Source organism: Zosterops lateralis, assembly GCF_965231275.1.
Source record: "Zosterops lateralis genome assembly, chromosome: 17".
NCBI classification, from domain to species: Eukaryota; Metazoa; Chordata; class Aves; order Passeriformes; family Zosteropidae; genus Zosterops; species Zosterops lateralis.
Genome location: NC_139777.1, coordinates 4,589,964 through 4,811,761, shown reverse-complemented (window position 1 = coordinate 4,811,761; position 221,798 = coordinate 4,589,964). Strand labels below are relative to the sequence as shown.

The 221,798-nt window shown below is 49.5% G+C and overlaps 5 protein-coding genes across 6 annotated transcripts; all 5 read right to left on the bottom strand.

Annotated features, from left to right (window-relative positions):
- Positions 1 to 12,649: 12,649 nt before the first annotated feature.
- MYO18B (myosin XVIIIB) lies at positions 12,650 to 69,063 on the bottom strand (the record flags this gene model as incomplete). The annotated part of the gene is made up of 43 exons (XM_083874185.1): positions 12,650 to 13,407; positions 14,433 to 15,762; positions 21,773 to 21,934; positions 22,772 to 22,813; positions 23,736 to 23,869; positions 31,072 to 31,257; positions 31,933 to 32,070; positions 32,879 to 32,962; positions 33,655 to 33,771; positions 34,130 to 34,243; positions 37,833 to 37,979; positions 40,350 to 40,454; positions 41,087 to 41,197; positions 41,301 to 41,570; positions 42,053 to 42,176; positions 42,497 to 42,651; positions 44,119 to 44,243; positions 44,811 to 44,919; positions 45,033 to 45,152; positions 46,360 to 46,449; positions 47,533 to 47,676; positions 47,905 to 48,033; positions 49,395 to 49,460; positions 51,127 to 51,236; positions 51,701 to 51,893; positions 52,573 to 52,756; positions 53,970 to 54,129; positions 54,250 to 54,397; positions 54,747 to 54,827; positions 55,497 to 55,689; positions 55,929 to 56,019; positions 56,772 to 56,936; positions 60,498 to 60,642; positions 61,861 to 61,924; positions 62,365 to 62,465; positions 63,440 to 63,582; positions 64,804 to 65,002; positions 65,733 to 65,909; positions 66,069 to 66,181; positions 66,339 to 66,405; positions 66,632 to 67,813; positions 67,923 to 68,078; positions 68,857 to 69,063. The coding sequence occupies 42 exons, from the start codon at positions 69,061 to 69,063 to the stop codon at positions 14,436 to 14,438; spliced, it is 7,878 nt and encodes a 2,625-aa protein (XP_083730311.1). The 3' UTR covers positions 12,650 to 13,407; positions 14,433 to 14,435.
- Positions 69,064 to 70,856: 1,793 nt separating this feature from the next.
- Positions 70,857 to 131,163, bottom strand: GRK3 (G protein-coupled receptor kinase 3; the record flags this gene model as incomplete). 2 transcript variants are annotated; one of them, XR_014591278.1, is made up of 22 exons in its annotated part: positions 70,857 to 71,760; positions 72,087 to 77,111; positions 77,603 to 77,716; positions 78,656 to 78,792; positions 79,543 to 79,705; positions 82,253 to 82,348; positions 82,805 to 82,871; positions 84,074 to 84,174; positions 84,350 to 84,416; positions 86,398 to 86,505; positions 87,343 to 87,437; positions 88,190 to 88,320; positions 88,733 to 88,811; positions 94,722 to 94,821; positions 97,303 to 97,394; positions 98,016 to 98,067; positions 99,148 to 99,209; positions 100,116 to 100,190; positions 101,009 to 101,110; positions 103,541 to 103,614; positions 117,616 to 117,692; positions 131,051 to 131,163. XR_014591278.1 is itself a non-coding variant. In XM_083873657.1 (21 exons), the coding sequence occupies 21 exons, from the start codon at positions 131,161 to 131,163 to the stop codon at positions 76,950 to 76,952; spliced, it is 2,067 nt and encodes a 688-aa protein (XP_083729783.1). In that variant the 3' UTR covers positions 70,857 to 76,949. The 2 variants fall into 2 exon arrangements, 1 of the variants encoding a protein (XP_083729783.1); XM_083873657.1 differs by having other exon boundaries at positions 70,857 to 77,111.
- Positions 131,164 to 144,486: 13,323 nt separating this feature from the next.
- Positions 144,487 to 147,329, bottom strand: CRYBB2 (crystallin beta B2; the record flags this gene model as incomplete). Its single annotated transcript, XM_083873618.1, has 5 exons — positions 144,487 to 144,718; positions 145,089 to 145,231; positions 145,661 to 145,793; positions 146,513 to 146,631; positions 147,273 to 147,329. The coding sequence occupies 5 exons, from the start codon at positions 147,327 to 147,329 to the stop codon at positions 144,550 to 144,552; spliced, it is 621 nt and encodes a 206-aa protein (XP_083729744.1). The 3' UTR covers positions 144,487 to 144,549.
- Positions 147,330 to 150,405: 3,076 nt separating this feature from the next.
- Positions 150,406 to 156,258, bottom strand: CRYBB3 (crystallin beta B3). Its single transcript, XM_083874050.1, has 6 exons — positions 153,657 to 156,258; positions 152,893 to 152,972; positions 151,584 to 151,702; positions 151,372 to 151,504; positions 151,140 to 151,282; positions 150,406 to 150,668 (listed from the first exon to the last, which is right to left on the bottom strand). The coding sequence occupies exons 1-6, from the start codon at positions 153,787 to 153,789 to the stop codon at positions 150,503 to 150,505; spliced, it is 774 nt and encodes a 257-aa protein (XP_083730176.1). The 5' UTR covers positions 153,790 to 156,258; the 3' UTR covers positions 150,406 to 150,502.
- A 502-nt stretch (positions 156,259 to 156,760) lies between these two features.
- On the bottom strand, positions 156,761 to 221,497 carry KIAA1671. The gene is made up of 13 exons (XM_083873988.1): positions 221,316 to 221,497; positions 200,969 to 201,096; positions 199,068 to 200,706; positions 198,477 to 198,570; positions 193,860 to 197,060; positions 192,966 to 193,088; positions 166,091 to 166,209; positions 162,071 to 162,323; positions 160,426 to 160,600; positions 160,113 to 160,240; positions 159,778 to 159,911; positions 159,541 to 159,623; positions 156,761 to 159,162 (listed from the first exon to the last, which is right to left on the bottom strand). The coding sequence occupies exons 3-12, from the start codon at positions 200,651 to 200,653 to the stop codon at positions 159,545 to 159,547; spliced, it is 5,892 nt and encodes a 1,963-aa protein (XP_083730114.1). The 5' UTR covers positions 200,654 to 200,706; positions 200,969 to 201,096; positions 221,316 to 221,497; the 3' UTR covers positions 156,761 to 159,162; positions 159,541 to 159,544.
- Positions 221,498 to 221,798: the final 301 nt, after the last annotated feature.

Genomic DNA, 221,798 nt, shown 5'->3' with positions numbered 1-221,798 from the left:
ATTGACTTCACTTGGGGGCTTTGCTGGCAGGCTGAGGACTGTTCATTCCCTCTTCTCCAAAGCCAGGGAAGCAGCAGGTGTGTTCATCACTGCAACGTGGCCTGGCAGTCCCTGAGGCACTGGGAGCAGATGCCTGACAGATATTGGGGTGCTCCTTGCTGGTCCCGATCCAGTGATCCATTTCCAGCTCTGGTGCCCAGAAGGAGCCACTGAGATGACCCAAAGCAGCCAGGGAAGTCACAGGGCTGGAAATGTGCCTGCAGCCAGGGAAGACACCTCAGTGTGCTGGAGAGGCATTTCCATGCTCCCCACTCATGGTTAGTTCATGTGCTCACAGTGTGAATATCCAACGGGGTGATGATCCAGCACAGGAGTGGGAGGGATTTTGATTTTTTTCTTTCAGGGATCATGTTTATTTTCCTGACAGGCTTCAAGGAGTTCTGTGCAGCAGTGTAGAGCATGAACAGGCTCTCCCCAGGGGTGCCTGGGTGCAGTTTTGGCAGGAGATCAGAGATACAGGGACTGAGGGGAGATGGACTCTGCCCTTCAGCACTACTGAAGATGCTGGGATGCTCTGGGGCTCACAATTTGGTTTACCCAAGTTTGTTTGCTCTTGAAGTGAACAGTAAAAGGGAGAATGAGAGTTTGAGCAGTTCCTGGCTGTATTAGAGGGGAGATTTGCAGTGCTGGCTGTGGGATCAAGGACTGCATTAGTATTGACTTCAGGTGTGGTGAGATTTCCTAACTCAGCACAAGGCTGTGCTGGACTCTGAACCTCACAGAGCACTGGGCAGCCTTGCAGGAGTGTTTGGGGTCTTGATTCATCAGTGCCTCCTCAACACCCCCATTCCCAGAGGGGAAGGATGCTCTGGCAGTGCCACCCACAGTCCTGGCTGCTGGTTGTGCCTGAGGCACCAAGGTGGGATCTGAAACCAAACGTTGTGCTGAGCAGGGCCCCAGCTCCAGTCTCAGGGAGGGAGGGAGATGGTTGAGGAAGGCTGGGGGAATAAAGCTCCCCTATCCCCTCATCCTCCTGCTGCAGCTCTGCCCTGGCACAGAGGAAAGGCCTCCTGCTGGGCTTCAGGCAGAAAAAGCAGGTGATGGTTGTAAAGTCTTGTGTTGCTTGCAGGAATGAGTTAACCCAGGAAAAATGCAGGTTCTCTCCCCCTGTGGGCTCCTGAAGCTTTGATATGCTCCTTCTGCAAGTGAGAGAGCCAAAGGGAACATGGAATCAGCACCATCTTCCCCCTGGAGTTGTTCTTCAGGCTTCACTTGGTGTCATAATGATCCAATCAATCCCAGGAGGCTCCAAATAATTATTAATTAAGGCAATGATTGGGTGATTTGGCCGTCATTGCAGCTGTCTTTCACAGGGAGAGAGAAAAGCCTGTTCCTTTCTTATTTTTCCCTAAAGCCTGACTCTGATGGCACGCGGCTGCTCTGCAGAACACAATGTAATAGCAGGGTGAGTCACAGCCAAGGATTTGTATTCAATATCGGTTCGGATTACATTAGCTTTGCCTAATGCCTGAGCAATAAAGTGCCTCTTCATTGTATAGCTGCAATTTATTTCGGTTCCTGGGTTGGTACAGAGCAAACATCCATCATGCAGCAACACGTGTGCCCTGCGAGGGGAGCAGGCTGGGGGATGCCGGCTCTGCCTCTGCTCCTGCTCCCGCCAGGAGCTCCTATTGTCATGGAATCCTGGAACAGCTCGGCTTGGAAGGGAATTTAAAGCCCATTTGTCCCACTCTCTGCCATGGACAGGAGCACTTTCCACTGGAGCACGTTGCTCCAAGGCCTGTCCAACCTGCCCTTAGACATTTCCCCATCCAAGGGGATGGGGAATCATCCATTTGTTCAGCCATAAAAGCAGGTGTCACACCAGAGCTGAACATGGTATCCTGTTCCCCCAGCGGGGTGTTGTCCTGGGTGCTTCACTCCAGGAGCAGATCCCTGAATCTCCTGGAGCAATCCACAGGCCCTGGAGCAGCATCCCAGCCCCCTGCCACGCTCCCTGCAGCTGCACTTGTTGGGGAAGATGGGACAGGAAGGACTTAGGGAGCGAGGCTCTGGATCCACCCGAGTCTCTGGATGGACCCAGCAGGTCCCCGAGCTGCTCTGGTCACATCCCTGTGATACACTGCTCTCCCCTCTCTGCCGGCCTCCCCTCGGTGCCTTTCCCACCCGGGCCGGTGCTTTGGCAGAGGAAAGGAGATGCAGGAAAGCAGCAAAGGCTGCGAGAGCACAGCCCGGGCTCTGTTCTGCCGGCTGCAGCTGCTTGGCAAAGGCTCCCTGTGCTGGGCTCTGGAGCTCAGCGCCGCCGGCACAGCCCAGAGCAAGGGCGAGGGGACGAGCCAGGGCTGCTTTCATTAGTTTGCAGAAATCTGGGAAAAAGGAGCCTTTTCTTCGGCTGCCCTAACGGGACCCAGCGATGCCTCGCGTGGGCAGCGGTGAGTAAGAGCCTTATCTTTATTTACTCGATGGTTTCGTGCTGTGGGAGACCTCGGAGGAGGATGGGGAGGAGGAGGAGGAGGGGCAGGTCCACCAGGAGCCTCCGTGAGCGTTTCCAGCCCGGCGCTGGTGTGAGAGAAGCGCTGAGCGAGTCGCTGATGATTTATGAACTCTCCCGTGCAGGGCAGAGGTCCCTTTGTGCCTCGCACAGAGCTTGGTGAAGGAGGGGACGAGCCCCAGCCTCGCTCGGAGAAGCTGCCAGAGCATCAGAGAATTCCTTTTCGCCGAGGAAACGCCCCCGCCTCTCCTCCTCCCGGGTGTCGCCTGGTCCTTTCCTGTTTGTCACCCGGCCAGCGAGAGGGAGCGGGGCCGCCGGGAGGGATCCGTGAGTGTTCCCAGTGAGCTCCCTGCAGGGTCCCCAGCGGGGATCCAAAAGCCACCACCAGGCAGGGACCCACTGCTGTGCCACTCCCCAGGCACAGGTGACACAAAGTCCCATGCAATGTGGGAATGAAGGAATAGGCTCCAGGGCTGTGCTGGGACAGAGGGGGATGAGGTCACAGAGATGCCCCTGGGATGGGGTCCTTAGGGCTGAGTGATGCCACCATCATTAATTAGCCCCTACAGCACTGGAGGTGTCCCCAGGGCTCGGACACTGCCACTGTCCTGTCCCTGCACTGCACAGGGTGGCCGTGCCGCTGCTGACATCGTTAGAGGTGACATCTGATTGCTGAGAACACCTCAGGCTCAGGGCTGGGCCAGTGCCAAGGCTGGGCCAGTGCCAGCTCTGAGCTCTGCAGCCACCTGTGCTGGGACATCCACCTGCAGGGCACCCCCAGCCCCCTCTGCTCTCCCAGGAACCAACAGCTCTCCCGTGGCCTCTTTGGGACCATTTGCTGCTGGATGACCCAGGAGCAGCACCTCCCCTGAGGTGTGGTGGCCAAGCCAGAGCCCTGCAGGGTGCATTGTCACCCTCTTCTTTCCACGTGCCAGGATGTGCTGGTGGCATGGCTGTGGGAGAGCCACAAGGACTGAACAGGGCATGGAATTCCCTCAGTGCTTCCCAGGCTGCTGGCATGAGAAGGGGGATCCTTGAGCCCTGATTTTCCCATAAACCCAGCACTGCTCCCGCTAAGGAGCTTAATCCGTGGGGCTGATGCTAAACCTGTTAGTGCTGGCTGCAGTGCCCAGGAGCTGATGGCTCCATGCCAAGGATGGTTCTCTGGGATTAAGAAACAGTTCCCATCCCACAAAGTTTGGGTAAAAAGCTCTGTTTTCTGGGAGTGCTGGCGAGACAGTGTCCTGCGGGAGTGGGGGAGTCTGGATTCCCTGGTAAATCTGCTGCCATCCAAGAAAAAAACACGTTTTAATCAAATCCAAGGCAATGCTGCCATCGAGACACAGGAAATATAGGCCACGCTCACAAACTGGGAGGCTGCGTCCCAGAAAACATCAAATGTGAAAATAATTTAGAGGCTGGAGGAGCAAAAGCAGCTCCACAGGCATTCTTAGAGCTCTGACACACTCCAAGGCTGGAGCCACTGGCCCCAGCACAGCCCTGGTGAGGTTTAGGGGGTTGCCATGGTCCTGATGCACCTGTAGGACCAAGGGGAATATTCCATGCAGGGCTGGGAAATGTGGGGTTTGGCAAACAAATAAAAGAGGGAGGAAAATTCTTTGAGGACTGAAAAAAGACCACTGAAAGGCAAGGAGGGAGTGAGGTCCCTGAGGTTTAGCCAAAGGAGGATCCAGAGGTGCCTTGAATCCGCTCTGCAAAAATGTTCCTGGGATACAGCAAGCTCTGAAAGGGCCTTTTAATCCAGCAGGGAAAGCACGAGAGAGCCAACAACTGGAAGCCGGAGCCAGACACATTTAAATTAGAACAAAAGACACATTTCTAATAGTGAGGTAATTAACCACTGGAACGAATTATCAAGGGGAAGTGGTGCTTTCTCAGTCTCTTGAAGTTTTCAAATTAAGTCGGGATGTTTTTTTCCCAAGAAAAAGCTTCACTTGAGCAAAAAACAACTGGAGGAATTTACTGCCTGTGCTCGAACGTCAGCCCAGACCCTGCAGAACACTCTGGCCTCAAAATCAGCTTTTTGATAAAACCGGTGGAATTTTTAAGGCAAGCCCAAGTTCAAGTAATTGCCCTGGAAAGGGAAGAAGAGACATTTCCCAGCATATTCCTATTCCCAGTGAAGCCAGGACTGCTGGCCCTGCCACAAGCTGTGCTTTTACACTCGTCACCCTTGGGCCAATTCCTCTGCCCTTTGGTAAATGGTGTCTGTACAAAATCTGGAATTTGGAGAATGGTCTGGACGCATCCCCAGGGACCTGCTCTGGGTCATGGGGCTGCAGCTCCCTGGTGCAAAACCACCCTGGAAGCAGCGCCCTGTCTGAGCTGGGGCTCTCCTTGCAGGACACTATAAATATGTGCACAGATATCTATATTTACATTTGTCTATTTACATTTCTATGGCACATTGACAGGCTTCCAGCAGTGACACCGTTGCAGTGGCCATGCCTGGGGTGAGGCTGTTCCTGTGTGTTTGGTGTCAGACAGTTTGGCCCTTCCTGTGAGCTGGGGCTGAGCTGGGAAATCAATCACAGCTGTTCCATAGAGCTCTGGTCCTGTAATTACTCCGTGATTAAATAAAAACGTAATTCCTTCAACACCTCCGCACTCCTGCTTTATTGCAGGAGAGCCCACACAAGGAATTAATGTTTAAATAATGGCTTTCCTCCCCAGGAGCAGCCTCTGAGATAGGCAGGAATATATTAACACTCTGTCCCACGGATGGAAGGAGCAGCACCATGCTGGGGACCACAGAGGTGACAGTGCAGCATCCCCTGGGATTTTCCCAGTGATCTCTGTCTCCATGTTTTCTGGGCACAGCCCAGGACTCCCTTGGGAAGAACCTGTGCATGCAGCCCCCCAAATCTCCACCCCAGCTGGCATGAGGAGCCTTCCTTGGCACGATGCCGGGGCCTGGAAGCTGCCCTGTAATTCCAGCAATTGGGATGGAATTTTGGTGCCTGGAGGAGTGCAGAGAATTCCTGCCACTGGCTACACTGATTTCTGAGCTGTCCATCTTTTCCTATCGGCAGATGCCAGCTGGGACGTCAGTGCCTGGTGAAGAATTGTCTCTCCCTGCAAAGGGCGACGCGGTTTCAACCTCTTTATTAAACCAAGCACAATCCTGTGCGCCAGCAGAGATGAAGAAAAGCTCCTGATAAGTGGGACTGGCCATTCCCTGAGTTCCCAGTCTCCTTGGTTACAGTACACCGCACAAACGCTTTTCTCGGGGAGCAGGCTGCGAGCAGAGAGTTTGAATCCCAGAGTGGAGGGGTTCCCCCTCTCCCTGCCTCATCCCTGGTGCTGCTGAGAGGATGCTCAGCGCAGGAGGGGGTGGGGAAGGGGCTCCTGCTGGTTTTGCAGAAGTGTCTGAGTGATGCAGACAGAGCAGATCCAATGGGCTCTGTGCAACCCCAAATCCCAGAGCCCCGACAAGCTGCTGCCAGCTATTAACAAGACTGGAGGATGTTGTAACTGATGTGAGGATACAGAGGCTAATGTGGGGTTCAGAGAGCCTCAGCCCTCACCCAGCAGCTCCAAGGAGGGTGCTGGTCCCATACCCAGTGAGCTGGTCCCATACCCAGTGACAGGAAAATGCTGGTCCCATATCCAGTGGCAGCAGGGTGCTGGTCCCACATCTAGTGACAGGAGGGTGCTGGTCCCATATCCAGTGACAGGAGGATGCTGGTCCCATATCCAGTGACAGGAGGATGCTGGTCCCACACCCAGTGACAGGAAGGTGCTGGTCCCACCTCTAGAGCACAGGCAGGAGTGGCTCCAACACAAGTTTGTCACGCCGACCCCACACCTGTGCTGTGCCTGTGCTGACACGTGCTGCAATGCCACCTCAGCGGTGTCACCCAGGGCACGGCGGTCCCAAGGGATCGCTGTCACCACAGCCAACCTGTGACAGCCATTAGTAACGTGATCCCCTGGCTGGTCAGAGCCTCCTGTAGCTATGGTAATGGACTACCATAATTCACAATTATAATGTCAGATTCAAACCCAGGGCTTGTGCAAAGGGATAAAAATATCTCTTTGCTCGTGGGATCTCGGTATTATTTGCTTTGCTATATTGGAAGCTAAATGCTCTCATGAACATCAAGTGATTGTGCCGAGATTAAACACTTTTCTTCTGTTTATGCACATTTCACCCTTTTATAGTTTTATTAAAACGCTGGCTGCACTCTCAATTAAGCAAAATCCTTCTGCAGTTGTAAGCACATTTCATAGGAATAAATAGTTTAATCTGAAGGGTGTTTTGGGCTCAAACCCACAACGCTAAGATATTGGGGGGTGCAGAGCTGGGGCAGGGGAGTGGGCACTGCCATCTCACTGTGCTCCAGCAGGGATCAGGAACCTGAGCACGGAGCCCTCCAGGTGTGCCCTGGGTGTACCCCCCTTACACACCTGATTTGTACCTCCAGCCCATCCCATAACCCACAGGGGCAAACGGGGCTTGTGGCAGAGCCCACGCTCCCCTTCCTGCACCCCATCACTCCTGTGCTGTCCTCACCTACCCATCACAGCAATGCCACCTTTCATCTGAGGAGCCCAGAGCCCCCTGCAAATATTAATGAATTAATCACCCAAACTGCACAGCTTGGGCTCCGCCAAACTCGCAGTCGTCGTTTCTCCGCATTTCGCATGGGAAAATCTGTCTGTTTTCTGCCATTTCTTAACCTCCAAATGTTGCTTTCTTGGCACTTTCCAGAAAGCACATGTTCAGGTTTCCAGCACGGAGTCCTGTTTCCCTGGATCCCTGCCCACGCTCCCCGTGCTCAGCTGAGCTTCCATGTCCTGGTGCTGGTCCTGGTGCCTGCCCAGGGCAACCCCAGCACTGAACCCTGTTCCCCCTCCCTGGCACCTCTCCTTGGTGTGTTTGTACAGCACCAGGCAGACAAAAAATCCCTGTGAAATCCCACCCACTACTGCTGGGGAAGCTCTGGCAAAGCAGGATGGCTTTATTCTTCAGGATGGCAGCTGACAAAGGCTGTGCCGTTGGAGAGTAATTAAAATGGACAGGTACCAAACCTTTTGTCTTAAAACCCCCGAGACCTTGAGCTATTTCTGACACATCAGCAGGAAGTGGCAGCAGCGTGACAAGCTCAGGGTCACGCCTGGCTCTGAGGGGCCCTTCTCCCAAGGCACAGCCATGGTGCCCTGGCTACTCCAGTCAGCAGATGAGGACATGAATATTCCTTAGGAAAAGCATTTTCAGCAGCACGGGTTTGCCCCAGTTTTGGATTTTTGCTGTAGGTGATGCCTGGGTGGGTTGGAGTCAGTGCCAGCCCAGAACTCTGCAATGGGAATGCAAATGAGCCTCAGATCCAGGATTTGCTTCTGCTGGGTGGGTTTTATTCCCTTTAAAAAGCCTCTCTCTGCCCCAGGTACCCTAGTGCCAGCACGAGGCTCTGGGAGGGTTCCTGCTGCAGGAGCTCTCTCCCCAGCTGGTTTGCAATGTGCCACACGAGCACAAAGACCTTGCACTGTAATTAAGCTCTTGCTGTTCTTTCAGGACTTTGATTCAGAGAAATTCATCACTCAGAAAGAGCAGCTTGCCTGGGAGTTGAGGGAAAAACAACAGTTTCCCCCCCAAAGCCATGGCCAATGTGTGGAGGTTTATGCCCAGCAGTGGCACTGCTCCCTATTCATCACCTGGGTGAGCAAATGAGGAACCATCTCCTGCCCCCAGTCCTCTTATAAATTATTTAGCACAATCCAAATTACTGGGAATGTTCACTGGCTGTCCAGCTAAATCTAATTTGTATTAAGTTCATTTGGCAGCAATTTTCCTTAATGGCCAGGGTGGCCTTCTGTGGGTGTGTGGTAAAAGTGATCTCTTGGATATAGGTGGGAAAGGCCTGCGTGGGCCTGCACTCCAAAATAACAAACCAAAAATTAATTATAGCCATTATAACAGCTCAAAAGTACATTTAGTGAAAGTGGAAAATAGAATGAGGATAATTATAGTGGTTTTTCCCTACTGTATCAGTCATTTGATGACATAGCAAGCTCTTCTATAAATATAGAATGCATCAATAAAATACATTATACATAATACATAATGTATTATATAACATACAATGTAATTATAAGATGTATCTATGTATACTATGGATCTACCATGTATTTATATCTAATAGTTTCTTTATAATATATATGCCAAATATATAATATTAGATATATATGATATATATTTATAATGTATATAATGTATATTCTGGACCTTTTGAATTGAGAGAGACCAGGAGCCACCCAGGGACACCTGGGGGTCCAGAGCAGGGTCAGCTCTGTTCCTGCTGCTCCTGGGCAGATCCCAGCCTGGGGAGGTCACTGAGCAGCCCCACCACATCCCCCTTTCCCACCTGGATCTCAGCTTTCCCAGGCCCCCAGAGCAGCAGGATCAGCATCAGCCTAAACCAAGCCCGACAGAGCTTCATCCCAGAGACCATAGCTCCTTCCTCTGACTCCTTGACCCGACTTGAGGGATTTTTTCCCCCTCGGAAAGGGTGAGGCTCTGGCACGCGTGTGTATGTGTGTGGGGTGGTTGATATTCCCCAGGGATGCTCCAGGCTCTGCCAGGATTGCCGGGAGCCTCACTGGGGCGCGGCAGGAGGGTGTGGGCTGGCTGGCACTGAGGCAGCAATCCCAGCGGGACTTCAATAAGGATAAAGCTCAGCCTGATAACAAGGAGCCCCAGGCTGACAGATGGCCCTGAGCGAGGGGAAAGATGGGATCTGGACAGGGGGCACATCCTGCCTTCCTCCATCACACTGGGATGGTGCTGGGCAGTGAGGGGACACCTTGGACAGGGGTAAGATCCTGATTTTGATGGGGACAGGGGATTTAGGGTCACCCTCAGTGGTCCTGCACAGCACCAGGACACAATTCTTGCTTTCCACCCGCACAGGGATGAGGAAGGTGGCTGAGGCTCCACTGGTTTGGCAAATCCAGTCCATTTTCATTTTCCATCTATCCCTGCAGTGCCACACCATGCCAAAGACTGGGCTCATCTCTTCACAGACCCATTTCCCCATTCCAAACCCATTTTCCCATTCCAAACCCATTTGGAAGTCACTGTGCTGGGGATGGGCCAGCCACAGCAATAGTGATCAGGGCAGGGAGGGGCTGCCACGCCTGCTGAACCACCCCAAGGAAGAATAATTTCAATTCTATCTCCCTTTTGGAAGGGACACATTTAATGGCTCTGTGCATGGCAGCAATCGGGAATTAACTCACTGCATCCAAGTGCCGTGAAATTGAATCCTGTCAGAGCGGGCAGGAGCTGAACATGGTGCAGGAGAGGTGGGGGTCCCAAGTCCCCATCCTTCTGCCAGAGCCACCAAGCCATCAGCACAACCCTGGCTGCTCTGCCAGGTGAGGATGTGCAGCTCTGGGGGCTTCCCATCCCCCTGAGAAGAGTTAGGAGTCAATGCCAAGGGTTCACAGATACAGGTGCTGGGAAAACCAGCTTAATTGCTGGAAAAGAGGCTCACAACTGAGCTAACCATTCAGGAGTGCAGTAAATGGAGTCCCCTGATTGCTCTGAGAGCATTGAAGGAGGCCACAGAGCACCTGAGGCACATGGTGGGATTCTTGGGGTGGTCTGGTGCAGGACCAGGATTTGGATCAGTGATCCCTGTGGGACCCTTCCCACTCAGGAATTCTATAATCTCCTTGACTCTCAGCTCCTGCAAAGGTGCCGTGGTTCAGGGGGGTGATGGGGAGACCAGGGAGGTCTCCAGCCCTGGTACCCACCTCAGCAGGGATTGGGAATTGCACCTGAGCCTGCCCAGCTCACCCACACTGCTGCTGGATTCTCCAGGAGAGATGGATGTGATGAGCCAAGGGAAGCTCTGCCAGCAGGAGAGCAGCTGGTCCCAGCTCCAGGAGTGCTGCAGGATGGCTCTGGACACTCAATCCTGAGTGATGGGCATCATGCAAAGAAGGAGCTCTTACAGAGATCACTCCTCTGAGGAAGGCTTTCCACAGGCACAGCCAGTAGAAGAGAAGAGCACGCTTTAATTATGCTAATTAGACTTGGCAGACTCGTTGCTTGATGATTTTGCATTTGATGTGGGGATGTTTCCCTTTGCCAGGGTCTGTCCCTCCTGGAGAGGGAGGGATGTGGGCACAGGGGTGCTGGGCTCCAGGGGCTTTACCCTCCCATTCCTGCTGATCCCAGCTCCGAGGTGAAGGATCCCAGCTGACTGGCAGAACCCTCCCTTCTCCAGGGGTGACATGGAGCCTCCACACTTCCCTCCCCACGAGCTCCATCCCTGCCAGCAGCACAGGGCAAAGCTCTTTCAGCAAAGCTGAGAGCAGGTGAATGTGCTAAAACACAGGGGCAACAGGAATAACTCCTGTCCTCCCACTCCAGGCTATAAATGGCTGTAGTCCTGCTCCTGGCTGGCTCAGCCATCAGTTTCGTGTCTCCTGAGCATCCCGGGGGGAGCAGGGAGCCAGAGCTTTCCCTCCTGTGCCATATTTTCCACTGGCCAGTGCTGATGGATGGCTCGGCCTCACCATCCATGAGCTTTGCTCTCTGGCTGCTCCAAGGGCAAACAATTCTCTGGACTCAGCCTGAAACGCTCCAGGCCAAGCATCGTTTTGTCCCGGTTTGTCATTAAAGGATGTGCACAGCCATTCCAAGTGACAGAGCAATTTCCTTTGTGTCCTGCAAAGCAAAAGGAAAAGAAAGAAGTCAGCGTATTACACACAAATCTGCTTTTCTCCTGCAAGTTGAAATAGGAACAGCTTAATTTCCAGCAAACCCAACGCTGTAGTAATTCCAAATCAAAGGCTTTGTGTCAAAAGAATCATTTTGCTACAGCCACAAATAATGAGTAATTTATGTCACGTTTGGAGATTAGATTAAAAACAAGCTGCAAAGCGACACCTCGGCCAGGAGTGGTTGTAGGTCGGATTTCAGAGGCCGAAGGTGGGGCAGCACTGGATTTCTGGTCCTGGGTGTCCCTCCTCCAGGTGCCACTGGTGTCCCTTCCCTCAGGTGCCACCAGCTGGCTTGGGACAGACCAGAGTCCCGAGGGCTGGAGCCCCTCTGCCAAGGAGCCAGGCTGGGGGAGCTGGGGGTGCTCAGCTGGAGAGGGGAAGGCTCCAGGGAGAGCTCAGAGCCCCTGCCAGTGCCTAAATGGGCTCCAGGAGAGCTGGAGAGACACTGGGGATAAGGGCTTGGAGTGACAGGACAGAGGGAATGGCTTCCCACTGCCAGAGGGCAGGGAGAGATGGAATGTTGGGAGGGAATCCTTCCCTGTGAGGGTGGTGAGGCCCTGGCAGAGGCTGCCCAGAGAAGCTGTGGCTGCCCCTGGATCCCTGGAAGTGTCCAAGGCCAAGTTGGACAGGGCTTGGAGCAACCTGGGATAGTGGAAGGTGCCCCTGCCCATGGCAGGGGGAGGAACAGGATGATTTTTAAGGTCCCTTCCCACCCAAACCCTTCTGTGATTCCCTGATTCTATGAAATCCCTCTGGGGAGCAATACTCACTTGCAAAGAGAAAAACACTTGCATTTTTTTTTTCCTCCCAGAAATAGCAGAATCATTAAAAAAAAAGAGAGAGACCGATTTAAAAACTAATTAGAGGCAATTTCTCCATCCTGCTGCCTTCTCGCATGAGGCTCACGTCGTGAGAGGGGACACGTGGGAGCACAGGGAATGTCACCCTGAGCAGAGCTGCCTCCTGCCAGGCTGCTGGCCCTGCGGAGCTGCCGGGACTCAGGAATTGCTGGGAATTGCTGACAGGCGGCCCAGCAAAGTGCTGATGTGAGCCCTCATCCCCAGGCTCCTCATCCATCGCTGACAAGGAAAATGCTGCTCGCTGCAAGGCTTTGCTTTGTATTAGAAGTGAAGGTGAAGAATCCAACAGTCAAAACAAAATGCTGAACAGTGCCCAATCGGCCTTTCAAGCTGCCATTGCCCTGTGGCTGTCCCAGGGGGTTCCCTGGACTGTGTGCAAATTCACCAGCCAAGCAAATGACTTGGAAATCTTTAATGGAGAGGATAGATTTGTGCATCGACTTAAATCCTTTTGCCCAAAACCTCTGATCAAATTTGGATCTCTTCTAGGAAAGAAGGGTGAGGCTGAAGAAAAGAGGTATTTTTTTGGAAGGTTGTGCCCAGCTCTGCACTGCACCACTTCCTGCTTCCATCGTGGGGAAAGGAATAACAAGAAGGGACCTGTGTGTCAAAGAAGCAAATATTTTATTGTGTAAAAACCAAGCAGACATTAAATAGAGCCCCCCATTGCCCCCACACCTTGTGCCTTGCATGCCACTGGGATGTGCCCAGATGTCCCCCACAGGCTGGAGCCATGGAAGCACAGATGGATCCATCTCCAAACACCTGTGGAATTATAAAAGCTTCGGAGCTCTGCTGTTGCTGGGTGTCACACTGAGACCCAAGAGCACCCTTGAAGATCAGCTGATGTTTGAGCACTGCAACGTGGGGTGAGACACCTGGGCTGCAGCTCTGGGTTACAAAGGAGGGGTTTGGTGTCCCTCCAGCTCCTCTCAGAGTGGCCTTTCCCAGGCCATGGCACATCCTCAGCATCTGTGGCAGCCGCTGGGTTTTAATTAAAGCACCAACTCCCAAGTCAAACAACTGCAGGAGAACAGGAAAGTCCTTGTCCCCGCGGCTGGCCCTGAGCAAAGCTGGGAAACGGGGCAGGAGCATAAGGAAAACACGGTGTGTCCAAGACCAAAAAAGTTTGTAAAGAATCATCCCATGACTTTTGTGGAGCCATTTTCAGTCTCTTCACGTGAGGTGGTTCTGCCAGGAGCAGGGGAGCCGTGTGCCCAATGTGGCTCCTCATCACTGTGGGTCGGGGCCAGCTGCTGAGCTCGATGGAAACAAATCCTGCAGAAAGTGGGACGTTGCATTATGCAAATTTGCTTCCTGGAAAGAAATGTTTTATTAACACGCGCTCCCTTCGTGTGTTGGCTTAGTCAATTTGGTCACAGCTTGACATCCAATAAGTTACTCTAAAGGCAATGGTTTTACAAAATGTTTTTCTAATCTATTTTAAACACTTAATTACAGTTGTGGCGCATTCATTAGGGACTCTGCTTTCAAACCTGGATTGCAGCAATAAATCCTAATTCTCCAAGTGTCAGATGCAATCCTGACATGGCATCCAAGTGGGTGTTGGAGGCTGTTGATGACTGGGGGAAGGATGTCTGGGCCAGGCAGGAGCCCCATCCTCCAGAGAGAGAACCCCCAGCATCCAGCCTGAGCTGATTTCTAATCACCAAAAGAAACTTGGGCCTCTGAGGATGGAGTGCTTGAGGGCTTTGTGGGGATGAATCTGCCAGGGGTGGGAGCTGAGGGATGCTGTTTTTGGAAACCCCAGTGAATTCTGAGCTGGTGCTGTGGAGAGGACAGCTCTGGGGCTGTCCCTGGCACCAGCAGCGTCCCCATTGCAGCTCTGAAGCTGCAAAGGCAAGGGAGGGGACCAGTCCCAGTGCCACTGACCCTGAGGGACAACCCTGGCAGCCCTGGGATGCTCTGACATGCCAGGAGGAGCAGGGGGACTCCTGCTGTCCCTGTCCCCACACACTCCCCAGCATCAGCACAGGCAGAATCAGAATCAGAATCAGAATCATTAGGTTGGAAGAGACCTCCAGGATCATCAAGTCCAACCCAACCCTGACCTCAACTAAACCATGGCACCAAGTGCTACATCTAATCTTAAACACATCCAGAACTGGTGACTCCACCACCTCCCCAGGCAGACCATTCCATCACTTTATTACCCTTTCTGTAAAAAACTTTTCCCTGCTATCCAGCCTATATTTCCCTTGGTGCAGCTTGAGGGACCAGCATCCCAAACGTGTCCCCACAGCTCTGAGCCCGTGCCATGAGTGGCTCAGCAGCCCAGTTACCTTTTACTCTTTGCCCAGGTATTTCCTCATGATGCTGCTGACATCGTCCTCCTTGCCTTCGGCCTCGGCTCTGCGGCTCATGGCGCTGCCCTGGCTGCTGGCCCTGCCGCTGGCACCCTCCCCGTCCCCTCTCGCCTGCGGCCGGCGCTTGATGCTGTCGGTGCTCCGGGAGGAGAGGTGGGAACCAGAGGATGAGGACGAGTCAGAGAGATCCCCGGGCTCTTCCCGTGGGGCCGGGCTGCCCTTGGCCGTGCCCTTGGTGTCAGAGGACTCCAGGCTGCCCGCTATGGCCTCATCCTCGAAGCGCACGGTGAGGGGCCGGTGTCCATCCCTCCTGTCCCTGCGGGGCCTAGCCAGGCTGCTGGCCGAGCGGGACTTGCGGATGGCCGGCAGGAAATCATCAAAATCCACCTTGGTTCTCCTCTCGTAGTTGAGGGTGGGAATTCGCCAGCTGAAGGGGTCGCTCCCCTTCCCCTCGCCCAGCCCATCGCCGGACAGGGAGCTCAGGAATCCCTCCGGCTCCTTCCCCAGCTCCACATCCTCCAGCGACGGCTCCAGGCAGCTCCTCCAGGAGCTCAGCCTCGGCACCTCTGTGCCGGCAGCCGGGGAGCTCGGCCGGCGGCCGGAGCCGTCGAGGGCTGGCAGGAGCGAGTCGTAGGAGCCGAATTTCGACGCCTTTTTCAGCGCTGGGGAACACGGTGGCTCGGCCGGCTCCGAGGCCATGCCCCGCAGGCTGGAGGAACGTGTCAAGCTGGTACCTGCTCCTTCCCCTTCCCCTGCCTGATCCCCCTCCAGCCTCCCCGGGGGTTCCTCGGCCGCTGGGACAGCCCTGGAGCGGCGCAGGGCAGAGGCACCGGTGGTGCGGTAAATGGGGAGGGGAGATGTGTCCCCCAGCGCCGGCAGCCCCAGCTCCCGCTCTGCTCCCCGCTGCCTCCTCAGCTCCTCCACGTACTCTGAGAGGGCAGCAGAGCTGGAGACTGGCCCTGAGGCCACCGAGACCAGCCCCGAGGCCACCGAGACCGGCCCTGAGGCCACCGAGAGCCTCCTCCTGCTGGGCACTGGCGGGGACACCGCGCTGGGAAACCGCCCGTCAGCAGCCGGGGAACCGCCGCGCCTCAGCACTGATGGGGACATCTCTCCTGTCCTGTCCACGGGCTTCTTGGGGCTCTCCAGCTCCTCTTTTTCTGCCAGAGGTTTTCCATATTCCCGTCTTCTGGCCGCCAGCAGGGGACTCGCCGTCCTCCCCGTGTCCGCAGCCTCGCCGGGCCGGGCAGAGCTGCGGGAGGAGAGCGGCCGGCTCAGGGTGGGCTCCTTGGTGTCTCTGCTCACCCTGAATGACAGAAACCAGTGTTAGTTTAGACTCCGGGATTCCCAGTGACCGGGATGTCATTCAGCAAGGACAAGGCTGAGCAGGGAAAAGCTGGCATTGCCATGATGTCCTGGGTTGTAGTGTAGGATGTACACAAAGTATTTATTCTATCATCATCTTCATGAGCTGTTAAACCAAGTGGGGCAGTGTTTTCCCAGGCCCCTCCTTTGGGCTCTTCTGCTCATGGCCCATCAATGCCTTGCCCAGGACTCACAGGGAACTCCCTCCAGGAGCTCTCTCTGTGTAATGGGCCATCAAGGACCCACTTCACGACTCATCATCCTATTGGGAGATGCTCCGCCCAGGGGGAGGAGCCAAGCATTCCCACCTGGATATAATCTGAGATTTGGGACAGGACAAGCAGCTCTTACCTACTGGATTCCCAGAGGAGCAGAGCTACCAGACCTTTCTACAGGATCACTGCTTCAGGAACACCACCTCATCTGGACTGCTTTCACCACCCTGGTCAGGTTGTATTCTGACTCTGTCAGTGGTCTTTTGTATTATTGCATTTATTTTATTTTCTTTTACTTTTTTCCTTTCTTCTTATTAAATTGTATTTCTGACTTGGAGCCTCTCACTCGTTTTGCTTTCAAACCACGACACATGGGAGTCTCGGGATAAACTCATTGCTGCTGCATCCAGCAGTTGGGCAATGCCCAAGGATTTTTATCTTAAATAAGCCCAGGTCAGCCAGCCCAGATAATTCCTGGTGGAGAGCGTGTGGTGTGACCAGCTTCAGCTCTGCCAAGCCAGCACTTACCTCCAAATATCCTTTTTCTTGACAGATTACAGCAATATGTAGGATTTATTTTATTTCTGTCAAAGCCAAAGATTATTCACTAAAATTTTATGAAACCAGCTCGCATCGCACCCCCGACACATCTCAGTGTTATTGCTGGGCATGTTTCACCCAGGCTGCTGCTCAAAGAGTTCTGAACTGCAGGAGCCCTGCAACACCTGGGCAAGGCCTGCACAGCAAGGGGACATGGCCAGACAGGACCACATCCTGGACAAGGGCTGGTGCAGGAAGGGAAAAAAAAAAAGGGGCAGAAATAAAGGGGAAAATATATCAGTTCAGAAAACTCATATTATTGGGCAAACTGCACCATGGCTGGAGCTGAGGGGCTGAAAGGAGCATCCTGTGCTGTTAAACCCAAAGTTGCTTCCACCAAAGTTTCAGAAAACTGCTGAAACTTTGGGATGGGATCCACCTCTGCTCAGCCCTGAGGACCCACACCAGTAGCTGTCCCTGTCCTCATGTCCCACCCAGCCAGGCTGTCCCTGTCCTCGTGTCCCTGATGCACAGAGATGGGGGGACTGCAGTCACCACTGGGTTTGGGGTCACTGGTGTCACTAAGCCCCTGATGGGACACTTTACGACCTCTCCAAGCACTTACATTTGCTCACTGGCAGCTGCCCCCACTCCCAGATACCCCATCCCTGCTCAGCCAAGGGAACCCAGGACTGACCCGACTGGAAAATCTGCTGGGATGTGAATTTGGGAAAGAAAGGAGGAAAAAAAAAGAGGGAACAGGGAAAAGCAAAGCAGCAGAACCCAAGCAAACAAACCCATCTCTGGGAGGGAGCAGCGCTCAAGTTGCTCGTGGCCGTAATGAAGCTTCCTGCCCTGGGAATGCCGCTGTTGCCATGGGAATGGGGGGAGAGCAGATAATCCCAGCACAGAGAGGGAAGCTCAGACCAGGCTCTGCTGACCCGTGAAATAATTTACATGCCAAGATGGGCTGGAGACAAACTCCAGAGCTGGGAAATGTGGGAGTGCAGAAGGGAAAAGGCAGTGGAGCAACTCCAGCCTCCCAGTGCCCACTGGCACAGCCCAGGGCACAGAGGTGCCCTCCTGTCCTGGTACCCACCAGGAACCTTTCTCTGCTCATTAAACCAGCCTAAATCATCTTATTATTCAAACACAAAAGGAATTAACCAGAGATTTCATCTCCTTGAATCACTGCACCCTTCAGGGCCATCCCGTGCTGATGCTGCTGAACCCACTGCAGCTGATGAATAGTTTGAGACATCTCAATAATGCTGGATTTTAGGATCCTGAATTGCATCTTACTTAAATGGCTGGTGTTATCCTTCGGTGAGGTTTTGTGCAGAAATTGCTCCATTCATTCTGCACGTTTCCAAATAATATTGTAACCTGTGTGCTGCATGAATGGCTTTCATAAATTAAACACCGGCATCAGGGTTTTTATTTGGGTTTTAAGGCTGAGATAAAAGTGAGTGGAGAGGTGAGAACCACTAATGGGCTGTGAACAAGGACTGAACACGCTGTATTTATTGTCCTGATCAGCATGACGGGCAGCTACTGCTTCTGTGAAAACCTTCAGAGTCTGAAATGGAGTGAAAGCTGCAGAGGTGGGATTGTTCCAGCTTCCATGGCTGGCAAGGGCCACACAGCCTTGGAGTCCATGCAGAGACCTCACACTCTCCATGCCCTGGTTTCCAGTCAAAGGCTAAGACTGCTCCATGCATCCTGGTCTCTCCCAACAGTTCTCATTTTCTGCACACATTAAATTGCCAGAGGGCAGGGTTGGATGGGATATTGGGAAGGAATTCTTCCCTGGGAGGGTGGTGGCACAGAATACCCAGAGGAGCTGTGGCTGCCCCTGGATCCCTGGAAGTGTCCAAGGCCAGGTTGGACAGAGCTCAGAGCAACTTGGAATAGTGGAAGATGCCCCTGCCCAAGGCAGGGGGTGGGACTGGATGATTTTGAAGGTTCCTTTCCACCCCAACCATTCCATGATTTGTTTCTTTAACTGTTCTCTTATGCCTACCAAAATCCCCTCCAAAATCATGGCTAGTCTCCCTCATCCTCATCCTCCTCACAAGGCAGGACACAAGAGCCAGACGGTCACGTCCCATCCTGCAGCATCCTCTGCTCATCCATAAATCCCTGGCAAATGGCTGATGTGTCAGCACGAATTCCCAGGGCTTGGAATGCCCCCAGGAAGTCACAGGCAACCCCAAAGGAAGGTGATGCTGCAGGAGGAAGGACCATGAGCCCCTCCAGCCCTGAGCAGAGCCCTGCTCCTCCATCACCCTCATGGAAGATGATTTTCCCAGCAAAAGGCAAAAGATGCTGAGCCCGGGAGGCGCCTGGAAGCCAAGGCAGCTCTGCAATCTGCCATTCACACCAAACCAAATGACATACAACAATAATTAGTGAAGATTACATAGCAATTAGCATGATTACAATTATACCAGTTGAAACCATTTATACAATAAAATCCACACATGCTTTGCAACACATGACCAGGGCCGAAAGTGTGGCTGGGATGCTTTTCCTGGGAGCTCATAAATAAAGCCAAGACAGCTCCATTTCAGGGAGGGAAGAGACATTGGCCTCATTTCTGTCAGAAGAGGATTTTCTTGTCACATCGTCATCTACACAAGAGCTCCCAGTTTCCCACGTAATGATTTGCCTTTGACACAAGCGTGGTTAAAAATAAACGTGTCGGATCCCCGGCAGCCTTGGGACCAGGGCTTTTGGTTTTGTGAACCAAGGTGGGAGGGGAATTGCTGTCAGGGTGATCCCAGGGTGATGCCAGGGCTGTGGATGCCACAATCCTGCAGGGTGCAGGATGGAGAGGCAGATCCTGGGCTTTGGATCCACTCTCTGACTGCACCTCTGGATAATCCCCATCACAGCACAACCCCGACCTGCCTGGAAAGGGGCAGAATAAATATACAAACTTTTAAATTGGCTTCTTAATAAAAAAAGAAAATCATATTTATTCCAGCCCTGCGCTGTGTCATATTTATGGAGGCTTAGCTCTGCTGGCCAGCGTTTTGTACAGGCATTTAAATGGCAGAGAATTAAAAGAAACGTTAATCAAAGCTCTCCCTCCTGTAAGCACAAGGGTGATAAGAGCTCCTCGCTCTCCTCTGGCTCTTGGCAGCTGTTTGTTCAGCAAACACCCCAGATGTGGTGCTGAGCAGCCAACACGAGCAGGACTCGTTTTTCATTACTGGGAGCTTGTGTAAGACAAAGGAATCTTAATAAGGAAGAGCTCGTTTCCCTGATCTCATTTTTATTACCTCCACTCTCGTCTCCTGTTTGTTTGCATTTCATCCCCTCCTCGCTCTATTTCCATCTCAGATGAGCTGCAGCCAAACACAGCTCCCACAGCAGCATTTGCAATTTGTGCCTTCACAAGCCCCAGGGCAGAGGGTGATGGTCACACTGTGGCCAGGGCTGAGGACAATTTGCTTTTCACAAGGGCCACGGGCAGCCCAGCAAACCCCAGAATCCCAGAATCACTGAGGTTGGGAAGGAATCCAGGACCACTGAGTCCAACCTGTGACAAATCCCCACCTTGTCACCCAGTCCAAAACACTGAGTGCCACCTTCCTCAGACACCTCCAGGGATGAAGACTCCAAACCTCTCTGGGCAACCCTTTCCAAGAGCTGACCACCCTTTCCATGAGGAAACTCCTCCCAGTGCTGAACCTGAAACCCTGAATATCTTTTACTATAAATCCAGGGTGTTTCAGCTCAGAAATAAGATATTAGCCACAATGCCTGTTTTTCTGTCATTCATTCATGATCAGCTGGGCCATTTGGAGCAAAGCCTCCTCAGCAGCACTTAGGAAGGACCTTATTTATTGTGCAAAGTCCCAGTGAGCCCAGCCAACTGCTCTCAGGGCTCCCACTCATCACTGGTCTATGGAAGGTGTCCCTGAAGTTGGAATAAGATGATCTTTAAGGTCTCTTCCAACCCAAACCATTCCAGGATTCTGTGATCTCCCCACAGGTGTCTGCCTGCCTGACCGCTCTTAAACTCTGCCTTGTACCTCCCCAAACTGCTCCAGCCCACCCAGGGTGTTTCCTGCCAGAGAACTGCTCTTCAGAACTGCAGTTCTGACAACAGTGACTCTCCTGTACAAGGCAGGCGGGGGCCGTGGGGACAGAGCTCACCAGAATCAGAGCAGGGAGATAATTACTAATTATCTGCTGTGAAACTGTGCTCCACAATCCTGTCAAGTTCTGTCACCTTGGAGCATCTACCTACACGTCTGCAAGGAGCAAGTGGGAGCTGTGGGGAGCTGTACCCAGCTTCAGCCTGGCACCTGGTTATGGGGAGAAAAACTGGGAAAATGGTGATGCACATCCTGAGACACCATCCCTGGGAAAGCAGCAGGGTGAGGAGGCCCTGAAGCACAAGGAGAGGCACTGCCAGCCCTGCCCACCCTCACTTGGGATGGTTGGCACCTTCTCCACTTTCCCTACAGAGGGATGATGCTCTCTGGAGCCCACTCTGCTCCCTGCCCCAGGACTCCATCCCTGCCTCATGCCCTCACAGACTTTCAAGGGGATCTGACACCCTCCTCCATCCTCACCACCTCCCTCCACAATGCAGCCCCAGACCCTGATTTACAGAGCTTTTCCAGACTCAACCCATGTCATTGTTTCACACATGAAACACAAAGAACCCATTTCTCTGTGACCCAGAAATGGAGCTTTTCTCTGGACTGGGTGGTCCCTCTGATGGGCACCAATTCAGGATGGGCATCTGGGCACCCACAGAGCAAAGCAGGGACATTTGGGCCGTGCAGGTGCTTGGGCCCCTCTCCAGCTCTTTCCCAGCCCATCACCATCAAAAATTAACATATTTGATATTAGAAGGGTAGAAATGCATTCCCCTCCCTCAGCAGCAAGCATATGGCATACAAATCCTCAAATAGGCTGCAATGCCTCTTTAAATTATCTCCAGAGAATACATCAAGGGATATTTTCCTGCTTGAAGCATGTTTTTGATGTGGCGACTTTCATCTGGTGTTTGACTGATCATGGCGTGGCAGCGACTGCCTCCCTTGATTTGATGTTTTGACCTTAAACACCACAGGTCCTGCTGAGCTCCACTCTGCATGTCCCAAGAGAGTCCAGAGGGGGCCCCCACATCTCAGCACCCCCCAAGACACCCAGGATGGGCTGGGGGTCCCTTACCTGAGGCTCTGGGTGCTGCGGCTGCCGATGGAAGGTGCTGAGATGCTCCCGGCCACGCTGGCACTGGCCAGGGATGTCCAGCCTGTGGAGGAACTCGGCCAGGACTTGACACTCTCTGTGGGCTCCAGGCTGAGCACAGAGCTAACAGTGGAGCAGGCATCCCTGAGGGGACAGGAGAGAGACCTGTCAGCTCTGCAGGTGCAGGCAGGAGGGGTCACTGTGATGGTGACACGGAGCAGGGAGTCCTCACACCTCCACCACAGCAGCTCCAGCTGGTGGGCTCTGCTTGGGCTGGTTTGTGGCACCAGCACAGAGAAAAGAAACATTTCCAGGCAGCCTGGTCCTTGTGCCATTGTTGCTGCCATTCATTATTTCCTCAAATATTTTGTGTAGATCTTGGGCAGGAAAACCCTGCTGTGCCTGGGGCTGGAGCTGCAGTGACAGAGCCAGTGTGACCCCAGGCACTCCACAGAGCCCTACACACCCCAGGACTTCCCCAGGGCTGGAACTGCAGTGACAGAGCCAGTGTGACCCCAGGCACCCCAGAGAGCCCTACACACCCCAGGACTTCCCCAGGGCTGGAACTGCAGCGACAGAGCTGCTGTGACCCTGGGTACCTCACTGGGCCCTGTGCACCCCTGGGGTCCCCCAGCGCCAGAGCTATCCCAGCCCAGCCACCAGGAGCCCCCAGACCAGGTGTAGTGAAGGAAATCCTTTAGGATCACAGTTTTCCTTCAAAGTCACAGATCACCTCTCAAAGCACAGCCCAGAGGAGTGGAAACATCCCTTGGGATAAGAGCCAGAGCTCTCAGGGAACAGGAGAGGGTCGGTGGGGCACACAATGCCAGCACATCTGGATGCCAGTGTGAGCCCTGCCCGTGCAGCTGCCACAGGCACAGGTTTGTGACCCCTCAGTGCAGCAGCTGGTGGCCCATGAGCTGTGGCAGAAGCAGGCAGGGGCTCTGTCCTTGGGCACCATCACCCCCTGGGATCACTTACGCGTCTCTCCTGGAGCACAGCGACTCCCGCGCCGTCTGCACGCTGCAAAAGGAGCACAGCACAGGGTCAGTGACACCTCCTGGGGACCCCAAACACACCACGGGCTGCAAAACTGCCCACAACGACTGCACCCACCCCGGTGTGACCTGGGCAGGGGCTGGGCTGAGCAGGGGAACACTCCCAAAACAGCCACAGGGAGTAGGGCTGGAGACCCCTCCCTGCTCCCCACACGGTGCTGCAAACAGGAGAAAAAGGAGGGAGCAGAACACACCAGCAGCGAGCTGCTCCTGCTCAGCAGCTGCCATTCCTGCCGGGAAACACTTCTCACCTCCACTGATGCATCAGCTGCATGGGAAATCACTCTTTTTTTTTGGGAAGCAGTGAGCGTCTAAGCTCACGGTTTCTATCTCACCCTTCCCTGGTTTAATCACCACACAGAGCAAGAGCAACTGATGACAAACACACCTCAGCTTTTTTTTTTTTTCTTATTTTTTTTTCTTTTAAACTCATTTATCTGCTTTGTCTCCATTTGTCATGATGCCCCTTTAGCTGCGTGGCAGAGGGGAAAATTGAAGAGCTTTAGAAATAACACCTGAAAAATGCGCTGGAATTCTTTCCTCATTTTTTTTCCCCCTAGTAAAACCCTCTACCCAATCACCCAGTTTCACTGGCTCCTCCAGCTCCTGGGGATGATCAAAGTAGGATTTTCACTCCATGAACCATCACTGTGTACAAATGGGGCTCTTCTCACCCTTCTTGCTCATTTTAAGGTGGGCCACTTGGAATGACTTCAAGGGTGACACTTTCCAAGAAACCTTCCATTAACACGAAACTTTTTGCTCATGCACACAGCGCAAACAGGTGAGGATGAGGAGATGAAACTACCCTGGCATTGCCCAGAGCTGCCTCTTCCCCTCACAGAGCAGCTGAGCCCCTCCAGCCCCCCTTACCCCCTGTTCCTCACCTTTCAGCATCGCTGTCATCGCTGTCCCGCAGCCCCTCCAGGGCCACCTGCAGGTCTGCGATGCGGCGGATGGAGGTGCCCAGGTCAGCCTGCAGCACCTGCCTCACCTCGGCCAGCTCTGCCAGCTGCTGCTCCTGCACAGGGGACACCAGGTGAGGGCCTGCCACCCGACACGGCACCTGAGCTGCCACTGGGGTGACTGTTAAACCATCCCACCCTCGCCCCAAGTGCTCCCAGGGCCTGTTGGGGCTGGTTACCTGCACCGTGCCCTGTGGCACCTGTGAACATGAACTGCACCTTCCAGCACCTTCCAAGGCTTAAAGGGGCTCCAAGAGAGCTGGGGAGGAGTTTTGGATAAGGACATGGAGTGACAGGACATAGGGAATGAAAGGACTCAGGGAATGACTTCCCACTGCTAGAGGACAGGGATAGATGGGAAATTGGGAAGAAATTCTTCCCTGTGGGGATGCTGAGACCCTGGCACAGGGTGCCCAGAGAAGCCGTGGCTGCTCCATCCCTGGAAGTGTCCAAGGCCAGGCTGGACAGGGTTTGGAGCAACCTGGGCTAGGGAAAGTTGTCCCTGCCCATGGCAGGATGAGTTTTGAGGTCCCTGCAACCCAAACCATCCCAGGATTTACAATCTGACACAACCCACACAGCTCCAGCTCCATGGACCCAGCACTGCCCACCTTGCACACCAACGACACCAACTCAACCCTGCACCCACGTTCATCACATTCCAAGCCCTCCCAGCTGGGAAGGAACCCTTCCTGCTGTTCCTAAGCCATCACAGGGCAGAGAGGAGGGAGCAGCAGAGCCACGGTGATTGAAGCTGCCAGCTGTGAAATCGCCACGGCGGCGGTGACAAGGTGAGGGATGATTTGCGACAGGCCACGGCACAGGAGCTGGCACACTGTCACAGTAAATAATGGGAGGCCTGGAATCACCAGGCACACGGGCCCCAGGGGGAAGAGCATCTCAGTTCATCAAAACATGAAAAGAATCAGCCCCGTTTGGGTCGCGCGGTGTCAGCGGCGGCTCCTGGGAACGCGCCGGTGTTGGTGAAAACCTCAGTGCTGCTGAGAAGTTTTTCTGAAACTTGGTGTTTCCAAGCTCTTCACTTCCCTCCCGGTTCGAGCAGAAGGTGGAAAGGAGCTCTTTCATTAAGGGAAAGGGAAGGATTTCATCGAGGACTTCAGGGGCTCAGAACAGGGCAAATGGTGAAACACCAACCCCTGAGAGGAGAAAAGAGCCCCAAGCTCTGGGTGCTTACGTGCCTGTGTTCAGCTATTTGGGACTGCAGGAGCAGGGAGTGAAACCACTGCCTGATAAAGAGCTGAGCCCTTCCACAGGCTGATAAGAGCCTCTCGTGACCCAGCTCCTCATCTGCAGGCTCTGGCACAAATTAAATATAGTTCAGTGGCTGCATTTAAGTCCATCCTCTGTTCTGCTGTTGTTGACAGGGATGAGCAGGGAGGCAATAAACAATATCCCCCTACCAGCAGCCCCAGCCCACAGACACAGAAATCCCCTGAGATGGCTGTGGGAGCAGCAAACAGAATGTTCTAGGGGCTGGTGGGGTCCCCCCTGACCTCACTACCTTCTGCATGACCCTGGGAATGCTGAGAGGAAAGGGACCATCCCAGGTGATGCTGCTGAATTTGGGCTCCACCTGCCACTCCCAGGACACCCCTGGGCACCCACACTTTGTGGCTGGTGGCCTCAGTGGGGGGACCTGCAGGGCACCAGGGTGACACTGAGGACTGTGGGTGACCCTAGGGTCCCCTGCCCACAGGGGTAATTTGAATGTGAGGCAGAAAATAGAGCTGACACTGCTCAACCCCACATCCCAGCTGTCCCAAATCTCATCCACGGAGACACCTCATGCTTTTCTCCGTACCCTACAATTGTCTCAAGGAAAGGAATAATTTTGCCAATATGATTCAATTTCAGATGGAAAAATGCTGTCTGCATAACACAAAGTGACAAGGCCCATCCCAGCACCAGGCCCCTGGCACCCAGGGAGCTGTTGGACACCTTTGACACATGTTGTTTCCATCTAAATGTAAATGCAAGGAGCTTTTCACTTTTCACACAGTCCCTGGGCCAAGAACTGACACCCTCACACTGGGCTGGCTTTTTGTTTCCTCTGAGCAGAAATAAAGGGGAAAATATATCAGTTAAGAAAACTCCTGTTATTGGGGAAACTGCACCACGGCTGGAGCTGAGGGGCTGAAAGGAGCATCCTCTGCTGTTAAACCCCTCTTGGCACCAACATCTCTGGCTGCTTCCACCATACCAGTCAGACATGCACAGCAGGACCAGCCTGACCAGCTCAGAACCTCTGGCTGATGTATATTTTAACACCAATAAATAAAATATACGTTCTGCCCGGTTCTGAATACATTTCCAAACCGGATTCTCCCGTTCACACTGGGGGAGAGATCACCCCAGAGCAAAGGACTGGCTCTGCTGGTGGGTCAAAAATCATGATTTTAGAAGGCTGAGGTTGATTCCTGCTGACAGGGAGCCTGGATTAAAGGTTTCCCCAAGACAAGGGGACAGGAGCTCATTCAGGGATGGCTGACACTCAGCAAACCAACAGGGACTCCTGTCCTCAGCCAGGGGCTCCCAGAAAACAGATTCTGCACATCCCTCATGCCAGGGGATTTCTAAACCTTTTTCTTAACAGCCTTTTTTTTTTTTCCCCCAGCTAATTTTGTCTCAGAATTATTTGAAGAGAAGTTGAAAGGAGATAAACAAAACCAGCAGCAAAATGATCCGTGGGACTCCAAAGGATTCCCAGGCCGGCACCGCGGGAGCATCCAGCGCCACGTCCTTGTCACCACCTTGTGCTGTGTTTTCGTTTGTGGTTCTGCTGTGACAACACCGCCTTTGCTCGCTCCCATCCACCTCGAGTGAAGTGTAATCTAATTAGTCCAATTTGGATCACTTTTCTTGGAGTAACTCGGCACGCACCTGCAGAATTCATCCATCATTATTATTTTTAATTAAGCCGTTAACTCGCGGGCTTTCGGGGAAGTTTGAAGTGACAAAATTCGCGCAGCTGAAGGTTGGAGTGAGATGGGGCTCTAACACCGTGTAATTGGTGTGTGTGCGAGCAGCCACCGGCGCTGATGGATTCCTGAGGAATTTACTCTTGTAATGGCAAAGCACAACCACAACAGCCCTAATTAGCTCGAGCTTTCACTCCTGGCTCCTCCATCACCCACCCTCACCTCCAAGGACCGAATGCCTTTGATGATAATTGTCGCTACACTTCCTCAAAGACATTCTCTCTTGAAGGGAAGAGCAGCTGGAAAGGCCCAGGAGCAGGCGGGGATGGGGACACAAGAGCTGCAGAGACATCAGAGGGTTTGCTGGGACCCTGCTGGGAGCTGAGCTTTTGCCTGGGTGGGAGTGTGGCATTCCTGGCTGGAGGCACAAACAGCTCCCAGTTCGCTTCTCACCTTCACTGGAAGCATCAAGAAAACAAAACAAAAAAAACCACCAAAAAAACCCCCCAAAAAACCCAACCAACCAACCCCCCCCCCCCAAAAAAAAAAAAAAAAAAAAAAAAAGCAAACAAACAAAAAAATCCCCAAAACAAAAACAAAAAACCCCACAAACAAACAACCCCCCCCAAAAAAATAAACAACAAAGAAAACAAAACAAAACAAAAATTAAAAAAAATAAAATAAAACCACCAACAAAACACCTTTAAAGTTTGCAAATGAGCAAAACCCCCTAATCCTGGAGTTCAGGCTGTGTTGTGTTACAAAACGTGGCCATAGCAGGATCAGGGCACAAAGATCTGCCAGCAAAAGAACAAGAAAAAAACCCCAACAAAACAGGTTATTTACACTGAGGATCTCACAACAAAAAACAAAACTTGTGAAGAGTGTCTTCACACCTGTACTTCAGTTTTCTGTAAAATTAGTCAATTATTGTGCTGATGAATTTCACAGCTTCGTTAAAGAAACCTGATTTTAGGATAGCACCTGCCAGCCCCCGTGGTGTGCTCAGGGGGGGATCAGTGGAGCTGTGCTGGGTGCAGAGGGGCAGGAGGAGACCCAGCAAATCCCTGGATTGTGCCTCAATCAGCCAGGGCTTCATCCCAGCTGGATCAGCCTCTGTTTTTTCCTAGGTATTCCATCAAGAAGGCACCGGGCTCTCCAGAAGAGACCTGAGGTGCTCCTGCCCATGGCTGGACCCCATTCCACAGTTTTCATCCCAGAGCTCTCATCCAGATGCTTGAATTGTCCCAGGAAATCCAAGCTGGGCAGGCAGTTCAGCCAGCACCATCTTTCCCTAAGAGCAGCCTCAGGAGGGAAATCCTTATCCCAGGCACTGTGACAGTCACTCATTGTCCCACATCCCTGCTCCCAGCCCTTCCCCATCCTTCCCAGACTCTGCTCCTTCCTTCCCTGCACTGCAGCCTCACCAGGGGACACATGTAGGGGACAAGCATGAGTGTTAGTGCATACACCACAAACACAGAGAGCAGGGCTTGGGTTTAAGTTCCCCAGGAATAACTCCAAGCTGGAAATCCATCCCTCACTCCTCACCATGATGCAGTGTCTGTTGTGCTCTGAGGACACCAGGGGGCTGGGGCTGGCCTGTCAAGCTCTGGGTGTCAGCACAGCAGCTGAGAAACCAGGAGCTGCTGCAGGCTGGGATCCAGATTTTATTGGAAGAGGAGCTCCAGCTCCAGGGAGGAAACCCAGGATGTGCAGCCAGAGCAAAGAGAGTCCAGCAGGGCCAAGTCCTACCCCCATCATTACCAAACATGCTTGGAAAGTGTTCAAAACCCATCCTTCTTACAAAATTCATGAGGCAGAGCCATCTGCCTGGCAGCCAGCTCTCATCCCTGCTCTTCACTGGATATTCCCTGCTGAATGGCACAAGGCTGCCTCCCCACTGCCCTAAACTGGGTGGGAAAAGAAGGAGGGATGGAATAGAAGTCTTAAGCCTGGCTGGGGATGGTGGCATGAGATTTCCAGTGCACCCACCACTGACAAATAAGAGGTGTGAGAACAAAACACCTTCTATTTTGTATATTGTGTGTATATATATGCTAAATATATATCTACATATACAGGCAGCAGCTCTGAATCAAGACAGGATTTTTAACCCAACCTCTGCCAGAAATTTGTCCCTTCAACACCTCCCTTTAAGCCTCAACAGTGTGCGGTAAGTCCACAACCTCACCACCGTGTATTTAAATAAATTTAAAAAAAAAATTGTTAGGAGCAGAGCACGACTTAAGTAATGTCAAGTGAATAATTCACGCTGGATTTATAATTGATGGAGGATTTAGAAGGAGCAGAGCCATAAGTGGCTTTCTATTAACTATTGATGCTCCCCACCAGGCTCCCGACAAGCTCGGCCGGGCTCCTCGATCACAGCTCTGCCCCATGTTTTATTTAAGTGCTCTTAAGAGGGAGGACACACAGTCTGGGGGATGCCTCTGCTCCCAGGAATGTCACAGCAGCCCCTGGCTGTGGTTGTGCACATGGAGCCAGCTCTCATGGAGCGATCCCTGTGGAAAAGCTGGGATGGGGAGGTGTGTCTGGGGGAGCACAACTGCTCCTTCCTCCTGCAGATGCCAGATAACCCCAAATATCTGAGTGTCTGGATAAACCCAGAGCCCTCAGTTCTGCCTTACAAGTTCAGCTGTCTGCAGGGCTTTGTGTCTTATTTGAGGGAGGTGCCTCTAAAATCCCTTTCAGACCTCTTTGCACACTTTAATTGGGAGAACACAACAGTGCCAAGAAGTTCCTGCACCTTCCTTCACTCATCACTCACATCCCCATATGAAACATTCAAAAAGCTTCTAAAAATAGAAGCACAACCCCAAAAACACAGCTAAAAGAGCCCACCCCTATCCCAACAGCCAGAGCATCCACGTTCCAAGCACTGCCCTTCCAGCAGAGCTGCAACACACACCCAATATCACAGCAACCACGGCTCCCTCAATCCCACAGGGAAAGCAGCAGGATCAGGGAGCCCAGAATGCCCAGGGCACCTCTCACTCCACCATCTCATGGCTCTGCAGAGCATCAGAGGCTGAGAGATCCAACCTCATTCCATGCCCAGGGGAGGCTGCTCTGGCAGGGCTCAGCCTGGCCGAGCAAGGACAAAGCCTGACCGTGGTGCAGGCAGAGGATTGGGAATCATTCACACCATTCCCCTCGGGAATGCTGGCAGCCTCGGGGCAGAATAAATCCTGAAATCTCCTTGATTGCTAACTAAAAGATTATTGATAAAATAACTGCTCCTAATTCAGCCCTGCTGCCAGCAGAACTGCAATATCTTTCAATTACTGCTCGGGAGCAAGGCTTTCCCTTGGATTACTGGATGAAACAACATGAAAAGAGACACTGAGAAAGGGCTGGAAAGTGAAGGTGAATCTATTTTTGCTGCTCTCTAGACCCAGCTGGGGCTCTGCTCACTCAGAGCAGGTTTAGCTGCTGGTTGGCACTGTCTGAGCTGCAGCCACGGGGGTGGTTTGGCAAAGCCAGGAGCTCCAGGAGGATCTGGTGCTTGGGCTGAGCCTGGCACACCCAGCCCTGGCACACCCAGGGCCCTGGCGCACCCAGCCCTGGCACACCCAGCCCTGGCACACCCAGTCCTGGCACACCCAGGGCCCTGGCACACCCAGCCCTGGCACACCCAGTCCTGGCACACCCAGGGCCCTGGCACACCCAGCCCTGGCACACCCAGCCCTGTGACCACCACTCAGCACTCGGGGGCTGCTGCAGGGCCAGGGCATTTCCCACCCTCTGTGGTTCTGCCTGACATGAGGAGAACCAGCATGAGGAGCTGCAGGGATGACCTGAGCAACTTGGAATCATAGATTCATCTAGGATGGAAATACCTCCAAGATCATCCAGTCCAACTGTTACCCCAGCACTGCCAATTCCAGCACTAAACCATGTCCCCGACTGCCACATCCACACGTGAACTGCATTTCTATGAGCAGGGCAGGCAAAGCCACCTCCTTCCCACAGAAAAAACATGGAGCAGAGTGACTGTCCAGTCTCCCAGAGCAGCCATGGAGAAAGGGAACATGAGGGTCCTCAAGGACAGCTTTGGTTCAGTGGTTTGGGGCTGCAGAAAAATACAAAGCAATTCCCTGTCCCTCCCAGAGGAGCAGCCCAGGACCCAGGGAGCACCTGCACAGGGAACAGCTCCATCCCCAAGCCATGAGCACACAAAGAACCACACAGAAAATGACTTTTCTGGGGCCCTCAGACCAACCCAGGAGTTATGAGGGACCCAACCCCGTGGCCATGGGACCACCCAAACCCCAGGAGGAGCACCCCCTCCTCACCAGCTCCATGCGCCGGCGGCTGGACTCCAGCTCCCTCTGCACCAGCTCGTCCATGTCAGCCTTCATCTCCTCCATCCTCCTCTGGTAGTACCTGGTGTTCTCCTTCTCCCGTGCCTCCGACTCGGCCGCCTTCTCCAGCTCCTCTCCCATCTGGATGATGCTGTCTCGCAGGCGCAGCACCAGCACCTGAGGTGTGAGGGGAAGGTGAGGGGTTGGAAAGCTCTCTCTGTGAGTACCAAGCCACTGCTGGCTGTCAGGAACCCTGTTGGGCGTTAGGTTTGTTCCCTTTTTACTCTAACCCCATAAATTACTAGGAGATTGAGTACTGGATGCTAAGGGTGTTTGACCAAAGCAAAGAGGTGGCAGAAAGTTCCTGCCCCTGCTTGCCGGGGACATCCTGCCACCAGCCTGGGACTCTCCACTGTTCCAGCTTGGTGCTCTGAGGGTCCTGCAGGGGCACCAAACTGCTCTGGGTTTTTGTGAAGCAAAGCCCTCAAGGTTCTTGGTACTGTTTTGTTATTAAGGCTGTAGTTGTTGTTTTTGTTTGCTTTGTTTTACATACTAGTAAAGAACTGCTATTCCTATCCCCCAAATCTTAGCCTGAAAGCCTCTAACTGCAAATCTATAATTGGGAAGGGGTGGGGGAATGGTTTACATTCTCCATTCCCAGGGAAACTCCAGCTTTCCCTGGCAGATATCCATCTTCCCAAACCAAGACAAACCCCCACACAGAGATGACAGCAGTGCCACCAACCACCTGGGCTGCCCCACCTGTCCCTCCCAGCCCTTCCCCAGGTGCTCCTTTCCCCACAGGTGGGCTTGGGGCACTGCCTGGCAGCAGCAGGGGTGAGCAGGGGGTACCTCGAAGCGTTTCATCTGCACGGCCTGGAAGTCCAGCTGGCTCTCCAGGTCCCGGATCCGCGCTTCCTGCCGGCTGACGATGGAGCGCTCGGCCGGGCTCTGCTCCAGCTGTGCTGCCCTGGCCTGAGCTGCCTGCAGCTGGGAGAGCAGGGGCAGCTCAGCATCCCCCAGCCCCTCTGCTGAACCCCCTCCCAAACCCCTCACACACTCTCCTGGCCCCTGAGGTGATGGGCACTCTGGCCAAGCATTGCTCTGGCTTCCCAAAGAATTCCCTGCTGCTAAAGCCACACAGAACAGGCCTGACACCAATGTGTGGCTTTGAATGGAGAACCTGCTGGCCAGAGGGACACGTGTCTGGAACTCCTTTGCTTTTCTCTTCTCACAGACTCTTTGAGGCGTAAAAATCCACGGTCTTTGTGGAAAACTGCCTGGACCGAGCTGTTTCCTCAGTTCTTACACTGAGATCTCCAAAGGAAACTGCCCTTTTAGTGATCCCAGCACAGCTCGGGTTCAGATTTGGAATTTGACCTAGAACTAGGGGAATTTGTCTCCTTTTATCCGACCTATCTCCAAAGCACCACCCGCTCTGCCTCAGAGGGAGCGAGTCCCGCTTCTGATTCTTGGGCAGCTTAGCCACGCTCCAATAAAGCACTTAAACTTAATGGGATTACTCATGTGTTTAAAATTAAATCCATCACTCCAGGACGGTTGGCACAGCCACAGAGGTGAGGGGGTGCAGCCCCTGCTGGTGCCCACCCCAGGGCAGCCCCATCCCAGCCATGGCAGTTCAGTAGGGGAGGAGGGAGAAGCCAAGCTGTGCATCCCAAGAATTCTGCCAGGAAAAGATTTCTCCAGCCTAAAGAGGTCCCACCCCTCAGCAGGAGTGGCACAGGCCGGGCAGGAATTACCTTCTCCTGCAGGAATTACCTTCTCCTGCAGGAATTACCTTCTCCTGCAGGCTCTGCTTTTCTTTCTTCACATCCTCCACCTGTGTCTGCAGCTCCCGGATCTGAGCAATGTCTGTGGCCGACTGCAGGAACAGAAAATTTGGAGTGGGAGCAGCAGGATCAGAACCAAGGGCTCGCAGCAGAGGGCTGGTTCCTGCCTGCATCTCCTGCCACTGGGACAGTGAGCTGCTCCTGGACTGCCCTGATGGAGCTTAATTCTCCCAACTCACTGCAGCTTCCCTAATTTTTGAAACAAGTATTTGTGGATCAGGACAGAAACCAGGTTGTCATCTCTGTCCTTCCAGACACAGGCTCCTGGATCCCTATCACCTCTGCAAGGGGCACCAGACTGTGAATTGTCAGCCTGGCCAGCCTGCCCCTCTCCCATGGGAGTTTTGGGGTCCCTCAGCTCCCAGGACAATCCTTTGGGAGAGCCTGACATAGTTTGGATATGGCACTGAAAGCCCCAGGGTTGTCTGGCAGCACTTTTTAACCTCTGCCTGAGAGAATGGTGAAAGGAAGAATAAAAATGTCCCAGAGGAGCAGCTGTAGGATTCCCCAAGTGTTGAAACTAAAGGCAAAACACCCTTGAAAGAAGACTCAAAACTGCAGGTGAGAGGAGCTGGCACACTGAGCCTTCCCTTCCTCATGGCAGCCTCTCTTCCTTGGGGTCTCCATCCCCCTGTGCACCCCCAGGAGCCACCACCTGCTCTGTGCCACCTGCAGGGCTTTCTGGGAGCCCTCCCAGGCTTGGAAATGCTGCCCCAGCTCCTACCTGGGCGATCAGAGCCTTGTGCTTTTCCATGAGCTCGTTCAGGTCTTCCTGGTCCTCATCGATGCGTTTCAGCAGGTCGGCTCTCTCATGCTGCAGCTGGAACAGCTGCTCATCCACCTGCAGGAGGATCCACAGGACCCATGGATCCCACAGGGAACCCACCAAATCCCCTCTGGGATGTGCTGCCAACAGCCTCCAACCCACTGGAGAGGCAGAGCAGGACCATGGGATGCTTCTCTCTTACAGGAATTTTGTCCACCCATTCAACCACCCAGGGGGTTGTTGTTTGCAAACAGCCCAGGGTGATTTAGTGAATATCCTTGGAGATTTAATACATTCTGGTGTAATTAACACACCGAGGTGAATTATTAAACCCTCTGGTAGTGGCTGATTTAGTGAAGCAGCTGCCAAACCCCCCAGGGTGGGGCTGTGCCCTCCCACCTGCCCTGCCCTGGCCACATCTCCAGGAACCCACCAGGGTCTTGCTTTTGCTGAGGGTCTCCAGCTCCGTGTGCAGGTTCTCCAGCTCCAGGGCCGCTGTCTGCTGGGATCTCTGGGCCTCTGCACACTTTGCTTCACTCTCTTCCAGCTGGGAAAAGTTGCAGGGGATCATCATTAAAGGAGTGAAAACCACATCCTGATGGTGCTGTCCCCGTGACACGTTTATTTCCACTTCCACAGAGCATTTTTTTCCTGCTCATGAACACAGAACCTCCACCTTTTAAACCCCTGCTGATCCTCAGCTTGTCTCTCCTGGTTTTACAGGGCAAAAAAAACCTTCCCTGGCACCTCCCAGCCCAGATCCCAACATCACCGACTGTCCTGATGAGTCCTGCAGCCTCGATGGAACATCCTCCCTCTTTCCCCGGGTGAGGCAGAGAGCTGGGATCATTAATTTGCAAAATTATGTGAATTACATGTAATTCCTGATTAGAGCGATTCATGATTCTGATTCGGGGGGGGGTTGCAAATGGGCTTTTCACCGTGGCGTAAATTGCATTTGCAAATACACGTGGAAGATCCCATTTATAAAGGGTAATTTGCTCTGGGGGTTTTACAGCTCAGACATTAAGATCACGACGATCTTCAATGGGCTGCAAACATCTGGAAGCTGCAGCATCATCCCGAAAAATCCCCCCCTTGTTGCCTGGGTGAAGGAGTTATCGTGGGCTGTACCTGAACATCCAGTTCCTTCCCCTGCTCGTCGGGGTTTTCTTTTTTTTCTTTACAAAAAAAAAAAAAAAAGAAAACTAAACCCCTCCGTTGGCTGCTCATTTCCTGTGCCTGGTGCTGGTTTCCCTGCGGAGTTCCCAGGAGCTCTGGGAAAAGCTGCACACCGTGTTTGAGAATTTTAGGCTGTTTTCTCAGGGTTTGCTTTCTTTTTTTATCTCTCTCCCTCAAAAAAAGGCAGGGAGAACAATGGAATGTTATAACTGGAGCAAACCTGGGCTTGCTTCCCTCCACTCTTTGGGGAGATTGAGACTTTGCACTAGAGAAGGAAGAACTTTCTTCCACCAGTTGAAGATGCTACTCAGATCAGCTCCGTGATTTTATGGCCGAGGACTTTCCCACCTGTCCAGCTGCATCCACAATCAGCCCTTGGAATGGCCTCTTCCCTGCCACAATTCCCACCAAACTCCTGACAGTTCAGCCAGACAGAAAAGCATCTCCAGGACCCTTCATTAAACATCAGCTTCCAATTCACTTCATGCAATGGAATTTTCCCACTTGGGAAGAATAAATTGAAATTCTCCCCCCCCAAAAATGCATAATGTATGAAGTGTGGAACAACATTAGTTTGCTGTGAACACCATCTGTTAAATACCTGCATAAAATGGATGCCTCAGCCTTATTAAGAAACAATGCTGCACTTCCAGCCATATGGATTTTGATTAACGGAAATGTAGCATTTTAGCAAAGTTTTTCTTCTCGTGCAGGTCCGTGGGCTGGTGGTAGGATGCATTGGCTTTTGAGAAAGTCGTCATGAATGCCATTAGAAATTGTTTCAGTTTAAAGGACAGAATAATCATGTGGCATTTTAAACACATGCAGAGTCTCAGTGTTGGTGGCACAGCAAAAAAAACCTCCACATTCCCAAAATCCAGGCTGTTTGCTCGTCACCAAACACAAGGGAAACAAGCACAGGCCCTGGAGTGAGGGAGGCAGGGATGGGCTGAATGGAATCACAGGGAGAGAGTCACCTCCTGCCTTGCTGTGGGGACTGGAGTGTGCAGGGAATAAGGATCCCAGAATCCCAGAGTCATCCAGGTTGGGAAAGACTTCCAAGGTCATTAAATCCAACCTGTGCCTGATCCTCACTCTCTCTCCAGCCCAGAGCACTGAGTGCCATGTCCAGGAATTCCTTGGACACCTCCAGGGATGGGGACTCCAAACTTCCCTGGGCAGCCCCTTCCAAGCCCTGACCACCCTTTCCATGAGGAAATTCCTCCTGAAGTCCAACCTGACCCTCCCCTGGCACAGTTTGATGGTTCCCTCTCCTCCTGTCCCTGTTCCCTGGGAGCAGAGCCTGAACTCCCCCGGCTGTCCCCTCCTGTCAGGGAGTTGTTGAGAGCCACAAGGTCCCCCCTGAGCCTCCTTTTCTCCAGGGTGAGCCTCTCCAGATCCCTCAACTGCTCTCCCCATGACTTTACTCCCTAGAGTAAAGAATTACTTCTCCACCTCTGTTCTCCAAGTGAACTGGGCATTATTCTGCAGAGAAATGGGTTTGGACACTTTGGGATGGCCACAGGATGGGCAGAGGAAGCACCTCAGTATCTATGCAGGTCTCTCAGATCAGCACATGGAAAGGACCTGAGGGCAGGGCCCTGCCACATTTCCCTCCCACCAGGGACTGGGAAAAATAAAAGGGGCAGTGCAACCTCTCCAGCCCCAAAGTGGGATTTGGAAAACATTGAGGGATTAATGAAGTGCAAAAACATGAGTGCAAAAAAATGGCCATTCCCACTACCTGTCCCTGCCCTGGACATCCAGGTAATGGACACAGGAAGGGCACGGACATGGGAATGGGCACAGACACCACTGGCTCCATCAGGCCCAGCTCAGCTTCCCCCTTTTCCTCAGCACAGGTGGGAACAGCTGCAGCTCACAGCTGTTATTTATGCACAGCGACCCTCCCAATTCTATTTGGATGTTGCTGGAATTGCTCCTGCCTCCAGATTCGTTCGTTTCCAGGAGAAATGTGCAGAACAGATTAATTCCTGAGCAGTTTCAGAGGACCATTTAGCTGAGCCCCTGCTGGGCACTTGGGAATGCACAGCCCACAAGGGGATGGACAGCACCAGGGTGCCCCTGTCCCGTGCCAGGGCACCCCACAGGACTAAGAGTGATGCCTTAAGTTTTAGTTTCCATGTTTTTCAGATTCTATGCTGCCATGTGTGTAGCTCTGATCCTCACATTAAGTGTCAGCCAGCTCTCTTCACAGAGCAGAGAGACAAAACAAATCCTTTTCCTGCTGAAGACCAAGGACAACTGTTACAAGTTTTCAGGCCTAAAAGCACAAATAACAGTGGACTGAAGAAAGAAAAAAAGAAGGATGGGACTTCATAACCTAAAGCTGTAATTGGACAATTAAACCCCAATATGCAGATGGACCAAAACTTATAAAAATGTGAGACCTCATGACTGGTTGTCCATTTTGTGGCCATTTTGGGTCCACATTGGGTGTAGCCCTGGCCAAGCTCTTGAACTGCCCAAAGTGTATAATAAATACCTACTTTATTCTCTTAGCACTGTCCAGCCTCTGTTCCAGGTCAGCCTTCCCAAGGCATCAAGAGCTCACCCTGAGGCCGGGGTTGTCCCCAGGGTGGTGGCATGAGCTGTCACAGACCTGGAGCTGCTCCCCAGGTCACTCAACACCGCTGAGCCCGGGGTTGTCTGCGCTCAAACCACGGCAATTCCCCCCCATCGATGGCAAATCCCCACCCCAGTCCCTCTCCCCGATGCTTTCATCATCCCTATGGCAACGCCACCCCAGCCCGACCGTAGGAGACACACACAGAAACGCACCAAACAGAAGGTAATTAACAAGGAAAAAAAAATAAGGGGGGAAAAAACACTCCTCCAGCGTTGGCTTAATTACAGGGAAGCGCTCCCTCCAAGGATGTTCTTGGCGGCGCCCGGGAATGTTCCCTGCAGCTCCCATCACGTCCCTCCCTCACCTGTTTGCGCAGGTTCTCCAGTTCCTGGGCGCTGCCTCCGGGCTCTGCCGGGGCCACCAGCAGCAGCTGAACATCGGCCAGGAGGGCACGGGTCCTGCGCAGGTCCCGCCGCAGCCGCTTCTCCACGTCGAAGTCGCGGTGGCCGATCTGGGATGGGGACAAAAGGGATGTCCTGTTGACCCCTGAAAGCTCCATCAGGCCCTGCCACCCCCATCCTAAAGGTGTTTTCCATGTAATTTAGGGATATTTTGGTCAACTACACCAGGGCGCTGAGTGCCATGGCGAGTTGTTCCTTGAAGACCTGAAGGGTGTTCCAAATTTTTTTTCCGCACCTGTTGTAATTCTCTAGGGAAATGGTTTCTCACTCCTGACCCCCTAGAGTTCCTTACCACTTAGAGTGACCCTTACTTCCTTCTCTGACCCCATTGGCTGTGGTCCAGCTATCTCTCCTCTGGGCTGGGAGGCTATAAATTGTCTCCTCTTCCTTGGTTCTATCTCTTTCCCCCCTGGAAATCCGAAGAATAAATGCCTGGGACAAAGGTCCTGGGGAAAGGGCCTCTTCTGAGATATCTCACCTTGTCTTTGGTATAATTCTCTCCAAATCCTCCTAATAACTGAGCTAGTTAAAAGCCCCCAGGAGGAGGGCAGGGGAGTGAATATATCACCCACCAAAGAGCTGTTCCTCTGAAAACATTCACCCATCTCTGGTCTCCGTCAGCCACATCCTCCCCAGTGACCGCCCCTGTGGCCAGAAGGACAGCCTGGCCACACAACTGCAAGGAGTTCCTTAAAAAATCCCACCCTCTATGCTACCCCCCTGGAGAGAGGGAGAGAGCAACCATGGTTACAGGGATGGAGGAATTAGAAAATCACCAAATAAACAGGGACATGGTTTCAGTGCTTGATTTCAGCATAACTGAAGTAGAAGAGCATTTTCTATTTAGGTTGTTTTCCACGGCTTTCATTTCAAACCTCTTCTTTCTCCTATTTTCCATTCACTGGCTAAAATCAGCTGTGTGGATTTGACCTTGTAGCCTGGTCTAGAGCTGGCTGGAATTTGCTGGAACAAAAAATCATTGGCATCTCCATCTCCTTGATTAGTTTTCTGGGTTGGCTGTTTTCTTCCCCTTTTTTAAAGAACTGTCCCCTGCAAACCAGAGGGTGTTTGCTGTCCTGCCATCCCTCCAGCTGCATCCTGGACACTGCTCACATCATTTTCCTGTTGCTCAGGGTCTGTCCACGACCACAGGGGATAAATTTGGTGCCATGGCTGGAAACAGCTGCCCCCTCCCATCACTCACTGCAGCCCAGGACTTTTAAGTGACAAAGCCAGGATTTGATTTAAGAGCTGCTGCCAAACTGTGGTTGTGTCTCAGCTGCACGGCCCCATCTCCCCTTCCCTTACACCAGGACTGCCCTTGGGGGGCTGGGGGCTGCCAGGGCAACACCTGGGGACTGTCCTGGAGGGAGAAGGGGCCTTTCCTCCTGAGCCCCCTCAGCTCCTGCTGCCTCCTCATCCATCTCAGCTCCCCTCCACCGAACAAGCAGGACATGTTGGACTGTTGTAATAATCCCCTGCTTTGATACAGCATTATTTCTTGTGACAGTTCCCAAAACATTTGCTAAGCCAGGAGCAGGAGGGTTGTGTTGGATAAGCCTGGTCAGACCATTTTGCATCTGCTTGAAATATGTCCCCCCATTCCTGTGCTGCAAAGATCCCAGATCCATCCCATTTAATGAACACACAGGACTGTGAGGGCTGGTGAAATGGTGAAATCCAGAGGACACAGGGCTCAGTTTCTGTGCCAGAGTGAGTGGGACAAGGACAGCATGAGGGTGGGCAGGAGGCATCAAGACAGACCCTCTGGGCTGAGCTCTGGGGTGTCCCAGGGTGCAGCACCACTGAGATGGTGACACTGAGCTGGTGTCACCCTCAGCCACCTCACTCAGTCACCAGAGCTCTGGGGTGGCCTCTGGGTGATGCCAAGGGATGCCCAAACTGATAAATGCTGCCCAAGGAGGCTGTGTCCAGCCCCTGACCTGCTGACTGAGCAGGAGAAAAACTGGATGTGAGTTTTTTCAGTTGCTGCCACAGACTCCTCAGAGAGGAAAAAAGGGATTTTTTTCACCAAATGTGCTTGGGATATAATTCCTCTGCAATGAGCAGGATTGGATAAACTGCTTTTCTAGGCAGCTGGATGCACTCCAGTGCTAGGCCTGGCTAGTTTGACTCTCATGAAACACCAGGAAAAAGTATTGCCTTTTTATCCCCTGCTTGGATAATTCTCCCATACAAAAGGGAACAGTTCCTCAGTGGGACCATGTGGCTCCTGTGTGACCCCTGCAGTCCCAAGACCTCCAGATCCCAGTGCCTGCTGTGGCTGGGTGGCATCTGGGAGAGATGAGGGACAGGACACCACGAGCAGCTGCTCTGGCTGCACTTGTTTACCCCCACTCCTGCTTTTAGGGCAGGGCACAGCCCACAAAGCAGCCCCTGGGAGGGCACTGTCCCCTTACCTGCTCACACAAGGTGCCAATGAGCCCTTCCAGGTCCTGCTTCTCGTGCAGCACCATCTGCTTCTGCTCGTGCTCCTGCTCCAGCTGCATCTCCAGCTGCCGGAGCTGTGTGGGACAAACCCAGTCAGGCTCAGGGCTCAGCCACCCTTCCAAGTCCCAGCAGGGCAGAGCCACTGCCACAGTGGGGATTTGGCATTCCCCAAGGTCTCTGCAGCCAGCACAGGGGACCAGGAATGGGCCATGCATCCTGGAGCACCTCACACCCCCCAGCAGTGCCAGTGCAGAGGAGAGGAGGCACTCCAGGGACCTGCAGGACACTGGGGACAGGATGGGCTGTTTGAAGCACACCCAGCCATGCCTAAAGGCTGCCCCTGCAGCTCTGGAATTTGTGTTTGCACCCACCAACCTCATGGCCTGGAGAAGAGGCTATTTTCTGCAAATCAAACATGAAACCCTGGAGTTGGTGCCCTTGGTGTGACTCTGCTGTTACTGGGAGCAGCAGGTCCATGTGCTGCATCACATGTGGCTCTCACACAGTCCCCAACAGCCCCTCCAGTGTGGCAGGAGCTCATCCCTGATCCCAAAGCCTGATCTGCACCCCCAGGCTGTGACTGAGGGTGATGGTGGCAAAGCAGCACCCTGGAACTTCCCTGGCAACACGGACCCCTGGAAGGGCTCCTGGGGACTTGGGGAGCTTTGGGGAGCACCCATCATTAACCCACCCAGCAAGGACCTACCCTCTTCTGGCAGGACTTCTGTGTGTCCTCCAGCTCCTCATCCTTGTCCTCCAGCTCCTTCTGGTGGATCTGCTTCATCCTCTCAATCTCCAGCTCCAGCCTCTCGTGGAGCTGAAACACCCAGAGGTGAGGCACAGCCCCAAGAGGATGAGGATGGTGTTGGCCTGGGCTCGACGTGCCCAGTGGGGACAGACACCCCCCAGCCCCACATTACCTGCTCCAGGTGATCCACAGCAGCTGTTTGCCTCTCCAGCTCCTTTTTCTGGTCGGCAGCACTGCCCTCCAGGTCCCAGAGCTTCTTCTTGAGCACAGGCACCGTGTCTGTGGCCCCAGGGCTGCTGAGCTCCTGCACTCGGCCAGCCAGCACGGCCACCTGCTGCTCCAGCCTGGCCACCTCGGCCTCCTTGTGCTGGGCAGAGCAGGGGTCAGAGCCAGGACACTCACACCCCACTCTCAGAACCCACAAAGGCATCATCCCAACCCCCTGGAGAAGCAGCAGGGGTTGGGCAGCCCCAGCCCCACATTGAGAGCCCCATCCCCACCTTTCCCTCTTCACCTTCCCACTCCCCTGGGGTGTCTCCCGTGGGTTCCCTGCAGCCCTAGGGGTTCCCCCACCCCATCGGCCATACTCCTGCCACCACAGTGGAATTTCATGCAGCACCATCCCATGGGGGACGGACCAGCACCTTTCTCAAGGTGGGATTGGGGGTAGGGATGTGAGGAGGAGCACAAGTGACCCCAGTGAAAATGGGGGTGCCCCTGATTAATTGGATCATGGGATGGGGATCACTTATATGTAGCAACAGCCCTTCCTCTGGAAGGAGAAAGTTATTTAAACACATTGAACTGTGCTAAGAGAAATTGGAATCAAGTTTCCTGATTGCTCTAATTGGAAAGGTAATGGCTTTGTTCCCAGAGCTGCTCCCAAAACTGGGCACAACACAGCAAAGCAGGGTCTCCTCTCACCTCCAGGCTCTGCTGAAGTTTGCCCATCTCCCACCGGATGCTCGTGTTCTCCTGGGACAACTTTTCCCGGAGGCTCTTCTCGAAGGCAGATTGCCCCAGGGCCTGGGCTAACTGCAGGTCAAACCTGCAGGGGAACACAGCAAGGTCAGGCTGGACCGGGCTTGGAGCAATCTGGGATAGTGGAAGAAGAATATCCCCCCTCCATGGCAAGGGATTGAACTGGATGAGCTTTAAGTTCCCTTCCAACCTAAAATAGTCTGGGATCAGACCACAGCATCAGTCACACAGCAACGGGAAGGAAAAATAACCCCCAGCAGCTGAAACAGATGAAAACATCCCCATCCATGCAGCATCTCCTCACCCACCCCAACCCTCCTCACTCCCTGGCTCCTACTCCACCACCCCCAGCCCCTCCCCATGCTCCCCCCCCGTCCCCAGCCTTACTTCTTCTGCCTCTTCTCCAGCTCGTGGCTGCGGCTCTGCTGGTTCTCGGCCAGCACCCGGGTGTCCTCCAGCTCACAGAGCAGGCGGTGGCAGCGCCGCCGCAGCCGCTGCGCCCCGTCCCGCGCCGCCTGGCACGCTGCCTGTGCCTCACCCAGCTGTGGGAGGGGGGCACGGAGCCTGTGGAGCTCAGGGAGGGACACAAAGACCCCCTGGACCCCACAAAAGATGCACCCCAGCACATGCACCCCATGGAGGAGGGATCTCATAGACCCCACAGATCCCAGAGCACAAGCACCTTACAGAGGAGGGACACGGACCCCACACAGGAGGGACCCCATGGCCCATACACCCCATAGAGGAGGGACACATGGACTCATGGACCCCACACAGATGGGACCCCATGGCACACGCACCCCACAAAGGAGGGACACATGGACCCCACACAGGAGGACCCCATGGCACACGCACCCCACAAAGGAGGGACACATGGACCCCACACAGGAGGACCCCATGGCACGTGTACCCCACAAAGGAGGGACACATGGACCCATAGACCCCATACAGGAGGGCAGGAGGGACCTCATGGCACATGCACATCACAAAGGAGGGATACATGGACCCATGGGCCCCACACAGGAGGGATCCCATGGCCCACACACCCCATAGAGGAGGGGCAGATGGACTCCACACACCCCACAGAGAAGGAATCCCACTGATCCCACAGCACACACACCCTTGGATAAAACCCCCACCAGGACTTGACCTCCCTTCAGTCCCCAGGGTAGGTTCACCCAGCGATTTTTTACTAAATAAGGACAACCTTATTTAGGTGCTGTGACCCCTCCAGCTCCAGGCACCCCCTGAGTGCCTGCAGCATCCCCAGCCCCTCCTGCTGAGTCAGGATCCCAATCCCTTTTCTCTGCAAAAAGCAGCGTCTGGACTGGAATCCCCGAGGATTCACGTTGTGTTTGGGACAGACACTCAGAGCTCTCCCACGCCAGGGAATGGAGTCATTAAGGAATGACTTTAAATAAGCAAAATCTTGCATTAATGAAGCCTGTAATCCCAAACTAACGGAGAGCAAATGGGCTGCTTCGTTTTACCCAAGCTCCTAAGACTCAGCTTCTTTCTTATTACTATTTAATGTACCATGAGAGAGCTTTATTTCTTTGTTTTATCCTTATGGGAAGTGACCTGGCTCCCAGGCACTGCACAGGGAATCACGTTGGCTTTTTCTCTCCTCAGGGCAAAGCTCAGGAGCTGCCAGCTCTTTCCACCAGTATCTCTTCGTGTGACAGATGGGGAGAGCACAGCCCTGTACAGCTCCTAAAGCCAGAGCACCACCAAGACCCACCACCAAAAACCCCCTGCCCACAGCTCCTCACCCTCTGCCCACGCTCCCACTGGACCAAGGTGGAATTTTGCTATGCAAAAGTGATTTTTGGAGCTCAAACCAGAGTAGAAAATACTTGGTTTTCCCTGGTCAGTGGGAGCAGCAGCAAGAAGCAGATGCAAAGCTGAGCCTCAGCCCTGCAAAGCTCTGGGAGCAGGGAGAGGAATAGCCCCAGAATAGCCCTGCAGCCTTGGGTGTTCCTGTCCCCTCCTGGGCTGGCAGCACTTGCCTTTTGCTCCAGCCCTGTCCTGGTGCCCAGCTCCGCCTCCAGCCGCTCCTCCAGCTGCGCCAGCCGCTTCCGCAGGAAAACGATCTCGGTCTGGGCACAGTCAAACCTCACCTGCCACTCGTCCTCTGCCAACGAGAGACACCCAGGGGTGCAGGGTGGGTGCTGGGGCCTGACCAGTCCCCATGGCGCTGCTGGGGTCAGGGAGGGGGATGCACAAGGCACTGAGATCAGCACAGAGCTCACAGGGCACTGCTCTGCTTTGTGTGCCCAGGACTGCCCCACTCACATAGAACATGTGCCCTGCCTCAAGCACATGAATGTGTGCCCATCCCATCCCATCCCATCCCATCCCATCCCATCCCATCCCATCCCATCCCATCCCATCCCACCCCTCAGTAGCCTCCTCTTCACTCCACACATGTTTCAGACACACACCCTGTGGTGCTGGGGCTGTCAGGCAGGGCCAGCACCACCCTGGGGCACAGCACCACCAGCCCCATGCCAGAGCCAGAGTTGTGTGACCGAGCTGTCACTGCCAGCTCCCACTGGATGAGCAGTGTATGTTGATAGAACACTCTGGAGTGGCCAGGGGCTGGACAATAGCACTGACAAACCTCTGCCCTCTTCTCTGTGGCCCCACAGGTCAGGCTGGATGCCCAGAGCATGCACTGCCTCAGGAGGGACATCCCTACCTCCTCCAGAGCCGCTTATCTTCATCTCACGCAGCTGAACCAGCTGCTGAGCCTCTTCCAGCTGCTTCTCCACCGCCTCCAGTTTCTTCTGCACTTGGTCGTGTTTGCTCTGGGGAAGGGAGGAAGGGAGCAGCTCTACCCAGCTCTGGGGCACTCAGGAGGGCTGTGTCAGGGGAGATGGCACAGCCACTGTCACCGCAGAGGGGCTCAGGGCTGTGGTACCTGCAGCTCCTGCAGCTCGCGGGTGCCCCGCAGCCGCTCCGCCCGCTCCCCATCCAGGGCCTGGCAGGTGACATCGCCCTTGTACCGCTCATCCGACAGCTCCGTGGTCAGGTCGATGATCTGGGGGAGCAGGGGGTCAGCCTGGGCATGGCTGGGGGTGGTTCTGCCACCCCACATCCATCCAGAGTCCTGACAGGGCTTGGGAGTGCACAGCAGCAGTGACCAGGCTCCCAGCCCCTGCCATGCTGCCGGCACTGCGCTGCAGGCAGGGCTCATCACAGCTCTCCATTGTCCTACTTTATTACATTAAATTTAACTTTGAAACCAGGAGCGGATGAATGAAGGGGAGAATTATTAATCCAGAAAATCGATTCCATTTTGCACAGAGCAGACGGGCACATGGTCCTTCCTCCAGTCCAGCAAGGGGCTGAAGAGGCAGCAGGGCCACGGGAAAACACAACATTCCAACAGTCCTTTCCTGTGTCTAACAGCATTTTAAGGCACCTCACATTGTGCAGGCACCAGCTCCTTAGGGAGTCCCACAAGTTTAACCCAGGAAGGAAATCCCACAGGATTTCTCTCTCTGGAGAGACAGTGTTTTCTTAGGTCTGCCCTGAGGCAGTTGCCTTGTTCAGCATTCCCAAAGAGCTTAAACTAAATCATCTTTACCCCCTTCCCAGTGATGAGAAGGGTCCTGGCCTTGGGGGCTGTTGGTTCCATCAGGCAGAGCTCCAGCCTAGACCCAGCCCAGCCCTGCTGCAGCCAAGGGAGCTGGGAAAACCCAGGATATTTATAGAAACCTTGGGAGCTCCTTCTCCTCATGATGCTTGGCAAAATCCCAGGCACAATCACAAGGAGCTGCGCATCCGAGAGCAGAACCCACAGAGGACCAGCAGCCAGCTGGGAACATGGAATCCCACAATGGTTTGGGTTGGACAGAACCTTAAACTCATCCAGCTCCCAGCCATGGGCAGGGACACTTTCCACTATCCCAGGAAAGCTCCCAGCCCCATCCAATCTGGCCTTGGATACTTTCAGGGATGGGGCAGCCACAGCTTCTCTGGGCAGCCTGGAGTGATGCCAGCCTGGAATTCTGCAGCTGGACACTGCAGCCTGTCCAGAGTCCTGTCCAGAGGACCATCCCTGGAGCTGCCCCAGCCCATGGCTCCTCCTGCTCTGATGGAGCTGCTGCTCCTGTTCATCCCCATCAGCTCCTTTCCCAACCTGGCTGAACAGGGCTGTGTCAGAGGTTTTGGGCTCTGTATGAGATATTTTGGGGTCTGTACGAGATATTTTGGGGTCTGTACCAGAGGTTTTGGGGCTGTACCTTGCTCTCCAGACTCTCTGTATTCTGTCTGAGCTCGCTGCACGCCTGCTCGGATTTTTCCAGCTTCCTTCTCAGCGCCGCCAGCTCCTCCTAGGGAAGATTGGAAAAAAACACACACAGAGAGTTCCAGCCTCCTCGGTTTATTTATGAAAACCTTGTTTTCTGTTCAAAATAAGTGGAAGAGACACAGCTGCCTTATTAATAAAATTTACCAGGCAACTTTGAAGGCTGCTCACTGCAAATTGCCGGGACTACAGCTCCTGACATGAATTCCATCGGAGGGAATGTCAGCTTTGGTGTGTGTAGAGCATGTTTTATGAGAGAGCAGCAAACCTCAAAAGCCTGGGATGAACAGCCAGGGGCCTGGATCATGCTCAGGGAGGGTCCCAGGGCCCTGGCAGGTATCAGAGCACGGTGCAAAGGCACAGTGTTGGCAGCAGGAGCTGCTCCATGCAGCCTTGTCCCACTTTGATATCCAACACTGAGCAGGGGCAGAACGTGCAGAGTTGTGATAAAAACAAAGGTTAACAGATGATGGGGGTTGATGGATCCCAGGTGGGTTTGGAGACAAAAACAGAGGCTTGGGCAGCTTTTATTTCATCTGAGCCAGCCTGAAAACATTCTGTTAAAACCTCACTAAGGCGAGAGGAGGAGCAGGACTCCAGGGAAGATGGACTAGGAATTTAGTACAGGTCTCAGAGGGTGCAGAGGGGTGAAAGGAGCCCCTCCTGGGACAAAAAATGTCCATCAGCATCTCCAATTACCCAGGGTAGCACAGGTGAATGCCAGCACAGCACAGGGGACAGTAGAGATGGAGTCCCCTCTGTCACAGGTGTGTTTGAATGCTCATCTTCCAGCACCTCATAGGCTGACAAGCCCATCCCCAGGGGCTTGGCTGAGGGTGCACAGCCCCTGGAGCTTGCAGAGGGCACCAGGAGGGCAGTGGGTTTTGACTGTGGGGACACAGTCAGTGTTTGCTCACAGTCAGTGTTCTCCCTCCACAGCTCTGCAGAATGTGTGACACCGGGCTAAGAACAGATGGCAACTTCTGGATGGTGAGAAAAACATCTTTCCCTGGGCAGAAGTGACTTCCATATTGACCAATCCATGAGGCAGATCCCCTAAAGCACCCTGACCTGTCCTGTCCTGTCCCACCCACCCCTTGGCACTCACCTCCTTAGCACGGAGCTGCTCCTCGGCGACGTTAACGCTGAGCAGGGGCCTCACGTGGCTCAGCAGCTGCCACCAGGGCCAGTGCCTGACTGTCTGGAACACCACCACGTTCTTCTGGATGCAGCGGACGGCGAGACGCTGGATCTGTGGGGACACAGCAGCAGTGACCCTCACCCAGCTGGGAAGGACCAGGCTGGAGAGGGAAGGGTGGCAGAGGAGCTCAGGGATGGCAGCACAGCATCTCACGGCTGCAGGGAAAAGCTGGTACCCTTCACAAGAGCCCAAAAGAGCTGTGATTTGGGTGCTGTGGGACATATCCCAGCAGCACTGACCTGGGTGGGCTCAGGAATCCCCAACACACAGGATGGGTACCTTCAATCTCTTGAACTTCTGGCGGCTGAGGAAGCCCTTGCAGGCAGCCTGGAGCAGAGTCATCTTCTGAGTTATCAGCTTGTCCCGCTGCTTCTCCAGCCTGGAGATGACCCCTGGCTTCAGGAACACCTGGCAGCAAGAAACAGGTCAGGGCTGAAACCTCTCCCTCCTCCTGCTTGACAGAGGCATCACAAGGAGCAGTTCCTCAAAATTTTCCCGTGGGATGCTGCCCTTTCCCTCCACTGTGGGGAGGGAGGGAGGGAGGGATGGATGGATGGATGGATGGATGGATGGATGGATGGATGGATGGATGGATGGATGGACGGACGGACGGAGGGATGGACGGAGGGATGGATGGATGGATGGATGGATGGATGGATGGATGGACAAATGGATGGACAAATGGATGGACAAATGGACGGATACCTCCACCGACAGTGGATTCTGACAGGTGACACACAGATGCACACAGGTAACAGCAATGATGTGTTACAACAGCAAAACCAAAATAAACCACATTGTTTTCTTTCTCTGAACTGGTCAGAAACGCCTCAGAAATGACACAGATTTGCTGATGTCACCAAACCCAGGCTGGTATCGATCTCTGAGTGTCTGAAGTGTCTCTGTGTCACTGCTGGGAGAAGCTCTTGGAATCCAGGGTCAGGAGCTCCCAATCATTTGCACAGCTCAGCTTTAATAACCCCTGAGTGACACGGGCAAGGCCGGGGCTGTGCTGAGCGAGCTGCATTTTAACGATGAGCTAAATTGAATCGAAGCACAATCCCAAGGAAAGTGGCTCTCCAGAGCTGATGCCATGATTGCTCCACCACCCATTCGATTGCCTCATTAACGTTTGAATTAACTCCCCAACCCTGCAAGTTTCGCGGCTGGTACAAAATCAATGCTCAAAGCCACGGCAAAGAGAACTCGCCCCTAACGAAATGTGACCGGGGCTGCCACCGTGCTATTGATTAAGAACAAGGGTTCCAGAGAGGAGATAATTACAAACTGCACAGTGCAGGATAAAAGAAAGTCATTTTGCTCCACAGAACCGTTCCATGAATGCTTTCTTTACAAACTCCGGAGCTGAAGGCAACCAGGCTCGTGAAATTAATTTTTTTCTTTGCGACCATCACATTGAAGTTCAAATGTTGGTTGCTGCGACAGTTCCTGCTCTGCAGCAAACCCACGAGCTGCCCAAGCCTCCTTCAATCCCAGGAGACATCAATGGTAATTAGGAACTTAAATACCATCAGGGGCTGGCTGGATTTTGGTAATTAGGTACAGGATTTACCCTGGGTACTGCTTTCAGATGAGAATTAGGAGCCTTTTGCTCTGACATTTAGCCAGTCTCAGTTTCCCAGCCCACATGAGCAGTGGAGGAGAGCCTTTCTCCCCACTTTGGGGAGCTTTGGGCTGCTGGGGAGCCTGGCATGGGGCTGTGCCCACACACACCAGAGCAACGGGGAAGCAGGGCACAGTCGTGGTACCTGGGTACGTCCTATGGCAACGCTCTTCTTCTCCAGATCCAGCGCCTGGAACAGCTCCTCGATAGCCTATGGAGAAGGGACAGATCATGGACTGCTCAGGAAACACCCACACCCTGCTATGAGCTGCTGAAATGGGGTGCAGAGACCCCCAGTCCTCATGGGCACCCAGCAAGGGTTCATCCAGCTCTGCCCTCCTCTCCTCCTCCCCTTGCCAAAGCCCAGTCCCAAGTCCCAGTGCAAGGACTTTCCTCCCCCGAGGTTTTCAGCAAGATGAGTAGAAATCTGGAGCTGCAGGCAAGATTTTCCTCCTTTTGCTGGTCCTTTTTTTCCTCCTTTTGCTGCCACTCCTGGTCTGGCAGAGCCTTGGGGCAAGGACAGGAGGTGACACAGGGGACAGTGCCTGTCCCAGCACCATCCAACTGCACTCGGTGCTCCCCTCCTGCCCACCTCACCAACAGCTCGTCCCATGGAGCCACAATCAGGGGGAAGGGCTGAGTTCTCCCCTGAGCCACCAGCACAGCACAGAACTCCTGGAGGATTCGAGCAGGAGATTATCCCAAGGAGAAGCCTGAACTCAATTACACCAAGCTTTGGACCAGAACATGAACATAACAGGCAGCAACTCCAGCCATTCCCCTGGGAGAGCCACGCTGTCTGGATGGATGATTTGAAAGCCCCAGGGCTACAGAAATTGTAACAAAAGTCCTCTCCTAATACCTCACTCCACACAACATCATCTGGCAGCCTCACACAGCTCCTCCCCAAAGGACAAACCCACAGAAGGAATATTGCACCATGCACCCAGGAGCAGCAGAATTGCACCCCTGGCCTCACCAGCGGCCTTGCAAAGAGGGGATGGAGCACACCAGGGAATGAGGATATGAATCACAGAACCTGAAACACTGTGCCAGGGTGAGGAAGCACCAGTGCTGTGGCTGTGCGTGTTCTGGTGGCACTGCTGGGACCAGGACTGGTGTGGGGCTGTGCAGGACAGTCCCATCCCACAGGGACATCAAGCACAGGGCCAGCTCTCACTGCACTGTCCCCTCACAGCTGACAAGCCTCTCTCCTGCTCCAGCAGCTGGGTTAATGCCATGTCCTGGGAAGCATTTCCCAGCTAACAAACCCTGGTGGCAGCAAGCTCCAGGGAGGATGGGATTTTCCAAATCCCCTGCTTACACGCTGCTGACAAGGCACCCTCTGCCTCCGACAGCATTTCATAGCAATATTGACCTTTCCCAATTGTCAGGCTTGTCTTATTAAATCCCGAGGTCTTAACTGCCTTTGCACATGCTGGCTGCAGTTTGCACAACACAGCACGTGCCCAGCTTTAATTCAGCTCCTCTCAGCTCTTGGTGGTTCATCTATAGCCTTATTCCAGGCATGGCTTTGAGCTGGTTTTGCTACAAATTTACTAGGAAACAAATAAAACTGGCACATGTCCAGATTCCTTCCTGAGCTCTTTTGGCTTTCAGCATTATGGGGTGAGGTGAGGTGAGGAGTCACCCCAGGGCTGCAGGTGATGCCCAGTGCTGAGGAGATTCCACAACCCTTGCCCTCTTGGGTGCCTGGGAATGTTTCCTGGCTTGTCCTCAGTCCCAGGTTTTGGGGGAGCCAGGGAGAGGATGCCCACATCCCTCCCTCAGTTCATGCCCTGTCCTGCTGGAATAGCTCTGGCATTGCCACAGCCCCACTGGGGGTCTCAGCTCGTGCCCCCCAGCCCAGCACACACCTTGCTCTCATTTGGCACCTCGTAGGCAGAGTTGTGCTTCTTCATCACCTCCGGAGCCAGCACCTGGAAGCGCCTGCGGAACTGCGTGAGGAGCAGCCGGTCCGAGTACCCTGGGGGCACACAGGGGGGTTGGGGGCTGCACCAGGGCACTGGCACGCTGGGGAGGGACCTGCTGGGACATCCTGTGCACAGGAAAGGCCACGCAGGGGGTGGAGGGGACATGAGAGAGAAAAGCCCTGCAGTGAGGGCAGGGAGAGGGCACCCAGATGAGCTGGAGGAGGCCAGATGCCACCCCAGCACTTCGTGTCACACAGGACATGCCCCTGGACCTCCTGCACAGCTCCCTCTCCCCATGGGATGGGCTGTGGTTGTGCCTGATGCATGGATGCTCCAAGGGGAGCCTTGCTGGAGCTCAGGCATGAGGGAGGCTCAGAACTCCTGCAAGAAGCAGGAATAAAAACTGAGAACTTCTGAACAGGGAATTTCTGAAGGAGGGGATTCCTTGCCTGCTGGAAAGGCTGGAAGGGCTGAGCCAGGGGCAGGTGGGACAGGCATGGGCAGGGTCTGGACGTACCAACACGGTGCAGGCGCAGAGCATCCAGCAGCTGGGTCCCCTCCAGCTGTGTCCTCAGGGCCACCACATCCAGCTGTGGGGCTGCATCTGGTGGCGCTGGGGGCCGAGGGACCGGCCCTTCCTGGCCCATCCCTGGCAGGAGGCAGTGGACAAAGTGCAGCTGGGCCCGTCGGAGGAGGTTGGTGAGGGCATCCTGGAGGGAGCACAGGTCAGTGGGGACAGAGGGGACAAAGGGTCAGCAAGTGCTGGTGGTGGGAGATGCTCCCTGTGCACCTGCAGGGTGTCTGGGCAGGTGAAGGAGCTGGGAACAGCATCAGTCAGAGGGGTGAGCAAAGGTAGTGAGCAGGACTCTTCCTCCTAAATTGTTAAAGTTTCCAGAAAATTTAGCAGGATTCGTAGAAACATGGAATTTTCTGGATTGGAAGGACTAAAGATCATGGTGGTTGAGGGATGTTGGGGAGGGGTTTTGCCGGGGACAGGCAAGACCCCAAAACCAGCAGAGCCTGAGCCTCATCTCCTCGAGAGAGTTTGGACCCTTAATTAGGTGTGAGAGCAGCAGGAGCCTGGCACATGCCCAGCGCCGAGGGCTGGTTACTGTCTGAGCACTTAAGAGGATTAAAGCAGCGAGGTGCTCTGTAATCTGTGTGTGATCTGTGCGCTGATCTGTGCTCGATCTGAGCCTGATCTCTTTGCCCGGGGGGCTCTCCCTGAGTGACAGCAGCGCTGGACAGGCCAGTGCAGCACCCCAGGTGGCCACAGCCCCAATGGGCACAGGCAGGAGGTCACTGCTGGGGGCTGTAGGGTAAAGGGAGCGTGTCCAAGGCAAGGTCCCAGCTCTGTGCCACAACCCCCCCGACTCTCAGAGCACTCACCGCCTGCAGCTTGATCTGGGCGCACACAGACCTCTTCCTGATGGCGGCAAAGCTGCTGGCGAAGGTTTTCCTCAGGCAGGCGTTGCGGTGCAGGGCGGCCTGGGAGCGCCCCTCCAGCCCGGCCAGGGCGCGGCAGGACAGCGGAGCCCCCGCCCGAGGCTGCACCAGCTCCCGGACCGCGGCTCTGCCGGGACACACACGGCCCCATCGCTTTCCCAGCTGCTTCCACACCCAGAGCCCCAAATTTCAAGCTGGTGCTGCTCTGAGTGCACCAAGAGGCCGGGACACCCCCACCCGCTCCATCCTCTCTGGTCTGAGCACAGAGCTGTTCACTGCTGTTAAAGCTTCCCTGGGTTGAAGCCCAAACCAAATGAGGCAGGAGTGTGCGAGCAGAAGGTTAAAATCCCCCTGTGTGCGCAGACACCTGCAGCACTGCAGTTCCCTTTCAATTCCAATTTAGTTTACAAGGCTGCTCAAAGCAGTGGGAAAAGCCGGGCTGCTGGTGAAGCCTCACAGCTCTGACTTGTGCTGGACCCCCACGGGCAGGGACAACTCCCACCAGTCCAGGTTGCTCCAAACCCTGTTCCAACCTGGCTTTGGACCCTTCCAGGGATGGGATAGCCACAGATTCTCTGTGCCAGGACCTCACCACTCCCCAGACAAGAAAGTCTCCCCAATTTCCCACCCAACGCTGCCCTCTGGCAGTGGGAAACCACTCCCCCCTTGTTCACACTAGGGAAGCCAATCTGTCTCTGGAACTGGGGCAGGTTTGCAGCTCAGGGCAGGGTGTCCTGGGTTGCAGTGTAGGATGTACACGAAGTATTTATTCTATCACCATCTTCATGAACTTTTGAAACTAGGTGGGGCAGTGTTTTCCCAAGCCCCTGCCTCTTCTGCTAATGGCCTTTGGGGTGTCTTCTGTTAATGGCCCATCAACGCCTGGCCCATGACTCACAGGTAACTCCCTCCAGGAGCTCTCTCTGTTTAATGGGCCATCAAGGACCCACTTCACACTCCTCATCCCACTGTGAGATGCTCTGCCCAGGGGGAGGAGCCAAGCATTCCCACCTGGATATAAGCTGGTATGTGGGACAGTGCAAGCAGCCCTGACCCACTGGATTCCCAGAGGAGCAGAGCTCCCAGACCTTTCTACAGGATCACTGCTTCAGGAAGAGCCCCTCACCTGGACTGCTTCCACCACCCTGCTCAGGTTGTATTCTGACTCTGTCAGTGGTCCTTTGTGTTATCGCATTTATTTTATTTTTACCTTTTTACCTTTTTTCTTATTAAATTATATTTCTGACTTGGAGCCTCTCACTCTTTTTGCTTTCAAACCACGACACAGGGGCACCCCCAAACCCCCTCCCACGGGCACTGTGGCACCTCCTGGCACTTACAGCGTGGAATTCTGCAGCACCTGGATGGCGTTCTGGGCCGAGAGGTTGAACTTGGCCTTGCTGACCCAGCCCGTGAGGTCGTAGCGCACGGGGGCCGTGCCCAGCTGGTGGCAGATCTCGAAGTGCAGGGTCTGCTCACACCTGCGCAGGTGCCCCTCACCTGTGGCCGGGACAGCACCCCAGGACCAGCCCGGAGAAAAGCCCAGTGAGGGGTTTAATCATCCAAATCTCCCAAATTCCCAAAGCCGGATGGTGATGCCAGAGGCTGAGCCCAACTCACCCTCCTGGTCTGGTCCCCTGGTGGCGAAGTAGGAGCAGAGGCGCTCGAAGGCTGTGCCATCCCCGGAGCCTGGAATCAGCACTTCCTCGTCCAGGATCCACAGCAGCCCCCGGCGAGCGGCCCCGGGGCTGCCCGGGAGCACCTGCGGCTGCCGAGGGACACCAGGGCTGCAGTCACAGCCACGCCAGCCTGCTCTGCTCCCTCCTTCCTGCTCCCACTGCCCAGCAGACCCTCCCAACCTTATCCTGTCCTGGACATCACCCTGAGCCCTCAGCAGCATCCCAGAGGAGCCCAGCACTCCAGGCTGGAAGAGGTGATGGAGGGCAGAGCTTGGTCAGGGGGGGTCTTTATATTTTAAAAACCCAAAAATGTGTTGGTGGTTGCTGTGCCCCTCCCCTGCAACACCCTCAGGTTGCTTTGGGATGCTCCAGAGGGTCCCACTCTGCCTCTGGAGCCCTCAGTGCTTGGAGCAGCAGGATGCAGAGGGGACAGGGTACCTGGGGGCAGCTGAGGTCGATGATGGACAGCGTGGCCAGTGGAGAGCGCTCTGGAAGATCAAAAGACACCTCAACATTTTCCTGGAAAACATAATTTAAAAGCTTGTTTCAGTCGTGGGGTGGCATCTGGAAGTCTTCATCAGTAGAGAAGGGCACATCTATCCTTACTCCACGATGTGTGTGTTAAACCATAGGAATTCAGCTGTTTTCCCAGGGCTAGAGGCATTATGGTGACTCCTTCAAGCCTATAATAAGTTCATCTCCGCCTGTAGGTTTCTCAGCAGCTTATTTCTGCAATAATTTATCTTTTTCCTTTCTATTCTCTATTATTCATCAACTGAAGAAAAGGCCAGCTGTGCCAACAGAAGAGCACAAAGTCTCCTGAGCTGGAGCAAGCACATAATAGAATTCCAGAATGGTTTGGGTTGGGAGGGACCTTAAAATCATCTCGTTCCAATCCCCCTGCCATGGCAGCTTCCACAAAGATGCCAAGAGAGCATCAGAAATATGAAAGCCAAATGGTGATGCCAGAGGAAATAGCCAAGAGGATCCAGAACTGAGGCAGGGGGTGATGAAAGAGGCAGCTCAAGCTTCCTGCTCCACACAGACCCCCCACCCAGTTCTGCTGCAGCCCTCCCAGTAAAGCTCCTGAGTTATTCACTCACACCACAGCAGGACACGGGGACACCTGGGGACAAAGGCAGCCCCATTCCCAGGTGCTGGGAGCTGCTCCCAGCCCCTGCTCCTCACCTCTCTGTACCTCTCCATCTCCCTGAGGAAGGTTTTCTCATAGAAGAGCCCCTGCAGCCTCTCCTGGACGTAGTTGTGGCACAGCTCCTCGAAGGTGGCCGCGCGCTCGCTCCGCTGCTGCCGCGGGCTCTGGAAGCCAGGGGTGTCCACCACGGCAATGGAGGCCATGGAGAGGTGCTGGGAGGAGAACGACCTGGGAAGAGCCACACAAAGCACCAGGATTTACCCACAGGCAGCAGAGTGGTGCCAGCTGGGCTCCTCGAGGTGCTGGCACCACAGCTCAGGACGCAGGAGTCCCATGTGGCAGCGCCATCCCCACATTAAGGTTTTCACACTGCTGCCTGTTTTTCCAGCAGGAACCAGTCACCTTCTCCATGCCCCTGGAGAAGGGGCTGCCTCCCCCAGCCCCAGTGCCCAGCAGCTCTTTGGTACCTGTTGATGAGTGAGACCATGGCAGCAAAGAGCTCCTCGTAGAGCCCCGAGGCCATTCCCTCCACACACTCCACTCCTGTCATCTTGGGCCCTGGCACAGGGAAGAGCAGGCAAGGTTATTTTCAGCTAAGTTCTGCCCACTCCGAGCTGAGATGGGATCCTGGATTCTCCTGGATTGCAGGAGAATCCACACAGCTCCACAGCATCCTCCCTGCACGTTCCCTCGCCTGCCTTCAGCTCCTCTCCTGCCTCAGGTGGATTTAAGGAACACAGCTATTGCCATCTAAAAGGTCAATTCCTCAGGTTCTTGCTTTTATCAGGATAACTTGCAGGGCCCAGCTAGAATTCTGCTGCTGAGCATCAAGGTTGGAAAAGACCTCCAAGATCACCAAGTCCAACCTTTAAGGAGTGTGGGAAGGCTGACCTGAAATCCAGGCAATATCTCACCCTCCCACCTCACACATGCTGGATGTGCCTCCATCAGTTAGGTCCACACTATAATTAAAGGTTTGTGGTGGCTCAGCAGCACAATCCCTGATCCAGATCTCCCTGCAGGACACAGGTGCTCAGAGCACAGCACCAGTGCAGCTCCACTTGTGGAGTTTTGGGATTTCCCCTGTTTTTCCAGGCAGAGCTCTCACAGCCACATCACTTCTCTGAATTCACCTGATTTCGTGTGTCCCTAAGGAGGGTCAGGCGGGGGCAGCTGCAGAGCTGAGGGAAGCGATGTGACACAGCAGAGTCCGTGATTTTATTCATATTAACAGATCTAACTGGTTCTCACAGCCTCACCATCCCCTCTCCCCCAAAGACAAAGGGAAAAGGGATGGAGCATCCCGGTACCTGGCGGGCTCTCCTCTGCTTGGGGCCGGCCCCGCGCTGTCACCTGTGCCAGGATGTGCTTCAGGTGGTGCTTGAAGACGGCAGTGCCCAGCTCCTCCACGTCGCAGCCCAGCACCTCGGCAGCGCGGCTGGCGCTCTCGAACCTCAGGAACTGCTTCCTGCCAACTGGGGAGGGGCACGGGGGGCTCAGCCAGGGCCAGCTCTGCCTCAGCATCACCAGAACGCTCTTACACCCCCCCTCCCCTTGTGCATCCCCAAAGTCAAAATGGTCCAACCAGGTGAACCGTATGACCGTATGATATCAGTGTTTCAGCAGAGCAGAGCAGATGTGCCAATGGGAACTGATGGGATTAGGAATGAATCCCTCGAAATCCGGGATCACCTTTCAGGGTCCCAGCAGTGTTTGCTGTCCCTGCAGCCGGGAGCTGCGGTTCCTCCCCAGGGCAGACATCACTCACATCCGGTGATAACGATTCCAGTTTAATGATTACAATCAATAGGGGAGTAATCTGCAGGATTAATCCTTTGACAAATCCAGGGCAGAAAGGTTCCAGGCAGCACAGCTCAGGAACACAACAGGGTGAGCACAAATGGGAGCAGCCAAAGTCACCCAGAGACCTCAGGGTGGCACTTTTGGGTGGTGGATGAGGAGCTTGGGGGGCTTGCAGCTAAAATGGGGCCTTAAAACACAGCTGGGGGCTGGTGGCAGGGGAGAGGGTGTGGGATGGAGAGCGAGAGGTGGCCCCATCCTGGGAAGCTCCATGGGGAGCCCACTCCAGGCCAAGGGGATGTACAAAGCAGAGCTCAAGGGCTGGGGGTGCTTCACAGCACACCCATGACAGTCAATCCCCTTCTCCCTTCCCCTTTGATCCTTTCCCAGTGTTTTCTATGCTGACTGAAGGACTCCAACATCAAGGGCTGTGCTGGAGCAGGCAGAAGAATTGCCTCAACACTCCAGGCTTTGATTTATTCTGTTTTCACTTGTTCTTGTCTGAGCTGGCTGGACAGATGCTGATTCCTGTCAGACACAAAAGCTCTGCCTGCCAGGGAGTTGGAGGGGCTGGAAGGCCTGCACAGACCTGGCTGGCATCCCACACTGCTCCAGCATCCCACACTGCCCATTCCAGCATCCCTGGCACAAACAAGAGGGTCCACTCAGCCCTGGCATCCCCCAGGCACCATTTTACCCTCCATAAGCTATAACCAGCAACAGCTCCACATGGCTCTCCTGAGTGTGATGTGACCATGGAAAATTTGCTGACTTTAACATCTGAAGGGAATTACTTTGGCCCAGGTAAATATTTAAGAGAAGCAGAAGGAAAACACAGGGTCAGCGCTGGCAGGGACAGCTCAGCCTCTCTTGCTACAGCCCCAGCCCATTTCCAAATTGCTCATTGCCCAATTTCCTGAGTTCCCAGGACATGATGCCACATGGGTGTTCTGTGCAGGACTCCCTGGGCCACAGCAGCCCCCATGTACCAGCAGGTCAAACACTCACTCTGAGCTATTGCTGCTGGTCTCACTGACCCCAAAACCCTCCCTGGCTGTCTCAGTGCTCCTGTCCCTCCTGCTGCCCTGGTGCCCCTGACCTCTGCAGGGTTTGGAGTAGCTCAGAGTCCTCCACCTGAGCAGCAGGTTCCAGCCCTCCTGCCCTGTGGTTTTCCTCCATCCAAAGGAGTTCAGGAGGTCAGATTTGCAGCAGCCTCGCTGTGCCAGAGGGTTTGGAGTGACTCCTGACCACAGCTGACTCCTGACACACCTGTGGCAGCACCAGGAGGGCTGGAACAGCAGCCACCTCCATTACAGGTGTGTGATGGAAAGCCCACAGGGAGCTGGGAGCCACACAATGCTTCATTCTGATACCAGCCAGCAAAAAGGGCAGCGTGAGAGCGAGCTGAACGTCACCCCTGCCGCGCCCCAAACCTCCCTTCCGCTTACAGGGGCAGCAAATAAATTAAAACAGGGGATTTTCTGCAGCCCACAAAGGGACTGGAGCACTCGGGTGGATGGTGCCCGGGGTGCCCCGCTGGCCTCTGGCTGCCAGGCTGCTTTGCTAATAAAAGAGCTGCTCTAATACGTTTCAAAGGCAGCGGGAAGGGCTGACACCGGGATGGAGCAGAATGAGCTTTTGAAATTCAATCTTTTATTCTCAGCGGTTTTTTTTTTTTGTAGCTGCGAATGCGTTTTCCACCCCCAGCCAGGGAGAGGTGGTGCTGTTCTCTCCTGGTTTATTCCTGCACAAACCGAACGGGTGAGGAGAGAAGGGGGAGAGGTGCCTTTAGCCCACACCGGGGCGCGTTTAACGCGTGCCGGGGCCGTGGTTGTGGATGGGGATGGAGGAGGCACCTGGCTGAGCTCCTGAATGCCCTGGAAAAGCAGTGCCGAGGCTCCCTTCGGGGAGATTTCAAGGAGAGGATTTGGAATACACAACATCAAAGGGCATGAAAGGGGAAGGGAAGAGATGGCTATCGGGAGACAGGTTTAACCACATTAAAAGAGTCGTCGCCCCCACTGAGACTTTTGCTCCATCCGGCTTTGATCCATTTTTTATCCATATTTCCTTTCATTTCTCCCCTTTTGTTGACACACGGCGGGGGAATCAATACCAGAGTGAGCGACACTGAGACATGCTCTGCTTGTTAATCCCACACCAGAGTGTGCTTGGAGCTGCAGCCCTGCCTGCATCCACTACTCCCATTCCTGCTCCTGCTCAAAGAATGGAGCAGGATTCGTTGGATTCAGCATTTGATTCCCTCCCAGACAGATTTATAGAGGGCTGAGGACAGAATGTGCTGGAAGTCTGAGCGAAGAAAAACTCTCTGTGACCATCCCTCCACCTGTCCTTGAGCTGGGCACTCCACAAATGAGACACGTCTCCAAAATCTGTTCTCCTAAAAACTCAAAGGGCAGGAGGACTTTCAAATTTTTTGGCCAAGAGCCTTCTGACACTCATCAGCCTAAGAGCACAGGGTCATCTATAAAAGCTGGAAGGGCATTAAGGTAGATGGAGATGAGGAAAGAGAACACCAGAAAGAAGGAGAAAAGAGAACTCACTGTAAGTCATGACAGCATCTATCCTTTTAAAATAATTAATAAATGATTAATGGCATAAATTACCATAAGATGTGTTATGACATGTTGCAGAGACATTTATAAATGTCTGTGGCTTAGTTTATGGCAGCCTTTATGCAGCCCTCACAAATTGAAGTGTGTAAATCAATGTGGCTGCCTCTAAAATGGGTTAGTGAACGTCCTAAAATAATTTGTAAGGGATAAGGCAATTCCTGCTCGCCCGTATTAACAAAGTCTCTATAAACACAATCTTCACCCAGACTCAGCCCATTATAATTCAGTTACTGTGGTAGACACTCAAGAGATTATGAAATTAGTGCTACCTGAAGCTGTCCCTTCATGGTGTCACTGGGGAGAATGTGCCAACAAATAAGTCACCCACCCCAGTCTTTCCTAAGGAGGTGACACCCAGCAGCCCCTGCCCCTGTCCACGTGTGGCAAGGACAGACCTGCTCCAGGATGGGAATGCATCCCACTGGGCAGGACACCAGCATCCCACATCCCACCACGGAGGAAGAGCAAGGAAGAACTTGGAGCCACCACAAACACAGCAGCCTCGGGATGAGCATCATCCCTGCACACCCCCAGACACTGATCCCTGCCAGGACACACTCCAAGCACAGAGACAAGGTGTGAGGGAAGGGTTCCCCTTACCTTTGCAGGCTCCAGCAGCTCCCAGGTGGTAGATTCCAGCCAGGATGCGCCACACGGCCGCCTGCTCCTCTGGGGTGATGCCCAGCATGCCCATGGCAGCCCGGAGCTGGGAGAAGGCCACTGAGGCTCTCTGCTTGTCCTCAGGCTGCAGGGGGACAGAGCCAGGGGATGTCACTTCCCACAGAAGGGAGAGTGAAACCATCAGGACAGCAAGGAAACACAGCAAGGCACCCTCAGGAAATTTGGAGCGAGTGGAGAAGCCACTGGCAGGTTCCTCAGGTGTTAGGACAAGCTGGGTATATCACCTTGTCAAACAGGGACGTGTAACTCCCCTTCATGAGTGTCTGCAGAGCAGCAGCTGGGGATGGATGTTTTGTATCATGGAATCATAGAGTGGTTTGGGTTGGAAGGGATCTTAAAGCTCATGGCAGGGACACCTTCCACAGCCCATGTTGCCCATCCAGTCCTGTGCCCTCACTCCTCACCAAACACACCAGAGCAGCTCCCAGCCACCAGCAGGACCTCACCTGCCACCTCCCACCATGGACACCCCCTCCTGCAGTCCCTGAGCTGGGGCTGCTCTGTGGGACCAGGAGCCACCAGCTCCAGCAGGCACCATCCCACCTTGGGACCAGGGAAACCTCTCCATGCTGGGATGGCAAATCCCCAGAAATCAGAGCTGTGAAAGGAGGGCAAAACTCCACTTCTGAACCCGTCTGCTGCATCAGCAGCATGAGGACCTCGCTGTGCCCTCCCCAGAGCTGCTGCTCCAGCAGCTGATTCCTTTGGCTGCTGAACTGGGGCAGGAGCTCCCTAACAAAGATGGAATATTGGATTTATCAATAGATGATGTCACTGCAAATTGCTGCGATTCATCCCAGCGCTTTGGCTCCTGGACAGTCTGCTGGGGCTCTGCAGACAGCTCAGACTAATGAGGGGCTGGGGGTAGGAATCAGCTGTGAAGCTTTAACCCCTAAAATTCACATTCTGTGCTACCCAAAGGATTCTCTTGTCCCTGGGAGTTGCTGCTGCAGGGAAACATCAGGGATTAGTGACCCTGGAGCAGCAGGAGCTGATCTCAAGGTGGCTGTGGCATGTGCAAAACCCAAGCAGACATCCCAGGCAGGGCAGCCCCAGTCCCAGCAGCTCCCCTGTGGCTGTCAGAGGGGTGCTGGGGGGGACTGTTTGGGCAGACCCTTCCTCACATCCCAACATTCCCTCCCTCCCCTCCAGACTCCCAGTACAGTGGCATCATCACAAGTCACCCAGGAACCAGGGACTCCAAGCCATCCTCTAACTGCAGCATGCCCTGCAGCATCCCACTCCAGCTGGGCACAGGACTCCAGCATTTCCCTCTCCCTACCTTTGTGAACGGTTTGATCCCAAAGGAATTGCTCTCAGCCACCTGGTGCAGGTGCAGCATCGTCCTGGGTGTAGTCACAAAAAATGAGAGTCAAGCTCCCTCCTTTGCCTGCCCTCAGCACCCCCAGCCACCTTTACAGCACCACCTGAGGGACCTGGATGGGACAGGCCACCACAGCTCTGCCCCACACAGGGACATGAGCTGGTGCACCAGGAGCCTTCTCCTGGGGACACACCCTGGGGGGAGCTGCAGTGAGAGGGAAAGGGATCTCTGTCTCATTTATCACCCCAATTTCAGCTTTAGTGGAGGGGTAAAATAGCACCAGGAAATGCCCTGATTTCGTAGAAAATCTCTGTATGTGCAGAAAGATCCCTGTGGCCCCATTAATGTAATTGTTTTCACAATCTCTTATCGGGGGTCTAAAACCCCATTGATGGAGGGAATTTGGGTATAAAGGAGGGGGAATCCCAGGACAGCCCGGGGCTGTTGGAGCCTCACACCCACCTCTCTGCCACATCCAGCCCAGCCAGCAGCAGTGGGAAGACGTTGAAGCTGCTCTCTCCTTCGGGCTGCTGGGCAACACGGGCCCTCTCCAGCAGCAAGGTCTGGGGAGGGAAAAGGGGACAGGGAGATGGGGAGGGAAAAGGGGACAGGGAGATGGGGAGGGAAAAGGGGACAGGGAGATGGGGAGATGATCCTGGGAGCTGCCAAGGAGGGGCTGGATTTCTCCTTGCAGGGACTCAGCTGGGTTTAGGGGCTGCTCCTCCCACCCAGGGCTGTGCAAGCAAGAGCTGAATCACCATCCAGGCATCAAGGGGTAACACTTCAGTGCATGAAAGCAACACCCACGGTCCCTCTGAGCTTCCAGAGGTCTGGGTAGTGTTATGGCCCCAGCAAAGACGCTGCAGGATTGGGCTAAGTCATTGCCTGGGCTCAAGAGAAGCCCAGCTCAGCTCCAGCCTTGCCAAAGGTGTTCAGTGCCAGCACTGAGTCTGCAGAGCTGGGGATCCCCAGCCCAGACTATCCCACGGACACACCAGGGTGGTACTAATGGGGACATTCCCACTCCTGCACAAGGACAGCTCCACCAGCTCCCCGTGGGTGCCCAGGGCAGAGCAGGGGCAGCAGTGGGAAGCCCTGGTGCTCCCCAAGAGCAGACAAGGCTTCAGCCCTCTCCTCCCTTAGACAAGGCCCAGAGACACGGGCAGCTCTGATTAAAGAGCCTTTGATAAGAGCCCTGACAGTGATAAAAGCCCTCTGAGGCTCATCCCCAGGCGGCCGTGAGGTGCTGCTAATGAAACGCTGAATTATGTATTTCCTCATCAACATTTGATCCCAGCACTGCTCCCAGCTCCCTGCCAGGAATGGGGGCAGGCTGGGGGACCCTGCCATGCTGCTGACAGGGCTTCTGCTCAGGGGCCATTTACGTTTAGGAGGAGCAGGGAGCAGAGCAGGGAGTGGAGCATCGCTCCTCATGCCTGGCTTGGCTGGGAAGGGCAGCACAGGGCTGGCTCATCCTCACCCCAAGGACCCCCATTTTCAGCCACAGCCCTCCCATCTCTCAGCAGGTGACAGGTACCTGGAGGTGAGCAGCAGTGACCTGGCCAGTGGCACTGAAATCCAGCGACAGGACCATGGAGAAGCGCGTGGAGCTGCTGCTGTGGCCCGTGGTCACTGAGCCAAAGGCTCCCAGCACTGTGAACATTGCCTGGATCTTCTCCACTGCAAAAGCACCGCCAGAGCCTTCTGAGCCACCCTGCAGCTTTGGAGGAGGTGTCTCCTCCTGACTAAACTCTGCCTGCTCCTCCTGGGGTGTGTCCCAGCACTGGGGGACTGGCGGGGAGTGGGGTCAGTGTCCCACACTGGGTGTACACTGACAGGAAGGGGACATGCCAGCCTGTCCAGTCTGTTCCAGGCTGTCCCTCAGCCCTTCGAAAGAGCACGGTGTACCCAAGAGACTCTGAAATCCAACCCTGCCCTCTGAAGCCACTGCCTGCCGAGCAGCCCTTCCTCCCGCGTCACCAGTAACTCGAGCAGGTGGGAAAGTGCTGCCCCGAGCATCAGAGTCATTCGAGTAATTCCCTCCCTGCTGCTCACGCTGGGTGTTTATCAAAGCAGCAAATCTGTTGAGTCTGGGGCGGGGACTCGCGGCCACACCGGCTGCTTAGGAGCCACCCCAGGGGACACAAATCAGGCCGGGATTTGTGTGTCTGTGCACCCCCAGCCTGCACAGGCTCCGTGCATCCACTGCCACCCCTGCCCATACCTGTGACCCCACCTGTGCCTGTGACCCCACTGTACCTTTGACCCCACCCGTACCTGTGACCCCTCCCATACCTGTGACCCCCACCCATACCTGTGACCCCGCCCATACCTGTGACCCTGCCTGTACCTGTGACCCCACCTGTACCTGTGACCCCCCATACCTGTGACCCCTCCCATACCTGTGACCCCGCCCACGCCTGTGACCCCACCCATACCTGTAACCCCTCCCTTACCTGTGACTCTGCCTGTACCTGTGACCCCGCCCATACCTGTGACCCCCTCATACCTGTGACCCCCTCATACCTGTGACCCCCCCTGTACCTGTGACCTTGCCCACACCTGTGACCCCACTCATACCTGTGACCCCGCCCATACCTGTGACCCCCACCCATACCTGTGACCCTGCCTGTACCTGTGACCCCCCATACCTGTGACCCCACCCATACCTGTGACCCCTCCCATACCTGTGACCCCGCCCACGCCTGTGACCCCACCCATACCTGTGACCCCTCCCATACCTGTAACCCCACCCATACCTGTGACCCTGCCTGTGCCTGTGACCCCACTGTACCTTTGACCCCACCCGTACCTGTGACCCCTCCCATACCTGTGACCCCACCCACACCTGTGACCCCCACCCATACCTGTGACCCCTCCCATACCTGTGACCCCCCATACCTGTGACTCTGCCGTCCAGGCTGCCCGCTGTGCCCACCAGGTACTCCAGAGCGCTCTGGCAGCACCGGGTCCTGCCGGCCCCGCTGTGCCCCAGGGGGATGATGGCCTGGTCCTGCCTCTGCATCAGCAGGTTCCTGTAGGCTCTGTGTGCCAGCGAGCAGATGTGTGGGGGAAGGTTGTCCCGCTTCCCCCTGGGGACCTGCGGGCAGGGAGAGTGATAGAGGACATCTCAAACAGGCTTCTCGTGGAGAAAATCCTGATATTCACGCTCAGGGTGATGATTTCTCCCCAGGGTGCAGAGCCTCCTGAGAGTGAGTCCTCAGAGCACCCACAGCCCCAAGACCAAGCACCCGCAGAGCATTCCTGGCCATCAGTATCTTCGGAGCATCCCCCTCCCAAAACATCCCCGGTCCCGAGTGTCCCCACAGCATCCTAAGTCTCCAACATCCCCAGAGTATTCCCAGTCCCAAATATCCCCAGAGTATCCCTGGTCCCGACTGTCCTCAGAGCAACTCTGGTCCCAAATGTTCCCTGAGCATCCCCGGTCCCAAATGTCCCAGAGCAATCATAGTCCTGAATATCCCCAGAGCAACCATAGTCCTGAATGTCCCCAGAGAAACCCCGGTCCCAAATGTTCCCTGAGCATCCCCGGTCCCGACTGTCCCCAGAGCAACACTGGTCCCAAATGTTCCCGTGAACATCCCCGGTCCCAAATATCCCAGAGTAATCACAGTCCTGAATGTCCCCAGAGCATCCCCGGTCCCAAATGTCCCCTGAGCATCCCCGGTCCCGACTGTCCCCGCACTGTGACGGTCCCACGGTGCCACCTGCCGGCCCCGCCGCGCCCGGCGCCCTCCGCCACTGTCCCCAGGACGGTTGGTGGCCGCTTCCCAACGGGACATCCCTCTGTTCCATGTCCCTTCTCTCACCTTCCCGGCTCCGCTGGCGGGCGCGGTGCGGGTGGCGATGGCCACCAGGTTGGGCCCCGCGTAGGTGCAGGGCAGGCGGGCACGGAAGCGCTGCCGCAGCGTGTTCATGACACTGCACTCGTTGAGGCTGATGAGAGCGGCCAGATCCTCGGCCTGGTCCAGGCTGGGGGGGTTGGTCTGCGGGAAGACAGACAGAGACCCCTCCTCCTTTCACGGCAGGACCCGACAGAGGGGCACAGCCAGCCCGGGGTGATGGCTGGAGAAGCATCATAGTCCCAGCATCACAGTCCTGCACCCCTCCCTGCTCCAGGGCAGGCTGGGGAAGGGTGAGCTCACCCTCTGCACGCTGTCCTCATCCACCTCGGTGACGGTGCCGTCCTCGTCCTGCCGCACCCTCACCCTCCCCGCCGGCAGCTCCGGGGTCCCCACGTCTGGTTTCAGCTGCGTGGCTGAACGAGAGGCTGGTGAGTGTCCCCAGCTGGGGCAGCCCCGGGCACAGCCAGAGGCCGAGGGGACAAACCCAACCCAGGGGCAGCCCCGGGCACAGCACCCGGAGCCTGCTCTGCTTCCGACATGTCTCATCCAGGGCAGAGGAGGGAGAGTTACCCAGTGTGAACCCGTCCTGCTGGATCAGCCAGACCTTCTCTGCCTCATACCAAACGTCCCTCGGAGCCTGTGGGGAGGACAGAGGGGAATTGGGCAGCAGCAGGAGGAAAGCTGAGCTGGACAAACTTCCTTTGCCTCATGGACAGGGACATTTCCAACTCTTGCCCCTCTGTTGCCCATCCAGGCCCAGGATTGCCCTCCTGCCAGCCCAGCCCAGCCCATGGAGAGGAGCTGCATGAAACCAGAAAACCACATCAGTGCCCCAAACCCCAGATAACACCCTGACACTTTACCTGGTCCTTATCTGTGCTCTCCCCTGATGCCTCTTGATCCTGGTCCTTTTCCATGCTCTTGCTCGTCTCTTTGCTCCTTCCTGATGTTTCTTTAGCCTGGTCCTTGTCTGCGCTCTTGCCAATCCTTTCACTCTCTTTCAGCACTTCTTTACCCTTTCCCAGCTCTTCCTTCACCTTCCCCTCCTCTTTTCCCACATCTGTGGACTTTTCTTGGATTCCTCCCGGCTCCCCCTTGACACCCTCTGACTTGTTTGTGGTTTTTTCAGGCTTTTTGATCTCCCTCGGCTCCTTCTTGCCACGTCCAACATCTTTTTTCATCTTCTCTGGCTCTTTCCTGGCTGACAACAGCTCCCTCTGGGCTTTCACCTTGGCTGGGGGCTCCTCGTGCCTCAGGGGTGTCCCCTTCTCCTTGGTGGTCTCAGGGACTGTCCCCTTCTCCTTCTTGGTGCTCTCAGGGACTGTCCCCTTCTCCTTGGGCACGTCCCCTTCCTTCACTGGGACTTTGCTGCCACGCTGGGGGCCCTGGCTGGGTGCAGGGGCTGGAGATGGGGAGCTGCCCCCCAGGAAGGAGTCCTTGGGGCTCTTCCCTGACCACAGTGGCTTTACCACCTTTGGAGCCCCTGGGCGAGGGGTCTCTGCTGGTTTGGGGCTGGTCTCTGATGGTTTGGAAGAAGCCTCTGCTGTTTTGGGGGATGTTTCTGTTGGTTTTGAGGATGCCAGTTTGCAGGGGGTCTCTGCTCTTTTTGGAGGTGCCTCCACCAGTTTGGGGGCAGGTGTTGCTGTTTTGGGGGACGTTTCTGCTTTTTTGGAGGGTGTCTCTGCAGGTTTGGATCCAGGTGCTGCTGTTTTGGGGGATGTTTCTGTTGGTTTTGAGGATGCCAGTTTGCAGGGGGTCTCTGCTCTTTTTGGAGGTGCCTCCACCAGTTTGGGGCCAGGTGCTGCTGTTTTGGGGGATGTTTCTGCTTTTTTAGGGGGTGTCTCTGCTGGTTTGGGGGCAGGCACTGCCGGGCCAGGTGCAGGGGCTGGGGTTTTGCTGGGGACAGTCCCCAGCACCTCAGGGGACAGCTCCTTGTGTGGAGAGGCTGTGACCCCTTTGCCCCCCTGCCCCTCTGCCTTCAGCCCGTTCTTCAGTGGCCCCTCGCTGGCTCCTCCTCCTCGGGCCTCGCCGTCCTTCCCCAGGGGCTGCCAAGAGAGGAGAGCCTGGTGTGACACCTGGGGACACCTGGGGACACCTGGGGACACCTGGGGACACCCAGCTCCCCGTTGCTGGGTGAGATCCCTCAGCTCTCACCTCCTCCTTGGTGCCCACCCTGCTCTCCTTCCTCTGCCGGGCCGCCTTGGCCTCCTGCTCTGTCTCCCTGACGAGCTGCTTGATGAACCCCCCGGGGATGACCGACAGCAGCAGGGGGGGAGCAGAGGGGGGCGGCCCCCGGTCCTCGTCACGGATCTGGGTTTGGGGAGCAGAGATGGGTCACAGGACAGGCACAGGGACAGCAGCCAGCACAGCCTGGTAGCAGCAGCAGGGCTGAGCACCAGCACTTTGCTCAGGCTGGGGCACTGCCCAGGCTCCTGGGGAGACCACAGGGCACCAGGCTGGCTCAGGGAGCAGAAGCACCAAGGAGAAAAGCCCAGATTGGTGCAGCCCCATGAGGGCTGGCACAGGAGGAGCCCAGGTGTGCCGCCAGCTCTGCTCTGTGCCAGCAGCCCCGGCGTGGCCACAGGAGAAACACTCCTGGCTGCAGCCAGGCAAGAAGCAGCTCCAGCATCACCGCAGCCACATGCAGCCCTGCCAGGCCCCAGGGCAAGAGCAGCCACACTTCCCGCAGCTTTTCCAGCAGCAGCACCAGCATCACACCCTGCAGCCTCCTGCCAGCCTCAGCCAGGTAAAAACCACTCAAACCAGAACACTCAGGCTGGGAAGGAGCCCAGAGCCAGAGGGGGGTAAATACAGCACGAGGAAGAGCTGTGGGGATGTGACCCCGGGGGCTGCTGCAGTGACACCCCCCAGCACTGAGCTCCCAGCCCCAAAACACCACCAGTGCCAGCCTGGACAGAGACTTTCCTTCTGCTCCCAGAGCGCGAGGCGCGAGGAGATGGCCATGGTGCAGGACGGGCTGTGGGGAGACACGCCGGGCAGAGAGAGAGGAGAGAGTTAACCAGGGGCTGCTCTGGCCCCAGAGCCGCCCCAGGCCGGCAGCACCGTCACCTCGCCGGGCATTGCCCACCTGAGCCGGCAGCACCAACCTGAGCGCGGCAGGGACGGGTGGCAGCGCTGGGGAGGGCGAGGCCACCAGCGTGGGGAGGTGGTGACACAGTGGAGTTGGTTGGTGGCACGGGGGTGATGGCGGGACCCCACGGGCCAGGCTGGGCGGCAGCAGGAGCCCGTCCGTGCCCCACTTGGGGCTGACCCCGGCTTCACCTGTCGGGATCATTCACGCCCCGAGCGCCCGGGGCTCGCCCGGCCCCGCCGTGCCCCTCCGGCAGCGCAATATCCTTGTACAGTAAAGGGCAGGAGCGGCCGGGAGCGGCCTGGGAATGTCACTTGCCTTCCCGGGCGGCCGCCACGTGGCCTCGGGGACCGGCGCTGCCCCGGCGCTGTCCCCCCAGCCGGGCTCTGCTATATCCCCGGAGAACCGGCCCCGATGGCACCCAGAGCCCGGAGGTGGCGAGCGACAGGCCACTGTCACCCCCCGGCCGGAGAGAGACCCTCCGTCCTGCCCCGCACACGGGGAAACTGAGGCACGGAGGGGACGTGCCTTGACCGAGCAGCCGGGGCGGCACCGGCACCGCGCTCCCTCCGCCGGGGATGGAGCCCCAGGCGGGATCTGGTCTCCTGCTGCTGCCACCAGGACCCGCTGCCAGCCCTGCTGTGTGCCACCAGCCGAGGGGTCCCCAGGCAGCACCGTCCCCATCCCCTCCGCGTCCCTTCCCGCAGCGCAGCCCCGCGCCTGGAGCCGCCCCCGGAGCCGGGGCCGCCGCTATCGCCATCCATTCCCAACTAAAAATATCCCTCCCTGCCGAGAGGCCCCCGGCCCCGCGCCCCCACAGAGCCCGACCCGCACCCCGGGGCCCCCCGAGCGCCCGTACCTGGCGGGGCGGTGGGTGCCCGTGTCCCACACCAGCCCCGGGCTCCGCGGGACCCCGGCGAGCCGAGAGCGGCGGCGGCGACGCGGGGAGCGCCCAGAGAGGGTCAGCACCCGCCTCCCCCCGCCCCCGCCGCGGTGGCAGCTGAGGTGACACATGTCACTGCTAAAAATACCCGCGGCGGTGGCACCGGGGCCTCGGCTGGGGAGAGGCCCTCCTGTTCCTCTGGCCTCTGCAGCGTCAGAGTGTCACCCGTGCCCTCCCCAACACGCTGTGCCCCCCTTGGTGCACAGCCCTGCACCACAAAGAATTGGGGGAATTGCTCCGGTTGGGGGTGAGCCCACCCAGAGCGCTCTGGTGCTGCCCGAGGGGACACCCCCAGCCCCAGAGCACCCCAGTTCTTCACCCCAGCCCTGAGATGGGGCTGAGCTGGGGGAGGACCTGGGAGCAGAGCTCAAAATAGCCCCTTTGGCACCACCAGCAGCATGGTCAGCACCTGGCAGGGGCAGGTGGGAGGGGAGCAGCAGAGTGCACATGTGGTGACCACATGGGGAAAGGCGTGACCCCTCGGGGCCCAGCAGGGCCTGTGTCCCACGTGCACCCAGCACCCAAGAGCCAGTCAGGGTGCAGGTCACCAGCTCAGGCCAAGTCCAGCTGCAGAGGGGCAATGTCCCCACCTCGGCCACTCTGCATCTGACCCAGAGGCTCCACAGACACACCCAGGGAATTGCCACCCACAGCCAGAATGGCTCTGGTAGTAAGAAAGGAAACAGGATTGTCTGGAGTCCCCTGGCAGGAGGCTGAGGGTTGGCTGAGCATCTCACCAACCCCAATCCCACCTGGGAACAGCACATGGTTTCCATGATCTTTCCCAGGTGGGCACTGCAGGGACAGGGGAGCCTGGCCACTGTTGGTGGAAAATCACAGAGGACACAGTTGGCGTGTCCCTCAGAAAAACCAGGACAAACACCATGCACAGGGCTGGGGGGAGGAAAGGGACTTACCTGTGTGTGGGACAGTGGAGTTTGGGGTCCATCCAGGTGTGCCCAGCAGGCTCATCCCAGGACAGCCACACTGTCAGCACGGGAAGGGACAGGTGACATGAAAAGAACGAGACACCAGCACACACGCAAAGGACGGTTTTTATTGGGGTCTGGTCGTAGGAGAGCAGTTGTACTGACCAACACACAGAAGCAGCTTAGCTGTGCCAAAATAATCCGTTAAAAAAATACTGGCGGCAAGAACCGAGTGTGGCACACCCGCCACGGCGGGGCTGTAAACTCCGGGACAGTCCGTGAGGAGCGAGGCCACAGCTCACAGGCACCGGGACCCTCCTCCCCACAATAAATATGGAAAGAGCCAAGTACATAAAACAAGGAATGATCTCATCGATACAATATCTAAAGTTATTTACAGATCCTGGCTTTGCTTACCATTAATTACACAATTTTGGACAGGTTCTCTTTTCGATCGTTTTTTCCTTCATCGCGTGTAGCTGTTCGTGTGAATCTGCTCCTTTTTGTTTTAAAGGACCTAGTGAGGCACTGGAAGTGCTCACAAACCCCCTTCTCTGAGGATGCTCCTGCTTTATTCTGTTTTTCACATACATTTTTTGTTCCATCTCACCCCCATTGCCTGCTCTCTCCATTTCCCTGAGGAGAAGATGCCTGCTACCAACAGGAAAGCCTCTTCCCAGCCCATCTCCTTTTCCAGCCTGGAAACAGAGTCTGTCACACAAACCCAGACCAACCTGGCCCTGGACAAAGCCACCTTCCTGCAGCTGTCCCCAGGTTCTCTGCCAAATCCCAGCCTGGACACACCCCAGGCCAGCAGCACCAGTCTCATCACTGTCCCCACCAGGGCACCTTTCCAGGGGTGACACTAAGGAGTCACAAATGCCACTGGCACAGTCTCACCCACCACCAGCTCTGCCCTCCCTCCAGGAAAAGCTTGGGCTACAGCTCACCCCAGAATCCAAAGGGATCGGAGAGGGAAATAGGAAAGAAGGCAGAGACTGCTCTGGGGAGCACAGCAGGGATCCCTCCCTGCCCCAGGCAGCCCCTCAGCAAGAGGAGAACTTCAGCAGCAGGAAAATGCCACGTTTCACCCCAGAAATGCCACAGGGATCAGCTCTGACCAGCACAGACCCCCAGCCCCACTGCTGTGGAAAGTGAGAGAACACACAAGTTATACCTCGAGTATTCCTCAAACTGCACAACTGGAATTATTTTTAGGAACTGAGTGACCTGATAAATTTAGGGTCATTTCTGTACCTCACTGGGGATGAGGTGCTGGGGTTGGCTGTGCAGATGTGCCCAGATGTGCCCAGCAGAGGCAGCTCCTGGAGCAAGGGCACCTGCCTGGGTGTCACCCTGCCACACCCCCAGGGACAGTCCCTGCAGGGTCCCAGGGTGGCCTCTCCCCTCCTGGGATGTGACACCAAGCAGGGTCCCGACCTGGCTCTAGGATCTGCCAGATCAGGCACTGCTCCTGCCTCAGGATCCTGTTTTTAAGGATCCCAACCCATCTCCAGTAAGGACATTTTGGGTCCTGCAGCCCAGTCCAGTGCTCCAGGTTCTCCCTCCACTCGCTGCTTCCCCTTGGAATGACAGAGCTCTGCAATTCCCTGATGGCTGAGCTGGATCAAACACCACACTGACTCCTTGCCCCAATTTAGGTCATTAATTCTCTTTAACTTAACACAGACTCCTGTGAATAAACATTGATCTGGGAATGCTGAGGGATAAAGGAGAAATTTGGAAATATCACATCAAGGGGTGGATTTGCAAGAGTTTTCCTGGTGTTTCTGCCTTCAGGAGTCACCTGAGATGGTCCTGACAGAGCCTGGAGTGCCTGTGCTGGGAGAGAAGGGCTGCACAGCCTCAGGGAATCTATCTCTAGTTTGTAATGAAAAACAGAATAAAGCTGGCTGATCCTGCTTGAAAGGAGCTGCCACTTCCATACATGTACGGAGCAGAAATTCTGTGGAATGTCAGAAGTTGGAGAAACATGTATTTAATAAATAATATAAAATGCTTTTTCTGTTAAAATAGAATTCTCGGGTTTATACCTACAGAGCATAGCAACCTTTACATAAACAAAATAAAGCTGAGTCTGTGATGATTAGTTTAACACAAAATAAAAATACAATTTAACAATAGTATTAAAACAGCCAATGTTCCGTCCACACAATATGTACACCATGGAATAGAAACCAACAGGAAACAAAAGTAGATTATCTTGAAACTCCTCAGACATTTGGATATACATATTTTCTCTGTATATTTTAGATATTTTCCTTTTTTTTATTTTTACAATATTAAAATTAATACTATGCTTTGTCAAAATACGCTTCTCGGATTTTTCTTTTCCTTTAATTTGCAGAACTGACTCATTCCTTATATTAATCAACACGGCTAGAATTATTTATTCTCTACTGTACACTTCAAACAGTCCTTCCCTCTGGGGGTATTTCGGGTGCAAACACCTCAGAGGCGGAGGAGCCGTGTCACTGCCACGTGCTGGGAGGTGACACCGTCGTGCCAACGGCTCTGGGACACGGATATGGACATGGAATCGAGGGACCTGGCCCTAAAGCTGACCAGCTGCCAGGGAAAGAGCCACTCAGAGCTCCAGAGATTTCACTCCTCGTGGGCTGATTCACTGCAAACCCAAGGAATGACGATGTCCCAGCGCTGGGGCTGCTCCTGGCTTGGGGAATATCAACCCCGAGAGCTCCTCTGGGCACCAGCAGTGGCCACTATGTGCAGGATCACAACCAAAACAAGGCTTTTTTAGCACAAAGCAGTGTTTTTCAGCACCTCCACGCTGGGCTGCAAATACCTGATTTATCTCAAAGCCAAACCCCACCTCACAATTCAATTTTTGAGTTTTCAACCCCTTAACAGAAGTGGGAGAGGAGAATCTTCCACTGGGTTCCTAAAGGGGAGGCGCTGAATCACAGAATCATGGAATATCCTGAGCTGGAAGGGACCCACAAGGATCATCAAGAGTCCAACTCCCGGCCCTGCTCAGGGCAGCTCCAAGAAATTCAGGAAAACTCAAATGTGACTAAGCCAAGGTCTATCCCCAGAGCTGCTCTCTCCCTACCTGCCAGGCTTCCCTTCCCAGACACACTTCCAGCTATTATTAGCCTGCTCCAAGATTTTTTGAAGCCTGCTGGGGGGTGGGGGAACATACCAGGAATGTCAATCCCAGCTGGATCCACTCCAGCATTACTCCAGCTTCTCTCACAGCAGCACTTTGGGAAGAACCCATGAGACTGCAGCCGAGGCTCTGCTGGACCAGGGACAAGAATACAAAAAGCTCAAACACAACAAAGAGGAGGAAGATTTACACTTGGAGAAGTCGATGGCCAACACTTGGATGAAGGATTAAAAAAAAAAAAAACAAAAAAAAACCCACAAAAAACCACTCCACAGTAAATGTTCCTTTAACGGTTTCATGAATTTGCAAAATAATTAGCAAATAAATGAGGGATCCTAAATACACAGCCAAAGACCCTCCTGCAAATTAACACCACCAAGAATCTTTGTCTAAAACAAAAACTTCAGAGACTCTGGTTCCTACACCAGGAAGGAGCAGCCTGGGGCAGTATCCAGGAGTTTTTGGTTTGGAGGATGCCCAATTCCAGCTTTCCCTCCACACCATCACATCCAGTTACTTCCACACAGAGTCCCATTTCTTACTGAGATCCCAACTTCATTCAGGAGTTTGTCACTGTGATAACCTCTCCTCTCCTGGCTGCACAGTTAGCTACAAGTCACAAAAATAAAGCTATTTTCAAATGCCAATAAATCATCTGGCTAAAGAAATCCAAATCTTTTCCTGCCCCTCCCACTGGAGGTTGGATGGAGCAGCAAGGAGCATGATCATGAGGATATTCCAAGGCCATCCCAACTCCATCACATTACAAAATAAATGTATTTCCCTAAGTCAATATACAGCCTTCATTTCATATAAAAATCTCTGGGTTTGAGGCACAATTTCCCAGCTGATGACCTGTCCCTCCCTCACTGCCATCGGCACCGGAATCTGCTGACAGGGAGCGAGAGTGAAATCCAGCCATGGAAAATAACTGAAGGAGAAGAATGGAACTGAGCAGGGACTGAGAAAGTAAAAACAAGTTACACAAGAACTGTGAGAGAAGGTTTTAACACCATCTGAGGGCTTTTTTTCTAAATCAAGGAGAAAAATACGAGCATTGCATGCTATTGTAGGGAAAGCTGAACCACAGCCAGCGGGATGAGACATTTTTTATCCCAAACACTTTTTAAATACCACACACAGAATCATGGAATCATTTTAGGTTGGAAAACACCTCCAAGATCATCAACCACTGACCAATCACCTCTGACACTGCTCCTGACAGAGGAGTTGAGATTCCCCAACAGGAATGACAGAGAGGCTGGCACTGTTTACACAGAATAACTTGGAAAAGAAAAAGGGGAGAAAAATATCATTGAAATAAACCACTTTCTCAGGGGGTATTTTCCAGAGTGCATTTTCCCTTTTGGTGCAGCCCCAGGTGGTCAGCCAGGGTTTGCACAAGCTGTGCAGCAAAAGCAGCCCCCATGCAGAAGCAAACAGAGCCACTTGGACTACTTTTCTCCAAGGAACTCCGTGGTGATCTGACAGCCACACACGCTCGACAAACCACGCACAAATTCTGCTCCCACTTACACAGGCACAACTCCTGTGTAAGTCTTCAGGGACTAGGAGAGTTGTACCTCTGTAGCTGGGAAGAAAAATCTTCTCCAAGCTGTTCACTGAGTTGGAAAAACAGCTTAAGTTCAGCCCTGACCTCTCTCTTACAAAACACCAGGACACCCAGGGCAAGGCCCAGCTTGAAGCTGTGGGACAGCTCAGGATTAGATCTTTCCTTCAGTGTGACTTTAAACCCAACACACCTGATGCCTCAAGGTAAGAATTAACATAAACCTGGCATTTGATCAGCTCATTCTGTCAGTTCCACGCTCAGTTTTCTCACACTGCTCTCACTGTGGGCAGTTTGAACTCTTCAGAACAAAAAATGAGAGATCCTTTCCCAAGCTGAGCTGTGATATGTGCATGAACCTCCCGGGCTGGGCTCCAGGGGGAACTGGGGATTTTTGGGGGATTTTTTTGGGATTTCTATGCTATGGGAACACACCTGTGTACAGCAGAGGAGGATCCCGAGTCCCAGGACTGAGGAGTGATCCGGGATACGTACCGAGGTACCCACACACACCGGAACCCAGCACATGCTCTAGAATGCACTGGATTTGAATAATTTCTTTTTTTTTTTTTAATTTTTTAAAAAGTGCAGTTGACCTGAAATGGAAAAGAACTGTCTTTTATGTTCACTGTAAACTTGTCAAAAGGAATCTGCTCTTTAAAAACTGTGCTAAAATAGTCAATTTATACAACAGAGCACTAGATGAAGCTACCATAAATTCCTCTTCACCAATTATTACTCTATTGTGTCAGTTATAGTACTGCATATACGTAGAAGAAGCAAAAATGGTGGTAGCTACTATTAGTGAGTACAACAAACCCAGGGAATAATTCGAGTTCAACGCTCCCATGAAGTAGCAATAACATTTAAACCACAGGACAGTTAAGAATTCAGTACTTTGAAGTGCATCAGAGTCACACTGTTGATCATCAGCAGTATGGAGCAAGATTATCAGAAGAGTTCAGCAGTAATGGTCGGGAAGGACACGGCAACACGACAGAGTGAGGGGCACCCACCACAGCCAAGGCGGCAGCTCCAGCTCCGCCGGTGTCACCACGGGAGTGTCACCCAGCCAGCAGCACCCTTGCCACCCCCAGCCCAGCACCACTGAGGGCATGGCAGGGAAAAAAAAAACAAAATAAAAAAAAAACCAAACAAAAAAACCTCTTCCTTCCATCAGTAGTTCCAGAGGGACGGAGCTGGGCCGGGCCCCGCCGGGATGGGGACACGTGGTGGGAGCAAGGAGCAGCCTCTCCACTTGGTGACTTCCAGCGCTGCCAGGGAAGGGCCAGGGACCACCCCCTGCCACCCCTTCCAGTCCTCACAGCCTCCGGAGACAGAGTCCTGACGTGATCCCACGCTGTAAACATCGAATTCCTCCTCTCCCCGAGCGCATCCCGCCTCCAGGACTGCACAAAGTCATTCGTTCACAAGGATTCTGGGACACTCTGCAGGTTCACCAAGCAGCTCTCCCTGTGGGAACGTGGTCGGTGTCTCCTACAGCCCGTTGCTGTTCCTGTGGCTGAGCGGGGGCTTCGAGAGCTCTACGACTGTGGAGCGGGATTTATTGAGGAATTTTGGAGCCCGGCGCAGCAACCTCTGGGCCTCGGTGAAAGCCTCTGTCAGCTCTTTTTTCCACTGAACAAACTCGGGGTCGCTCTGCAAGAGACACAGAAGCACTTCATCCTATGCAGCCAACAGCGTCTTCTCTCTCAGACAGCACTCTGGGGAAGTTATTTTAATTTTCCAAAGGGATGAGCAACTTTGGGTATTGCCCATGTGCAGCCTTTAGCTTCTCCATCACCCCAACCAAGGCTGGTACAACGTTCTGAGGACTTGAGCATTTCCCTTTTCCACACATGAGCTCCAGCAGCTCCCCACAAGCCAACAAGGCCCTGGGAGCTTGAGAAGTTTGGGAGTTTTTAGCAATTTAATAAACCAAACTCGTTTTGTCCCAAAGGCCTCTGAAATCCATGAGAGGAACTGGCACAGCTGCAGGTTTCGTGCTTTCAAAACTCGAGTGTGATAAACACTTCAGCTCTGCTTCATCAAGTGCCTTAGTTAACATGCAACAGGATGACCTGAAAAACTTGTCCATTGTTTATCATATGCAAAACAAGCTGATCAAGTTATCAAAAATCAAGTCTTACCTCACACTGTAGGACAAATTGTTTTCCTCCTTTAATTCTCAGTAAGATGCATTTCTTATCTTTAATTTGTGTTTCTTCAACAGATACTATTTGTTCCATTGTCAGGAGGTTTTGCTGCAGCATTTGCAAAAGAGCAGAGAATTAATTGAAAAAAAACCTTCAAAAAACCCTTGTTGCCCATTAAATAAACCCACTATCTCATTTTCCTGGACTATCCACATGAATTAAGTGATGAACATTAAGAGTCATTACACAAACATTTATTTCTGAAGGCTGGGTCATGAACTAAAGATAGATAGTAAGGTAAGAGAGAGATTTAAAAGGGGCTTGGTTGCTTCAATAGTGACAATGAAATATCAGCTCTAAAAGCCAGTAATGACAGCATGAAATAAGAATCTACAAATAGGTGTGTCTGCAAACAGAATATTCACTATTTTCCCTCAAGAGTTGCATATAATTTGATACATTTTTCAAGCATTACTGTTATTACAGAAAAAAAAAAAGCCAATTTGACTACTTCAAAGAGCTGAAAGGGAGTATTTCAGCACTGAATACTTACAAAGAGAACATACACAGCAGTGTGCAGGAAAACTCTCCCTATGGACTGCAGAGGACACAATGTCTTAAATTCCAAACATTTCCTTAACTTAAATATACAAATTATCTGCCCTGCACGTGAGCACAGCTGGGCTACACTACAGCCACTATAGCATTTGCTCAGAAATGAAATGCTATAGCATTTGTCACCTTACCAGTTTGTGTTTTTTTGTATAAATAGTCCAGAGGTCCTAAATGAAAAACAACACCATCAACTACCAAAATCCTTTAAAAAACACAACAAAACAGAGCAAACAGGTTTCTCAAGTCAACTTTATGTCTCATCTGTGCAGCGTAAGCTACCCCTTAACTACAGTGAGACTCCAGAGAGGTTACTCAAATCCACTGGGCTTTTATTCAGAGGAATCTCCTTCCCCAGGAGAATTCCTGGGCACTTCCAGGTGTGTCTCACCTGCACCTGCCTTCCAGCACAGCTCCCCAGGGCCCCTCACTCACCCGGGACTCTCCTTCTCCTCGCCACTCCAGCCGGTTGGGGAAGAGGTAAAAGTAACGCCGCTGCCACTGAGTCAGGAAAGGGTTCCCCAGCTTGAGCATGTATCCATGCATGATACAGTCCTTCCCCAGGGCATAATCTAAACCAAGAGGAGATGTTAGCAAAGTGACAGGAGGTGCAGCTGAAAGCATTGTGAGTGAGCTCTGTGCCAAGGGGCCGGAGCTCCCAGACCCACCGTGGCCTCAGCAGGTTCAGATCACACACACAGCCCCAGTTCTGCCCTAACTACACAGCTGCTGTGGCTGCAGAGCAGGGACCAAGGACAGGACTTGGCTCTTAAAGAAGTATCCCACTGGAGGAGGTTATTAAAAGCACTGAATGTTGCTCTCCAGAGTTTGGGGGTTTGATGCAACACTCCCATGCAAGCTGCAATTTGCTGTGCAACCTCCTGGGGCCCTTCCCAGCTCCTGGGCAGGAAATCAAACCCCACACACTGGGAAGGTGGGGAGACCCTGGCACGGGGTGCCCAGAGAAGCTGTGGCTGCCCCTGGGTCCCTGGAAGTGTCAAAAGCCAGGCTGGACAGGGGTTGAAACAAGTGGGATAGTGGAAGGTGTCCCTGCTCATGGCAGTGGGGTGGAAATGGATGGACTTTAAGGTCCTTTCCAACCCAAACCATTCCAAGAGTCTATGAGTCCATGAATCTCTTTCCAAAGCTTGATGTCATCATCCAGCATTTCAAAACATTAAGAAACATCTTAAGCAACACGACAGCAATTAAACGAATCCTAACAATTCCTGGGAATGACGGCAAAGGGAGTCTGTGGAACTCCAAACCCAGGAATTACTACCTAAGCAGCAAAAGATGAGAGAAGTGTAAGGACAGATTACCTTCCTCGTGGCCAAGCTGCTTATTTTTAGCCCTTTTTCTGGCCTCAATTTTATCTGTGTCTGCATTTACTGCGTCATAAACAGTTTCTGCTACTTCTTGCTGCCAACGCTCCGATATTACCAGAGGGAAGTTCTTATATAACTCCTGGTCACTATCAAGCAACTTGCAAGAGAAAAACAACAAAAAACCCAACATTTTAATAACTTTCACTATTCTTATCCCCAACAGTTAATAGTTACCCATGCAACAGTATTATTTCACAAGATGGATTGAACTCAAATCTTCACAAAACAGATGCAAGCAAGAGAAGCACAGACACTAATTTAAGCAAAGATATTAATTTATGTGCAGAGAACAGGCCACCTGCTCAAAACTTGTTTGGTTTGATAGCTCCAAAATCCTCACTCAACACTGCCCCATAACACTCTCTAGACATTTAAATAATTAATGTAAGCAGCAGCATTCTAAACTTTGTTGCCCAAAAACTTCTTCAGCACAAAACTCCCATGAATAAGTGAAAAAATACCTTTTCCACAGCAATGCCTTCCATGCTCCCACAGCTTGGCTTTAATATCCTTAATAATTAACCCCCAGAATTCACCAGCATGTGCTGCAGACCTCAATCTTCCTAGGATAAAGATTATTTTCTCCACCAATCCTTTGAGTACTTAAATTGAATTGAACTGAAGAAAATTAGGAAAAAAATCCTTCACCAAAAGGGTTGTCCAGCACTGAGCAGGGCAGTGGTGGAGTGCCCATTCCTGGAGGAGTTTAAAGCTGTGAGGATGCAGAACCAACAGCTGCAGGAGCAGTTTAATTCTCTCACTGCAGTAAGGCCACACACTCCTGAGATAGATATTCTCCTCCTTTTGAGAGATCCATGCCATATCCCAGCAGGGAAAGACACACCCAGAAGGTTTCTCTGCAATTGTGAGGACTCCCTGGGGAAGGGGGAACAGCCACAGGCTCCCATCTCATATCCCCAAAGCTCACATGCTCTTCTAGGGCCACAGGACACTCTGCTGGATAAAAACAATCCCAGGGAGAAGAGCAAGGGGTTCAAACTGTGATGGCCAGGGCAGAGAGGGCTCCTGGCACCTCGCTGGCAGCTGCCTCAGGCAGGAATTGTCCCTCTGCCTCTGGACACCTGTGACACCCGGGGGGGACTGTGCTGTCCCTCCCTGACTCACCCCCAAGGGTAAATTTATCCCTGAGCTATGAGATTCTGAGATCAAACTGGAGATGACACAGCACTGACCTGCTGGTGATTCACATTCCCTGATAGGATTTCTCACTAAATCATGTTATTCAGAGTATCTGATCCCCTCATAAAACAAAAAGACTGCCTGGCTCCCCCTCGAAAAAATGCTCCTCTGAATTCTGGCATTGCAGGATTACAGGAGGCTGGAATCTTGCCAGGCTAACATTGATGCTGAAGATGTGGAATTTTCTGGGATAAAGAACATCCTGGGCTCCCTGCACTTTTCTGTGCCAACTTCTGTCACCACAGCAGGTGACACTGACAGATGAGCTCCCTTTTAGGCTCAGTGAGTACTTAATGGGGTTTTTTGCTTATAAAGTTTAGAACAATTAGTTTCCCTCCTGACTCATTTCTGTAAGAAAAAGAACAAGGTCTGTTCTACTGCAGAAATGGGTGATGAAAACAATGAAGGGCACTGACCCAAGCCCTGCTGTCCCAAAGTCCCAGGGAAGCTTCAGAGAGTAAAGGAATTTACAGGAGGGTCACCCCCTTCATGTGAGTCCCAAAAGGGCCAGCACCTCTAACTTCTCTCTTTTTTAATATAATTTATATTATTTTCATTACATCTTGGATATTATCAGAACCTGATAATTTCTTTTATCACTTTTCTAACTTAAGATATTGCTACTATTAACACAGTTTGTAGCTTTTAAGAGTTCTCCCTGGCACTCTATGACCACTCAGCTATTAAAATAAGGTTTAGCTCCATTCCTCCAAGCTACCAGAAATAAATCCCAACTTTTAAACACACAAACCATAAACTATTCTTGAAAATCCAAGGCTTTTCCCAGTTGTTTCCTGACCATTTGAAACATTTCCTTTATCACATAAGACTTTTTGGTAAGAAAGTCTATTTCAGTTAATCTAAAAACATAAGGACTTGGCAAGCAAGAAGGAACAGGGTAAAACCCAAGGTGGATGCTCTGGTTGTAGGTTTAGCTCTGGTTCTAGTTCTACCCCTGGTTATAGTTCTAGCTCTAATTCTAGGTCTGGTTCTAGTTCTACCTCTGGTTCTGGTTTTAGTTCTACCTCTGGGTCTAGAACTAAAGCCAGAATCCAGTCCGGGCTTTCACTCCAACCAGGCAACTCCATTCCGGACTTGGGGTGAAATCTGGTCCGGGTTTTAACTCAAACCGGCTGACTCCATTCCGGGCTCCGGCCAAAATCCTGTCCAGGTTTTCCCTCCAACTGGGCAACTTGTTCTAGTTCTAGTCTGGTTCTACCTCTGGTTCCAGTTCTAGCTCTGGTTCCAGGTCTAGTTCTGGCTCTGATTCTGGTTCTAGATCTAGTTCTAGTCCTGCTGGAACCAGCATGGATTGATTTTCCCATCCTGAAGGAGCTCCTTGCACATCCAGAGCCCTGAAGCAAAGGAATGTCACACACACACACACATGGAAAGCAGAGCACAGCAGCCCCAGTGCCACCCTCCAGCACTGAGAGTTGGGTACCTTAATGCCTTTAGTGTCCTCTTCATCAAACGAGCCAATATCAAAAGCATCTGCTGCATTGACTTCTCCCCGGGGAGGAATCAGGGGGGGAGGGTACTAGAAATTGAAATCAGCATCATTAAAGACAAATTAATGGGCATTATTTAACTCCATTCTGTAGTCATGCACAACACTTGTATTTTTGGAACAGATTACACCTGACTGTGCCAGAGTGTCCCCCCTGGAGTTAAACTTCAACACAAAATTGTTGGCACTTATTTTAATTAGAGCTCCTTCAAAAATCCGGGGATAAAACTCCCCAGTTTAGAGACAGCAAAGGAAAGGAAACCATGCAGTCATTTGATCCTGGAAATGTAATAACTCATTCCTAACAATCAGAGAGATCTGCAGTAATGAATATTCATCAACAACCCTCCCTGTATTTGTGTGAGTGAGCACTTAGTGCCGGGCACTGTGACCCTCAAGTTTTCTGTTCAGTACCTGTTTGGGTTTATTTTCCTTTTACTGCTTTTAGCTTTTTAGTCAGCTAAAATTACAGTCTTCATCCTTTACCTTCTGTAAATAGACTTGCTGCCAATCAATGCCTTTGAAGAAAGGATGTTCCTTTACTTCTTGTGCGCTGCAAAACAGAAGTGACTGAAGTCAACAAATGAAGGGGCTTTTCAAGTGTATTCAAGGAATACAAAGCCTTCAAAGGTCACATTTCTATCACTTGAGAACATCGGGGAAACGCGCTTTTTTTTTTTGGCAAGAAAAACGGCAAGAATTTCTCAGTAAACAACAGGAGAGAAGATTTTCATGTGGAAACACTTGGAAAAAGTGCTCTAGGGCTGGCAGGCAGGAACTCCTGATAGCAAACAATGTTCCTCTGCTGTCAGATCCCAACACTGATCTGGGTCAGATCCCAGCAATGATCTGGGTCAGATCCCAACACTGATCTGGGTCAGATCCCAGCACTGCTTGTAAATAAACAGATTACTGCACATTATTTCACCTTATACAAATTTTATGGGTCAATAATCAACTACTCTTGTTATGCCCCAGGGAAAAGCAGTCTCAGGTCATTATCAGAGAGGGCTCCAAGATAAACCCCTCTGATTGTCCCACTGGAATTGGAGGCAGCCCCAGGCTCAGGTGTGACCATCAGCTACCTGTTATCACACATCCCCATGGTTTCTCAACAGTTGTTTACTCCTCTCCTTTTCTCTCTTAGTCTCACACTGGTTTCTGAACCAGGAGATAACAATTTCATGAACAGCTACCAAGCAAAGGTGAGCTTGGCAGGAGCAAGGAGTGTTTTGTAGTCAAGAAACAAAACAAAAAGCTCTTTTCCTCAGAATAATGAAATGACATAGGCAGCACCAGCAATACTCACAGCTTTTTGCTTGGTGGTTTTGGGATTGTGAGGTTCTTTTTTTTTTTTTTTTTTGTATGTAATATGCTCCTATCATAACAGATACAACATAAGCAATAAATTTTCCCTATCAGTATGTCTGAGTCAAGTCATATGATTTCATGCCAAAACAGATTCAGGCAAAACCAGAAAAACAACCGAGGGATGAGAAGTAGGAACACCACCCAATGCAAGCATGACAGCAGGGAACTCAGGGGAAGGCTTTAAGGACAGAGATTGTCCAAAAAAACATGTCCAAACCGAAGGAAGCCGAAAAGTAATTCCATGCAGCAGCACTTTTCAATGCTCTCCTTCCAAAATTAAAATCCTCACAACAGGAAGCAGATTTTTACTTGAAATGAATTCACTCATTGACAGAGAAGTGGAAATTTTTCAAGGCAGAGGTCCAAGGAGAAGACAACACCTACCTTCTTCCTTGGCATCCAAGCCTCTTGCTCACATCCCGCTGCAGGAGCCCTTCCAGAAGGGACTTCAGCTCGGGAGAAAAGGAATCCGGGAGCTCCACGTTCTGCAGAAAAAGGAAACACAAAGAGATTATTCCACGATCTTGTCTCTTGATGGTGTTTGCAAACAGCTCTCCCATGTGTAAATACAGCTCTGGGGGAGAGCAGGGGGTGCAGTGCCAGTTTTAGGGGGAATGGGAGCTCAGGGAACATGGGGATGTCACTGAGGCCAGGCCTTACCACGGTGAGCGTCATCCGGTCGATCTCGTGCTTATCTTTGGTTTTGTGCTGCCTGAAAGGGCTGTGCCTGTGGAAAGAAGGAAAAGAACTCTAATAAATGTAAAGCCACAGCATTATCAGGGTATTTCAGCTGTGGCAATACCAGGAAAGAGTGGAGCATCCTGTTAGTCCCATCCTTCCCCCTCATCAATCCTGCGCTGCAGAACAATCTGATCCACAGGAAGGTGAGTAGAAAGTTGGGTAATTCTAAAACAGTGATCTGGCCTTAAAGATGTGCTTCAAATGCCTCACCAATTACATCTAGCTCCCAAAAACCTGAGTAGTTTTCAGCTAACAAGGAAACCCCAAGCAGCCATCACCCACATGGATTTAAATCCAAGGATTTCTATTGGGAAGGTGAGCAGGACCCACTGAACTCATCATTCCTCATCATGGAGAGTGAGGAGATAAGAGATCACAGATCCCACAGCATCAGCCACTGGGAAGATATCTGATGGCATCTTGTAAATTATCAGCTTCATCCCTTTCCTGCTTTATAATTCTGGTTTGAATTTGAATTTTCCTCTAAGCTATGGAAGACTGTGGCACATTAGAGATTTATCACACAGTCCTTTGTGAAAGAAGGCAGTATTGTAATAAGAGATATTTTGATTACATTGAGGCTATATTCCCTGCTTATTTTCTTTAAAACCTTGAGGGGATGATGTTTTTCACAATAAAAATGTTATTCACTTATCAATTCCATTAATTAGCTATTCTAAAGCATTCTGGCTTACCACACGGCAGAATGTACCAGCACGTTTCAACTGGAGACCTGCTACTCTCAAGTTATTTTCCTTTTATTATCAAAAATGTGCTGATTGATGGATGCAATGGATGGACCAGGGCTTCAGTTTTTCTCTTTTTAGCATGACAGGTAAATGGTTCCCACACAGCCTCATGTACTCTGACAAGGAGGCTCTGAGTAGATCAGGGAAGAAAATGATTCACTGGCGACTTATGGGCAGATTCTGTGCCAGACTAAATTTACCAAATACCAAAAAATGGCACCATGTGCCCAGCCCTTGTTTTGGGATGTGTTTAATTGGCTTCAGAACAGATGAGGAATGAGAGTTCACCGTGAATAATGCACTGATACCACCCTGAACATCTCTGCCAGGGAGAATCACAGCTCAAAGACTGGCAATTTAAACACCACTTCTTTCTTTATTTGCACCCTTACATTGTCTGCTTTGTGCACAATTAATGTTAAATTGATACAGTTCTAGAGTTCAATTCACAAGTCACACACTGACCTTCCTTTGTACAGTGTCTGGATGAAAATAAAAGCTTATAATTAATTATGTGTGAGGATACAGGATGACCTAATGATCAACCTTTACAGAGAAGCACTGTGAAAAGCCTCAGATTTCTTCTGGTTTGCCATTAACAGTGAGCGTGCCATTCTCAACAAGCACTTGCCCATCAGTGCTTGTTGACTGCTCACATAAATCCCATGGCATTAATCAATTCCAGACACGTAAGTTTAATGAGAAGGCAACTGCTGACAAAGCTGTAATTATCATGTACCTTTGGACACTGATAAGGTAACAGGCCAGATTTCAGCAAATGGAAAGATCCACACTTTGTAGCTGGCCCAAACCCTGCAGGAGGGAAGGTTGAATAGCACAAAAAAATGGGAGCAGTGCAGCCAAGAGCTTCTTCACAACACCAGGTCTCAGCCTAACACGAAGCCCACGATTTAACAGGGCTGCTTAGAGCCCTCCAAGGAGCAACATCACAGCATTTTATAACACTACCAGCTGCCAAGAGAGGAGTGAACTGCTGCCAGCAGCAGTTCAAAGAGCAGATAGAGGACCTGCCTTCCTCGTGTCCCACACCTGTAGCTACTGCAGGATGCAGGGCTTGGAAGAAAGAGCCTGGTTTTGTCTTTATAGGGACATGGGTCAGCACTGAGGGATCACCTGTGACACAGGATGTCCTGCTATTCCAAGGGACACCCACAGAGGCCCCCAGGCTCCCAAAGGCAAGGCAGGAGCCCCACTCACCCCCTCAGCAGCTTGAAGAGCATGCAGCCCAGGGAGAACCAGTCAGCACTGCTGTCGTAGGCTGTGCCCTTCTGCAGCACCTCGGGGGCCATGTACCCGTGGGTTCCTCTGCAGAGCACAACAGCACAGAACATTCATTACACCCAACGTTATCACTAGGAAAAAATCATTAAAAATCAATATTCTCTCAATAAGACAACCCAGTTTGGAGAGAATTAATTTTAATGATTTTATTTGGCTTCCAATGGGTTTTGTGTGTCACCTGTGTGAGCACAGGACACTCCTCAAATCACCCTGGGCATCACTAGAAGAAGCCACCAGGTATTGCTTTTACCCTTGACATACTCAAAACACATGGACTTTTTTCAAGAAGCTACTGAATTGTAAATCTCTTAAGGTGTGACAGGCTGGAGTTTCCCTTTTTGCATAAATTCCGAGACTAAATCAGGGCAATTGAGGACCTAAGAACAAAACATGCCAGGTAAGATGTGAATCCACACACAACTCCAGGAATTCAGATCCTAGTTAAATCCTGATGGCAAGAGGCAGAAAGGAGGATAATTTGCCTCCAGTTCCATGAAGATCCAGAAAGAGAAAAACACAATAAATCCAGGATTTTTAGTCAGTTTGGGAATACTTAATTACCAGGTTGGGACAATTAAAGCAATCTGGTACTTTAACTCAGTCAGGTTCTTCTCTGAGCAGTGAATCATCCCGAAATAATGTGTCATCTCCCAGCCATGCCTACACATCAGCTGCTACAACTGTGCAGGAAAACAGGGAGAGGAGCCCAAAAAACCTCATTAGAGCCTCCAGCTCAGCAAGCCTGGGCCACACAAGTGTCATTCCTCCCCTTCAGGCGAAGTTAAGTTATAATAAAGACAAATTCAGGATGTATTTAGGACTACCTGTATGTGCAGCAAAGCTCCCAGACATAATACTCACACACTGGCATGTGGCTTCTTTTTGGAAAAGTCACAGGCCAGCCCAAGGTCTGATATCCTCACATGCCCATGTTCATCCAACAGGATATTTGCAGGCTGGAAACCAACACAGGGAGGTGAGTGTTTGGTATTCCCCAGCTGACAACTGCAAACTCTCACAGCACAGCAACTCAAACATCAATACTCCCTGGTAATTGGTAATTGCCTTCTTTTATTTAACATCAATATACCAGGCACTTCCTAGATAAAAATCTCTGTTCTCAGAGAGCACTACCATCAACTCCACAGGTTATGAAATACTGAATAACAGAAGGGAATAACCAGGCAAGGTTTGAAACACAAAGCACGTAATAAATGAGTAAATCCATTCTGGCCTCAAGTTGCTTTTGGTTTCCTCACAGCAGGGTCTGTGTGTGGCTCTTACACCTTTTATTCTCAGTCTCTGGGCAGATTTTTATTCCCTTGTTCTGTCACTTGGTCCAGGGACTCTTCTCTGGGACCTGTTCTTGATTTCCCAGCTGTCAGTGAAACCCCCCAGCATCTCTCATCCTGCTGTCCCCCACCACACACACAAAACCCTCTTTCAGGGCTCCCAGAAACACAGTAAACCCTCTAAATTATTCCCATCAGGGAGATAAGAAACACTTCACAGGATTTACTGACCCCAGGAAGCCTCTCCCAGGCTGGTTAAACTGGATAAAGGCACAGATTAGAACGACTTTGAAAAAACTTATTACAAAAATCAGGCAGATAAAGAAATAATCCTGCCAAGGAAAGGTTCAAAGAAAGGTAATCCATGGTAAGTTATCTGAGGGCCTGTGTGGATGCAGCCACCAACCATTCATTACCTTCAGGTCTCTGTACACCACGAAGCGATTGTGCATGTGCTCTAATCCCAGGATGATTTCAGTAGCATAAAACCTCATCTCTTTTTCAGAAAACACTCCGTGCTGGGAGAGGTGGTAGTGCAAATCTCCTCCTGAAATGAGAGTTGAGATGTAATGAAGTGAATGGTAAAACCTTACCCTGCAGGCAGACAGGGTGACACTGTGGGGGAACAGTGCAGCTTCTGGAGGTTTTTATCACCTGTGGAGCACACAGCCCCACCCTCTGCAAATCTGTGTGCTGACAAAATAGCTGAGAAAGTTCCTACAGAGATTTGATCGGTCTGAAACTCCATTTTAAAATTCATTTATTTCATAAACATTTGCATTCAGTGACTAATCCAGCAGAGGATTTCCACACAAGCAAAGGCTGTACCACACATTGGCTTGTGGAGAGCTGAATAAATCAGCTCATAGAACAGCCCAGGCTTGAGGGACCAACCATCTCAGCAATCCTCCTGCCAAAATTTCTGTAACATCATCATCATCTGAACAAGTCTTGCTTACCATTCATGAGGTCCAGAATGAAGCAGAGCTTGTCAGGGGTGTGGAAGGCATAGGTCATACAGACTATAAAAGGACAGTCCTGCAAGGGAAGAGCAAAGAGGCTCACCTCAGGCAAAAAGCAAAGTGTGACTTTAGGAAAGCTAAAAATACATCTGATATTTTTCCTGTGCTATTTGCCAGTATTCCCAAGTTCTCTCCTCACTCCTGAAATGCAGCTACAATTGGTAACCACTGTCCCCCACTGTGAGGGCCCTGCCCAGGTGACAGTGCAGGTGTTTGGCCCCCCACAACAGAGGAGTGAAGGAATGCAAACACACCAGGCAGGAAGTTGGGATTCTGGAGCATCACAATGTTCAGGAAGCAGCAACAGCAACATCCAGATCTTGCAAAACTCACAAAACCAGGGCCGTGGGGGCAGCTTTAAGAGGCCAGAGCAGAGCAACTAGGGCAGGGATGGGTTACACCCATTTGATGCACCTGAACCTCAATTCACCCCATGTTTAAGACAAGCAGCCATAAAAAAATTCCAAATTTTTGTTTCCAAGGCCTGGCCATGTGCTGGTACCTCCATGGCACACATCCAAGGCCTGGCACACCTTCCTCTGCACTGGGCCTATGCTGGATGCAAGGGCTAACTCATAACTATGGAATTGCTGAGGTTGGAGAAGCCCTCTGAGGTCACTAAGTCCATCCCCCAGTACTGCCAAGGCCACCACTAACCCATGTCTCCAAATGCCACATCCACACATCTGTGGAAAATCCTTCCTGGGATGTGACTCCACCAATGCCCTAGGTAGCTGTCTGGTGCTGGAGAACCCTTTCCATGAAGAACAGACCTGCTTTGGTCCTGCTGGCCACACTATTGCTGATACCAGCCAGGAGGCTCTTGGCCAATGACCAGGGGGTGGCTGCCACCTCATCAACTCCCCCTCCAAAGCCATATGGGATGGAATCATGGAATGCTTTGGGTTGAGAGGGACCTTAAAGCTCATCTTGTTCCAAACCCCTGCCATGGGCAAGGACACCTTGTGGTCAGAACCAGGGCTGTTTGGTGAGTCTGCAGTGATCCCTTTGGGAATGGCTGTGCTCCTGGGCTGCCCCACTGCACAGCTGATCCCAAAGCACCGAGGCTGGCAGGGAGATGATCCCAGAGGAGCCCAGGCCAGCCCTGAGGAAGCAGAGCGTGGCCTCACGAGACTCCAACAATGCTCCTGGCACTGCAGGATGGATAAGGGAAAGCTCTGGGAATCTCTGACAGGAACTGGCTCCCTTTCCCAAATTAGAAACAGCAAAACACAGCGGCCTTGGGCAGCGCGAGGCCAGCCCTGGAGAGAGGAAAGGGAGGGACAGGGACACTTCAGAGCCCCTTCATCCTTCCATGAGGTTGGAATTTAAAGGTTTCTAGACCTGCCTGTAACCCCACAGTGCCTGGGTATATCCTGCCCTGCTCCAACCCAACTGCACTTGATGTTTTAATCCCCCCAAACGCTCCCTGCAGAGCGAAGGGATGGGCGTGAAACACCTGCACAACATCCAGGAAAAAAAGCTAAAATTCCTAAATGGCCCTAAAAATAAGGAGCCTGATGTGGTGTCTAACACAAGATACCACCTCTGGTTATGAACTCTGTGTTGGGGATTATTGTAGCTGCCACTTAACTTCACAACAGCAGCTTTAGCAGAATTATTAACTTAATTTCCTGCATCGACTGGGTAATTCAGAAGTGTGCCCAAGCAGAGCTCCTAAAATTTCAGAGCAATCTAATTACCCAGAAGGATTTAGTGGTAGAATTTAAACACCACACATAGACAAATAAAATGGTTTTTCTACACCAGAACATAGCTTGCTTATATTTTTATGGATTTTAAAAATAAAAGTTATCTGGAAGTGTAAATGTGATGCATAACTCGTTTTTGTGCAAGCATTCCTAATTTTGTCACTACCCTCTCCCTGCGTAACAGAGTGAAAAACTGTACTGCAGTATTTTCCTGACACAAAAACCACAGCAAAAGAATAATCTGCAGCATAAAAAAAAAAAAAAAACCAACAAAAAACACCACCCTACAGTTATTTTTTAAAGGACACATAAAGCAATAAAATCAATTTCCCAGGAGAGCAATTCTTCATTGCAGTCAAGTTTCTGCTCTGATGAAAATAAGCAACATTATGACATTAATGTGTGAATTAAGACCAGTTTGGAAAGAGTTCCTTACATCCTAACAGTCCTGGATTGAGTCCAGAGAACTGCTGAAGTCAAATTTGTGGCAATAAATCATGTAGAAAGAAAAAAAAAATATTAGAGCAACCATTAAAAAAAAAAAAAAAAAAAAAAAGAAAAAAAAAAAAGTAGAAATACTGTATTTTAAAGACATTAGCACATTAAAAAGTGCTCTAGGAGGAAACCTTTGGTTTTGAGTCTTCACTGGAAGCCAAGCACTTGGCTTTGGGACATAAAGTGACAGCAAACAGGGGTCAAAGGTGTCCAGAGCACAGAGCAGCTGTGTCCCATTTTAACTGGAGGGCAGCTCTGTCCTGACACGTCACTCAAGGATGTTTTAATCAGTCACTGATTAAAACGTGTGAAAACCAACCAAGTACCTGTTCTGCTCCAAAAAACCCAGATTATTGATCTCACAGGGTTATTGCTCCCCCCTCATGGTGGGTGGGACTCCTGGGGTGTCCTGGGCAGGACCCTCCAACTGAGGATATTCTAGGATTATGTTTATCATCCTTTGGAGGAAATCTTGACTCCAGCCATCAGTAAAATCATCTCAAGAAGATCTGGGTAAGGCAGCTGAGGTTTTTTAGAAAGAAAAAACTGGGCACCACAACAGACAGCCCTGCATGGCCCCTGGTCTTGCAACAGACAGATGGAATGATCCCCTCCTGCCCTCAGGAAAAGATTCACGGAATAACCACTTCCTTCCACCTCGGCACTGGCTGGTTTCATAGGGTCCATCACCACCTTGGTGATTTCCACGTTCCAGTTTTTGAATAAAAATCAGGCAAATATTGGCTGCTCCAGAAATTAAATATATTTCTCTTAAAATCTTTTCCCTGCTCTGTGACCTTCCAAAGATTTCACAATGCCTTCCCAGCCTGAAGGTCTCAGTGGGAGGGGAAGATGGGGCCTGTGTCTTGCAGAAGAGGAAACCCAAAGCTCAGTGACAGTTTGTCCCCGTTACACCACAGTGACACAGCAAAGGCACCAATGGAGACTGAGCCCTGCAGAGCCAAATTTGGTGCCGCCAGGCCCATTCAAGAGGCTCCAGATGCTCTGCAGAGCAGAGTTGGGCTCCTGAACCCACTGGAAACGTGGCCATGGAAAGCTGCTCTCACCACACAGCCACCCCAGCATGGAGAGCTCCCTGCTCCAGGAGTGCTGGGGAATGCTTGAGAGGGATGAACAGAACTGATTACACAACCAGCTGTGTCATCTGCACAGCTGTTATTATTATTATTATTATGCATTTTGCAGAGACATCTGGATTCCCAGTTAAATGACTAATTGTACTGTGATGGACTTCCCAGTTCCATCTCTGCTCTGGGCAGCACAGAACTGTCCCTGGGCACTCCATGAGCCACTGCAGCTTCTTTTCAAGGATTGAAGGAATTCTCTTATTCCACCCCCTTCAAACCTATCTCATTCTGCATATTCCGAGTGCTCCAGCCTCTCCTGCCCAGGTGTACCTGACCTAAATGAGCAGCACTTTGTACAAAACCTCTCTTCCAAGTCTTTCAAATTTCAGAGAATCTGAAAGAAATGTCATTCTAATGAGCTGATAATCCTTAACAAAAGAAACAAATGGTTCCCCCCCGCTGCTCCCGCTGCTCAAAGCTTCACTGTGTGCTGGCCTGGGAAAAAACTGCCTCCACCAGCAGCTCCTGAACTATTTTCTCTTCGAATCTCTAGGCATGCAAATTCACATTGAGTGCTGGAGCCACAGAATCACAAATTAAAGTTAATGGGACAATTATTACTCATTTGCCTTGGATTTCTTGTTTAGCCTCTAATACAGACCTACTCCCCACTGGTTTTCAGCAATCCTGACAGACGTGGACAAACCACAACTTATCTCTGGTGAAAACAGGTAACTTGATCAAAAAGTCTGAGAGGATAAATCACAGATCCCAGAATAGTTTGGGTTGGAAGGGACCTTAAAGTTCATCCAGTCCCACCCCAGCACAGCAGGGACACCTTCCACTGGCCCAGGTTGCTCCAAGCTCCATCCAAGCTGGCCTTGGACATTTCCAAGGATCCAGGGGCAGCCACAGCTTCTCTGTGCAATCTGTTCCAGGGCCTCACCACCCTCACTGGGAAGAATTCCTTCCTAATATCCCATCTAACCCTGCCCTCTGGCAGTGGGAAACCACTGCCCCTTGTCCCAAGTCCCTTCTGTGTTCTCCTGGAGCCCCTTGAGGCACTGGAAGGAGCTCTAAGCTCTCCCTGGAGCCTTGGCAGTGCAGGGATAACACCTGGACTTGAGGATCTTCAAGCTCTGTCCCACAGAGAAGCTCCTGTGAGCCCTGGAAGCTCAGAACAAAGCTCACTGCAGGGAATCCTGCTCCTGGCACAAAACCACACACGATTCCCCCTCATCTCCAGGGTGTATGCAGGGAACGGGGGCTGTGTGCCCACACTCAGTGTTTAATTCCTGCTCCTCGAGGTGAGGGAGGTGAACCTCACTGCCAGCATCACCCGTAGCCATGGGAACCGTGGTGTCACTGCAGTGAGGGCAGAGTCACCCCCAATCCTGCCGGGGATTTCTCTGAGCCCAACACACCCTCAGCCACCAGCCAGGGCTGGGGAGCCAACAGCAGGCAGGTGCTGGGCTTTGTGCACACACCGGTGATGGTTTTGACTTAGGAGTTTTTAAATATTAAATTAAAAATTTAATTTTAGTTATCTGATTTTAAATAAATCACTTATATTTATAGAAATTTTATGTTTATATAAAAATATTTTTTTATATTTTAAAATAATTAATAATAATCTGATTTTAAATAAATCACCTATATATAAATTTTATATATATATATTTACATTTTAAAATAATTTTATACTTTTAAATATAAAATATATATTTATATTCTAATATTTATATTTATTTTTAAATATATTTATATATTTTAAATATATTCTATTTTTAAAATATTCTATTTTTATATTAAATTTATAGTTTATTTTTATGTTCTATTTTAAAATTATATAAAGTATATAAATATATAAATATATATCTGAAATAAATATCATATATAATATATAAATATAATGTATAATATATATTTTAAATTTTGAAATTATAATTTTATATTTTTATAATTACATTACCTTTATAATATTTTTAAATTATATTTAAATTAAATTAAATTTAAATTGATTTATATTATATTTTATATTTTTATTATATTTTAAATTATATTTTATATTTCATTTAATATGTTTTTATACATTCATACATTTTATATTTCTATTTAAATTTATAACTAGACTAGATGGGCAGACTGGCTTGGTACACTTTGACTCAGTTACTGTACATAGAAAACAAAAAAGGAAAAATTGGATATCGGAGCAACAGGAAAGGGAGGATGAACTGGAGTTAGATTCCACAAAAATACTACCTAACTATAGCAAAAAAAAAAAAAAAAAAAGGAATATTTTTTACAAGACAGAATCGTGTTTTGGAAAAGTCTCAAACAAAAATACTTTAAAAAGGATATTTAAAAAGTCAGGAGGGTGGGAGGATGAATTGCCTCAGAAATGGGCACCCCCTCAAGCCTCTGCAGCAGAGATGCTCATTCTGAAGGACCCAAACTGATCAAGCACGTTTGGCTCTCCCTTCTCATTTCAGACACATTGCAAGAATCAGGGGGAGGCTCCAGTGGGGGTTAATTTTTGCATGTCACACAATGGAACTGATGGAATATGCATTATATGTAACAGCTTTTATATTACATGGAAGAAAAAAAGAGTGACATAGTGATACTTACTCCTGTACTGACAAGAGACAACATAATTCTTTCATTTAAGGCTAATGTTTCTCCTTGCTTCATCTTGATTCTCTTCTTATCTAAACATTTCATTGCATACCTGAAAAAAAACCAACAAAAACATTCAGAAAAAGCACCAAAAATCTCCTTTATCAGGACTATCCATTGGCAGTCAGGCCATGTACATTTACAGGATCCTGTAAGCAAGCTCCTGAAAGATTTAAACCCAGGACTAAAAACATCATTTCAGGCTAAAGAGAAAACTTCCAAAATCTCCCAGAATTAACACATTTCCAGCAGAAGCCTGCTGACAGAGAAATGTGCTTTAACAAATAATTCCATGTCCAAACCATCACAGCGAGATAAGAATTACACAACACATATTCATTTTCTCATTCCTACAAGCAAGGATCTGCCACAGGAATTAAATAACAGGAACTCTGTTATGGTTCCATTTAATTCCAACAGTTTCAGCTCTACCAGGAAAGCAATATCTTGAACACACGCTGAGTTTTATATATATTTTTTTTTTCCCCCCTTAATTTTCTTTCTACTCAGAAAAAGGTCAGATACACACAAGAAAGCTTTTTTAGTCTTCTACCATCTGTGCTACACAAATTAATAAAATTTTGCTCACAAAAGGATGTTACCCTAACAACCACAGGAGGATATGATCCAGGCTGGGTATTTTTCCAAGACGTTGGGTGAGTTCATTAATAGACATCAGTGAGAAGGACACGTGTGTTCCTCCACAGAACACTCCTAGACATGGGCACCCATGGATTTTTTAGGAAAACACCAGATTTCAGCAGTGCTTCAATTCCCATATCCCCATCCAGCCCTGGGGCCTCACCTTGGCTCCAGCTCCCAAGAACAGCCACGTCATTCCTGACAGCAATGTGTTGGGAGCGGGGGAGTGAGGGTGAATTTTAACTTTCCAGACTGGGAATATATTCATGTCTTCTTGCTGAGGAATCTGTGATGGGTGAGTAAAAATGAGCTCTGACCCTGCCCTGACTGGAGAGTGGGACTGAGGATGTTCAAGGCTGATGGAAATCACAGAAATCACAGAATGGTTTTAAGGGAACCTTAAATTCATGGGCAGGGACACCTTCCACTAGCCCAGGTAGCTCCAAGCCCTGTCCAGCCTGGCCCTGGACACTTCCAGGGATTCAGGGGCAGCCACAGCTGCTCTGGGAACTTGTCCCAAATCAAGTCTGTCACTGTCCTGCTGTCCCTCTCCCTGGAATGCTGCATCCTCTCTCTGTCCCTGCTCTAGAGCTCCTTGCAGGGGGGTCTGTCAGGAGCCTCAGGTGTGTGGGTGCTCAGGGAACACTACTGGTGTTACCTGGGAGGGAGGGGAGGCTTCCCACACTCTTTGCAGGCTCTAAGTGCAGCAGAGGCATCTAGAGGGGATGGGATCTGGGTCAGGGATGGGCACTCAGGTTTGGATAAAGTACTAAACCAAACCTCTACCCAGAAGCTGAGCCTCACCTTAAGTTTTGATTCGAATTTTAAAAAGAAGGTTGGTTTTCCTACATTTTGCTTCCCTTTGCTCTGTTTGTATCTGATAAAACCTCTCCTTTGGTTCACTTTTCCTGTCCTTCTCACTTCCCAAGGGTTTATCCACCTCCTGCCAGAGCCCTGCTCAGACAAAGAGATGGCTGGGACTCTGAGAACTGCCTCCTGAGTGTGCCTCAAGCTAAATAAAATGTTTATTTTTGTACATGGGCAAATGAATGAAATGTACATGGACAAAAAGTACCAAAGCAAGAATAAAGCCACCGTTGTGAGTATTAATATCAATACTTGAAGTCACTGGAGAAATACTGAATATAATAATAGCAACATTAAGACGTCCTCCACTTGTTAAGAGTCAGAAGTTTATTATTAACAAGGATGTCAGGCACACACAAGTGCCAGAGGAGGCAGCTGGAAGCAGACACAGGCACCTCACATGTGCCCAGCTCACTTGGAAGGGAAATGTTTAAGGATGGGCTGTGGACTAAAACTGTGAGGAGAAAAGCAAGATGAAAGGCTGGGGTGTAAATAAAGAAATAGATTGATATTGAGAACAACTGGTTCAATCCATGCCCAGATGTTCAGAACAGAACACAGTGGGACAATGATGCCTAGAAATGGAAATCTGATAATCAGGGGAGGTGTATCAATGGTCAGACCACAAAAAGAATTAAAAACCACCCAGGGCTGACCCTGGAGCTCCCACAGAGAGCTCTGGGAAGCACAAGTCCAACAGTGGAATAACCCCTTCCAAATGGCAGCAGGGATCACAGAGATCAGGTGCATTTTTGCATTTTCCACTGGTTTTGACAGGACATTTCCATGTGCCCAGGAGCTGTGTGAGACTGAGCCCCTGCACGGCACAGAACAGGATCCAAGAGCAAACTGAGCCTGCAGGGAGGCAGGAATCAGAACCTCTGGGGATAAAATTTCATTACAAAGAACTTTACAGCACTGTGATGCTGCTTTCCAGTGATTTCCTAAGAAATGATTGGAAGGATTTCCTCACTTAGTCCAGAGTTTACAAAATCACCTCTGCCACAGAGTGTGTGATACTCACATTTTTCCAGTGTCTGCTTTTCTGCAGCCGTACACTTCACCAAATCCCCCTCTTCCTATTATTCTATGTACACTAAAATCATTCATGGTCAGCTGCAAATGGAAACAGAAACAACAAAACAAAACCTTCATTTTTTCCCAGCATTAAAAAACTCACTGTGAAAACATCTAAATGATCCATGAATGTGTTGAGATCCTCAACTGTAATTCAACAGCATTTATGGTGCTGGAAAAGGAGCCCCTTATTGTTGATATTTCCATGTACTTGGAAGCACTACAGTGTGAAGTAGCAACAAGGGGAACGCTGTTCCCAAAAACTGCCAGTCTCACTTCAGGGATATTTTTACAGCTCAAGTTGTCACAGGGAAGTGCAGAGGGACAAAAGCAGAGGCCAAGGGAAGGGGCTCAGGGGGTGCTGGGATCACAGCAGGACTGGAGTGGGAAAGGGAGATGGGCAGGGATTTGGGCTGATAAGAGCAGCAATCCTGGAAGTTCAGCTCTTTCAGCCATTAAAAAAAAAAAATCAAAATTCTATTAACTGAGGAAGGCAGAGGGGAGGTCCAGACAGGAATCATCAGGGCTGTGCCTAAGAATAGCAGAGCAGTGACATCTCCCACCCTCCTTAATGAGGCCTTTGCAGAGCAGGATTCAAAACTGAACATTCTCTTTCCTGTATCAGCCTCTGACAAGATAAATATACTTGTAAGTACTTACATGAATATTTAGCTCTACATTTTTCCATTGACAAAACCTAGTAAACTTGTCACTGCAAAAGAAAAAAAAAAAAGTTTAAAAGTTGTCTGAGACTATTGTGTAGAGTATTACAGGAAATGTCAAGACTCTGATATTTAAAATCTAGTCTGAGCTAGGGCGTGGGGTGGTATTTAATAAATGACAGCCTTCCTTTCACCAACTGTAATCTTACCCCCACCAAGAAAAACAATTCCTAGGCAGAGCACACTCCATGTTCTACATCCTTGGGAGAGACAGAGAGCAGATAACCTTATCCCTGGAAGTGCTCAGTGTGTCCCCACATCTCTCTTGCATGGTTTTTCAACCACTCAAAGATGGTTTTCAATTTTTAAACAGCTACGTTTGGAACTAACAAACATTTAAATTACATCAAGAGAAAGATAATTATAAGAAAACACAGGCAGCTCGATTTATGTTAATGAACCTCCACATACTCCAAGGAACATTTTAAACTCGTTTTATCTTAAAATAGGGAAGACATCAGCAATACCACAGGCTTTGGGAAAAAAATAATAATAACACAGTTGCTTATTCCTACATGAATAATTAAGTGTTTATTTTCAAAGTAAGAAATAACAGCTTTATGGAGGCATTTTTATAATTATCACAGAATGGCACCAAACCAGTTTAGAAAATCGATTTGGGTTCCTTGGTGGCAGCTGAGCTTTCCAGAGCCAGACACAGGAGCAGCAAAAGGCTGCTCTGCTGAGCCAGACTTGTGCCTTTAATTCTTTATTTCACCTTCATTTAGAGAGGACCAGCCCTAAATCACCAGGACTGGATCTCCCAGTCCCACACCAGAGATGGGCACTCACAGAATATCCCCAAAACCCCAGTTCTGCCTTTTCAGAGCCCAAACTCCAACTTTCTCCCTGCTGTGACTGAGAAATCCTTCAGCTTTCCAGCTGTTTCACTCACACATCCTGACACTGATCAGGATATCCCACAAAGCTGGGTATTTAAAAAGCTTGCTGATAAACTCTATTTGATTAATCATGCATTAATACACATTTTTAGCACTATTTACAGCAGTACTGAATGAACCTGGCTTCCCACTACATTAGGCAGATAATTCAGGTAATATTATTCATACCTTTCCATAAATTTTTGAAATATTTTTCCTCGGAGACTATCACAAATTTCTTCTATATATGGCTAAAAAGGGTGAGGAAACACAATTAGGCAGACAATAAATGGCTTTTTTCACTCCTATCCATTACACAGAACTCTTGCTGGGCCCACACAGCTCCTGAGTTGTCCTTAAAAAGCCTCAAGGAAGCATTTTAGCTTTTTTTGGCTTTTGGAATCTGAGCAGGTGCCCTGAAGTCAAACACAAAATATTTTCATGAGATAGAAAACCTTAGGGGGGTGTTGGGGCAAAAAGTTCTTGTTCTAAAGATTCCCTGTGGAATCCAAATTTCTCAGAGCTGCTCCCTCATCTTTGTGGTGCTTTTCTCCTCTCTGTCCTTGCTGAGAGATCAGCACCTTGAACTCACAGGTGACTTTTTCCAGGGAAATCCCTCCCCTGGGTGTGTGATGGCCCAACCTCCCCCTAATTAGTGCTGAGACACCACCCAGCACTGCAATCACCATTCTCCAGCTCATGGCAACAGCCAGAACAGCTCAGGAGCACAAAAGACACCAGGCAGGGGCAACCTCCACATTTTTTTTTTTCAGCAGATTTAGATAAAAGACATTTAAGCTTACAAACACCCCCATGATGGATAAGACAATTTCTCCACTTTTGCAGCTCAAGTTCACCCTGACAGGATGAGCATCTTCCTGATGGAAAGTGATTTACTTTAAATCATTTAATGGCTTAAAATTACACAACTATAAAAATTCTACTTGTTCACACACCAAGGTATAGTTTGCTTCTCTAAATGTGCTTGAAAATATTATAGATAAGAAGAGTAAATTGTAATTTTGACTTGGAAAAGGATTTCAATCCCACTTACAGCACAGAATATGTACCAGTCCCATTTATTCTGTCTTTTAAAATAATATCTAAAAAGTCACTTTCAGTCAGAGAAGCTGAATGTTCAGACTGTGAAAGCTCACCTGGAAAAGGCTGGCTGGCACTTGTTTCTTGGCTAAATGTGTTTGTACATGATCTACAGCTTGTTTTGAGAAAGGCTTTTGGAAAAGAAAAAGGAAGATTTCAAACAGTTGGAACTGTCAGGAGTTTCATTTCAGGTCACAGCACTGTTGTTCTATTCCCCACATGGAAACACCAACCCCAAGGGGAATCAATAGGGCCTCCCACAGGTATATTAGAGTGAATATTGTGTGAAATGTGCAAAATGGTCCAGAACAGGATTATTCTGAAGCAGAAAGGCAGGAAAGGGGAAGATGAGGAGGAGAAAGGTAAAAATCAAAGGGGGTGATGATCCTCCTTTAATAAATCCATGAAAAATCCCATTTACAAGCACAGCTCCAGAGCCAGAAGCAGACATGGACTTTTTACTAATAAAATAATGCATTTTTGGGGAAAAAAATAGTAAAAGCTTCAACCCTCCACCCAAAGCATGATAGCACCAGGGTAGAACACCCTGCAAATCCTTCTTTCAAATGAGAGCATGGGAAACTGTTAAGAACAGATCAATGGGCCCAAACTTCAGCTGGAGGAAATGTGTGTTTTCAGTGACTTTAGCCACATCTCTATACACACACCCTGCATTTATTTCATCCTTTTGGAAACAGCCATTTAGTCTAAGGAAACATAAACCAGATAAATCTCCTGATGCTTCCTTTGCGTGCCACTAAGTTTAATAAAAATTGCAGCACGGCACCAACCTTTATCTCAAAAAAAAAAAAAAAAAAAAAAAAAAAAGCAACATTCTGAATTTGGCCAAACCCAGATCTTGGATTTCAAAGGGAAATCCAGAGCACTCTGTGGATGGAAAAGCAGACATTCCTGCTGCCAGGCAAGGGGAAAAGGGCAGGATACCCACGTGGGAACAGGAGAGCAGCTCCTTCATGATGTAGGTGTCGTAGATCTGCCGGCTCCGCGACAGCCGCTCCTCCTCCGAGTCCAGCTTCTCGTACTCCTTGATCTGCAGCACAAGGGCAAGCACACACCACTCATTCTCCAGTGATTTCCCACCCACTAGGTCAAAACAGGACTTTGGTTGAAGTTTTATTCTATTGGGGTTTTTTAATTGATGAAAAATCACCTGCAACAACACGGTTACAGCTGGGATTTCCCTTTAATATTGGAATTTTCCAGCTGTAGCACAGCTGTCCAGGACACTGATGGAATCTCCATCCCTGCAGGGATTTAACAGGCTGTGGCACTTGGGGACATGCTCAGTGGTGGCCTTGGCAGTGCTGAGTGCACAGTAGGACTCGATGGGCTGAGAGGGCTCTTCCAACCCAAAAATACTCTTGATTACCTGATCACAGCACATTGGGTAGAGATGTCCAAAAAAGAGTAGAAAGCACATTTCAAAATGTTCACATAGTTCAGCTGCGCTGTGGATTTGAACCCTAAAGGTGGCTACAAAACAGTTTCACAAAATACATCAGGTTTCCTCAGGTGTGCTGCAGGAGATCAGTGTGTTCCAGGGGAAACAACAGCAATCCCAGACAGTTCATTTACAGAACGAGACCTGACAGCCAGTTCCAGAACAAACAGTTTACCCAGCCCAAGGGTCCTCTGGAGCATATTTAGGGAAAGAGCAGGGGAAAGACTCAGCTCTGATTTCCTGGACCTTCCCAGCATCAGCCTGTGAAGTCCTGAGATCCAGATAGCTGGCAGTGAGCAGATCTGCTCTGTGCCACACAATCCCAGGATTGCTTAGGCTGGGAAAAAACCTCCAAGAGCACTGAGTCCAATTATCAAGAGACAAACTGGAACCAACCTACCTCTGGAGGTGGAACACTAATTAAACTCAGTATCTTTCTATCTGTACTCCTCTTGTTTGCTGACACGATAAGGCACCAGTCCCACCCCAATTTGCCATCTGTGCTGCTTCCCCCTTGATACCAATTTATAATTAAAATGACTCAAAACGTCTTTGCCCAAGAAACACTTTTAATTAATGCAATGACACAAAATAATTAGCAGTACAGGAGGAGGCCTGATGGATATCTGATTGTCTTATTTGAGCACAACCTCCTACCCCTCAACGTTTGGTTGTTAAAATGACCCAACTCCTCAGCCAGTGCTGAGGAATCTCAGCAGAGCCTCCCCCAGAGATCAAAAGGATCTCCTCAAAAACTGGGATAAAACCTGGGATCAGAACACATTTGTTTTCAAGTATTTAGAACCTCTTTTTTTTTTTCCTTTTTCTTTTTCTTTTTTAATTCCTTTTCTTTTCCTTCTGAAACTGATCAGGATGAATCACTCATCCCGTTAAATGCCTGATCGTGACTCCAGCTGCAGTGATATGAAATCCCTGGAGTACGGAGCTCTTCTACATCAAGAGATTTTTAATGTAGCAATGTACTCAGATTATTCTATGTGTAATAAATGCAGCAAGTAAATCAAATATATAAAAAAAGGAAAAGCTCCTGGATCCGGTATGTCACAGAGGAAAACACAATGAACCTCTCTTTAAATATCTTTAATGGGATTTTTCCAGAAGTACATGACAAAGCACTGAAATTCTTTTGAGGCAACACTTTGCTAATAGCCTAAAAATACAATTTTGAATTGTTTCAGAGATAAAGAGGCAGCCAAAAATATCTTGCTAAATAATCTGGTACAACAGGCCTTTTCGGATTACTTATGACAGTGATATCTTCAGTGTATAAAGAGATGGAAATGATAGAAAAAGATTCTTTATTGACAGTAGGTATCTGATCTGAGTAGGGGAATGGCGTCTTGCTGAGGACTGATCTCCAAATCGATACCAGCTGCTTGTGCTGATAGCAAGAAAAAAAGTTTAAATTCTCAGCTCAAGAGTGAGGCAGCCAAGGCTATCTCAGCTCTAATTAACCCTGAGCATCAGCCATGGGCAAGTCTGCCCTGGGAGAGGATTCACCAGGGGTTTATTCAGTGCCACAAATGTAACAGGGAACGAATGAATGGAGCCATGGAGCTAAGAACGTGCAGCAGCAGAAGCTGGGGAGGGCCAGGGCATTCCTTGGAATTATTGACTCTTTGGGATGTGCCCTGCACAGTGCCTGTCAGATCCTTCACTGGCTATCTCCTGACAAGGAACATAAATCAGCCATCTGATGTGTTGTGTCCCCTCTGTGGCTCTGCCACATGTGAGCAGTGCCACCCTCCATCCCTCCACAATCTCCTCCAGCTGCACCCTGCTGCCTTTTCTACAGGTGAAAGCCTGCTGGGGAAAGACCTGAAGGGTTTTAGTGCCACTCCAACACCAGCAACTTTGTCCCAGATACTTTTCTAGCAGCCCACACTGCTTCACATCATGGACTCTCTCCTTCCCTCTCAGCATTCCCTGATGGAGCAGGAGCAGGATCCCTCAGCCTCACCCCCTGCACAGCCCCAAACCTCCATCACCAGCACTTACCTCTTCATAGAACTTCAGCTGAGGGACAGCCTCATCAATCTCATTCATGCAATAGTCTTTAAAGAGCAAAAATCCTGGAAAGAAAAACAGAAAAGAAAATCAGAAAAACTTGTCTCATTACGCTGAGGACTTGTAAAAAGGCTCATGAAACCACCCCAGCTCCACCATGAGCTGTATAAACCTGTGTGAGCATCCCCAGTTGCCAAGGTTTGGGATTCTGATTCCCATCCAGCTCTTCACTTCCAGCACAGAAGGATCCCAAGCCTGCCTCACCTCCCACAGGTGTATTAAGCCCATTACTGCTTCCATCTGCTAAGGATTTTATGAGGCATTTCCATAATACACCTAAATATCCTGTTCCTCTCCACAGACCATATTTTCTTTCCTTTTTTTTTTTTTTTTTTTTGCCCCCCAGTAAAAACTAGACACTATTCACGTTTTGGGGTTCTTTGCAAGAGATTCACCTACATTTCACTGATGAAGCACAACCTCTTCTGCACTCCCATTTCAGAATTACCGGTTCATGTTACCTCTAATGGGTTTTATTGCTCAATAAATTACATCAGGGTCTTTACAGTTCCTTTGCAAGTAATTTAGAGCGTGACCCCAGCAGGCTGCAGATGAGAATCTTCCATTAGGAGCATTTTAATGCACTGTCACAAGCCTCATCCCATGTCTTTCCCTGCCTCTGAGCTGGCACCTGCTACCCTGGAATTTCACACAGGGAATCTGTGTCACTAATGTCCCCATCACTGCCAAACCCACCCAAAGTCCCCCATCTCCCCAGCCAGACTGTGCATCTCCAACCTCTCCTTGCCAGCCTGGCTTTTTGAGGACAAAAAGTGAAATTTTGGGAGCTGACTCAAATTCCTAATTTCCCACATGACGGAACCAGCGGCAGCAGGGAGCAGAATCCTGCTGAATGGACTCAACTTTTCTAGGACAATGAACCAAAGAAGATTGGGTAATTAAGAGACTGAAGAGTGGCACAAACAGCACTGAATGCAGTGAAAGAAAAATCCCTGGCCTGGTCCCAGCTCCTGGCTGGGGCCCAAAAAAACCCACAAACAACAAAAAAACACAACAATAAACCACAAAGACAACTGTGGGAGGAGTGTGAAAATATATCAACACACATTTCCAGCGAGGCCACGCCAAACATTCCAGCCCTGCTTAGTATTTTCCAAACTTTTTAAATTTAATTATGGCAGAGAAAAGAAGAGGTTCCCAAGCCCATGGCACAGGGAACAATCAGAGGCTTATGCAGCCACAGGACACGGGCTGCTCCTCCCCGAGGCCCCTTGGCACTGCACTGCAAAAACCCAGATATACCCAAAATATACAGACTGAGAGCTGGGGCTCTTCAGCCCAGGGAGGAGAAGGTTGTGTGGAGACCTCACAGCACCTTCCAGGATCTGAAGGAGCTATAAGGAAATCAGAGAGGGATTTTCCATCAGGAACTGGAGTGATAAGGGGGAATGGCTGCAGAATGAAAGCGAAATTTAGGTGAGATATGTGGAAGAAATCATTCCCTGGGACGGTGGTGAGGCCCTGGCACAGGTTGCCCAGAGAAGCTGTGGCTGTCCCATCCCCTGGAAGTGTCCAAGGCCAGGTTGGACAGGGCTTGGAGCAACCTGGGATAGTAGAAGCTGTTCCTATCCATGGGACTGAATGATCTTTAAGGTCCCCTCCAACCCAACCCAAATTCTGTGATTCCACGGTTCAGACAAATCCAATTAGAGTCTAATGTTCCCCAGACTGGAATTGTTTCTGTTTCGACCTCCCATTCAATCAACAGACCCTGCACTTCCCCTGCAGCACAAAGGAAATCTCCTCCTTTACTGCTGCTCTTGGATTGAGTGAAAAATGATCAGCCAGAAACTGCAGCTCTCACATAATGGCACAACCAAGTGACAGATGCAGCATTGAGTAAGTGACAGGAGTTTTAAGAAGTTCAGGGAGAGCTGACGAGGAGCACAATAAGCACAGTTAACAGCACACAGAAAAATAAGCCCAGGAACAGAAAGCAGGAATTAATAAAATGATAGCGTTAAGTAACAGCTAAAAAGAACCAGCAATTATTTATGAAATAAAGATGCTGACAGCTTTGGCTTTAAAGATTCCTTCTGTTATAACTATATAATTTCTGCAACAACCAGATCACTGGTTGTTAAGGGAAAGGAAAAATATTTTTTTAAGAGCTTCTTCTGGTAACACCAAAGTGATGGATGATATCAATAATACACACAGAGAGTGCCAGGCAGCACCCAGCTCCTCTGGGCTCCTCCTTCCCAGTCTCTGGACAATCATTTTCCCCTTTAGCTTTGTATGGACAATCCTAAGACAAATTTGCCAAGTGCCATGAATTGCACTGACTCTAATTACCAAGGCAAAATGTCTTTCAAGGAGGGATGAAGGCCACCTTTGGGGTTTGCAGTGCAGGCAGGCATGGGGTGGTGGGGAGAGCAGATTCAGGTGAGGCAGCTCACCCATAACCAGGTATTCCCAGAGCTCATCCCCAACTGGATCAAGTCCTTGTCAAAAGCTTGGAGGTCACAAGGAGGAGAACTAAGTTAACCCATCTCTTTAAAACAGAATATGAATGCTCCCTTCAGTAGTTATTTCCAATAATTATGTTTTTCTGGCATGACCACAGGAATTTTGCATGAAGTCCTGACTCTAATCAATGGCATCCCTCCACCCCTGGTTTTTGTCTCCAGAATTCAGCCCTTCCCACAATCGAAGAACACAAATGCTGCTGGTAACCAGCCACACACTCCAGACCCCCTCATCATGTTTGTGGCCTCCACTGGACCCTCTCCAGGAGCTCCTTGCCTTTCTTAAACAGTGGAGACCAGAACTGAACACCACAGCCCAGATGTGGCCTCACTAGGCTCACTCATCAGGATTCAAGTCACCTTCTCATCTTCCATTTCTGTGGCATTTCCCTGCCCTGCTCCCAGTCTGTGGCTCTGCCAACATTTCCCCAGGACTGCAGCCACAGAGACCAGCACTGTCCTCTGCCTCCTCCAGCAGTCTAAAGGTCACCTGCAGCCACAACGCCATCTCTCCATCCCTGTCAATTAGCTGAGAGCACGGAATCATAAATAAAATAGAATGGAACAACGAGGAGGAACTCCATCATAAAACACTCAGAGAAAAATGACTTATCTAACTGGAATTTTATGAGCATCTGACTCCAGTAACCTTTTAACAGGAGTAAATAAAAACCTTATTAAAGCAAACAGGAGTGACTAGGTGAGAGAGCAGAGCTAAAAATAACCACGTTTAGCCCCGATACAAGTGTTCACAATGTCACTGATTGAAAGGAAGCTGCATCTATTTACAGCAGGCCTGAACGTGGTCCAAAACGCTGATGTAGCCTCTTTCTAGTAGGCAAAATAGCAAATTAGAGAACAAAAATATCAAGCTGTTTCCAAATCCTCCCGAAACGTGCTGTGTATAAATACAGAATCCTGACAAACAAAGCAGCAGTGACATCTGCACCAGACACGGGCTCCTTTCCCGGCGCTCCGGCCAACAGCTCCCGGGCAGGAAAAGCTTTGGGAATGTGGGATGCTGCTCTGCAAAGTCTGCAACACAGGCTCCTGTCCCTGCTTTAGGGCACTTAAAGGTCTCCAATCTCAGTCTCTCGTGATCTTTCTTGTTTGATGAACTGGGACAACAGCAAGAAGCTGTTGGCCAGAGGGAAATCTCACATCCTGCTCTCTCTGCACCTCCCTGGCTGGACGCTGCACCAAGGTGGGGTCAGGCTCTGCTCCCAGGGAACAGGGACTGGAGGAGAGGAAACTGCATCAAACTGTGCCAAGGGAGGGTCAGGTTGGACATCAGGAGGAATTTCATGCCAGAAAGAGTGCTCAGAGCTTGGAAGGGGCTGCCCAGGGAGGTTTGGAGTCCCCCATCCCTGGAGGTGTCCAAGGAATTTCTGGATGTGGCACTCAGTGCTCTGGCCTGGTGACAGGTGGGGATTGGTCACAGGCTGGACTCGATGCTCTTGGAGGAATTTCCTGACCCAAATGATTTTGGGATTCTGGGGCATCTCCTCCCCAGAAATGTCTCTTATGTAGAACTGCCACAGGACAGCCAAGCTCAGCCACCACCCCATGGTGACATTACAGCACAGCTGTGTTTAAACCCAGCTGTGGGTGTGTCCAGCCTCCCGGAATAGCCCTCAGTGACCTTCAGATCCATCAGCACCAGGAACAGATCTGGGTCACCAACACAAACATTGGGACAAAGTCTACTATGAAACTAAAACCACATTAAAAACTGTGACTCCCACCAGGCTGCAATTGTCACAGAACACCAGGCCAGGCTCAGACTCCTGTTCTCTGCAGTGCCCACACAGAGCTGCCTCAGCACAGAGTAATTTAGGCCACCTAAGAGCTCCAGAACTGAGAGAACCACCAATTTCCCTCTCCAGGAACAAAGATTAACAGGGAAAACTGTGTAGGAATCGTGCTCTGGCAAGGTCCAAAGCCACAAAAATCCTCCCAGCCCAGAAGGCACCACACATTCCACCACTTTTCTTTCCTAATTGAGCCTAATGTTCGTTCACTTTGCATTAAAAATACTACATTGTAACAGACTGAAACATATTCCTGTGCATAGAAAGCAGGAGAAAAGAACAAACTGTATTTCATGAGGACGTGCATCCAATGGTGAGGAGCACAGAACAATTTCCCTAGAACAGAACCAAACTGAGCTCAAAATTAGGCTGCAAGTTGCCAGGTAGCTTGTTTAATGACGTCTAGAAATCATTATATGAAAATAAGCTTTGGCTAAAAGGTTTTAAGTGTTGCTAAAGAAAAACTTCTTATTTCCAGGCGTATTTTCCAATAGCTTTTCACCCAGAGAAATCATTGTTCAAGCTTGGTCAGCCCTCTTTTTAAACACCAGACTTGTGCATGCCTGGAATTCCTGCAGGGAGAGGAGCAGGAGAGCTGAGCTGCTCCTCCAGCACTGACACTGGGGACACAGTGGAGGGGTATTCACAAATCCTGTGTCAAACCTCAAAAGCTTCAACCTGACACAGGTGAATATACAGACTTACTGAAAGCACTCATCCTTATTTAGGTTGCCCAGAGAAGCTGTGGCTGCCCCTGGATCCCTGGAAGTGTCCAAGGCCAGGCTGGACAGGGCTTGGATTGACCTGGGATAGTGGAAGGTGGAACTGGATGAGCTTTAAGCTCCCTTCCAACCCAAAGCATCCAGGGATTCTCTGAACACACTCATGAAATAGTAGCTCTGAATACTGAAACGTGTGATAAATAATTTTTAAAGCCATGGAGAGAAAATAATAGGGAAAACTTAGCCCTGAACCATATTTACTACGTATTTTTCATATTCTGGTCTCCCTTAAAATGCAGATTCCAGCTGACTGAAGTCGAGTATCAAAGGCACTCAACATATCAAAGGTAAAAGAAAAAAGAGGGTTTTACACAAGAAAAAGCTCCTCTAAAAGATGGGGGAGTAAAAATACTAAACAGAAATATACAAAAAAGTTCTAATTTTTAAAAGGACCACTAAACACAGAACTGAAGCATTTAATTTCAATCAGTTCTTACAAAGAATGTGATTAAATTCCTTCACTAAATCCCATAAAGGAATACACAGCACTTGAGGTTTTCTTTTTCCTTTACTTGTAAATAAAAGAAACTCCCACCCCTTTGCAACTGGTAATAGAAGGCATCAGCAAGCCATGAGCAAACTAACAACCAGGAGCAGCTTGAAAACCTCATGGTGGTGGATTGGGTTTTGTTGTCTCTGTTCTTCACCCACATTACAATTCAGGCCCTACCAAAGACGTGAAAGTTGTTATTTTCCTGACCAGTATTTTTCCATTATACAACATTTTCAAATTAATTACATAATGCAAAGCCAATATCCTTTTATTATTGAGAAACACACTTTTTCCTCCTGCCTTGCTCCAAGCTATGAACTTCACTGTTACCAATTACTGAACACACAAACTCCACTGGGAGCTGCAGCTCTGCTCCTCAGGAAGGACTTAGATCCAGGTATGGTTTTAGACAGGATCATTTGATGAAAACATGGAGTAAAACATCCACCACAGAAAGGTGTTCTCAAGCCCCTGGTGCCAGTATTTGCCTCAGCAAATTCTGCTCAGTGTCTGAACCACTGTGAAGAGCCAAATTGCTCAGCCAGAGCGTCGAGGAACTGTTGTGCTGTGGTCAAAATCAAAACACAAAGCCAGCAGTATTCAGCTAGTAAATACACACAGCACTTAGGTAAAGAGCAGCAAAACCACTAAAACAACAGTGACAGAGCCCAGCTGATTCTCCTACAGGAATTTCTGAGCCTTCCTCTGGTTCATTCTGGCGCTCTGAGAAAGCTGCTGTGAGCTGGAGGCTCAGAGACAGATGGTTCTGCTGCTCTTCCTCTTTTAATCACAGAAATCATGGGCAGAAGTATCCGGACTCATTAAGAAACTGGTTTGCATGGGTTTGACCCCACCTATCCAACCTCCATGGACATGGGTGACAGCAGGATGTCACAGAGGGCCTGGCTGGACAGGACAGTGTCAGGGAAGGGGTTTGCCAGGTGTTTGCCACATTCTTTTATAGGACAGATGGTGGTATGGACCAATAAAAGCATCTGGAAATGGGGTCACTGACAGCCAGAGTTCTCCAGCTCCTCTGCTCTGTCCCTTAAATACACTGCTGAAAGTGAGAACATTTAATAGCTCCAGTAATTCACATCCTACTGACTGGTGCTGGTTCTGAGCTGTTCTGTTCCTGCTGAGTGATCCCACTGAGGGGAATGAGCAGCACTGGCAGGCCCAGAGAATCTGCTTTATTAGCAATAAACAGCTATGCAGGTAAAACTCATTAAAGCTGTTACTGTGCCACCTTACAGACATGGCAAACCAGCATTTCCCTATTTCACAGTGGAGTTCAGAGTCTTAATTAGCTGTGAACTGTTTCAAGACACATTGATAAAAACTCCATGGGAGTGCAACTGTATCAGATTGACTGAGGAACTGCTGGGTGGGAAAGAAGTGGAAATCAGGATTGTTTGTGAACAGTGGCAATGCACAAGGAGAAGATTCCACCAGAAATGGGAGAAGAAAGCCCAAGTGGGACAATCAGAGAGGAAACACGTTGGGATGGAAGTCACTTTGCACAGTATTAATCACAGAATATTCAGAGCTGGCAGGGACCCAGAGGATCATCACCCAAGCCCTGGCCCTGCACAGACACCCCAACAATCCCACCCTGGGCATCCCTGTGTCCAAATCTTCCTGGAGCTCTGGCAGCCTTGGGGCAGTGCCCAGCACCCTCTGAGGGAAGAACCTTTCCCTGATATCCAACCTAAACCTCCCTCACACGGTTTTAAGTCATGGCAAAGAGAGTTCAAGAAGAGGCTGGAGAGGGCTGAACCAACCACCCAGGGCCCCTCTGATCCCAAAAGAATGAATTTTCCTACAAACACACCTCTGGCAGGTGCACAGCAGGGCAGGTGTTTGTGTTTTTGTGTGTTCTCTGGAAGGTTCCCTGGAAACATCCAAGGGAAATGTCATGCAAATAATTTCTAATTTGTTCTATTATAGAGTGATATTCCTTAACACTCTCCTCTTCTCTCCTGTGATACTACTTCAGTTCAAAATTGCCAGTTTGTCTGGAATCCTTGATAACTTAACCCTAAAACCATATAATTGCATTGCTCTGTTGAGATAAAGACTTTCTCCCCATGCCTTATATCTTCCAAGAACTGCACTGCATATAAATGCTAATCTACCAGGATGTGTACATTATCCATCATGGGACGTTTCAGATGATAGGGTATGTATTTTCCTATTTTAAAGCTCAGATTTAATCTGTAGCTCCCCTGGGAAATCACACAACTCAGCATCTTCAACCCCCCCAACAAAGGCAGGCAGGAAGATCAGGCTGCAGCCTAACGAAGAAATGCTCAATTATTTATCATCAAAAGAAAATAAGAAAATCCCAAATGAATACATGCATTTTGATAGTGCCTTTGGATACTCTTTATCCCTGACACCAAGACAGACAACTCCAATGCACATAAAATCTACAGCAGGAGCTTCAGCAACACCCCTCGAAATGATCTTCAATGTAATTCATGCCAAGTCTCACTTTATTTTACCACAAAATAAGAGGGTGTTGAAAGAAATGCAGCTTCCAGTAACACTGAAATTATGACATAATAAAGAGATCTTAAATCTAACACTCATTTGGTGAGAAACACTGCAAACAGAAAAACAGACCAACTTCTAGAAGGCTCAGAGCACGGATTTTCTCTTTCACTGTCCTCCCCATCCCCCTTTGGTACAAGCAGAGAATGGTGTGAGGAGCAGATCCCCTGTGAAATATCTCACATTAACGGTTTCTGTTTCAGTTTGCAGCCACACACAGTTTCCGACGTCTCCTGTGGTTTGGGTTCTGTGCTGCTTTTAACTAATCACAGGACTGGGCAAGGACAAGAAGGGCTTCCACAGCCCCTGAGAACCTCCTGCAGCTTGTCCACAACCCACACCCCAGGCTGACCTTGCAATGAAAATCAGAAATACCATGAGAAAGAAGAAGATCAAGCCTTCAAACAGCATTTCAAATGTCATTTTTTTGATCAGAAGGCAACTTCCTAATTTTAGTGGTGACTACTTCTGTGTGGTGGCTCTGCCAGGTCAGAACCAGAACCTCAAAATAAAACCACTCTGAACAAACAACATGCTTTAACAGAAAACCCACCAAGTAACGATGCCTCTGCTCCTTGGCTGCACATTATTTAACATCAAGGCACCAGAACAAAACAAAATTATAACAGTGCTCATGATACAGCTCAGAAAAGTGATCCATGCTCACTTCACAGCCAAAAACTCAGGTGCTTTTCTTTACTCCCAACCAAGTTTTATAACCTTCATTGTTATTTCCTCAGAGGTCTATTTAATTAGTCCAGAATGCCAACAGCACATAGATCTTCTGCTTAAATTAAACAATAGCTTAAATAATGCTCTAGGGAGTCACTTTTCCCAGCCTGTTATTTTTAGGCAGCTCGGGGAGCGTGGTGCCAGCAGAAAGAGGAAGAGCAAGAATGTTTTTCTCGACAGATTTTAACTCCTATTTAATGATTAGCACCAAAGCTCTGAAATCATGAATTATGAGTCCATAACTAGAGAAAGAAACAACAGAAAGCGCTGCCCTCAAAAAAACCCACTGCAGATGTTCCCACCCTAGTTTTGGTTGGGTTTTTGGGTTGTTTCTTTTTAACAGAAAGTTGTCCCTGACCGAGCTGGAGGAAACAGCAGCCAACAGGGTCAGTTTGAACGCATTTCCCTCGAACTGAGCAGAGCAGGCACAAAATCCCCTGTGCAGAAGGAGCTGCAGAACCAAAAAGCTCTGGAAGCTCAGCTGAGGAGCTGCAGAACAAACATGATCCATGCTGAGCTGGGTCAGGACAACGGGAGCAGGGAATGGGCTGAGAGCCCCCACAAACCCCCCGTGGGTTGGAACCAGCATTGATGCAGATGGCAAAATGCTTCCCCCCCTGCTGGGAAAACCTCCAGCTTGGAGCTCTGCTTGAGGAGGATATGGAAGACAGTGGAATGAATCACCTCAGAAAGATCATCCCTCACTCTGTGAAAGTGGATGGTAAATAAGGAAAAAAAAAAAAAAAAAAAAAAAAGAAAAAAAAAAAAAAAAAAAGAAGGGTTTGTAACTTCTTACGTCAACTCCAAGTTGTTTTAATTACTTCTATGTCACGAAAATAAAACTGAGCCACCTTCGGGGGGGGGTGAAAAAAAAATGCAAGTTCCTTCCTAGGCAAGGTGAAAAACTTACACTGCAGCAAGACCAGCTGCTGAAACAGCTAAAATACGTCCTGTTCTCGTCCTTCCCCCAGACCCAGACCCAACGGCTCTGCAAGAGATGAGAAACTGAGAAGGGTGTGAAGGAACTGCCACATCCCACCAGCTCCAGGAGATGAGAGCAGCCTGTTTGCCTTCACGAGGGTCTCAAGTAGTCACCAGAGAACCCAAGGCTGAACCTAAGCCAGCCATGGAGCTGTAGGATGCTTTAACATTACGATGCTTTAACATCCCATCCCAAGATTTCTAACCCAGCTTCATTCCCTGCCTCATTTGTCTGAAAGCCCAGAGTCAGACACAAGAGTCACTGAACTGTAACTGGCAGTAAGTTGGCTCCAAAGCATTTAATAACCAGGATAATCCTGTTCTAAAGCAATATTATGATCTCATAGATTCCCTTGAAGGCCTTGGCTGCAGCAGCTCCTGATCTGCTCATTTCCCACCTGCCCTCTCAGGGCAGGGTCATATTTCCAAGTGTCCCTATCCCACAGGGCAAGGGAACCATGACGAGGAGTGAAGCAGAGTGGATTCCACATGTAAATTATGGATATTGGGATACCACAGTCATCAAATGGTTTGATTTGAAGAGACCTTATAGACCATCTCATCCCACCCACTGCCACGGTGGCTTCCACTAGCCCAGACAGCTCCTAGCCCTGCCCAACCTGACCTTGAACACTTCCAAAAACCTCTCTTTTTCTAAAGAAACTCATAATCTGGTATTGTAGCAAACAGGATGTGGTAAAAAGAAAACCAGCGAAGGTGGTTACGCACTCGGCTTCGAGACAGGCTGTACTTCCCCAAGAGGCTTCTGCTGTGGAGGAAGCAGCTTCTGAAGGAACAGCCAGCTGGGCTGGGCTGCCAGTGCTGCCAGAGCAACTCTTCTGGGTGCTTCTGTGAGCTCCATGTCCTCTGACTCACCCGGACATTCTTAGAGAGCTCTGGAGCATCACTCAGGGGGCCAACAGCAGTGCCAGCACCAAGGGATGAGAGCAGCCTGTTTGCCTTCCCAGGGGAAGAGATGCAAATAGGGGACAGACTTGTTTATGCAAATCTGATGGAGCCTCCGGGCCATTTTCATCCCTGATGAGCTTCCTGCTCTTAGCACGATCCTAAAGGTTTTGGTTTCCAAGGCAGAGCTGTCCCTGTGACTCCCTGCAGTCGCACACCTGGGCAGGAAGGGAATTTGGGCCAACCTTTGGCAGTGGGACCAGGAAAGCACTGACCCTAAAACGATTTTAGGGCTCACTAAGAATAAACACTTGCAGATGATGAGATCAGCACCATAATTAGACACATTCATAGGGAAACATCCACAGGAACGACTCCACACTGACATCAGAGCCCTTGTATCAGACAGCTGATCAAAGCCTGGGCTTACATCTGAAAGGATACTGAAAAACAGAAAAAAACCCTAAAAAACAGTGACCTGGAGCTGTGAGGAAGAATTTAGGTCTGGAAAAAAAAAAAAAACAAAAAACCAGAACAGTTCTCATCTAGAGCAGTTGCCAAGGAAAAACTGGGGAGCTCAGTGCAGTTTTATAGTCGGTGTGCAAGGATAAAGCAGGGAGAGCTGGATGGCTCCTCAGCTGAGGAAAAAACCAGGGATGATCCAGCAGAATTACTGGAGATCCAGGCTCCTGGAGATTCCACAGGAGCAGGAGGAGCCTCCCGTGGGTCTCCCCACCCAGGACTGCCCCACCTGTGGTCTCATATCCCCCCCCAGACAAAGAGACAACAAGGAGAACAAAAAAGTGATTAGAGTTTTAATTACCTCCCCATACTTCTTCTCGCAGCCCTTTGCCTAAAACTGCAGGTACTTTACCACAAGCAATTATGCTAATTAATGTCTGGAAACAGAGCTAATTGAATGGCAAAGAACACGCTAGAAAATGCAATCAAATTTAAATGAACAACCACAGTAAGGAAATACTGTATTTTCCAGCGTGATGCAAAGTCTGCTGTTAAAAACAGTCGTGTTTAGCTTTAATCTTTTTTTAATTCCATTCTAAATCTTATTTCAGCTTCAGAATTAACTGAAACTCCTGCACAGCAGTCACAGAGCTGCTCCTCATTTCCAGGTAATCCAGGGCAAGTCCTGCTCTGACTGTACCCGGGGAGAGGAGGAGGAAACCTCTCCTCTGTGCACAGAAACCAAAATGTTAATGAAACTGGGCTCTAAAATTCCAGGTTTAATGGCTACTACCAACATGGGGGAAAAAAAGAGAAAAGATCTAATCTTTCCAAGGTTCCAGTTACCTAACTGTAATTGCTGCAACTTATCAAAATAACTGCAACAGTCCTCGCTGTAACAGGTAATGAAAAGTATTCAATTACATAAATAGAAATATCCATTACATAGAAGATGGTCTGTTTGACTTCTCTTTTTATAGAGAGAAAAAAAAAAAAAAAGGACTTCTTCATTTCACTGCCCCCAAAGAGACTCAGTTGAAGTCAGCCTGTGTTTGGTTGCTTAAAATTCCGCTTATTTTGCAACTGCCAGGCTACAGCAAAATATTAATGATTCAGCACAGGCACTGGAGATGAAGCACACACTGAGGTGTCAGTACAAGAAAACAAGGTATCTGTACATTTACATGGCAAAAGTTTGGGCCACAATAAAAAGTCACAGTTTTAAGCACAAGTACAGGCCACACTCCAATTGCTGAACTGAAAAGCTCCCCAAGACTTCCAATGGCTCTGAGATCCACTAATGACACTCTGAGACACAGGAACACCAATTATTTTAATACCTAAAACTCCCACTCCAGTGAGCTGCACACTGCCAGGCAAGCAGGAAGGTTTTGGGCTATTTCTGCTCCAGTCAGAAGGGAAGCCAGTGAAAACTCAACCAGCCCAGAGATGCCCCCATTGCAGCACTTCTCCTGGGAAACCAGGTACTTTATTCACTACAGTTTCATTTCAGACAAGAATAAAACCACTGATCTCCTCCAGACTTCCCAGTCCATTCCCCATTTTCCAAGACAGGAGCAGCTGGGCTATCCCAGCCAACTCACTCCTCAAATCTGTTGGACAAAGATCCCTCATGAAATCCACTCCCTCCTTTATTATCCACACTACCACTAAAATTTTAATTTTTATTCATATCAAGTTGTTTTTATTTTTTTTTCATTGACACATTAAAGCTCTGGAAAAATGGACTAATCTCATCATTTCTGCAACAGCTTTTCTGGTTTTGAATCATGTTCAACCTCACTTCTCCCTTCCACTGCCCACATCACACCCTATTTCAATACTTCCCTGTAGGTCAGATTTAACAGGCAGCTCAGCAAGGTCTGCACTCATTCCTGGACTCTTCCCAGCAGGTCCATGTATATTTTTTTAATCCACTGCCAGGATGGACACAACATTCTGCCAGAAGAGGATTATTTCACATGCCTCACTAGCTACAACACTGATTTTATATTTAGTCGTGTGATCCAGCTGAGCCAACACAGCCCAGGGCTGGCTGTCACAGCCAAGTCCCTGCCCCGAGGGTCCCCAGGCTGTGCCTGATTGCTCTGGCACAGGTGGAGAGCAAGGACACTGCTGGATTTCCCTGGGAGCTCTGCATTTTCCCCCTCCTCTGCTTGATGGAGTTTTTGTCCTTGTCCTCGGTGCGTCACAGCAGAACACGGAGGCTCCTCACTGCAGCACTAACTGAACACTGATCCAGGGGATGTTCCCATTCCCTGGGTCCACCTTTCCATGGAATACTGATTTAACTGCTCCACAAGTCCATTTTCCCAGCAGCTTCACCCAGGCTATGTCCCCCCACGTTGTGAGCAAGAACACCATGTCAGAGGGTCAAGACAACACATCTGGCATCTTTTCTCCTGCTCCCTTATCAACAGGCTCATTACCTCTGCAAAGAAGAAAAAAATGTTTAACTGATGTGACACATTACATCGTTGACAAGCCCATACCAAGTAATATAATTTTGTCCTCGATGTTTCCAAATAATTTAATTATTTTCCCTGTAGTTTTCCAGACCCTGAAGTTGACAGATTGCCTTGCCTCATCTTCTTCCCTTTCACAACATTTCATCTTCTTGAAGACCTTCGTTTCACTAGGTCCTGTCCACCCTCCAGCGCTCTTCAGACAATCTACAGCACTCACCTCTCAGCAGGCACCAAAGAGAAATGTAAAAACCAAACTGATCTTGAAAATATCTACAAGAGCAGCCTTTTATTGAGACACGACTTACCAATTTTCTGATGAAAGATCTTGTCGAAGGTTAATTCACCCCTTTCCTCGAGGTATTTCTGCATAACACTGCGGATACTGAAAGAAAAAACAGGGGAAAAAAAGAAAGAGGGAGTTACTTGAAATTCTTTTTTAAAACCTTTGAAGAAAAAGTCAGGTGGAGCCCTGCCTGGTCTCAGGGGAGCTGATCCCTGGGGACACTCTGGTCACCACTTTATTCCTGTCTCAGGTTTAGCTTCCACAATAAAATCACTGCACAAACCACCCTGAGCTGCCCAGGATCAGCCACACAAGGAGCCAACAGCAGCTCCATTAGGCCCTGCTTGGCTGCATTGCACTTAACATCTACTTTGCCTAATTTATAATGGCACAATCACTCACTTAAACCACATTAACAAAGATTTCCTTTATTTGTCAAGTAACCTCAATATTCATTGTAATATAATGCCCATAAAAATTTCATATGGGCAACAATACAAGTACATAAATCTTAAAATCAATGGAGGCCAGCAGTGCTGAGCCTTGGTAAAGCAACTCTATTGTCACAGCATCGAGTCAAAATTCCACCAGACTTTCTCTTGTTTCCAATTTTAAAATCGATAATTTCCATACATGCTATTTATTACTATAATTATACTACTTATTATTATAATTACACTCTTTATTATCATAAAAATAACCTTGAACAAAGTACTCATGCCCTAAACAAGGCCATTAAATATCACTCATATTTCTGCAGCAGCAAAACTGAGCAGCTAAGCCTTGCTGACCTCAGGGACATCCCCTCTCATGTGCTCACAGGATCTTAAAAATCTAAGTTTCCAGAATTCCAACATCTAACCCATCATTAAAATTCTGAGAAGCCTCCCAAATACTGACAAACATCTCCTCCATGGAGGGAGGAAAGTATCCACACTCCTCAGAGGAGGACCTGAGGCACGATGTCTGAATGACTTGACCAGAAAAAAGCCTGCAATAAAGCCAAGGACTTTGCTGGAAGGCCCTAAACTCCCATGTAGGAAAATATCCTATTAATAGTTTTCTGTGTATCTCCAAGTCCCACATGGAACACGGATCTCTGAACACTGTGATCCAAAGCGAGAGCTCTGGAGGCCAAGCACCACATCAAGTCAGACAAGAACTGGGAGGGCTGAACACTGTTAATCAGGTTTGAGATTATAAATTATTCAGTGACGAACTTGCTGTTTATTTGTTCATTAAGAACTGGGTCTGCCCTCTGTGTATTTTAACAATCTAAACAAAATACTGATTTTAAATGAAGAGGGAGCAGTAAATAAGAGATTGTGGAATCACAGAATGGTTTGGATTGGAAGTGATCTTAAAGAATACCTTGTTCTATCCCATGCCAAGGGCTGGGACACCTTCCACTATCCCAGGTTTCTCCAAGCCCCATCCAACCTGGTCTTGGACACTTCCAGGGACAGGGCAGCCACAGCCTCTCTGTGCCAGCACCTCCCCATCCTCACAGGGAACAATTTCTTCCTAAAATCCAACCCAGATCTTTTGCCAACCAGACCTTCCCCTCTTCCCTGTGTGTTTACAGAGGCTCCACTGGAGATGAACAATCCTGGCACGAGTTCCCAGAGCCCACAGCTCTCTCCCCTCCTCCCCGAGCCCCTCAGCGCTGCCGTCGCCCCCCGGCACCGTCCCGTTCCCACTGACCACCAGACCAGCAGTAACAGAATAAGCCCTTTTTTCATAATAATGACATCAAGAAAGCTTTCCTCTGCTCCAAAGAGTGAGCTGCAAGAAATTACATCGACAGATCTTCCGTCTAGACAATGGGAGAAGATAATGAAAATTTAACGTGTGGCTGAAGCGCCCAGGAAAACAGTGATTGTGTAAGGAGCAAACCTCTCCAGCACCTCCTCCTCTGCCGACATCCCGTACTTCTGGTCTGATGGATAACGTCAAAGGAACAAAATGTCTTTTGCAGCCACAGAAACTGAACAAATGTGTAAAATGATCACAGGCTACGGGAGCCCGCGCTACATTCCAGCTCCTCGACGCTCGCGCTCCTTTGAAATCATTGCTACTTATCCACACGAATAAATAGGAATAAATTACATGGAGTGGATTATGACTATCCAGAATAATCACCTCGTAATTCTCACATGGAAGTTACAGGTAGAAATCCTCTGGAGTTCAAAGAATTGAAGCAGAGTCCACGTGTCCTTCGGAAGGACGGCAAATTTTAAAATGGGGCTTAGCACGTTCCACAAACAGGAAGAAAGGTTCCCTCTCTGCTTTAGTTTACTGACTCATTAGTTGCCCTACACGTAAACAATCTGGGATTAAAAGCTGCATTTCACAGAAATACAGCCATTTCTGAAAAGCTTTCCCTGGCCAGAGATGCCATCAGCACAAACCACGCACTAATGCAAGAAGTGGCCGTTTCTGCACGAGTTCATCTCAGTTCACAGCATGATCCACCTTAATAGCAGCACTCACAAGGAGCAGAAACAAAAGTTGGCTAAAAACAAAATCCAAGGAGACTTCAGAAACAAAAGCACATCCAACTGGACTGCAGCAAAACCTTTTGTTCATGTATTTTTTCTTTCGTTTCAAAGAGGAAGAAAACAGCAAACCAAAAAAAAATTCAGGAACACTCCATTTACTATCCACATACCACGAGTCAACTGAAGTATGGTTAGGGGAAGTCAAAGCCAGGCCTAAAATTTGGTGAGAAACGAAGCTTGGACCCATGGTACCTCTTTCTGGGCATCTTTATCTTCACTGAAAGGGTGGTCAAGCATTGGAAAGGGCTGCCCAGGGAGATGGTGGAGTCTGCACCCCTGGAAGTGTCCAAGGAACATCTGGACATGGCACTCAGAGCTCTGGGCTGGGTGACAAGATGGGATCAGGCACAGGTTGGACTCGATGGCCCTGGAGAGCTTTTCCAACCTCAGTGATTCTGGGATTCTGTAACTGCTGGTTTAACTGGGAGCACAGGGAAGCCCTTTGCCACCGGCCCCAGGGAGATGCCCAGAGTGGGCAGCTGGGTGCTCTTGCCCTTCTGAGATCCCCTGGGTGAAGCTGCCCTCAAAGAAGGAGCTGAACAAACACCCCAGGCCTGCAGAGCAGGTTGGAGCGCATTGCCTGCCCCATGCAGGCAGAAGATGACTTATCTGCATCCTCATCAACTCTGCGAGCAGCACAGGTCGCTCTAACCTGGTCAGCTCCTCCTTCTGCCCAGAAAAGGGATTTATTTCAAGCATGAGCTGAACAGTCTGTTGAAAAGAGCTTCAAGCTGCATCTTGGAGCTCTAGCTACTCCAGCTTTGATCAAAGAAACCTGCTGAAAGGCAGCCTTCAAGGTTAAACTCCATTCTGGAATTAAACAGCTCTCGCTGTCTATGAGCAGCCTGGCAGGGCACAGGCAGCAGCCGCAGTGCCAAGGTCGGCACAGGCAGAAAATGTCTACTTGAAAACACGTCTGAAAAGCTAAGAACAAAACACATTATGTTCTTCCTAACACAGAAAAGGCACGTAAGGCAAGAGCATCCACGATCCTCCCTCTCAGACGAGTTCCAGCAGGAGCAGCAAACCAGAAGGAGCCTTGGAGAGGAGCTCAGCCAAAGCCAGGACTTGTCCTTGGCTGCAGCACTGGACAACAACAGCCACTCCTGCTGTTCCCCCGGAACTGAGCAGTGACAGGACTCCAAGGAGGAGCATGCCAAGCAGGAGAAATGAAACTTCTGCTGGGTGTCTGAGTGTGTGTGTGCCCAAGGATGGCCACTGGAACTGAGGAACCATCCATAGGGCAGCCAGAGCACAACCCCAATGGATGTGGGAATGTGCCCAAACCGGGATTTACAGAGGACAGGAAAACAAACAGCACTCGTTCTGATGCTTCCAAGAAAGATGGAGAGGGACTTTTTCCAAGAGCATGTAGTAACAGGACAAGGGGGAATGATTTCAAACTGGCAAAGAGGAGGTTTAAATTAGATATTAGGAAATATTTCTTCCCTATGAGAGTGGAGAGGCCCCAGCATAGGCTGCCCAGAGAAGCTGTGGCTGCCCCATCCCTGGAAGTATCCAAGGTCAAGCTGGAGAGGGCTTGGAGCAACCTGGGATAGTGGAAAGTGTCCCGGTGTAACTGGATGGGCTTTAAAGTCCTTTCCACCAAAACTATTCCACAATTCTATAAAAGTTCTTCTATTCGTTTCACACAGATTTTGTCCCTGAAGTTCTTCTGAAGCAACTCACACCACAGAAAAGGAAAGGGCACAGAATGAGGCAATGGGGTGTATCCATATATACAACACTCCTACTATTGGAATTAGGTCAAGAAGCTCCTTACTACTGCCCTTCCTACTACTGGATCTTAAAGGAGCTTTGAATTATTTATCATCAGAGCAGATGATATTTCTTGTAAATCAATAAGCATTCAGATTTGTGGGATGTTATCTGTGTACAGGTGCACACATGCACACCACAGCTTGGAAAAACAATGGCCAGCATTAAAAAAATCACACCTGCATTAAAAATGAGCAGTTCCAGTCATTAATATATTCTCCAATAGGCTGAAACAAAAACAGGAGAACAGAAAAACAAAATAGGAATGAAAAAGCAGCTTCAAAGAGGCTGAGAAGAGCTTAATTCAGGATTTAACTCTACCAACATTTCCTGTATTGTCAAGAGCAGGTCATAAACTTTATTTGCTCAGACCCCCAGTCTGTAAAATAAAGCTGGATTTATTTTTTCCCTCCTCTTTGTCATTAGAGCAGGCACCATCCCTCTGCCACATGTGGCTCCTGTATCCAACTAAGTTCCTGATGGCTCCTGGCACATCTAAATTAATAATTATTTCAAGAAAACGCCAGATATTCATCAACTCCACGGCCAGTGCTTTGACTGCCAAGGTTTAGCAGTGCCTGTCCACCCTCTGCACTCCCGAAATCCCATCTCTACATCACAGCCACCCTCATTTATTCCTGTGTCAGGGGCAATAAACACTGAACACTCACAAACCACTGAACCCATTTCATCCTGCTTCCTCTCAGATTGCACTCAGCTCAAAGTTCAGCAGAAGTCAAGACTTCTCCAAATGACTCTGCTCTCAGTGCTGTAAAAGCTGCTTCACACGTGGTCCCTCTGTCGTTCCAGCAGTCCGTGGGGCAAATTCCCAGCACAGAAAGACAGAAAAGATCATTACACCAGCTCAACTGATAGATATATTTATCTCTTCCTTGTAAACACACAGAGTCACACTCAGTCGTGAAGGTCTTTCCCAATGCAAATCCTTCTGTGAGTCAGTTATTAATTAGCGAACATGCTTGGCCTCATCAGCTCACAAAGCAATGAGTGACCCCAAACTTTGATTTCTCTCCATAAAACACATCACACCTCGGGCACACCCCATCTCCGAGGGACTCTGCCATTTCCTGGCCCAACTTCACCTATTTCTGCCCCATTCTGTGCCTTCACACCCCCTGAAGTTCACACCAAGCCGTGTGAAATAATGCTCTTAGAACTGTCGTGAGTGATTAGCAACATATTTCACCCCAGAGCCCTGTGGGATGGAAGGGATTAGAGCTCAGCAACACCTGCCCACACCCCCCTCCTCTCCCCTCCCTGCATCAGCAGCCTCACTTATGCAAATCATTTTAATGGAGAAAGTTTACGAGGAGGGAGCCAGAAGCAGGAGATGTGGAGCTCCAACTTCACAAAACACCAGCCCCAAGAATCCTTGAGGCATTATCAGCACTGAAATCTGAAACTAATATAAAAGCTTCTAAGTACATGAATTTTTCAGGAATAATTACACCAAATTGCAGTGTCAAGGACTTGCCCTTCCACCAGATTGCTGCTGCTGCTGAGAAATTACAAGAAAGGGAAATCAGAGCAAAATCACATCTTCTTGCTCTGACTGCAATTAAGGCATTCGCCAATCATAAATTACTTTTTTTTTTTAAACAAACACAAAATTACTGAAGACGTGCCAATTTTTTTCTAATCTTTCTCAATCTCAAATGTTTAGAACTTTCTTTGCAAGTAGCAAGTATAAACCTTGACTGAGAGACCAAGAACTACAGCCAACACTGACAAACGCCTCTGATTTATTTATTCATTTATAGGCTCAGGATGCAATTTTACAGAGATTTTAAATGTTTATTTCCACTCTCCAAATCCATCATAAAGTTGCTAAAATTGGACCAAAGATCCTGCCCCAAAGGCCTCTCAATTGAAAGCATGACAGGGTCAACAAGCACAATTCAAAGCGCTGGCAGAATGGCCCAGAGCCACCACAGCCGAAAGTGGGTTGTTTTTTTTTCCTCTTTGTACAAGTGCATTTAAAAGGTTTAGCAATGCAAGATTGATCAAAAGTGAAAACTGGGATGAAATATTTGGCCTAAGAATCAGATCTTTCAAAGCTCTTTTTAACAACAAGTTAAAGCTACAGGAATGTTCTTGTATTTTTGAACAATTAGGAAAATCTCGGGTAAGAAAAACAAACATCAAAACCCCTAATAAAAAAATAAATCGGGGACTGATGCACAACACAGATTTGCTTCAAACAGCAAAATGAACAGAAGAAGGTAGAGAAGAAATGGAGAAGCCAGACTGGAGACTGGAAAACTACAGCAAATGATGAGAAGGCTCAAAAAGGAATGTCAGTCTCAAAGCTGTGCCCCACTCCCATGGCTGTCCCAGCCATCCCTACCTGAGACATCAAAAGTAAAACATCCACAAAGAATTCTATTATTTGTCTTCTTTTAATTGATTTATGGGATTGTTTAGGTTGGAAAAGCTCTTAGAGACTATAAAGACCAACTATTCCTGCAGCAATGCCAAGGCCACCATTGACCCATGTTCCCCAGTGCCACATACACACGGCTATTAAACCCCTGCAGGGATGGAGACTCCACCACTGCCCTGGGCAGCCTGGACAGCCCCTTCCATGAAGGAATTTTCCTTAATATCCACCTAAACCTCCCTTGATGCAACCTGAGGCTGCTTCCACTGGGTGTCAAGCTGGATCTCACCCTGCTCACCACCATCCTCTGGACCCACCACTCCTCCACCTCAATCACAGCTTCACAGAGCTGGTTTTCCCTGCTGAAAGTGAGGCAGAAACACAACAAACAGCAGCAGCTACAGAGCTGTCACATGGAGGCTCATTCTGTGCTCAGCCCCTCGGGACAGGGGTGTCTTTCTCCAAGGTCTGAAGCACTGAGTGTTTCATTGGGCTCCCTGGAGCTTTTTAATTTCCCGGGAGGATGCGGAAGCTGCCGGGAGCTCTTTCCTCGTGTGCACCTTGAGCAGAGGTAGAACTCCCTCGAGCCCCCAGCAATTCCCAGCTCCCATCCCAGATCCCAGCGAGGCTGCAGGAGCTGGGAGTGCAGCTGGTGCCCGTCTGCTGTCACACATCCCAGGCTCGAGCCCCAATGATGACTTTGATCTGCACAGATCCCAAGAAATCTGGCCTTTCCCCAGCTCTCTCCTCAATAGGACACAATACATGCTGACAGGACAAACTCCTGGCACGCTGGAAGGGGGCTGAGGGGCTCTATGATCCCTCAAACGCTTTCAAAAATTGTTAATTTATTTCTGCAAGGTGTATTTATATAGGTGTTTAGTCAGTATTGGAATGATTTGTTTTGGGTAAGTGTGGGGTGAAGCTCCTGTGGAATACAGCTGTATTTTCTAAGCTAGTAACTGCTGCTTTTGCACCAATTTAGTTCAATTAAATTCTGTTATTTGGTTTATGCACCTGGACCTGACGGCTCCTGATAGGCTTTTTACTAATTTTATTAATTACCAACAAAATGAAGCTATTATTGATAAGAAGATTAAACCAGGCCATTCCACATGATTTCACCAGAACAGAAACCAAGGGCTGCACACACTTGTGTCCTGATGTTATAGTTCCAGTGCTGGCTGAAACCACACAGGAATGTCTGGGCACTGAAAAGCCATCAGCTATAAAAGAAATAAGAGCTATAAAGTTCATTAATTTTACTGAAAAAACACCACAGCACCTGCAGCCCACCTGCACCAGATCAAAGGAGTGCTTCACACCTGTAACACAACATCACATTTCCCCAAAAACACATCCAGAATCACCCCTCTGTTTTCAGCATAGGAACAGAAGGCTGCACACTGATCTCCCCCCAGATCACCGTGATTTACCTTTTTTCTTATTTAAGGTAATGATGCCCGAGGGAAGGTCTATGCTGCAAAACATACGCTGCAATCCTACAGCATCCCCGGGGAGAAGTAATTGGAGCATCCCTCTGAAGGCCAGATCTCTCCTTCCTGTGCCCAGAGATGCTCCAAGCACCAGATGCTCAGGAGCTGAGACAGTTGAGAGCCTCCACTGAGGCTCAGAAAATTCAGCTCCAGCTCCTGCACCTGTCCAAGGTGCTTCATGTGAACAAAGGTACATCAGGTGTTTTCTAACTGGCTCCTGATCTGTACAATACAGATAATAACAAGCTGTCCTTCATCCAGACTCTCATTCCTTGTCTCTTAAAGCTCTGTAAAGGACTTTCATCCTCCTGTGCTCTCCTGCAGAGGCCTGTCTGTTAGCAGGGTATGGGATGCTGCAGGTACAGTAAAAACTGAATTCCAAAGAGAGAGAGAGAACCCAAACAGAGCCAAGAGCAGCACCCACAGCAAGCAGGAGCCCTCCCATACAGCCTCCCACACTGACAGGCCATAATCCATCCCCTGGCATGCATCCTTCCCAAGAAAGTGCCATAGTACAAAGCTGACTTGAGATAAAAAGCAAGTACATGTTGTTTGCAGCCCCAGCATTCTGTAGGCACACTCAATTATTTGGAGAGAGCCATTTCTTACTGCCAATCCCAACCACACACTTCTGCTGACAGCAAGGCAGGGAGGCTGAACTTCCAAACAAAATTCCACTAGTCCGTCTCACCCTGAGATAATCCACCAAAAAACACAAGTGTTCAGCCTTTCTTGTGCTGTTAGCTCAGAAAAAATCAAGTGTTTCCCCTTCCTCAAGCAGCTCCCAATGAACCTTCACATGTGCCTTTTCACACTAGCAGTGCTAGACAGCAAAACAAGCTTTGTTTTACTCATTTAAGCTTCAGGTTTTGGACATCAGGAAGAATCTCTTCATGGAAAGGGTTTGATTGGAAGGGGCTGTCCAGGAAGGTGCCCAAAACTGAACAGTTTTCTTGCAGCAACAAAGAAGCACCTAGAGAGACACAGAGGGCTGACACGGGCGGAATAGCAACAAAAATGAAAATTACACAAGCAATTGTCAGGAAAATTTTCCCAGAGACAGCACGGTAAATGAATAAACACAACACGGAGGCGTTAAACAACGCCAGAGAAAACATCACCAAAGTCACCCAGACTGACAGCAGGGATGGCAATGTGAGCCTGCAACTCAGAGATTTACAAAAGTTTCACAAGGTGCAAGAACTCCCTGAAGGCCAGCTCAAAGAAAGAACTGAAATCCACAGAAAGAGCAAAGTAAGGCCAAGAGCACAGAATTACAAAATCAAAAGCAAGATAGAACAGAGCAATGATGCTTTAACCCTGAGCAGGAGATGCCGCTTGGGTTTCAACAACATTCAGCACCAACAGAGGAGGAAAAGAAATCACAAACAGCTCAGGATAGAGTTGGGAAGGCAAATTAACCTCTGTGTTTTCAACAATTCTCAATGAGAGTTTTAACAAGCCAGTTTGAATATTGGGTAAGAAAGCAAAGGGCACATCAACCACCCTACAAGAAGCAGCTGGGTACCAGGGGGCAAAATTCATCTACAAATGAAGATGGGATGATAACTGAGGAAAAATGCCATGTTAAAAGCATGATCTTTAAGAAAAATTAACTGCAACACTCCCTTTTCCCCCAGCAGAACAAGATTCAGAGGAACACAGCAGACCAAAGAAAAAGCTTGGGAGAAAAATCAGAATTAACTCGAAACAGAGGTAATTAGTGAAAGCAGGTTAGAAAAATAGATGAGATGAGATGAAAAAATATCTACAGCCTCAGGGAGAGAAGCCTGGACAGATGGATGCTGTGTTTTGTTACCATGCCCGTGGTATTTGTATACCAAAAGCACCCAAAGCTTACGTGATGTTTATAGTAAGAAAGGTTTAATGTCAACTTTCCAGTGGCGCACACAAGAGGCTTCTGCGAGCCCCGAGCCCTCTCTCATTTGTTACCTGATTTCTTGGACCATTTTTCTCAGCTTCACATTACGCAAATCCTTTACTCAAACCAGACCAAGCGGCTGGCAAATAAAAACAGCTGTTCTATAGTGCTCTTCCACTGCCTCTGACCAAAATAAGGGAAATGTAAAATTTACATGGAAAAGTAAAAAAACCTCGAATAGCCAAAAAATTCAGAGTGCAGTTAATTTACTCCTTTCCCACCAAAACTTAAGATATTTGGGAGCAATGCTGCAGAATAAGATTTAGGTTTCACATTTGCTCATATTTCCACAGGGCTGACTTCCTTCCCGTTCCAGGCCTGATTTCAGCAGGATATTCTGCCTCTGACAGCCTTTCTGCCCACCCATGCGAATCTCCCTGAAAAACAGGCTTTTAGGAAACAATGTACAACAGAAAGATACCACAGCTCTCCCAGCTCTTGGCAAGGCTCTCAGGAACGAAAGGAGGAAATGCAGAAGGGAAGGAAAAGCAGATGACAGAGGATGGAAGAAGGGTTGTTTTGTTTTGGTGCTTAAAAAAAACCCCAAAAACACACTAATCCTCTTCCTTAGGCACTCCCCGGCTCATTAGTGTTCTCTGTCCTTCCTCCCCAAACTGTGATATTTAACGATTTCAGGACAAAACCAGTCGGAGGATAATTCACAAAAACTCAGCAATAATCAGCCCTACGGCCAATAAACTCTTCACCCTCATAGTTTATTTGCTGCTAAGCCTTGGCCTGCAGCCTTGGAATTCATTCTGCCGGCACTACAGCTATTTCCTTGTAAACAGGAAGCCCCCTCAAATTTGCATTACAGTAAACTCATTTGCTTCATTTAGCCCGAGCCTTATCTGGGCAAGATAAAAGGGTGCCGACAGGTGTACTGGGCTGCAGCAAAGAAACAAGGGGTAAAAGCTTTGTAATATTTCAAGAGGAGATAACACCAGCGAACAGGAGCAGTGCCTGGGCTGGGGTTGCCTACCAGAGGTGAACCTGTGAGCAGAATGCTGCAATAATGCAGGGATATTTATTCTGCATGGATGTGATATTCCAGTGACATTCCTGCTCTCTGTCCCAGTGACAGCCAGGACTGATGTTGGGGATGGCAACACACCCAACATTATAGAGCCGAGCTCGTGCTCCTCCAAGGAGCTGCTCACAAGCACAGAAATAATGAGTATCTGGAAAAATTGTTTGATTTCAAACAAGAGAGGACTCTGTGTGTTGTATTTTTTTTACTGTTACTATATCAACCTGCCTTTAACCAGCCGATTTGTGTCATTTCAAATGAATCACTTTGCCAGCGACACAGAATATTTCAGTATACCCGGCACACCACGTCTGCTCTAATGAGAGGGATCAGAAAAACCAGCCAGAAGCCAGCACAAAGATATCTGACACCAGAATAACGGTCACAATTTCCTACTGTATGAGGAAATCCCTGCTTTCAGTTAGAAGCTGAGAGGTTCAGTCATTTCGGGCACCCTGGAGCCGTTTGTGGTCCCGGGCTGAGGTAAGTCCCTGTTTCTCGGTTATGTCCGTGCTTCCTTCCGCTCCTGTGCCGAGGGCCTGGCACGTCCCCGTGCCACAGCACCACGTACAGCCCCAAATCTCTCCTCCCTGAAGGCTTCTCACCAGGGAATGTGTCCAGCCATGCTTCTCCTTTAATATCTCATGCCAACAGGTTCTTCCACAGGCAGCCCGAGGAGCGAGCGAGGCGCTTTGGCCGCCGATCCTTTCACCTTCCCTCCTCCTCTGCAAAACTTCCTCTGGCACCTGGCTGCCGTTCCCAAACACAGGTAAAGCATCTCTCCCAGCTCAGGGAAACCACCAAACATTGGCACCAGGTAAATCCTGGGGCAGGAGATCAAAGCACAGCAGGTTCCTCAGGCCTCGTGCTGTGCTCGCTACGAGGCTTCCACCGCGCTGGGCTCGAGGCTCTTTGAGCCTCTCCACAAGCACCAACTGTGCTGGTATTTCTTATGGTGTTAGCAGGACTCCTCCTGCCCCTGAAACCCTCCACGTTCCACCTTTCACCTGCCCACAGGGGTCACATCCCTGCTGGGAACAGGGAGCAGCATCACTGCACATCACCGAGGACAGCACTGACATCACCAGAGCACCGAGACACATGAAGGCACCAGCACTGCCCTGCAAGCTGCACCTCGGGATAACAGGGTAACATTTCATGGATATTGTACTGTTTTTAAAGTGTAAACACATATCAGGAGAAAAGCAAGCACCTTTATCCGTCCAGTAACACCATCCTCAAGCAGACCTTAAACACAACAAGCCAAACTTCATCACCTGAGGTCTCACTGCCTCTGCAATGGGGATAAACACGGGCTGGGCACCTTCACCTTCCCCAGCCCTGCAGCCTGCCAGCATTCCAGCAGAAAGGCAGAGAAACGAGTGAAGAAGTGGGAAGAGAGCTCCAGCGATCCCTGGCTCAGCAGACAGCTAGGCTAGGCCACCAGCAGGCTTCCAAACTGCCTACACATTCTGCAGTAAAAATTTTGGTTTAGATTTTTCCTGTTGCAGTATTTTGTTTGCTGGCTGCATCTTCATTTTATACATATATATATACACACACACATAGAGTCATGAAAAAAAAATAAAATAAAAGCTTAGTTTTAATTTCAGCAATAAATAAGCAATGCTCAGGGGATTTTATAACACATAACCACGGGGAAAAAAAAGGTGGTTTTGCAGAAGAAAAGCTGCTTTTAAGCACCAAACCCCGAGGAAACAACCTCGGCTGTGCCAGGGCACCCCGTGTGCTCCGGGGAAGGTCGGGGCGATGGAGCCCAGACCTGCAGCAGCACCTCTGCTCCGTGAGCCGCCTGCTAAGGGCCAGCTCCGGCCCCGTCCTCCTCCCGCATCCCCTGTCAAACCCCGTGAAGCATCACCCAAAAAAATCGCTCTGCAGAGCGGCACGGCCAGGGCGGCTCGGTTCGGTGCCACCGGCTGCTCTGGAGGGAATTCCTCACCCTCCGGACGGAGCGCCGGGCTGGGGATCCACAAACCCCCCTGAGCTACCGCAGGGCTCGTCCCCCCTTCCCCCGCCGAGGGACCCCGCGCAAGTTGTGCCAAATAAACACACGCATCCGACACATGCGGCACACAGAGCCAGCCCGGCCCCGAGCTGGCCAAGGCCGGCCCCCGGTGCCGGCGGAGGCCGCGGGGAGCGGAGCCTCATGAGGCACGGCCGGACCGTTATGTCCGGCCCGCTGAGGGCGCCGGGGGCCGGGCCGGGGCCGCGCCGGGGCGGGCGGTACCTGGGCTCGGGCAGGGTGATCTTCTTGCTGGCCCTGGCCGCCGGGGTGCTCTTGCTCTTCTCCATCGCCATCAGGTAGCTGACATCGGCCAGCACCGCCTCCAGGTCCGCCATGTTCCCGCTCCGCCGCCGGGCTGCAGATGGAGGCTCCGCCGGGGCAGCCGCCCCCGGGGCGGGGGTTGGCGGCGGGCGGGCGGCGGCGGCTCCGCCGGTGCGGCCGAGCGGCTGCTCCCGGTGCGCCTGTGCGGAGAGCGGGGGGCCGCTCCCGCCTCCCGCCCTGCGCCCCGAGCGGGCGGGACGGACGGACAGACAGCTGGACGGCACGGAGGGGAGGGAGGGAAACAGGCAGGGAAAGGAAAAGAGGGAGCCCCCAGCGCGCCCCCCTCAGCGGCCGCCCGCCCCCGCCGGGCCCATGGCGGCGGCCGGTCCGCCCCCGCCGCTCGCAGCCTGCGCGGCCCCCGCGGCCCCGGGCCCGGCGCTCGCAGCGCGCGCGGCGGCCATGGGCGGGCGGGCCGGGCTGCGCTGCCCCGCGGCGCCGCCCAAAACACGGACCTGGATCCGCGCCGGCCGGAGCGGGGCTGCCCCCGCGGGCGGGGGGCTCACTGGCCCTTCGGACAGCAGGAGCTGGCACAGGGTGCCCAGAGAAGCCGTGGGTGCCCCGTGACTACAAGTGTCCAAGGTCGTGTTGGACGAGGCTTGGAGCAACATGGGATAGTGGAAAAGTGTCCCTGCCCACTGCAAGGGGTGGGATGGGGGTTTAAGCTTCTTTCAACCCGAATTACTTGTAGGAATTCCATGATTCCCTAAAAGGGGAACACCGGAGCTAAATCCAGCCCCGGAGCACTGAGCTGCCTGCAAGCCTCCAGCACCCGGTTGGACGCATAAATTCAGAATTAATTTCCTCATCATTTATTAAAGCGCGTGCATAAGGAAAACAGGATACAAATAAATGCATCTGGTGTGACGCCCCATCGTTGCTCCAAGTTGAAGCACTTGCTGGCAAATAATGATGCAGAACAAGGCACCCAGGTGTCCCCGGGCTCTGAGCAGAGCTCCCTGCTCGTGTTCCTCCTTCAAGTAGTAGTATCTCCTCTGCAGCCGGAGATATGCAGATTTCAAGTGCTTTCTTTTCTGAATTTCGTCAAATATGTCATAAATAATTGGCTCAATGAAAGGCTAAGTCAATGACAAGTCTGAAGTTTGAAACTCCGCGTGTTTTGAGCTCTTTTCAAGTGCCGCCACTCCTCCTGCCTACATCTTTATGAAAGTTAATGATCTGATTAAAGCGAGGTAGAGTATACAGCTGGGAGGATTTCTCCGTGTGCCTCATTATGAACCGTCTGAGAACCTGCTTTTTGTTGAAAATGTTAATTTAAGCCATCACTTTCCACCGGAACAGATCCACTGGGGAGGGTTTCTCCTCCACCAGTGGCCCCAGAGCAAAGCTGGGGCTCAGGGTGTCCAAGCAGGTGTGGAAAGGAGCAGAAGAAGACATGGGGCACGTCCCTCCTGGAGGTCCATGGTAAAGTCTCTCACCAGCCCTGTTTAAAGGTTTTTATCTCATGAAATCCTTTGGGCTGGCTTTGGTTGTCTCCTGGGGCTCCCACTCCAAATCTTCTTCCAGAGCCTCCACATGGACTCTCCTTTTCCAGCAGTGTGATGGAAGAGAAAATTCCTCTCGCCACATCCTCAGCCTGGTGATGTGACTGGACACATCATACCATGTGCTGGCTCTTCCCAGGGACTCCCCAGTTTTGGTTCCTGCAGCCCCTATGCCCAGCTCTCACCAGTATTTCCATGGGTTTCATTTCCTGGAAGGGAACTGTGCAAAAGCAGCACATGGGGAGGATCTCAGCACTGACCTGAGGGTGTTGCTAAACACCCCAAGCAAACAGAAACCATTGCCCTGTGTTTGCTCAGACACTTGGGTGGCTTTACAGCAGTGGTGACAGCAAAAGCTACCACCAAGATGCCCCTTGGGATTTCCTAAGGCTCTCCTGTTTATTCCTGTGCCACGTTTTCACCGTTATTAGCTGGATATTGTTGTTGTGTAGACGTCAGAGACATTCCTGGTGACAGTTTCTAGGAAGTGAGGTCTGCCTGGTGAGGGCCAAGTTAAGGAACTTGTTCTCTTCTTTCTGCTTTTGGTGCTGGTCAGGCAGTCACAGCAGCCACCAGGGTGGTGGTGGGTGATAAGAAAAGGTTTTTTCTGCACTGCTGATTTCCCAAAGTGTCACTGCAGTGCAGAGGTGGTGGCATGTCCCCACCCCAATATGCAGCCCACATCAGGCTATTCATGCTCACCTCTAACAGTGTGTAAAACACATGCATCCTTCACTGTTATATTTAAAAGTCACTGGGATGGGTATTTTTTAAAAGCAGAGTGGAATCAAACCTGTTTTTGTTTTGTTTTGTTTTGTTTTTTCCCAAAGTGAGCAGAACAGGCAGTGGAGCCTCCTCCTTTCCAGGGAAGTTCAATTCCCCAAGTGCAAGCCTGCAGCTTTCCTTAGCCTATGTTGTGTCCCAGGCCGAGTGTTTGCATTGTTCTTGTGTTGTTTTATGCCTCCTGTGTTGGTTTTGGTGTTGGTGAATGTTTATTAACAGTGCTCTGGGGATTCCCCCAGGTAAAGGAAGCCCAGAGTTAATCGATGCCGGGGTTAGCAGAGGTCAGAACACGATACACTCTGAATGCATTTAAGTATCTCCTGACATTTCTGTGGATGGTGATGGATGCTGCTCAATCAATTTAAATTTGTCTCGAGGCCTGGCTGGGCTGCAGGCTCAGCATCCACTGCCGAGCCAGGAAACCAACCTCCCCTCTGCTGCTCCTTCCTTCCGAGGAGCGAGTTCCTCCTACCATCTGTGTGAGATTGAAATGTTTAATTTTGCCCTGCTCTGCTTCACAGCGTGACAGATGATATTACAGAGAGCTATGAGGCTGTCGTGGATTTATTAGTGCGTCCCACACTGACACCATCCCGTCAAGATAATGCTGCAAACACATTACCCAGGACAGAACCACTTCCATCCTGTTGCCCCCCAAGCTGTGCCAAATCCCATATCAAATAAGATCTCTGCTCTATGCTGATGCCAACAACAACTCTCGAGGGGAATGCTCACATGAAAGATCATTAAATATTATTTTTAATATGATTTTTACTAATATTTCTGATACATTGCCAGAAACGCACACAGGTGGGGATTAAGGGCATTAAGGAGTGTTTAGCTCAGTTCCCTCCATGGGCTGCTGCTCTCTAGAGAGTGGCCAAATTATTTGCTCTTCCTTGGCAGCCCTGGTGGAGAATAATTTATTGGTGATGGATCCCCATGGGAACCTGACTCTCTGTGGCTTGTTTGTGGCGAGGTGATGTTTTGCTGCAGTTCTGGCTGTACTTTTGGGGTGCCTGACTGAATGGGAATTTCCCCTCGCTTACCCCAGTGTTCCCAAGGAGCTCCGAGCACAGGGTTACCTGGAGGGGAAGCAGCTCCTGCTTCATGAGGGTGTATGAGGATTCATCAGGCAGCAATATTGCAGTGCCTGGAGCCCAGCAGGACAGGAAGAAATACAAACCATTCCTGGGAAGAGCAGGACAATGCCAGCACTCCCCATCCCGCAGCCTCACTGCTCCCGTGGCTTTAGCCCAGCATCCCAAAAAAACTGCCTCACTCCATCCATCCCCTCTGCCTGTCAGCTCCTGCTCTCTGCCAGGCCCTGGGGTGGCTGTGTCCCCTCTCCCCTCCAGGGGCACATCCATGCCAATCCCGCAGGCATTCATTCCTCTGCAGCATCTGCACCCAGGCCGGGGTTGCATCCCATCTCCTCAGCGCTGCGCTAATAAGTGGTGAGAGGCAATGTGGAAAACAAATAGAGTAATTAATGGCCACGGCTGCTGCTGCTGCTGCTTTTATTCACTGTCTGTTCCAGGAAGGAGCAGTTTTACAGAAGGCAGCCTCTGCCCTCGCAGTGCCCTTGCATTTGGCATCCCAAATCCAAGGGTCGGGGGAGTTGCACAGCTCTGGCCTCCTGGAGAAGCAGGGTGGCTCCTCTGCATCCCTGTGGATCCCTCCAGCTTGCTCCTGAACACTCTTAACAAAGGCACTTCAGCCACCTCAGCCAGGTAAAGCCTCAATGTAGCTTATCATCATCATGTTCCCTTTTGCAAATAGCTGACATGATGAGGAGGTTGAGTTTTAATTAGGAAACAAGTGGCAATTCAATTCTCAAAAATATTATTCACCATCAAACATTTGTACTGGCATAGTCAGACTAGCAATAATTATGTCCTCTGGGGGCAGAGATAAGAGCAGAGTTGAAAGTCATGCAACATCTATAAAGCCTTGCATGAGAAAACACAGGCACGAGAAGACCGGGGCCTCCCTTTCACAATTGCATCACACCATCCCTCTCACCATGTAATAAAAATACCTTACTGACATTTTCCTCTGCACATTTTCTTCCCCTGATATGGCACACAGCAATGTCCTGGTGCTGCCTCCCACCCCAGGCTGTGCCTCGCCAGCTGCAGCCTGGAGCCCTCACTGTGACCCCTTGGTAGCACACACAGGGACGTGGGGACATCGCTGATGGCACAGTTTCCCTCCCTCCTTCCCTCCCTCCCTTCCATGCACATGGATAAATAAAGAAGCATCACCCCCTCATTTGGCCAGAGCAAGCTTTAAAAGCACAGGAGCAGCATCAGGGCAAAGCTGGGTCACAGAGCCAGCATTGCCACACCAAAACCACCCCAGGTGACTTGTGGACATGGGGGTGACGCTGGAGAGATGAAACACCCACTGCAGAAGGGAGAGCCAGGGATCTGCATGAGCACCCAGGCCTGGTTCTGCTCCTTAAGCAGCATCACCTGGTACATCCCCACTGCACCCACCCTGGGCTCCTCTGCAGGAACTCTCAAAGGGCAAGAGGGGCAGGGAAGTTTGAGCCATTTTCACATGTAAATAAATCTGCACTTGTGGTTGTTCTTACAGCTCAGTCATGACATGGACATGGATCTCACTCAGTCCTTGCTGGAGGGGCTCATTCCAGCCCTGCCCATGGTGGTTAGAGGGGCCTGAGAACCAGGGGCAGTGGGGCACTGACCCTCACAGACCCATCCTGGGTCACAGGGCACCTTCCCTGTGTCCCCCCAGCCTGTGACAGCCCATGCCCAGCTCAGAACTGACCTGTCTTCAAGAGCTCCCTGATTTAAAAACAATAGAGTGTGTTGTTACAAGCTAAAGCAAATAAACCAAATGAGAACTGGGACAGCAAATGTCTCAAAACCCCACAAAGAGTCCAAGTGTCCCTGTTCAGCACTGTGGTGGGTCAGACACTGCAGGAGCATTTTCCCTGCACAGATTGATCAGACAAACAGATGTCAAGAGGGACCCATTGAGCATTTGCTGTTCCACAGGCTGGCATGAATGTAACTTGATAAAGGGGAAAAAAATCAATAATTGCCTAATTTGGCTATAAATTCTGAGGGACAGAAGAAGAAAAACCAACAACTGTGCAGATATTGAAATGGCAGAAGGTAATTCAGGTCCTGTCATGGCATCTATGGGAGGTAAATTGTGCAGTGCTGGGAACAAGAGCCTTCCTCTCCCAGGAGGTCCTGCTGCCCATCACAGGGGTGGATCAGAACAGGGTCAGTGCTGGAGGTGCTGGGAGGGCTCAGAGCTCACTCCAGCCACAGCAATGCTGGACCAGGCACAGTGGGAGGGGGTCAGCAGCCAGAGGGTGCGGGGCTGAAATCCCCCCAGAGCACCAGAGAGGCTGTCTCTGCTCCTTGGAAACAAATCTGGTTGTGTGGGAAATGCCTTCTAGTTATCTCTCTTCCCTGGCTCTTTGTGCTCTGAGCCTGTTTACACACAAATTGGCATTTGCTGCCCTGGCTGATCATTCACCCGGATCCAATCTCACCCGTCTGGTCTCAGCACTGGCCCATGGTGCCTGATGTCACCGCAGACAGGGGCAGTGACAGCTGAAAGGGGCACCACAGGCTGCTCCTCCACCTTGGCTGCCTGGCCCTGGAGCACCCAGGAGCTGCTGGTCCAGCCCTCACACAGGCAGAGCCAGCAGCAACATGGGAATGCACTGCCTGCTCGGGAGCGAAATGGCACGGGGTTTATTTGTACTTCTGTCACATCAAAGGGGCCCTTGTTTGAATTCTTCTGTCTTTAGCCTGGAGAAGAAGAAGGGGAAAGATTGGGTCCTATTAATAGCCTTGCATCCCACAAGATCCGAGCCGCGCAAGAAGCCATGAAAGACTGCGGCATCTGATTCCCTGAATAAATGAGGTAATTTAGGAAGAAGTGCGTGCTCAGCAGCCTTCATTACTGCCTTCTGCAGCTCGGTGGGAGATGACAGTGACAACTCACTTCGGTACCAGTACCACCCAGGTCCCAGAGGAGCTGTGCTGTGCCCAAAAGCATGGGCAGGGGTGCTGGGTGCTGCTTCTCTCACAGAATTCCTGATGCTTCAGCAAAAATCTCCAGGACCGGCATAGAATGAGTGGAAGGAGCACCCCAGCAAGCTGAAGGGCCAGCAAAGGAGGAGCAGAGCTTGCAGCGTGGATACCAAGAGACCTGGTGCTGATGGCAGGGCACAGGGATGTTTGGGAAATCATCTGCACTGGGAAGGAGCCAGCAGGGAGCAGAGCTGTGGGATGGGGCTCCAGTCCTGCATCCCCAGGGAGTGACGAGGCAGAGCAGGGGACAGCCCTGCTGTAGGAAAGGGCCAGGAGCTGTAGATGGGCTGGCATGGCAGGGACATCTCCTGCAGGCCCCTGACATCATCCCACACCAGGGTTTTTCACCCGTGGGCTGTGGGATGTGTGGAACACCCCGCTGTCCCAGCTGTGGGCAACACCCGCTGGGGCTCCAGCCTCGGATCAAGACAGAGTGCAGGGAGGGTTCTGACCCTGCTGCTCCACAGCACACGTCCTGGCAGAGCTGAGGTTTGTGTCAGCTTTCCCTTAAGCAGATTTTCAGGCTCTAAGTGTCAAGTTTAATCCCTACACCGAAGGTCCATGTGGCAGCCGGTGCCTCCAGCTGCATCACGCAGGTGCTGGGGCCTGAACTGCCCTTTGCATGTCGTGCCTGAGGTCTCCAGGGCCGTGCTGTCCCCAGGCTGCTGGATCTGCCCTTGTGCCAGCACTCAAATCCATGGCCACCTGGTCTGCAGCGAGGCTGGGGGAAAGGAGCCCACGATCCCAGCAGAGCTGTGCTCCCGCAGTGCCTTCAAACAGCAAAACAGAAGCATTTGCAGGATCATAACCCATCCTGTCTGCAGCCCCATATGCCAAACAATTAATCTTCCCTCTCGGTGCCCTTGTAAAGCACACCAGTAAATTGCCTTCATTTCACAGCTGAGGGAGCGTGGCTGCAGTGAGGCCACTGCCCAGGGGAGGGGGGCTCTCTAGGGTGGGTCAGTGGGCACATCCACACGGGTGGCTGCAGCCCCCCCCAGGGCAGCCTTCCCCGGGGGAGCAGGGACTATTCTCAGAGAGATTTACACGTCAGAGAGCACAGTGAATAAACCCTCAGTGACCTCAAAAGCATCTTTCTGCTAAAATGCACCCCCGTGGCCTCAGCATCTGCAGCTCAGATCCACCCTGTGGCTGGGAAGAGGCACCTCCAAAGGGAGGGTGTAGCTCCTACAGGGAACAGCCAGTGCTGTGCATTCCATAAGGGAATTTGGGCAAATTCCGGCACCAAAATCCCATTACTGTGGGAGGGGACCTGCTTTCCTGATGCCACTGTCCCCAGGGGAGCAGAGCCGTGTCCTTCAGAGAGCCGGCGGAGTCCAGAGGGATGAGGGTTAAAGCGCCCCACTTCCCTTTCCACACACGGCCTCTGCCTTCGGAGCTCAGCTGGGCAGATAATGGACTTTGCCTTCTGACTTAATCTGCTGTAAATCTCTCCCTTAATTGCTCATCATCCGGAAACCTGGAGGGAACCCGGACAGACATTCCCCGCCGTGTGAGACAGCCATCCTCTCCCTCCCTGCCCTCCTCTCCCTCCCTGCCATCCTCTCCCTCCCTGCCCTCCTCTCCCTCCCTGCCATCCTCTCCCTCCCTGCCCTCCTCTCCCTCCCTGCCATCCTCTCCCTCCCTGCCATCCTCTCCCTCCCTGCCCTCCTCTCCCTCCCTGCCATCCTCTCCCTCCCTGCCACCCTCTCCCTCCCTGCCCTCCTCTCCCTCCCTGCCACCCTCTCCCTCCCTGCCCTGGTCCTGCCAGAGCCCCCTGCAAACCCAAAGCTCCCAGTGCACCCAGTATTCCCAGTACAACATCAGGGCACCCAGTGCACCCGCACGTCCAGCCAGGGAAAGCTCCTGATGGGAAATTAGACGGGCAGCTCTCTCTTCCATCCCCCAAAACTAAAGCGCTCTGTCCCCCCATCCTGCCTCAACTTCTTGCACCCCTAAAAGATCCCAGGGCTCCGAGGGGCAGCTCAGGGGCTCTCAGCACCCAAACCCCGCGCAGCACAAGGGGTTTCCTCCCCTCTCAGGAGCTCGGTGGGGGTTTCTCGCAGCCCAAAGCGCCTCTCTCGGCAGCTGCGAGCAGCGTTTTGTTCTGCGGCTGCCGGAGGAGCAATCCCGTCCTGCAGAGGAGCACCAGACGTCACACTCGGGAAGGGTTGCTAAGTGAGGCTGGTCCCTCCTCAATGATGCACGACTTCATTACGCGGCTCCCTAAATGGATGTTACACACAAAATGACATTTGCCTTGCAGCATATGAGCTCCCAAAAATAGCGGGCGGCTCTCCGCCTTGTTGCTTTGGTTTGCCGAACAATGTGCCCCATTGTGTGCGGGGCTGCTGTGCCCATGCCTGGCACAGGGGTTCAGGCCTTGGGGACAAAGGGATGGGACCCCCAAACCAGCCCAGCTGTGCCCGCAGTGGCAGCAATGAGGCACCCAGGTTGTCCCCGTGGCCAGGATGGGGCGAGTGGGCTGCGCTTGTCTAACGGGGGCCATGGGGAGCAATGAGTGCAGGCCCCTCTCTTCCTCAGATCCTCTTCCTCTCCCTGCCTCAGGTTTCTTTCCCGATGCTTCTCTCAGGGTTTTTCTGCAGGCTGGGTGTTTTCCCCTGAAGGGAAGAGCTCCAAGGATGCTCCAGACACAGCCCTGCTCCTGCACGAGCCTCCCACCACCCAGTGCTCTGCTAAAGGGACCAAATCTCTCCCAGAGGTGGCAGAGGGGACAGAGCACCATGTCATACCCAGGGCACCCAGCTAAGGCCACTTCTCTCGCCCTGCGGTCATGGGACTGGCTGCTCCTGTGGCCATTTCCATCTAAAATTCCCTAAACTCATCCCTGGTTTCTTTTGAGATGAACTAAACCTTGCAGAGAGAAGGTCTGGCTCCAGCTCTGCACCGTGCATAAGGTACAAATAAAAAAGAAACATAAAGGTCATGCCCATGCCAAAAAAAGAAATTTGTTTTTTCTTTTTCTTTTTTTTTTTTTTTTTTTTTTTCACCCCCCGATTTCCTAAGAACCTCCAAGGCAGTTGATCTGTGCAGCTCTGCCATAATCCGGTGATATATTTTAATCCCATTAGGTTGCCATGCGCTCGCCCGCAGCCCGGCCGGCCTGGGAGGAACAGATGTTTCCTAATTGGCACTTGTGCTGCCCAGGGGTTTCCAGCTCGGACAGTGTTCCTCTGCCTTTGCCTCTGCTGGTGCTGCCAGGAGTCCCTGCCGCTGGATTTGCAGCCTCAAAAGGATGTGACAGATGTAATGCCCCACCTGGAGCTGCTGTTATCCGGCTCTGGAGGGGTCACAGTGTCACTGCTGGCGGGTGAACCGGGGACAATTGAAGCTGTCCTGGCCGCTGGCCCGGGGGGAAATGCAGAGTTTGGTTTTTTTCTATTTGTTTGAGGAAAAGCGTTGGATGCGGAGGGAGCCCTGTCCCAGGACACCCGAGCGGGTGTGATTTCCCAGCTCCTCACTCCCACCGCATTCCCAGCACATCCCCTCGGCTCTCCGTGTGAGTGAGGAGTTTTGGGTTGTCCCTGAGTGTTTCATCATCCCCGTCGCTGTCCTGGCCGCCTGCAATCCCCTGGTACCCGGTAATCCCATTATGTCTCCATGAGGCCTCTTCCAATTCTGGCCTCTGTGATGGTTTTTAATTCGCTTTTCAACCGGACAGGGGTTTTACCGGCTGGAAGGAGCTGGGAAGGTTTCATTGCTTCCTTTCTCTGCCTCATCACACTGATGTCAGGAACAAAAATCAAGGAGCAGAAATCAGATGGGAGCCTGGCATTGGGGAGAAAATTGCCCATTCTCGGGGACAGCCAGAGCCAAAGCTCCTCTCTTCTCTCCGGGATATTTCACTCCTGCCTCAGCCCTCACATTAATCAGAGCAGAGATTACTTTTCCACATGCCAAAGCTGAACATTGATAAATCACAAATCTGCCCTGAAAACCACAAGGCTTTAATAATACATGCTGAGTTCCTGCCTGGTTTTCCTTCCTTCCTTAAACCTCCAGTGTTTGTGGCTGGGTCTGTGCGTGGAGGCACAAACATGAGGCTGGAGGCTCAATTTAATGCAAAGAAGAAGGAAAAAATCGAAGCTAAGGAATCTCATTTAATCACGTTGCTCCTCAAGCTGGAGAATTAAACATAACAATAATTTTCGGAGAATAAAAATCAGTGAAGCCCTCACAGCTGGCAAGGCACATTAAGGTACCTAAACACCCAGGCTGCGGGTGAGATGATTGAGCTCAGCCCAATGTACTTGAGAATAAACAATTCATATTTTTCAAGACTGTTGTTTTTTCAGCCCGGGATTCTCCAGCCTGGGATGCCCCGAGGGGGGGATTCACCCGGTTACCACTGACAAAGGCAAAGCAAAGATAGTGGGAGCCAACTGGGACATCTTCATCTCTTTACCTCTTTTTCCTCCTCCTCCTCCTCCTCCCCAGCCCATCCTGCATCACCCACAGAGGCACCTCCCAAGAGAAGACAGCGGAAAAGAGAACAGGAAAGGAAAGACACCTCAGTGTCGGATGTGATTTAGCCGGGGTTTGCATTAGTTTTACTCTTTCATTAATTACTCCCTGACAAATTGCTGCCGGCAGCCCTTCTCCTCTGGGGTTCACCTGCAGGATCCCCCTGCCCATCCCAGCCTGGTGGGCACTGCAGGAACCGGGGGGCTGGAACCAGCACGGCAGTGAGGTGGGGTCTGATCCCCCCGCTCATCGTTTTTGCTGGGGAAATATAAATAAAAATAAAATAAAATAAAATAAAAAAAAAAAAAAAAAAAAAAAAAAAAAAAAAAAAAAAAAAAAAGATAATTCCCAGCCTGGAGAACAGCTTTAGCTGTGCCGGCTGTTGGCACGACGGTAAAACCACCCACCCACCCAGTGGGACCGCTGACATCTCCCCGGCAGCGGGGGACCATGGCCAGCGGGAGGGAGGGAGGGGACAAGGGGACAAGGACACGCCTGGGGTGGCCGAGCTGCTGAGGTGACGAGCTCAGTAGAGGCGAGAGCCAGATGGCAGCTCCCAGCGGGCGTGGGACGGAGGCGATCTTCTGCTTTTGAATAATTTTATTTTTTTTTTTTTTAACAAACTATTCTCTCGGCACATTTCCCCAGAGGCAGCGAGGGAAAAACCCTCCTGAGCAGAGCTGAAGCTGCTTCCCGAGGGCGCCCACCTGGGTGCACCCAGCCGCCAGATGAGGAATTTCCCCCAGTGGGTCCCACGGGAGCTGCTCTGGGCTCGTTCACATTTTCCACTTCTGCTTTCGGTGCTTTTTCCCCCAGAACGCTCCCAGCCCACCCAGAGCTCCGGTGTCCCCCCTGGGAGCTGCCCCGGCCCCGACTGTCGGGCTGGACAGGGCTTGGGGCAACCTGGGCTGGTGGAAGGTGGCCCTGCCCATGGCAGGATAATCTAACGAGACTTTAAAGTCTCTTCCAACCCAAACCGTTCCAGGGTTCCATGGCTGGGAATCTCTGATCCCGTGATTTGGGGTCTCTGCTGCTCCCACCGGCTCCCCCGGCACGCCCAGAGCACTGCGGGCACTGCTACCGCTGAAATCCCACTTTCCACCAAAACATTCCGGTCTGGGATGGTCCCGAATCCTCCCTGGGGAAGGAAAGGCGCAGCTTTCTGCAAGGAAGCCGTAGCACGCCTCTCCGAGGAGCTGGAATTTCGCTGCAGCCTGTGGCGAGTGATGGATCGGGCTGGGCTGGGCTGGGCTGGGATGGGCTGGGCTGGGATGGGCTGGGATGGGATGGGATGGGAGGGGATGGGATGGGAGGGGATGGGATGGGAGGGGATGGGATGGGATGGGATGGGATGGGATGGGATGGGAGGGGATGGGATGGGATGGGCTGGGCTGAGCTGGGCTGGGCTGGGATGGGCTGGGATGGGATGGGATGGGCTGGGATGGGATGGGATGGGCTGGGATGGGATGGGATGGGCTGGGCTGGGATGGGATGGGCTGGGCTGGGCTGGGCTGGGCTGGGATGGGATGGGAGGGGATGGGATGGGATGGGCTGGGCTGGGATGGGATGGGAGGGGAGGGGCTGGGCTGGGCTGGGCTGGGCTGGGCTGGGATGGGATGGGAGGGGATGGGCTGGGATGGGATGGGATGGGAGGGGATGGGATGGGATGGGCTGGGCTGGGCTGGGCTGGGATGGGATGGGATGGGATGGGATGGGATGGGATGGGATGGGATGGGATGGGAGGGGATGGGATGGGATGGGCTGGGCTGGGCTGGGCTGGGCTGGGATGGGATGGGATGGGATGGGATGGGATGGGATGGGATGGGATGGGATGGGATGGGATGGGATGGGCTGGGATGAGCTGGGCTGGGCTGTAGGGGCTCCGCCGGGCACAGGGAAAAGCCTCCGGCACACGGAGGATTCGGGGCAAACCCCACTCCACTGAGGGAGCTGAGGAGGAGGGTTTGTGCATCCCTGGCTCCCTGAGATTCCCGGGTTTGCCGGGATTCTCAGCAAAACCCCGCAGCGCTGCACGGGAGGGGAGAGCGGGAGGAGCCAGGGATGTCCCGCCAGGTGTCTCCCACCTGTGACCATCCCCGGCTGCCCGTGCCCAGCCGCCCCTGCCACCACCTCTGTCACCGCCTCTGTCACCGCCTCTGTCACCGCCTCTGTCACCGCCTCTGTCACCGCCACCCCTCTGCCCCCACACCGACTCAGCAGGGTGTGACCCACCTGTGCACCCCAGGACAGGGCAGAGCCCCCAGATCAGCACAGCGTGAGCCCCAGGTCACCCCTGGCAGCACCGATGGCGATGGGTGACACTGAGCTGTCCCCCCTTCCCCAGCCAGGAGCACGGATGGCAGGGCGAGCATCCCGACAAAAAGGAATGAAAAGGCAGAGCTGGGACTTTTGAAACTCCAAGCTTTATTGAGTTGCTTCGGCAGCGCGTGCATCACACGGGGGGAGGCGGGAGGCGAGGCCGCGGGGGCTCAGCGGCGGCCGGGGGAACGCTTGCTCCGCTCCCCGCCCCCGGCACGGCCCGGGGGCTTCAGTTGGTGGGGTGGTAGGCACCGCGCTGGTGCCACTGCATGTCCCGGATGCGCCTGACCGACTGGATCTGGGGGTGCTGAGCGCCGAAGTCTGAGCTGTCCTTGTAGTCCCCCTTTTCAAACAGGTACTGGTAGCCCCGGTAGCCGGGGTATTGGTAGCCCACCCACCTGCCAAGGCAAGCCGGGGATGGGGTGGGTTATACAGCGCAACATCACCCTGCGGAGCTCAGCCCAGCTCAGCCTATCCCATGCCATGCCATCCCATCTCATCCATCCCATCCCATCCCATCCCAGCCCATCCCATCCCAGCCCATCCCATCCCAGCCCATCTCATCCCATCCCATCCCATCCCATCCAGCCCATCCCATCCCATCCCATCCCATCCCATCCCATCCCATCCCATCTCATCCCATCCCATCCCATCCCATCCCATCCCAGCCCATCCCATCCCAGCCCATCCCATCCCATCCCATCCCAGCCCAGCCCAGCCCAGCCCAGCCCAGCCCAGCCCCGTCCCCGTTCGCCCCCCGGGACTTACGTGCCGCTCTGCACCCGCACGGATGAGACCTTCTCCTGGTAGCCGTGTGCGTGGAAGCTGGGCACATCGTCGTCTATGATTTCGATCTTCTTGCCGGTGAAGCTGGGGTTTTCGTACAGCACGATCTTGTGCTCCTGGCTGTCCTGCAGCCGGGAGAGCAGAGAGGGGCCTCAGCGGCTGCGGGCCGCGGGGCTGGGCAGGGGGCAGAGCCCGGGGCTGGGCAGGGGGCAGAGCCCGGGGCTGGGGGCAGAGCCCGGGGCTGGGGGGAAACCGAGGCCAGGGCCGGCACCTCGCGCCGCCGCTCCCACCGGTGCTGCTCCGCGTCCCTCCATCCGGCTCAGTGCCAGACTTACCAGCAGACATCCCCCGCTCTGGGGTGAACCTGCCACCGCCCCCGTCCCCTCCGACCCCCCCACGGCTCCCCGGGCCCCGAGGGCTGGGGCGAGGGTGCGCAGGAGGGGCTGCCCCTCCGCCCCTCTGCGGGGCTGGGGAGGGCGGGGGAAGGCTGGGGAACACTTCTGGCTGCAGACCTTGGTCTGGCGGGTGGGTAGTGGCTGTCTGGGTGCTCTCACCACTTTGATGGGTCTCAGGGAAGTGATGCTGTCGCTTCTCCGGCTGTTGGTCCAGGAGTCCCAGCGGGGGTACTCCCCCTTCTCAAACACAAACTGCTCCCCTTTGCAGCTTGCCTGCTCGTAGCCCACCCAGCTGCAAGAGAGCGGGGACGCGCTTCAGAGGGGGCGGCGGAGCGGGGGGCGGCCCCCGGCACCGCCCCCGGCCAGCGCCCGGGCTGAGCCCCAGCCGTGTTCCCTGCTCCTGCCGGGGCGGGGAGGTGACGGGGGGGTGACAGGGAGGTGACAGCGGGGAGCTGCGGTGCCTCTGGACAGCGGTAGCACCGCAGGGCTTCCCACTGGGGATGCTCCATCCTTGGTCCCTGGGGACTCACAGGATCCCCCAAAAGTCCCAGTTGGGGTTGTGCTCTGACCAGGGCGCTCTGCAGCTGCCCCGTTGTTTTGGGAGCAGCCCTGGTGGGAACATTCCTCTGGGCTGTCCCTTGCCCAGAGCCTGTGGCTTGGAGAGCACGCACAGGGCCACCAGGTGGGGGGAGAGGGGACCAGTCTCACCTGTCCCTGCACCCAAAGGAAAGGAAACCAAACTGGCGGTCACACTGTGATCTGTGCCCATGCCCACACCCCTCCACTCTCCCCGCCTCTGAGTGAGGCTATCAGCCTGTCCAGGTGCCAATGCCACCCCCTGCTCACACAGTGTCCTCCTGCTCACCTGCTGGCAGCCCCTGGCACGGGGCACTCACTGGGGCCAGGTGGGCGAGCACGAACTCCGGGCTGGGGTGCTGGTGAGGCAGCGGGGACACCCCTCCTCCCCTGTCCCCTCCCTCCCTCCCAGCCCCCCCAGCCCGCCTCACGTACGGTCCGGAGTGCACCAGGATGGAGCCCACTTTGTCCACGCCCGCTTCCTTCAGGTTGGGGCAGGCCCCGCTGAGCTCATGGCAGCGGCCCTGGAAGTTCTCCTGCTCGAAGATGGCAATCTGCAAGAGAGCAGGGGCTCAGCGAGGGCATCACCCCACCCCTGCAGCCACTTCGGGGGGCAAACACTATCCCCGAGCACTGGGGCAGCCCAGACCTCTCACTCTCCCAAAACTGCACTCCAGAGGATTTTAAGGAGCCTGCAAGTGCGAGCTGGCATCTCTCTGGGGATGCAGGACTCACTGATGGGTGCCCTGCCAGCGCTGTCCCAGTGGTACAGAGGGATGCTCACAACATCAAACAGCTGAGGGACTCGGGCTGTGGCAGCACCAGAGGGGACACGGCCACCCAGACCCGCGGGGACAGCTTGGGGACAGCTCGGGGACAGCTTGGGGACAGCCCTGGGGCCACCAGCTCAGCACAGAGCTCAGGGCTCAGTGGGTTGGGAGGACAGACCTGCTGTGGGAGATCAGCCCTTGATCTGCTCCCAACCCGAGGCTGTGGGATGGCAAAAAATCCCCATTTCCCCTTCCCCTCATCCTGCTGCAAACAGCCCAGCAGCACAGCCAGCCCTGCTTGGCACCAGCTGGGAGTGCTGGGGGTGCTCAGGGGAGCTCAGCTGCTCCCAGCAGTGTCTCCGGGTATGATTTGGGCACCCAGAGAGGCTGAGGGTGTCCTGGCCACCCTGCAGAGTCCCACTGACCTTGGAGCTGGCTTGCTGCTGCTTGGAGGCTGGCATTTGGTGCTCGGAAGCCATCATCAGCTGGGGTGTCTGCTGCCTTGGGAGGGAAACTCAGCACGTTAAAATCTGCCACTGAGGACACACAGGGGACCCTGCTCAGAGCCCTGTGCTCGTGCCCCCATCTGCACCCTGCAGTTTGCCCAGGGAAGAGGCTCTTGGGACCAGGATGGGCTCAGGCTGGTGTGGCCAGGGACAAACTCTGCTGAGGCCTCTCAGCACCCCAAACCTCCCCAGGCTCAGAGCACAGGCAATAGTCCTTGGGACCTGTTCAGGGTCTCCAGTGATTCCTAAATCATTCCCAGTGCACCCTGTGCTCGAGGGTTTCCTGCTGTCCCTGTCCATCTGAGCATCCCAGTCCCACGCTTGGAGAGGTGATGGGGAGAAGCACCGGGGCTCCCCCAACCTGCCCCAGCCCCGAGGAGCCTCTGCCGGGCCCTCCCCACCCGGCTGGGCACCACCACGCCTTGGAAGGAGCCCCGTCCTCAAGCCCAGAGGGATCTGAGCAGCTCCAAAAGAGGTGAAAGCTCATTCCTGACAGAACAGAAGCGGAGCCGTGGCCGGGTGGGGATATCCTGCTTTGGGCTGCGGGGACGGGACCCCACACCCCGCGGGCACCGGGAAGGGACCCCGGCCCCGGGGGTCGGGAGGAGGCCACGGCAAAAGACAGGACAATAAACAGCAAAGTCTTACCAGTTATACCAGTACCCGCTTGAGCCAGTGACGGGCTGGGGCCGGGAGGTGGAATTTATACCGAGCCGCAGCAGAGAGGTGCCAAAACTATTTACAAAATAGTTCAAGCCTGATTGAAAGCGAGAATGCTGGATTAAACCCCAATGAAAACCAGGGTCAGCTGATCCGCCGCAGCCTTTGTCTGCCCCAGCACCAAGCCCCAGTTATTTCATTACCTGTCACATTCGAGTCACCCGCTTTGTCGGCTTGGTGGCGAGGAGATTTGGACTTTGCAAGCATCAGCCCAACGCGTGCCAAGAGCCGGGGCGGGCCTGGCCAACAAAGCCCCGCCAGCCCCGCTTCAGGCGCTTGGGGGCCAGAGGTTTGATCCCCCCCGGCAGCCGCCGCCGGAGCTGCTGAGCTCGGCTCTTTCCATGCGAGATAAAACGCCTCAAAGCGCTGGTGAACGTCTGGCTTTGCCCGTCTGCAGCCCGGCCGTGCCAGCACCGGGGGGAACAGCAGGAGCCCCTTCCCGACACCGGCCCGGGGCTCCGGGCAGGGCTGGGGCCGGTGCTGGGGGCAGGGAGAACCCTGGGGATGAGCAGGGGGCACCCAGGTGTTGGGTGTTGGGCTCCTCCCGTGTTATTCCCACGCTTTTGGGGTCCCTGAGAAGCACCCCAGCCCCACGGGGACACCTGTGACACCAGGACAAAGCTGAGGTCACGAGTGGCTCAGTCTGGGACATGTCCCCGGGGTTGGGATGTGCCTGGGTGAGTTGGGGGTCACAGGCAGCAGCAGAGGGGACCCTTTGCTGGCATTGTCCCACCAGCTGAGCCAGGAGGCTGCACAGGGCTGGGGGCTCCTGTGGCTGCAGCAAAGGAGGTTTCACAGGGAGGGGACACTGCCAGGCTCCCTGTGCAGCACCCACAGCCCCCCTTCACCCCACAGAGCAGCTGGATTCCCTCTGTCACCCACCCCAGCCAGTGTCCCCCAGCATGAGCAGAGCCCAGAGCTGCTGCTTCCTGCATGCAGCACCTCCCGAGGGTCCCACAGCAGGGGATGGGCTGCAGCCCCCTAGGGTCACCTCTGCCCCATCCCCTGCCCCAGGCTGGCTGCACACAGGGTCATCCAAGGGTGGTGTCACCAGAGCCTTCCCTGGTAGCGACATGTCGGGGGGTCAATCCCTGGGGTCTGCAGCTGCCCCAGCTCCAGGTGGTGGGATTTCCAGGGCCAGAGGGGCCAAGGGGACCGTGCAGCTCTGCAAGGAGCCCATCATGCCATGGACAGGCCAGGGTGTGATCAAGGGTTTCCAGCTTTCCCAGCCCTGGAGTCCTCCTTTATTGCCTGGGCCTCCCGCTGCAGCCCCACAGACAGACCCAGTATTGCCCTCCCCATCTCCTGGGGGTTAATCCATTTGGATCCTGAGCCCTGGACCCTCATGGACGTGTCCCACATCCCAGTGCAGGGCCCTGCAGCCACATCCCATCCCCTCAGCCCTTCAGCCAGGGGCTCAGCAGGGCTCCTGTGAGTCCCTCCCTTGGCTCTGCTGGATTTAGCTCATCCCAGCCCCGGGCAGTGGTGGTGCTGCAGCCTCCCAGCCGTGGCACCCAATGGACTGTTCTGGAAGCAGCTTTTGGCACTCAGGGCTGGGCACTTGCCTTTCACAGCCACCAACCCCCTCCAAAAGGGAAAAGCTCCAGAGGGGTTGCTCAAGGACGTGCACAAAGCCCTCAGGTGGACTCAAGCCCATCTCCCGTCTCTCTCCCAGCCCAGTGTGTCCCCAAGCGTGGTCCCTGGGGAAGGGCAGTGCCAGGGCAGCTCAGTGTCCCACCAGCACCCTGGGGCACCCCTCAACCCCCCACCTCCCCCCCTAGATCAGCCCCTCCGTGTCAGAGCTCATCCCCCAGGACAAACCACCCCAGGACTGTGGGAAACTTCCCTGGGGCCAGGCTGGGGACCCTGCAGGGCTCTGGGGTTGGGCACAGCCATCCCACCACGGGATGAGAGTGCACAGGACCTGGCACAACCCAGGGATGGCCGCTCTGCACATCCCTCCCGGCCCCCTCCCTGCCCTGGGCCTGGCACCAGCCCTGAGAGCGGGCAGGAGATGCTGTGGAAAGGGACAGAGGCACTGGAAAAAACCCTGACTCGGCAGCACCGAGGGGGGTTATTTTTGGGAAGCTGCAGCCTTTATGTAACTGCAAACACGGGCACTTCCCCACTGCCCTGTGCCAGGGGTGCTGGGCACGGCCACGGCCCCCTCCCCATCCTCTTTTTGCCCCCCTCCCCATCCCCTTTTTGCCCTCCTCCCCATCCCCTTTTTGCCCTCCTCCCCATCCCCTTTTTGCCCCCTCCCCATCCCCTTTTCACCCCCTCCCCGACCTCCCCCAGCCCAGGACCAGGCAGGCCCCGGCAGCCTCCAGCTCAGAGCTTTATTGAGGGTTTTGCACAAAAAACACCACGGTCACGGCAGCAGCAGGAGGGGGACCCCACGAGCGGCCCCGGCGGGGGCTGGGGGTCCCTCAGCTGTTCTCGAAGCAGCCCCGCTGGTGCCACTGCTGGTCCCGCACTCGGCGCACGGACTGGATGAGGGGCTGGTTGGCGTCCCACTCGTTCCAGTGCCGGTACTCGCCCTTCTCGAAGACGTGCTGGCGGCCCCGGTACCCGGGGTACTCGTAGCCCACCCACCTGCGGGGAGTGAGGCACTGCTTAGCAGTGCTCACACCACACCCTCACATCCCCTGGAGTGGGGGCAGTGTCTCCATCCCAATCCCCATCTCCATCCCCATCCCCGTGTCTCTGCATGCCACAGCCAGGTGATGCTGCCCAGGGCCACTCCTGTGTCACCAAGCTGAAGCCACAATGCCCAGGTGGGAAATTCTGTGTGGCAGGAGGGGATGGAGAGTCCATGGAGAAGGGGCCACATCTGGGATGGTGGATTAGGGCATCCAGCCCCAGGGACATTGCCACAGTCCCTATGACTCCCTGTGGGCCAGGGGAAAAGGTGGCAGCAGGGAGGGAACAAGGGACACGATGGGCACCAGCAGCGCCATGCAGTGACTGTGCCAGTTGTCCCTGCCACCACCCTGGGGGGGACAAAACCACAGTGACAGTGACAGGAACCTGTTGTTGGGGTGTCCCCCGTGTCCCCATCCTTACGTTCCATTGAGGGCCTTGACACTGGCCACACGGTCCTGGAAGCCGTGGGCCCACAGGCTGGGCACGTCGTCATCCACGATCTCCATCTTCCGCCCCGCGTACCCCGCGTTCTCAAACAGGTGGATCTTGTGGTCGGCGCTGTCCTGGGGGAAAGGGCGGCTCAGGGGCTGCCCCCCCAAGTCCCCGTGGTCTCTCCCCAGCGCTGTGGCCACCCCAGCACAGCCCTACTCACAATCTGGAGGGGCCGGATGGACATCAGGCTGTCGCTGCTGTGGCTGTTGGACCAGGAGTCCCAGCGGGGGTAGTCGCCCTTCTCCAGCACGAACTGCTCCCCGGCGTAGGCCTGGCGTTCAAAGCCCAGCCACCTGCAGGAGCCCAGTGTCAGGGGGATGCTCTCCCTGCCACCCCCTGGGGCTGCTCCATCTCCTCCCACCCCAGACTTACGGGCCAGACTCCACCTGGATGGAGCCCACCTTCTCCATCTCCTTCTCGGTGATGTTGGGGAGCTCCTCTGTCAGCTCACACCTTTTCCCCTGGAAATTCTCCAGCTCGTAGATCGTGATCTAAGGTGGGGAGAGATGCTGTCAGCCAGCATGGCAGGGGAACAGCCCAGGGAATGGGGCAGCAGTGGGTCAAAGGGCTCTGGCTGTGTCCCTCCATCCTGTGCCGATGTCACTCCCCATCCTGACAGAGCTCTGGGCTGAGCTCCAGCCAAGGGTTGGTTTGGTAAAGCACAAGTTTGAATTTTGTCCATGACAGGCTGAAAACCAGCTCAAACACAGCAGGTTTGGGCTAAGAGAATTCCTGAGCTCTGGGCTGCCTCTCCTACCCCAGCCTGGTCATTGCCCATCCTTTCCTTATCACTGCTCCCTCCAGATCCAACCATGCCTTTGACCTGGCCTGGCACAAGTTCTTTCTTTATTCAGTGTTTCCTTCTAAACCCTGCCAGGTACTGAGACCCCAGTGCCTCCCCAGAGACCTCAGAAGGCTGCTCTGCTCTCAGCAGAGCCTCAAGGCTGAGATGCAGGGTGGGCTGGAGCCAGTTGGAGCGTGGCACAGAGCAGGGCCCAGGGTGCCCAGCACCATTCAGGGGCCAGGAGGGTCAGTGGGGAGACAAGGCACCTCCTGGTACTGCCCCAGAGGGGTCCCAGCTGCAACATCTGAGCCAAGGTAAAGGGAAGAGCCCCTTGCACACACCACAAAATGGGGGACAGAGGTGACACCCAGATTCCTCTGTGCACCCCACAGCAATAAACATCCCCCTCTCCCACTGGCAGGATCTGCTCCCACCTCCAGCCTTCCCTGTCCAGGAGCAGCTTTGTGGGAAGCTCTGCACCCACCACATCCTCTCCAGCTGATTTACCTTCACCCAACCTATGAGCTGAATCCAAACCTACAAACACACCCGGGGAGTCTCAGTGCCTGGGCCCACAGCTGATCCCGCTGTGCTGGGATGTTTCATCTCCTGGATTAAATCCCTGGGCAGCTGCACACCAGCCTGGCCAGCCAATGTCCTTGGCAGGCAAAGAGAGGAGTGTCCCTCCTGCCAGGCAGCAGCAGCACATCCCCAGCCCCAGCTGCTTCCCAACCTGCAGCACCCCCGGGGCCACCACCCACTGCTGCTGTCCCCAGCACCCCCTGCAGTGTCACTCCTGTCCCCAGCACCACTTGCAGTGCTGGCACTGGCGCTGCATCCCACGGCTCCACCCGGCATCCCTCTGTCCCCAGTATAGCCCAGTATAGCCCAGTATACCTTGTAGTTGCCACCTCGCTCTCCAGCGCCCTCCCCAGTCGCCATCTGCTCGGGGGGACTTTGCTGCTCGGTCATTGTGCCTGGAAAACCCAAATTGCAGGAGGTTAATTGGGGATCTACAGCTGGTTATGAAGCACAAGGATGAAGCTGGGACAGGAACAGGCAGCACGGGTTAGCACAGACCCCCATGCAGCAGCTGTAAATAAATCCGCAGGGATGTCCAGGCTAGGAGCAAGCTCCATCCTCCTCTCCCTCCTGCACACGGGCCCCAAATCCTCCCCCAGGCACCCGCAGGACTGAACAGAGCCACGTCCCAAGTGATGACACAGAGCCTTCTGTCCCAGGGCAGCTCGCCCAGCTGTCACTGAACTCCCACCTCACAGCCCGGCCTTGGTTCCCAGCAGGAATTTGTCAGCTTCAAGCTGCTGACATCCTTCCCCACAACATAAACCCGACACCTCTCTCTCGCTCCAGCATCCCGGGGGACACCAAACCCGGGGATGGGGGCGGTGGGGAGAGCCCCCTCCTCTCTCTCCAGGAACATCCACAAAACTCTCCCCAAACATTGGGATGCGCCTTCCCCGGCCACGCCACGCCGCCAAAGGGGGGGTTTAAGAGACGAATAAAAGAGTTTGATCAACATCCTTGAATCAAAACCCCGCAGCTTCGCTTCTCCCCAAACCCCTCCTCTTGGGGGAACACCTGTACTCAGATAAACAGATAAAATTCTTGGTGAAATGCCCCTTTTGCGCTTCCCCCGCTACCTCTCCGTGTTGGTTCCGCTGTGCCGGGGCGGCGCGGGCGGTCCCCGCTATTTATGGGTCTCTTTTTGAACAGAACAGCAGAATTCCCCCAGCGCTGATACAGCAGCTGCTGCGTCCACGGAATTCCATCCATGAGATTTCATCTCAATAGCGCCGGGCGCGCAGAGAGCCATTGGAAACGTCATGCAGATTTCTCCCCTCGGCCACGGGCCACTCGATTTACAGAAGATTAACGTCGAAATTCGCATCAGCACGTTCACGCCGCTTCTTGTCAGGTTCTCTGGAAAACTCTGCCATCAGCAGTTGGCGGGAGGGTTTAGCCTGGAAACCGAGCGCAGCGCGAAGCAAAAAGCGGCCAAAATATCCCCGGTGGTGCTGCTCCCGAGGGGCTTCGGGATGTTCAGATTGGCCTCCTTGCCTTAACTCCGACCCCAAGCAGGTCCCTTTTCTTTCTCTGCCCCCCGTTATTTCCCAGGAATACTCTGGGAACACATCCTGGGGTGTGTGACGAGGATGCTCCTGGAGCATCCAAGGGTTTGTGCATCTTCACAGGCACAGGATGATCTAAGGGGGGAGAGCAGCCCTTCCACTGCAGGCACCAAACTGGGGGCATTGCACTGTGCTGGAGGCCTGACTCCCTCTTCACCTCTGAGAGTCCCTTCAGACCCAAACCATCCTGATTTCCTCAGGGAACATTTTATTCAGCTGCACCTATCCCCATTCATACGGCCCTTGCAGGTTTCTGTACCTGCTCTGAGTGTGGCTCATCTTGAAACCAAGAACTACTCATGAAACTTTTACTGAAATTGCCAGAGAAGTGAATCCCCCGGGCCAGGCTGGACAAACGGAATGGGAGAGGGATAGAAACCTCTCCTGTTACTCCTGTTAGAATGAGGCCCTTCAGCCCCATCCCATCCCTGGCCCTGCTGGGTGATGCTCCAGGGATGACCAGGAGGTGTCTCCAACTGACTCCTCCTCACTCTGCCCATCCTGTGGTTCCTGATGAAGATTTGCTGTCCCACAAGGTGCCACAGCTCCAAACAGGCACAGACTGAGGAGGAATGCATTCGTTTCTATCTTACCAAACACAACATCATCTGTCCTCAACAAATTAGAAACACAGAATTTCTCGTGCCAGTCCCTTCCCTCCCAGAATTCTCATTCACTGAGCTCTGCCAGGGCTGCAGGGCCCTGGATCTGCCTCTCCCAACTCTCCACACTGACAAGGCAATTCCAAAAATATGACAGAAGGGACATTGGATCTCCTTGATGCCTCTCCCAAACAGACCTCAATTTTCTCTTGCTGTCAGCCACTTAAATCCCTTTGAAAAATAACTACTAGAAAATAGATATTTTTTTGTTAATACCTGGCAAAGCTAAACTGGAACTGTAATGGTACAGAACAAAAGACAGCAGCCAGAATATCTTTATTCCCTAGGAAACTCTAATACAAAATACAGGATTTCTATCACACAGTGTATTTATCGTGACCCAGACTGACAGACTCAAAGCCTACGTGGAGCAATATAAAAGCTTCATCTCCACAAGAGCTCCTTCAAAACCAGATTTGATACCATTTTGTTCAATATGGAATGAGAAAAACCCATAAACCAGCAGACCTTGGCTCTCCTCTTCTGCCAACCCCACCAGAAGAACCAGAAGTTATTTCAGATTTTATTCTGCAATGCATTTATACTTGAGTGAACAGGACAGCCATGGAACAGAGCCCACCACCAGCTCAGGAAGGATTCCCACCCTCCACCCTCTCCACTCCCAGTGTGAGCAGAACTAGGCCTGGACTCTGCAGCCCCTGCCAGAACACCCCAAATCCCACTAAAACTCCATGAAGGTGGTTTCATACAATCACAGGGTGGTTTGGGTTGGAAGGGATTTTAAAGCTCATCTCGTTCTGCACCTCCTGCTCCCCCAACCTTCCACTAGACCAGGTTGTCCCAAGCCCAGTCCAATCTGGCCCCAAAAGCATTCACCTCCATCTTTAAAAGGAATTAAAGCAAATACCTGTTTTTCCTTCTCAGCACTGGGCTGAAGGGATGGATCCAACACATCCCTCACTGCAGCAGTGTCCTTCAGGGAGGTGCAGTGACCTCGGTCTGACAGGGAGCACCGTTATGGTGACAGCTCTACATTTCACTGGAATAGTTTGTTTTATCCCCAGAGCTGGCTTGGGGACAGCAGTGACAGTGTTGGGAACTCACCCCAGAGGTTCTGTACCTGGATACACCTTGTGAGGCAGAGCCCCAGAACTGCCCATCTCCCCTTGAAATACACAATCCCTGCAGAAATCACGGATTTGCTCTTCCAAACCTTTTACAGGCCACACTTTGTATCCCCAAATCTGCCCCACCTGCATTTCAGTTTGCAAATAACTTGTTTGCAAACAAGGAACAGGGTGGAACAAACTTCTGTGGGAGTGAAAAGGAGATGGTGTGTGAGGGGTGAGTCCTATGGAAAAGTCTTGGAATGTCAAAGGCTAGAGAAACAACCATTGCTTCTTTCTCTGCAGGAAGTGAAAGGCTCTGGTAGACAAGGACCAGATTCACAGATGTGAAAAAGGTGAATTTGCTAACAGAAAAATAAAAAGGAAGAAATCCACACTGGGAATTCCAATAAAAAGCAAGGGAGTAGCCATGCAAGCCCCTGACACGGAACAGGGATCATGAGAGGAGGACAGTCAGAAAGTGTTCCTGAATTCCACAAAACACAACATCCCACCTTTAAAACCCAATATTGATGTGGCATTTTAAGCGAGGAGAAACAGCTGAGGAGCTGTGAGGGGAGAGACAAAGGAACTGTCAGGGCCTCCATCATCTTCAGCATCACTTTTTGGACAAGAGCTGAACCTGGCTCCAGAGCAGGATCCAGGAGTGAAGGAAGCAGCACATCTGAAGGAATCTTAGAGCTCACTTCCACCTCCAATAAAGAGCAGGAAAAAGCACATGGCAACAAAAGTGAAAGCATAAAAAATTCCAAGAAGCATCATTTGGAATTAAAATAGAATTATATAAAGTGTATTACAGTCTGTTCTATCATTTAAGAAGTAATAACATATTTATATATCTTTTATTACAGAGCGATAACCCGAAGAGAAGGAAGTTGATATTTAATCCATGTACAATATAAAGAAATAACAGAGCAGAAAAAAACCACTTTCCCATCCAACAACATTCTAAAGATGCTCTTTAATTAGACATTTAAGCATTAAACATTTCTCAGTAGTAGGTTAAACTACTCAATACAGTAATTTCAGTGCATTGTCCAAGCAGACGTGGAAATGCAAACACATTCAAGGGCTTTGTGGAAACCTCGTGTCAATCCCCTCAGTTTCCTCAACACAAACAGTTATGGAATTTCTGGCCTAGACCAAGAACCAGTAAATCTTCCAAACTGTTGGGAACGCAGCACTGTCACCTGTGGGAGTGGAAAACCCAGCCTGTGTGAACGTTCCTGTGAGCAGGGACTTGCCTGATTTCTGGATATGGGAGGAGACTTGATGTGAGTGAGAACAGCCACCATCATCCTCCTCACCTGCACGTGCTGCCCAGGCTGGCCCAGGTGAGGACACACCCATGGAACCCTCAGGTGCTGCCACAGGAATACACCCCAAAAAAACAAGCCAAGAGTCACATTTTCCACCATCATCTAAAAGAAAGGGAAGGGAATCTGTGCAAGGTTTTACAAGGAGCTGGGCAATGGTGGTGGCTGCACTGACACGGTCCATCCCCAAATTCCATCGGAATCCTGGGATCACTGCTCAGTGAGGAGCAGAGGGACTGCCAAAATAACACTGGCAACAGCTCCCATGAGAAACAGGGCAAAGCAACAGGGAAAAAGACTTTTACATCAGACAGACGTCTCCATCTCATCTCCAGGGAGCACAGGGAGCTGCCACTGGAATAAAATCCGGGAGAGCGAGAGATGTGCAGATGGGACTTGTCTCCTGCCATCCTGCTGCTATTTCCTGCAGACTGGGACTGCAAATCTCCCCCCACTGTGACTCCTCCATGAGGTGAATTGGCACATGGTTTTGGCAGCTCCAAGCCTGACAGACAGTGGCCTGGGCAGGCCCCACGGGAGCCACGCTCCCAAAACGCTGATTGGGGAAAAAAAAGACAAAAGGAAAAGGAACTGAAGTGCTGGTGCTTTATGGTTTGTAGCCAGAGGAGCCCCTCAGCAGGACGTGGGGAGTGCAGCCCAAGGAGCTCTGCCAGGTGAGGAGAGCTCTCTCCACTCTCCTTTTCTCTCTTCCTGGTGGAACACCTGGAATCACCTCCCTCCCTGGGCTACGCTTTCAAAGGTTACTGAAAGAGCACTTATCTGGGGCAAGAATTGGGTTTGTCTTCCATGGCCATGGTAGTTGGTGTTTCAGAATGAGTGTCCAGAGACAGGGAATATCTGAGAATTAGGGATACCCCAACACCCGTGTGGTCCAGGAGATCTCTACTCCGCTATCAGCATATCTCGCCAAAGGAAAGACAGGAAAATCATCTGAGAAACTGAAGATCACATTTAGGTTATCCCACAAAATCAGCATAAAAATAAAAACTTAAACCTGGTATTTACAGATTAACAAATAAAAATATGAAGTGGGACTATCTGAACTGCTATTAAAGTGACATTCAACAATTAACTGGAACCCTGATATGAGTGTAACATCCTCCCTCTTCCCTTCCTTTTTTGTTATAAAAACAGTATTTACATATTTTTACTTTTTTTTTTTTTTTTTAAGAGAACTGATTGACATTATTGCTTGATCCTTTTTAGGAAAGACATTCCAATGAAGCAATTTTTCCACATGCTGACAAAACACAGAATATACCACTTCAAGAGTGACAAAAGTTAACATTTTGTTCATCTAAAAATTATCTCCATCTGCCAGGTCAGCAGATCACATGTAAATACAAGCCAATCAAAAATACATTTTACAAAAAAATAATCAAGTTTCCTTTTTCAATATGGCAGTAAACATGATTTGTTCTTCCACTCTCACCTTCCACAAATTTCATTCTAAATAGGAGCTCACTATTTGTTCACCAAAAAAAAAAAAAAAAAAAAAAAAAAAAAAAGAAAAAAAAAAACCACGGATAAATTTGATTAAAATTATTATTTTCATAAACAAACACAAAGCCCAGCCAGACACATCTCCCAGAGGTGAACACCTACAGAGTCTGTTCCACAGTGAGGGGAGTTCCCTGGATCACAGCACTCCCAAATCTCTGTTTTCCAAGACTTTCTGAAGTGCTAAATGTGACCCAGGGGGGTTCTCCTGGCAGGCAGGTCTGAAGTGCCACTGTCCCCTCGACCTGACAGACACAGCTTTGTATTTGACTATGAATTGAAGCAGCTTTTCTCCACAAAACAGGAAGGCACCATGCACAGAGCAGTTGAGGCAGGAAGCAAACAGCAGCAACATGACATGGGGGTTTAGGTTCAGATGAGTTAAGGCTTCTGTTAAACTTCTTTATCTTCTCCTAGTTAGAATCACTGTCTGGAAAGGAAAACAGAAGGAAGGGTGTGATACGGTCAGGCAGTTGGAACAGGAACCCCTTAAAATGTGTTTTCTGTTGTAGTGCCACCTGGGTCTTGAATATTTAATGCATTAAATGCTTAAGAGCCACCCAGAATTGTGGTGAAACCACAAAAAGTTTACAAACTTTGGGAAATCCCAGCCCCAACACAGTGAGGGTTATGAAAATCAAATCATGTGTGAAGAATCAGTGGAACTGTGACTGGGAGTGGAGGGGCACTGACACCCCTGGTGCCCAGGGCAGGGTAAGGGCAGTGGTGACACCAACACATCCAAGGAAATGAGAGTTTGTCACTGCACACCTGCACCCAGCAAAGCCCCCCTTCCTACCCAAGATACCTTTTCAAACCTGATTCTCATAATGGCTCTGTCTCTTCTTTGATTTCAGCTCCTTCAGCCACTGAGGAGACTTTTCTTCTGACCTAAGATATATTAAAAAAAATACTCTTTATTCCTTTAATATGAAAACTCCTGACAAAAACAACAACAAAAAAAAGGAAGGTACAGCTTGCTGCATTATTTTTTCCTTCCAACAAGAAGAGCATTAGCTTTTTCTCGATGCTGGGATTCTCTTACCTGTCCTCCTTTTCCACACTGGAGGGCAGCACTCTGCTGCCGGGAGTGCCGAGCTGTGCTTTGGGGGATTTGAAGAGCTGAGCAGAGCCGATGTCACCAGTGCTCTCAGACTCCTGTCTTTTCCGCAGTTGGGCCTAAATATAAAAATAAAGAAAGGGGTCTTTTTAAACCACCACCCAGGCTTGTTTTTTTTTTTTTTTCTGGAATGCAGAATGCATCCCTCCACATTTATAAAAACAAAAAAATCCCCTGAAATGAGTGAGGGGATTTTTATAAATCACCTGAAGCTACTGAACTGGTTTATCTCCCACCTGCTGGGCTCTGCCTGAACTCACCTTGAGAACAGAGTGATCCATCCCTGGGAACACGGGCAGTCTCTGGGCTTGCACAGAAGACGACCTTGGAGTGTGCTGGATCTTGTCTTCCTCCTCAGAATCTTCCTGTTGCATAGTTTTCTTCTCTTCTAATTAATTGTTAAAACAAACAAAAAAAAAGCAGAGAGGGAAACCATGAGCCAACTCTTCATCTCTGCCTTGTTCAAGACCACTTCCTGCACTCAAGCAGGAACGAAGGGCAACATTTCAAAAATGCCTTTTACAAACTCCTGCCCTTCCACAACCAATTATTCCAGGTAGCTGAGGGGTTTACCTGTGGAATCTTTGAACATCCAGCCATTATCTTGCTCTTCTGTCAAGGAAAACCTGTTCTCCAGGTCCAGCCCTCTGCTCCTGCGCAGCGAGTGCGACGCGGGCGCCCGGCACCGGCGCTTCTTGCTCAGCTGCACCCGAGTCTTCAGAGCACTGGAGTCCAGGACACCAGTGTGCTGGAGAAACACACACCTGGGAATGAGCCCCACCTCCTCCACAGTGAAATCCCAACCCACTTGATTGCATCCACCAATTAAAAGATGCATTTGCCCGATTATTTTTATTACAGTCACTTAAAATTATACTGAAGAGTGTATGATGAGGATGTGGTACTTCGTGGTTAACTGGGTGAAATCCTTTGATTTCTCTAGGCTGTGGATACCTGAGTTGCATGAATAATTTGCACTAAATTAATATAAAAAATAACTGCAATAATCAGGAGTTTGGTTCCTAGAGTGTTTTATGAATACAGCCCTTGCTAGGTGGGAGCAGCTGAAGGCAAATCTCGAGATTGGGATCTAAAAAGAGCAACTACACAAAGTTCCCTTGGAGTGCAGAGCTGCAGCTTCCCTGCCAGCCACAAACACTCAAAGCCACTCACCAGCAACAAGGACACTCCAAGTTTAGTGTCACAGCATTCAGAAAAGTTCTGTGATCAGTCATTTCCAACCCATCCAATAACCAGTAACATTTACAGAGCAAATCAAGAAGCTCTAATTTATTGACTTGCTTAAAGCAATTTGCTGTTACAGATTTGCCTGTAACCACCAAATATCCCTGAGTCTCCCCTTCTCCAGAAGATGTGGGTTTGCTCTTTTTTCCAAAATATTTCAGGTCAGGAATAAACTACTCAAAATACAGTGTTTTCCAGCTGCACTTGGAGCTAATAATGTTTTACAGAGACATCTTCAGTGGCCCATAGACAAAACAGAACCTTCTGGAAGTGTTCAAACACTTGTGTGGATGTGGCACTGGGGGACATGTTAGTGATGGCCTTGGCAGTGCTGAGGGATCATTGGACTCAATGATCTTAGAGGGCTTTTCCAAACTAAGCAAAGTTCTTGCAGCACTAGATCTCATTAACTGTGTATGGCCAGAAACTCCTGGTCTTACACCAAGAGCAAGATTCTTCACTATTAAAAAATCCTTTAAAATGCAACTGTGAGCTGCTATGGGAAAAAACCAACTGTAAATAAGAAAAATATTAGTGAAGGTCTTTATGGCCTTAAATCTGCATAGCTGACAGCACAGCAGTCTCTGCCTGTTTGCGTTGTTTAATTATGCTTCCAATATTCATCCCTAGAAGTGTCCAAGGCCAGGTTGGATGGGGCTTAGGGGAGTCTGGTCTAGTGGAAAGTGTCCCTGCCCGTGGCAGGGGGAGGAACTGAATGAGCTTTAAGATCCCTTCCAACCCAAACTAGTCTGGAATTCCAAGATTAATTATCCAAGGCCAGCAGCTTTATGGAATCTCTCAGAACCTAAACACCACAGAGACTTAGATGAACTCCGTAGTTTTGCTCCTAAACTTCTCAGGCAGGAAAGCAGCTGGGAAAAGTGTGAGAAAGGCTGGGCAAAACTGACTGCAAAGTTTCCAGAAGGAACTGCTTTGCAGGGATGAACTGAGGGAACACACAACAGCAACTCACATCAATGAAGGAGAAATAACCCTTGTCCTCAGGGAGCGTGTCCCCTGCAGGAGGCAAATCAGCCCCATCAGTGGAGTCCATGTCCGTGCTGGAACGGTCCAGGCTGGTGCTCCTTTGGTCTTTGGAGAAGTCATGGTGCTCAGCCAGGGAGGGAGGCTCTGTCTGAGAGGACAGTGAGGACGGGTGGCTGCCCGGGGGCTGCTTCCGCCCCGACACAACCTCATTGTCCAGGGAAGGAGATTCTCCCGCAAAGCTGCAAACGGAGCAGAGATGGAATCTGTGAGGCTTGGGAGGCAAACAAAGAGCTGCAAGCCAGGCTGGATCACACGTGGTCAGCAGGAGTTAAATAGAAGTGGAACAGAATGTTTGAGTACCAGCAGCAGGAGGTGGATCCCTTCCACTGGCACAGTGGGATCCTTGGATCCAGTGTGTTGGGGATTGGGGTGTATTCCAGCCAGCCAGAGGATTTTTTTCATCAGGAATGCTGGAGCTGAAGAGAGCTGGGCACCAGGTGGCACCCTAAGGCAGGGTTCCATGGGCAGAGCTTCTCATGCCTCGGGAAGGAGGGCAGCAGCACCTGCTTCCCCACTGCTGGGATGCTCTCAGTGTATCCCTAGAACTCCTCCCGTGGCCTAAACTGACAGGAATGAGCTGCAGGGTCAGGACTGAAAGCCGGACACAATTGTGTCTGCCTTTGTCACAAAGGCTGGAGGATTCCTTGAAATAAGAAGACTCTACTATCAATAAAAATTGGGCTGTCTTGCTTCTAATTCCCATTTTGAAAAAATCAAAACCTAAAGGATTTAGTTCTGATTTTTTTTTCCCCTCTTGATAAAAGTCTTTTGTCACTGAGCACCATTTTTTGGGTACATATCTAGGAAAACTGTTCTAAACCTAAAAAACCCATCTATATATCAATATACTCACATATTTTAAGCAATGAACCTTAGTATTTGGTACAGCAATCCCAGGAGAAAAACACTCAGGAGTTTATGCTGGATAACAGCATTCCATCAGCACCAGCACATGGTACAATGTCCAGTCTGGCAGAGCAGACACTGCCCAGAGGGTTTCCAGCACACAAGCAGAGGGAATGCTGCTCCCCTCCTGCACCAGTGGGCCCCAGGATAATTAAGAATGGCACTAATGAGCTCTGGGGGAAAGTTTTTGTCTAGGATTTTTGCTTCAAATGACATTTGGTATCTGCAGCATTAGGCTTTAGAGCCATTGCAACATGGAAGAATGGAGAGGGGAGGGAAAATCTGCAGGACTTTTCATGGAAATTAAAGCATGTGTTGGAAGGATCCTGTTGGATTTGCACGTCTCCAAAAAGTCTCTTCCCTGCTACATCCCAGGGCTGCAGCTGATACAATTCACTGAGGTTTTTTAAAACTGAAATATCTGAAAGCGAGATGTGATAGAAATCCAGCTGAATTAGCACTGGTTGGTGGTTCCTCACTGCCAAACCTTCCCAATGGATTTTCCTTTGGAGTTCCAATTGCACAATTACAGCCCCACACACCAATCCCTGTGGCACAGCTCATCCCCAAACATGAGAAGGATGCCTGGAGTCCAAACCCTGTTATGTGCAGTGGATTCTTTCCAGTGAGCAGCAAATTAGGGGGAAAATTCCCTTCAGGAAAATGAAATTGAAAATGTATTTTCAGTTCTCATTACTGAGATATATCATGCACCTCTTTCTATTACTTCATTAAGATTTCAGGGTTTGTGAGCACGTCCATGAGCTGCCCCCAATGTTCCACAGGTGCATTCACAGACACTTCTCTGAGAAATCATCCCTCACGTGGAGCACACAAACCCAGCAGGATGGTTATCACAACAGGCAATAAACTGACAGCAATCCTCACTTTCAACTGCAATTAAATTTAATTAGTTTTAGCAAGACACTGTATAGAGGGCATAAAGAAGGTGTTGCTTCAGCCTGTGAAATGAGGAGTCAGGGCTGTATGGATCCACCACCTAAAACCAATTCCTTGCCTGTAAAAAAAAGTCATTTTCCTTATGAAGACTGTTCTAACCTAGAAGAGTTTTCTACAGTGCCAACTTGGAAAAGCTTATTAAAGCACTTGAGAAAAATTTAAATGAAATTTTTAAAATTAACTAAGAAAAATTCAATTAACGCCTCCAAATTGGAGGAAATGGTTTCAACTCTGTCCATCCCAGGGAGTTACTGGCCAAAGCCCACTGGAACCAGCCCAGAGGAGCTCCTTATACTAATCCAGCAGTTACTCAGAAAAATACTCCTTTCTTCGCCTTCCAAAAGCTCATCTAGAAAAAGAACCGTGTTCATCCTGTTGTCATGAAGTTACAGCTTTTGATTTCAAAATTCCCTTCCTCTCCCAGAGCAGCAGTGGAGTCACCATCCCTGGAAGTATTCAAATGACAAGCAGAGGTGGCACTGCTTGGTTTAATGGCCACAGTGGGATTCAGGTGAAGGTTGGACTCCGTGATCTCAGAGGGATTTTCCAACCTTAAGGACTCTGTGATTCCATGAAGATGAGGTCATTCACAGAAGCACTAATGGAACACTCCTAAAATAATCCCTCCATGGCTCCAATACTGGGAAATGCCCCAGGCTGGAGGTTCCCCCAGCACAGCAGGAGGCTGTGACACCGTTGGGTCCCCGCGGGGATGTGACACCGTGGAGCTGGCAGTGGAAATGCTCCGAGGGAAACGAGCCAGGCCAAACAGGAAAACTGAACCATCAACATCTCCTGTGAGTTCCTGCCTCCAGCTGGGCTGAGGAGGAGGCACCAAAGGCAGAGCCCTGCTCAGAGCACCCACAGGAACATGAGGAGAACGTCTGCACTGCTCCTGGCAGGGACCTCATCCAAAATAAACTGCAGACAAAATGAACGTTCAATATATTCCAGGAAGACTTTCATTATTTAAAAGTACATTAATCTCATTTCTCTTCAAGTGCCTGAATTAATATAGCAGTAATTCCCCTGCAATGAGCGGTAAGTCAAAATAAAGCAGAGCAATGGGGTGGCAAAATGCTGAAGAGTCTCTACACTGTCACCATTATACTGTAAAAAAGCCAAAAACTAAACATTTCTTGCAGTGCAAACAGAATTCCAGCACACGGGATTGAGTTCAACCCTTCAGTGAACCGGAATGTTTAGGTGGAGCTGTTCTTAATCAGGATGGATGGATTGAAATAACTCTCCAGTGCTGCCTGCTCTGAAGCTGAGACAAGCACCTTTGTTAAGAAACTGATCTCAGAAATGTCTGTACCATCCTGGAATCCAAGTTAATTTTACAGCAGCCTGGCTGTCACTGTTGGCAGTCACTCGGCTGCTGAACCTCAGAGCTGGTCGTTACCCTGATTTCATAAGCAATAAAATATTTATAACACACAGTTCTCAAGTGCAGAACAAACCAAACGTAATTGACATTAATGTCTGCTGTAAGATCCCAACAAGTATAGCATTAAAAAGCAGATAAAATGCTATTTTCATACCACACTGAGCAGACAGGACATGAGTTCAGGGTAGATCAAGCTGTAATTTACACAACAGGTGTGAACTATAAAAAAACCTCACAGTTTGCTGCTCTAGGTTTATTTCACTAAATCATTCTAAGAACAGAAAAGCATCAGCAATACTCAATGATATTCCATTTCATCCTCCACTTCACCACCAATAAAACACTTGTGAGTCTGAGATGTGGGCACGGAAAGATGCACCCTGTGTCACCCCACCTGAGGCCCAGGGTCCCTGCTCCAGAGCCATTTTGCCACTCTGCTATTCCAGAGGGATTTTTATCCTTCAGCCCACCTGGTAGGACTGTTAAAAGAATGGCAATGACAGAAAATCAGATTTGAAAACAAATAGAAGTGTCCGAGAACAGGGCAGGGAGCAATCCGCCCTAGTGGAAGGCGTCCTATGGCTGAGGGCTGGAATGAGATAAACTTTAAGGCCCTTCCAGCATTAAACCATTCTAGTATTGTGGGATTCCAGCATTTTCCCTCACCCCTGAGCTGAGGAAAGCCCTCACCTGTCCCCGCTGTGCCGCTGCTCGTTCCAGGTGCCGTACTGGCTGTCGGGCTCCTGCACCAGCGTGTCCGTGTCCTTGGCCCCCGGCGGCTGCCTGGAGAAGCATTGCCTCAGCTGGTCCTGCAACAAAACCTTCAGTCAGTGGCTGAGGGATTAACAGGATTTATTGGCAATAAAAGAGTTGGAATTTGACAATTAAACTTGGCCGACTGGGAATGAACTTAAAGACGAAGAACTGCTGTGAACTCGGAGCGAACGTTCTCTGTACAATAATTACAATAATTGTTTTCCTGGGAAAATAATGGATTCCAGAGGTTGGAGCTGACTCCCTGGTCTCAGGAACTCCATGCTGCTTTAATATTGCTCTTATCTCAGGTTGCACAGAACTTCTCAAAGCACCTATGCAAGCAGAAGGAATTCTGCTGGGAATGACATTTCATCTCCTCAAGCACAGCAGGCAAACATTGACTCCACTGCTCTTTTCCCAGGTTTAATAAAATGATCCTTTTTTTTTTTTCAAGCTTTCTTTGGAAGACATTCAAAATAAAACGCATAAATAAATAAATAAGCACAGGGCCAGACACAAAAAGCCTCCTACAAACTGATGTAACATCCAAACCCAATGCAGCACAGACCATGGTGCGTTTGCTTTGTTTTACTCTGACCTCTCCTTTCCTGACTGTTTTTATTCCATGGATCTTCTGCTTCCCTAAGAAGGAATGAGTGGATCCCAGGCCCTCACCTTTCCAGGGAGAGAAGTGGGTCAGTGCTGGCACCCCAGATTTGCAGCACACCAATGTCAACCCAGCCCTGCAGCTGTGCTGAGTTATTCAGGGAGCTTCAAGAGTTCCTGAAACCCTGCACTGGGAGCAGACAATTAACTGTTGGTCCCTTTCACCTTTATTACCTTGAACAAATACAAACATGGCTTTCAGCTCCAGATCAGTTTTGCTTATCAAGATTTTATCTGACAGCAAATTACATGGTTTTCCACCTGCCCTTGGAAAAATCCAAGGATTTTTTCTCTCTCTGTAAGTACTCCCTGCCTCTGTCCCACTGAGCAGAACATGCTGCTGAGACTAGAGCACATCTCCTTCTCTTCAGGCAGCACACACAAAATAACAATAATTAACAAATCCCATATTTAATATGTAGAATTCCTTCATATTATTGAGGAGAAAAAAAGAGAGAGATTTCATTTTTACTTATTTCCTTAATTTTGTACCTAAAAAATGCTGCCTTAAGACTATAAAACCATTAAGGACTATTCAGCAGTGCTGACACCTGGCTACTGAAGAAGTCCTACAGCACTTCCAGCTCTCATAACCAGCTCTTATTTCCCAGTGGCCACAGCCAGACTCAGCCCTATCACGCTCTTTGCTGATGAGGTGTTTGTGTTTTAAAACAAAGAAAATACAAAAGGCTCCACACCATTTACTCCAACTATCACCATGCACCTCAAAGTTAAAGACCAAGTTAAATTCTGTTGGCAATACTCAAGTAAAACGGGCTCAGTTTGTGAGTTACACAGAACAGACGTTTCCTGCTTTTCACACTCCAGATGTTCCTGCAGCCCCAGAATTCACTGGTTCTTACCATTTATACAATCATAGGATCTTTAAGGTTGGAAAAAAGCCTCAAAAAGATGGAGTCCAACCTATCCTACATAGATATCTAAATAGAGTTATGTACATGAATGCCTGGAGGCAAGTTAAGCTCTTCCATTTCCCATGCCAGGTACAAGATTCCAAATGCGAGCCAGGCACACGCTGCTTCCAACGCAGGAGATAGTCTGGTATTTCCTAGAAACTACAGGGCATTTCCTCCTGCTTGGCTTGGCTGTATGTTTTGCCTTCCACAAATTCCCTTTGCAGCTTCCCAGTCCCATGATTTGCTCCAGGGACTCCTGGGCTCAGCTCTCACCCAGTGGTCACAGCACCTTTGGCCAGTGGCTGCCCTTCTAGGAAAAGCACTAAAAAATACCAGTGGCTTTTCTCACTTCCCTCCCAACTGTCCATGCTCATTCAGTTTTGGGGGTTTTTTCCCCACCTTAATGCTTATTATGAATTTTTTTCAATGTCAATCCCACGTCATGAGTTACCCCACTCTTATAATCAATTTATACAGTATTTTCCACTGGTTATGACTAAAGCTTGTTGCCTCTACACGTGGCATCATTTTATTTGCAATCATTCACGCTGTTTCTACTAGAAATTAGACTAAAAAGCTTAGAAACAGGAGCAGCAGAGGAGCAGCTCTTTTTGTGTTGCAGTGGGGAGCCCTTGTTTACACAGCGCTGAGTTATCGGGGCCGCGGGGCTGGACAGGAGGGGTGTGGACAGCCCAGATAACAACGGCTCAGCAGCCACAGGGGTCAAGTTGAGATGCAAAGACACCACTCCTGTGAAGGCTCAGTAATACCTAACAACATTTTGCGCTTCTGGCCAGAATGACGCCGTTAGCAGAGTTATTTCTCTGTGTTAAACCCCAAACAAACCTAGAAAAGGAATAAAATTACTGCTTCTGAAGACACTGTGAAGTGAAGTTCAATACAACAAACCAAGTCTAAATGTCAGGAATCAAACACTCCAAACTCTAGGAAATCTGAAGTTCTCTATGTTCTAAAGACTTTGTTATATTCAGAATAACTATTTCATTTTGCTCCTGGAGGAAGCTGCTTATTTCAAGACGATTGTGCCATTCCCCGACAGGCCCTTTCAACACATACATTTTAAGGTGCCAAATGATTAATTGGGAAAAAAAAAAATAAACATTCTGTAGGTACCAAGCACAAAAATAAAGAGTGGGAAGAGGAGCTGATCCTCTCCTTGGCTGGTGGAGGAGGTGTTGGCTGGGGGCACCGAGGGTGGTGCAGAAAAGCAATTTATAGCCTGTGTGCAGCAGCTCGGAGGAGAGGGGGTGCTGAGGAAGGAAATGACAACAAGCCAGGAAGATTTTCCTTGCCAGAAGGATTATTAGCAAGAATGAAGAGTTTTAGCTTTTATTTTTAAGATCTCTTTTCTATCATTGTCACCACACTCCTGAAAGACTCAAGGCAGTCAACAAAAAAAAAGCCAGGCAAGGTACAGACATTTCCTCCATAAACAGAACATTCAGGAAACTGGAAAACCAATCATTCCAAAGCAAAAAGCAGTAATGAGGGGTCTGGTGTCTTTTTAGCACACAAGATAAACCCAAATTAGAAACTTTTCTATTTTATGATGACAGAAAAATCTCTCAAATCAAATAAAACCCACACCTGATCCAGGTTTCAAATGCTTTAATTCTCCAAGCTTTGATCTTTAACTTCCCAATTCTTAAACCAGCAGCCAGGAAAAAAAAAATCTACTTAATTTTTCTATAAAATAAAGCAGCTGTGCTGTGTCCTGCTTTGCCTCTGGTTCTTCTTCTAAAATGAGCCACTATGATTATGCCACTCTTTCAGTCCTCCCTTGGAATTAAGTTGGGCTTGGCTACAGTCCAGGGCTGATTACTCCTGCAATTTCCCGTTCCTGAAAATGATGCACACGCAATGTTGGTCCCAGCAGCCCCAAATTTACCCCTAACTCTGGGTCAATGCAGATATTTATGTGCAAAACCCTCCTGCACTGATGGGAAAGGAAGACCTGGCACAGGAGGAACACCAGCTCTGAGAGACCTCCTGAGTCAGAAGCTGCACAGACAGTTTCAAAAATATCTTTGTTTGTCAAGGAGCCCGAGACATCAGCCAGCCAAAGTGACAGCCCACAGCTTGAGTGTGAATGTTCAGAGCTAAATTCCACTGGCATGGATTGGGTATGAAGAGGAACTGCATAATGGAAGGAAGTTTTGACCATCTGCCCTGTTAATACTCAAGTCAGAGAAAAAATGGTGCTGATTTCTTGAAAAGGGCTGCTTTTTCTTTTTTATTTTTCATTTTCCTCTCAACTTATTTTAATTAAAGAAGCAAAAAATGTGGTCAAATTGGCCCTTAAGTGTGACACCGCATTTTAGCAGAGCTCACAAGTCCTTAAAAATCCCAAAAAGTATCCCAGCTGCTCCCCTGCAGCACGACAGGCAGACAGCCACAGACCTCCACCTATTCATATTTTATGATATTATTTTGTAGTTGACTCTGCCTTGAATGGGATGCTGAGCTTGATGAGCTCAGAGGTCCTTTATAACCTAAATTATTCTACAATTATTCTAAATATTCTAAGGCCTAAGAGGTGAACTATATGTTTTGGAGCACTAACAGAATTATCAGAACATAACACCAGATTAAAACCAACCAACAGTGAAAACCCCAGCACAACAACAGGGTCTATGGGTCACAGCCCATGGATTTTAATTTGGAAGTACCCAAATGCCAAGACAGCAAGTGGGAAGAGGATCCCAGGATTTCCATCTGTACTTACTATCCATCCAATGAATGCTGCCCATAAGGAGTAAGTCATGGCTCCAGCTCTTCTTAATTCCCAGCAATCAGGTGGGATTCAGACTGGTGAGATCAGCCAACTTGGTGCTTTAATTAATTGCTGAATGGAGTCAATGCCTCGGGGAAACGTTCCAGGCTGAGGCAGCACCTTCTGCCCCCACCCTCCCTCTGCAGCCCCAGATAAAGAGTTCCAGGAACTGCCCAGCTGAGCTCAGGGATGAGTTGCAGACCTCCAGCATGAGGGAAGGCTCCCCAGCTCTCCCCAACCCTCCAGCCAGCACAATAGCCTCAAACAGGACAGCACTGCCCCGTCCCTGGAGAACAGCTCCAAGAGCAGGGACAGAATTAATGGAATTACCATCTCAGAACCTCCAGGGCTTTACACCCTGACACAGCCACCTCCAGGGTGGTCAGCAGGTAAGGAGATGGCAGTGAGTGGCCAATGCTCAAGTGGAGCATCCCTCTGTGGGGTGTCCAGCTCTGGGGTCTCAGCACAGGGAGGACATGGAGATGTTGGAGTGAGTCCCAAGGAAGCCATGAAGATGATTAGAAGGATGGAGCAGATCTCCCATAAGGGAAGGCTGAGAATGGGGGTTGTTCAGCCTAGAGAAGAAAAGGCTCCAGGGAGACTTAACTATGGCCTTTCGGTATCTAAATGGACTCCAAGAGAGCTGGGAAGGGACTTTGGACAAGGGGAATGGCTTCCCACTGACAGAGAGAAGGTTCAGATTGATGTCAGGAAGAAATGCTTCCCTGTGAGTGTGGTGAGGCCTTGGTAGAGGCCAGAGAAGTTGTGGTTGCCCCATCCCTGGGAGTGTCCAAGGCCAGGCTGGATGGGGCTTGGAGCAACCTGGAATAGTGGAAGGTGTCCCTGCCTATGGTAGGGGCTGGAATAACATGAGCTTTAAGGTCCCTCCCCAACCCAGACCATTTAATGATCCTGGACTGGGCAGGACAAGCTGGTTTTATGTGAAAAACTGGAGTTGCTGCTGCTGAATGCACAAGCAACGCCTGGAGAAACACACGTGTGCCCCATGTGACTGCAAGCACTCACACACCACATTCAGCTCTCTTAGATCCTGAGGAGCTCCACTGCTCTGCTCAAAAATCCTTTAAATAATGGATGTTTCTCTCTCCCATGGGCAGTGGAGTACGTTCCAGTCCCACAGTACCAAGCATCTCATAAATGCCATCAGCCCTGACAGCCTCCCTGTTGCTATGCAACCCTGGGCTGCCTCTCCATATGAGTTTTCCCTGCCTCTTCCACAGGGATACGATACCCAACCACCAATTACATCCCTGATGCCAAAGCCTGACAGCATTTTCCTTATGAAACAGGAGTTGTTTTTAGAGGGTGACTGGTCTAATTCTCCACCTTTCCACTGCTTCCCTATTGATGGACAGGACTGAATCCTAACCCTTTCTTCCTGAAAAGGCACAGCAAAAATCGCAGCAAAGCAGATGTACTAACTGAGCTCCAAGAGAGCTGGAGAGAGACTTTGGACAAGGATGTGGAAGGGAATGGTTTTAAACTGGCATAGGGCAAGTTTATATCAGATATTAGGATGAAATTGTTGCCTATGAGGATGGTAAAGCCCTGGCACAGGCTGCAGCACCAAAGAGAGACCCCAAGTCTACCCTGCATTGATCCTGGCCACAACAGAGGATGTGGTCGAGTCAATGCAGAAGTTGAAGTTGGTTTTGCCAGGGATCTGGTTATGATCATGCAGTGACATCAGCTCCCTGTTCCTGCAGTGACTCCTGGTGCTGAAATCGTCCTCATTCCACAGAGGATTTCAAAGACCTTTGAGAGTTTGTCATTTTTTCTACCCTGCAAATAGAGCTGCTGTGCCCTGCTGTGAACACTCACCACACACACGTCAAGTGGTTCAGGGCAAGGCTGAAGGTGGAGCAGAGGTTGACTCGATGTGCAAAAAGCTGACAAAAATCTAATTCTAAATATAAGCCCTGCTAGAGCTGAGTGAGCCACAACAGCACTTCCTCTGAGAGGTGGGAATGTACAACACAGCAGAGCAGAGCAACTAGTCTTTAAAACCTCTCCTATATCATCAGATTAAATTTCCTCTCCAGCCTCAGGCAGCCAGGCTGATAAGGAATGAACCCCTAAGAAAGCCAAGGCAGCAGGAAGGAGCCAGAGGCTCCATCAGGAAGATCCTGAGCAGTGACAGGGAATCCAGGCTCTCCCCAGGGCACGTGTAACTCCCATCAGTGCTAATAAAACCTGGCACCGAGCGTGGAACAGGATCCCTCGACTTCAACACTGCAGGAGGCACAAGCCAGAACAAGGCAACTCCATACTGGGATGCCAAGGAGGGAATAGATTTGCTTTTTTTTGAAAAAGCTGCATAGTTGAAATCAACACCTCCTACTCGAAAGGCTGCATTTCACAGCTCTTCTGCATGAGACACGAGCTAAACTTCAAACAAACATTCCTGGGAAAAGAAGTGCTCGTTAACTTCAAGCCTGGAATTAAAGATGTACAGAAAGTGATAGGATTTCCTGACAACAAGGGAATAACAAACATGCTCGTTTCAACACACAGCTCAGATGTTTTAGGAGACAGCAGACAAAACACACACAGAGTCACCCCCCAGTGAACGCCAGGAGTGTTTCCCAAAACTTTCACAATATTACCAATTTCAATAAAAATGGATTGCCAGGATAGGGAGGTTGTGAGGGTGGTGAAGCCCTGGCATAAGTTGCCCAGAGAAGCTGTGGCTGCCTCTGGATACCTGGAAGTGTCCAAGGCCAGGCTGGAGCAACCTGCTATCAAAATATCAGCTCTAAATTTATTTATGCTATTTTCTTCTTGTTTAAGAGCATGGCAAAAATCAACTCCTTGCAGTCAGCCTAAGTGAAATCACTGAGTAAAATCGTTTAAATAATTATTCCTGTCAAAATAACAAGAGAACAACAAAGGCAGCTACCAAATGCCCATCACTATGGGTTTCTGGCCCAGATTTATCTGCCAGCTACGTTCATGGCCTGTTAAACCAAAGAGAAGTTATTAAGAATGAAAAAGCAGGAACTCTTTCAGCACTGACCCTTGTATCTTCATTAATTAAACTGAACAGCTTCACTCCTCCCCCCAGCTCCAAACAAGACAAACAACTCATTTTTAAAGCCTGCTTGCTGCAAACTTTCTTCCCTCTACCCTAACAGCTCCCTGGGAATTTAAAGATAAAACTTAAAGATTAAAAATCCATTTACAGATAGTACCAAAATATTATTTTTGAGAACAACTCATTGTGTTCTCGGTGAATATTAGGGCAGAACAATTCAGCAACTATTCACCATAGGGCCTGTACCTATTCCAAGTTCAGAATCAAAGTGCCAACTTGTAGTAATTCCTCTTTACAAAGCATTTGTTCAAGGATGTTCACCACAAAGGACAAACTTTTTGCAGACAGACTTGGGTACAACATAACAGGCACTTGCAAATCAAAGGTATTTTATAAACAGGGACACAGTCCCAGGTGAATGCAGGTGTGGATCTCAAACCAGGACCCTCAGCTGCTCCAGAAAGGGATCTTGTTCGATGGGAAAAGGCAGAGTCCACCAGCTTTCCCCAGTAATAAACTGCACGAGCTTAGAATGAAACACCTGGGAAGATTAATAAAAACTAGGATGGGAATTTCAGCCTCTAGCAGGGAAAGGGCTGCAGGATGCAACAAAAACGCTCAAAAGAACTAATTGCCCCCACAGCACATCTGGGACACACGCATCAAACAAATCACTCCACTTCTACCTTTATTTTGGAATTAAAAACTGAATCCAAACTAAGGGTGATGATGCCAGCTGAATTTTGAATGAAAACACCATTTTCTCTGACTGCCCAGTACACCAAAAGCAAACCACTACTAAATGCCCTTTGGTGTTATTTTTAGCACTTATTGGAGCAATTTAGGTAAAACACATCGACCACTCTCAGCCCCAGAATTCATCTTTCCTGTTCTGTGTGAAACACCTCTGAGGTTTTTCCATGACTTTTTTTAGCAGTGTAAGTGGAGCCAAGGGAATCAAACAGCTTGCCCTAGTTTTATTGTATGGCAACAAACCTCGAGACCTAGAACAGTGCTGGCTGTGAAACCAGATCTCACACCTATAATAGAACCATGACCGATAGACCCTGATTAAATCAGAGGCCATGTTTAATGCATGTACCTCTGCTCCTCTTACAAAGACACTAAGCTGATGACACGAGATGAAAATGGACAATTAACTCCATCAAAATACCTGAAAGAAAAATCAGCTTCTATTTAAAAAGGTCTCACTGCAAAATAAAAACTTTTGCAAGCTCAGCTATGGAGTCGCAGATGTGAGGGTGAAGAAGTTTACTCACATTGACTTAAACTGTGCTGCCTGAGTTGAATTTGGACAGCTTTCTGTGCTTTGTGTGTGCCAAGTTCTCCATCAGTAGCCACCAGAAGCAGCAGGGAAGGGAGCTGGAAGCCCCTGGCTGTGTCAGGCAGGAATTCATGAGTGCGGCTGCTCCTTGTTTTAAAACTCATTAGCCCCAAGTGACTGCTCTACACTACAGCCCTAAAGCAGCACAGGAGTCAGTTTACATGAATTACACGCTTTTTACTCATTCCATAGTTTTTTGTAGCACAGTGTCAGTAGTTCCAAGGACTAAGACAGGACCCTGTTGCAATCAGGTAAAAAAGTACCAGCTCTGGGTCTGCATTCACCAGTCACAGACACAATGGCACCAACCACAAACTTCTTGGAGCACTCAGACCTTAAGTTTGAGCCCAAGTGAAACCAAACTCACACATAAAGCCAAGCACAAGGAGAATTCCTGCTGAAACAGAGGAACAGCAGCTCCAGCACTGTCACCAATGACTTAAGTGAAAAGGTCACCCCGTGTCTCCCAATTTCTGCTCTGTAAGCAGTGCTGTGTAGGACAGCAGAACACTTGTCCTCTGCAGGTTTCACATTCCCACTTTTCAGCCTTCTTTTTTACACGAGTTGTTCATTGAGATGATCCCAATAAATCTCAAACAGCAGCTTAAAAAAGAAGCCAAGAGAACTTCCCCACGCTAACACTGTAACAGTGGTTACCAAATATTTTCTTCTTCATTCTTTTGTGCTTACTTGACGCTATTTTCTTTCCCAGTCTGTCCAAACAGGACATGGATAGCAAGCTGGGACAGAAATGCTCTACCCAGTGCTGATAGAGAGCCCTGGAAAGAGCCATATTCAAACACCACACCTGCCCAAGGAATGCGGCGTCACCTGCACTCATTCCCTGAGCAAACCCAGCCAGGCCACAGCAGAGCTGCTCGTGTTTACACTTCACAATGAGTAACTGTTTTGTTTAATAATAAAAAAAAGAAACCAAAACATTTTAGCCACTTCAGAGAGTTTGGATTTACCCACATGCTGGCAACCAAGGCTTGGGGCCCCTTTGCACACAGCTCAACCACAGTCACTGGTCAAACATTGGGCTTAAATCACCAGTTTCAGGTACAACTCAAACCACTGGTTTCAGCTCCTCTCCATAAAATAAAACAGAATAAACCAGATTTGCTGCCCTTTCACCCTAAACCTTTGCTGCTTTGCAGGATGTGGTAGAACTAGAATTGGGGGTGTCAACAATGAACAAGAGGATCATGGCAGCAGCAGCCCTCAGGAAACCTGAGCCTCTCCTCCACCTCTCTGCCATGCCATGGAATACTGACAGTCCTTCCTGAGAATAACCTGGAGACTAATGGAAAAGGGAGGGGAAAGGGCTCTGTCTGGCACAGAGCAATGGAGAACCAAGAGTTCTTCACCTTTCCTTTGCTGCCAGGAATTGCACCCTGGCCCTGCCACACCACAGCCCTCACAAGTCACACTGACCCTACTGCTTCTGTGGCATGACAAAGTAGGAACCATTCTGAGAAAAAAACACCTATTTTTCAATATAAGAAGGAAATAATGATCACTTACACTGCCTGCACAGTGACAGCACTTCACTTTTCTTACAAATTTAGTTTCAGGCATTTTTTACTGAAAAAATCACAAATACTGAAGCACACCCAAAGCCGGGCTGGCCTTTGCTGGAGAATCAACCAACACCACCCCAGTTTTAGTTTAACTTTCTAATTCCAGGCTAATACATGTCCTACCTTACTGCCTTGCTTCAAAAATCAACCACATTTTTCCCATTCCCCAAACCTCGATTCCCTGGCACATAAAAACATCCACCTGTGCTGCAGGAAGAAAAGCAGCTGGGAGCAGACAGACAGACAGACAGCACTATCTGGAGGTGTTTTGGGGGCTGTTTTTAGATGGAAAAGCAGACAGGAGGGAGGTTTTGTTAGGAGATAAAATGCTGCAACAAACCCGAGGGTTTGCACTGAATTCTCTCCCTTGAGGGTCTCAAAAAGGCGCATCGCTTACGAGCTCGGGTGGCTCTGAGCTGGGCTGCCTCTTCCTCAAAGAGGAAAACCTCTGCTGACTCCGCACTGAAAACCTTCGGAAGGACTCTCTGCTCCGGGATGCAAAGTGCCTGAAGGAAGAGGTTCTCTTGAAGGGAGTCCTGGTGCCACCTTCCCCTCCACTCCGCTCATGAGCCACCGCAGTAGTGACTAAATTTAGTGCTTCCTGCAAGGATCTCCGCACTGTGCCCATCCACTGGGTCATGTGAGTTTGTGCCACTGTCAGTTTGTCTCCAAGGTAATCCATCTTTTTTAATTTTATTTTTTTTTCTCCAGCAGAGATGAAATATCAATATTCAGTAGCAATTAAAATATATTCTCCTTAACAACCCTGATTTGTTTTGCGGAAAGTGATTCCGTGTATAAAATATTTCCGGCTAAGGTAAACAGCATTGCACTAGCACTCTCAGCATATTCCTAAAATTAAATAACCAAAGATGTGAGGTGGGAGATTGGTATTTGTCAAGTAGGAAAAAATAAAAGACTTTTCCTACTTACAATCGGCTTTGCAGAGTTCCATCAAAATATGTTTAATTCAGCCATGTTAAAGAGATAAATCAATGCTTAAATCCTGACATAGTCACTTGAAACGAGTCCATTTGCAAGCAGAGAATTAGGCTCTTACTCTCTCATTTCACAGCAGGAAAAGCAAGTTTTTGTTTTGCTGTAAATATCAGAAGGATAAAACAAATCTTATTCTCCGGCCACTCGTCAGGTGAGAGTACACTGACCAAAGTTCTGGTGCTCCTATACAATCCATTTAGCAGCAAAATCGATTAGATCTTCCAAACAATTAATCCAGATTCTTCTCAAAAAAACTCTGCAGAAGGGTGTCAGCAGCAGAATCCCCTTCTCATCAGCCTCGCTGCCTTCAGAGCCATCCTGGAGCTCTCCCCTGGCAGAACTGCGGAGCGAAGCCGGGGGAGGCTGAAGGGGAAAAGCGTGTCCAGGGACTCGCTGCCTGCTCAGAGCCTGCCAAAAGAGCTGCTGGATGACATCAGCTCCTCTGCTTCCAGTGGGGCTCCCGGCTGAGGGACAAACACAGGGACTGTCCCCACGCCTCCTCCTCCTCCTCCTCCTCCTCGCAGGGCCCGGAGCAGCTGTGGATGCACAGCTGTTTGTGACCCGTCTGGCTCCCAGGCAGGCTGTGCCACGCTCCCGGCGCTCCCGGCTAAAGGCACACGAGGTTACAAAGCAGGAGGAACGCTGCTGCCTCTGGAATGTCGATCCCTCCTTCTCCGTGTCCCTGTGCTCCGGGGAGGAAACAATGAGGAGGTGACCAGCCGCAGAGGTCTGCCCAAGGAAGGATCTGGGCTGGGCTTTATTATAGTACAGGCAGGGTTACCATGGCAACGCAGGGAACAGCATCTGCTGGCTCCGGAGCAGGCAGGAGTTGCACAGATCTATTGGAATGATTCATAGTTTGCACATGTCACGTGGACTTCGTGATTTTAACCCTTCCCTGGGGAACGCGGCTCTGCCAGGGAACGTCTCACACCCGCACCAGAAGATTCCCACCGGGATGGGGCCACACCTACACCCTCCTCCTGCTGTTCAACGGGCACCTGGGCAGTGCCAGCACCCCCACCTGGCTCACTGTGCCACTCATGGCCTCAAAGAGGACACGTCCCAATCAGTGACTGCGCTATCAGCGCAGGATAATGATTAAACCAGAGGCTCAAACCAAAGCTGAACGGGTCTGACCATTGGAAGCCGTTTTTTTATCACTTTTCTGCACCACTCCCTGTTGTGAGGAAGGGCTCCATGTCGTTCCCCAGCCCTGCTCCCTCCCTGGCTGCTGGGAGACCACGGGGTTGGTACCACAAACCCAAAATGATTGAGGGTAATGAGAGGACCCCATGTGTCACCAGCCACGGAATGCCTGGGAACAGTCCACTTTGGGAGGACTGGAATAAAAGCTATGGGTTTAAATCAATAAATCTAAGTTTATGACGTAAGTTTGGACTTAAAAAGTCCAAAGTCAAGCTGTGACTAGTTCAGGACCAAGGGAAAAGAGGCAAGATAGGCAAGTTGGAAGCTGCTCGCTCTTTTGTTTGTTCAAGGGGGTTTGTGGATGTTGCTTAATTTGCCATACAAAGTACCATGAACTTGCATCACCCTCTGCTCCTCTGAACTATCCAGGAAGAGATTCAATGGAACAAAGAATTGCTAGATAACATTTGATGCAATGGTTCTTGCGTAAGGTTTATCCTATCAGAAATGTGCCTTGCAGACATGCATGAACTCAAGATGCCCTGAGGAAACAGGGTGCCTTCCCTTTTAATCCCTGTTTTTAGGAGCTCAGCTCTGCCAACCTGTAACTTATCTCCAGGAAAAACTTCAGTGACAACTATGTAGCATTTCCTAACTTATTCTCATTTCTGAATGTTTTGAACATTTGCAAATTATTCACCTTATAAAACCCCTCAGTAATCAAAGAAAATCCAGCCAGCAGAGAAAATCCTTTTTCTTCCCCCCTCACACAGCTCTTCTCCTTAAGAGCTGCAGGGTTATTTTTGTACAGAAATGGAAACAGATAGTTTTGACCAGATTCCCCAAGAACAGGGTGTTTCTTAGATTCATAAAGAAATAGGAAAAAAATAAATTTATCCACCAGCATTATGGATAATGCTTCACAAATTATGGAGGTCCTGCCCTCAAGGCTGGAATTTAAGACTTAGTGCACATTTTTAGGCTGTTAAATTTAAGTGTGATATTTCAAACATCTGTGCCTTTGCAAGTGCAGCTCAGTGCCTGCTGCAGTGCGGGGATTCTGCCCGGGGCACTCTGCCATTCCAGAGGGTTTCAGGCTCCATCTGATGCGGGAGCCCTTGAAATAGCAGCCCAAGAGCTCAGCCTGGAGCTGCCATGTGAGTTAGTCAGCAGTTCCTTCACCTCACCAGGACAGGCAGAGCAGAACCCAAATTTAACTCCCCTTCTGGAATATCACCTGGGGTAAACAGGGGCAGAGGCACAGCCAGATGTCACTCAGGATGCACAGACCAAGCTCACTGCAAGGACTCCTCACACGTGCATGGAACTTGAAGGATCTGAAAATGCTCTGCAAAATATATTCACTTTTATATTGTACCTCCCCTGAAAAAGAAGTTATGCCAAATATATCATTTTTGTCCCCAGAAGATTGGAAAACTGCTGATTTGAATCTTTCTGCAATACTAAATTTAGGATCTTCTGGCACCACATGAACGCACTGCTGGGTATTGAAGCATCTAAATTACTGCTTAGATTTACACCTCAATTAACATCAGGGCAAAACACTTTAGAGAACAATCCAGGTGCACCTTCACCATCAAATTCAAATAGTTGGAGATTTTTCCAGCACTTCAACTGAACTTGCAAGGGAGTGGAACAAGATGAGTTTTGAAGACCCTTCCCTTGGAGGCCATGGGCACCTTCTGCTAGACCAGCTCCAAGCCACATCCAACCTTGCATTGGACACTTCAGGGATCCAGGGGCAGCCACAGCTTCTCTGGGCAACCTTTGCCAGGGCCTCACCACCCTCTAACTGGCCCCCAGCCCAGCAGTCCTGGCAGAGTGAGGGTTTGTTCCTGAACAAGAACAGCACAAGATGATCTTCTGCCCTTGACAAATCTGAGTGATTATCTCACCCTGGGTCTGTCAGGATCTGCAGCTCCAGAAAACAGAGCACACACACACACAGCTACCCAAACTGCATGACTAATTACCCCAGTATAAAATGGGACCTTGTTATTTAACTATCGCTGGATACTTCCATTATTAACATCTATTCCACCTACAGCTCAAAAACACAACCCTTCACAAAGACCTAACAACCCTTGTTTCTCCCCTTATTCAGTAGAAAACAAAATTCCATGGTTACATTATATTTTCCAAAAGCCTCTTACAGCTCATTTGGAGCTCCACCTGCTCTCAAACACATGCAATTATGTTAATGACTCTGTGGGATTACGAGGTCAATTTAAAGAAGGCCTGGCAAGCAGCAGAGCACAGAATACCCAGCCCAGGAGGGGCAGGTGGGACTTGCAGCCTTTCTATGGGTGTGAGCCCTTCCAGCCCATGGGGTTCCCCTGCCTCCAGCTCCATCCCAGCACCATGGAACTGGGAAGGAAATCCAGTTGAAGACCCAACAAGACACTCGGGATGAGTTTTCACCTCAACTGGGTCAGCTGAAGGATCTTTTGCCAGCAAGGCAGATGGGACAGAAGGATGGGCAACCTGAGTACGGACTACGACAAGTTTCTGCTCTTCCCTTGTGGGAACTTTAGTCAGTAATTCACTCACTGATGGGTTCCTCCTATCACTCCCCACCCCCTTTCCAACCACTCCACTCCAATTACCAATTAGCATCAATTCAGGCATTTCCAAAGGGTATTCTATGAGGTATCATCCCACCTACAAACAGCAGGACCCAGCATTTGTGAGGACCATGGGCAGCTCCAGTCCCACCCTGTGACACCCCCAGGAGCAGAGCCTGCCCTTGTAAGGCTGTCCTGGCCCTGCATTCCACACCAACCACCCTTCTGCTTCATTAGTAAGAGAACTTAATTTAACCTCTTGTGTTTGACATGATGGACTATTTAAAGATGCAGCACTGGGTTGGGCTCAGTTGCACGGCTCCAGACTCAATTATTCTTGGGCTCCTCAGACACGACAAACAACTCACAGATTTACAGGCTCCTCCTTATTTTTGCCTCTGTATTGCGTATTTTGCCAACTGAATTGCCACATTCCAAGAAGAAGCAGTGAGCATTCCTAGCCTGAATTTCTCACAAGCAACACTCCATCATGAAGATTTTACCATGTCACCTTCAAATTCTCATTTAAAGTAAAAAAGAAATGCTTGGCTGCACCTCTGGCAGGGAAAGACCAAAGCTCAACAGCTGGAGCAGAGGATCTGCTCCATGGCAGATACCCAGGTGCCCACCATTCCAATCCAGGAATTCCCATGACACTTTACACAGCCAAAGACAAAAGGCCTTGGTTTTATCTGTTCTGTTTTGTGGGGTTTTTAAAATTTTCATGGTGATGTAATAATACAATTCGCTGAGATGCCCAAATGGCCTCACCTATAGACAGGCACTCTACAGTCAAAAGAAAAAGGGGGAAAAAATCAAGAAAGAAGGAAAAGAGTGGAATGGATGGAGTATATTAACACAAGGACTTTGGACAGTGTCTATACAGAGAAGTCTCTTTTGCAACCTGAAGCAATGTTTACACCAAATATTTGTTTTTGATTCCTATTTTCATTTTCTACTGAAAAGAAGCAAGTTACACTCACGGCCACAGCTCTAATTAATGGTTATTCACAATCTTAGACACTTTGCAGAGACACATTGTTATTAAAGATGTTCCCCTTGCACACACCATCTACAAAAGGCTGAAATTCCATTTCCAGACTTTTTCCTTCTATTAGGTAATTTTGAAAGCCTCCAGAGGCCTCACAAATCAGTGAAGAAGGAGAGAAGCTGCAGAGGCAACAGGCTCTGCATCAATACTGGTAAAGTTTCCACAAGCACACATCAATATGTGAGGCTTTTAAAGAAAGGTGCAAAAGCATTTTGGAAAAGATCACATCAATGTAGTACATGGCTACTCTAAAAATCTTTATTTTAAAAAGAACTGGTGAAAAGTCATAAAAACTATATAAACCTGCATTTCTTGTTCTCCTTATAGAAGCCCCCTTGTGATAAAGCAAGCACATTAATAATTTTCATGACTGAATGAATGCTCTACATAATTGTTTATACCTGCCAGAGTAATTTTTCCATTCAAATGCCATGGTGATCCTTGATAGGATCAGTGAAAAAAACTGCACTTTCCCATTTTATTCATAATCAAAAAGTCAGCCATATTTTCTCTGATTCTGGGCACTTTTGCAGTAGTGTATCATTAAATCAAGATTCATAAAAATCAATAAATAAAGGTAACTGTGAAATATAATTTTTACTCTAAGTTCTTAAACAGTTTAAATACAACTACCAGTAACAATTGCAACAATTAAGCACAATAGTATTTCAGAAAATGCCAATTCTTTTGTCTCCCAAAGTACATTTCTCCTGAACCCAAGCAAGGCCTAGTTAAACATCCTGAACATACCCAGCTTTTGTGCCTTGAATTGTTTCTGTCTAAAACAAAGCTATCAATGTTAAAGCTGAGGAAACCAGCTAAAAATACATGAGGTTGTTTGCATGCCCATGTCCATAATCCTGCAGCACTTCCCTTCCAGCTCAATGGAGGAGGAAAAACTGAAAAAACAGAAACAGGAAATTCCTACAGCACAAATACCCTGGAAAGGACTAAAACAATTTTCTTTACATTTGTTTATGTCCAAGGGATCAAGCCAAGCAGAAGATGGATGTTGTTACAGGTTGTTTTTAATTTGTACAAACAAAAACCCAGGATGAAATGTCTGCAATGATGCCCCTGTACCAGATGGGAAAACAAAGTAATGCCATAATCAGGGCTCTCCTGGGAATCCAACATGGGAGAGTTGCTGCTCCCTCACTTGACCCAATGAACATGTTCAGGATAACCACAAAACATCTTCAAAAGAGATTTCTCAAGCACAGAACATGGGCTAAAATACCTTCACCTGCTGAACTTTTCTCCCAGGGCACACAGGGTGAGTGGAGTGCACAGAAACAAGCAGGAGAACACGCTGCTCCTGCTCCACACCACCTGCCTGAGGAGATGTCAGAGCATTTGTTCTCCTCACTGAGGGTGCTCAGGAAACCTCCAACTACTGCGGGCTCAGATCTGACTCACAAAATTCAGAGAAAACTCTGAAGGAAGAGCTTTTTTTTTTTTTTCATGCAAGGGATTTCCTTCTTCAAAGATCAGTAACAAGGAGCTGCTTCTGAAGCCATTCCAGGTGTTCCCAGTGTGATCACACACTGCCCCAGGCCTGTCTGAACACTGCTCTTCCACCTTCTCCCTACAAAACACCATTCCACGTGTTGGAACGGCACTGCTTGATGGCACTAAATTGACCGAACACCAGCTGTGAGTTAATAAAATAATTCCTTCGCCCATTTTAAGTTTTATTGGATTTATTTGCAATGGCTGTATGACCTAAATGCACTCACTTTCCTTTGCTTCCAGCTCTCTCTGCTCTTACTGCCTTCTCCTTTTCCTGCCAGACACAGCACAACAGCCCAATGCTCCAACATTCCCCAGGACATGGACAGCACAAAATCCATCCCACCTCCCCTTAGGTGCCAGGGATTTATTAGTCTCCGTCATGAATCACTAAACCAAACACTACATTTTTCCAAGCTTCATTCAGGCTCCAAATATACCTGAAGTTACATTTTAGGAGCACCTGTGAGCTGCAGTGTAAGTGCTGTGATATCCTGAGGAAAGCCCTCTACAAAGAGCTACTTTCCCCAGGCTCAAGTAGCTCCCTAAAAATGCTGTTTCCTTTCAGCACAGTAAACACTGGCTGCATGAACAACTCACCACTGCTGAAAGGACAGGAACAATAGCGGGAACTTGGCTGTCTCCCAGCATCAGCAACACTGACAACAGCTCGGGAAAGCAGGAACTGAGTCAAAACAACTTTAGATCAAAATATTAGGAGGGAGGCAGTGAAGTTACCTCTGCTTTGTGTGTAAAAATGAGGTTTAACAATCCTCTTTAGCCTCATGTTACAGAATGGTTTGGGTTGGAAAGGACCTTAAAGATCATCCAGTTCTAACCCTGCCATGGGCAGGCACACCTTCCACTATCCCAGGTTGCTCCAAGCCCCATCCAGCCTGGCCTTGGACACTCCCAGGGATGGGGCAGCCACAGCTTTTCTGGGCACCCTGTGCCAGGGCCTCACCACCCTCATAGGCAAGAACTTTTTCAGAAACATATTCACAATTCCAGACTTAAAATAAAGGGAAGGAGGGCAGGCAGTCAGCTCCTACTTCCAGCTACTCTGAGCCTGGAACAACACAGTCACTACAAAAAAAAAAAAAAAATTACCAGGTCTATAAACGATTACATCTTACTCAATGAAACCCTTATTACGACAAGTTAACCTAGAATGTGCTATTCCATGTGAGCATTTTATGGTAAATTAAACTTAATACCACACCTCATTAGAACAAAGTGCCTTGCACTGAGCACGTGTCCTTGGGCTGGGAGCTGGGATGTGGCTGTGAGCCAGCAGTGCTGTGTGGTGGAACAGCACTCCCTCGTGTTCCCACTGGGAATGGGGCTCCTCAGCCAGGCTGACCCGTCTGCCTGCTCTCAGCAATGCCACAGACACCACAACTCCTCTTCTACAGCAGCAGCTGGGGATTGGGGAAATGCCTTTCCAGATTTTCCTGTGCAAGGGTGTAGTTTACCCAGGTTATCCGAGAGGTAACCCAGGTTATCTGCTTCTGCTGACACCAGGAGAGCAGACATCTGGGTGAGGAGGAGTTTTTAACTCTTTGGAAGAAACATCCCCACCACTAAAAACAAATCCTACAAGGGAAGAGCAGCACAGTGCACAGGAACTTTTCAGATGTGCAGAGAGAGGGAAGGCACAGAAGACCAGCACAGAGCCCCTTCCCTCCCTCAGAGCAGGGATAAACCCCTCAGAGTAGGATGACACCCCCCTCTCAGAGCAGAATGACCCCCCTCAGAGCAGGATGACCATCACCCATGGCCCCAGCCTGATGATTTCAGTTTCCTTCCATTACCAACCCCCCTCCTCTCGCAGTGACACGTCAGGACAGTGGTTATTAACCAGCTGCCGCTTCCTTCACCGTCGCCTGACAAAACATATCAAAACTACTCTTTAAAGGCAGCAACCAAAATCTTGTCAAAACAAACTTGAAGTCTTACTTCTTCCTTAAATAGCCCAATTTTCCTTTGATTTTGCAATTATCCAACTCATGACTATCAATAAAGAACAAGGACTTTTTAAACCATCACAATGCTGCAGAGGAACGTTTTATTTAAAACAAGCCATTTGCTTTGAGTGCTTTCAGGATTGAGCATTTCTTTGCTGTTTGAAAAATTACAAATGCCAGACTGGGAAAAAACAACTCATCAGGACTGGTACCAGCATGAGCAGGAGACTCACCATCACAACTATTTTAGAATGCCAGAACTGAGCAGTGAACCAGAGCAAGAATTGCTGACAACTAAGAAGGCCAAGGGCAGGAACAGAAGTGCCATAACAGTCTAGTAGAGGCTGTGTCCATCAGGAAGCCAAAAAAACCTGGTTCTTGGACAAAGGGCATTGGAACAGGAAACCCCAGTGCTGTGGCTGCACATCTGGCATGACCAGTCTGACCCTGTGACTGATGAAAAACCATCAAGCTGCACCTACAGGACTTCCTGTGCCAGCCAGACCTACAAATGTCTTGTACCAACTGCAGCAGAGCTCCTCACCAGCTAGAAAAGGGGTGATGGATACCCCATGCACACTGGAAAACACTCAAATATATACAAGCTGTGGAAAAAAAAAAAGCTTCACTGGACACAAAGACACTTCTCAGAAACCCAGAGCTGTCACCTACACACAGGATGGAGATGTGTGGTGGTCACACCATTGCACATGGACTGGGGCAGACCACAGACCCTGCAGAGCTCAGAAAATGTTGTCACAGTCAGACACATCCTGTCCAGAGATCAGGAGGGCAATCAACAAAGAATTAGCAGAGAGCTGGCAATGAGTGGGTCCAGTGATGTCCCACCACTCCACCACTGTAGGAGCAAAGCAAATACACAGCAGAGGAGATGCAAACCAACAGTAACTCCATAGAGTAGCTTTAAAAGCAGATTTTAGTTAAAATATTCTTTAATTAGGAGTTGTAGCTTCTTCAGGTATGTCTGCCTAATGAATAAAGCATCCTAGCTCCCCAAGACAGATTAAATAGCACTTGACAGGCAACCCAAACATCTCTGGTTACTCCTGACTGTAAGTAGAGAGAACAGATAAGTATCTCCTTAGTAGCCTCCAGCTGCAACAGCAGCACAAAAAGTGACAGAAGGCACAATTGTGTGTGTCCTTTAAATCTCTTTTTTAAAAAACATGAATATCAGAACTGTCATTCTGATATTTTCTTGCAGTAAATCAGGAAGTGTGCATGAATGAAAGTGCCTAAGGAATGCTCCAGGGCCTCTAAAAGAGAATGTATGCCCAGAAAAGACAACATTCTGCTCTGTAACAGCCTAGAACTACACAATACTGGAGCCCACCATCCCAGGCACCTTCTGGACTGAAGCAAAGTTTGGCTTGATTTGGAATTTCTCCCTTAGCCTTATGGAAAATCCCATGTCAAAGCAAGAGCAGGGAGAGAGCTCTTTCTTACTTCTCATACTAACAAACCACAAAGAATATCCACCCCCTTGTCACACTAATGACTAATTTTTTTTAGTTTGCAATTTAAAGGAAGTCTTGTCTCTTAAAAATACAGCTGTTCAAATAAAAAAAACTTAATTAATGTCCAAATACTTCCATGTTTTACGCTACTACAGTCTCCAGCAGGAAAAGGTTTTTAATAAAATCCCCAGTTCTTCAAGTACGATCTTCTCTCCCAGCAGCAAGAAATTTGCAGTGGGCAATCTCACCTCACAACTGATCAAAGGAAAGGATTGCAAAATTAATCTCAAAATGAGGGAAGGAAACTCTTTGCTACAGTTTTAAGATGTAGCAGCAAACAGCTGATATGAAAAGGTTTGGTGTCAGTGCTGATTAACTACTGAATTGACAGCTGAAAAAAATTATCAATGCAAACTACAACAAGCAAATGAAAACTGATCTTTGATGAGTACAGGAGAAATTAAAACATTAAGTGATTAGTTCAAAGCAATACAGTATTTATTCATAAAAGCTTTTCAGCTTAAATGCTGTTTTATAAACGTGAAAGTTCCAGACACACAGCAGTCCCTGTGCAAAGCTGGCAGAGCAGCACAGCCAGAGCCTGCTAAAAAGAGCTTTTCATGACAGACAGCCCTGAGGAGTGTTGGAAGAGGAAGTGCTCACCGAGACATCAAAACCCATGAAGAGTCAAATTAAAAACAAGTCAGGAACTGTAAAATGACACACTCCTAGAGCCAGGAGCAAGGCTGTTTTCCTGGAATAGCAGGCAGTGGCTGTACCAGCAGCAGGGCAGGAGGGTTCTGGGGCATCAGCTCCAGAGCCAGGGAGAGCTTTTACACAAAGAGGGAAGAATATTCCTAACACACGCTAAACTAAACCACAGCTCCCATGGTTCTGCATAAACACGGAGGAAATGTTGATTCCTAAAAGGGTTTTCCAAGGCGCATTCCGGCAGTCGACAGCTTTAGGTATTAGGGATAAAACAGCCTTTCTCACCCAAAATAAATCCCGAGTTTCACGTTACTACTCAAAAAGGAACTGCTGAGGAAAGCCTTCACATATGAGAGCACTCCCAGGCTTTCTGAAAAGAGTGGAAACAGCCAGCTCTGGGAGCACACTGACATTCCAAAGAACACTTACCCACAGATACTGCAGGAACTTCAGCAGACGTGGACAGTAATAATACTCCATTTTCCACAGCTCCGCGTTAACGCCAACCCATCCCTGCTCCAGGCAGCTCCCAGCTCTCCCCGCCTCCAGCACCAGTTAAAAGCAGAGTGGAGCAATTAAAAAGCACCATGAATAATGTACCGAGTGTGCCTGGCCCCACGTCACCAAGCTGGGCGCCTTCACCACGGGCTGGGGCTCCTCAGGAGCAGTCGCTGAGCTACCGGCAGCACGTGACTTAACCACTTGTTATGGAGCAGCCCCACTGCTCCCAACTCCCTAATCTGGAGTGGGTCAGGCTGGAATTAGTGACAGGACTTGGTGTTTTGCAGTAAAGGCCCTCCAGAAGGAAAGAGAAGCTCTAAAACCCCTCAGTTATGAAATGTTCTGAACACCGGCGGGGTCGCTTGCTGACCTTGTTTGGGTGATGTACAGGAAAAGACAAAAAACCCACACATGTAACAAGAGGAGCTGCTGTTTTTATGTTCTTTGAATATAAAAATGTCTTTTGTGAACGAGAAGAAATAGACACAACCAAGTGGCTTTTTATACACCCCTGGAATGTTCCCAGGGAATGAAAACTGCCAAAAAAGGAAGAAAGCCCAGGCAGAGCTTTACCCACCCCCAGGTCGTCCTCCTCAGGCTGGGTCTAAAATAGAGAGTTGGTGGAGTTGTCGGGCATCAGCAGTGGGTGGTTTGTGAAGAGTAAAAATGGGAATTGTAACACTGCTTTTTTTTTTTTTTAACTTATGTCCTTTTGTTGATAGGAAAAGGAAAGATAAGTGACAGAAGCCCACCCAGGGAGGGCCCCTGCAGCCTTGTCCCCTCCCAGCACTGCTCCAGCTCTCACCCTTCTCAGGGAGGAACAAGGTTGGGGTGACACAGAACAGCCTCCAGGATGCTGCACAGCCTCCTCTGCTTGAAACTTGGGTACTTCAAGGAAACTACCCCTCACCTCCACTCTTCTAATCATCACCTATGAATTCCTGTAGAGTTGACAAAGTATTTTGATTTTCTTCCAGGTTGAGTCAGTTTTTGGGGTAACAGAACAACTCAGGATGGGTTTCAGAAGGAACAAAGCTCCAGTATTAGAGGCTTTACACAATCTAGAAAAAGAGAAGGTGTGGTTTTCAGTGGGTAGGAGACAGATCTGTCATGGGCAGAACTGAAAACAACTGGTGAACTGTGACAAGCCAAACCATAAATTCATCTGCACATGTTTATAAAATATTTATCTTCTCTCCCTTGCACTTCATTTCCAAGATATTTTAGGAGTCAGCTCACGATTTTCTTCAATAAATTCTTCTCCACCCACACATCGCAGTCTCATATAAATGCATCTTTCTGTGGAGACCATTAGAGAGATTTTCCTCCCTAAATGACAAAAAACCCCCAGAGTTTAATATAAAATAAATAAATAAATAAATACATTGAGAAGCTTCAAAATAATTCCTGCCTACACCAGCTCTAGTAGCAGTGCTCTGTTGTAACTCCCCAAAGCAGCAGTTTGGGTTATAACCCACAGCTGCACTAAAGCTGCTCCATTTCCACACAAAGGTGCAATTCCTCCAGCCCCACAGCACAACCACAGCTCCTTTTTTTGGAGGATGAGTCCCAGCACACATTCCTCAGGTTTTAATTCCAAACACTCTTATCAGTCTGGATGAGTCAATCAGGAATCCAGGCTGGTGACCCAACGTCAGCTCTGATGGCATCACACAATTTATGGGAACACTTCCCGAGCTCCGTGGTTGCCTCTGGATGTGCAGGTGCAGCACTGAGTGGGAACAGCCCCACATCCAACCACAGATACCAGACCAGAGAGGGTTTGACTGCTCAGTGCTCACACCTATCCATCCACCTGCATTCCAGGTCTAAAGGAAAAGATCCCTACAAGAGCCCAACCACCTGAGCCTGCTCCATGCTCTGAGGCTTGCAGCTGAGTTGGTGAGGGGAACCCCTTCAAAGCACAAAACATCATTTTTATACCTACTTTGTGCTGCAGTGGGCTAAAAGAGAGGGAAGTACCAGCCATAGTAAAACCACAGATGATGACAGTCCAGCAGTGACGCTGGAATCTTTATAAAAGCCTTACTTCTCTTTTTTAATCAATACAAACTCAGAATAGCTGAACAACGTGACCTAGATGAACATTAAATCTCCAGAGTATCATTCTTTGCAATTTGAAACACCAATCCCATATTGCCATTTGTATTTTGTAACAGCTGATTTCAAAGTATGTAATGTTCTAAAAGCCTAATCACGAGCAGATTCTCTGGAATATAATCACAAAGAAATGACTTCTCCTGAGATAAAATGATAGTACTGTACCTTGCTTCCACTTGGAAATGTGTTTATCCATAAGAACCTAGCTCATCATGGAAAATGCCATTCAAGCAGTTGTTTACTATCACAGGCAGACATGGAATAATTCAAGAAGTGGATATTCTGTAAACTCGTTTGGCAAATACAAAAAAGGGTATCAATAACAGTTCTTCACTACTTCAGTGGTGAATGTAAATCAAAAGGAACTGTTCATTCTACAACAAGACTTGTCACTTTGAGCACTCAGTCTAATTAGAACAATACCAATACCCTCACTGACCAGCAATATGGACTGGAGAATATATTTTGTCACTAAGCCACAAGGAAAAATAAGTAAATTCCCAACTACACAGACCAGAAACCGCTCAAAGCAAACAGCAGCACAATGTTACATTTCTAATTCCCCTTCACAGCTGCACCAAGGGAAATACAGACTGCACTCGGACTCCAGGGAAATAGGGGATTTAATTGTGACTCCCGTGGCTCTTTCCTGACCCTTCGTGTCTGTCCAGCTCACACAGCTCAGAAGTGTCTCCAGCAGAGGGGAGTGTTGGAACGTGCTGACAGAACTGCAACTCCACACTCAAAATCTGTGTTTTCTCCAAGGAAAACAAAAGCAGAACCTTGGTGCAGAAAAGAAATGGTTTGGTTTTACATAATCTTCTGCAGTACTTCTGTGGGGCTTTGGAAAATATCAGCGTGGTGAGTTTTCCAGCTCCCAAATGCAAGTCAAAGCCCCCTGCATGCACCCACTTGCACTCTACACCCAGGAGGACCAGGCTGCCCTTTGGCTCCCATGCACTGCACAACAAACACCCTGAGGAACCTTTCCAAAACAACACAAAAAAGCAAAGAACTCGGATCCTACTGAATTCCATAGAGGTGAGTTTTCCCTTTTCAAAGAGCTGAGTGTCTCTCCCACTTTCCCTTTCTGTCTCAGGCTACACTTGGTAAAGCTGAAGTATTCTGAGTAACCTCCCAACCAACAATGAAGTTGGAGAACAACAGTTGTATTTACCTGAGTACAGCACCTGAACAGTTCAGATAACCCAGCACTATTTCCAACAGCCCTTCTGTCCCACATTTCATACCTGGCCAACACCTCCTTTATATATTTGCCCTAAAAGCTGATGGCACATAACTTTTAAGGGGTTGGATAAATGCCCATTCTGTCAACAACCCAAATTCCCTAAGATGAGCTATGCTAAGAATGAGTATGAGGGGATAAAAGGGTTAAAGCTAAAGGCTAAAACATTAGCCATTGGATACCTTGCATGAAGCTTAAAGACTAGAACTGAAGAATAATCTGAGCCCACTTCCAAAGTCCAATTAGGAAACTTGTTTATAAAATCCTTACAGGTTTAGGTGTTCTCTTTTTCCTTGCTAGAAGGAAAGAAGCCATTGAGTTTCTTCTCTTTTTCATATTTTTGTGTGTTTTTTTGCTAAAGAGCTGCAAAGAGCAGAGTAAGCCATGACAGAATAGGGCAGTGCAGCACCTCACTGCAGAGTGTGCTGGCAGAGACATGACAGGGGAGGTGTGACCTTGGGACAGTCCATGGGACAACATCCTTCAGTCTCCACTTTCCAAATCCTTTACTTCCCTCAGAAAACACTGATATTTATTGTACATCTTTTGGAGCATCCAGGCCTTTGTTTCATATTTCAGAAAAACAGCTGGATGTGTGATGCTATTTCACAATGTAAAATTTCTCTGAGGGCTAAAGTCAGGACATCCTTCTGAAACTGAGGAGAACAGCACCCAACAACATCAAGCAGGAATTCACCCCAGGTTTGTGTGTCAGAGACAAATCAAACCACCCAAAATGTAAGCTGTGATCCTTCACAGAAACGCTTCACTGTGTGTTGCCAACAGAAAGAAAATTAAACCCATTATTTCTCAGGCTGGGACACAGTTCTATTTGTCTGCACAAGCTGAGCAAACAACAAAAACCATAATGCTCTAGAGCCATCTTGAGTTCAGGATGAGAATTCCTCACTCAGAAAACAAACTGAACAAGCTGCAAGGCTGAGGCTTCGTGCTGGAAGCTTTGGCAGGGAGCAGTGGGGTGGGACCCCAGGGAGGGGCAGCCTCACCAGTCCACCCCCCCCCAGCAAATGCTTGGCAGCACATCTTTCTACCACAGCCCTCTGCAAAAAGGAAAACAGAGCTGCAGCTCCCTGATCCCACCCCAAACCCTTCCTCCAGGGTCACATACCATCCCAAAATCTGCTCTTCTCTCCTTGTAGAAACTGTGGTGGCTCCTCTGTGCAGACACTGAGGAAAAGTCTGTTCCCTCTGTTTTGTCTGAGCTCTGTTTGCTCCACTCTTTCCTGGGAGCCTGTAAAATACAGTTATGAATGTAATTAAATATACATGCATATGCACATACATATATACATGTTTTTTATATATATAAAATGCCTTTTGGAAAAAAAAAAAAAAACCAAAAAAACAGAGGAAACTCAAAGCTGAAAACACAAAATGGAAAAACATGATAGCCATGAACACCCTACACTTTAATCACAGAATTATAGGACCATTAAGGTATTTTGCATCCAAATCCAACCTCTGGATTTCATTCACATGTCACTGTGTGAAGGGAATGTCTTGCCTCTCACCAAAGTCAGGAAAGCAGTGGAACTTCACAGACAAATGAAGGCTATTCACCCAGTAAAAATAAAAATAAATTTTGCTTCCTTCAGATAAAAACAAAAAACGAGAGGTCCAAAAAGATCACTGCTGACAACTTGTAAAATAAGCCCAAATTACTTCTTTTCAAGTAAATATAAAATTGCAGAGTTAACAATTTAACCTCCCAGGTTCACAGCAGTACAAAAATAACAAGCACACTTTTTAAAGCTTTTTCAAGCTCTCCACAGAAACATCAATAAGTATTTCTATACTTGAAGCAAAAAAAAATGAGGTCATCTAGTGGAATAGCCATTGCTTAAGAGAAGAGAACCCGGAAAGAAATGAACTCCAGTGAAAAGTATGGATCTGCTGCCTTGCTGCAGAGTGATGAAAAATGCTACCAGGACACACTAAAACCCTTCATAAAGAAAAGCTCAGTTACAGTTACACCAAACACTTGGCTACCATTTGAAAATACCTTTTTATCCTCGTGGAAGAATGGTTCTGGCTGAGCTGACACCTTGTGTTTCCATGAGTTATCCACACTTTCCAAGGGGAAGCTTGGCCTGGATCGATGCAGGTCCTTTCTTGCCCTCACCTCCTGCATGAGGGGCAGGCTGTCCCTCCCCTGGCGGCATTTTTCCGAGTAGGATCGTCTGAGATCTGCAGGGGCAGTCCCAAACCCAGACATGTAGCTCTTCCAATCACCCTTACTTCTGAAAGAGTCACCCTCATACATTTTATTTGTGCTGTCTTTGCTTCTTAATGTAGAGCTCCTCACCACGTTTTTGCTCCAACTGCCCTCTGGAGACACCTCCAAGAACTGCTCTTTTGTCACCAACTTCTTCTGCAAGGGCCCATCATCAGCCTTTAGGGACAATTTGGAAGCCAGATTGACTTCCAGCCTCTGCTCTGTGCTCGCTACATTTATGGGCTGTACCTTTTCAATTACAAATTTTGCACCCTGATTTCTGGAGGTCAAGTTCACTTCCTCATCCTCGTCAACGATGAAAGTTTTCTTCCTAGCAATTTCCACAGGAGAATTCAGAAACTTCTCTGGAAAAATGCTGCTGGGGTTTCCCCAGTAAGGAGGGCTGACTTTTCTGTCTTTGGGCTTCTGCTTATCAAATTCAGGGCTCCGTAATTCCAGTTTCTCTTTGCTCTTTTCATTTATGATTAGTTTCTCTGGCCTGTGCTGCTCTTCTGCACGTTCACCTGGTTTGTTATTAACTGAATAGTGGTCTGATCCACTCTTCCATTCATTCCAGCTGTAGGTAAGAGTCATTCTCTCCGACACATTCCTTTTGTTCTTTGATTTCTCCCTACCCAGTGAGCCAAGATCTTCAGAGAGCTTCTCCTGAACTTTACTGATCTTTGCTGATTCTTCTTTATATTCTGCCATAAGCGCATCAATATCAAGAATTTGGGATCTGTACCCATCTTCAGCCTTTCTTCCAGGAAAACCAGAATTATTGTCACTCTTTTTCTGGGGGCCCAGTTCACTGTCCTTATGCACCTGTGCAGAACGTGGTGGGGACCAGGGCTCGTGGTAAGAGGAGATTTTCCTTCTGCCACTCTTGAGATCAGCTTGAGCTGTATTTTCCAGATCACGTTTTAAGAGGAAAGCATCAACATCTATAATTTTCTCTTTGGAATGATCCAGACCTTTTTCGGGATGCTGTTGGTTATCTTTCCTAGACATATGAAAACTACCAAATGCAACATTTTTGGAGAAAACGGCATCTTTTTCATCTTCTTTGACCCAATCCTTGCTAATATGTGCTTCCCAGGACTCTTCTCTACAAGTTGAACTTGTCACATTTTTATTTGGTTGCTGCAACAAAGGTTTGGACCTTCCAGGAAAAACAGGGTCCAGATTAATTGTTGCTCCCTCGCTTGAACCAGAAACCGTATTAATTTCACTTGCACTCGGAGCACCAACAAAGCTTTTCTCTTTTTTCATACCAGGAACCTGATAAGTCACTGCAAAATAAGTTGCCTTTGGCTCAAAGACAGAACTCTGATGTTTCATGTAATCATCAGGACTGCCAAGAACAGCTTGGTTTGCCTCACTCCCTTCCACCTCATCTTTGATTTTTTTGCTTTTCTTCTTAAGTGAACTTTCATTCAATTGCAATGAATCTGCCCGGCTCAGCTTTTTGATATTTTCGGGAGTGAGCCACACAACTTCTTCCACCTTGAGTGACTCCTGAGGCAAGGTCCTCCTCCTCCACCTCTCAGAAAGCTTCAAGTCCGAAACGCTACTTTTGCTTCTCCTGACTTTCTCTTCTGGATCTGCTCCTCGGAGTTTCTCGCTGTTTTCAGGAGCTGTAGAAGCCAAGCTAAAGTTTTGCTCTTTGCAACTGAAGTCCATACTTTTCCTCAACCCAAAGCCCCCAGATTCTTCTTTAGTAACATTCAGTCCCTTTGTATCAGGGGGGTGGCTACTGGAAGATTTAAAATATTGCCCACCTGCAAGCACTGAGGTCTGAGCCCCGTGTTTATTGACACTTGTGGAAATCACTTCACGATCCAAGTTGGTTCGGAATTCCTGGATGTCTGTCCCACCTGCCCTGAAACTCCTTTTCTCAGAAGAGCATTTCACAACATTAATCCTCTCTGATTTATCTACAGAAGAGACTTCACTCTTATCACCTTTAATTTCAGCATGTAGCTTGTTGACTTTTTCACTCACTCCCAAACTTTTACTTTTGTTTGTGGAATAAGGTGTTTTCTCAGTTATGAACAGTGGCTCAGGATCAGTTTTATCAGAGTCTCTTTTCTGTTCAGGTAAAGTACATTCACTGGAGAGAAAACCAGCAGGTTCTCTCAACACAGCCTTGCTTGTGAGAACCTTTGTCTCTCTGGCTTCTGAAGTAACATTTTCTTCCTTCAAGTAAAGAGTGTGACTACTGGTCTTAACGGACTGCCCTGTGGGTACAACGTCCTCATCAGTTTTATTCTCTTTCACAGATGATTTTCGAGCTCTGAGTGTCATGGCCTTTTTCTCAGGAGCCATTGTGATGGCTTCACTAAGAGCCCTTTCACCACAAGTCTGAAAGATTTCATACCTGGGCTCTATTCTTTGGTAAATTTGAGAATCTTCTGCATTTTTGGGAGTGGGTTTTTCACTTTTCTCAACCGAAGATTTTTCTAAGACAATTCCCAGACTCGTTTTCTTGTCTTCACTTGAACAAGCCGGTTTTGGACTTTTCTCTACATGTGCTGGATGTTTTGATGGATCAGGCTGCTTGTGATGCTCCTTTGCAGTAGTGGCTTCCTCCCCTTCTCCCATCCACGAGCGTCTTCTGTGCCCTGAAACCACCAGGTCCTGCTTTGCCTCAGGCTCCTGGTTCCTTTTTGGTGCAGGATCAGCCCCAGAATGTTCAGCAACAACGCTGTGCTTTTGAACATTGTGCTCAAACAGGGTGGCCCGGACAGTTTTAATGAAGGGTTTTTCCAGAAGTGCTGGGTTTAATTTCTTTTCCATGTTGCTTGTGAACGAGACAGAACTCTCAGTCTGCTGTGAGAAATGCTGAGCATCTCCCAGGAAGCTTCCTTTCCTCTCCAGCTGATCAGGTTTGTTGGTTATCTTTAAAACCTGCCGGGATTTCCAAGGTTTCCCAGCAGCAAATGCCTCGGTGAAATCAGTGCCATGGGTGAGCTTCAGCTCCTTGCTCTGGAACAACAAAATCCAACAGTTACCTGAGTTTATTTTAAAAATGTGTGATAAATAAAGTTTATTTTAAAACTTACTTGCACCTACTTTGAACAACAGAGCCCGTACAAATCAAACACATCCACGTTCCCTGAACACAAACTCCACTGAGACCAAGGTAACCTACAGGAATGTGCAGCTCCAGCTCCTGAATCTTGATTTTAACAGAATCATCTCACTAATAACCAGTTGCATGGTCAAACTGCAAGGAACACGAAGATCTGAGTAAATATCACAGCTGGAGCTGCTCAGCTGTGAGAAATGTTAAGCTGAGCAGAAGTAAAAAGGAAAGATGGAAATTAATATTTATTACCAATGCTTCACTGTTATCTACTCACAGGAAATACAAGCAGCATCCTAAAGATGGGATTTTTAACAGCACTTGCTGAAAAACCACAGCATGCAAATAATAAAAGGGAATCAAAGAATACCAGAGGTCTTAGAGGAGTTCAATCTTTTGTTCAAGTTTTAAGGTTTAAAACAGAGTTGACTTAAGATTGTCTTTAAAAAAAGCTAAAGAACATCAGAAAATTAACACTAAAGGTATTCATAAAAAAAGACTTTTAAGTCTGAGCTATATTCTTCAAGGAATTTCCTTAATTCTACTTTATTGTCAGATTCTGAAAACAGCACTTCATTAAAGAAAGATTTTCTTTTTAAAACAAATTGCTCTCCTTGAGAATAACACTGAACTGCAGAAACTTTGCACCTGCAGCTTTTCCTTACCACATATTCCTATCTTGGACAGGAAAAAAAAAAGCCATGAGAACTCACTACAAACACCCTTAAACTACATTAAATCTCCTCTACTAAGAACTGTCACCAGAGAAGTTCTGTTTTGCAACACTGAAGTGTTGCTTAGAAACAGAGAGAGCCTAAATCTTCCACGGCAAATCCCCATTTTCCCTGGAACACTTTGTTGTCTAAACTACTCAGGTAAATGTTCTTAAGGAGCCTGACAAAGGTCCAGGCTGGGATTTTTCAGGAGCTGGGACATGGATGCAGGAAAGCACAATCCTAATGCTCTACTTGGAGAAAATAAAGAATAATCACTGCACAAACCCACCACAGCCCCAGGCAATTCACTGGGGTTTCATGCATTAGAAATCCCTTAAAAACAGTACATAAAATATTCTTCCCTCTCTACCACTCCTACACTGAACAGTGTGCACAACAAGCTTGACAAACTCAGCAGACAAAACACTCCTGAACTTTTCTTTGCACACCCTAAAGACAAATTCACACCAGCAAATCCACTGGGATTGTGGCAGCCCTAATATTCTTCATTTAAAAGTCACTGATTGATAAAGCCACACAAAGCAGCTCCTTCTCCTTGCAGAGCCAGCTGGAACCCACCAGCTGCTGCCAGTTCCTTACTTTTGGATTTTCCTGCAGGTCATGGATCGAGTCAGCTCCAGCATCCCCAGGTTTCTCAGGCTTTGCTTCACCACCTGATGTTGGACTTGAAAACCTAAAACAAAGGACTGGAGTTACTTCTTTAGTCCAGCTGGTCAGTGAGCAGGGTCGCTTCCTACCAAAGCAGGCTGGTAGAAACTATTCATCAAATTACATTTCCTAAAGGAATTTAATAGTAAATTACTGTATTTGGTGGTTAAATTGTATCTAGACCAAGGGAACTTCCAAAAAATTGTTAATTATGCATCTTTGATAATGATATGATAATAGAGGATTTAGAGATGCATAACAAGCTATAATATCTCTCATTGACAGTTACATGCAAAGGTCACAATATTGACAGCTTTATAAATTTTTTCAGCTGTTGTCAGAATATATTTAATTTTTCCTCTTTTGGATTAAAAAAGGCAGGAAAGGAGCTTAAGAATAATACTAAAAAAATCACATTAAGTGGAAGTAAAATGATCAAGCTTTTTTTACTGGACTAAGAGAGGAAGTTTTACTGAACAACACGAAGCCAAGAGGATTAAACAGAATTTCTCTGTAACCTACATCTTGGTTAAGTCTGCAGAGAGTGGCCGTGACTGCAGTGACCGGCGCAGATTTCCTCCTTTAACCTCAGGATTCTCTGTTGTCAGCTCCTTGATCCTCTGCTGGATGGTCACACACCTGTTTTCCTTCTCAGCAGTTGCTGGGAGAAGATCTGGATCCACTGTGGCACTGGGACTTTCTGAAGTAAACAAACTAATGTGTTTTTTAACGCTACCTCTTAAGATATTACTCTCTTTTTCTGAGGAAGCTGCAGGACTTTCAGAGCCCAGGAACAGGTATGTTTCCTTCTGATCTGTTCTCTTCCCCCCCTTATTAGTTCTGCTTTCACTGGTTGTTTCAGAGCTCCTTTCAGGACCATGCAAGTTAATAATTATCTCTGGTTTTGTCTCAATTTGTTCACTTTTAGATTTAAGTTTTGTTTCCCAAGTGTATTTCCCATTATTTAGGACGCCAATGTCCTGACTACTGCATTTCAGATTTGTTTTAGAAGAACTGCTTTTATTAAATTCAGTTTCTTCATGTTTTGGCCCCGTTTCAGACTGATCACGACTACCCACATCAGTAAAAGCAATTACGGATACATTCTCCTTGCTTTCGTGGGATGAACCAGCCTTTTTGCAAGAAGAAAGATCTTTATGTTCAAACTTAGCTGTCAGGTCCATGGACAAAGGCCTTGGTTTCCTAACCCCGGATTTCTCCGTAGGAGATTTTTCCTCAGAAGCTTCCACATTGTGATGCTTTTGATCCCGTAACGATTCCAGAAAAATAGCAGACACTGGTCTATGTTTTGCCCTTTGCTGGACATCAACAGAGAAATCAACTTTATTGTTGAGGTTATTTGCATCATCGTTGTTTTTCTCCCCTGGATGAACTTCACGAGCATCTTTCTTTTCACCGGTTTTGAGGGAGCTCCAGGAGTCTGGTCTGAGACTGGAGGAAAACGACATCTGCCTATGGACAGACCCATCAGGATTCCTGGGTGTCTCTGCTGCTTTCACAGAGCCCTGGAGCTCCTTGGTTTGCAGAGCAGTAAATCCCCTGCGCTCCTGAGCCCTTTTCTCCTGGGCCAGGCTGACCTTGCCCTGCTCGGGCCCCGCTGGCTCGAACAGAATGACCGTGTTGGCGCTGGGCCCCGTGTAGAACGTCACGTTTGTCACCATGTCACTGTCAGCCTGGCTTTCAGCGTCAATGGCTTTCTGATCCACTAAGGGAGGGACACTGCCACTCAACACCTTCACAGAGGACGTTTCCTCAGTGGCCTTTCTCACCATGCTGCTGGATCTGAGTGCCGGGACGGGCGGTTTGACGTTTGCAAAAGTATCCGAGGGTTTCTCTTTACAAAAAGGCTTTGGGAAAAGTCTCGGCCTCGATCCCAGCGAGGGCATCGTTGCAGATCTCAAGGAATTCCCAAATTTCTTGTTCTCTTCGAGAGTCAGTGATGCTGAGGCCTCCTTTGCCTTGTTGCTGGCATCTGAGAGCACACTGACATACACACGCTGTGCCTTCTCCTCAGCCCTGAGCTCAGCTAGGTCAGGGACTGCCGTCAAAGACGCCAAAGTAGAATTTATTTCTACTCTTGTTGCCATAGTTGGAATTACACATTCAACAGAACTGAAAAACTACAGCAAGGAAAAAGAATCTGCAAAAAAAAAAAGAAAAAAGAGAAAAATGCAAGTATTGATGTAGAGTCAGCATGAACATCAAATAACATCATTCTCACATAAATTCACAAGGAAGCAAACTCAGATTAAGGTGCCTTTCAGATATGCTGATCCCAGAGTTTATCACACTGAAAGACACAGTGTTCCTTCCCTAAAACACACCATTATTTACTGACTTGGCCCAACAACCAAATACAATGGAAATAAACATATCCTACACATTTCCACACTCCCACTTACCATAATTTGCTGCTGCAACCAATCCATAGGGCCTGAATCCTTTCTCATAGCGACAACAAGAGCTTGGTCACCAAGGGCACATTAAGGACAGGAATGTGATCACTACAGAGACACTGCCCAGACCTCACCTGCAAATAAACAAAATATTCAGACTCAGGTGTGGCACATACCCAGACCCACACAGGCAATGCCATGTGAGACAAAAATCCAGAGCATTCTAAGGAGAAAAAGCTGGTTCCAAAGCAAAAGTGATTTCTGTAAAAAGCAGAAGAATGTTTATTTTTCAAACAGCCATTAAAGAATCAACAAGAAATTACCACTTAAAGGTGCAACTGCAAGATGAAGGAGAAATAACTCGGACTGCAGACACACCAAATCTGAACAGTTAAAACAACATTTAGGTAAGACTGTTTGCATATTCAAGCGCTGTCAATCACCGGTTAAACACAGAGCTTTACATTACTGTAATCTCAATTACTGTAATTTACTTTCTATTGTAAAGCTCTTTTCTGGGGCAGCAGTCTGTGAAGTGCTACCTGAGCAGCTGACCTGCAAACTGGCTGATTTTCCATCAAAATGGGACTTTCACCATGACAAAGCAGTTTTGGATCTCGCTAGCAAAGGCAGGAGAAGAGCTTTGGCTTTAATTATATTCTTACTGCAGAGAAGTGGGAAAAACCAGCAGTAATTAGAATTTCAGCTACAAGAAGTAACCTGAATTTTTTTCCCCAACAGAAGTATATTTAAACTCGTAGCAGATGCAGGCAGCTATGTAAGGTTAGATGATTTTTTTCTTTCAAAAGCTGTCATACTCTTCATTTTTAGAAAACTCACATTGTACTTCATAACCAGGGCCCCCAATTTTCGTTGCCACCCTCTTGTCTCTTTTGGGCAGCCTTTGAAGGGGCAGTTTTGAACTCCTCTCACTGGACCCTATATTGGTGTGAATTTACCATGCAAATAAACTTATTTGTAGATTCCGTGGGATATGCAGCTTCTTGCTTGTGATTATTAAAAAAAAAAACCAACCAGACTCTTGCCTTCCTGAGTCTGCAGTCTGGAGAAGTGGTTATTTCTTTCACCTTCAGCTTCCCTTGACCAGACTTAGCCCACACTGGCACTGAAACTGCAGGGATTTATTTTTGTCCCTGCTTGAGCTCCCTCTCTCAGGCAGGAGAATGAACTTCACTCACCTCGTCAGTTCCCTTTCATCTTCCAATCCACTTGGAGTTCTGTCTCAACCACTTATCCCTGACGCCATTCCCTCCCTCCCAAGTCCATGACCTCCTCTTTCCAAAATAGCCACTAACCCAATCAGCTTATCCACATCAATCTGCCCCTTCCACCATCTCACAGATCTCCATGAGATCTTCCTCCCTTCTCCCACTCCTTGTTCTAAGAAATGCCATCAAAAATCCGATTAAAATGCTCTCACATTCCAAGGATGCAAAGGTTTGGGAGGTGCTCTAAAAGGAAACTTGCAGGAATGAGGCTGATGCTCACAGGCAACATTGCAAAGGGAAAAATTCAGCTGTGAGAACGGCATCGGTCTTGCAGTAGCTGAGAATAAATTCTCTCCTATCTTTCTGTAGTCTCTGTTTCTCTGGAAAAGAAGAAGGGGGCACAGAGCTTCTTAAAGGGACTAAAAAAACTTGATCCTCAATGGAACGCAGGGCAGTGAATTTACAATGTGGGACCTAATCCCTGGTAACAGAGTACAACTCGCTTCTCCAGCCAATATTCCTAACACAAAATTTACCCCCTCCTTACTCTGATTACACTCCCCCTTTACAGGACCCTGTTTTCCCCTACAGAAACTTCCAAAGTCAGTTTTTTTGTGTTCTAAATTCGGCTGCCCTACAACAGATATGTGGCCCCAAATAGACAAGTATTTGAAAAAGAACAAAATATTTAGGAGAAAAAATAATCACCCAACTTTGAAAATGATAAAGCTCCTTGATACAAGTACACTTGATAAAGAGGAATCACGTAATCAATGCCAAGTGTAACATACACTAGACACTGTGTCTCAAGTTTTGAAACACATATCTTGGTTTAGATAAACCTGTTTCTTTCTTAATAAAATATCTCTAGTCCAGTTGGCAACGCACAAAATTTAGGGCAATTTAATAAAGATCAACTGTAAATTAAACTGCAGGAGGATTTCAGATGCTATTAATATTTAATAATACTACTGTAATCGTACTACTACAGTTGTAAATCCCTCACCATCAGCTACATCATGTTATTCCCTCCCTGACCTCCTCTGCCCAGGGACAGTCAGCTGAGCTGCCCGTGCTGCCCTTGCATGTCCCCATCCTGTGTGGCACAGCCTCAAAGCCACCTTGTCCCCATTTCTGAGCACCTTTGTCCCCAATTCTGGGCTCTGTATCTCCCTGTGCCTCCCAAGCAGTGCCCAGGCTCCCCTTGTCTGCATTGGGTGCATTCTGCACTCAAATAAAATCATAAATGGCACTGAAGTGTCTCTTGGAATCCCTCCTGCTTTTATCAGAAAGGCTGGCACATGAAGACCTGGCTCTTCCCTGCTGCTCCTCTTCCTCAGCTTCCAAACACCTGTGACTAGGAATTTTTTTTTCCTGAGCCACCACAGGGTGCCACAGAGATGCAACACACAAACACCGCTCCAGGCTCCTTCAAACCTTAATGCCCTCAGGTGTTGCCTGCATTTTAAATTAAAGATCTATCATTACAAAGATTTTCAACATTGCTTGTAAGGAATCAAAATGCATTATTCACTTCACGGGGTTATTTTTGCAGAAAATCATTTGGGAAGGGCTTCACCCCAAACACGCCCTCGCTTTGGCACTTGCCCACCCACGGCACACACAACTATTATTTACATCACTGCTAATTCCTTTAAGCCTATTAAGGCAACAGCCTGCAGATCATTTTTCCACCATTATTCACGTGACTACTGCCAACTTCCTTGCTCAGAAACAAGAATGTTTTAAAATGACACGAAGCAAAATCATCTATAATCTGGCCCTGGACCTCGCAGCAAATAAACAAGTCCATCTGTCTTCTCTAAGGGTGGAAAGCATAAAAAAAAAATTCCACTAAGAAAATCTCTCTGCTATTAAAAAACCCAAACAAACAAAAAACAAAAAGCAAAAACCAAGCATGTTTATGACAGGGAGATCAAGCAGAAAGCCTGGCTCCAGCAGCAAACACCCACAAAAAATACACTACAGAAAATTATCTAATAAACAGATTAGATAACAGAAGTTTTTCTTCTTTATATACAACTTTATCAGCAAATCTGCTTCCAGTATAAAAAAATTACTTCCTTATTGTGTAGATACAGGAAGAAGTTTGTATAACAACATATATAAGCAGCTTCTGAAAACATGGCTTTGTTTATCACTGTGGTTGGGAGACTGAATGATCTCTAAGGACTCTTCCAACCCAAACCAGTCTGGGATTCCACGATTCTGTACATTCCCCTGGTCTGCAGATCTTCCCTGGCCCAACAAGCCACAGGAGCTACTGGGAACAGATGACCATAAACCAAGATTTGTTTCATCCCTCCTACAAAAGGTTGCCCCACTGCCTAAAATGATTCAGTCTTTACAAACATTTTTCTTCTCTCCTTTCTTCTTCCTGTCCTCACTGACTGAACACTGGGGTCAGTCTGCAGCAATCCCAGTCCCTCCTCCCCAGAAATCCTGCTTCCTGCACTTGGAGAGGTGCTGATTAGATTAAATAAGAATTAACAGAGCAGATCCTATCACTTACTGTGCACGTAACAAGTGTGAGTGCTAACAAGAACATGACTTACTACAGCGCAACAAAAATAACACAAAGAAGAAAAAAAAACCCTATTCTGAAACTTTCATAGCCAAGTAGATCACAAAATTAATTCAGTAAAAAGCAGGCTTTTTTCTATTTTTGGGTTTAAGCCTGATTCATGTTACTATTCACTGCAGTGGGATCCATCAGTTGTATTTAAGAGGACATTCAGGGTCTCTTAAAGGGAAAGATTATCAAAAATACTTTCATAATGGCTCTAATTTTTAAGTTGCCAGGACAAGTTTATTCACAAAGCAAAAACAGCTAATAAAATGCATTTAAATTATCTTTTCCCAGATTCACAGTTAATGAAAACTACAAGGCTGAGAATTAAAATGATATATTTCCAAATCTCACAAGTCAAATCATTAATATCAAAATTCCAAAGTGTTGCAAAATTCAAAATATCCTTCCTCCATTTCTCATGTCCAAGTCTCTTGGAAACCTCTAGTTCTTTTCTTTTACAAAATGAACTAAGTGCTGTTCTTTTGGACATTACAATCCAGTCCCAACCTAAGGATGAAACACTTCACTCTGACATTTCCTCCCGCTGCAAAAAAGATTATCATTTTGTTAAATAAAGTGTCCATCCTATAAATAGCAGCATTTACAAGCACTTGTAAATCTCTAATTACTCCTGCCAGTACAATTGCATAACGATCATCACCTGCCAGAGCTTCACCCCCATGCAGCTGCACTAAGGAACTGCAATATTTTCAACCACACTTTCCATTAAGTGCTGTCATCCCACTGCCACGGTGAGAACTTTACACCTTGTATTTTGCTCTCCACGCTGCAAAGATTGGGTAGTTAAAATGGTAACAAGTTGTAGAGCAGCAGTTTCAGTTCTTCAAGGTGGCCTCACAGAGGCTGTAACTTTTATTTATTAAAGAAAAAAAATTGATGTTAAATACACTGGCATGATCAGCATGAATTTAAAATCACATTTCTGATGTAGCAGGACAATCAGCTGAGAGAGGGATGCAGAAAAACATCAAGAAGATGGTGAGGCCCTGGCACAGGGTGCCCAGACAAGCTGTGGCTGCCCCATTCCTGGAAGTGTCCAAGGCCAGGTTGGACAGGGCTTGGAACTACCTGGGATAGTGGAAAGATGCCATGGCAAGGGTGGCACTGGATGAGCTTTAAGAGCCCTCCCAACACAAACCAGTCTGGGATTCTGTGATTAATCTACGGTAGAATAGGATTCAACAGAAAAATTGTACTGTGTGTAACCAGGGAAGAATGCCCTGTGATGGCACTGTGGGGCACAGGGAGTCATCCTCCAAACTTCCTTGAATTTATGAGACAGACATATGCCTGGAGAGAATGATTTGGGTAAAAAATTACATGTAATAATCTGCTTCCACAGCTGTCAGTCCATTGCTATTTTCATGACAATGTCTGTGTCACATATAAAACATAACCCAACAGAATTAATGTACAAAAAGGGCAGATTGCTCCAGTTATTTCTAGAAAACAGCTTCAGAATATCACCCTTTAGAAAGGTCCAGTTTGTGACCACAGATTTATTATCAAGTACCTATTTTTTGGGTATTAAGCTCCAAAAACTTCTGCACTGGGATTTGGGGCAATGACTACTGTTCTACAAATAATTCAGGCCAACTCCTTCTCTATCAAGATGCAGTTTGTCCAAGCCAGGTCTTGGTTCAAGATTTTCCTCTTTGTACATCATGTTCTACTCAAGAGATCCCTCAAGAGCACAGGGACTGACAGAGCACACTTGGCATTTCCTCTGACCTGCACAACTGCCTCATTACACCCCAACCTTCCACAATTTCCTTCTCTCCAACCCTCTCATTGACAGTTTCAGAGGAAACTCTCTTCCCTTCCCAGTGTCACAGAAGGTCTGATTTGTTTTGGAATTTTCTTGAGTCTCAGGTAGAAAAAAACCCCCAACCACAGGAAAATTACATTAAATGTTGGTGAATCACCATTTTTTTGGTACCAGAAGCTGCATATCCTCACCCTCCTGTGTGAATCATCTTTTACTTCCAGCATTCCACACGAGAGATTCCACCCAGCCCATCAGTGGGTGGGTATTTTCAGAAAGTCCAATTCTTTTGGCAGTTGAAATAGGGGATAAAAGCAAAATCCTGATTTCTGCCAGCTGAGGATGACATTCTGCAGAACAACATTAATTATGGGATAAGGCTAAAGCGAGGCTAAAAGTGTGTTTGTGCAGAAGGTGGGTATTCCCAGCAGGCCTCAGAGTGCTGTTCTGTTTGCTTCTCTCATCAAACCTTTGCTTTTGTGGTCAGCTTCAACTCCTGCTAATGTTCCTTTCAGGTTTCATCCTTGCAAATGCTTTTAAACCACAAACAAGACCTGCAAATAACCTTCCCAGGCAGTTTAGCAGGAAAAAAAGACATTCCAGAAACAACTGCATTGCGTGCCAGATGAAATATTAATGACCAGGTTTGGCTACAAACAAGAAAAACGGACTGTGGAAATGAAAAAAGAAAAAAGTCAAATTAAGACTCTTCCAGGAAGATGTTTAGTTGTTTCAGGGAGGACTTTATTCTTATCTGCAGCTCCCAAAGGTCAACAGGGTCACGTCCTGGACACAGCAGAGGGTGAGCACTTGAATTTGCAGCTTGGCAAATTTCTCCTCAAACCTTTTCAGAATCATCATGAAACTTCCTGCTGGTTAATTTTAACACAGTCTTCTAGCTGAAGGAAGCTTAACTTCACTTTTAACTATATTTAAAATAAATTTTGGCTAGAGTTAAGTTTTTCTGCACAGATCTGAAGGAATGGGTTACATCCATGACTCTCTTTTTCATATCTTATGCTACACATCCTGAATATGATAGAATTAATCAAAAACTAATTTATTTATGTGTCCTTTGAGTGTATGATCTCCATGACCTTGCTTTAAAAAAAGTGAAATTTGGCTTATTATAGCTTCAGAAATACATCAAGCAGCTACTGACCCCTCTGACCTCGAGCAGGCAGTGCTTTCCAAAGCCCCCAGAACTGAGGCAGGGCTGTGTTTCTCCAGAGGCTCCAGCTTTGGGTGGGAATGCTCTCATTTGGCAGGCAAACCATGGACACAGCTGAAGGAGTGTAAGGAGATGGATGAGCCAGCTGCAGCATAGACAGAAATATGGGATTGAAAAACAACTTTGGCATTCTTCCATTTGATACTCCCCTACACAATACCACGCTCGGTACCATGTTTCAGCAGCTTAGAGACCACCCACATCTGGAAATATTTACTGTAACTGTGCATATTTCTCATCCTCTTGGCAACAAGAGAAGAGGAAGGACAACTGTCCGATCTCAGAGCTGACAGGACCTGGATATCACCACTGGATTTTGTTTTATTCAGTGCCTTCAGAGCCACCAGCTGCTGCAAATGCTCTAAAAGCAGCAATGATATAATTGGAACATTTTCCTCCCAAAACAGTGGTGGAAGCTACTTGGACACTGACATTGGAACTCCTTGATGAGCAAAGGTGCAGTTAAAATAGTTAAAATTTTCATTAAAATAGCCAGTGTGGGGACACCAAAGCTCATGTGAAGCCCAGGAGGTGCAGCACTCCCGTGGGAGATGGAGCTTGGCTGACCTGCTGAGGAATTCAAGTCAAAGGATTGAGTGAAGCAGATCCGTGGGCTTTGGTTTATTGAAAAAATCCACCTACTTGTTACAAAAATAGGCAAGTGCCTCCACAGCACTTTGAAACCTTCAGAAATAAAGCTGACCCATGGCCCTGTGCCCCCAAGCAGGAATCGGGGGATGGATCTTTTCACACAAACCCAGCCTCCGAAGGTCACTGTAACACAGAAATAGCACGAGGTGAGAAGACATTTCCTGCTTGCCTCCGTGCACAGCAGGTGCTTTTGTGTCAGAAGGACAAAGCCCCTAATCCTCTGATCTGCCTCCTCAAATTCTAACAGGATTTCCAGCGCTGGAAAACGCATTTGTGGCCTGGCACAGTAAACCACCTTCAGAAAGTACAACCAGCTCAAGCTGTCCTGTGATTGACGTGGGGTCACCAGGACGAGTTTATAAATACTGAGCTTTTATTACATTCATCTGAGTGCTGAAAAATTAATTAAGGTATTGCCATATGGAGAGAAAAAAAAGTGGTCTCATCCAGACTTTCAGAAAACTTGAGGTTACTGGCCTTGGAGCATGACCTTGAACACACAGATCACTTCAGAAAATCTGAACCCACAAAACTGAAGGACAAAGGAAACAGAGTGATGGGATAGAAGACCAAAATAATGATATTAAAAATTATATATGTGTATACATAGCTATGGTGACTAATGTGTACCCAAGGGCTAAGAATTAACATTCCACTCGTTTCTGCAAAAACAAGAAAGCAGGTTTATAGTGCATTATTTTTATACCTGTACTTTTCCTGACAGACACATTTGGAAGCTGCAAAGACTCATTCACAAAGAGCACGTGGCAGCTACTGATAAAACACCCGGAGCAGAGATGCTGCAATAGATTATGTTGCTCCTAAGCTTTCACCTGGACAAAGAGAAATCGCAGGATCACAGAGTGGCTCAGGCTGGAAGAGACCACAGAGGGTCATCTGGTCCCATCTTCCTGCTCAAGCAGGGTCATCCCAGAGCACATGGCACAGTTCTGGAATAACGCCACTGAGGGAGACACCACAACCTCTCTGGGTGATCTGGGGAAAACTGTCATTGCACATTTTTGATACAAATATTTAAGTGCTGCTTCAGCTCTCACAGCTCTGCCATCTCAAGTCTTTCTTCTCGGATGGTGGTTTGCCACTTGTGATCTTAAAAAAATCATATGCAAAAAGCTCTGTGTTCAACAACTTTTGATTTGGCTGCTAATGACACATTTTCTGTCAAAACAGAGAGCCAATATTGTGTTGCAGCAATTTCTCCATTCAGTCCATCATTCCACCTTTCAGATATTTGATTAGTCAGAGCATAAGCACGTAACCGAGTTCAGTCAACAAGCAAATACACTCGAGCCCAAAATACTCGTACCAGGCACTGCTCTAGAAATGGATTGCAGCTTCATGGGAGAAAGACACTGATAAACAGGGGGCTGGACCAGGTGGTTCCCAGGAACAGATGATTCTGTTCCATGTACAAATGAACAATTTCAAAGCCTGCTCCTGTGAGTCATAGCAACCTCTGCCCTGGAGATGAAGTCTGCAAAGCCCCAGCATGGTGGTACCAAACCGGAGATAAGGAGATCAGCCTGGTACTGCTGCAAGAGACAAGCACTGTGACAAAAGACTGGCAGAGCTGGCATTAATAAACAACACAACTCCATCCCCCAGGCAGCACCTCCACCCCCAGCTCTACAGCAGCGATTCAAGTGCTTCACAGAAAAGATGACCCAACTTCAAACAGAAAATTATTAACACTATTAAACTGGATTAATTTTACTCCAGTTACTCCTTTCAGGATACTGATGGAGCCATTAAAACTCATTCGGATCAAATGGACATGACCCTGATTTCCAATCCCATCTCATAAATAGTGGAAAAAGCATTGGACTACGGGGAGATGAGTGGATCTATTCTGAGTCAAATAAAATACTGTTATAAAAGTTAAATACTTGGGCCAAAATCCCTTATGTCACCCCCTGCTCTAAAACACACTGACATACTGAAACATGAATCTTTTTGCCTCTCAGGTTGTTCCCAGCATTCCAACAGCTCTTTGATCTCTTCCTTGTGTGCTGAACCTGGCACTAAGTCAGTCAAGATCAGTGCTGCAGCAGGGTGCTGCCTCCTGCCAGCCATCAATAAACTGCCCTGAGCTGCACACCCAGAACAAACCTGCTCTGTCAACAATGTCTGACGTTGTGCCAGAGGAGCTGCTGCTGCTGCCTTGATGATAAGGCTCCTCTTTTCCCTTCAGTGGGCACATCTGGCTTCTCACATATGCAGGAAATGAGTTTTTCTCCCCCCATTAATGCAAATGCCCACCTCTGAACCACTGGCTGGGTATTGCCAGCTTGTACAAGTGTTCCTTTGGTTGCCTGTGAGCAGGGCATTGTTACCAGCAATCCACAAAGGAGCTTCCTCTTCCCCCCAAAGCCCCACAAATGGAACAGAGCACAGAGGGCTTGTGTGTGACTGTGAGGAGCCAGAGCAGTGACACTGCATTTCTCCCTGTTTCTGAACAAAAGGATGTTTAAGCCAAGAACTCTGACAGCAACAAGCCTGCACATGCATTGTACACTGCCTTGTTCTTCAGAAACACAACATTATTCAGCAAAATCAAGGCCTGTAATGAATTATTGATAACACGTACGCTATCTAGAAGCTTTGTGAGTACAAAACAATCCCCTTCACCTCCCTACATGCTTGAGAAAGCACAGAAAGGGAAAAAAATTACTATTAATTGAAAGACAACAGTTCAGCCACAAAAAAACATTAACATATTTATTGAGAGGAATGAAAAAGAAAAAAAAAAAAAAAAAAAAAAAAAGGAAAGAGCTGAAGTGGGAAAAACCAGCTCTGAAATCCAAACAGTGGCAGTGGGGACCTGGGAGTGCCTGGATGTTCCTTGTGTGGAACATCCCCACATCCAGCACATGGAGAGGAAGGCACAGGGAACCCCAGGGGCTGCTCAAACCACTCTCACAGCTTTGGCACAGATGGGCATTTTTAACCATAAGTGAACCCCAGGGGCTTTTTAACTGTTTGGGAAGGTTTAAGCACAGAGAGCAGAGAGGCATTTTAACACATCAAAATGAAGAGAGAAGAATAATATGAAAGCACTTGAAACTCAGGGTCTAATGTAGAGATCACCTACATTTTAAGGCAGGGTAATAACAAATAGATGACACAGGTAGCTCACAAAAATCAGAAGGAGTGAAAGATCACAGGTTTGTCCTCACCAGACCTGAGCACCTCAGCACGAGCACTCACTTGCCCATGAGCAGCCAGACCATGAAACTTCCCTCAAATCACCCCCAGCCAGCCACACTCACACCACAATTACAGCAGCCCTGGCACCCCATCCCAGTTTCTCAGGGCATTTCCAAGGAAGGGATTTAGTAACCTGAGAATGATCTCACAGTGAATTTAGAAACACCTTTCCGAAGTTATTACAGAGAAGGATCCTTGGGCTGAACTCTGACTCAAAAGAAAACCAGGATACTCAGAGTTCTCCCAGCTCCCTAATTCTGTTCATGCCTGTTCCCACACAGTCCCACAGCGAAGCACAACCCACTGATCCCACTGTGATCACTGTTAGCACCACTGGAGGCCTCTGCAAGGCACAAGACATTCATCAGCCTCGAGAGGCACAGCAAGTCCAGCAGCTACTGAGGAATCTGCTGAGCCAACTCCCTTGCTGGCCTTTTTGTTACAGACCTACAAGTTCAAAGGGTGGCATAAAGTTGTCATAAAAACAGATAACTGGCACTGCATCCAGAATTTCTGCAGGAGGAATTTCACCTGAGCCAAACCAGTTACAGAACAGGAGCCACGCCAATCCAAGCAACTGAATGTGAAGTGGCAAAATTGGAAAGGAAATTAAAGATCCACATGTCCCAGCATCTTTTATGAGACAGCAGCTGGTGCAGGATGCTTCAGAAGTGACTTAGGCACAAAATATAATTTCTTTCCATTTTCGAGTAATCTGCACCTTTGAGACCTGGTGAGCCAACAGGAGACACCTGCTCAGTGAAGAAGATTGAGCAACTTTTTCATTTTGTTTCACCACATATGAATCAACCAGCAAACCACGGACAAAAGGTCCGTGTGAACTACCGGACACAAACTCTGCCCAGGAACTGCCCCGGTCAGCCTGATGAGTTCTTCACCCCAAAGTCATCAGGTTCAAGAGCCAAAGTGATCAAAAATCAGGATTAACAAAAAGCAGAGAGGCAGGATGGAAGAGCTCTGCCTGACCAAACCTGCCCCAGTGCTCAGGCAGTGTGTGGCCTGTTTGCTCTGCAGCGAAGTGATAAACGCCACAGATTCTCAACTCTAATAAAAGCCAGTCCAACCTACTACAAACACTGTCTTGCACATTGGTTAAACAGTTATAAACACCCTTCTGTTAATTATATATTTTAAAATATACACTCATGCCTTAACAAGTTTTTCACTCCAGCCTTCTGTCCAGATGTGAGTGGGAGCAGAACCATTGGATCAGCCAGGGGCAGTGTTTGCAGACGAGTCGTGGTGCTGACTCTCTTCTCTCTGAGCAGCTCCAACCCCCAGCTCTGGGAGCTCAGTTTTCCAGGATTATTAGACAAGATATGACAGAGAAGAGAGCACAACCACTTCTACAGCCAAGGTGAACAAAGATGGAAAAAACTTTAAGGTTAAAGTAAGCATTTTCAGCATTTTTGAAGTGTGCAAATCTGGCACAAAAGTTGTTAAATTAAAAATAAAATTAACTCAATGGAACTCGAATAAGAATTTAGGAGACAATTTGAAAAATATATGAACCTGCTCCCTACAGAGCCAAGCTTGTGAAAACACCATCTTAGCCAGCCATAAATCTATAGTACAAAAAAATGGATTTCAGATTAATTGCTTTCTACATTGTGTGCAACAGTCCAATATCAACAAAGACAATGCTCTGTGTGATCATTACTTTATATCACACACAGCACAAATAATCTCTGAAGATTCTATACGTGCTGGTGTGGGAGCAATGCTAAAATACATTCCCAGAATTTAAGAACAAGTAAGAAAGAAAAAGCTCAATATTGTTCATCAGAGGTGTCAGTACTGGGGCCTAAGTTACACAGGTGCTTCAGCAAAAGACCTTTGGGAGAGGAAAATCTGTATTTCATCTTAAGGCTTCAGCCTCTCCCTCATCCTCTTTGATTTCCTCCTCATGCATGAGCAACAACACGACAGTGACACTATTCAAGCAAATATTTCACAGGAAGAACAAATTCACACTGAGATCTACAGACACATTTCCTCTGTGTGACTACAACACAGGCTACAAGAAAACCTCTCCCTGCCCAAAACTAACCCTCTGTGCTCCCAGCTCAGGGAAAAGGCTCCCATGGAATCTGCAAGCACTGCAGAAGCAAAAGGAAGCACAATTCCAATATGTTTAACGACTGAATTAGCATAATGCTCACGAGGCAGAAAGCAGCCTCCCTGACCTTCTTGAAATGCTGACCTGGAACTATTGATGAGGGTTTCCGATGGGCGCTGTGATTCACCCACTTGAGGAAGGAGGCAAAGAAACATCACTGCCCTGTCAAGTGAGAGCAGGTCAGACACGTGGAAATCCCTCTCCAGCAGCCTCACACATCCACACAGGAACAGTGACTAAAACTGTACTTAGGAGAGTAACAAAGACCTGAAATTGTACTGGAAACTCTGCTGTAATCAGAGTGATTCATTTAATTCTTCTTCGCAGACAGCAGCCACAGGAGCTGCAGTGATTTAATTATTTTTTTAAATATTCGTTTTGTGAAGAACATTAACCGAACATTATGATGACTTGTAAGAATTATGATACATCCATATGTTTTAGAAATACTTAATACTACTTGGATAAATGAATATATCTATTATAGAAGAACAGAAGTGTTAGAAGGGACTTTAAAGTTCATCTCATTCCACCCCCTGCCTTGGGCAGGGACACCTTCCACAAACCAGGTTTTTCCAAGCCCTGTCCAACCTGGCCTTGAACACTTCCAAGGATGGGGCAGCCACAGCTTCTCTGGACATAACTGTTACTGCTGCTCAAATACACAAAAAACCCACACTGCATCATGTTTACAGCAGGAACAGGATGGTATTTTGATAACTCTGCAGCCATCATCTTGCTGAAAACGTTCTAATGACAGATTACACTAATATTTGACATTCAATAGTGCCAATACAGTAAGACACTGTTTGACAACAATAACAACAGTGACATTTCTGTAAGGTCCCTCAGTCAGGGAGTGAGCCAACCGTGCTGCTCAGCCTCAGCAGAAAGGCCTGTTGTGCTCGTTTGGGTCAATGAAGAATCCCCAGTGTTCTCGTGAAATATCAAACAGTTACAGTGGCCAGAAATTCCAACTCTGTTTAAAACACATCCTGGCTTTGCTTGGGCTCGTTATGGACGAGGCAGCTTTGTCCATGGAAAGCCTTGTATGGTTGAACATACTCCCAGCAGATAAACATCCCTCCTAAATGTTGGCACAACTCCCTCCCTGCGAGGAGCCGCCGGTGCTACGGCTGCACTGAGACAGCCAAGCTGAGCTTGGGCTGAAGGCTGAGCTCATTAAAAGAGTAAAATAAAGACAAACTTAAAATTCTGCTCCTGTTCAAGGCCTTTCAAGGTCTCTGTAAAATAATGATGGTTCTCATTTTATGACGGCAGGAATAATCAGCTTTAAAACTTGACATTTGTTAACATCACTTGTTGAAAGGCACTGAAAACACATATTTAACCAATACTGTGATTACAAAAAACAGTCACTATGAAAATATAAACAGAAGAGGCTGCTGTGTATGGCAACAATGTTGCAGCACTAAAAACTCACACAAATCCTCCTAATTTCATACATTTCAATAAAACATTGGCAGCTTCCTACCCATGGAAACTACAAAGGGTAAAATGTAACTACCAGAATCGAAGAAAAACTAACGAAGTACAGGTCAAGCAGCATCACTTCTTCACTTCCTCCTTAAATGCAGGTAGTTTAGATTCAAACAGGATGCAGTTAACTTCTTTTCCTTCAGTCTTTGCCATCCATCTCCTCGGCATCCAAGTGCCCGCTTGGAGCAGAGGCGCTTCCCGGAGCTCTGCACTGGAACTGGGTCAAGCCCGGAGCTGGAGTGAACAGCCCACTCGGCTCCTGGCAATTCCCAGCCCCCAACCAAATGAAAGGGGTGTTTTGACCTGGAAACAAGGCTCAGATCTCCTCTCTCCCCACATTAAAGCCCATTTAACTGGCGTACAGTAAGACAAGCCTTACTCCAAAGCTGCTCTTTGGAGGAGCTGCTGGAGCGCACACGCCTCTTTCCCTCCAAGTGAAAAATGGGGAGATACCAAACCTCCAAAAACTGAATTGTTATCTTTTCCTGCTCGTTACACCGGCCTAATGACCATCCTGGCTCGTAATTACTACAATAGTAAGAAGCTTTCAGCTCTCACACTGCTGCAAGACCAACACTATCTCCTTTCAGGCAAGCAGAGGCTTTACTCTAGCACAAAACTGGAAGGTTTGGCACTTAATTCTGATAAGAACTTTTAATGAACAGCTCTGTAAATGGCTTAAGAGGAGCCTAGATCCCCCCACCCCCAGCGTTTAAGTATGTGCTCATTGGATGTGACTCAACCACAAACAAGCAGTGTTTTGGATAATAACCCTCTGTGCCCTGGACTGCTCAAACTACACCACCACAATCACACAGCCCTCACAAAACATTCATTTCCTCTCCTCAAGTGTGTTCTGTAGAGATGAACAGTATAAAAAGAAAACTCAGCTCCCATTGTCTCAATGTAAGGCATTCAGGAACTGCAAAAATATGTATTAATGATCTCCTATTTACACGGATGCACAGAAAAATATCCCCAAGCTGTTTGAAAGCTTCTTTGTTTGCAGAAGTTCCAGCATTACATATTCCCAGAACAAACCAAAAGACAGCAGGAACCAAGAAAATAAATCTCCTTGATTTGAGAAAAGAACCTAAAGATAAAGTACGCTCCCATAAACAGCTTAATTTTAGGAGTCTGAATACTTTAAGCCTAGGCCTGAGGAAAATCATCACCCAGTAGACTTAAATATCCTTTTGTGATCAGATGTTCAGGTCATACCAATCACGAGAATAAAAGGGAAATATTATGGGGGTATTTTTAAGCAATAGCTGAAAATAGATAAAACAGTCACCACACTAAATTTAATGTGTTTTGGCAACACTCAATATCCAGGTTTGCATAAGAATTTGTTTTTCCTGCAATTTAACAGAACCCAAGACATGGAAAATCATCTTCACCTATAAAAACCCTCTCAAGGCAAAGAGCAGTTGACTTGCTCTGGCTTTTTAACTTGTTAATTTTTTAATTATTCCTGGAACAGAGCTTGAAAAGAATAGCTTGAGAGTTCAGAAGTTCATGTATGTCCTTCAATCCCACTGAGAGTCAGTGAAGGACAAGAGAACAGAGAACCAACTTCACTTCTAACCCAGCAAGAAGAGCATCTCCTCGGAATCGGCAATCACATCTCACTGGAAGCACATATCCAGGCAACCCAACAGCCAATTCCTGGACATTTTTAGGAAAAGTCTGCACATCCAGCTGCCAGGGCAGGTGCATCTCGAGTTTGTCAAGCATGAAGTCTTCCAGTTAAGCTGTTAAACCTCCCAAGCTTGTGGTCACTCGGAGGGCTGTGATTAGGATTCAAGACTGGTTGCTGTGGAGAGAATTCCACAGCTCTCCTGATTATTCCAGTCTCTTTGGCTGTGAGCTCAAGACAACCACGCAGTGGTTTACACTGCAAAGCCTACTACCACAACCAGGGACTCTTCATTTAAAGAGATTTCTGAAGTAAAAGCAAAAAATCTGCGGCTTTTGCCCTACAATGCCTTTGGGGCAATTCCTTACACACAAAACTAAAAACACACCTAAAAACCATTGCAACATCCCCAGGTTCCAGTCACCCCTGTGCACCAAACACAGTGATACAGACTGGGCTCACAGCATCACCACAAGCCTCATGCCTGGGCTTGCAGAATCGAGCATTTATTTCAGTCTCGCTTTTCCAAGCGCCCGACGGCACACAGCAGGATCTCCAGCTCCATAAACGATTCGCTGGAATGGTCCTTTCCTCTCCAAATGCTGCCTGCTACTTGAGAATTGAACAAGCTGCTCCTAGCCTGAGAAATAAATGTATAAAATCAATGAGCAGAAAGGGTGCAGCGTTGCTTACCTCCCCTATGACAAACAGCATCGTGGACGTTCACTCATCTCACAAAGTGAAGGACTTCAAATCTCATGCAAGAAAATATCCCATTAAAAGAAACAGCTTGAAAATAAGGAAAGAACAGCAACATTGCACATAAATGCATGCAGAACACTCCAATCTGCATTCAGACACACCCTTCTACTAGACAAATTTTTCACTACCCAGCACACAAGTCAGCATGACCAATGTACTGCCAAAGGACACTTCCCCTGGATAGGGAACAGTGCCAAGTTATCAACTTCTGTGGAGTATCAATTTGAGAAAACACACTGTGGCTTAGAGAAATACCCCGATCTATGAAACTCCCTGATAAGAAACCAGCACAATTTTTAAACACACAAGCAGCCAGCAGAGGAAGTCACAACTGTAAGGTGTCCCTAACTGACACACTCAGGGAAATCCTCTTTGATGTGATCCCAAGTCCCGTCCCTGATCTGCACAGCACTCCCCACAAAGCAATACTACACTGGAATTTTCAAGACTATGAGAAGTTTTCTTATCTCTGTTTACAAACTCAAGGACAGACAAATCATATCAATTTGATTCTCATGTTACTTGGAAAACCTGCCAGAAGGGAGGAAGCTCCATGAGCAACAGTCAAACACGGAGTAACTCCAGGGCAAGGACCAGGGAGTAAAGAACAACACATTCCTCACCACAGAGACTGAGCTCCTTTTTTTACTCTGCAGTAACCAAACACGTGCCAAAGAGAGGGCAGGTGACAGGACTGGTTTCAAAATTATCTAATAGCCAGAGAAACATGAGTGCTGAATGGAGCAGAGTCCAGGGCAACACCCAAGCAAAATCACAGAGCTGTGCAAAGAATTCCCAGGAGCAGGAATAGCTGAGCTCTCCATCCACCTGGGACCTGCTGGTCAGGACTTGCTTCTTTCACGTGTGGTCTGAATGTCACCTTGAGCACATGGGGCAGAAAGGGCTGAAACACAAAGTCTGAAATTCCTGCTTTCAGTAAAGCCTATTTTCAAGTTGTAACTGTTTGGGTTTTTTTCTCTTTGGTAAAATCCAAGCATTTGGGAAGCCTATTGCCACTGCCAGAGGAGTCTGCACACACAAGGGGCTCAATTAACACCCAAGGTGATGGTGCTGCACATGGCTGAAAATGGAATTAAAATTTAAAAAAAAAAAAAAAAAAATCCTGCAGCTACACAAAGTCTTAGTACGGCAGAGGGAAAAAAAATGCTTTATCATCAGCCATGGAAATTTTCTGAATCCCTGGTTATCTCGTCGGGCCAGAGCCGCGTGAGGAGGAGCACAGATGGGTACTGTGCCCTTTCTCCTGCCATAAGAGCAGCAGCTCCAGAACTGCAGCGTGAGCACAACCCTGGGGCTGGGGCCATGAACGTCCTTTACTGCCACATATAAAATGAGACAGCAAAAAAAAAAAAAAAAAAAAAAAAAAAAAAAAAAAAAAAGACAAACCAAAGTATTCGAGTTGGAAACGGTCCTAGACTTTGCCTCCTTTTAGGGACTTTCCATACTGTGACACTCCAGAGTGACTTGGTTCTGTGTCTTCTATACACTGGGAAGGAAAAGTTTAGCTGAGATTTAGCCCAGGGCATTGTCTGAAACAGAGGAAAAGTTTACACACCCATTTTCAATAAACTCTACACCTATCAAAAGGGAATTACAGGCTACAACATCTATTTAAATAGGATTCCAGCCTCCTTTACTCTGAAGCACAAAGGCTTTATAGCTTTACTTACTAACAAAAATCCTTGATAATTTTTACAGGAAAAAGCAGAGCACATTGTGAAGAAAATCCTAACCAATAAAAAACAAAAGAGGGGGAAAAGTTTATAAATTCTTGAAAGATTTTTTTTTTTTTTTGAGAAAGTCTTTACCTGGATTAAGCTGCCAGGCAACTTTATTAACATTTCTGCCACAGAACTGTCTGCTTCCCTACCACACCCTGCAAACGTCACAGGAAAACAAAGAAAACTCCCATTTTCATGTGGTCGTTAGGAAGATGCAAATCCTTCTGGTTTGTGGAGGAGAGACAAGGAAAAGAAAATGCCAACAACCTTCAGCTCTGGCAAAAAAGTACCTCAGAAGCAGCTGAACAACTTCCCAGTTACCCTGGAAACAGAGTTTACCCCTCAGCAGACAGGGAAAATTGCCTGCAATTACCACCCTGGAGCAAAGCACCAGTTTGGACAAAACATCAATTTCTGTTTGCTGCAGCTCCTTTAATGCGATCCCGGTAATTTATCATGAGTAATATTTGATCTTGAATGGAATTCTTTCACCAAACCCCCAAAGAGCCTGAGCTCTATCGCCAGACCTGCAGGTATAATCAAAGGTTACAATATCTCCTAATGGCACAGAAGAGCTCCGCCATCTGCCAAGTGTGATTTTCCCCTAATCCCATTCCCCGCACACAAACCAGAATCACCCGGATTACGCCACAGAAATAGAAGTCAAGTCAATACCTGAATCCAGGGGATTAATCTCCCACCTCCAGACGGGAGAAAGGCAAGAACAGCAACAATGCTGCAGGCAAGGCTCAGGAAGGAGAAGCTTTTCCACCCGGCTCAGCGCAAGCACCGCACAGGAAATTCTGGGATTTCACTGATTAAGCTTCACCCGTCCAGAATATCCCAGTGCTGCTCCCTCCCAAATCCGAGCGCAGAACTCTGAGCAAATTCAGGGAACTGACCTCTGTGTGATCTTTTGGACCGGCTATTTCCACCCAGGAGCAGCACTCCGCGTCTCTCTGTGGCATTTAAATCGCTTAGGTTTGGGGTTAGGAGGAAAAATTAATAAATGAGCTGCGTATCACCAGAAAAAAAAACAAATGTGTCCACCCGAGTGCATCCAAAACAAATATATGTGTCCCTAGCAGGGGGCTTGGAAGGAGATGAGCTTTAAGAGCCTTTCCAACCCAAACTATCCTGAGATTCTGTGTACACACGATGCAAACAAACAAAGCTATGTGCATCCTCAATTAAAAAGAAGCAGCATGATGACTTTAAACTGGCGCTTCAGAGTAATTTTAAGGAGCAGATAATATATTTCCTGAAATCCAAGGCATTAAGGAGTCACATCGCACTCTTGGGAATGCCTGAATCCCTCCTGCTCTGCCCAAGGAGCATCGCCCGCCTGTAAACCAGGGGGAGAAAGGGGGGAGAATCTTTATTTGTCCATTTAAGACCTCCAAGCACATTATCATCCCCTAATCCAGCGAGGAACAGATAATTGCAGCCCTGGTGGATTACAAAATTACGCTCTAATCCTCAGAACCACCAGCAAACAATACCAACCACCAAAAAACCACCTACAACCCCCCTCACCTCCAGCAGCCAAATCAGAACCACATAAGGGGTTTTTTTGGGAGGGGGGGCTTTTCCCCTCCTCTCCACACACGAGGACAGGAGCCTTTGGCTCTGACGCAGCCAGAAAGAAGCAGAGGAGGTCCGGCAGGAGGGCTGGGGGCCATGCGGGAGCAGCGAGCACGGGAGTCCCGTCCCCGGTTCCCCCGGAGCCGGCGGGGAGCGCGAAGCGCCCCCGGGGAACCGGGGAAAGGTGTTCCCGTACCGGCCCTAAGGGTGAGCCAGCACCCACCGCCTTTGTCCCACCGCCGCCTCGCCCCTGGCCAGCAGCACTCACCCAGCCAAACCGCCGCCTGCTCCCTCCGCAAAACCGGGCGCCGGCTCCGCCGCACCGGGGAAGTTGCTTGAAGTGAAGTTGGGCGCGCAGCGGCCTTTCCCCCCGAGGCGGCGGCGGCGGGCGGCGAGCGGCGGCCGGGCACGGCCGGAGGCGGGGCGGGCAGGGAGGGCCGTCCCTCGGCGCTTCCCCGGAGCGAGGGGCTGCGGGAAGGCGGCGGGAGGGCGGCGGGAAGGCGGCGGGAGGCGGGAATGTCCCGCCCCGGTGCCGGTCCGGCCCCTTCGCCCCGGCGGCCGCGGGGCCCCGCGGGAAGCGCCGCTGTTGCCATGGTGACCGCGCGGTGCGGCCCGTGGGCGGGGCTTCCCCCGCGCAGCGCGGCCGCCATTGGCTCCGCCCCGCTCCACCTGCTCCGCCAGGGACGCGGGTTCGAGTCCCGGCGCCGCCCGTCCCGTGGGACAGCGGGTGGGTGTGGGTGGTGTTGGAAAA

Excerpts from the sequence above, each read along its gene's own strand:
- CRYBB3 (XM_083874050.1), bottom strand. The coding sequence starts at position 153,789 with ATGGATGGAATTCCGTGGACGCAGCAGCTGCTGTATCAGCGCTGGGGG. Across the intron at positions 151,703-152,892 it reads AGCGAGGTGGCAACTACAAG|ATCACGATCTACGAGCTGGA; the intron begins GTATACTGGGCT and ends TCCCCACCTTAG. Across the intron at positions 151,505-151,583 it reads ATCCAGGTGGAGTCTGGCCC|GTGGCTGGGCTTTGAACGCC; the intron begins GTAAGTCTGGGG and ends GGGCTCCTGCAG.
- KIAA1671 (XM_083873988.1), bottom strand. The coding sequence starts at position 200,653 with ATGGCAACAAGAGTAGAAATAAATTCTACTTTGGCGTCTTTGACGGCA. Across the intron at positions 198,571-199,067 it reads TCTGCAGACTTAACCAAGAT|GTTTTCAAGTCCAACATCAG; the intron begins GTAGGTTACAGA and ends CCTTTGTTTTAG. Across the intron at positions 159,624-159,777 it reads AGTGTGGAAAAGGAGGACAG|GTCAGAAGAAAAGTCTCCTC; the intron begins GTAAGAGAATCC and ends AATATATCTTAG.